The 288358-nt window shown below is 39.8% G+C and overlaps 2 protein-coding genes across 4 annotated transcripts; both read right to left on the minus strand.

The window, feature by feature from the left end:
* Positions 1-2211: 2211 nt before the first annotated feature.
* On the minus strand, positions 2212-97683 carry aqr (aquarius intron-binding spliceosomal factor). Of its 2 annotated transcripts, none has more exons than XM_041812936.1 (36): positions 97594-97683; positions 97039-97133; positions 93536-93592; positions 93200-93240; positions 93064-93099; positions 92832-92952; positions 92564-92704; positions 90233-90301; positions 89973-90073; positions 89791-89867; positions 88900-88964; positions 86295-86411; positions 86086-86199; positions 85649-85752; positions 80630-80732; positions 76110-76230; positions 75555-75696; positions 72977-73155; positions 71875-72042; positions 64278-64447; positions 63073-63314; positions 61531-61680; positions 60696-60765; positions 56753-56863; positions 55646-55755; positions 48052-48187; positions 42235-42444; positions 38274-38411; positions 38116-38187; positions 37113-37300; positions 36736-36907; positions 27791-27961; positions 14814-14899; positions 5349-5523; positions 3952-4062; positions 2212-2602 (listed from the first exon to the last, which is right to left on the minus strand). In XM_041812936.1, the coding sequence occupies exons 2-36, from the start codon at positions 97126-97128 to the stop codon at positions 2339-2341; spliced, it is 4422 nt and encodes a 1473-aa protein (XP_041668870.1). In that variant the 5' UTR covers positions 97129-97133; positions 97594-97683; the 3' UTR covers positions 2212-2338. The 2 variants fall into 2 exon arrangements, with proteins under 2 accessions (XP_041668870.1, XP_041668871.1); XM_041812937.1 differs by having other exon boundaries at positions 97039-97130; positions 97594-97680.
* An 8190-nt stretch (positions 97684-105873) lies between these two features.
* On the minus strand, positions 105874-212861 carry dph6 (diphthamine biosynthesis 6). Of its 2 annotated transcripts, XM_041812162.1 has the most exons (15): positions 212755-212861; positions 212269-212360; positions 211043-211227; positions 184277-184350; positions 182232-182350; positions 164413-164474; positions 161727-161821; positions 159659-159752; positions 157725-157875; positions 155562-155687; positions 151853-151982; positions 151549-151723; positions 125177-125425; positions 117808-118195; positions 105874-107270 (listed from the first exon to the last, which is right to left on the minus strand). In XM_041812162.1, the coding sequence occupies exons 1-15, from the start codon at positions 212775-212777 to the stop codon at positions 107152-107154; spliced, it is 2082 nt and encodes a 693-aa protein (XP_041668096.1). In that variant the 5' UTR covers positions 212778-212861; the 3' UTR covers positions 105874-107151. The 2 variants fall into 2 exon arrangements, with proteins under 2 accessions (XP_041668096.1, XP_041668097.1); XM_041812163.1 differs by lacking the exons at positions 184277-184350; positions 211043-211227; positions 212269-212360; positions 212755-212861 and adding an exon at positions 182979-183530.
* Between the last annotated feature and the right edge of the window lie 75497 nt (positions 212862-288358).

The following is a 288358-nucleotide window of genomic DNA, read 5'->3' on the forward strand; positions in this document are numbered from 1 at the left end:
GGGCACAGATCTTGGGAGGACTGCAAGTTCATGCAGGAACAGTATGTCAACAGTGGACTATTTTACCTTTTGAAATTAATTTATCTTTCTTTCTGGTATAAGTCCATGAAATTTTTGCTTCCCCCATTGGGTGAGTGCATTACATGGAACTTAAAAGGTTAATATTGCTTAAAGGATCTGTGGTTTTATTAAAAACTCTTTTGTTAAATGTCCTCAAAAGTAACTTTTCTTCGTCAATGGCGCTGTTGTAGCTCTGTGACCCCCTGACCTCTCCATGACCATTTGCTCTCGCTGCAGGATGAGACATAATGTTGATATAGTGATGATTTATGATGGGGAGTCTGTGCATTGTGTTGTAATTTGAAAGGACCGGATATTCTACGTTTATGACTTCCTGTTCGGAGCTTTCTGATCGACGGAAATTGGCATGGTTTGGCAACTGCCAGTGCTGAAAATAGACCTGCATAGAAAGAAGCGGAGCAGAGTGGCGCTCCAGGGACGCGCCACTGCTCAGCCATCCGAAGGGATCTCGAAGTAGAGGTGCTGCTCCTTGTCTTGTAAGGAGCCAGTTGAGGTGGTTTGGGCATCTGATCAGGATGCCTCCTGGTTGCCTCCCTGTCGAGGTCTTCCAGATGCATCTAAGTGGAAGGAGACCCCAGGGTAGACCCAGGACTTGCTGGAGGGAATCTATATATCATCTGGGTAGAAGGATGTCTGGGTGGCCTTAGCCTGCTGCCACCGTGACCAACCCCAGATAAGCGAACAAAATGGATGGATGGTTTAGAGATCTCTTCAAACCTTGCACAAATATCCATTCTTGTGTAACAATACACCAATTAGATTTTGGAGGTCAAAGGTCAATGGATGTCTTCTTCTTCATCTTGTTTCAGAATGTTATATCTTGAGAATGCTTTCTAGGGGTTTTTTTTTCATACTTTGGTCAAAGATACAGGTTTTTGGGCCTCATGTGAGCCCTTGTTTTATAAGATTTCTGCAAACTTCACTGCCCCAGAGACCACAACAGTCCTTCATCTTGACCCATCAGCAACTTTTACTGTCTGGCAGTTGTATACCTCCTACCTTGTAGTTCTAGTTGCAAATTCACAAGATATTCCTGTGCATTCTGCATGCACAGAATCAACTAGTGATATTGTTTTCAGGAGGTTCTGAGAAGCGCTGAGAATAGCTGTCATTTGGCGAGAGGCGGGGTACACCCTGGACTGATCACCAGTCAGTCACAGGGACAGTATTTTTTATTTTGGTTTCTATGCTAAACTATTCAAAAATTCAGCTCCTGCTGACAGACCTCAGCTCCCTACCTAACCTCACATTGTAATTTTCTCCTCAGCTTCCAAACACTCATGCTCACTTCGGCCCAGAATGCTCTGCTCTCACATGATGGAAGAAATAAAAGAGACATTTCATGGCTCCACACTTGACTGAATGCAGAATATGTGTCTCTCCACATCTATCAACACATGGTTCTCCATCAGGTCTTCAGACAGGCCCAGGCTGGAGCAGCTGTGCAGCTGACCTGTTCTCTCCGCCTGCCTGCGGTATGATGTAACAACAACCAACCTCTGGTGCATGATAATGAATGAACTTCCAGTCTATGTTTTTGCCTGCAGGTCTGTGGACTGCTTTAACCTCGTGAGTTTAAGTGGATTTAAGTACAAAGACTTATGCTTGAACTTCTTTTTTAAAAATGTTTTTATGCAAACACAAATTTTAAAACCACAAATGATTTGCTTGAATTTTTTCTTCAAACCTCGACACAGATCTTCCTGATAAGAGCTACTCAACGGAGCGGTGTGCTGTAAGTACTCAACACAAAGTTATGAATGGCAGAGGATTTAAGGGCTTGCTGGTTGAGTGACTGTGTACATCCAGAGGGTAAGTTGAAATCCCCCAGCATGCACACTGGCCCTTGGGTGAATTGACTGACCTACAAACGCAGCTTAGTCGCAGCTTGTGTAGCTGGTATCAGCTGAGCCAACCAGATTTGAGTTGTGCTTAAAGCTGAAGAGGGAGACAGATGAATGGATGGACATATCATGACAGAGAGATTCTAATGAGGCTTAAACATGTGGACTATATGGGGTTATTTGTCTGTCAATGTTTGCATGTCAGAGGGATACACATAGGAGTTTCTAAAGAGTATTATGAGCTCTGGTGGATGAGGATATTAAAGAAAACATGTCACAGACAATGGAGGATTTACATTTTAATAAAAAAAGGACTGATGGTTACAACATACAAATCATCTAGAAAAATTCACTGACTTCACATTAATCTGTCTAAGGGACATTCATCTTGGTCCCTGTCCCATATCTAGACCCTACTTTTCCTCTCCACTGTCCTCCCCATCGCTGTCGCTGTCTCTGCCAGGATGCTCCGGCATCTTAGCGTGCTCCTCTGTGTCTTGGCTCTCTGGTTCCTCTTTGCTGTCCTCAGACATTGGCTCTGAGTTTTTGCTTCCTTCTTGAGCTTCCTGCTCCATGGGGGTTTCTTCCTGCACATCCCCAGAGCTGGATGGTGCTTTCTCCAGTGCAACATCTTTCTTTGCTTGTTGAGGAGGCAGAGCCAGCCTCTGTTGTTGTTGCTTAGTAGAAAAAGGGGGAGGAAAAGATTACAATTTTAAGGTTATGTTTTCATCCTTACTTTTTTTTAAAATCCAAAATATATAGTCTAATTACAGCCTAAAAGCCCCTGTGGGGAGTATTCAACCCAGTATAAAACAGCCTAAAATTAAAATTGATGCATCTTTTGAACCTACAAAACCAAACTAGACCATCAAAAAGAACATTTTCCATATTCTTTATAGCCTGAGATAGCTGCCACAGGGGCCAGCAGGTGTCAGATGGAGCCATTAAAAGCACTCTGCCAAAACAACCTTTTAATTTCCGCAGCAGGGCTTTAAAAAGTTAAAAAATTCGACTGTATAAAGAAAATTCTATCATATTTCTGTCAGAAAACTGTGATTGCAAATGTACAGGGCAATTCCAGCACAGAAAAGAGGTACTATTTAGTCCACAAGAGGTGCCAAAATTGAACCAAGCTAAATGTTTATTTTCCCATCCATCAAACATATTCTTCTTGATTTCGGTGAAGATAGTACAGGGATGATTATGTGATCCTAGCTGTGCCCTATTTAGGGGTAGCATATTACTCCCAACCCTTACCCACAAATTCTACACACTACTTGTCTGCAGCTTTGTGCACTGCAGTTTTGCACCTACTGACAGCATGCACCCTTGCATTTCCTAAGTTCAGCACTGCCCTGAGCAGCTAGAGAAGAAAGATCACAAGGTCATGGAAGAACTCCAATGGAGTTGTGATAGCAAGTATGTAAACAGCAGATTACCTTTCCTTTCTAGGGTTGATTAACCTGACATGCCAGATGTACTGCTTCAAGTAGTTTGCAAAAGAAGAGTAGTCCAAAATTCCAGTTGAGAGGTGTCAGAAGCTTGCTAATGGTTATAGGAAGCGATTGGTTTCAGTTATTTTTTCCCAAGGGTGTGCAACCAAATATTAAGTTGAGGGTGCTAACAATTTTGTCCTGCCCATTTTTGAGTTTTGTGTACAATTATGTCCATTTTGGCTTTTTCTTCTGCCTTTTTTTGTTGTTGTTCCAATGCACATAAATGAAATAACCATGTATACCAAAAACATTTGTAACTGCAACAATTTCTGGGAGAAATGGTATATTTTCTGGAAAAAATTACAGGGGTGCCAATACTTTCATCCATGACTTTGTATTTTATGTTTAATCAAAACATGTAAAGTTCTGCTTTCTTAGTGAAACAAGTTCTTAAAGTGGGGACAGAGTTTTCTGAAGTGTTAGTTGTAAAACTTTTTCAAAAGTTTTATGAAGTGTCTGGTGTAAAATGAGATTATAGAGAGACAGACTCAGTCCTGCACTGACAGAAGTTACATAACCTTGATCTCTACCTGTCTGTACGTCTGGGAGGTCTTGATGATGTGCATGTACATGTTGTACACCAGGGTGGCCATCTCAGGCATGTCCTTAATGATCTGATCGGGCTGTCCAGAAGCATCTCTCTGGGAAGAAAGGAGGCAAAAAATGGTTTTGAACTCAGGAAACAATGTGAGAGGAATGATAATGAAGAATTTAATGTGTCTTGTTAGCATTTATTCTCTCAGGCATCACATGGTAAACCACTGATCTGAAGCAAATGTGCAGGGAAGCTCACAATTCACCTGCTGCTACCTGCTTGTTATGTGGAAGCAAATTTTGGACTGCCCCCAGCTCAAACTGCTCACATACTACCGAGAGGATTTGGGGTTGCAGAGTTTGTAATTTGACAACATTAGTATGCAGACGGGAGTCTCATAGGATAAAGTGTGGAGTGAGGCGAGCAGAATATTCAATCTACTGGGCTGTTTCCTCCTAAATTTAAGGGTTGTGCTCTCAGAGGCCCTTTGGGCATCATGTCAAAGTGAATACATTAAAGGCTTCAGTGGAATAAAAGTTAACTGTGTGTGCTTTATTGCTTTTAAACTATCAGTAAAAACATCAGGCTGTTAATGTGATTAACTGTGATTAGACATCGAGCTTTAGTGTCTGCCTCATGCTATCAAACAGTCTCTATATACATCTATATGCAACCATTAAGGCTCAGAGCTATAATTTATTTTTGTATTTGCCTCTGAATCAGCATTGTTAACCACCAGTTCAGACTCTGGCTCAGTGTTAGCAGACAAAGATCTGACTTCAATCTGCATCTGCGTGTAAGCAGCAGGGGTTTACTGACTCCGGATACACAGGCTAAGCAGAGGCCACATGTGTGTGCCCGACAGGCCTGTCCCCCCTGGGGATGAACACTCCAGAGTCAGAGGAAGTGTCAGGGGCTATGGGGGTATTTTAGACACAACTGTTTCCACACACGGCAGTCAGCGAGATAAAATGACCAGACGACAGCCGTCTCATGCCGGCCTGGCGGGATTTAGGAAGCTGGTTTTGCCTTCTGACCTTTGAGGGTTAATTATAGTCAGGTCTGTGATTCCCATTCTTTCGAACAGCACATGAAGAATGCTGTTAACAGACCAGGGCCTTGGGCTAAAGCTGCACTAAGATGAGGGACTAGGGAGGGAATGGGAGAACGAAGGTGCCATTCAGAATAGAGCAGCAGGATTAGACTGAGTCAGGGGGCTGTGGCAGTGATGGCGAGGAGGGTGCTGCTGCTTTAGAGAAACCAAAGCTAATGTGATACATGTGGTAAGGCAGATTGGGTTTTGTAAGCACATGTGTGCTTCTTTACCAGCCAATTTTAATGGAGTGGAAGATGATTGTGCTTTAAGAGTCTGGTGTGCATGCATGTACATACGGGCTGCTCCTGGCTATAGTACTCGTGTGGTCTGATGTGCAGCTGCAGAGGCCTGGCAGTGAGCTGGTTGAAGGCAGGCTGGAGCTCGAAGCAGTTCTGGAACAGCGACACCCGCGCAAAGATGTACAGACCCAGCCTGGCTCTCGACATGGCGACCACCAGACGCCTCACGTCCCTGTAGAGAGATGGGAGGAAATAAAGCTGAAAATTGGTTTGACACTGGAGGAGGGAAAAAATCACAAAGAGGGGTAAGGGTTGAAGGGAATGTATGAAATTATAAAAAGAGGAGGAGTGTAGGGGCACAAACTAAAAAAAAGTGAAGGGATCAAAGTGGAAGGAAGCAAAGTGAAGATTTCAAGGAGGAGAATGTGTGTCATTGTGTGGAGGAGTGAGCTTTAGAGAGGGATAAGAACCAGTAGGTGAAGGGGGACAAATATAGCAGCGGAGAGAGAATAAAGAAACGCAAGGCAGAGGGCAGGGATAAACCAGAGAGACAAAGGGAGAGAAAGGTGGGAGATGACAGGAGAGGGCAGATTGGTTCTTTTTTTCTTGCCATCCAGTAGAATTAAGAGATTAGAGACAGTTATTTCCCAGAGAACGAAGGAATCCTGTAAGGCTTACAGTAGAAGCCAAAGAGAGAGTTGTTTACCTGCAATAATGCAGAAATTTGAAACATGGATATACGAATAGTTTCTTATCTGACTCAAGGAAAAACTCATCAGAATTAGGAGGTCCAAGATTGAGGTCTTTCAGTAGTTCCCATTCAAGGCTTGTTGAAATAATCCTCAAATGAGTCCCCACGGTAATTTTTTGCTCCTCCCAGTCGCATCAAAGCCTCTCTAAATGTGAATCATACCTATCAAAAATGTTTAATATTTATAATTTGAGGTTGAACTGCCTCTGGCGAAATACCCCCACCAGCTAATGAGAGTGAGTACATTGGGCAGCGTCACCAACCAGGTATAACTTACTTTCACAGCTCCCAAACAAAGGCATGACTATACCTTCATTCCAGCCAGCATTTCACCTTATCACCTTTTTTTTTTTTGTTTTCACCAAACCCTAATCTTTTTTCCTTGTTATGAGATTATTGCTACAACTGAAATGCACACTGGACAACCAATTGTGGAGGGACACCCAGCTGAGGATTTTGATCATCTGTCATGTTTGTTTTTCTTCTGAAGTCACGTTTGATCAAAGTTTCTGCAAGATCTTGCGTAGGGGTAATCTTCACTTAGAGAGGTCAGCAAGTCTCACGGTGCAGTTGAGTCACCAAGTGTGTGAGTTTGGAGGATTTCAAGATCACATTCAGCTGGGAAACCTCTCATACAAAGTGTTGGGAAGGGGCAATTCTCGGAAGGTGATTGGATGAACATTCTATGACAAATTCATTATGGGCCATTCAGAGCAACAACACCAAATGAGGTAGTAGACATGCACAGCTCTGGTAGTTACATGTGCTTGATAGGCACTACAGTTGCATATGAACAATGGAGCTTGGTGGATAAAACTCATACTGACACTGTAGGGAGAAGTGCAAAAAAATGTTCTCTGCCAAGAGAAGCTTACAGTATGGCTCTGTTCTCTTCTTTTCATATCAAATGTGGCCAAGTTCTGATAAAAAAGCTGCTTTACTATAGCAACATCCAAGTTAATCACTACACCTGCAGCAGCCTTTGCTACAGGCTTCTGGTAGCACTAAACCCCACCCATAGCTACCACCTCATTCTCCTTAAAAGACTAATATTGGTAAGGTTTGTTTTCAGGCCTAGCACAATAGTTTAAAACTTTGCAATGTTATCCAGGGCTGTGGTCTCCCATGTTTTTTAAAACTGTCTGGATTTGAAAATTGTCAAGTGTGTGGCAGGGCTGGAAAGAAATTTTGCTTACCTGCAGCTTTGTCTGGTAGATTCAAAAATCTTCCAGCCACTTTACTTTAGCAGCAGAAAGAGATGAGGTACAATTTTAATGTTAAGAGTTATAGTGTCTAGTACAAGTATTATAGTATAGTATTCAAGATCTTGTTTCTCAATCATTGTCAGTAAATTTAGCTGGAGTTAGGCCATCATTGATCCGAACAGTTGCTGTTTTCGACCTGTTTGCCCTCTACCTGTCCATGCCATTGTTTGCTGCATGACATACAGGGGGACTGTAAATCCATGCATCATTTTCCAGGGTTTTGAACATCAGATTTAGGAGAATTAAATAATTTGTGCACAATTACTGCAATATCACACTGGAACTCAGGCCTTGTTTAACTTTCTTGGACTTGAAACAAGCAAAACATCGATTACTGACACCTTTAGCAGGCAGAGCAGTTGCATCTTTACTCATACGATGCTGAGTTAAACTGTTCCAGCACACAGCTGACTGTTAACATTTGACAGCAGCTCTGACCCGGAGGAGGAGACAGGGTTCTTCAGACAAGTAGTGATTAGGTCAGCTCAGTTGTGGTTAATAAAGATGCAAAAACTGGGACTTAATTTATGTTGTTTACCATCAAAAAATCATTCTGTTATGTTACTTATAATTGCCCACCCTGGTGAGCAAATTCATCTGACACTGCTGAAAAATACCTGCATTTAGCTGGGGATGGGGCTAATTTCCTACCCTGGTGTGTGGCCAGCATTAGAGTTTGCTACATAGAAAGACTCTTAAGTGCTTCACTATTCCATGACTGCAAGACTTGCATGTTCCTCCGCCTAAAGCACCAGTCAGCTGTTTGGGTTTGCAGGCACTGTAAAAGACAACAAATGCATCTGAACTACTAAAAGGCTATTTCAACAGCAAATATGACATGCCATTTACTATGGCATATGTACAGTGTGTTTGAAAACAGTAATGCCTAAGTGCAATTCAACAAAATGTTCTCTACTTTGTGGCCCTGGTGGCCACACTCAACATAAAGCCACTATAGTCCTCCAAGCAGGCGGCATGGGTTCAAGTCTGACGTGTGGCTCCTTTTCCTGCATGACATTCCCAACTCTCTTGCTCTGATTTCCTACTCTACCTACTGCCCTGTCAAAATAAAGGCCAAAAAAAAACCTCACTAAAAATAAATCTTTCAACAAAAGTACTCAAAGTATATGGTATACATAGTGAAAGAGATGTAATATCTTCTGTAAGAAACAAAAATGTTTCTTTTTACAAAGTCAGTCAACATAAAACGTAGAGGGGAAACCTTTCAATGTATTTCATTATGTAATAGATCTTCATATAGTTTGTTTTAGGTGACTGCAGAATGGGCAGCCTAGTGGAGCTGTGCTAAATACATCCATTTGTCTAGTCAATAAAGACTGAAAAATATAAGGTAGAGGAAATGTTGGCTTAATCTTCAGCTCTGTTGCTTCTGCCAACAGTCTTTGGTTTTATGAATAAGAACTGGCACCATTTTATTCATGCTTTTACCAACATACATAAACACATGGCGATGCTGAGTTGCAGCCAAAAGCGTGGAATGTGGCCACCTGAGCACTTCATAAGATTAAGAGGATTAATCCTTTCAATATGCATGATGAGTCCATGAATATGTAGAAGGGAAAAAAAGGCTTATGGAAACCATTGTGCAGGATTTATGAAGGGAGTTAACGTGTGCCGCTGATTTATATAAAACTGCAACTAACTGCAAATTTCAAGCCTGAAACAAAACTTGAAAGAGCAACATTTCCACAGAGACAAACTACAAGACTCAACAACCAATAAGCGCAGAGTTCAAGAAGAGATGAACCAATCGCAAAGCATGGTAGCCTGTGGACATGGCACTAGTGAGAGACGCCCACCTGGGCTATGCTGTGACACGACAGGGCAAAGTGGGTGAATACAGTTTGTGTGTGTGTCTGTGTCAGAGCGTGTCTGGATCTGTCAAAGAGTGTGCTCCTCCATGTGACCGTACCCGTGTGCATCAGCAGGAATGCTTCTCCTGTCAAAGCCAGGGTCAGCTCGTCATATGGTCAGCTGCGTCCCCTGTGGTTGTCACGGCAGCAGAATGCCATGAGGAGGGATGCAGGAAGAGGAGAGTAAAGGAGGAGGAGAGGAAGAGGAGGGGGAGGTAGAACTCAGCGGTACACCACAGGGATTCCAGTATGTAGAAAACATAATGGACAGCACAAGGTTTTTCCCATGAAGCACTGCTCTTTGAAGCACTCAGCCGACCATTCAGAAGTGTCAGGAGCTCCATGATATGAATGAGAATTAGGCTACACCAAAATTATGAATAATGACACAAAGGAAGTCATTTGGTTTCCTTTAAGGCCTCAATGGCAAGCTATTGGATAGTTTTGAAACAGCTAGCAATAACGCAGATGTCACTATAACCTCCTAAGACCCTGCATGTACATCTGAGTATATAGAACCTTGGCTTTCCTTAAACATAGTAATAATTTCTGCTTTGAGAATTTCACAGATAATGTTCAAGAGTGCCCAGTCAAGTTTAAGTACTTTAGTTGGAATGCTGGGAGAATTTGCTATGAAAATGTAAGGATTTTCATGTAAATCTTATAGAATTTTAATATTTGGGGGAACTTGCTTGGAAGTTTGGGGGAAAATTTGCTTTGAGATTTCTTGGAGAAATTTTTTTGAGTAATTGAGGGAATTTGTTTAGAAAATTTCAGGCATTTTCCTTGATATTTGAGAAATGTATGTAATATTTCAGAAATTTTATTTTGGGGGGGGTTTCCTTTATAATTAGATAGGTATTTTTATGAAAATTTGTGAAATCTTTTTGTAATGTTTCAGAATTTGATTGAGGATTAGGAAGGGGGTTGTCCCTTGATATCTGAGGTATTTGTTTAGACATTTGGTGGTATTTTCTGTGGAAAATCTGTCATTTTTTTGAATGATGGGGAATAAATTCATTAATTTTTGTGGATTTTGCTTTGACATTTTCAGGTATTTCAAGGAAATTGGGGACATTTTTGGTAAAATTGGGGAAATTTAGTTGAGAACTGGGGGTGTCATTTAAAATTTTCAAGATTTTAATCAAACTTTCAGGGAATTTGGATGTTTGAGGAAATATTCCGACATTTAATGAAACCTTAGGGAATGCATTTGTAAATATTTGGGAGTTTGACAATTTTTGGTATTTTGAAGGAAAATAAAAAAATGTATCAGTTAATTTTTGAAATCTGGTTGGAAATTAGGGGTGTCCTTTGAAATGTTCGAGAATTTCAAGAAAATATAGTGGAATTGTTTGGATGTTTGGGGGTATTTTCCATCATTTTTGTGGAATTTGGGGTAATAAATTTGCTATTTTGGGGAATGTGATTAGAGATTTTAGGGTGAATTTGCTTTGATTTTTTTACGTATTTATGAGGAAATCTGGCAGCCATTGATGCTGATTGGTCCAGTTGTTTTCAGTTTGGCACAAACGTTGTAGACTGGAGCTGTGCAAGATGGATTTGTCTGGTGACAAGCTGGAAAATCCATCTGCTTTGCAAGATTGCCTTTATATAAAATTTCATTGAAACATTTGGGGAATATTTAAAGACATTTTTGGGTACTTTTAAATGATTACTTATCAAAAAATGTTTGAGAATTTTCACAGAGATTTTGGATAATTTGTTTAAAATTTTGGGGGAATTTGTGTGGAAATTTCCAAGAAACTCAGAACTTTTAGTGGAAATTTTGTCCATGCTTGGCCTTAAAAAGTCCATCATCAAAATAACAAGAAAGGAATAACTCCACCATCCCTCTCTTAATGACTGAAGATCTAACACAACTGAATAACTGGCTGACACACAGCCAAATCATCTGCCCACATTCTTTCCAGTGCTGTATTTTCTGCAGAAACAGGACCTTCAGAAGATTTTTTGACGTCATTTTTGGTCAATTTCAGTTCAAAGGCAAAGCTGAGCTTTTAAACTTATAAGGTCCTACTGATCCCAAACGAGTAGAAGAAACTAAAAATGCATATCAAACAAAAACTCAGGTCTCTGAAGGATATATGTATCTTTGAAAGAGAATAAGACTATTAGTGGACTGACTAACACAATATTTGGTAAATAAAACATACTATCATGATCTAAAACTGGGCGTGTCCTGTGAACCAGTACTACCAACATACCAGTATAAAATGATTACATATTACCAAGTGAATGCAGCCGCACACTGTGCACATCAGTGTCTGTTAACAGGTCTTTAAGATAAAAAACTAAAAATGATTAAAAAAGGGTCAAAATACTGCCTCAGAGTTGTTTGTGACTGAGCATTATGTAAGTATGAAAGAGAAAAAACAACAATATTCTCCTTTGAAGCTCACAGTTACTTCAGATCTCCCTTATCTACACCGTGGATAATGTAGGGACTGTGTTTAAACACACAAGTGTAATGCATTCAATGATAAAGTCACTACCTTGAATAGACACTCTAATGCGATTGTATTCTCTGGCCAATAACTGAAGTTGTAGCACATTGTTACAGGGACACAATCAGATAACCTTCGACAACCTTCCTACTTAGAGTGGGCTGAGAATGTGTGTAAGGCAGTGTGCAATATCCAGTGTAAGACAAGATCAAACGAATGATACTGAGAGGAGAGCAGGCGCTGCCAGCAAGATAAAGTACCACTTTCTGTGGCCCGCTCTACTTCTCATTTCAGCTACAAGAATTCATGGCTTTATCACTGAGATGAGGACAGAACAAAATGGACTTTCTAGAGTTTTTTTTTTTCCTTCTCCAAAAATGACCACACTCAAGGGTTGGTTTGTCACAATACTTAACATCTGATATGATTCCAGTAAAAGTGAACCACCATTGATATCCGTGTCACTATCATGATAAATCATTAGAAGATGAAATCTGTGTAAATGGGTGTTTAGAAATACTGCAATACTGTCAATTTGGGTCCAAATCTTGACATTTGAGCACACAGTATTTCAAATCAACATTTCTGGGCAGAAATATACATAGTGACTGGCCTCTATGGGTTAAAAACAGGAAACTGCAGCTATTTTTCTATTTGCTTATCTAGAGGCAGATGACATGTGGTGGCAGGTTTCATAGAGCTCAACAGTTACCGGCTAAATTTTTTCTTGACTGCTGACTTAAGTAGTTGCAGCTGGCAGCCGAAATCTTCGGGTTACAGCGGGCTCCACCAATCCTTCAACTTTCTAGGATTGTGAGTAGTCTAGTTCTTTTCCCCGAGATTACACACAAAATATTTTCCTTAAAATGAGGTTGGTAGTATGTAGGCCTGTAGCCAACCAAAGAAAAAGTTGCCCAAACTTATACCAATGCACCAACCAACCAATTGGTCATTCAGGTTTAAAAAAAAAAAAAAAAAAAAAAAACTTCACTTTGTCTGAGGAGATGTTTGATCCACAACAGGGTTCCTTATTGAACCCTTTGGGAAGTCTACACAAACTTAAAATTCAAATAAGCTTTAAAAGCATTTAAAGTGCGATCAAAAAAGATTCTTGATAAATAAGCTACTTTTCAGTCAGGACCACTTTGTCAAAAAAGACACGGAATGCCACTATAAATATATCTTAAATAGAGTTTATGAATTTGCACTTATGTTGTTATCTATGTTTGGCAGTGTGGCACCTCTGGAATACCCCTGCCCTTCCCCAACTTACGTGGAAAGCATTTGGCGGGAATAGCACATGTTACTGCACTTCCTATGCTGATAAGAAAGGCATAAAGCAGAGAGAGAACCCGCAAAAACCCCAGAGCAGAGCAGGTATCAATGACGAAAGATCAACATTAAGTCAAAAACAGTATAAAAGGAGATGCTGGGGTGGAGGAGGGCTGCAAGAGCTGCTTGCAAAGAGAGCAACAGAGTGTAGCCAGGTAAGAGTAGTTTAAATAAGGCACCATGAGTGTGATTAGCCAATAACATGCTTGGATCATCAGCCAGGCCTGCTTGGGATCAGATGATCTCAATTATGGCAGAGCTCGACTCAGTGGCCTGTGAAAGTAACACTATATGCTCAATTTGTGCCCTGCAGGTAGTGAAATGTTAAGGCAAAACAAAAATTAAAAACTCACAGGGAAATCACAGGGAGCCTCTGTTTAAAGCCTGGAGGAGTGGTGACACACAATGCCCATGTATGGTTTGATCTTGCCCGTGTTTCTTCCGCCTATGTCTGCCCAGTCTTGCTGGTTGTGACAGGAAATCCATCTCTTTTAACAAACCCAGCTCATTTGGCTCAGCTCAGTAGAGCTGATAGCTCTTCAATTCGTACTAGTTTAGCTTTTTAAATGTGGATTAAATAATGACGAAGAAAGGAGGAAAGGAAACTGGCACTCAAATGAGAGCTACCAATCATTCACAAATGGCTCATTATCATACAGTTGCTCACCCCACAAGGTTTACTTTGTTGATAGTACATCACTATTTCAATTAAAAGTATGTTTGTGACAAAATGAGGATTTTTATATGTTAAAGGGGCTCAGCTAGTCTCTTAGCTCACTACAAGACTCCTCTAGATCCTTGTCTCCCTCCATCTAGATAGAAGATGCTAGGAGGTCTGTAGGACAGAGAATTTGTAATATTGATCACCTCTGTGTCAGGTAAATCGGTTAACCTGTAGGGAAAAAAATCCTTTTTTGAGTGTACTCAATGGATGTAGGAATTTTCTAATAATAATTGCAGCGTACAGGTCCATTTAGAGCTGTTAAGTACAAACGTGTACAAACAGCCTTGCTCAAGAGTGAGTTGTAGTGGGAGGATATGTATTTATCTACAAAATGAAGAACTTCTTATCAGCGGCAGGGATCCAATTTGCTGACTGGCTGACATGAAATTGAGGGAATACACCATCTGTGAGCGGTGCAATTGTAACAGCAGCAACTGTACATCACAGCCTGAGGACAGCGTGCCATGTGTAAGTACTGTGGAAGAGCTCGGGCTAAATTGTGTGATATGAAACATGCAGCACATCAAGTGTGAAGAGCTCATTGGGATCTGATGGCAAGCTGAGAAATAAAAGGCCATTCCACTACAATGCAGGGAAGGTGGAAGGAGGAAAAGGGAGGGTCCAAGCTGCAGAGTTTTGAGGATAGCAGTTGGATGTGGCATAAAAAGAAACATCCTAACAGTCTGGTTAACCACCAGGCCTTTTAATGATGGTTTTATGGTGTGCCTTTGATCAAAGCAGAGCTCTTTGTTAAATAGTCTCACCCCAATCATTGCACCACAATAGTTAAGTCAGCTCCACAGACATGCTCCTGTCCTGAAGCTCCCCTTATCCCGTCTTCTTCAAATTAAGCTCATACATACTTCACGACAGCCGCAGTGTTATTGTCGGTTTTTCCTTCAGCAAACTTCTGTCAGCAGTTACACGCGACTAAAGGAGTGAGCCTCCTGAGAGCTGCTGTCTCCGGAGAGTACAGTTTTTGTTGTGTTGTTTCTCTGAGGGATGTGTATCTAAGTTTTTAGATCTTACAACACATTGTAAAGGAAAAGCAGCTCATTGTGTCTCTAGTGGGAGTTTTTTTCTGCTTGGCATGCACTGACTTGATTACCTCAGATGTCCCACGGCTTTGGTGCGGACCAGTGAGAGGATGATGTAGTCATTCTGCTGACCCTGGAACCTGTCTACTGTAGTCACCTGCAGACACACAAACATATTTGTTATCAAGCTGAAAACAAACCCAGCACATACACAATAATACACAAAGAGAAATGCTAAGTAAGCCATGGCAGCTGATGTATTTTGCACAGTAAATAAGTGAGTGTATTTAAGGTGGGTGGAGGGATTTAGCTGAAATGTTTAGAGACATGAGCGTGGCTGCTCTCCGTCTTAAATTCATTCTTTATTTGAATATATTTCTGCGGTGAGGTTGCAAACGATGCTGCCTGGTTTCTTGTTGTTGCCGTTATCGCTGCGGGGCACATGGACAGCCTGCAGGGGCTTATACAGCTTAGAGGGCATTTGCTGCCACTAACCTCTTACCTAGGCCCCCTGAGACTCAGGGCCAAGGTACATGGGGCCACCCTCCTCGACTGGATCAGAGATTATTTAAGCAAGACAGAGAATGGAGAAGTGACTCTCTGAGGAAACCCTTGTCAGCCAATTTGCTTTTATGCCCTAGTAATCCTGTCTGGCTGTGAAGTTTACTTGCTCCCATACATGAAGAACAAAGCTGTGTTTTGACTTTGTTAGTGCTGTTACACCTTACATAAGAATAACAACATGCTGCACTTGTACTTGGAACTTGATGCTTAGTGATGAAATTGATGAGATGAGAAGAGTCAAGCCTAAACTTCTAAGTTATGCTGTACTGTGTGAATAACCGGCTGCTTTTACAGCCTCTTAACATCTGTGCACACCCCAGAGCAGGGTCAAGAATGTCCTGATGGAGGACGCTCTCAAGGAGATTTGAGTCACAAGTTCAGTCTTGAGCAGCCTGTTCACAGACTTAATAAAACATGGACATAATCTCAGTGATATCACCCATTAAAAAGGCATTATGAAGCCCAACAACAGCAACCGCCATACTGGAAATGCCATCATCATCCAACTGTTGATTAATCTAGAAACAGGCCAAGAGGTAGAGTGAAGTCAGAGCAAACAGCAGCACTGTGACCACCTGCCAGTTAGTATAGCCACACCCCTAATTCTGCAAGCTTATACAGTGTTACAAATAAAGAAGTCAGCTGAAGAGATGCAAACACAGCATGTCAATTCTACAAACAGGGGGCTCTCAATCAAAACAGTAACAAAAGATAACAGGGGTAAATACTCTACTCAGGTCTTAATTCCTGTTTTAAATCAAGGAATCTGTTATCACCGTTTTTGTTTTATGGAATTTTACATAAAGTGGGGAAAAAGCTATTAAAGTGGGCCTCTCTTGGTTTATACTGCATACTACACAAAAAGCATCCTGCAGTCACTCACAGTGTTAACCAGACCAACTAATACCTCAAAATCTGGTGTTTAACCTGCACTTTTGGTACCTATTTTTTAATCCAAAAAGTTGGCCAACCTGTAATTTCCACATACAACAGCTGTGCTGCACTCCACAGTGCAACAGTTTTTGCTCTACCAGACCCTGCACACAGGAAATGCTTCTAAAGCACTGTGAAACGCAATGCTGGAGTTTTTTTTAACAATGCTGGAGTTTTTTAGTTTTTTAATAGAGGATTATTTTGATGTTCATTTCGACATGTTCCCATGATTTTATTGTTTCTGCCTAGGATAAGTACATTATGAAGTAAAAAGGTTTATGTTTTCTACAAAGGATGAGTGGTTTCATGTCAAATTCTGTGACTTTTAATCTCAAAAGTTAACCTTTCTTTGTAACTGGTGCTGTTGTGGATCTGACCTCTGCATGACCTTTTGCTTGTGCTGCAGAATGAGATGTAATGTCGATAGTGATGATTTATGGTTGGGAGTCTGTGCGTTGTGTTGTATTTTGAAGTGGTCTGGGTACTTCACACATTTTTCTGGCTGTTTTAGAGCAAGCAGCTCTACAAGGACTATAGAGTTTCATAAACCTGCAGTGTATCTCAGTTGAAGTGGAGCGGACTGGCACTTCTGGGACGTACCAGAACAAGACCGGAGCATGGGTAGTGGAACTGCTCCAATTGACTAAAGAGGGAGTAATGTTTAATGCAAGTTCCTGCAGCTGCCGCTGTTTCACACCTAATGCGATTAAAAAAACACATCCCCATTCATTGTGTACTGCATGCATGTGCTTTGGCTTCACACCTCAGAACCTGCTGGAATATTATGACACAGATGACACTGGCAAGGGTTAGCACTGATTCTTAACCACTTTCTCCCTCGTTAGGTCATAACCATGCATTTAAAGAAACCAGGGAATATATCATTTAGTAAACTGTTTATAACTTTGGTAGTCACTGTTGTCTTCAGTAAAGACAACAGGTGATGGGTGGAGGAGGGCAGCCTCACTGCTGCAGGCTGAGAGCCCAATGACCGTATTATAGCGGGTAGATGCACAGACTTCACACAGCAAAAACAGATTGCTCCAAAAGAGCAACACAGCTGCAGAGAAACCACATGTTGTAGACCAGAGGTTTCCAAACTTTTTCCATTGGGGGCCACATACAGAAATATATAAGGATGGTGGGATCACTTTCATAGACCTCACCCTAAGGATATTAAAGTTAGTAAAACAAGTCTAATGTAGGTTGTGATACGCTTCGTGATTGGGCATGCTAAAATGGCTATTTCATGACTAACAAGGCAAACAGCCAATCACTGTAAGGAGTTTGGGTTGGCCAATCAGATTTCAGGGGCTCTGGTCAACCATTGATACCACTGGCTCTGTCTGTGGAACATCATTGATGCTGCTATTTGCTGTCACGATCTATCAGGGTGTTATAAATCAAGATATTGTTATCATTTTGCTTGCCAATTTACCATTCATGGTGCCTCAATTTAGTCATGAACAAAACACATGAACAAGTTCATCTCCTCAAAATGTTTATTTATAGAATTAGCATGGTAGCTGCTGCTTTGTGCTGAAACTAAGAATAATAATACAGTCTAGTATAAGCTTCATGCACTAATATGGACCACATTTCATTAAATTTCAAGACTTTGTTGAGGACCAGTCAAAAAAGGCTTACAGGCTGTGGTATAGACACCACTGTTGTAGACTTTGCAAGAAGAAATTAAAATAGTCACACAGGAGCAAGTGTTTGAACCTTTTTGCCCTTTGGGCAACTTACATTCCAGATTTTACAGTATTTCAAATCTCATGCATTTTCATTGCCTTATTGGCGTCATCATTTTTTGTTACTTTCACCCTTAAGACCCCTTTCCTCATAGATAAATTACATTTTCGTGCCGTCATTGATAAAAAATAAATAAAAGCAATAAAAAATAAGTAAATTTGCTACTATTTTCATCAAATCGACCTTTAATTTATCACTCCAGGTTTTCAATCCCAATGTGTTATCTCTCAGTCTTTAAATACAGTTAGTTTTATCACCTCCACTTCTAGCGTTTTTTAAAAACTTTACCCCCTGATGTGTTTGTGATACCTGAAGGACAAAACATGCCTTTTAGAAGTCTTTAGGTCATACGAATAAAATAAACAGGACTGCACTGTTATCTTGGACAGTCAATGACAACAAAAATTGAGGATACATCTTCAAAATAAAATGAGAAATGGGAATAAAGATGCAATGTTTTAACCCACTTGGTGATGGAAACTGTGACAGAAGGAATAGTTAGATTTGCATAACTACAAAAAGCAAGACTCTATTTAAATAGAATTGATATAAAACAGGCCATAAAAAATTCATATTTCTTAAAATTTGGTCAAAATAAGAAAGTAAAGCTCAGTAAAGAGGCCGGCCTTTCCTCCAAAGATCTCCTCTCTAGAGTGGATCAATAGGACATGAGCTGCAACTGAGAAGCCCCACAGAACCCAGGACTACAGTGACCAACCTTTGAAACCAGCCATACTAAATAAATCATGCTGCGGCTGTGGTAATATCTTATTAGCTAATGCAACTTTAAGTGATTCTGAAGCTGCCATTTGCTTATCACCTCAATAAAAAACCCTTTTGGGGTAAGAAGGTGATAGGGGAAGCGTGTGAATGTGTACATGAGGGAGAGATGTAGCTAACGATGTAATAGACCAATATTTATTTACGTCTCCCTGTTGCTATGTAGAACAGGTGCAGCACCAGAGGCAACAATATGTCGCTTTCACAATAGCATGAAGCTTCGTGGGCTGTATATTCGACTCGAAATGCAGCACTATGCATGCACGCACATGTTCTCAAACATGTGCCACATACAGACTCAGTCCAGTAAAACATTTGTTCAAGTCGAACGTGAATGAATAAGAGGCTTGAAATGCATGATCTGAGCCCAAATAAAGAGTTTTGCAGGGAAGGGGTGCTTTAGAGTGAGTGAGTTATTCTTAGCCCACAGACAGCGACAATGAAGCCCTGATAGAGAATCTCCCCAAGGCGCAGCATTTTGCATGGTGTTTAGTTATTTATGAGAAATCTTCCAGGGAGTGAATTACAGAGGTCATGTCATTGTGGCACATGCAAGTCTATGGATACAAAGAAACACACAAAGATACGGAGAAAGATATTTTTACACACATACACATTTTCTGATGCAAGAACAGACTATTTTACTCATTTCATTTTCTTCAATCCTTCTCTCCTCCTCATTGTCACTGTGATTCCTAACTAATGGGCAAGCTTGGACCTCTCCTCCTGACCCGCTCCACCCTTTCTGACATAATGTATTCACGGTAATTACTTCCTGGAATGAGGAGAGGTTTTTGCAAGATTTTCCATTTTTTACCAAGAAACTCTCAAGGAAGACAGATGTAAATGTCTCCTTCTTTGTGCTTTAATTTCCATGTGTCTGAATTTCATATCTGCCTAAGAAAGTCATGCTGGGACATGCTGGCGTTCCTCCATCTACATCCCTATGCTGTGGTTTAGATAGCACAGACAGGCTGATACAATGAAGGAAAGAAACAAGCCGAATGGGAAGACGGGTGTGTATTTATGGAAGTGCTTGGAGGGCAGGACTGAAAGCTTCAACAGCCACATCTTTTCTTCTAAATCATCTCCTCTGTCTCCTATTAAACATTCAACTTCACAGACAAACAATTGCAATCCAATGCCTTTTACTGCACAGTGCCTATACAAGTATTCACCCCTTGAATGTTTTACCCTTTGCTGATTTTATAAATCAGTCATGGTCAATATGATTTAAGGGCTCTAGCAAGAAAAAAAACCTCTCTAATGTCAAGGTGAAAACAGATCTCTACAAGGTAATGTAAATTTTAAAAAATATGCAATGTAAAATAAGTGCCTTCAAAAATATTCACCCCCTAATTCAACAAATATCCAGCCAATCTGTGCTAGTAGTCTCACAATTAGTGAAATGGGGATCACCTGAGTGCAGTGAATGTGTCTCAAGTGACTGTAGTATAAGGACACCTGGAAGGTCCAGTCACTGATTCATCAGTATTCATGGCTACCATTACACCATGAAGACAAAATAACACTACAAGCAACTCAGAGAAAACGTTACTGAAAATATAAGTCTGGGGATGCACACAAAACAAATGTCCAAGGCACTGAACATCCCCCAGAGTTCAGTTAAATCCATCATCAAGAAATGGAAGGAATACAGCACATGTGTAAATCTGTCTAGATCAGGCTGTCCTCACAAACTGAGCGAAAATGCAAGAAGAAGACTAGTGAGAGAGGCCACCAAGGCACTAATTCCTACTCTGAAAGAGTTACAAGCTTCAGCAGCTGAGATGGGAGAGACTCTGCATACAACAACTGTTGGTCAGGTTCTTCATCAGTCAAAGCTTTATGAGAGAGTGGCAAAGAGAAAGTCACTGTTGAAGAAAACTCAGATTAGATCTGGACCAGACTTCACCAAAATGCATGTGGGAGACTCCATGGTCAAGGTGGTATAAAGTTCTTTGTTATGATGAGACCAACATGGTGACTTCAGGACAATCTTATTTAGTCTGAGATCGATTTATTTAAATTTTATTGATACTTCTTACTGTAATATGGCATCTGTCAAAATCAACAGATTTAACTGCAAGAAAAAAAAGATGTATAACTACATTATTGCACAGAAACTTATTCAGCATCTAAAAGTAGTGTATTTTGGAGAGCTGGCTGATGCTAACTGGCCTTACTCTCCTTTTCTGTCTAATTACCATAATCACAGTGAAATGCTCTGGCTGCTGACATCTGCTTGGTTTCAGCCTGTGTGACATATTGTCAGACACACTGTGGACCCAATGCTCAGCGCCATGACCTTTCAGCTGCTCAGCATTTTACCCACAAGAGCCCCCTCTTTCTTTTCTTTCCATCTCTCTTTCTCTTTTTGGACATATTTCTTTTCAGCAAATCTAGCAGCCTGTCACCCCAGTCACTTTAATACTTGGCATGCATTCTGACTAAGCCCATGAGCACAATGACTGACGCTTCATGTCTTAACACTGCCGGACATTTTACATGACCAAGCACAATTTCTGGCAAGTTGTCAGAATGTGACATAAACTTGAAGACAAAGCAACAAGGTAGCATGGCACAGCATAAACTACTACAGAACAACAGGATGCCATTTCTAAGCACAAGAAGACACAAAGGCAAACCTCCTTGGTTCTGTTTTGGTAGAAAATTTAGAAACAGAAATGAGCTCGAAAGAAAGGATAAGACTGTTGATATTCAGTTTACTCTCAGAAAATGTCAAAGACTAAAACCAAAAATAGAATTGTGGTACTAACAACACCAGGTATAAGCCTGTTTTTTTTTCCATTTTGTGGAAAACTAGAACAACTGCCTGGTGGTTATACTCCTCTGTGGGGTGTACAATGACTGGACAGTAAAAGCTCAGTGACGGGTCAAGAAGGACTAGGAGGGTTCCTGTGGTAGAGTCATTTGTATAAACCACTGAAGCAAGGGATAAAGTGAGGCCTAATGGCCTTTATCTTTGACCTCAAAAACCTAATTAGTCATCCTTGAGTCAGGGTGGACATTTGTGAAAAGTCTGACAGAAATCACTCCATGTTCCTGGGATACCTCAAGCAAGGGATGAACATGAGGCCCAATACTTTTACCGGACAAAATCAGGTAAGTGCATCCATGAGCCATGGTGGATGTTTGTGCAAAGTTCGGGAAAAACTCTCAGAGCAATTTTAAGATGTTCACGAGCAAGAGATGAAAATGAGGCCTAATGACCTGTAACTCTGATATATAACCTCCAAAATCAAACAGTTCATCCATGCCTTAGAGGACATTTGTAGAAAATATGAAAAGAAACCTAAGTGTTTCTGAGATGCAATGTTCACAAACATTCCATCTTTCTGGCAGAACAAAACAATGCTTACTGAAGCACAGCTATTTAACATCATCGACTCCAAACACCACATCATCAGCTCTAGATGCACCCACAAATGGGTAGCTCAATTGTGGTGGAAAAGCAAATCCCCCTTTCTGAGCTGCATCAAACCAAATGCCCAAAATGGGCAAGGAATGAACAGGAGGCCCAATGACCTCACAATTTGCTATTTAACCCCAAAATCTAATCAGTTCATCCTTGAGCCATAGTGGGTGTTTGTGCAAAGTTTGAAGGAAATTCCTCGAAGCATTCTCGAGATATCTTATTCAAAAGCAAGGGATAAACATTAAAATCTCCAAAACCTGGTCAAATCATTCTTGAGTCTAAGCTGAAATGAAAAAAGCCTCCCAAAGAGTTCTTAAGATATTGTGTTCATAAGAGTGGGCCAAAGTCTTCCTCTGTGTATATTCTGCTCTAAATTCTTCCCTAAAATCTAAAATGACACTAAGTATGTATTTATCCACAAGTTCAAATGGTCAAACAAATTAACAAATTATTCTTGCTTAAGTAACATTTACTTGTGTGTTGCCATTTAAAAAAATGATCTAGTCTTTCATCTAAAAATGTTGAAAAAACAAACATTATTTTCATGCCATAAAGTTAAAAAAAGCCATATTTGTGACCTGTTTTAATTGATTTGAGTTTTACATCAGGTTGTAGAACTGGAAAGTATCTAGAGACATCACAAACTCAGACTGTTTTGCTCTCTTCTTGGTATTTGTTGTTGAAGACAAGAGTAGAAAATAACAACAGCTATATCTCCCACATGAAATCCCCAATGGAGCCAAAAAAGACAGAAAAGGGCTTCTATACAGTACGCCTGAGCAAAACAACAGACCTGGGATACTAAAATTTAATTGGTCATATGGGAAAATCCCTGTGCACATCAGTTAAACTACACAGAGATGAGAAAAATGTTAAAAATATTTGAACATCACAACATAATCTGGCAGCCTACACTGCTATGGAAGAATGAGAATCCAATAAACTGGAGATATGAGAATTTTACTCCATTCTTTCCACTTTCTTTGGCATGCCTTTGCAGCCTCTGTCATAGCCAAGTGTGTAAAAACTAAAAGAAAAGAGACCAAAGAAAGGTGTGTGTATGTGAGCAGGGAAAAAAGAATGGTAGAATGAGTAAAAGCATAACCTGAGGCGAGCGGGTAAAAGCATTTAGCGGAGCAAACAGAAAACGGATGGAAAACTGTGCCAACGGGCTGCTGACTGAACACAGCCAGAGAAGACAAGAGAAACAAAGACAGTGAGGGAAATACCGTGGGCTGGATGAAGACAATCTAACGCAATCCTTCAGGGATGAACACAACAGTGAGTTTACGCCCACTCTGAAATTATGCACACTTTACTCCACTACACACCTCAGTGAGCAGGATTTACAGAGGTATGCAGGCTGCTGGTATGCTAGCTGTTAGGGGCAGATAGAGCAGCCTGACCTGATCTACTTGGGTCTTATGACCAGCAGCAGTCATCATGGTCTCATGATCTGATGGAGACAATAAAGGAGAGGCTGAAAAACAGAGGGACTCTTTGCTTGGTTTGCCTTGTAATGGTTTATAACATGCATTGGCAGAATTTTGTCCACCGTTGAACAATTAACAATCATTCCTACTGCCACCTCAAGAGCGATATTCTCATGATTCCAGTGTGGTGGTGAAATTCTGATGTGATGAATCAAGACCACTTTCTAGGTAACAAGACAGTGTAGACAGTTAAAAATGGAAAAAAACAGGACAGTTGACTGCACTGGTAAATCCCCAAACAAAGCCACCAATAAAGGGAGAGCTTTCTGGGGCCCAACAAAACTAGGGGCCAATGGAGGTCAGCTAAAGCAAAGTCCATTGTAAAGTAATACTGTGATATCCATACTTGTTTTAACCTGAATAATAACCACTCTATTCAAAACAACAAAACCTAAAAATATGCTGTTTACTTCTGCTGTAGTACAAAATAGCCCTTTTCAAAATGTAAACAACTTTCCATCGAACTGAATTACTTTCGTTGATAATGTTAACAATCTAGATGAGCACACTGATGAAAATGATTAGGAAATTAATGTCAGACTTCAGAGCTAAGCCATGATGTGCAGAAAAATGGGCACAAAGTAGCAAAATAAGTGACAAGAAATGGACAAAAAGCAGCAAAATGGATTAAAAGTAGCAAAAGGAAGTGGCAAAAATGGGCTATACGTGGCAAAAAAGTGGCAAAAAGTGGCCAAAATGGGTAACAGTGGCTAAAAAGTGGCAATAAATTAGTTAAAGTGACAAACAGAAGTGACAGGAAATGGCAAAGAATGGCATTAATGGCTGAAAAGTAGCAAAATATGACAAAATGCTCAAAATATGGGTTTACAGTAGCATAAAGAAATGGCAAACAAGGTTAGAGTGGCAAAACTGGGTTAAAGTGGCAAAGGAAAGAGGCAAATATGGGAAAAAAGTGGCAAAATAGGTGACAAAAAGTGCCAAATTAGCTTCAATGTTGCAAAACCAAGTGGTGAAAATGGGCAAAGGGGGGGTAAAAGGGTTAGAAGAGGAAAGCAGGGTAAAATGCTGGAAAAATTGGTTACAAGTTGCAATGAGTAGCAAACATGGGTAAGAAGTGGCAAAAACAAGTGGCAAAAATGGGCAAAAAGTTACAGACTAAGTAAGGGGTATAATGGGCAAAAGGTGGCAAAAATATGGGTTTAAAGTAGCAAAACAAGACAAAATGCTGCAAAAATCAGTTAAAAGTGGCAAAACAAAGTTGCAAGAATGGGCAATAAGTGGCAAAATGGTAAAACAGTGAAAAATGGGGCAAAAATGGCAAGAAAGTTTCAAAAAATGGGGGAAAAGCAGCAACATTTATTAAAAGTGGCAAAAAAGTGGCAAGTAAGGGCAAAACACAGCAACAATTAGTTAAAAGTGGCAAAAAGAAGTGGCAAAATGGGTTTCAAAGTGGTGAAATGGGTTAAAAAAGTAGCACTAATAAATAATCTGAACATCAGAACCCAATAATAGCTTCAAAGTGAGATAACTGTTAGCCAGGATGCTAACACCAATGCGACTGATCCAACATACATGCATTGATATCATCAATCAGTTACAACTGGGAGGGCCCATTTTCTGGGCTTTCCAGGGGCCCAGCCAACTCTATGGGCAGGCCTGTCCCCAACCATTACATAAAATCACATGTGATATGATAAAATATTTTGTCAATTTTGTTAAAACTACATCAAAGGCATCGATGCTATCCACCATGTAAAATCATGCAGATCAAGCATGAAGATACTCTGAGTCCCACTGCAAGGACTGTAGGGAAAGCACCATTTAAATGTACAAACATGCTTAAATTACACAAGGTGAGAAAGAGAGAATGTGCGTTTTTTTGTGTAATGGCAGGCAGAAAAGCTTTGTGAGAATTCAGACCTGTGATTTTCTCTCTCTTAGTGCAGCAGAGCTTAGGAGGCTGCTGCAATGAATTCAGCTGACAAGTGAAGGTGTGAAGAAACGTGTGCACAGTCGATGTGTCATGTATGTGCCTATTAAACAAGTCTAAGTCTCTCTCCATCTAATATGAGGTGAAAACATGTCTGCTGGGACTGTTTTCCTTCCTGACAGGAGAGGGGGAATGTGTCAGCCTTCATGGAAACTGAAGTGTGTGCTGTATGTGTTGTATAAAGTTACATAAAATATGTAAATGTCCAAACAACTTGAATACATTTCGCAGGGGAGATAATTGAGACTGAAAAGTTGTTTAGTTTTACTTCAGATGAGACATGCTGTGTTTCAGAGCTAGTACATAATGAAATACTTTTTATATGTAATCAAGGCCTTTTCCTTGTTTAAGAACAATCCAAGATGGTATGAAGGAAAAAAGACTACCTTCATCTGACTAGACGATGTTAGACGCTAGAAGGCCTGCAGAACTGAGTAATTTGTGATATTGATCATCTCCACAGTTCACTTCTGTAAAGTGTAGGGCTCAGTGTATGTAAAAAATTTCTGATAAATACAGCATTGAGGTCTATGGAAAGTTGTGAAGTACTGACTTTCATCTGTTCTCATTCATTCTTAACAGCTGCCCCCCACTTCCTGACCCCCACTGAGCATTCCTGCATCATCGGCATCATATTACTACAAACAATCTATACATGTTTGGCCAGTATATTGACAGAAATTTTCCTATCTGCTGATATTCATATTTTTAAGCCAATATAGATACCATGCAGTGCATCCCTACTATTTATTCAATATTTAGGAGTTTGCCTGAATTTTGGCAACCAAAATCATGAAATAACAATAATGGGTGGCTAGGACTTAAAAAAATGTTGTGGTATTGAAAACTGGTATTGATATCATGTTAGGGTGTCCTGACGCTGTAATGATGTAGTTGTCAGCACTGTTAGGGTGATCTTTCCTCAAAGATAGTCTTTGCTGAGAGGTTGTTGGCATTGATTTGAATGATCTTGACCATGTTTTTCAAGGGAAAGGCACTTAGAAGTCAAAGGCTATCCTGGGAGACCCTCACCACCATCTGCATGAAGAGTTTAGACTTCTGTGTGCAGGGAGGAGGCTTACTTATGCAAGGAGGGCCAAACTGAACAGATAGCTGAGGTAATTTGTTCCAACAGCTGTTGGGTTTTTAAATGAGCTGTAGGTACTTTTGACATCACACATATATGGACTTTGTGGCCCATATCTCACTTCCCATCTATCATGTTATGGGAGTTATGTGTTATTTGTATGTGTTCATGCCTTGAAGCAGCTTGTATGATGTGTATAGTCTGTGTAGACTTCTGTTAAAACCATATTGTCTCTTGAGACAATAAAGATATCCAATCCAACCTGATCTAATATGATTTCTTACTAATATGACACGTAGCTAAGTTTAAAAATCATCTCTTGTCAGGACATTATAACATTGATTTATTTAGCATTCCAATATCGGCTAGTAAAAAGACCATAACCAGACATTGGCTGCATCCTGACTCCCCCACAATCAAAGAGTGGGAGGATATAGTTAACGAAATCTATGTCATGGAAAAAATTACTTTCTCCCTTTGATTACAAATGGACAGATTTACACAGCTGTTGTCAAGATGGATTACCCACAAACGTCAGCCACAGTAACTTTTCTTGATTTCTGTAAACTAACAAGATAGATACTTCACAGGTGCAACTTGATGTTAACCCCATAACAAATCTGTGCATAGGTACCCATAGAATGTACACACATAGCATACTGAATATTGTATTTTTCTTGCACACCAATTGTTTCTGCCCTTCAATCCTAGATGGAAAAAGAAATCTTGTTGAACAGTCTAAGTATCCACGTGTATATTAACGTGATTACACATTCCTCTGCAAAGACCGTATGTAGTTACTAAATGAAAAGACTGTAACTAAAAACAAGGAAAAATGGGAATACTGATAAAAGAAGAATTCTTAAGAGAAGTCATGTCGGATACAAATATGTCATTGTGGATCTCTCTTACTTTTTGCTATGTAAAAGCTTGACTGTTGATATTTAAAATGACCCTGAACTTCCCCTAAATAAAGAATTGCCAAAAAAAAAATCATCTATTGGTGCATCTTTGCTGCAGTGGGCTCTGGCGCCATGTGTTCTTACCTTGTTTGGCTGACTAAAGAATGGATTTCCGGCACATCTCTGGTTGATGACGTCTCTGATCAGATGTTTCTGCCCATTGTAGGTGGTGAGGATGCTGATGCGGTCTGCAGGGTAGCCCAGCAGACGCATGTACATGTACAGAGCCACACAGTACTCAGCTTCTGCCAGGTTCTTCACAAGGAAGAGAGAGAAAAAGGTGCAAGGTTAGCACTGTGCTCAGGAACCTGGTGTCGGTCAGTTCAATGACATTTTTATAATTGAGGCAGTAAGGTTAATTACCAAGATACACACATTTTTTCTTAGCATCACCACAGAAGGGCTGTTTCCTGTGTTTGACACCTGGCTGTTCTCATTCTCTCATACTTCCACATCTTGCTGTTGCCCTTTCTCACCTGTCGAGTGTTTGACTTCACAGCCAGATTAAAGCCCTGCTCATTTATGCATGAGTAGCCATCTGATTTGGGCTGGAATTAATTGCCTCAGACAGAGTACAACACCTCTGGTAGCGAGGCTGGGACCATATTTCCCAGTCTGGACTGCTTACATAGAGGAGGAGGTGTTTTGCATATTTTGCTTGTTAACTCGGGAGGCAAAATAATTTAAAATTGCTGCTTTTGATTGTTTTCCAGGATAAAAACAAAGATGTCTCCCAGGAGCACTTAGTTATTAATGCATCCACTGCATTTAAACAACCAACCATGAAAAATGGTTTTAATCAATATCTCCTATTTCAGCCTAAGATTTTAAACCACCCAACACAATGTCACCTCCAAAATGTGACTGCTAAGGAGCTAATATGCATCATTCACCTACTTTAGAATCAACAAATTCCTCAGCATGCACATCCTGGCTCTGAGGCTAAAATCTGCCCTTCAAGTGTGACAAAAAAAAAAAAAAAGAATTAAATAAATCTAAAAGGAAGACAGTATGCATTATTCATCCAGTTTCAATTAAGCCTGGACGTCAGCCTTACCATCTTTGATAATAATTTATGCTGCTTCATCAACAGTTCCTCATCCAGCTGCACTGAAGTCAACACTTCAAAAACAGAGACAGCCTTTGTTCTTCCTCCCCTGTTACCTGTCTCCAAATGGCACTAATTTATAACTTTAATGACTATATGAATAAGTGTTAGGGATGAGCAAGGAAATATTCAACATGAGCTGTTGAGTGCTCAAAAAGAAGGAGAATTTATCGTGTTGAGGAAAGAACACCACAGGGCTGGGAAATACATTTAAGATATTGATATAAAAAAGATATAAAATGCAAAAAATATATATATTTGATATTATTGTAGTTTATGCTATTCTGACAAGAAAAGCCTAATGTCACGCTAAGTAGAAAGATTGTTTACAATAAGAACCACAGCCAGGAATAAATGCACTGACTACAGATACTCTATTTGAAATGTGTAATCTAAAGGCTGATTTATACTCCCTTTACTAGGGATGGGAATCGAGAACCAGTTCCAATTGTTTTAATCCATCAACATCATTCACATTTAATCTTATCAATTCTCTTGGCAGTGCCTTACTTCTGTGTGCCTTGGAAAGCATGGTCTCACAAGTGGCAGATATTGATCAGGTTTTACTGATATTGATGCCATTATCAATTCAGCTTATTGATTCAATTCTTTATTGATTCCCTTATCAATTCCTTCCTTTGAATTTTCTTTTTAAAAAAAGTAGACTATATAGGTTTTCACTGATAACAACTCAAATTTAATGTGTCTCTTTCTCTCTGAACAAGATGTATGCCATCTCAGTGAGAGTCAATGACAAGCACACTCCAATCACTGGCTATAAGAAACAATTTTAATTACTAAAAATGTTAAACATCAAGTTTTTGGGAGAAGAACATGCTCTAATATACAATAATTCTCTTTTTTGTTGGAACTGTCTGAATTAAAACAAACTGCTTAAACTTAAATAGAATACAATACTACAACTCTTTTTCTTTAAAAGATAAAACTAGTCTCTGGATACTAGAACTCTGATGTATAAAAATGAACAGTTCAACAGAAGTTGCACGTCACGTTGTTACAATGGTTTTTGAGAAATGAAGCCACACCTTTGACCTCTTTAACCTGTTTTTTTGTGATGGACCACCATGTTTACTTCCTCTACTTCTCTGTTCTTGCTCACTCTGACATCTGGAAATAAGGCATTGATAAGGGAATCTTTGAGATTTGATGTAAATGATGCAGATGGATTCGAACCAGTTGGAACGGGTTCTAAATTCCCATCCCTATTCTTACAACTCACACAATATTAGGCAGTACTGTCTCAGAAAGTTTTAAGAAAAGCTCCGCCGTTTATCGACCTATTCGTCTTTGATGTGTTTTGATGCTCTTCTGGCTGAAACTATTTGAAATATTGCCTTAAAAAGTCCCACATGATTACAATGTTACAATGCAATTTAGCAGGAACTTTTACACATGGTGTATAGCAGCTTTTTAAATTTTTTAAAATGATGAACACCTGCAGTGAAACAACCAGTTATTCACATGAGAAGACCTCTCACTAGCTGCATTTCCATTACAGTTTTTTCAAAATAAAAGTGATATTTCTAAAATTTTGATTAAGTACAATTGTGCTTTGAATGTCGTTCCATTGAAGGGTGTTTTGGGCATGAGCCTTGAGGAAGATGGATGCTAAAAACCTGTTTTGTGTTGGCAATGGATAATAGTTCAGAGGCAGAATCCGTATGCATGGCAAAAGCCACATATAAGGGTATAAGTATGAGGTTATGAAGAATCTCGGTCTCCTCTTCTGTCCACATGTACCGCGCCATGTTGTCTCGGAGTGAACTGGCCATGTGACACCGTACTTTATGTCCTGTGATGTATAAATGTGGAAAAAATGTTTCCATTGCACATTAGTGATGCATTTCTATATTGAAACATCTGAAAAACCACCTCATGAGAGCGTAAAAACTTTTTAGTGACATTTGAGAGGATTTTCAAAATTCAAGTAATTCCATTACCAGTTTTTCTGATGCACTATTTAGATTACTATCACCATCTCCATGGACTAGGTTGTGTATTTGGAGCATGCTTTGACACCAGAGGGTGTGTCCAGAGAGGAGGCTAGTGAGGAGCAGAGTGTGCCTGTAGCCTCATTAACAGAGAGTGTGAAGGACTCGTTAAGTGAGGTCATGGCAGCTGAGATCTCGTCTAGTTATATTCTACTTCGTTTAGCCATGCTAAAATGAATGTTATAAACCGGAAATCAATTCTTCTTCACTGCTGGAAAACAGTGGATGCAAGAGCTAATGTTTTCAGAGTAGCAAAGAAGGACAAGGACCAATTGCAGCAGCAAAGTTTGGAGGCTGTGTGACAGTTTTTCTCTGTGCGAGTTTGTCTAAAAACCTTCCAGACCGGCATTTTTATACATGACAAGAAGCGACACAGATCATTAAAATTTGAATAACTTTTTAACCATAAATTGTAACCTCTTACTTGTTTTTCCTCTCGAAGCTAGCCATTGTGCCATCCAGTTGAGGCTTTACATGCCTTTGTATCCCTTATGACAGCATTTCTATTGAGCCTGTAACTCGGGTGACTTTCGGGACTTTAAAGATTAAATCCACACCGGTAAACCCGATATTGGCTGTATTTTTATCCATTTAAATCAATTTTCAATCATTTATTACCGCTAGCTTGACTGCTGACTGCCATATTGCTCTCTGTAGTAAAACTCACAATAATGAGCAGAGAAATCTAAGTGTCACAGAGAGGCTTTACATTATTTGTTGAACCATGTTCTGAGTCAAATGTCCGGCTAAAATAATTTGCTAGTCTTCCACAGCACAGTCGGTCCAGGAAGTTTACACCGTTACAGACCGATACCCAACACTCTGTTATCGGAATCTGTATTGAGAAGAAAAAAATGGCATTGCAACATCTCTAAAAGCACTATATTCATCTGTTTTTTTTGTTTGTTTTTTTTTTCAAAAAAAAAAATATTACAATAAATATTGCAGAGAGAAAAACTGTTGCAATGTCTGTTTTTTCCAACATCGTTCAGCCCTAAATGAAGACATGTCTTCAGTTTGGGGATATTTTAAGATAAATAGGGATGACAAAAATAGACCAGACTGCAAACTATACAAATTGGTACATACCAACTGTAGGTACCTTAATGTAAGTTCTTGTACCTGGTCTGTTCAAAGTCATATTGGTGCATCCCTAAGAATCAAGATAGGATTTTTTGTCCATATCCCTAAACCCTCAAACTCAAGCCTCATTGAGGATGTAAATTGTTCTTATTTTTGTAAGGCCCTGATCTAATATTTTTAGTCTTAGTGAATAAAAATACTCCTGAAGTAGCTTTAGTGTTTGGCTGCAGAGAGAAAATGTCACTATTGTCATAAACACATGTAGAAATCTCACACACTCACAGCGGAGTAATATCTAATCAGACATGTAGTTGGCCTTTCAAGCTTTCCTTACCTCATATGCATATTTTACATGAATGTAATCTAATGTCGCAGCACCCCAGAGAAACATGTAATCATATCAACAAGGTCAGACCTAACCCGTGCTGTTTGAGTTAATGGCCTGAAGCTAAGTGAGGACTCCAGAGATGATAGAAACAGATGAGATAGAAGATAAGAGGCTTTCAGGTCGTAGTGTATGTCCAAAGACAGTAATAAGAGGTATAAATCTAGACTAGCTGCGAGTGAAGCCCACAAAGCTTTCTGCTCTTATGTTGTTTTAAAATGTAGCTTGTGAAGCAGAAAAGCCTTGCCTAACAAGCCTAGTGGCTGAGAAAAGCCATTTTCACACAACAGAAGATGTGGATTTAGATAAGTCTCTCGCCCTTTATGAGCCATCTGACAACTTGGGAAATACTATCAATGAGGCTAAGACTCAATATGGAAAGTGCTTTAACAAATGAGGCGAGGAAGCAGAACAGACCTTCGGAGTGTGTGGGTGCGTGCATGAGTGTTTGTGTGTACGATGGGTGCACGGTGCCTGTTTAAGTGCAAAGCAGGCTTGTGGCAGTGTTTGTTCAGCTGTGACAGGCATTCAGCATGCACTGGATACATTCGCTTCTCTAGTGTCCAATTTATCCCTTCTGGTTCCTGGGAAAGTGCATGCATGTGAGTGAGAGTGTATGTGTGTCAGGCATAGTGAGTAATACTGGTAATTCCCTTGAGGAGCCTGAAAATGGCAACAGGCAAATGGAGTTGAGGTTCATGTGACCTGGTGCCTCGAGAAGCGCACATGGTCTGGATTAAAGAACAATAAGGAGCTTCAGGGACATGAGCAAACACAGCGCTGACCGCTGCACTAACATCCATGAGGAACTCTGATATACTTTATGTACAGAAGTATTCAGCTGCCTGACCACTACACTAAAAGGGACTGTAGTGACACTGTATTAAAATCCATGTACTTTAATATGGAGTTGCCCCCCACTTTGCAGCTACAACAGCCTCCACTATTCTTGGAAGGCTTTCCACAAGATTTTGGAGTGTTTCTGTGGGAATTTGTGCCCATTCATTCTGTAGAGCATTTATGAGGTCCACTGATGTTGGACGAGAAAGCCTGGCTTACAATCTCCATTCAAGTTCATCCCAAAAGTTGCTTGAGGGGGTTAAGGTTAGGGTTGGGTATTGTTTGGCATTTTTCAACAGCTGTGACAAATAAATACTTTTTAAAAAGTGCAAATGCCTAAATGGTATCTGAATTGATTGTGAATTAAAAGAAGAAAAGGGTTTTAAAAGTTGGCAGATGGATAATAGCTGTCTCAGTATCGTAAATGATTCAGAATTAGGATGCCAATGGAAGTAATGGAAGTAGGTGTAACTTCTTAACATATTTCATGCCTTTCCTTTGGAATGGCACTGATTGTTTTGCAGGTGTGAGGTACTGAAATGAAGCACAGAAATTTGGCTTGTAATTTGGTACAGTAGGTATTGGACGTATTGGTTCTGGTAATATGTTGGTACTGTATTTCGATAGTTATCCCTTGTTGAGGTCAGGACTCTGTGCGGGCCAGTCAGGTCCTTCCACATCAAACCATGTCTCTATAGTCCTTATTTTTTTCCAATGGGGCAGAGTCATGTTGGAATAGAAAAGGTCCTTCCCCAAACTGTTGCCACACAGTTGGAAGCATAGAATTGCCCAAAATGTCTTGGTAAAAAAATGGCTGCTGAAGACAATACAACTGGTCTAATTTACTTGTCAGCACCCTAAAATACCAGACGTGCATTTATTTGTTGCTTCTTTCCCAGGGGCCACAGAATACACAGCCGTACTCTTCATCTCCTCCAACAACGCCTCTGGTGTCTTGTTTGCAGTAACTGCATTAAAATGAATAGCTGCTCAACTTTTATTTACTTGGACTTCAGCATAATACACTTGGCATAACTGTCCATGATAAAAACAAATGAAAACATGGCATAGGGACTAGAAACTGGCATGAAAATTGCACTGCCAACTAACTTTTCAGCAGAGTAGTGCAGAGCAACTTCTTTGCATCAGAAAAACTCACTTTACTCTTAAAGGGGACATATTATGCAAAAATCACTTTTTCAGGCTTTTCTAACACAAATGTATGTCCTTGGCCTGTCCACAATCCCCTCAAATACCAGAAAAAATCCATTCCTTTTCCCCTCTCTTTCTCCACCTTTCAGAAAATGTGTGCTGAAACAAGCCGTTCTCAGATTTTATGCCTAGTGACCTCACCAGGGGCATAAGCACCCACCCCCAGGGTCCCTCCCCCACTTGGAGGAAAGTTCCACCCTCCTCTACTGACCCTCTCAGCTACCAGCTGAGATGCTGGATAGATCAGTGGCTTAACCTGCTGACTATGGTCTGGGAGATTGATGGTTCGAATCCCAGTCCAGGTACTAAACTTTGGATTAAAGTGTCTGTAACACCAGGAGTGCAGAGAGAGAGATGTGGTCAGGGGCGGAGTCAGACAGCTAATTATATTTAAAGCCACAGGCACAGAAACAGCTCATTCTGGGAAGGGCTGAAACAGAGGGGCTTTTAGATATGTAAAAATCCAATACAGAAGTGTTTTTTCAGCAACAAATTTCACAGGCATGTTTTGGGGACTTCTGAGAACAATATAAACGTGTCTTAAAAGGGTAAAATATGTCTCTTTTAAATCAAGTGCTACTATCTTTATTCATAACTAAAAATATTAAAAAATACAGTCAAAAGGAACTGGTCAAACAAGGCTTGATACCAGTATTTGCTCTTGTGCTGGTGTCATGCCAGATAAAAAGCTTCTTTTTTTTTTTTTTTAAACCCACCTCCATCAACCCAGCCCACCCTGACCGCACACGTAGTCTTGAGTGCTTCAGCAATGACATGATGAAACACAATCTGGCCCCTTGTGTGAAGGACAAACCCACTGGTCTGTGCTGGGCAGCCGGTGTTAGCTGCAGACCAAGCAGGGTTATGAATATATCATATGGGCTGGTAGCTCCACCGTTTAAATTTAAAAATGAATGAACTGCTGTACAACAGCCAATTCAGTGGAAATGGAGGCTGAGGAGGAATATAGTTATCTGCTCTGGTGGAACTAAATGTGTGTATCTGTGTAAAAGGGTGTATAAAATGGGCTACATTGTGTTATACAATCTTTTCTGCTGTTCTAACATTGTACCTTTGCTTTAGTTATACTGAACAGGAATGTGTGCCACTAGCTGGCTAAACTATTAAACCTTGCCATCCTCGCTAGTCGGAACCAGAATAACTCTGTGTTGAAATAAGTTATTAAAATCTGAATAAATGTAGGCCAACAGTGTCATTAAATGTTGAGTTTGCAGCAGATACCCACCTCCTGATGCCTCTATAATTGGTAGTTTCAGCATTTTAAAAGTAATACCTTTATCTTTATTTAATTACTCCCTGCCATGTTTGTGGAAAAATGTGTCATGTTAAACATGCATGCTGTAAAGCACCACACATTTCTGTGGTAGCCTTATCATTTTATACATTAATAATGAACTTTTATTCAGTATTTGCAGTCATGCTTTGTGGTACAAAATGCCACGTTCATGATGCACATTTTAAAAGGTCACATTTATTGTTATTGAAGAATGAGATGAACTGTTTCAAGTGGCAGTTAAATATTCTACATGGGTTTGGATAGGGTTAAGTCATTTTTGATCTGACTTTTTCCAAGTGTTTTCTTACCTTTCAACAAGTCAACTTGTCTGAATTTTAAATCAGATTTATTGGATTGGGAAATGATAAGATGCAACAAACGTTCACAGCACTAAATGCTATTGTCAAAAAACTGGTGCTCACTAATAAGGAAATACACTTAAATTTATGTTATTAATTTTGTAAGTACAAGGTTTATATGGTTAAAAAAACATGTCGGTTTTAATTAGTTTACGCCTGGTTGTTTTGCAAAATAAAACTGAAGTCTTAATTTTTCAAGTAAGACTTGAAAGAGCCACAAGTCGTTACAAAAGAGCCACTTGTTAAGCATCACTGCCCTATCTTATTGGAGTAAGGGCATAAAAGCTCAAAAATAAAATAAAAACACAAATATAGTCAAAGAAACCCAGTCAAAAGGCCTGGTTTGAGACTAGATTTAAACCAGCGGTTTAACCAGTGGTCAAATGGCACCTTGTAGGAGCAGCAGAGGTAAACTGGATAACAACCTCTCAACTGGTGTAGCCCAGCACAGGCTTGAGGATGTTTAACTGCAAGGAGGAATGAAGGCTGATGGAGATAGCACTACTGAGGTTAGCCGGCTGCACTCAGAAAGCTGACTTGATATTGGATCTGCATTGTGTTTAATTATTTAGTACAGCCAAAATAGGCAACAGAAAATATGGTTTTAAAACAGGTTTTAGCCATGTGCAATTCATTTCACTCAATTTCAACTACCTTCTGTGTCTTTTATTACCTTAAACTGTCAAAGTACCAGACAGGGAAATAAGCTGCTAGGAACATCCCCATTACTGACCTGGTAGAAGTAAGGGCTGGGCTCGGATTCTCCCACTCCATTAAAGTCCTCCACATTAACCAGCTGGAAGTCAAAGGTCAGGCCAGGGTTGGGGACCTGGAACTCTGGCAGTTGCTGCACATGGGGCAGGTTACCCAGGTGTTTGTAACGCCAGTTGTACAGGTTACACAGGCTGTTGGACAAGAATACAGAAAAAAATACGGAGTCACAAAGGTGTACAACCTTTTAAAAGAAGTAATAGTGTTAATAACTGCATCCAATGTGAAGTCAGTTTAGTCAATTCAAAACTTTATTACAGACTCTAGGTCCAGAGAATTCAAAAGAAGAATTCAGAAGTCAAAAGTGGCTCCAGCTTAGTTTCTTTCATGATTACCCACCTTGCTCGTGCACGGCCCTGTGCATCCAGATCTATGGTGGGCACTCCCAGGCGCACAAATCTGGTGAAGAGAGACTGCTCCATGTTGGAGTACTTCTGGAAGGCCATGTTCTTAATAACAGGGGGCAACTGATGGTGGTCTCCAATCATGATCCAACGCTTCAGCCTGCTGTAGCCATCTTCTGGGTTCTGCAGGGAAGGAAAGAAAAAAGATGAAGAACAACACCTCCTACAGTGAATACTAGGAAAGAAATTCTGTCCTGCTAAGTCTGCCCAATTTTCACAAACTCAAACCCAGCGCCCTACAACAACAGCATGTCCAACTTTATTCAATTTTGTTTAGTCTAATGATCTGACTGTGTTACTTTGTGTTTGTGAAATGAGATTTGTAGCGTGAAACAGGATTTAAGTCCAGGAGGCTACAGAAAGATGAATGGCTACTGCAGCTTTTCTTCAATCATGTCAACGTCATGCTGCCAGTTTCCAAATCAGATGAAGTTAATTTGGAGCTCGACCCTCAGACAAATCTGCTCTACCAACCACTGCAGTTCAAGTGCTGATTTAATCACTGAGATCACTGATAAGGCTTTAATAACTGTATAATGAAAGGAAAGGGGAGGAGGAGGATTAAACTGTTTTGCTGTGACGCACACCTTGCAGAAGCCCTCCGACTGTGGCTCACTAAACGAGAGAGATAAAGAGAGGAGTTCTGGCGGGGTTGTTAGACGGGCTGATGTGTTTAATGATCTCATCTGTAAACAGACATTAGCACTATCTCGGACAATTAGGCACAACTACAGGACAAGCACCATTACTGTGTTTGGAGCCCATCAGTCAGACCGTAAAGGAGAAAGTCAGGGAGTAGAAGGTTGAGTCTTGACTAGAGGATTAAACTATGCTTGAAAGGACTTGTTAGAGGCCTTAGGCTCTACACTTACAGTCAGAATTTCCACATTCTCTGCCATCATTGCACATCATTAACAAGACAGTCAGGATGGTGTTACCTGTAACAGGAGGGGGATGAAGGTCTCGATCTCCAGAATTTGAGCAGCTTCTTCCATCAGGATGTTGTCATACTAATAAAGAGAAATCAATCCAAACAAATCAGAAAACTGACATAATACTGCCTTAATCAGTTTGCTGTCAATTTTGAATAACCTACCTTAAATCCCAGCTCCACTAGGTCATGACGCTTGAGTGCAGCATGTGTACAGGTCATGGCAATGATTTTGGCTTCCTTCACCAGCAGATATTTGGAGCGGTCCAGTCCACTCCTCAGCAGCTCAAAGGCCCTGAACTCCTTCAAAATAGACAAGAAAGGAGGGAAATATATTTTTGTAAAATGACCATGACAATTATTTATAAGGCTGGTACACAAGAATAGGGGGGAATCAAGCAAAACAAGGACCTTAAAGGCCATTAAAATACTTGTAGATAGGCAGCAGCCCATTTTAACAGTTACAGGCATAAAAGCACAGTGCAATTACAAACAGCAATCCTAGGCCACAGAGCAGGAAGTCATCAGTCAAATCTCCTACGGCTGATGCTTCTTCCAACACCTTTAATCTACTTTAAAAAAAAGTAAAGAAAACTACTGCACTAGAGTCCAAACTGCAGGAGACTGAAAGACCTTTTATCACATTCCAGACACACTTTGGGGACTTAAATTACTGTGTTAACTTTCCAAGTTTTATACAGTGAGGTCGTGAGGGGGAACTTTAGAGACATGCTGACAAAATGATGGATGATAAGTGTCAAAAGTGATGCATAAGATGATTATCTAGGGTGAAATAATCACACCTCTATAGAAAAAGAATGCACAGTTCAATTTTCTGAGACACAGCCACAACTAAAACATCCTTGTCCAACTAAATCAAAAAACAAAAGTGGACTAGGGCTGCAAGTAGCACTGAAGGGCCCTCCCACCTTGTTGCATGTCAGTGTGTATCACAACCACCGTTGAGCGTTAGCAATCTGTGCACTGTGCTGTACCACATCAAAGAGAACGTGATCCTCCCATGACTATCATTTAATAGAAAATAATGAGCATACTGTACTTCATATATACATGTTATGTGGCAGTACAACAAAGGAAGATGCTAATATGTAAAAGTGATAAAGCCAGGACTCATATTCGCCATGGAAAATTCAAAGAAGGTGGAACATTTTAATATAGGAGGTTTTATTGGCCTCTCACAGTAGGTGGCGCTGCAGATTAACCATGAAAATAACATTAAAGTGTGTAAAGGGGTAGATCTTAATCATACATGTGAAATAGGAATCATATCAGATGTTTGATATGAGAGCTATACCTACTTCCTGTGAAAGTGGCGAGATATTGAAATGCTCGTCATCTCCAATGAGGTGTCCTTTAATCAAACATGTCAGTGTTGTAGACAGTTATTGAGGATGGAATCTGAGCTTGACAGTTTTATTACAGTAAGTGGAATAACAAATGACCAGTTGTGTGACTTCCTGTCTCCAGTAGGGGTGGGTATTGTGTGGTGGGTTTTTGATACCAGTGCTAAATCTTACTACTTACTTTTGAGGGTAGAAAACCTGTGTTGAAAGTCAGCAGGAGAATAAAAGCTGTCTGAGTATCATAAATGGTTTCTACAAATATCTTTACAAGTTGCCAGGCAAACATGGGATATAAAAGTAAACCATTGAAACTTAAAACATAAATCACACAAATTTCATAACATATTTCTTGCCTTTCACTGGGTGGCAGGGTATCAAAATAAAGTATTAATATCTGTTTTGTAGTTTGGTGTGGCATATATCAGATGCATTGGTACTGGTTTGCGATACTTATCCTTAGCCACCAGTAGGGGGCGCTGTTTGCATGTTGGCCTGTTCAGTGTGATACTGTTGTCTTGGCAGAAACTGATGATCCATATGCAGATCCAGAATCATAAGCCTGGAATGAATGGTGTGTGGGGGTTGAATGTTTTAAAGGGAAAAATGAAAACTTAGAGCAGGAAATATTCAAATGGAAGAAGGGGGCACTGTTACAAAATAATGATCTAAATGCATGAATGTATTCAGTATCAATATCTGATCCTCCTTGAGAAGTTTGGTGATGATTGATGTAAGCACTGCAAGGTTATGTGGGTTTTTTGTTCCTGGAAGACTGCAAAAAAGCAGAAAATAGGTTTTCTAAGTTTGGCCCCTGGTCACGGCCCTGCCTAAGAGTGAAAACTCAAGCTTTTGATAACTTTTGATCCCAAACTTGTATAAAATTGGCCAGAAAAATAGTAACCATAATAGATCTGTCTGTTTACTCCAGGATGACCCATAACTCCCAAAGACACTTCATCAGAGACCTAAAAATGACAGCTACCAACCTACCATATAATCAAATATATTAACATGAACAGTTTTTTACTCTGATGAGGAAACACAGTCATGTATGTTGCCATAATGCAGCGATACGGATATCAGTCAGCCACAGGACTGATCTGTGCAGAGTATTCTGGGGTTTAGATTTCTGTTCAATAACCAAAGCCTGAAGAGCACTTTAGCACAGATTTTCTTACATAGCTAAGACATTTTTGAGACACTTTCTGCAGAAAATGTCTCTTCTGAGTATTGATATCATGGCACTATTATATCCTCACAGTGGGAGGGAGTGCAGCAGAGAACTCTGGGTAAACAGACATGCTATTATCAGGCTGCCACACTAGCTTTGGAAGGGTATTGAAGGGAAAGAGGGCGGGAGAAGAAGGCTCGGACAGCGCTGGGGCATAAATATTTAATGTGTTACTATTTTAGCATTAATATTAAACCAATCAAAACATGCAATATTGATGAGTTCTATTTTTAACCCGTGTGGCTCCAGAGCAGTTGAAGGATGAAATCAAGATGCTAGGGTTTCACAGACAAAGAGAGAGAGAGAGAAAAAAAGGAGTAAACAGCAGTGAAGATGTAGTGTGACTGCAGAGGAGGAAACAGGAGACGTTTTTAAAGGAGGAGCTCAGGAGACACACCACATCCCTGTCCATCTGTCTATCGAGCGATGAATTATAAGACATTCCTATGACCGAGGATCCACACTGCTTTTAGATCTTAAAAAGCAGACGGGTGAGCAAATTCAGCAGAATGTGTCTTTGTCTATCCTGCACCGCAGACAGCGATACCTCTTAATGGGTGTACAGATTTCACTGCAGCATGGGTGAGGCCGAGGGAGGAGGGAGAGGTGCTGTGATGCAGTGATACAGAGGCCAGCCAGATAAATCAAGGTCACCACACGTGTTGGGATATTACCTCCAGCCAATAACTTCTTTATTGCTTTTCTGAGACCTTCTTGGTGTTCCCATAAATCTGAAATGTTATTGTTAGCCCTATAGAAATACTAGATGGGCTGAGGAGGAATGATAACAAATTCAGCTGTGAGCTTCTGAGAGCCAAACAGTGTGAAAAAAGAGTGACAGAGAGAGTAAAAAAGATAAGCATTAATAGGCTCTATCTCTTTGTTGGAGCACTTATCTTTTCTAAAGGGTCGGCAATCATTTCTACAAATAAACAGTGCAGCACTGTTAAGTATCTTATGTAATGGCTCAGTGTTTGAAGTGAAGCAAAGTGAGGTATGACTAAAACTCGGAGAGAAGCAAACAAAACAGAGGAGCTGCTTAAAAACAGGCATCTCCATAAAGACACAGACAGTGCCTGAGAATTTGTTCTTAATCTACAACAACCTACCACTATGGTGGCCAGGAAAGCACAGTTACTCATGGATGGGAGACTGTCTAACACCTGGATACACAGCAGGAGACCAGTCAGTGAAAATCATTAAATACAGCTGAAAACACGGCCTCTCTATGTGTTTATGTCTGAATGTGTGTAAGATATTTAGTCTTTAAGGAAACCTCAGGAGGACATGCATCTATAAACACTATTTCTAGGCTGTTTAACTGTGTAAGTACATATTGGTTGTTTTTCTCTGCATCACTACTTATTTATCTCAGAATAACAGGCTTGTTTTCCAGTTAGAACAAGTCAATTTCAGTCAATCCCTCAAGATCTCAACAAATTACCTTGTTGTCACAGGGGAGCAAGTGTTGTTATTGTAGTACACAATCGAGAGACCTAGTGCACAGTGTGTGCTCATTTTCCACTCTTACCTCCAGCTGGGTAAATATTTTCTTGATGTGGCGGTAGCATCCCTCTGCGATGTCCATGTCCTCTTCATATGAGCGGCCTTTGAACACGGGCTGGGGAGCGTTGGAGAAGTACTTGTGGAAGGGAAAATGTGCAGCCACCACTTCTACGTCCACTTTCTTTCCCTGTTTAGGCCTGACTTTACTCATGTACTCTTCCCAGCGAGATATCACCTGTAGTGGGTGAAGAGGAAACATACAGTAAGACGCTGAATCCCTTAGTTCACTGTATATCAAACTTTAAGCTCGCACAACTCTAGGTCTTACATGTTTTTGTACAATAACACGGAAGCATTGCCTTCTTTGTATTGTTAAGCTTATTTAACATTTTCTAAGTGCTTGAGAGATGGAGCAGGTTAATATAGGCACTAATTAAATTACACTAGCAGAAAATTCTCACAGTTTACTCTTAAGAACTGTGGCAGCACTGAGATGTTTGATTATGAACAATAACTCAATATTGTTAATTTACTAATATATCTGTAGCCAGTACACAAGTACCCATGCTGCAACTCCTAATTTATCTGAATTTAACAAAATCAATCAATCTTTGTTTGTATATCACCAAATCATAACCAAAGTTATCCAAAGAAACTTTACAAAGAAGGGAGGGCTAGACTGTATGCTATGATCACACTGTTGGTGTTCTGCATGCCTCCGGGCAGCCTTAATGATGCCTGCTGTATTTTCTCATTACTCATGTGAACATAGCAATAAACATGCTACACATCAGCAATGAAAGAAATTAGATAGCTTTACTTGTATACAGGTACCCCTGCTGAGCACCTAATAAACCACAAACCACCAAACAGCAGGGTGGCTTGGTTCTATAAATACTCCTGTGAAAAATGACTTTTAAATTCATGAGGACGCTGGAGGACTTCACTTAATGGCTTGTTAAGTTTCTGTCTGTATGGACTATTGAGACAGCCATCAGACCCTTTGGCATGCCAACATACAGTGCTTAACAAATTTATTAGACCACCACCCAAAGTAAGGTTTATGCCACAGCTGCCCTAAATTAACAGCATTGGTAATTACCAAAATCATTTTTTATGTTTTTGCAGTGGTTAATACACCAATATGTAGAAGCTCTTTAACCCAAATGATATTTTTAATGCTAAAATATAATAATTATTGTTATCCATGAATTTTCAAATTTATTGATTTACAAAACAACCTGACAAAACAGTAAAGCACATTATTATTTCTTGATTAATATGTCAAATTATAGTTATTTACTTGCATTCCTGAACAGAAAAATTTGTGTTAGTGGTTGAATGTTACACTTGATTAATTTCTGACTTCTCAGAGAAGCCCAGTGAGCCGGCTCAAATTTGGGTATAAAAAGGTGAATTCAGTTTGAAATTCCTCATTCCTGTTCAAAATGGTAAAACGTGGAGAGCTCACTGAAAATGAAAAAGTCTGCATTTAAGCACTTCACGATGCTGGATGGTCTTTGAGACAAATATGGCAGGTGGTCTAATAAATTTGTTAAGCACTGTACATGTGTAATCTTTAGAGACGGGTACTGACAGGATTTCATTCATACCAATATCAATATTCATACTGTCTGAATACTGAAGATTACTGATTATGTAGAGACTGAAAAAGCTGATTTGTTGATTTTGGTAGTTCGGCACACTCTACTGCTTTAGATTTTTAAAAAGGTGTATTTCTTTGTTATATTGCTAGTGTAGTCCCTTAAGAAGCAACTACTCAACTTAGACTAGATATACTGACAAGTATGTTATTATCGGCTGCCCTCACTTTTGAATGTTTTGCCTTTTCAGTTATCATGCCCTGACCTGATTAAGAAACTTTAAATAAAGCAGACTGAAAAGTTTGCTAAAAGGAAAAAACTTTTCACTCTACCAAAACACTCCAATGCAACTAACTTTGCTAAGGCTAAAGCTAGCAAAGCTAGGTTAGCTACGTAAACTATGTAGTTAATGAAGCATAAGACTGTACACCTTTTAAAGTTTTGTAACTCTCATAAATTCAGATTTCTGCATGTAAAATAGCTACATAGCTAACATAGCTATTTTATGTAAAATATAAGCATTAGGTACAATAGCTAATGCTAATGTAGCTAACATGACTATATAAGTATAAGCTATCTTTGCTAAAGCTCATATTGCTAAAGCTAAAGCTAACATACCTACATTGGTTTACACAGTATTGTTAAACTAACAAAGCTAGAGCAAGCCACCAATTGTGTAACTACTTCTAAAATGGGTCTATATATAATTTAACATGGGATTAGACCCCTGACTTTTTTCTCTATATTTTTATGGAAGGATGCTTAGTCTGTAATGTTTGCAATTGGTATTTGAAATGGGTATTTCATGAATCTAACTGCCAGACTTTGTTAACGAATAAAGTTGAATTTGAAAAAGACGTGAAACACAGGAAATACTTTTTTATTATGTCACCGTCCATCGGTTTACTGTCCTGACAGAGGTGGAATCTCACAGCAGTGCTCTGCAAGAGGTGGTGTCTGACATCTGCAGTCTGACCAGACCCCTCTCAGTAGTGGCACCTATTTAACATCTTTTCTCCCTAATTTTTTCATTAATAAAAGTTTAAAAAAATAAATGCATAGGACATACGGGGCTTACTGGTTAAATGGAAATAAAAAACAGTTGATGAAGGAGCTAGACTGAATGGACGTACATAAATCTATGTGTATTGTTCACTGACAGGCTATCAAAAAATTTCTAATAAACTCCTGCACACTCATTTGCAAAGCAGTCATTCATTTGCAACATTTCAGTACTAAAGCTTCATCAGGCAAACAATTTGTGATAAAAGGCAGGGCAGTGACTACAACCAGCCAATCATCGTCATGACGTCAGATCTAAATCAGCAAATAAACAACTCTTGACTCCTGAGTAACTATGAGTGACTACCAAAAGCATAACCTCCCAATTCCACATACACTGGCTGTGCCGTGATCTGACACGTGTAGCATTTTTGCTCCGACTGAAAGCGAGTGACCTTGCACACTTGAAGCATGTCAGGAGCATGGCAACGCACAGCCCTTAGTAGCTTGATCACAGGAGAACTACAAGTTCATGCAGGAATAATATGCAAACAGCAGATTCTTTTGATTTCTTGGGGTTGATTTAGTGTTCATTTTGACACGATGCACTGTGTTGTGTCCACACCTTACATTAAGGAATAATGTTATCCAAACATTAATCCTGTCTATTCAAGGTCCAGACAGGGCCTCAGTTATGCTGCTTTAAATGACCAAAACTTGCAGCTTTGTCAACATTAACTGACATCAAGAATAAGCTATCACCAAGTTTAAATGAATTAGCATCACATAAAAAATTGATATCTGCCTTTGTTAGAAAACTCCTCAATACTTCAGCACTGACCATACAAGAACCAGTATAAATTCAGTACTGTCCTTGTTGCAGTATGCTGGTATTATCTTTAATCACTGTCAAAATAGTGTGCTCATAGTGACAGATTCACCACGCTAACAACTTCTTGACATTTACAGCTTCAAATGTCAAAGAATTACACTGTCAGCATGTTTTCTGGGCTAAAATAAACACCAGAACTCAGCTAAAAATGAAGTGTGGGTGGAGAATCCAATCTGCATGCAGCATCAAATTCATGAGGAACTGCAGTTGTGTATGTGAGAGAGGGACAACTGACAGAGTTCTGGCAAGGTGCAAAATTGGCACCATGAGGATAATAAGAAATGAACTCTGACACCGGAGCTATGGTAACAGTAATGATATACAAGTGTTTAATATGGCTTTCATTCAGCAGGCAACTATCTGCTCTAGCGTTTAGTTAGAGCTATGATTACTGCTTAAAAGTATGTCACTGGTATCTCTACACTGTTTTAATCTTTCTCTAATTACTGTTAAGATATACGACTAAAGATGACAGCCACATCCTGCAGTTCTTAGCACAACAAATGTTTAAACAAGATCTGTCCTGAAAACAGAAATGCTACTAAGTAATCTTTTGTCGCTACATTCTAAGAGGACAGTGAATAAACAGCAAGATTTTAGACTGTTTCTTGCTATTTGCAGTTTTGGCAAAAGGAAAGAAGATCGAGTGAGTCAGGGGAATAGAAACTTTAATGCTGCCTGGATTTGACTGGCATTTGACCAGAAAAAAACAAAAATATTCATCTTAATTACTTCTGCAAAATGACTCCTGGTTTCCCTAAAATCTCTATCTCTCCAGAAATCCATATTAACAAACAAACATAAATTTAAAGAGTGTTTGAGATATAATGACTGAGAGAAGGCACTGACTTAAAGATCACCTGGACATTTAAAGGTTTTCTTTTCTTTCTGTACCTGCAGCTCAAATAAAATTCGGTGTTTTCTCTGTTTCTTAGCCTGATTGAATAATGTGCAAAATAAGAATCAACACTAAAAGCAAAAAAAAAAAAAAAAAAAAAAAAAAAGCAGCCTGTGCAACACTGTCATTACAGCTGACACCTTTATTCCTTTGCACATCACAGAAAGATACAAACAACAGGGTTTTTCCTGGCTCAAAATGAGGTGGTGGTACTATACTGTGTGACAACTGGCTGAACCAAACATTTTGACCAGCAACATTAGGAATTCTAATAGTTTTCTTTTTGTAGAAAGGAAAATTCCCATATTAAACTCTATTCTAAACAAAAACATGCCTGTTCAAGGCTAAATATACTACAATATAAAAGCTTACATGTTAATTTAAACAATTAAAAAAGAGTGTGGGTTAAGGTTAGAAAAAAACATAAGGTTCGAATGCCTTATTTGATGTATTCTGGTGTATTTTTGGACACCAATTCTCTTTTTCTAAAGAGAAATTTATTCAGTTTGAATCTTAAATATCTGCTACTTCTTACATGAGTAAGAAGCCTGCAACCCTGACCAGTCTCCCAGTCCATGCTGCTGAAAAACACCCCCATCACAGCATGGTGTTGCCACCACCATGCTTCACTGTTGGGATGGTATGGGCTGGTCATGAGCAGTGCTTGGTTTCCTCAAGACATAATGTTTAGAATTGAGGCCAACTATGTTTCTGAGTACAACTATGTTTCTGCTCCACAAAGGATCTCCAGAGCTCAATCAGAGTGACCATCAGGTTCTTGGTCACCCCTCTTACTTAGGTCCATCTCTCCTGATTGCTCAGAGTCCTGGTTGTGCCAAACCTCTTTCATTTGAGAATCATGGAGTCAACTGTGCTCTTGGGAACCTTCAGCGCAGCAGAATTTTTTTGTAGCCTTCTCCAGATCTGTGCTCATCAACAATCCTGAGTCTGAGCTCTGCAGCTCTGCCATTCCTTTGACCTCATGGCTTGGTTTTTGTTCTGATATGCACTGCACTTTCCAAATCATGTCCAATCAATTTGATTTACCACAGGCTGAATCCAATCAAGGCGTACAAACATCTCAGCAACGATCAGAAGAAATGGGAGAAGCCTAAGCTAAATTTCAAGTGTTGTTGCAAAGGGTCTAAATACAATGAAATGTGATATTTCAGTTTTTTATTTTTAATAAATTTGCAAAAAATCCTAAAATTCTCTTTTTACTTTGTAATAAGGGGGTACAGGGTGTAGACTGATTACAGCTTCAAAGCCACAGACATTCTATAACATTGTAATTGCAATGATGTATGTCTTGATATGGTTTGTGTCATGATAGAGTTGCTGTGAAAGGCACAACTCAATGGAAAGACAATGAAGAGAATTAGTTGTCGTTAACTACCACCAAGTTTGAAAACAGAAAAAACCTTGATCTTCTAGATAAAGTCTTACCTGGTAAAGGTAGAAGTGCCCAGCAGTCTCACAGGTGTAGGAAACATCTCCTGGAACGTCCAAGCTCTCCTGTAGCCTTCCAACCTCCCTGAGGAGCTCCAGTCTTCTGGCTAGGACATAATTCACTCGGCCATATCTAGAGACATACAGGACAGCAGAGTGACTCAACAATGGAAAACAGTTGAAGTATAAGTTACAAGTAGAACAATGTCAGGTAACAGATGAAGTCTCTCTATCAACAGTGCAATAGGTGTCCCACAAGGCTCCATACTTGGACCGGTTTTATTCACACTTTTTCTAAATGACCTACTAATAGTATACAAAGACATTCACATACAAATGTACGCTGATGACACCTTAATATCTATACCCGCAAAAACACCCAAGAATCTGCCAGTATTCTCACAACACCGCTAGCCAATATTCAGAATGAGCTCACAAAAATCATACTTCAATGAAACACCATAAAAACTGTATGGAAGTTGTTTTCCAAACAATAATTATTATGCATTCAAACAAGGGGGAGAGGAGCTGCAATTAGTAATTAATTCAAGTACCTTGGTATCACTCTAGACTTCTCTCCAACTCTCAAAAACCACATAAAAAAGATTTCCAAATTTAACTTATCAAACTCCAGACAGATCTGGTCCTCTTTGTCAATGAATGCAGCCAGAATGTTTTTGCATGCTATGATCTTCTCCCACATTGAATATTGTTTTACTAACTGGTCTTTTACTGGTGTCACTACACTTAAATCGAAAAGTCACTGTACAAGAAGGCCTTTCAAATCTTTGACAGAAAACTATTCTCATATTATCACTGACGCATGCTCAAGAAAAGGTATTTTTTAAGTTTTGACAGTTTTAAAAACTGCTCTGTTCTTTATACAAGATACTCCACGGACTTGCCCCACCTCCATTAAGTGAGCATATTAAGCTGAAAGCTAATAGTAGCACAACTGACAGGACCACTGCCAGAGGAGACTGTGAGGTGGGGTTTAGAAGCTCCACCTTTGGATAGACTGGGATGTCAGTTAATGGCAGTAGCTTCTGCAACAACCTACCACCTGCAATTTTGGACTGCTCTACATAGTACACAACCTTTAAAACACATCTTAAAACTGGCTCAAATCAAAACTGCACTCATTGCTAGGCAGATCTGCTGCAGCATGTACATACAAACATATACGTATGTATGTTCATGCTGTACTAATCTGCCTGGCATTTCACATATCTCTCTGTTCTGTGCAATGCATGCTTACATAGACGCATGCATGCATTTCACCATGCTTTTATATATCATAACTTCTATATGTACTTGTACAATCTCTTGTACTTTTCTACCTCTGTTGACTGCACAGTAGCACATAGAGACAGAATGATTCCACATCACAACCCACAAACACTGATGACTGCTGGGATTCTTTTGCTCACCTCCCTGCAGGATTGTCGTTGTTTTTGATGTTAGGCACATTTGAACCATGGCTGAAGTTATCCACTGAGTTAGAGTTCCCATCTCTGACTTTAGGTGTCCCATAGTGCATATTCTTCATCAGTATGCATTTACTTGCTATGACGTTGACTCTCTGCTTTGTTCTCACCATAGGAGACCCACGTTGCCATAGATTTCCAAGAGTTACTGGACTCAGGAGTGTAGTTTAACTAGATGTAGTATGGACCATATAGACACTTTAAAAGTGTGAATTTTTACTCTATATGAGTTTGATTGACACTGTCAATTTTGCTGTGTATTTAACTTAATGATAGATTTGTAACTTTACCTGAACAACCTGGCAGCAGAACTTTAAATGAAATACTTTTTACTTTTACTTGAGTCAATTTCAATACCAGTGCTTTTACTTAAATCAATTTTATCCAGAGTAACTGTACTTTTACTTGACTACAACACTTTTTCCACCTCTGCTATTATGTAGCATTTTCTAGTTGTCTTGGCCTGCTCCAGGCAGTAGGAGTGGGCAGAGTCAACTAGAATTTCTTATTTAATTTTCACACCTGCTACAACAGCCATAAGCTCTCTTTTTTATATAACTTGAGGTACTTGACCTGTGTCTGCAACACACGTGTAAAACAGTTTACATTAATCTTGTAATTGCGTGTTTGCACACTGTAAGCATTGATCTTCTGCCTCTTTGCGTTACCTGCCGAGGGACTGCAGATGTAAATAAGCAGTTTTACTAATTCTGGCATGTCCATTAATTTGCTCTGTCCATTTTAAATGAATAATTATAATGAATATAACGAATACAGGAAAAATGACTGCATTCATGGCTGAGAGAAAGCAGGTGGAGTAAAGCTAGGTCATCTGAGGACATACAATACTACGCAGTGGTAAAATATGCAATATATATTGGAAAAATGACCTGATGGAGGACAGATGTTCAGAGAGGGCTATGTCTGTCCTTGACTCTACACAAGCTTTATTCAAGTTTGCCATGCATCCTATTGTGCAGCCAAACAATGCTGCTTACAAGCAATTATAAGGTGACGATGAGACACGCAGCACGCACAGCACAGGATGACAGGAAGTGGGAGGGGTCACAGGGTAATTCTGGAGGTGAGGTCTATTTTTAAACACTCTGCAAAGATCCTCAGTCAGCAGATGACTCAAAGACAGTCCCACTGCTGTGCCTGTTTGGCCTGAATAAAATTAAATAAAAATGGAGACTGACCTTGTTCTTGGGTTGACGACCCAGAATAGATACTACACAGGTGGGAACAACAGCATTCACCAAGAGGATGTTTTCCTCTCTCGCTTTTTCTGTGGCATAAAAACCAAAGAAAAATCTTGCACACTTTGGCACCTTGAACTTAACTTAGATCTTGAATATTTTAGAGGATCTATGCTATACCAGAACCAATTTACACCCTCAAAACCCCATTAAAACAGCACAAAATTCGCCATGAAATGCAGGGCAGGCATTGTTAATTAATGACGCCGTAGCTTTGCCTTTGTTAGGCATTCAGAAGAGTGCTGCCTTCCATTTTGTCATCTCATACACAGCGTTAATTAAAAACTCTCTGGCTCTCTCCTCTCGCTGGTGTCAGCGGGGTGGAAGGAGTGTGGAGTCTGCATGTTGTTTTGAGGCAAGCCAAGCAGGCGGGAACATATTAGATGCTGCAAGCTAAAGCTCTTTCTTTTATGTCTGTGTTGCTGCATAATTTAAGAATTAACAGACTGCTTCCATGCGCAGACCTCAGTTCCTGCTCGCTGCCATCCATACTACAGGCATACACTCACACTGAGGAGTATCCATTTAGAGAGTAGAGCAAATGAGGGACATGCATCAGCCCCCCTTCTTCCTCTGAAAGTGTTGCTAAGAGCTATAAGGTGCAATTTGCTCAGTGCCACAGATGGATAAGGTGGTAATTAAAAATGTAGGCTATATGAAAACTTAAAATAGCGACAGCATAAAAACTTAGTTAATATTAAACAGCACAGAGCTATTTATACTCAGGAGCTGGCTAACAAGCTTTGCTAGTAAAAGCAGAAAGGTGCGAGCTGATTCATCTTATACTGGTGTCAAATATAAAAGCGGTGATGTAGAGCCAATTATGTTTGGTAAATCTAGAGATAATCTCACTTTCTTAAATCAGTCATGAATGCTTAAAGTGTGTCCCCCCAAAGTCTCTTTTTCCATCTCAGTGTGTCTTAGTAGTAAGGAGTGAGTCACCATCCTTCAAGGCATTATGACACACTGGAGTTTACACAAAGACAGTGGTGAGAGGGCTGGGAACAACTGGGGCTTCCTTAAAAGGACTCTTGTGGTTCTGGTCTGAGGCCATTTGTTCTGCACTGTGCCCCCATGTGCTCTACGAGGAATAACAGAGCTGTGTCGTTATGAGAGGGCTCAGACAGTGTAGAAAATAAACATTCAACCAGTGCAAAAAGAAACCTGTCATTTAATGTATTTATTCATGGAATAGCGAGTGTATTCATGTATTTATTCATTTAATAATTCACTCATGTTTATGTAAATTAATTATTCATTTAAAGCCCAGATGTACGCCCCAGTAGGGAAAATGCTAACAATGCTAAAGCCCCGTCTCAGTTCTACACTTTGTTTGGCATTTAAAATATTTGTGCATTACATTAAATGCATATGAAAGAACCTTTTCTTGTTTTTAGTTGTTCTGTGTGTCATTATATTATTTTTTGAAGCTGTAACTATGAAGTTAAGAGATGAAGATGAAGATGAAGATAAAGCTGCCTGCATATTTTCCCCTTCCCAGTTATTCCACATCTATGTGCATTTATCTTCACACGTCACTGTACATGCACATATCCCCTGTTATTACTTTTTATTTTTATGCCTCTTGGGATTTTTATGCATCTTTCTGTGTATATCTCTGCTTTATTTGAGTTACTGTACTTCTTAAACTGGCATGCCATGTACTGTAGACCAGGGGTGTCAAACTCAATCACAGCAGGGGCCAAAATCTGAATTTAGGTCTAACCTGAGAGCCTAAGAGGGTCGACATTCACCATAAACTGCCAGCCTCATTTTCACATGTAATGAATTACAAGAAAACAAAAAAAAACTCGGCACTGAGGATAAATGATTTTGAGGTTAAAAAAACAGTCAAAGTGAGGAGTTTAAAGCCTTAATTTTTTAAGCAAAAAGTCAAACTTGTTAGTTCAAATGATCAAAACCAAAATTTAAAGTATAAGGAGTGTTTTAAAAAGGTAAATATATGCAATAGAAAGTCAAAATCATGAGTTTAAAAGGTCAAAATATGACTTAAAATTTAAAATTGTAAGTCTAAAAGGTCAAATTATCTGATAAAAAGTCAAATTTATAAATTGAAGTCATAACTGTGAGATGCAAAATTGAAAATCTGAAATGAAAACACAAATTGAAGTCTTTCCCCACATTTTTAACGTTTTATTTAATTTTTATCCTCTACTTTTCCATTTTTTATGGCTTAAGGATATTTTAAATCAGCAAGATTAAGTTTTATTTTGTACTGGAGGATATCTGCAGACCTCACATCGGTGGGCCAGTTCTAATAAAAATATGATATGATCTTGCAGGCTGGGTATAACAAATTTGGCCCCCGGGCCTTGAGTTTGACACCCCTGCTGTAGACTGAGTCATAAATCCATTGCATATTTTACATCCATCTGGGAAACCTCCCATACAAAGTGTTTGCAAAGGACAGGACTTCTTGGGATGTGACTGGACAAACATTCTGTCTGTGACATTCATTACGAAGCAATCAGAGCGACAAGATAAAACGGCTCTGACCATGGTAGGCAAGCAATGTTGCAGGTTATGAACAATGGAACTGTTTTTTAAAAGATTTATTTTTGGGCTTTTTTATGCCTTAATTGACAGAGGAGGACAGTGGATAGAATTGGAAACAGGGATGAGAGAACTGGGGCCTTAAACCACAAGGCCATCTGTGCCCCACTATCAAACTTTTTGGATAAAACTCATACCGTGGTCAGTCAGTAGAAATACAAAAACATCATCTCTGCCAAGGGAAGTTTTCAGTGTGGCTTTGTGCTCTTGTTCTGATAAAGAAATGTGGCCCAGTTCTGAAAAAATCTGCAGCTAAACTATAACTAGATCTGAGTTAATCACTACACTGGTGGTGGCCACTGCTATCGGCTTTCAGCACAACTAAACCTAGCATGTAGCTATCACCTCTTTCTCCATTAATGATGCTGATTTGTTGGGTCTGTGTTTAGACCTGGCACAAACATTTCAGACTGGAGCTTTACAACATGGATTGCCTGATGATAGACATGGAATCTGGCCAATCCATCTGCCTTGCAAGGTTATGCACTTCTAGCTGCAGTTCAATTTAGATAATCGTGTTTTGTGGCATTTTGTTAATTATCTTTAAATAATCCCACCAATAAAGCTGGAGGGACAAGAAAGAAAAAAGGGGATATGATTATGTTGCTGAAACATAAAAAATACCATAAACTCCAGAGTATACAGTAAAATCATGATTATCATTTGCTCTGGTATAGAAGTCACGGATTCTTTTTGAAATCTCCCAAAGGGGAACGATCATCTACTAGCTATAATAGGGTACTTGGCCTCTCAGCCTGCAGTGATTGCTGTGAGACAGACTCACAGCCCACGAATCGCCCCTGCCCAGTCAAACCAGCTCTCAACAGTAACAAGAACACCAACGGTAACCAATTTTCTTTTCCCATGACATGAGGAGACGGAAAACAGTTAAAGAACACCTCCACTGGTGTGGGTTGTGTTGTTATGGATTCCAGCAGTTTCTTAGCAATGAAGTTGTGGAGGACGCTTTTAATACACAGAGGATGGGGTATTAAAAGTGTGGCATTAACACCAGATTTTACGGTAGGTTGCATCTATACAAGCCATAGCCTTTTTTGGGGGGAAAAGGTTTTGCATTTTCATGATGATTTCAATTGCATTGAGCAAACTTTACAGCAGTTTCTCTAAAGAGTTTTTGGTGTCAAGAGTTCACGTCCTCTAGCTGTAATACGGTAGCTGAGCTCTCAGCCTGCAGTGGTTGTTTTGAAATTGACAGAGCTACAGTTGTTGATTTAGTCTGCCAACCTCTTGTCACTTGTCATCTCTAAGTGATGAGTTTTTCCAACCAAACCAACTTTCAAATGATTTATTTGCTTCTCACTATACCCCTATTTTCTTTAAATGCAGGGTTGCGACCTCATGAGAGAGAAAAGACAGTGAAAAGTTGTGCCAAACCCCAGCAGACTCATCTGCATCGCCATATATTATAGCATGTTGAGAGCAGTAAGGCGCTGCTTGGACTATACCATAAGTTCCGGTGAATTTTTACTGCAATAATGTTGGCGGCTGCATGTTCAGCCATGACAGAGCACATCTTCACCTTTTATACTGGTATGTTGGCTGCACTAGTTTATAGTTTGCAAGCAATTTTAGATGAAAAAAATCATTAAAATGTGTCATTTGCACAGAATAATGGTAAGATCAAAGAGGCATTTGGGTTTCTTTAGTCCTGATCAAAAAGTCCACATTTAATGATTTATATTTAACTTATTAGGAATTAATCTAAAACTCTTTCATTTCATCATTAAGTTTTCACATATTTCACCAGTGATGCAAATCTTTGTCAATCCATACCATTCTAGTCTCAGCCTCTTTTGAAAAATGTCCCAAAAGTGGCTATTAAATATGTGTATGAGGTCAGTCCTTGAGCAGGGATGAGAGAGTTATTAAGTAAGGATCTGATGAGTGGAGGGCTTTAGGGAGAGATCCCTTACACTGGCACTGGTGTAAAAGCCTTAGAGGTCAACGATGCCTAATGAAGATAAAACAGGTCCCTGCCCGGGCAACATGGGAGTATCATGTAGTCCTGTCACTCTGGTGGCTCATACTAACTACTTATGTGGGCAGCTGGATTCTTTGGTTTGCATACCTGTGTGTTGGTAAATATATGCCGTATGCGTTGACTCAAATGAAGTGTATATGCACTACAAGCATGAAACCATTTTTGAATGGACTTCAAACCCTGTGTGAAATCCAGTTGTCACAGTTTACACATTTGAATTTCTGTGCATGTGTTTGCTTCCCCTTTCATCTGTCCTCAGCTGTGCCCACCTGCTAAAATCCTTCTCTGTCTCCAGCTCCTCTTCTCCGTGGCCAAGACGCAGGAGGTGGCGCTCGTCGATGTCCAAAGCCATGATCTTTTCAAACAGCTGGTTCAGAGCCTGGTGGAGCATAAACAAGTAAACATGATCAGATTTAATGTGCTTCGATTCTGTCATGGATTCAATGTAGAGGGTGACAAGTGAGGGGTTTTCCACTCACACTCCAGCAAAAATAATCACGACCCATCCCAATCCCAGTAGAATGCCTCCTATCTCATCCTGTCCTACTCCAGTTTATTATCTCAGCCAAGAAGGTTATGTGATCGGCAGGGTTTGTTAGTTAGTTAGTTAGTTAGTTTGTTAGCAACATACCTCAAAAAGTTATGGACTGATTTTGATGAAATTTTCAGGAAATGGCAGAAATGGCATAAGGAAGAACTGATTAGATTTTGGGAGTGATCCGGATCACCATCTGGATCCAGGAATTTTTTCAAGGATTCTTTACTATTGGGAGATAGTAAAGTAGTGCTTTTCTAGTTTGTGTATTTACTGCAGACTTTTTTCCTGTCCCATCCCAGTTAAGTGATTTGAGGCAAAATCCATTTCTGTCCCATAAGAATACCACAGAAAAACCTGTAACCTGCAGGACTCCCAAAAAAGTAAGCTTCTATTCTGCATATTCACCTTTATTTACTCCCTGCATATTCTTCAACTTTCAGCACTTCTATAGCATTATTATTTGTGTACTATACTTGAAGAATTTGCAAGTTATAAGAAAGTAGTCCTTCTCTGCATAAACATATACAGTGGAAAATAAACTATTCCACACAGTAAGGTTTATTCATTGCTTTATTCAGCCATGCATCTTGTAGATAAAGTTCTGCTGGCGAGCTTCCACTGATGTAAAACAGCAGCAGATTACTTTATGATTAAATACTGAGGGGAGAAGACCAAGGCACAGGGGAGATTGGATTTTAATTTTTCCTCCATGGTTTGAATAGACTATCGGCTGATTAATGGCAGATATGAGTACAGGCTCTGAATTCTCCCAAAAGCAGAATTTGGGGAAATGTTTCAGAGCTAAGAGAAGTGCAGTGTAGGTCTGAGGCCTGTTTACCTGGTTTGAGTGCGTCACAATGAGGGTCCTCTGCTCTGGAAAGTTGTGATAGAGGTTTGAGATGATCTGAACAGCGACATCTGTCTTTCCAGTGCCTGGTGGTCCAACAACCTAGAGACATAGCAAGAAGAGAAGGGAGTGGATAAGTAGACAACATTATAACAGAAAGAAGCACAATAAGAAGTTCAGTCACGGGGCAAAGGCGCATTCCTTGGAGACACCCTAGTGGTTATGACAGCTTAGCCATGGGCATGTCAGAACGGGCTAGGCTGGTGCCCCAACGTTAGCCATGCAAAGACATACACAATGCAACAAGGCTAAGGTGTCGCAAGGCATGCCAGGACCCAGCAACTGCACGGATGGGCCAGGATATGGAGAGCAACTGAAATTATAAAAGACACATTTTAAAGATAAAGACCCCTTTTTATATTTCATATTAGCAATCTTTCATCTCTCGGTTCAAGTTACTCACATAGTAAGCCTCATATTTACTTAACAATGTGACAGAGCACATGCACATCCAATTTACTGGATAAATATTCATGAAAGAGGCTGATATTAGTTTGTGCGTCTCAGGTGAATAATTTCAGCTAAAATAGAAAGCACAATTAGACATTCCTGCATAAATCAGTAATCAGTTCCTTGGTTCCCCGACATGAAAGCCAAGCCAGGAAGACCAGGAGGTAGTGTGTCTTTGTTGTGGTTGCTAATGACCGTGACATACGCCAAGGAGGAAGGTTAGAGGGGGTGAAGAGAGGAGAGGAGAAAGGCAAGCATGCAGAGTTGTTTTACGACTCTGCTGATAGCCTACTTGCCATATTTACCTCGGCTGGCAGCACAATAAATAACTCTCACCCTGCTGCCAAGCTCCCATCATCACATCAGAATAGCACTTTTGCCAAAGCTGTGTGTTATATTTCTCTTGAAATGACGATAGCAGGACGGAATGAAAAGGCAGTGTGTAGATAGGCTGTAATGCCATGCTCTTCATATGTGGTGGGCTATTAAGTCAGCAAAGAAAATTACATAGAGGGTTTCGGGTTATTTGTCATCTCTGTGTGGGTGATGGAGATAAGGAAACCGAACAGTAGCATATTTACTGTGTGGGAATTCCCTTGGTGAGCATCACTGAGAACAATGGTTGCAAATCTTTGACTTTCTAACAGCGAGCTGGAGAAGTATGCACCTACAGTATCCGCACTCACTGGACTGGCAAAAGGCTTAAAGCTTAGCAAAAATATAATGTGCAATACAAGATTATTTTGTTTTTAAGTTTAAAATGCATGTTTTTGTCCTACTATCGAATGAATCTTGCACGTGAAAATACAACAGTGGGTAAACATTTGTTTCATAGAAGTTAGACATCCATAATTACTGTAGTTTATTACATGCAGCCTGTGTTGGGGAGGCTTCCAGAGAGAAAAAAGTTTAAACTGTCTTCCTGCATGATGATTTTCAGCAAAGTTCACAATGTGCAGCATCTGTCAGGCTGGGTAGCTCTTAATACCATCCCTTTTTTGCATATGGTAGCTGAGCGCTAAACCTAAAGTGAAGTACAGACCCACAGCTTGCAAGTCTTGCTGCACAGTCCTGCCAGTGACTTTTCAATCAAAGCAGTAACTTTAAAAGTTGCTCTTGTTGGATAGATATTTGTATCTCTTGTATGTATTGAACTAAAAAACTCACTAGATATCAGCATTTGAGTAAATTTGAGTTTATAAACTCACCAGGACGCAGCCATGTTTTGGTCCATGCTGGCAGTGTGACGTCACAGTTCTGCAGCGCTCCTCACCGTTCCTATGCAGTAACCGCTGTTTCAGACTGACAGCCAGTGTTAGGGCTGCATCTCACACATGGACAATTTTAAAATTTGAGGTCTTTTCTATTTTTTATTTGCGCCATGAGCAGTTATCTGTCCATCTAGACAGGAAAATGATAAATACAGAGCCATATTTACCTTCTTGTAGCAGATATTTATGTCCAACCCTGCAGAATATGTTTGAAATCTGTTTCTTGATGAACCGGATGAAAACCACAGGCCAAAATGCGTCTGTTTAATGAAGTTGTTTCCCCAAACGTCTACTCTTTATGAAGCTTTCTGTTTCTACACAGTTCAGGTAAAGGTAAATACAGCATACAGTATTTCCGGTTTATGCTTTTAGAAGTAAAAGTCCACTTTAGCATTTCTTTGGAGAAACCCCCTTCGTATGTACATAATGCTTTTATTTTGAAAAGCTTGAGCACGCTTTCACTATACACTGAATCCAGTCACTTGTAGGGAGTTTTATTGAGGTAAAACAGGAGGAATGACAGAGCTTTGACGGTAGGGAGACAACATCAACATGCAGCAAACTCAGTCTGGCATGAATTAGCTGTTATGGCAGCAACAGCTGCAAGCAGCAAAACCTTCTGAAACAATGGTTACTGGAGAGGAGCGCTCAAAGGAACCACTGCAGAACTATGATGTCACACTACCAGCGTGGACCAAAACATGGCGGCATCCTGGTGAGTCTATCAGCTCAAATTTACTTAAAATGCTGATATCTAGTGAGTTTTTAGTTCAATATACATACAAAAGATACAAAAACCTATCCAACAAGATGAACTTGTCTGATCAAAGAATGTGGAGAAATCTCTGTGGGCAAGGGACAAGGCTGAAGGTCAGTACTGAATGGTACAATTTTGGGGCCCTCACTGCATTAAAAATAGGCATGATTCTGGACTGGAGGTCACTGCATGGGCTCAAGAACGCTTCCAATGTTGCCGTACCACCATATGTGAGCACGATCAAGAAACGCTGTCATCATTTCTGAACCAAAGCTGATTGAAAATGGACTGAGGCAAAATGGAAAACTGTTCTGTGGTCAGACGAATCAAAATTTGAAATTCTTTTTGGAAACCACAGATGCCCTGTCCTGTGGACAAAAGAGGAGAGGGACCATCCAGCTTGTTATCCTGGCACAGTTCTAAAGCCTGCTTCTCTGATGGCATGGGGTTGCATTAGTGCCTATGGCATGGGCAGCTTACACATCTGGAAAGGCACTATCAATACTGAAAAGTAGATAGAGGTTTTAGAGCAACACATGCCCCCATCCAGACGATGTCTCTTTCAGGGAAGGCCTTGACTATTTAAGCAAAACAATGCTAAGCCACATACCACATCCATCACAACTGCAGGGCTTCACAGTAGAAGAGTCCGGGTGCTGACCTGGCATGCCTGCAGTCCAGACCATTCACCATTAAAAAACATTTGGGGCATCATCAAGGGAAAAATCCATCAAAGAAGATCCAGGATTGCTGAGCAGCTAAAATTCTACATGAGACTAGAATGGGACAACATTCTTCTCCCAGATCTCCAGCAACCAGCCGCCTCACTTCCAAGACAGTTGTTAAAAGAAGAGGGGATGCTAAACAGTTGTAAACATGGCAAAATGTAATATCTATATCTATAAATGCTAATATTTTTCATAAACAGTAAAATGTCTCAGATTCACCATCTGATATGTTGTTTCTGTTCTATTGCGATGAAACATGGGTTGATGAGATTTAACAATCATTGCATTCTGTTTTTATTTGGCTTTTATAACGTCCCAACTTTTTTGGAAACAGGGTTGAATCAGGGTGATATTTCAGTCATTCAGTAGATAATGGTGTCTGAACTTGTGGTCATGATGATGCATGTCGAAGCATTTTGCCAGTATACCGGTAACATAAAAGCATAGGAGACAGCTTACCTTTTAGATAAAAAAAAACAGGTTTTAAAAAAGTCTTATACTCCAGTTTTATGGTACTTTTGGGTCAAAAGTCTGATAAGTGTTGTAATTATCATGTAATAGATCAAATACACATTTCATCTTCCTGTTTGTCTTTTGGTGGCTTATGGTGTGTACTGCAGCTTTTGTGAGAAACATATATGATAAAACATGGTGAATAAAATCCTTACCATGGTGAGTCCTGGCTGCATCCCTGCTCGAATGGCTTCAATCTGAGTAGGAGTGAACTGAATGGTGTTCCTGTGAGAAACGTATGTAGATAATATGAGTTATTTCAGCATTAGTTGGAGATACTCAATATCAGAGTATCATTTGTCATCAAATACCTTCATTAGTTTAAAACAAGAGTGCTACTTGATGCTGTTTATGTGTTTTGAGACCATCTTTAAAGATCTTGAAGCAGATACTTCCCCTGGGACATGCTGTTGTTATCAAGATTTAAATATCAAAGTGCAAACTGGGACTGCTGATACTCCACCAGATTATTTTTTAAATTTCAAAAGGGCATTTCTTTAGCGGTCTTATAATTAGAACCGGAAAATTAAAGTCTTTTCCCTCACCTTTAATTGCATTAAAATTTCCATCTTTCGTTGTAGCCATAACAACAACTAAAATAGCAACATGACAAGACATGGCAAACAAGTCAGAGGAGATACCATGGACACAAGCATGGAAAAACAAATCAAAATAGTCAGGCTCAGAGAAGAGTGACTATAATAAGCAGCCAAGTAGTGTCTGTGAACGACTTCAAACTGAATAGGTGTTTTGGAGAGAGATTAAAGACTTAGAGGACATTCCAAAATAATTCACACTTGGATTTGTAACTCAGGAATCACTGCTATTTTACTATGCACGGTGGGATGGGTGCTACTAAGGTGAAACTACCTTTGAAGATATCGATGCACTTAATTAAAAAGTTGATATTCAAGCAAAAAGGAACAAACTTTCTCTCTGTAATCTTCTCAATTGTAAGGAAGTATTTTAGTCTGGGCTTTGACCTCTTACCGCTTGGGCTGGTTGTAGGGGTATGGTCCACGGTTTGGGGTGACATAGGGCTCAACGATCAGGGTCTTGTCTTCCTCTTTCTCTTTCACTTCTTCATCAACCTTTCGCTTTTTCCCCTTTTCTGTTTTGTTTGAGATGGGAAACTTGATTCTACACAAGCAAAGACAAAAGCATAATAGGGGTTATTATGACCATGAAATAGAATACCGTAATGAAGGGGTGGGAATTACAGGGTCATTTAGGATGAGAAAAGATTTGATTCAGTTTCATTCAAAATGACACATGACATAACATGCCACAGTATAATACAATTTATGGCCCATGGTAACAATATCATGTAGGGGTGAGCCCGGAGGTCATGGTCTGGTTTGTACCTTGGTTTTGGGTGTCACTGTTTAATTAAATTCAGTTCAACAGTTAATAAGCTATTCCTAATAAGTAATGTAAAATAAGTTACTGCATACATATTTACCTCCTTATGTCAGTATTAGTAGAGTCACGTTTGGCTGCAATCACAGCACTGAGTCTGAGTGGATAGGTCTCATTCAGGCTCAAACATCTGGACGCTGCAATTTTACTCCATTCTTCGCTAAACTGCTCAAGCTCTGACAGGTTGCACAGGGATTGGGCATGAACAGCCCTTTTCAAGTCGAGCCCCAAATTCTCTACTGGACTGAGGGTCTGGTCTTTTACTCGGACACCTCAGAAAATTCACCTTGTTGTCTTTAAACTATTTTTGTGAAGCTTTCGCTGTATGCTTCGAGTCATGGTCTTACTCGAAAACAAATTTTCTCCCAAACCGTAGTTAGACACTGTCCTGAAGGATTTTCCGTATTCATTTTACCCTCTACCTTTACAAGCCTTCCAGGGCCGGCTGCTGAGAAGCATCCCCACAGCATGGTGCTGCCACCACCGTGCTTCACAGTGGGAATGGTGTATTTTGATGATATGTAGTGTTTGGTGTCTTGTCTGATGGATTAAACATCCATTTTTCTTCTTCACTTCTACTTTCAAAAGCATTTTCTCTGAATTGTTTGGAGTGTTCTTTTGTCTTAATGGTGTAATGGTAGCCAGGAATACTGATTAACCAGAGACTAGACCTTCCTGAAACAGATGTGTTTATACTACAGTCACTTGAGACACATTCACTGCACTCAGTTGATCCCTACCTTTATAGGGGGTGAATATTTAAGCAATTACTTATATTACATCATATTTTTATTTAATTGACATCACTTAGAAGAAATCTGTTTTCACTTTAAAATTCAAGGGGTTTTTTTTGGTCAAAAAGGCCACATTTTGTAGGCCATGACTGATTTATAAAATCAATAAAAGGGTAAAACCTCCAATACTTTGTCATATTAAAAATAGAGTTCCAACCCTTCTGTCATATTATATAGCATATAGAGTAGTAAAATCGTAAGTATCTACACTATAAACATTTTGTACAGAGTGCATACAATTGCCTTGACTTTTAGTGTGTTTAATCGGCATTCATAAGAACTGTCCAATCATTTGATTGTTGGAATTTAAAGGTTTTACCTGAAAGGGGAAACCTGCAGTTCAGGGTTCTCCTCTGTGACTTTTATGGCATAACCAGGAAAGCATGACCGTAAGTGGTCCAGGGACAGAAAGGTGTCATTGAAGTCCAAAGTGGAGATCTGGTTTGGCATTTTGGAGTAGTGGGCACTGCCTGGATCCCCATAACCAAGGATAATGTCATGAAGCCAGTCTGGTACCACACACTCTGTGTTCATCAGGTGCCTGATGGTCTCTAGCACTGCCTAAACAAGAAAAACAGAGTCATGGGTGTCATAAACCAAACCAATAAATAGCAAAGTATCTAACAGAATAAAGCATATCAGGCAACAGACAACGATCCCACACAAGGGGGTTCAGATGGATAAGAATAGCTTTGTTGTGGGCTGGTGGGACAGCAGGTAATTTGTATGTCTGTCAATTACATTTTAATGAGCTGCAACCTGTCTAATACCCTGAGCATCAAACACTGGGAAGGGAGACATGTTTACTTTTATCTTTGTCCCACATCAAAGACAGGGAGGAATGTTTCCTGAATACCCATTAGTTCCTGCACTTTTAAAATTCATTAAAAAAAAAAGAAGGACTTCAAAATCATCTGTCATAGCTTGGGCTGTGAAAGACAGAAATGGGTGTGCAGAATCAGAAAAGCACATTGACACAGCTGGAATGAGCAGCTCGTGAATAAATGATGCGATAAATAATCAAAGGGTGCATGTACATGTAAACATAAAAAAGGCAAACAAAATGGAGCAAAACTAATCAAAAACTGATTTTCTACAAAACTTCCACACATTCACATGGATAACTTCTCCATGACCTCAAAAAGATTGTTGGAGGAAAAAAAAAACTATGCAGAGTTCAGCTGAGGGCACATGCATACCTAAAACAGCTTAACAATGCTAAAGCACAGAGTGCTCACAAGGAGAGTCTTAAGTGAGACAGAGACGGGGGTATGCATCACATGAATATCTAGAGTGAGGTGTCTCTGAATGGGATCACTGGGAGGGCCTTGACTGGGTGGTAATTTCAGGGTTGCCCTGGCCCCAACCTTACAGCTGCAATACCCAAGAGAGTATAAAATGCACGATGCATCACTCTTGGGTAGTGTTGGTAGGACCAGAGCTCAAGGCCTGCAGATAAAGCACTCAGAAACAATCTACAGTCAGGGCTGATCCGATCTGTGTGCGTCAGGGTGTAATCCAAACCTTGAAATTGTTCTCCTTGGGTTTGCGTCTCATGATGATGTTGAAAGTCTCATATGGGTCCTCAATGCCGTTCTGTATGCTGCTCGTCATGTCCTGTTGATACTGGTTCGGGTCAAGCCACACCCGGAAGGTTCTGGCGTCTCCTCGCAGCTTAGGCCTAGGCTCAGGTCCTGGATAAGAGAATTTGGGGGAATTTGTCTTAAAACAGTATCTTAAAGATAAACCTATAAATCTAGGTTAAATGTTTTGATTAACTTTTTTTTTCAGGATACCATACATCAGTTGTTCCCAACCTCTTTTTTTCCTTAGGGCCCCTCTGCTGCTAAGCCCCCCCCCAGGACAAACTTGGAAAAGTACACATCAATTTTAATCATTTTCATTGACAAATTCCAAACATATGCCTACATACACTTGTTCTTGACAAAAGATCCATGTATAAACTATTCGTAATTACGATGGTGTATTAGGACCACTCTTAAAAAAAGAAATAATAAGGAGGATTTGTGAATTTTTAAGAAAATCCTTGAAGGTTTAAAAGTCATTAATTCCCAAGGGAAAAAAAATATAGAATTTTTTTTAACTTTAAAGGTTGTAAATCTAAGTGAACGAAAACGTAGCCCTAACAATGTTGTAAACACAGCATTTTTAAAACTTGAAATGTTTGAATTTGTATTTTCAAAATTTAAGGCTTTTTAATCTTGGAAATTGCAAAAGAGCACAGAGGGTCCTGCACTCCCCCACCCCCACAGACTTTTGGCGCCCCCCCATAGGCGTGCCTAGACCCCAGGTAGGGAACCAATGCCATACATGATATCAAGGAGAAAATATATCAAACCAACAATCCAACAACAGTTGATATATCCTGAGGCAATATATAAAAAAAGGATAAAATGCCCCTAAACAGTAAAGAGCAGGAGTGATGTATAAATCGGTGTGATTTCATGTCAGTTTTACCATTTATTATGCTTCATAGCTCAACTTATTTTCCCAACTGTCCAAAACTGGGTTCCTTTTTGAGTACTCTTCACATCCTTGCATCCTCTCTCTCCTCTGTCCTCGCCTGACCCAGAAATCTTTCTCCCTCTGCCATGATGAAGGATCATTTGAGGACACACCAGTGTTACCTCTATGGAAATATGCAAACTAAATATGCAACATGATTGGTTTGAAGACGCAACATCTGCTGGAAAGCTGCACCTCTGCTTGGTTCACCACTTTTTACACAGTTTATTCTAACAGCACTGATCAGCTTTGCATACAGCTGTTCAACACGCAGTGATTATGAAATATATTTACATTTGACAACTTTATGCAAGGTAATTTAATCAAAAAGTATTGAGGGATCACATAAGGTGACAGGTTCTTCATTGTCGACATTTAACAACAATATCGATATAAACTATCACAGCTCTGATATTTGAGCAGGTCACAAGCATGCAAACGAAATAAAAAGCCTCACCTATAACACAGATCTGCAGTAGGGATGCACAGAATTGTCAGCATGAAATTGGTATCGTAGGAAATCAGCTATGAAAGTTAAATATCGGTATTGGTAGATGTGTCACCATCTCTAAATACATACATTTATTAGCTGGAAATACTGGCATAATTTATTAGCTGTAGTTATTGCCGTACGTACAAATACATTTTGGGGGTTTTAGCCAAGACCAAAAGAAATACACTACTGTGCAGAAAATTTAGGCATGTTTGGGCCAAAATTTAAGGCTGAAGTAATGTGTGTAACGGTGAGTAAGCCGCCTGGGGGCAGCATTGGGCATTAAGGACGATTGGCACAAACCTGGTTATGCCCTGGATGTTCTTGAATGTTACCAGGAGCATGGGTAAATAATCTGTTGGAAAAAAAAAACAGAGCCCACACTTTTAGGGGCGGATTTAGCAAGTAAGCACAGCCTAGGGTACCGTCTGGGCAGGCACTAGTTTTGCAAAGAGCCCGTGGTCGTGCTGTGGATGTCCTGAAAGCCGCCAGGGGTAGACAAAAGAGTTCCTGTTGAGCTTAACCTTGGCTGCAGAGCAACACACGTCTCACATGTTCATACCATTATTTAAGCCATTAATGCCATAGTGAAAACTCTTGAAGAAGTCTGCCAAACAGACAGTTTAGAACACGTTTTTTTTCTTTAATTAAAACATTGGTACTTGGTACCAACAACCTGACTGTTGTATTCCAGAAGTCAGGAAGATGCTGTTTATCTCCAATTATATTTTTGTCAGCCCCTTATGCCTAAAATCTACTGTAAAACAACAACAGAAGCAGAGCATTGCTATAAAAAAGATAGCAGGAACAATCTTTGGAGAAAAGCAAAAAAGGAGCACACCAGCAATAAACTTCTTAAGATATACGACAAAAAGGCTTACAAAACTGAGGAGTCAGCACTCAAAAAATGTCCTTTAAGTAGTTTAATTTCTACGCAAGGCAGTGGTGACAACTTTTTGACCCGTGGTCTTCTTTAGCGTTGTGAACAAAGAGCAGAAGAACGTGTTAAATACAGGAAGCAGGCTAAGCTGTGCAAGTGCAACCTTCACAATAAAACCACAGCTTTTCTCTTTTCTGGGAAGTTTTATTGTGAAGGTTGCACTTGCACTGCTTAGTATACTTCCTGTATTTAACACGTTCTTCTGCTCTTTGTTCACAAGTGTCTGTTGTGGCCCCTGCCTTGCCTAGAAATATATATATATATATATATATATTTTTTTTTTTTTTCAAAACTGAATTTGGTCAAGCTCATTCTAAACTTTGATTTCAGTAAAAAAAAAAAAGTGTATCCAATCTTATCATTAAACAATAAAAACATGTAAAAGACTGTCTCGCTACAGTCATGTGATTTATCAGAAAGAGGAATAAATGTAGACGCTTGACTGACAGTCCAAAGGCATTTGTCTTACTCCCATAGGAAGCCTGTGTGGTGTAGCATATGCAGCTTTCAAAGTTGTCTCAATAGATTCATGTACAGAGCTGCAGGGCATGAACCAGGGGAGAACAGCTCATTCCCTTGTGGCCTGTATTGCATGTGCCCATCCATGTACACCGTCTGTGTGTAAATGTGTACATCTATTTGGGGACCATCAAATCCCCCTTACTAAAACGAGTGTGGTGACAGCTTAAGAGTGGATGTTACACCCTGCACACCATTGGATTACAATGTGGACAGCTGTGTGAGGTGTGTGAGCATTTACTTTAGGCTGTTGTATTAAAATGTCAGTGATTGAAAGGTAGGATTACATTAATGCATGATCTTAAGTGAGATGATCCACATTTGTTGATGTAACTCCAATTGAGCTACTGCTAGCTGTACTGACAGCTCAGTGATGGGAGGTGGGACCTACTGTGTAAGCTTATGAGGAAGTGTCTGAATGATGTGATTATGCGGCATAATTACCAACATTTGTTGTTGAAAGATGAGGCAAATGTGTAATTGCGAACTGTTCTTAAAGTGGAAATGAACATGATTACAGTCAGGCTCAAAAACAGTTTTGGTCAGAAAAGTTCATGTCTTTGAGGGTTTACACTTAAACAGGGATTTAAATTTCTGTACAACTAGTTTGCTTTGGTTTTAAAACAGATGCATGAATTAGGGCTAGTGTGACTAAAAGCCAGCACTGTGTAGATGTTTGTAAGGAGGCTAAAGACCTACCTCAGCTCCATCTCTTTGTCCATTTATATGCGGACCAAAAGCATGGTGAAAGCCCTGCAGGAAAATCTGCAGTTTGCATGGTGGTTAAAAAAAGGGCGTTCAGAGGGAAATACACCAGGGGGAAAACTGGTAAAGTTCAGGTAAAGTCAGGTATGAAAAAATCTGTATTCACATATGCAGCACACCTAGGAACACTATTTGGACAAAAGCTGTCAAGTATATATCTATCTTTAAAGGGATACTTGAACATTTTGGCAAATTCGCCCATTGCCATAATTCCTGGGGGGGGGGGGTTAAACCAGCTGCACAGCAAACACTGTGTTAGCAGACAGAATTTTTGCTTTCCCTCATCAAACAAAAATGAAATAATCATGGAACATTATGAGACAGAGATGTTTTAAAGTTAAATGCAAAGCTGGAACTACACTCCAGACACAGCTGCTGCACTGTGTCACTCCGCCCAGTGGTTTGCTCAAGAAATAGTTCCAAATATTTGTTTCATGTGTCGTAATGTTACATAATTATACATTATTATTTCATAGCGTGGTGAATGTGCAGGTCACAACTTGTCCACGAGAGAGTTTTGGAGTTTTTGGATTGTGTATTTGATGAGTTTGATGAGGGAAAGCAACACACAGTCTGCTAACACAGTGTTCGCTGTGCAGCTGGTTTAACGGTCCCCCCCAGATCTAGAAACAGCTTGCACCGATAACTAAAGGAAACAAACCTATTACTAAGACTACAGGAATTATGGCAATGGGCAAATTTGCCAAAATGTTGAAGTGTCCTTTTAAAAAGAAAGAAAAAAAGAAAAATTGAATTTCCTTCAAGATTAATAAAGTTTTAATCTATATATCAAATTCAGGTGTTTCAATTGCACCTGTTGCCACAGGTGTATAAAATAATAAGCCACACTGTTTTTATTTCACTTTAGCCAGGGTTCCAAGTAGCTGGTTCTGAAAGTGGATGTGAAAACAATGCCAAGTACTGTGGTCACAGACAACTAACACTAATATTTAACAGTTTGCAGGGTAGCCTCAGGCAGTCAAATTTTTTAAGACATTAAAACATAAGCAGACCACATTTCTTAAGGTACCAGCACAGTACGCCGAGTTATCTTAAGGTTCTGCATGTGTTTTTATTGTCATAAAGACATAAAAACAGCAGCGCTGTGAGCCTGAGTACAGCAGGCAGGTTCTATCTCTAATGGAACATTATACAGACAAAGTACTGGTACTAGTAATACAGTAGTAAATCCAGCTAAAACAAGTTTGTGCTGTCTGGAAAAACAGCCCTCTTGTCTCAAAAAGCACCCCTTGGCTTGTGTATCCTCTCACCTTCACCAAGTGCTGGGTGATTTACGTGACATCACCCACATCCAGCCAGCCAGAGTACCACTTCAGGCCCGTCGGGGATCTAAAAGTTTAACCAAGCCGACATTGGAAGGGCATGTTTCCCTGCAGCATGTCTATTTAGTATGCCCTGCCCGCTGTATATTTAATCCAAACAGATGAGAGAGAAGAGGGGAATGGGTGCTTTGGCGTGTAGACACGTTACCACAAGGGAACCACTCACACTATCATGGCTGTGAGCTAACTCAGGTGAACCCACCTCTCAGAGGATTAGCTACTGAGTGAGGGAAAAACTGACAGACATGAGACACTGCTGTTACTGTATGAGCATGGTACACTTTTGAGGAAAGAACAAATATTGAAATAGTGTACTGAAGGATTGAATCTATCTAGACACAAAAAATAGGCCCTTACAGTCTTACTATGACCACAGCAAGCTATTAAAATTATATCATAACATTTCAAGCTGTGCCTAATTCCTGCATATTTCATCTTGTTTCAAAAACAAAGATGAGTAATTCCTACAAGGATTGCCAGTTTTCTTTCTCCTGATAAAAAGACATCTAAGTGGTTAATGAGCATAGCTTTCCCTGCATTTACACAAAATCTGCAAATAAAGCTCCTTCCACAGGGATTTCAGAAGCTGTAGCTTGGTAGTTTTTTTCTATATTGTGAAGCCAAAATCAAACATTCAGGAAAAATCTTTACCTTCTCTTATCGTCTGCATTCTCTCTGAATTTACTCTCAAGCTTAATCAATTACTGCTGTGCTCTCTCTCTGTAGCTCCCTCTGCATGGAAACCAACTTTGAACTAAAGGATTTTGTAAGTTTCATCTTCCAAATGTAGAAAAAAAGAGCATAAACAGTATTTATTCATTCATTTATTTTTTGTATTTCAGAGATAAAAAAGAGACAAAAAAATATGAATTAAGGTTGATAAGGGATTATATTTCTTGTTTTGATTAATCTCAGAATTAAAAATAACAAGGAGGATCCCAGATTATGACATGAACCTAATCACAAAAAAAGGAACTTGTTATGGACTGAAAAGGAAATAAGGGATCAGTAAAAGGTGAAATGTGAAATTAATGTGATTATTAGCTTCCAGTGATTTCTGTGAGCATTGCTTAAGAAAGTCTCACTGGTTCTACTGGCAAGAAAGCTAGACTTAACCACGTGACAGATGGGTAAATTTTCTCTGTGCCACAAATGTAACTGTTTGACGTTTCCGGTTGTTTTATTCCATTTGACCAAGTGCAATGTGAACCAAACCACATCAAAGTGCAACAATGTTGCAATTTCAGCCCCGAACCGAACCGAGACCGCCAGACTATCAGGTGTGAAAACGGTCTAAATCTGCAAGCTTGTAATGCTAACCTTGCAAAGCAGATGGACTGGCCAGATTCCATGTCTGTCACCAGGCAAATCCATCTTGCAAAGCTTCAGTCTGAAACTTTTGTTCCAAGTCTGAAATCTGACCAACCAATGTCATTTGAGGAGAACGAGGTGGTAGCTATGTGCCGGTTTAGTTGCAATGGAAGCCGACAGAGGTGGCTGCTACCAGTGTAGCCATTACCTTGGATGTAGCTGCAGTGTAGTGAAGCTGCGCCACTCATAGCCTGCTATAGAGCCTGTTTACCAGGCTCAGGTTACTACTGGAGCTGCACATGCTAATTATCTTATTTTGTCTAGTTGCTCTGATTGGCTCGTATTGAATGTGACAGAACGTTCGTCCAATGACATTCCGAGAAGTCCTGCCTTTTCCAAATAATTCATATGGGAGATTTCCCAGATGAATGTGAAATATATCCATGCAGTGGATATATGAAATAGTCATCTGTGGTGTCAGGTTATTATGATGCAGCTGCTCTGGGCTTTGTAGTCCTGCAATCTGCTTCAGAACAGAAGAAGTGGGCAAGGGTGCATGCCATGAATCGGAGGAAAACCATGGTGCAAAGTGATCACAGTTGAAGTGGATCCTGTGGGTTTTTCCCCTGAGAAACTAAAGAGAGAGAGTCTAGACGCTGTATAGTCTAGTAATAGTTACAGCATTAGTAATAATTACCTGTTAAGACAATAGCTACTCTCCCAGTTGAGGATTTTCTTTGAGGATAGTTAAATGAATAGCATTAATTCATTTTTATTTTCTGTATGTTCAGAAATGGCAGAAAACTGCATCAATCTCTGTCAACCAATGTAAGAATTCTTGATTTGACTGTGAGTGACTGTTGATGCTTACTGTTGTATATTGTCTCGTCCCAACCTACCACTCTGAGCCGGGACAGACTCTGATGATACGTGACTTTATCCTGCAGGACGAGCACACTGGGTGTTCTCTTACAGAAGCACATCCATCCAGGCATAGCCAATGCAGTCCTTCAGTTATATCCAATAAATAAGGCAGAGGGCAGGGCCCAGAGCTCCCAGGTGTTGTCGTCGACCTCAGGTTAATGGAATGTTAATGCGAACAGGTCAGGTCTCCCTGTGCCTGTCACCATGACGACGGCAGCCTGACCCATTCACGTGGCTCTGTCTGTGGGGGCAACTGTGTACAGGAGGTATGATGTCTGGATAGATGTCATGTGTGCCTACCTTCTTCAATGACACGTCCCTTGTCATCCAGCATACCCTGCACCTCGCAACCTCGCACATACACCAGGCCAGTCTGCTCCTCAAAAGGCTGGCGGCGGTCAAAGCGTGTGCCGTAGGGCAGGTTGGGCCGCACCGTGATCAGAAAGCAAACGTCGTGCTTCCGAAGCCCTGTAAGGGAAAGAGGATGGAGAGAATTATTAGAGTGAGAGTGAAGAAAATAAAGGGTTTTAGAGACAGGAAAAAAGAGACAGAAGAGGACTGAGATAGAGGAAAGCATAGGGATTAGGGAAGGTGGTGGAGGAGTGAGACTGAGTGGTAGTGAGCTGAGGTTTGGAGATGTGAGCAAAACCGCTCTGTCAGCTTTTGCCTGATCTTTAAAACATGAGGCTCTAATTACACTTTGGGGAAACGGCTAGTGGATGGAAGGAAGTAATGCTTCATATCTCCTCTGAATTACACAAAAAAGGATACATAAAAAAGGGACGGCATCAATTTAAGATATATTAGATTTCATTTTTTTAATAATCCAGTCATCGTTCCATCAATTCTGCAGCACTGGCCCTCTAAAAGAGCCCATTTACTTCTATATTAATTAGCACTATACACCAATGGCATACAATGGCATATTAGCATGTCCTATATCTTTCTCTGGAGAGCTAGAGCATTCAACTGTCCGAAGGCTTCATCATGCGTTCTCTGTTTCCAGTGAATCAATGTCGTTCAAGGCTGACAAGCTCCTGTTAACATTATCTACAGTGCCCTTATCAGCCACAAAGAAAGACGGAAAGAAAAACGATGAGAGAATAAAACAAAGAGGCTGCTTGCAGCTACACAGAAATAGCTCATCTTCACAGAATCATGAAGCAGGTAAGGGTCAGGAGTCAAGGCTCAGCAGGGAAGACTTTATGGAGGTTATAAACTGCTTACTTGGAGGACTGTTAGAAGGCACAGAAGAGGAAACAAAAGGGAAGAAAGTGTGTCAAATTCAGGCTGCTACTTCTCCATTCCCATTATGCATTTAAAGGAAAAAGGAGAATGCAGGAAAGCTAAACAGAAATTAAGCATGTAGATGATAATGAGATGGATGGATTGATGATCCTACCTTCCCACTCATTCTTGATATGATCTTGAACATTGAGGTTAACAGTGACATCAGCCCGCACACGAGCAGGCCAGCTCTCTCCAATGTTTGGCTTGGCAACCTCCACGATGGAAAAAGAGGTGATGGTCTGAGCCATCCTGGCCCAGCCCCCGAACACTACGCCGCCGTACTCGGATTGCCTGTGCAGACAGACACAACAATAAGTGAGACAAGTGCTGTGGGCTGTTGTCAAGATTGAAATCAGTTGGATTTAGGGCAGCACATGGCACTACTGCTAACTTATTTACATTTGCAGGAACAAGCAAGTAGCAACATCATTTGACATAATGGGAGCACTTATTATGTTAAGCAATGGGTTTCCAAATGTGGTGTGCCAAGTGTCACAATCTTTGAATAAAATATTATCATTGTGCCATGCCACCATGTGAGTGCTACACAGAGGATAAGGATCTTCATTTAGTAAGTAAAAAATCACAGAGTGTGCTGTGAGATGACTTAATGGTTCTTAATGGAAAATTGTTCTACTATGGCAGAAAAGTAAATCAGAGATGCTTATCAGCATGGAGCAGGGAGCTCAACCCAACTAAACCTACATATATGCTCAATATGATAGTAATCGACGCTCTTCTCGCTATTGAAATTACACAGTTATGCTTTATTTTGACTATGCACCCACTCATTTCACTGCATATACTGAATTTTGATGGCTAAATCTCAATAATGAATCTTAACCCATGATTCTTAAATCTTTGGCACTTTAAAGGCACAAAATGTAGAATTTTTGCACTGAAATTTTTACAAAATAGACCACTCATTTTATACAGCACTATGCATAACTTTTTGGCATGTTTTGCCCAAGAACTGAGGTTGAAGTAAGGCAAAGAGGTGGCAAGTAGGCCCGCCTGAAGGCACCATCGGATGGGCAGGAGGACAGACAAAACCCAGGTCGTGCGCTGGATGTCCTTGTGTATTGCATGGGGCATGGGAAGATGAATGTTAAAACAAATATATATATATATATATAATTTCTGCACATTTAGGGAGGAGTAAGGGATGGATCTAGCAAGAAAGCATGGCATGGGGTAAAGTCCGTGTCGATAGTAGGGTCGCCATGAGACCCAGGTGGTGCTGTGGGTGTCCCTTGGCCATAAAAGTCTGGGGATGTTACCAGGGGTGAAGAGGCCCAGAACAAAAGACATGCCATTGAGTTTTATCTTGGTTGTCGAGTGACACATGTGTCAAGCTTTACTTTACACTTTAACTCTAGCATTTTAACTCTAACACTTTAGCTCGGGCACTTTAACTCCGGTACTTTGACTCCAGCACTTGCATTTTTGATCGATCAATTGTATTGTATTTATTGAAGTTTTAACCTCATGAATTGATGTTTGCCTAGTTTTGTGAATTTGGTGTTTGCTTGATTTTGTGACCTGCCAAGGGAAAAACTAGCATTTCTGCTAACTCTGGCATATTTATAATATGTACCCCGTACGTTTTATTCATTAATGTGCATGGTCCTTTTTAAATAAACAAGTAAATTTAAAAAAATATATAATAACATAAACTATATGGACAAAAGTATTTGGCCACACCTGGTATTTACTGAACTCAGGTGTTTCAATCAGACCTGTTGCCACAGGTGCATCTAGCCATGCAGTCTCCATGTGCAAACATTTGTGATCCTAAATGGGTCGTTCTGAAGAGCTCAGTGACTTCAAGCGGCGTGGTACAATAAGACGGTTCATGAATATTCCACAGTCAACTGTAAGTGATATCAATAGAAAGTGGAAGCATTTAGGATCAACAGCAACTCAGCCACAAAGTGGAAGACAACATAAAATCCCAGAGTGGGTCAACAACTGCTAAGCTGCATGGTGCATTCAAGTTAACATTGCTCTGCATTAAAGTAAACACTAAAACTGTGTGGTGGGAGCTTCATGGAATGTGTTTCCATGGTCAAACAGCTGCATGCAGGCCTCACAACACCAATGCCAAGAGTTAGATGGATTGATGCTAAGAACACCAACACAGGGCCAACTGTGAAGTTTTGTAGGGATGGGATAAAGGTATGGGGCTGTTTATCAGGGTTTGAACTGGGCCCCTTATCTCCAGTGAATGCCAGTCTTAATGATACAGCATACCAAGACATTTTGGACAATGCTATGCTTCCAACTGTGTGGCAACAGTTTGGGGAAGACCCTTTTCTATTCCAACATGACTGTGCAAAGCAAAAACTATAAAAACATGGTTTGATGAGTTCGGTGTGGAAGAGCTTGACCTTTGGGATACACTGAAACGGCATTTTGGAGCAGGAACCTCTCGTCCAACATCAGTGCCTGACCTCATAAATGCTCTACAGACTGAATGGGCACAAATTCCAAAATCTTGTGGAAAGCCTTCCAAGACGAATGGAGGCTGTTATAGCTGCAAAAGGGGGGATTACTCTGTAATCTGTAAATTGTTCCTCTTCAAACTCAGTATTATTCTGTATCATTTATCTGCACACTCTTTTCTATCTAGGACAGAAAAGAGATTCTGGAAGGTGTTTTCTGGAAGCTTTTAATTGAAGATATCTCACCATGGTTTCATACGCCACACCACATCTTCTATGTCCTGTCTGATCTCATAGGTGGACTCCAGACGAAAGAGGTTGAAGTTCCTCAACAGATAGTCGTGGAGGGTCAGGAACTGGAGATTGAGCTTGGGAAGCGCAAGGCAGCCTGAAGAAACACACACACCAACAGATATTGACAGAGTTAATGCAATAAACATGTTACAAGCTCAACAGTTAGTCAATAACAGGTTAATCATTACCACAGGGTTATAGGAGCTATATTTAGCACTGACTCTCTACTTAATGTCTACCTGTTACAGCCAAAGACTCACATGCTTAAGTAATTCTGCTTGGATAGAAAGTGTTATGAGAGCTGTTAAAAGTGTCCTTGCAAACTTAAGAGGATTCCCTCAGAGAGAGGTGCTGATGAATGTCCTCGGGATAGCTGCTAACAGGTGAGGGTGTATACTCATGAGGATGACACATAGCCTAGACTCTGAAATTAGAATTAGATTGTGCTTCAGTGCACTTGAACTCACACAGGCAGAGGCAATCACAATTCACACATGCAGCACACACCTTCCCCTGAGTAGTACTCCGTCGGGACGATGTTCTCATCCCAGATTATCTTCTCCGTTGGATAAAGAGGCATCTGGTTAAGTTGCTCAATCTGAGAGATTCTGCGCTCATGGCGGGACACCTGTTTGTGTGTATTTGTGATGCAAACAGACACATAAAAAACACATAAAAAAGAAGTATGATTAACAAATGAACGAATGACTTTCTGGATTATTCCATTGTTTTGTCCAGAATTACAGAAAAAAAGTGTTCATAAAGCCAAAGATAACATGTGCATCTTACCAGCTACATTACAAAAGTGGCTGATCTAATGCTTTATATATGCAGGTAAATGCTTCAATGGTAGGATTGGGAATAGCAAGGTAATTCAGGGTGCGTCCATGCCATACCACAGTGTTTCCCAAACTTTTTTTCTGGTGACCCGTGTTTAGGACATACAAGCTATTCTGACCCAACAACTTTGTTTTCCATAGGTTACTACTTATCTAGTCTGCCTTTCTGTCCGTCCTCAACTGGTTGGCTGAGCTGCTAACATTAATTCTAGACTCAATCTGGTCCTGGCCTGGTGTTTCTGTTTTACAAGCCTGCCAGAAGTCACGCCACTGCCGACACAAAGGCATTCTTCACATGCTTGTCTTCCTTTATTATAAGCCAAGCATCTATGACTGTGACTGTCACTCTACCACCTTCCAGTGGCTGGTAGGGCCTTATTACAGTGGAGTATGAGTGTAAAAGGGTAGAGGCCCTCATGTGGCTTCGATGTGTACGGCAGACATTAATGCCATTAAATACTGTAGCAAAGAAATCCTGAAAACTCAAGTAGCAACACAAAAAAGTCTTCTGCCAAAAGGCCATGTTTTTGCCGTTAACGACTATGCCATGCGTTCAAAGCGCAAAAATAAAAACACTCTCAAGCTACTTTTGTGTCCCAAAAGTAGTGAAATATTCAGGAAAATAAAGCTTAAAAAGCTCACAGAGAATCAGCAGCAGGCAGGAATTAAAAAGTCTGTCTAAAGCCTGGACGAGCTGTGTCACACAAAGATTGTTTATGGTTCAGTCCAGTTTTGTCATGGTTTAGCACATTAAACTCTGATTTTGCCTGTATTTCTTCACTGGATGTCCGTCTAGTCCCGCTTGTTGTGATGTAAAATCTGTCTCTTTTAAGATATACTGATCCTTCAGCTCAGCTCGGTAGAGCTGGTTGTTTGGCTTCCATACTGTTCTTCATTTCTTAAACAGTTTGGCCTTTGTAGGTTCAATAACGGCACAGGATGGAGGAAAGGAAACTGGCACTCAAACAGGAGCTAGCCACCGTGGCTCACATTAAAGTGCAGTTTCGTGGAACAGGCTTACTTGTGAAAAACACATCAATACTCTATCGCTCACCACTCAAGGTTTAGTCAGCTGACAGCACATCACTGTTGCAATTAAAGGCATGTCTGTGACAAAACTAGCATTTTTAATATGTTAGAGGGGCTCAACTAGCCTTTTAGCTCAGTGCAAGACTCCTCTAGACTCTTGTCTCCCTTCCTCTGACTAGATGACGCTTGGAGGTCTGCAGGACTGAGTAATTTGTGATACTGATCGTCTCCATGTCAGGTAAATCGGTTAAACTGTGGGGAAAAAAACACTTTTCTTGAAAGTGTAGGGATCATACTCAATGTAGGTAGAAATTTTTCTAATTGCAGTGCAATCATTTGGAGTGCAGTGCAGTCATTTGGAGCTGTGAAGTAGTAACTTTCCTCTGTTCCCATTCATTCCTAATGGCTGTCCCTTACATCCTGGCCCCATCAGGCATTCTGGATCATGTGGCTGCAAACAATCTATGTTGCAATCATGCTTTTGGTTTTCCAGAATAAAAAAACTTGATTTCCAATTTCAAGGAAGCTGATATCCCCTGTATAAGTTAAACCCTCTCATGTGTTCAACCACAGACATAAACTGTGTAAATCTGCCCATGCCGGAGCTGGTTTAGCAGCAGAACTGCCCTATAAAAGTATGTTCTTCATCCAGTGGCAGATTTATGAAACTGTTTTCTGCAGCGAGCATGACTGTTTTGCTATCATGTGGTGGGGTTTTTGCCCCGAGGCCGTCCTATCAAACTCACATGGTCAGACACGTTGGTTGTTGGGGGCAACCTCAGGCACAAACAAATGAGTCCCCCGACATTGTCTCCTGCATCCATCTAATCAGAAATTATGAAACGGCTCTTTTCCATCGCTTCTTGCAGAGAACCTGGGGAGGGTCTGAGTGGGTAATTATGAATAACCGCCAGACAGCCTTGAAACATCCACTTTCATGAAGAGGTCTACAGCGCATGTGTGAGTGTGTATTGGGGAAACAAGCGCAACAAGAGCCCAGTAGTTTACTGGAGGGTTTTAAATAAGGGAAAAAATGGGAGAGTGAGGGAAAGGGCACCTGAGGGCACAATCAGGCTTGCTATACTCTTTCAAGAGAGACAAAAATGGCTTCTCTATCCAATCAGCAGTGTTTTCAGCTCACCCTGAGTCACACAAATACCCACAGAAAGCAGTAATTGGATTAGAAGGCAAATCTAGGGGGATTTGGTAGTGAAGAGAGGATACTATATGTATTCCAAGGTCGAGGTTCAATTAGTTTGTTAAAAATGAGAAAAAACAGGGAGCAGGTGGCCTAGTGGTTAAAGGCGCTCCCCATGTACGCAGGCGGCACGGGTTCGAATCCGGCCTGAGGCCCTTTACTGCATGTCTCTCCCCCATTCTTGACCCCATTTCCGCCTCTATCCACTGTCCTCCTCTATCTAATAAAGGCACAAAAATGCCCAAAAATAAATCTTAAAAAAAAAAAAAAAAAAAAAAAGGGAGGCTGACTATAGAAGTACTGTTCCTGAATACTGTTTGCAGAGAAGGTAGCACTAATCATCCATCTTTTAACTGGAAGTGGACAGGCATACAGTGCCTGAAGTATTGCAGTTAAGTTTGCCACAATGGCACATGTAGCAACAAAGTGTCCTCTCAGCTAAGACATACACCTAATCGGGGCTCCAGATCAACCAGCTCCCTTTAAATTACTCCTCTGACCAGTCCCTAACACAAACATATGAGCGAACTCCCCTTGCAGTGAACTTCGAGTATACCCTTTACATCAGTGTTACTCAACCCTGGACAACCAAAGAGCCAAATTGTTGAAAAATACCTTTGCAAGAGCCACATTCTAAGTGGTGAAAAGTGGCAAGAATGGGTTAAAGTGGCAACAAAAATAAGTTACTGGGGGGATAATGGTCAAAAAGCATCAAAAAAGGGTGAAAAGGGGAAAAGTAGGCATAAAATGCCAAAAACTGGGTGAAAAGTGACAAAAATGGGGAGAAAAGGTGAGAAAAGGGCAGAAAATGCCAAAATTTGGGTGAGAAGTGATACAAAAATGGGTTGCTGGTGGCAAAAATGATCAAAAAGTGGCAAAAACATGACAAAGAATGAGTGAAAAGTGACTAAAATGGGCAAAAGAAAGCAGCAGGTTGGAGAACGGGCGAAAAGCAGCAAAGAGTGGCAAAAATTGGGGAAAAAAGTGGCATTTAATGGCAAAAGCAGCTTACATGGGTGAAATGTGGCAAAAATAACAAAAAGCAGGATAAAAGAGTCAAGAACTGGGGAAAACGAGGCAAAAAGAAGTGACAAAAGTAGGCTTACAGCAGTAAAAATGGGATTAAAGTGGCAAAAAAATTTGCAAATGACCAATGGAAATATACAGACAAAAAATGGGGGTTGACAATTAAAGCCAAGTGTGGAAAACAAACTGATTAACATGACTTGCAATGGATAATTTCTGAGGTTAAAGTGCTCCTTCTTTAAGATTTTCTGGGGAATACTATTTCAAATTAAGCTATAAAAGAGCCACAAATCAACATCTCTAGAGCCACATGTTGAGTTATTATTATTATTAAGATTATTTATCTTATTATACATTCATTTATAAAGCGCTTTTCTTACTTCTTTTTTGTTGATTTGATCTTGATGACTATAGTTTACGGCAAAAAAAAAAAAAAAAATTAAAACCCCTCTATAACCTAACTGCATTTTGGGCACAGGTGCAGCCCCGTTGGTAGAGCAGGAGCCCATAATAAGAGGCTATAGTCCTCAACACACTGTTCCCAGGATCCAGTCCCAGTCTTTTTGCATGTTTTTTGCATGTCTTAACCCATTCCCCCTCCCCATATTTCCAGTCTCTCTTCAACTGTCCAATCAAATAAAGGCGAAATGCCCCCAAAAAAATCATATTTAAAGAAAAAAATAATAACTGTGCTGGTTAGAAAATATACATATATAGAATTGAATATGTCTGGATTTGTACCTATGACTTCATTGCATAAGATGTTATCAATTTTTCTTTATCAGCTATTTCCCCATCTGTGAGCCTCAGACCTGAATGTTATGACAGTAACTTAAAGGTGAATGTACTCTACAATTTAAATGAAACGGTGTCTACCACAAAGAATTACAAACTGAAATGCCTGTATTGATAACAAAAGCAAAGCCTTTACTTACAAGCAGTTCAAGGAGAACCACCTTCTCATAGGTGGTGTCTTCGCCTTCAGGCAGCTCTGGCAGCAGACACAAGTATGAGGCCACCCGGTGGAGCGTATTGGGACTACAGGAAAAAATTTTAAAAAGGGTTAGTCAGCTGAAAAAATTCTGCCTTTGCAAATTTAACTGGCACTCTTATGCAGAGCTCAAATGACACAAAGATGAAGAAACTAATTGATGTTTAAAGACAATGATCTGGTGACTGAAATGACTGAGATTAAGATCACAGCAGGGACACTGAAACATTTATTCACTGATAAGAAAGTAATGAGCGTATCCTTTTACTTCAGTGCACTGCATTTATATGAAGAAATAATGTGTGGGTCCAGCTTCTTTTCTGGGACAAAACCTCCCATCTGAACAGATTTATTTCTCAAATAACAACGGTAACACCATTCCATGTGTGAAGATACACAGCCTTGTCAAATTCTTTGTGCTTGTTAGCACTGCAGCACAAAGCATTACTTGTGTTTGCTTTGACACTGCACTCCTGCGCTGTCAGCATGTGTGTGTTAAGGGGCTGGGGCACACTGATGCGACAGGATTATGAAAATCAAAGCACATCTTCGTCTCGGAAAACTGAGGCATGGCTCTGTGCATACAGACCTGTTTTAATCAGGTTGACACACTGTGACAAAGGCAGGGTCCTGTACACAAGCAAGGACAGGGCCTGGACACATTGTGACAAGGCTTGACAGCCACACGTGGTGCTGACTGGCTGTATCCGTGCCCGTGCATGCGTTCTGCTGCTTGTGACGCCACACTTGGGCACTGGGGTGGCAATTCTGCCAAGGCTGCAGTCTGGTGGCCTAGTGGATGACCTGGCATTGGTCATGTGGATGTTTCTTCCCTTAGCAATGAAATAAATGCAGCAACAACTCACTCTGAGTAATGAGGATGACTGGACCAGGTCATGACTGACAGCTGAGCTACTGGCAGGGTAAGGTAAGGATGGGGACATAACTGGTCCACAGAAGTTTACTTAGAAGCATGATGGTGGTCCGGGCCTCTTATTAAGCTTACTAGGCTGGTTCCTGAACCTTTGAATGGTTAAACAAGTTAGCTTAGCTGAGCCTGTTTGGTCATTCATATATCTATATATATGAATAGGCTGCTTTCCTGGTTGGCCAACTTCTGCAATTATTTCTTGATATGCAATATCAGTCCTGTTTAATCTCTGCAATTCCAGTAAACACATATTCTAAGCTGCTTAATGGCAAAAAACAGACAATATTATTCTCTTCGCAATGGCTACCGGTAGTTTTCAGCTTTTTTTTAAATCCATAAAAAGTTCAGTTCCTCATGTTGGACCCTAGGGGGTATTGTCCATATATTTACAGATATACGGTCATCAGTTACATACAAATGTGGAAAGTAGCCGTAATGTGATGTGTTCCTCTTGTATAAAATTAGCGCTCCTCTATACTTCTTTTTCCTCCCTTAAACTGTGCAGTATTTTCTTTATCCTTTGTTTTCTGCAGGCCCTTTTTATGTGCCCCTTTTCCACAATTGTGGCATTTTCATCGGTAAACCTGCAGTCTTTGGCCAGGTGGATTTCTCCACCGCATCTGTAGCATTTTCTAATGGGGCTGGGGCTTTGGTCATGTTTCGCTGACCTTGTATACCAAGCTCTCTGCTCTGTTTCATTTTCCAGGTTCTTTCATACCATGTATGGTGCAAAAAACAAATGTGTCTCATTAGCTAATGTCTTCATGTCCTCTCACCTGGGGGGGGGGGGGGGGGGGGCTGTACCACAATCATTTCAATTATATTGAGGAAATACCTCACTGCACACTGACAGGGGCATCTCATTCTGGTTGACAGATAGCTTGACAGGAAGAAGCTACCTTTCTGTCGAGTCGAGTTAGTGGGCGGGTTGTTAGGTGGATCCAAAGTTCGGTTGAGACAGCAATTTCAATATGGAAGCCACCGTGGATTGGCTTCAAAAGTTGTTTGAGTCCTTCTATTGTAAGAAGACGGCTGATGTCACACAGGCTTTGTCTAATTCTTTTTACAGTCTATGGTTTTAAACCTTCCATACACACGTAAACGCTATTTTAGGTCACCGTAAACCCACCTTTGGAAAATTCCTTCTAGGGTTAAGAATTTTACTTATTGTGTGTAACCTGTTTCAGTGTAGACAGGGAAAGCTGAGTATTTGCTTTGAAATGTTACACCGTCTACTGCTTTCTTCTTTACTCCATTACTTTTGTTTCCTTAGCAAAAGTGGATGCAGCCAAAGTTGTGCTGACTGAACTTTCTACAGAACTTTGGATATGCTTACACAAACATAGTTGCTCTTCCACTGTGTTGATAAACAGAGATGCCTGACTGGAGCTCACAGCTTCCAACCAACATCACGCCAATATTGGCAGGTTGGATAAGACCCAGTTCAGGTTGATAGGACAACTTTGAAATGGAAACAGGCATTACGGAGGAACAGCAAGAGAATTTTCGCGTGCTAGGACTTTATTTCTGTCTGAGGGCAAACAGCTTCACCTGTACAGTAAAGGAAACACCACTGTTAATATGGTGTGATCTTCACAGCAGTGCATTTTTGCATCTTTGTATGGACATGTTTATAAAATGCAGAGCATGTGGACAGGATTATTTTTTAATACGGATGGAGGAAAACCTTCCGACAGCAGCTTCCGCTGTATTCTGTCTTCATTTATGCCATGGATCAAATGATTTCTCAACATCATTGTCAATGAATCACCACAGTCCTGCGCCAGCTTTCTCAGTTCTGCCACATAATCAGCCACACTTTGCATATTACACTGGTGGCCTCTGTTGGCACTAAGATGCAATAACAATCCAAAGTCATTTCATGACACAGGGGAAGTCCCTTGATGATGACATTTTAGGATTTTATTGAAAATGTGTACACATTAATGATTTTTTTAAGGCACCATTTTTGAACCGGTGCACCAAACAAGCCTTCTGAGAGGTATCAAGGATAACAGGAGCAACAGTGTGGTGAGCAAATCGACACAGACAAATAGACATGCCGTCAATTATAGTGGTAATATGTCTTTCATCATAATTTCTCTAAGAGTGAATATGAGAGAACATTTGTGTATGGCCAACCAAAAAACATCATTCATCTCTTGTCTGAATTCAACAAAAGAGATACACAACTGTAGCAGCCTGCATAGATGCCTCAATCCGATGAAAACAAGTTTTAAGTCATGCAGCTTTTCTTAAATCATCACATGAATCCTCAGAAAAAAGAACTACAATTCAATGAGGAGTAGAATTGATAAAATCGTAACACGCCTTCCAATGACAGGCCAGTGCTGAGGAGCTAATCCACAGAACTAATTATACCAATTATTTTGACACCTCCAGTAGTGATGTCTTTCTTCCATTTTTGCTAGTGCTCACAAAGTCTCTGCACACCCCTTTGATCTTTAAGTCAATTCATTATTTGGCCTGAAATGACACTCAACACATTTTATGTAACTGAAAGAAGTCTGAGCGTGAAAGAGAGAGAGGGAAAGAATGGGAGCGTATATGTGTGGGCAGACTATGCAATAATGCTGCGTTTGTGTGTTTTGGGGGACTTAGCGGATAAATTCAGAGCGGCGGGTGACTGGGAGCTTAGCCCGCGGGGAGCGCAGCTGGAATAAACTGGCATTAGCGTGAGTTGTTTGGATGAAAAGTGCCTCGTTAAATCTGATCGGCATATTTGGAGTTACCCAGGAGCTGCTTCGGTGACAGTTCAGAGTGGGGCACAATGCAGTTCCTGCTATATTCAAAACCCTAATTCTGAGGAGGGGAACAGAGTTTCTAGAAAAACATGAAATGGTTCAGCTAAGTCTTTACCTGATTCAGCTCAGCTTGGCTCATAACCCTCTGCCTGACTCAAAGAAACTTAGAGTGGGGTTTTAAGCATTTATAATCCACTTGAGAAGCTAAAAAGAGGTGATGAATATATAAAAATCAAGAGCAAGGAGGAAATTCATGTTGCTCCAACATGGCACCTCAGAGCAATCATGACGGATAAAGATCCGTCAAACAAACAGGTAATCAGTAACTCGCTCGGAGGGCGTTAAACAGCCAAAACAACAGGCTTTAATGACTTTATACAAGCTTGGGTCAATAATTCAAGCATTTTTATTAGGACACCAAATGCCAAACAAGGTTATAAACCCTGAAGTAATTACAAATTGCAAACAAATCAATGCCTTTTCACTGCCTTCACACATGTGTACAAGTTTAAAAAAAAAACACACGGACCATTCATCAAATCGTGGGTGCTTTTGGCTCTTTGGCAAGCTAATATGATCTGACAAACACAGCTGTTCAAAGAGTTTATTCTCAAGCCACTGCAAATCGATTAAATTAATGAGGCGTGCTTCTCTCTCTGGCTGGTACCAGCTGCCTGTTCAAGGGCTCGCTAGCTGCCATTTAGCAGGGCAGTCAGGCAGCAACGGTGCTGCTGATGCTGTACTGAAACATAGGCAGACTGTCTGCACGTGGGCTGGCACTAAGTGGAGAAACTACAGTGAGTGGAAGCCAAAAGGGTGAGTCAGCTCTACATAGATATTCTGTGCATTTGAACACTTGGAAGTTGTTCTTTTAGCTTCAACTGAGTTGTAATGACAGCTGAATTGTGAATTTGATACAATACTAGTATCAACAACTGCATCATTGAAAGCTGCATCCAAAACCACATCCCACTTACTTTTTATTCTCTCTGTGTAGTAAATGTGCCCTTTTGTAGTAGTTCTTGGCATGGTCTTTATATGCCTTGTATATCCCACACTATACAACTCACTACATAGGAAATAGGGAGTGGAGCGTGGGTGATTTCAGACACAATCTATGGTTAAAAAGCATCTGAGAATTAATATTCCACATTGATTATACTCAGTTCATCCATGCTTAACCTCCAACCAAATCCCTCTATCTGTGCACCAAAAGTTTCTGGTACACTATATCAATTTATGACTCATTCAGGATGTTCTGATTTACCTGAGATGGCCAAAATGTTTGGTCAGGGAGTCCCGAGTGTCTACTGCTGCTACATTGGACAAGGCAAAGTCTTGGAGTTCTGGGAAATGAGCAAAAGCCGCCCTCTGTAAGATAGAAATCAACAAAGAAAAACACTCAGACTGATCTTCAAATGCATCGAATCCCTGAAATATTTCTTTATGTACTACTCAGTAAAATAATGATGAAAGGACAAAACATCCAAAGAAACAAATAGTTCAGAATTAAGCAATGTTGAGTGTAATGCAGCACACAATAAACCGACTTCAGATGCAAAAAAACATCCCCCAAAACAATGAAAAACATTCTAAGAACTTTTAGTGGAAAAATGGCAGCAGAATCAAAGATGACAGGACAGAAAGGGCTGCTGAGAAATGCCAGTGAATGTCAGCCTGTCTTCCTGTTTGTAGAGTCTTTACCTGCAGGGAGGTGATTCTGTCATAGTGCAGAGTCGTCATCTCTTTCTCCGTCAGTGCATTTCCCGTCTGATCATTGATCTCAAAGCCTGTGTAGAACTTCAGCATGTCCAGCAACTGCAGGGATGAGATAATAAAACTAAACTCAAATTAAATGGCATTAAATAGTTTTAAATGTGTATGCATGTACTGTATGTCACTGTGTATCATACCTGACAGAAGAGGTGTCCCTCTTTCTCCCTCTGGGTGAGGCTGGACAGGTGGCAGCTGACCACCAGATGAGAGTTGTCTAAGACTGTGTTGAACCAACGCCTGGTTGGCAGCAGGGCCTGGACAAACAGGACACATGTTTTAGCAGGAGACTCTATCCTTACATACAAAATTCTCAAAACAACAGCCTGAATCCTGGTTATCACTGACAATAACACCTCTCAGGGGTCAAAAGAATCAATCACTCATTAATAACTACATTTCCCAGCATCTGGACCACAACTGTCCATATATATTATTGATCCATGGTCTTTTTTGTCTTGAGGTTGTTTTGAAACATGATAGAGCAGCAAAACAATAGCAAACTGGCAGCAAGGCATTCATAAGACAAGGAAAAATACAGGGGGTTGTTTTCCATAGCTGTTAATTATTTGCTTGTTGCAGCAGCATGCAAACATGACATGAAGGCAGCGAAGAGGAAACCTGTCAAAACGAAATAACAGGGCTGCTTTGGTAGAAATATAAGAAAGAAACCCTGGACGTGTTTATGAGCTGACAGCCAGCGTTAGAGAATAAACAAAGTTGAACATTTTAAAGGCTGAAAGAGAAGATCCTCAAAAAAAAAAAAGCTGCATTGTGAATATGAAATGGAATGCTAAATTGCAAAATACCAACATGATGCAATATGCATTATTTTATTCAAAGGAAGCAGCTCTTCAAAGACAGCAGGTGCAGCCAGTGATACCTATACATGGATGACAGAAACCTTTATATCCAGCAGCCATCTTTGATCTCAACACAGGCCTGACAGCCAGCATGAAACAGGCATGAAAACGGGGATCTATTTTCCCTGCATTAATTTTCTGGTCGTCATCAGAGAGGAAGTATGGATTTCAGGCTACTGAGGCTTTGTAAAAGGATAGCACTGAAGGACAGGAGATGTCTCCGGAGACCGTCAGCTGGACGGCCACTGGCCGCTGCCAGGAACAGCGAGGCCAGGCTGTCAGCAGGCAGCCAGATTAAATCTATTCAGCTTTCCTCACTAGTAACAGAAGATCTGCACTATGATAGACATACATTGCCAAGGAAGCCTGAATGAAAAATCTACATTTAATTTCTTAATAATGATAGCTGACAAATCTTCTTGGTCTTTATGAGCCAGTAATTCACCTTAAAGTCACAAGGCTTACTCTGTAAGTGAGGTGAAGTCATCATGAAAAATAGTTCCTCTTTAATGTCAAAGTGAAAACAGATTTCTATTAAGTAATGTTGATTATGTCAGGCAAAGTAAGTGATTGCATAAATATGAACCCAGTTCACAAATATGAAGGTCCAGTCACTGGTTAATCAGTATACCTGGCTACCATTACACCAGGAAGACAAAACAACACTCCAAGCAACTCAGAGAAAAGCTTATTGAAAAGTATAAGTCAGGGGATGGATACAAAAACATTTCCAAGATACTGAATATCCCCCGTCCAGTTAAATCCATCATCAAGAAATGGAAGGACTATAGCACATATTTGCACACATATTTCAGAAGCGTAACAGACATGCTAATGTTTCCATCAAAATTCTGGCATTGCAGTTTCAGCATGCTGGTTGACTTTATGGGCAGCTGGTATGGCTAAACTGTGACTAGATTAAAGCTGCTAAACAGCATCAGCAGAACTGAGTAGTGTGACAACGTAATAGGGATGGAAGAGTCTCTAAATGTCCCAAAAACCTCCTAAATACAGCCTGTCACTGCAGATTTGAAGTATGACAATGTTACATTATGTGATAAAGCATGTTAATTAGTGGTGATAAACAGCATACTGTCATACGACTTAAGTGTAAAGTTTAAAAACTTTCCTTACATGTGCATTTCAGTCAGTTTATGGTCCCTGCCCAGTTTAAAAAGCAGAAGCTGCAATTATTCTGAAATTATCCACTGGTTCTTTGAAGGGGCACAACTTGCATTGTATTGTTTTGTTGTGTTTTTGAAATATTTTTGATGTGCCAGTATTTGACTATGAGAGCTCTTACATTTATCTATTTAATGTTTATTTGTAAAGGGACAAGTATGAAGCAAGTAAACCTTTTCCACACACTACAGCATTTGTAGCTTGAGGTAATTTGCAATGCCTGTCCCTAGCTGGGCTTTAAGAGAACTGATGGAGCACAGATTAAAGTGAAAAACCCTAGAAACACTCCACAGCTCTGCACCTTTGAATGCCAAAAGCCATGGGCTGAAACAACCTGTCATCTTCCTCTCAAAGACTCCAGTTTCAAAAACTGCCCAGCTCTGCAGACAGCGATGACAGAGACACATTGAGTGTAGTTGAGACTCAACATTTATGTGCTGTCTGCTGACCTGAGTTGGCTTTAAATGTGAAGGACGAGTGGCAAATGAGCTCTGCAGAAACGGATGTCTAACCTGCTTCCTTTATCAGGATATCATGAGTAAGCAAATCCACGGAAGCCCAATACTCCTTTAGTGTATATACAAGGTGGAAATGAGTGTAATCTGTAAAGACTGCATCACCTGCATAGTGCAATCCAGTCTGAGAACAGTGCAAGAATGGAAAAAGATTGTAATGTGATGCTTTGAATGGGATGTCTTACCTCCAGATCAATCATGAGCTCAATGAACCTCTCGCAGTAGTGGACTTTGTCCATTAAAACCTGCCCTATGGAAACAAAACAAGTGATAAAAGAGGTCAGGAGGCTAGCAAACATGACGATATGAACATACAAGGCCAGAAATAGACAGGAGACTATATGATGCATCACGAGAGGAGGTTCTGTTTTCATCATCAAGGATAAGAGGACAGCAAACGCATATGGACAACGCCAAGGTGCCATGCTGAGTATCACGATAAGACATTGCATAGCCAGCACGGCGGCATGCTGGGTCCTCATCCCTCATTAACTATGGAAGTGTGTAGTGTGTGTATGCACTTTAAGTTGAGGAATGCAGCACAAATCAGAGTGATGTGCATCCTGCTGAGCTTTGGATTGTAATCTCCTCTGTCAGGTTTGAATTCTACCTAAACACACAAATATGCATGTTCTGTTTTTAGCATTCAGGTGGGGGGCCGCCGTGTCGGCCTGCATTACAACACAGTAGTCAGTGCCGGTGGCTGTATGGCAGCTGGAGCACATGCTCCTTCGGCATCTGCACAACTCAGGGAAAAAAGGGGAGAGGGATGGGAGCAAAATAGTGAAAAAGGGGGGGAATTGGGTTCAGTTAAGGCATATGGCTCTTGACTAAAGATAGGCGATACTGTGCATGCTCTGGAAAAGTCTAAGCATATTAATTATGCATGGAAGGTGGAGAGCATAGTCATAGAAAACATCAATGCAGATTATAAATTTACCAAGCAGAAACCCATACTAGAGTTTATATCAAAATGGTACCAACATCTAAGGATCCTGTTTTAGAGTAATTCCGTGGTGTACACAACAACATTACAAACTCCCCAGGGAAATAAATGCATCTTTTTCTCTGTTTACCTGATGGCGGAATCGACGTGAGAACTCCAAGAAACTTTTTAATGAGAGCTGAGAGGAAAGTCCTCTCTTTTTTCGCCCTGAGGTGCACACAAGAGGAAAAAGCAGAAAATCTTAGAAACTTATTAGACACCATTCTCTCGACTGTATAGATTTGAACACTCAAGCATAGACAGTTTTATTACTGTTCAGCAGCGTCAGCATCCATCTTATCAAATTTCTTCTTGATTAGATTCCAGAATTTCTGCAGTTTTGGGACTTTCTTCAGCTCGTGTTGGAGTCTGGACTGTGAATGTTAGAAAAACAACCAAAAAAGAGCCAAATTTTGATGTGTTAGGGTCACAGAGAGGAGTCAGTTCTCCTCTAAGAAACTGGACTGTAATGTGATAGGATAATAAAGAGAAAAGCTTAACAAGGAAAGAGGGATGATAGGTTGGCTTCTTACTGGTAGGAGGCACATCCACATTGGAAGAGAGATGAGCTGCTGCACCTGCTCTCTGATCAAATCCACCTCCTGTGAGAGAGAGGGAGAGAGAAAGAGAGAGAGGGAGAGAGAGTTGTCAAAATGTACTGTGTATGACAGATTTTTATTACACTCCCCCCATAATAAAAGTGTGCGACTAAAATATTTAGAGGCCTTTATAGGATACAATCAAAGTGCAGCAGGCTATCACAGCAGATTTTAAAGTGAGACATCTGCAGTGCTTCCCTGTGGTTTAATGCGGCTGTGGGTGATACACATAAGCAGGAGAGGACCCAAGTTTTAGCACCTGATCTACTACTGCCACCTAGTGGACAAGGCAGAAAACTGACTGGATAACACATTTATAACAACCAACAAGGCATTACATGGCATCACTTAAATTAAATATTAAAGATGTAATTGAAAACCAGTTTGAGGTAAACAGGATTTATTATCAAAATTTTTCATGCAATTCCCATTTAAAAATGATTGAAGAAAAAAACTTAAGAATAGTTCAAAGACCTTTTTTCTCTCTTTTGTTTCTTTTTAGACAATTTAATGCTTCATGGTTATTGCACATTATTAAGCATTGTTTTAGCATTAACTAAGAATAAGATAACTTTTAATTCATTACTTAGAAAGCACTATCACTTAACTGTAAGGGCTGACCAATATTGTTATTCTGGGATCAATACTGATTATTAGTTGCTCATGAAAACAATTACCAATATTTTGAAACTGATATTTATCTATAGCTGAAATGAAAGTCTTCCAGTGAAAATTCTTAATTTGAATTGATTTTGGTAAGTAAAACAGCAGTAGAGCTTAATGCATGCCCTAACTGTGTGAGAATACATATTTAAAGACTTTAAAAAAAAAAGAGTGATCAAAAACAGTTCTGTGAACTCTTCTTTCACATAGCACCAGGCAGGTTGCAATGGTGTTTTTAACTTAATAAATGAAATCATCATTTAAAAACTCTATTTTGTATTCACTCAGGTTATCTTTGTCTAATATTAAAGTTTGTTTTATGATCTGAAACATTTCAGTGTGACAAATATGCAAAAAAAATAAAAAATAAAAAAATAAGATAAGATAAAAGGAAAGGGATAACACTTTTTTACAGCACTGTTTGATATTCATAGTGTCTATTACATTAACTATTGCTATTATATATATATATTACTATATACTGCACAATTTTTATTTTATATACTGTCATTTATAAGCTCATGTTCAATAAGGATTACCAAATCAGTGATAATTTTTGATTATCCGTGATTGATTTTTTAATAAAGGTTATTTCATTCCTCTTGGATTTTTTTTTCATTGCTGGCAACTAGTGTAGAAGCGCACTACTGCCACCTTCTGCTGATGAGTGTGGACCAGAGACCTAACTCATATACACTAATCCAGGCTGTTCAATAAATTCAAAGACTTTTTGGGCTAATTTTACTCTATAGCACTGATCATCAACTGGAGGCCCAGAAGCCACATCAGGCCCCCCACAGCTTCCCGTCCGGCCCCAGAAGCTTGATTAAATTCAGAAAAAGTGCTGAGGAAAAAAATATAGTGCTGTATTTAGGGTATTTTTTTTCTTTCTTTCTTTTTATGAGCCTTACAGATGTGTAAGTAAGTCCAAAAATAAGTGAGATTGATACATTTGTTGGTATGAATGTTTATAAATAGGCATTTACATTTTAAATAAAATATATTTTTATTAGTTTCCATCTTATTATGAGACACAAACAACCAGTAATGAGTGACAATTATACCACAATTCCTAAAGATTTGCTGTTGTAAAGGTTGTTTTCCCACAACCTCTAATTAACTAATGCTTATTTACAGAGAAGTGAAATCAAATAAGTTTGTACTTCATCCCACTTCTCCTCAGACATGTAGAGCAAATGATTGGGTGCTCTTGATTTTTACTTTTCTTTTGTGTACATTTATTTTTGATGTCTCTCTGCTGTTGTGTGATCACTTTGGCTTTTTCTGGTTTACATGCTCGAGATAAACTTCCAATTCACTCAAGCTTTCCAGCTTCAAATTACTACAAAGTGTTACCAGCAAATGAAAATACATAAATGGAGATACAGGAGTCCTTTTCATTTGGAAATCAGCATGACAGAAGTATAATCCACATAGCTAAATACTGAGTTGTAAATACAAGATGATTACTCCCAGTAATGTAGGCACTGCCATTAAAGAAACATCCTCTGTCTCTACAAGCAAGAGTGTAAAACCTTTGATACCCAGAGTTTCATACTTCTCCAATGAGTTAAGTAAGAGTTTTAGTGCACTGGTACTTACCAGACTGTTGAAACAGTGGTCAAGGAAAACCAGCAGCACGGTTTGTTCCTTCAGAGTCAGACCTGCGTCCTCACCTGCCAATACAGCCTCCATCACACATTTGAAGAAGAATGGAAAGTGGCTGGGCTCCTTCTTAAACACCTGATGCATACAAAATAAAGATTTAATTTCAGTGGTAACTGTTCAGAAGGTGGAACTACAGTTGACATGACACAGTCTGCATTATGAACCAGGTAGTTTTACTCAGATTAGGTGTTTTATTTCTCACCTCCCATGCTGGAACATTCTCTCTGAACTTTTCATTGACGATGCAACAAATGGACATGAGGTAGGCGTTGCTGGACACCTCAGGAGTGTAGTTCACCCACAGGTAGTTCTCAAGGTACTGGCTAAAAGGTGACAAGATAATGAGCATGAGAACACGCAAGGTCATGATGCAGCTTTTGTTCTACTTGGCTTTGAAATAAAAAGATGTAGTAGGGGGAAGTAAAATATCCAACCTGAACTCCAGTAACATGATTTTTCTGATGGCAAATCTGAAAAAAAAGAACAAAAAACGACATTATAGAATGATAATAATGTGAAAATGTGTTCATTAAGTTAAGACCTTTAGGTCAAAGCTGTTGAATAACTCACTTGGACTTGAGGATTTCTTTGTCATAAATATCTTCCATCACCTAAAAAAGCAATAAAGATTGTACTTAGATTGAATAGATCTCCCACTATTAAAACACAATAACCATGTTAGTTTTCAGGCAAAAGTCATAGGTTTATAAATGCAGAAACACACATTTCTGTAAAATTTTACTCTAGTAAAGAAAATTTGAAGACATAATCAGCATACATTTGACAAAAATGATGAAAAATACAGATGAAAAATACAGATATGTGCTTGAAAATGACTTAGACATAATCCAATAACACAAATCAGATGTAAGATAGCTATGAGATGTAGCAATGCATAAGACTCACCTTAGGGTCAAAAGGCAGTTTGTTCTTTGCATGAGGAGCCCAGTATTTATTCGCCAACTGCAACAATGAACAGAAAACACTTTTAAGCATGGCCATACAGACGTTAATTATGCTACAAGTAAGGGTGGTGTATCAGGTAGAATTTAGGTTATCACTACGCAGTTCAGTTAAGTACAGTTTGGCACAGTTTGGTTCAGTAAACCCTTCTTGCACTTTCTCAGTCAATGTCTGTTCAGCTTCACTCATAATGATGGGAATTCTCTCCCTTTTCAGAGATCTGGATCATATGACTCAGCTCAACTAAAACAGCCAGTCTTTCAGCTCCAAAATAGCTCCTAATCCGGTATCGTTCTGGCTTTTTCATGTCGACAAAACAAGAGCAAAAATGGAAAAAAAGAAACCAGCTCTCAAACTGGAGGTGGCTCCTGTCATTACATGATAGGCAGCTCTCAAAATCAGCTTCTTCACAAATAACGCATCACTATGGCTCAGAAGGGGTCATCTTGACTGAGGAGTAAGGCTGAACGACTTGGGAAAATAATACAATGGCAACTGTCTTCCCAAACATTGCAACTGCAATTTAAAATGCAATTATTTTTTAAGCTTGTTAATAAAAACAAGCAATTAATCATTCTGTACTATAACCAACACAATATTAGATACATTAAAAAAGGGCTGAACAATTTTGAAAAATATATAATTGTAATCATTTTGACTCATATTCAAAATGAATTCTTGTATTGAAGGTGATTGTCATTTTTACGTCACTCTCCTTCTGATTAAGAAAAACTGATTGGAGGTGGATTTTTTTGTAAACTATTTTTTAAGTATGACACATAGGTATGACACATATAGTTTAAGTATGACATAGGTAAGCTTGGTACCCCCAACAGAGGGATGCAAAAAAAGCATGTCAGTATGAGTTAGGTAAATTGGAACATTTCCTTACTTTTGACAAAGGCAACTCAAAGAACTGCCATACCATATTGAACTAAACTGGACCAGAGCATGTTGTGAAAACACAGCTTAACAGATGAAGCTTATTGTACACATCTGGGCACCATACATTTCAGGACAAACTTTAAGAAGTCAAGAATGCATAAACTACAAGTAGCCTTTAATGATGTGCTGAGATGATAATTTAAGAGACCAAGATGGTGTAGTGCAAGTGAGATGTTTGTAACAACGTAAGTTAATACTCTATGTGCTGTATTGAGAAATCTTGTGTATAGATTAGTCGTAGTATTGTTGGAAACATGTCACCATTATAGAAACATTGGTACAGATGCTTCTATTAAGTGTCAACTAATCTTTACATTTTTTCCTAGAATGAATTAAATGTATGAGCTTTTATTGTGCTTTATATAAATACGTACAGCGCTTAACAAATTTATAAGACCACCACACAAAGTAAGGTTTATGCCACAGCTGCCCTAAATTAACAACAGTGGTAATTACCAAAATCACTTTTTATGTTTCCGCAATGGTTAATACACTAATATGTAGAAGCTCTTTAACCCAAATATTTTTTATGCTAAAATATAATAATTATTGCTATCCATGAATTTTCAAATTTACTGATTTACAGAAAAAAAGAAAAAATAGTAAAGCACATTATTATTTCTTGATTAATATGTCAAATTATAGTTATTTACTTGCATTCCTGAACAGAAAATTTTTTTTTAGTGGTTGAATGTTATGCTTGATTAATTTCTGACTTCTCAGAGAAGCCCAGTGAGCCGGGTCAAATTTGGGTATAAAAAGGTGAATTCAGTTTGAAATTCCTCATTCCTGTTCAAAATGGTAAAACGCTGCGAGCTCACTGGAAATGAAAGAGTCCACACTAAAGAACTTCATGATGCTGGATGGTCCCTGAGACAAATAGGGAAAGACATAAAGTGTTCTCACAGTTTGCTCAAGTATGCTTTGGAGTCAATTGCTGATACTGGTACTTACAAAATATGCCAAGGAAGAGGCAGGAAACCAAAGTTAACTGAAGCAGATGTCAGACACCTCAAGATTTGTACAAGATGAGTACTAGAGACAGAAGGAAGACCACTGCTGATCTTCAGGAAGAGATGAATGCTTCTAGATCAGAGTCTGAGAAAGTCTCCAGAATGACCATAAGCAGACGACTGATGGAACAAGGCTTAAAGGGAAGAATATCAGCTAAGAAGCCATTATTGAGGCCTGCAAACATACAGAAACGCCTCAGATTTGCCAGGGAGCACAAACACTGGACTGTTGATGACTGGAAGAAGTTACTCTGGATGGACAAGTCCAAGTTTGAACTCTTCAGTCAGCATCGTCGTGTTTATGTCCGCAGAAAAGCTGGAGAACGTTTTGATGCCAGATGCATTGCACCCACAGCAAAACACGGTGGAGATTCCATTATGGTATGGGGTTCCATTTGTGGATACGACGTGGGCAAATGAGTGAAAATCCATGGTATCATGAACAAGAACGTCTACCACAACATCTTAGTGCATCATGGAATCCCTTCTGGACTGAATCTGATTGGTTGTGGGCTCATATACCAACAAGACAATGACCTCAAGCATTCTTCAAAGCTGTGCAGAGACTATTTGACCAAGAAAAAGGAATCTGGAGTACTGGAACTGATGGACTGGCCAAATCAAAGTCCGAATTTGAATCCTATTGAACAAATTTGGGAGTTAGTAGATTCAAAGATTGATCGCTCAAAAGTGTCATCTAAAGCAAGTCTGTGGGAACAGCTAGAAACTAATTGGAACTCAATAACAAAAGAGACTGTGGAAAAGTACATACAAACAATGCCAGCAAGAATGCAAGCTGTTATCAAGGTCAAAGGAGGCCATACAAAATATTAAGTTTTTGGGTTATTATGTGTGGAAAAGTACTATTTAGTTGCTTCAATTTCTTATTTGCCAAATAAATAACAAAAACATTTTCAGTTTTAAACAAGTTTTTGAAAGATTTCTATAATATTTATGTTTTCTCGTTTTTATGTCAGGTGGTCTAATAAATTTGATAACCACTGTATGTTTTGTGCTGTCCTTCTATGTTGTGTTGTTTTTTTTATCTGAGCCTTAAGTCCCTAATAAAGTTTAAATTCAGCTGACCATCTCCTACACTTTGACATTCTAGTAAGAGTATCAAAATGCTCTGTACTTCCATACCTTTCAATGCCACATGTTTTTAAATGGTGAAATGTTAATTTTGTTAATTGTAACTGTATCAAAGGGGGGCAAAGTTTATAAAACAACAACCTTTACATAAGATAGATGTGCATAAGAGGAATGAATCCATCAAAACAGCAAGAAAACTCAAGCACACTGTCTGTAATACACTTTAGATTTAGAGATTGTCTGCAATGCTGGATTAAAAATGAAGAAAGATGTGTTATGCCAAATATCAAAGTTCTGTCCTCTGCAGATGAGAGAACAGGCTTTCAGTCTTCTCCATAAAAGCAGCATCAGTACTGATCACGATGATTAGACAGGAGTGTTGGGTACATATTTTACCTGTGTGACATATTCTGCATTTATCTGGGACACCGAAGGCGCTGCAGCCTTCTTAGCGGGCGTTTCTTTCTCTGTGGTGGTGGTGGCCATCTCTACTGTCAGTGGAAGAGGGGACATGAGAATACGGTTTAAAGTCACTGAAACTACTTATTTAGACTCATATGCCTTCTATCTTGGCTTTCTGAACTGAAATCTTGGCGTAGTCTGGCCGCAAAAATATATCTGAAGAGGTTAACAAGCTGGTTTAAAAACTTCCGTTGGTCATGTCAAGAGAAAAAACGGTTTAAGTTTACACAAGATGAACATTGAAATTACCTTTAACAATATAAATATATATACATAGCTTTAAAAAATAGGAAAAATCACTGAGTTCTTGCATATATTATTACACAGCACTGAAAACATAGTACAGGTAGTTCCTAACTGTTAACATTAGCTGATTCCTTACATCACATAAACTAACTGAGTAGCGACACAAAGCTAGCTGAGATCTTAACGATAATGTTGTGTTGGTCTTAAATAAACACAAATACGTGATAATAAGTGCGCACATACCTCTATTTTCTAGTTCCTTATGAGTCGAACCGCTGATAGACCGCGGTTACGCATGTACACAATCAAAACGCGTTGAACGCGACCGACTTCCTGAATGGGTACGTCCAACAAAGTCGTCCCCGGATACAAAAATAAGTTGTTCCGCCCCTTTGTGAAAAAGATAGAATTAGACTTTTCTAGTGAAAAATCTAAATAGAATGCATATGTATTTATAATTAATTTCATCACAGTTTTACTATGAGTCCTAAAACATACCCTTTGGTAAAATAGAATGCAAAATTTAAGTTGTTATTGTCATATAAATGCCCACAGATGCACACATCCCAGTGCAAACATAACAAATGAGCATCAAAACAGTTTAGACATGAAAACAAACATTACCCAGCAGCATCGTGATGAAACAATTAAAATATGGATTAAATCATTTATTAATTATGTGTAAATTCAGAAGTCCTTACCTCTTTATACAGAATTGAAGATGTGAAAAAAATCACACCTTAATGGACTGTATGAATGCAGCAAAAATCAACACGGTGAAGCAAATGCTCCAAGAAATATAATAGGTTATGGTGACCATACACATACCTAGTGTGTAATTAGTATGTAACAGTAGATGGATTTTTCATCAGTGCACCTTTCATTACCATTCTAATTACCTGTAAACAGATGTCAAATCCCACCTCCTATGATCAATCAAACCTTTGTTTGAAAAATGTACAGCCCCAGTTCCAAAAATGTTGGTGCACTTTAAAATGTAAATAAAAACAGAATGCAATGATTGTCAAATCTCATAAACCTATATTTTACACACAATAGAAAACAAGCAACATTCCAGATGTTAAACTGAGACATTTTATCATTTTGGGACAACATTAGCTCATTCTGAACAGTCCTGGTTCTTCTTTGCCCGATTTTTCGTTTTATGAAGCTGCAAATGTTTTCTATTGGTGAACGGTCTGGTCTGGACACTTTAGCACTTGGACTCTTCTACTGTGAAGCCATGATGTTGTGATGGATGCGGTGTTTGGTTTAGCACTGTCCCACTGAAATAGTCAAGGCCTGCCCTGAAAGAGACATCGTCTGGGTGGGAGGATATTTTTCTCAAAAACTTTCATCTGCTTTTCAGCATTGATAGTACCTTTCCAGATGCGTAAGCTGTCCACACCATTATTACTTATATTTAGTCTGGAGCAGGTTTTGTAAACCTTCATGGACCCTCCATATGGCTACATATTTAGTTCACCTAAAAATGGGCCTTTATTTGAATATTGCCACTTAACTTCTGCTGCTTTAGGAGGTAAGGATTATTACAAATTAACAAAGGGCCAAGTTTTCCATCACTACTGGCCATCTAAAGAGAGAGGATTTAGAAGTAAGTATACTCCACGGAGACAGAAAAATAAGCGGGTACACTCTGTATGCCCTGCTCTACACCAGTGCTCCTACCTCAGGAATATAAAGCAAATCTTCATAATTATTCCCCTTCACTTCAGCTTTGTCAGTTGGATCTGTAAAATAATGTCAGGTGAATATGTAATTAATTGTTTGATTAAACATTTTGGCATTTTTACACAGTGGTCGCAATATCGATTTATTTTGGTTCCTGTGAAGATCACATGCAAGATTGCTTAGCGGTCAGGGTATCTTTTTCATTTGACTTGTTAAAAGTCCTACACTGGACTCTATGGCTGTTATAGTTACACAACTGGCAGATATAAATCTGCATATCACTGGTGCTGGATTAAAACCTTGTATCTCCAAAATCACCACTTTACAGGGAATTAAAAAAACAATGTGTTTCTCAGTTAATTCAACAGTGAATGGCAATACCTGGCATCTTTTTGACACCTTATATTAATTTTAAATCAGTTTTTAAAAAACACAACAGATGTAAAAGGGGGCAATAGCAGTGATTTATGAAAAAAATAAAGTCATGAAAAATGTGGGTACAAGGTTTCAGCCCAGCATCAGCCATATATTAACTTGTGTTGCGACAACAGTATCTCATACAAAAGCATCAAGCTTCTTTTCCCAGAATCTCAAGAAAAAGTAAGTAATAGGAAAATACACGTTATCACAAGAAAACAAAGTAAAATCAAATGTACAGATGGCAAGCTTGACATGTCCAACACATGTCACTCAACAGCCAAGGTAAAACTCGACGTCATCTCTTTTGTCCTGGCCTTTTCCCCCCTGGGGATAAAACAGAGACCCCTGGCAGTTTTCAGGCCCATGTGGACATCCACATCACAACCAGGGGCTCATGGTGACCCTCCTACCCACCCAGATGGCATCCTTTGCCATGCTTACTCACCACATCCACCCCGTCCTTTACCCTAGAGGGGTGGACTTTGTTATTTTTTCAGCAGATCATTTCTCATGCCCCTACTAATATCAAGGACATCCAGAGCATGACCGGGTTGTGTCAATCCTTCTTCCCAACTAATGGTGCACTCGGGCAGCTTACTCCTCACATACCAGCCTTACTTTAGCCTCAATTTTCGGCCCAAACCTACCTTAAAGTTCTGCACAGTGCTCTATTTCCACTCAGGGCATCCACTGCTGTGACATGTCAAAGTATTACTTCTTTAGAGAGAACCATGTTTCTACATCCTCATTATTCATGTCTGTAAATTCTGCGACTGATAGGAGTCAGAAAAGGAGATTTACACAGCAGCAGCCTTTATTTATGTTTTCTGCGGCTGAGATGAGATTTTTTGTGATAAAAATTACTGGTCCATGCCAGAGATGGAATCAGTAGAGTTCAAGGACCATTTTGTCCAGTGATCACCTAAACCAAAGCAAAAACAAAAAGTTCCCCACAGAAGATTTAAACCTTATACAGATAAACACAGTATGGAAATATCAATCTCATGAAAGTCAAATGCCAAGTGTCTTACCAAGGAGTATTGCACAACTCATTATAGTTGTGGCATTGCAATCCGAATACTATTTACAATTCTGCAACAATGAAATTTCAGGTTTACAGTTCTGGCTTCTTATTTTTTGCCTAGTTGCCACACATAAATATTTCAGATCATCAAACAAATTTTAATATCAGACAAAGACAACATGAGTAAATAAAAAATGCTGTTTTTAAATTATTTTATTTATTAAAGAAGAAAACCATCCATATCTACCTGGCCCTATGTGAAAAAGCCATTGCCCCTAAACCTAATAACTGGTTGTTCCACTCTTGGTGGCAACAACTGCAAGCAAGCATTTGTGATAATGGTCAATGAGTCTTTCACATCGCTGTGGAGGAATTTTGTCCCACTCTTCTTTGCAGAATTGTTTTGAATCAGCCATGTTTTGGAGCATGAATGGTGTGTTTAAGGTCATGCCTCAGCATCTCAATCAAATTTAAGTCCAGACTTTGACTACAACACTTATCTGGTCAGTCCACTGAATATTTTCCCAAAAGTTTTGGGGATCATTGAGATGTTTTTGGTCAAATGTGAGACGAGCCTTTATGTTCTTTTTTTGTCAGCAGTGGTTTTGGCCTTGGAACTCTCCCATGATGCCATTTTGCCCAGTCTCTCTCTTATTGTTGAATCATGAGCACTGGCCTTAAGTGACTCACGAGAGGCCTGCAGGTCTTTAGATGATGTTCTGGGCTCTTTTGGGACCTCCTGGATGAGTCTATTTTGGTAGTCCACATAGTCCTGGGAAGGTTCACCACTGTTCCAAGTTTTCTCCATTTGTGGATAATGGCTCTTACCAAGGTTTGCTGAAGTTCTAAAGCCTTAGAAATGTCTTTGTAACCCTTTCCAGAGTGAAAGATGTCAGTGATGTGTTGCTTTTTGAGTTAGCCTACCTCACTTTGTCAGACAGGTTCTATTTAAGGGATTTCTGGATTTAACAGGTCTGATGTAATCAGATTTTTTTTTAAATGTGGTTAATCACAGATAATTTATGACTATGGCTATTGCTTTTCCACATGGTCAGGTAGGTTTGGATGTTTTTTTCCCTTAATAAATTAAATCATCATTTAAAAACTGCATTTTGTTTCTTTTCAGGTTATCTTTGTCTAAAATGTATTTATTGATCTGAAACATTTAAGAGTGAAATGCAAAAAATAAAATAAAAAAAAAATACAAAATGCAAATACAATTTACAGCACTGTACATGTGTTAGACTTGCATACTTTATGACCACAAGAGGGCAGCAGACACCACTTAATAGCATGCAAAAGCTTGCCAGTTTAGTAGACTGAACAAGTTTCACAGTCGCTTCTGCAACCATAAAGACATGCTTTCAGTGAATGTCAGTGGTAGAAAACAATACATAATGAAAACAAAAGGTTCAATGAAAACCACACGGAGTGACAACAGCGAGGCCAAACCACAACAATGTCAGGAGGCGTCTCGTGCAGTCTTGTCCCCTACTCTAGCTCAATGTTATGGGGAAAGAGAGTCACACACATCAGCCCAGTTAGCCTGGAGGAAGAAACACACAGTTAAAGTCCATGTGCAAGGCCACAATGACAAGAGCCGCAGGCTGGTACACTGCACACAAAGGACAACGTTAGCCACAACAGCCAGTTTGTTTACAGAGTGGTTGCAGGTCAGCTTTGTAGAAAATATACATTTGACCAAACACACAAGGAAGCTAAATGCCAACTTGTCTTTATTCATTTTGTGAGGAAACATGGCGGTAAACTCAGAGAAATATGTCTGCCATAGATCGTCACACTGGATATGTGAGGGTGTGGTGATGAAAGTGTGGCTTTGTCTTTGTGGACATGAAAACATGTCTGCTGAAAAACTGGATGTTATGTTTACAGTGATGATTGACAAGTGTTGTCATGCACTGGGTGTTAGTGGCACTGTGCTGCATTTACTGTAATGGGAGTTTTGTATTTTGATGCAATATCATGTAGGAAATCCTTACCGTTTAAAGGGTTAACCAGACTGGGGAAAAAGCACATGGATATAAAACACAACACAAAAATGTCTTGAAATAAGGGACTTTATTTAAAAAAAGAGTTAAATCAGGAGCTTACATGTACTTCTGGGAGTCTCTGCCTCTCTAAAATGCTCCTTTCATACCCAGTCATGTTACTGTTGCCAATTAACCTAAGTAGTTACAAAATGCTGGTTTTCATTTCCTTTTGTTGCCTTGTCCCTTCTTTTTTGAGATGCATTGCTGTCATCAAACTCCAAATGTGCTAATATTTTTCATGCCTCAATACAAACATCTGATATGTTGTTTAAGTTCTATTGTGAATAAAATATGGGTTTATGAGATTTGCAAAAAAATTTCTTTCTGTTTTGATTTACACAACACTTCAACTTTTTGGCAACTGGGGTTGTAATTAGAAAAACATTTCAAAAGGATGATACATGTCAACACACTCATGATAAATTTTGACAAAAACAAATTCAAATCACGCTTGCACTGCAAGAACTACATTCCAAAATGTTTTGTCTAATTTCTAATCAACATATCAGATCATTATAATCCACAGACAATTCAAGTCAAGATCTAAATCTCATTTAAAGATATTAAAAAAATAAGGCTTGATTTGGTTGTAATGTATAAAAAACAGTACTCAATGGCGGTGCAGCAAGCAAAATCTACTTACATGTCTTGAAATTATTGTCTTTATCTCAACTATTTAGTCCAAAATGTAAGGATAACAATGAATCTACACCAGTTATTATGGCTACTAAAACAAAGAGGAAAAAAAACAAGTCATACCTCATATTGGCTTTACCAGTAAAAAGGGGGGTAATGGTTGAGCCAGGGGTGGCCTATGAGACTTAAGCCTTGGATGTTTTCTCAAAAGCCTAAAACACGGCAGATAAACTGTTTCATATATTCATTGCATGGGATATATTCACCTTCATGAGGGAAACTTCTGATACAAAGCACCGGTGAGGGGCAGGACATGTCAAAAACATTCTCATAAGGTGATTGGACTCTGATGATGCTGACTCAAGAATGTTTTTTATGTGGAACTCAATGGTTTTTACCCAAATGATTGGTTGGATTTGTTGTTAACAGACTGACATGTCTGTAGAACCTTTCATTTAACACGACAGACTCGCAACTCCTGTCCTGAAAACACACTGCAGTGGTACTCAAATGGTTGGGACACCCAACTTCAATGAGAAACTGCAACCCAAAATTTCTGATAATTTTCAACCATTCTGGCAAGCGCTCCTTTCATAGCCCATGCAGCTTTTTAATATACTAATCTATCTCGACCTGTACAGCTTCTCTCGTCTTAATGGTAGCAACATGTGACACTGCCCAGCCAGTCAGATGCTTCACTCTGTTGAGGAACAATGTTTGTCTCTCTTGCGAGAGTGTAGAGAAAGGACGGCACGTTTGTTAGCAGCCCACTGCTGCAGAGAGACTATGAAGTTAGGAGAGTCTCAGAAACAACATGGATAAAGTGAGTTAGTGAGGAGTAGAGATGCAGTGGTTTGAAAAGATCACGATGAAAAACTAACTTTTTTAAATCAAAAACAAAACAAGCCTTGCATGTTTCAGTATGCTATATGCTATCATTAAATGAGCTAATATCAAACATTACTACAAGTCAAAGCACGTCTTTCAGCAGCCACACAGACATCTGAAAATAAATCTAATTAGAGCTCAATGTGATCGACCTAAAAATGTTTTGGCTTTAAGTCTATGTATCAATCTCTGGGGTTGTCTGATACAGACCTGATTGTAGCTCATATTTACATTTAACAAGATGGGAAGAGGGATAGATACAGAAATGCACATGGAAAAGCTGTTTAATTTCAAAAAATTGTTTTTTAACATTAATTACAAAGTTTGAACAGATTGAATTCAAATCAAAATAAATATAAATGTAACAGAATATTTAAAAAAACATGCTAAATATCTAAATGTGATTTAAATCACATCATGTATTTTTAAAGATGTTTTAAACGGATGACCACATGGAGTTTTCTATGGGTGGAGCACGTGTTTTAAATGTACATTATCATCAAGAATTGTGTTTCTTTGATTGTTGGAATGTCAATCGAGATTGAAATTCAATTAACTGCAGCTCTAACAGCTGCCTTAGGCAGATTTTTATAGCCTAAATTTTGGTAGAAATCTTTGTGCCTGCTGATAGCGATATACTGATAATATTTTGCATCCCTAAGAAGAAGTAATTTGAAAAGAAAAAATGTTTAAATCAGTGTTTTGGACAAACATTTTGATATCACCCTTACCAAAGTCAAGCCTTTCACACCTTTAAAAGGAACCTGCATGATCAGACAAACTCACCTTATTGGATAGATTATGTGTCTTTCATATGTATATCGAACTCAAGATCTCACTAGATGTCTGCATTTTGAGCAAATTTGAGCCTATAAACTCACCAGGAGGCCACTATGTTTTGGTCCACACTTGTAGTGTGACTTCACTCGGTCAGAGCGCTCCTTGCCATTCTTATGCAGTAACCAGACATTTAAATGGGCAGAGGGCTGCACCTCACATGCTGTAGAGACCATGCACATCTCATGCACGGAGAATTTTGAGACTTGAGGTCACATCTATTTTTTTCTGCACACCACAAGCGATTATTAGTCAAAATAGAAAGAAAAATAATAAATACAGAGCCATATTTACCTTGTTGTAGCAAATATGTACATCCACATCAGTAGAATATGTTTGAAATCTGTTTCTTGATGAACCTGTTTAACACAGCTGTTCTCCAAACTTCTACTATTTATGAAACTTTCTGTTTCCACACGGTACAAAATGTTGCAGGTAAAGATAAAAACAGTATGAAAACCCTTCTGTTTTGCACACTTCAAATTAAAAGTCCTCTTTCTCATTTCTTTGGAGAAACTCCCTTCATTTGTACATAATGCTTTTATTTTGAAAAGCTCCCGGAACAGTTCCACCATACAATGAATCTTGTTGCTTGTAGGTAGGATTATTGGGGTAAAACTTTGGAAGAATGATAGAGCTTTGAAAGGGAGACACAGCCAACACGCAGAAACTCGTGCCTGGTGTGAAAGCTGTGACGGTGTGTGCCGTAGCAACATGTGGAGCAGATTCAAGCAGCTCAACATGCAGCCAGTCTGAAATGGCTCACCTCAAGTCTCAAAATTCTCCGTGCATTAGATGTGCATAGTCTCTACAGCATGAGAGGTGCAGCCCTCACCAGCCTGAAACAGTGACAGCTGGTTACTGCATAGGAACAACAAGGAGCACTCCAGCCAAGTGACGTCACACTATCAGTGCGGACCAAAACATGGTGGCCTCCTGGTGAGTTTATAAGCTCAAATTTACTCAAATACAGATATCTAGTGAGTTTTTTGTTCGATATACATATGAGAGCTACAAAAATCTACCCAAGTAGTTGAATTTGTCTGATCATGTCTCTGATCACATTAATGTGTACCATCTCAGCTTAAAGTCTTTATTAAATCTGTCCACATATTGGCCCTTTTGTGACAGCAGCATCTCTGAAAACATGTTAACATGTTAACACTCTGTATACTCATTGGGCATTTGCTTTCTCCCTCATAAATAATTGCTTGTTTGTGCTTTTCAAGCCTCAATAAAAGTCTTCAGGCTCTATTGGTTGCCTCTATTGTTCAATTTTTGATAACAACAATCAAAAAACATAGTGGTGTGTGAAGATCAATAGCCCACTCCACTCGCCCGCCATCACGAGCACGATCAAGAGAATAGCCCGAGTGAAGATGCATTCCAACTCAGATCATCAATATGGTTCATGATCTTTGAGAAAAGAAATGTTCCAGGAGCAATGGTTAATGGCGTTATTTTCCTCCCACATTGTTACGCTGCGTCCACTGACACCCCCAAACACTCTCAGCACACACGTGCCCCGCAGCTAGCGTCCCTCTTCTATTAACCAGTTCGCCTTAGAATCAATAGAAAACATAAAGAGGCTTAATCTTTTCAGGTGCTCTGCACTGATTGCCTATTACACAATAATAACACACCTTGAATCCCATGGAGCATGAGAGGGAGATACACTCCACATCCACACACAGACAGCCACACAGTAAATCTATAGGTTTACAACTGAACAGATGGTGTCAGCGGTGGCGCTAGCCCTTTATGAGGGGTGTTAGCTAGTGTGCTAAGAGGAATTTCAGCAGAAACAGTGGGATATCAGGGGATACAGTTTATCGCCCGGTGGGACGACACTCTGCTGGTGTCTACTTTTGTAGAGGATGGTGTCCGGTCCTCTGGTATGTAGCTTTAGCTTCCATAAGACTCCTCTTAAATCTAGAATAACAGCTGCTGCTGTATACAACTCCAGTGGAGGACAAAGTGAATTACAGATCTAACTTCTGGGATATGAAGTAGAATAAACACATCCCCAAAAACCACACGTCATTAAACCCACTTGGACACAGAAGCAGCTTTGCTTTTCAACAATCAGCAGTGATAAACAGTCAAAATTAACAAGCAGTTATGTAGTTTCTCTTTTCCACATTCACTGAAGTCCCGTTGTAAGTCATTAGGTGTTGGGCTGTCAGAGCTGCTCCTCCAGAAAAGCCCCGCTGAATTCCAGTCGCAGCCTGGCTGTTGACTCTGGCTGTGTTTCTATAAACTGAGCCAGCAGGACAGGTGGAGGATCTGGGAGTCGGGCAAGTCCAGGACTGGAACAAGGGACAAAGATGGGCTGGACTCCCCGAGAGAGCTTCTCAAACCTTCTTCAAGCCCTGGCAGGTAGAAGAGGAGTAAAAAAAGACAGAAAGATTAGTTATTTTCATGAGAACTTTGGCTGGCTGTGGACATTAGACTCTCACACAGCTGTCCCACCAGGGCTGTCCCAAGAGGCTGCACTTAGCCCTTCCACCAGGGAACATGGGCCTATTAACAAATTATTGGCATTCTTAAATCCTTGGCAGATTGCACCCCCTCCCATTCAACTCCCTGTAGTGCCAGCATATGGTCAGCAAGGTCTGAACTCTAAGCTTGATCCATATACAACCAAACACATATACACAGGAGGGGGGCATGCTCTTTTGGACAATTGAGCAGCTTGTTAGGGGAATCTAGTGGAATGGATCCCCTGCTCCTGTTGTGTTGGGATGTAAGGAAGCTGTGTTGGGACTACCACTCAGTGTTACTGCAGAGACACTGGAAGTCTATGTGTGTGTGGCCGGACTACAGACTGGCAGTGGACATGTGAGAATTCATTGAGTGTCTCAGAGCTAGGTCTTGATGACAGCCTGTCTATTTAGCAGCAGCCCGCTGGGATGTTGCCCCGTCCGTCCTCTGCTCTGTGCACTAATTGGTCACAAGTGTTCCTGTCTCATGGTTGACTGTCTTGTTTTTTTGCCAACTGATTTAACAACATGCTACTTGGGACTTAGGTGTGGTCACTGGGATAAAGTGTGGGTCAAATAGAGTTAAAGCGCCGGTGGGTGTTTTAGCAGGATTTAAAGGGACTTTAATTAGCACTGGTGTATCTATGTTAGCTACAAAAGCACATAAGACTATCAGAAACAAGGTTGATTATTTCTATTAAGTTATTTTTCATATACATAACTACATAAAGCAAGTGGACCCCTTGTCATCACAGTTAGTGGAACAGGTATCATCTGGGTGCAGTGGATGTGTCTCAAGTGATTGTAGTATGGTATTCCTGGCTGCCATTACACCATGAAGCAAAAAGAACACTCCAAGTAACTAAAGGAAAAGGTTATTGAAAAGTATAAAGCAGGGGATGGATACAAAAAATGGCCAAAGCACTTAGCATCCCCCTAAATACTGACTTGAAGGGATTTATGCAGTCACTTATTTTACTTTACATATTTTTATTTATTTCACATTAGTTTGTAGAAATCTCTTTTCACCTTGATGTTTAAGAGTTTTTTTCTGACATAAAAGTCAAATTACATTGACAGTGACTTACAAAATCAATAAAGGGGTAAAACATTCAAGGGGCTGAATACTTTTTACACACACTGTACATGCAAGATTAAATTGATCCCCTACTGTTTTGTCAAGATGTGCTAGTCCAACTTTGAGAAAATTAATTTAGCACACATTTGCATGCATTTTAAAAGTTAAGTATTAGTCAGATTTTAGCTAATATATCTTTTTCTGCATGAAAATGCACCAAGTTACTGCATGTTTAAGCTCCTGCATGGTACTTTTGCAGTGTCGATTTTGTCACCCAAAGTGACATCTTTAATCTCTGCTAATCTTATCATGTACATGTCTGAATAGTGTTTTCTGGCTAAAAATCATCCTGCTGCCTCTAACAGTCAAATATATCACTCACTGTTAATAACTACCATATAAAATGTGCAAAGTTTTGTTCTGAAGTGTGTTGTGACACCCTTTGCCTAACACCTACCCCATAAAAGTGCTTACATATATTAAAAAAATAGTGTATAGAACTAATCAATCTTGTTGCTGACAGTCTTCTTTGCTTTTATAGGTAATAAAGCGGTGCCAATATCAGATCTACAACCAGTTAAAAACAGAGTTGCTCTGATGACTCCATAACAGTCACAGAGTAACTCTGATGACCACTCAACAGTCACAGAGTTACTCTGATGACCACTCAGCAGTCTCAGAGTAACTCTGATGACCACTCAGCAGTCTCAGAGATCCCGCAAATAGAACTTTCATTTAAAAGTACCTTAGCCCTGTCTAATGTAAAATATTTTGTATTGTAAATGTAGGAGAAATCTCATGTTATGTGTCTGTAAACTGCAACTGGATACCTTCAGATTCTCTCAGAATTGATCAACTATCTAGCTATTCATCTATCTAGTCTAAAAGAACACATAAACTAACACTATTCAAAAACCACTAAATGTGAATTTTGTGTGAACTTGTAGAAAAAGGCATCAGGACAGAAAGGTTACAAAAGCTGTTCAGCACTATTTAATAGGCCTGGTTCTCTTTCATTTGAAGCACACGCAGCATGCCAAACATCCTTACAAAGAGCCCACACGCTAATTAGCTAATATGCACTACAGCTTAAAATACCCCCACTGAACACGGGGCTTTTTTGGAGGGCATTAAAAGCCTAAATATGTGTTATCAGAGCATGTGGTGCACCCTGGGAAGCAGCATCCTCTGGAGATGGCTAGCTGACAACTGAACGAGTTGGGCAAGATCACAGACAAGGGAATGGTTTCATTAAGAGAAGAAACACAGCCTTCATCATACCTCGCACACTAAGCCTGTTTTATGCCCGGATGTTTTAATCTTTGTACGAACAGATAGGAAATAATTGCCCTTTCTCTTTGAGGGTTCCTTTTAGTGTGTGGACACAGTCAGGCCTGCTAATGCATGAATTAAGAGACACAAGGGGGGTGAAGGTGACTTGTGTGACCATGCAATTTTTATTTTACTTTACACCAATCCACATAAATGATCCAAAAAAATCACAGAGAATTCTATCAACACTGCATATCCATCCCCTGGTGTTTCAGCCCCCCTTCGGGCTGCACAGGGAGTCTCATTGAGAGGCCCATGGACAGGGGCTGTAAGATTCAAAAAGCCATCACATTAGCAATGAGATGGAACTAAACCATCTACCCAAGAGGACCGGCCATTATTCTGCTTCATGGTGAACACACAGGGAGCTGAAAAGGCTGCTGTTTAATCTCTATGTTTGCAGAATCAAACCATTGCTAATGCCTTCCTACAACATCCTTTTATGCAAATCATCCTCAGCTATTTTTGTTTGAACAGATTAATATATAAACATCACAAGGCTGAGAGAAAAGAAGGATAGGTGTCATTGAAGGCAGCGATGAAAATGCAGAGAAACATTATGTTTCTGTGTGGAATGGCTGATGCCTGCTGGGCTTATGGGGCTCTTAAGTGGTAGCCACAGCCCAGAGCCAGTGGTTTTTAGTTGTGCTACAATGACTTTCAAACTGGTCAAATTATCCGGTAAACGAGATGGTAATTAGCAAGTGTTGGCTCATGAAAATCGTTCATTTAGTCTAAGAAGAATGAACAAAAGGGCTGAAGGGCTGGGTGTGTGCAGTGGAGCAACAGAAGGACAGAAAACTTCTTTCTCACAGAAGCTCTAATAAATAATTTTATACCGACAAGTCTTATTCTTACTGGTGGGTGAGAGGGGCTTCTCTAAGTGATAACATTACTGAGCTTCACCTATTACACAAATATTTTTACCATGTAAGCTTATCGTTTAATTTCTGGTCTGCCAATTTATTGTTTTGGTTCACTCCAAATCTCACAGTACCATTTTTTTTACTGCAAGAGGCTTCTGTTTGAGAAGTAAAAAAAAAACCAACTGTGTCAGGAGCAAACAGACTCAGAATAAATAATCAAGAAATTAAAGAGCCAAACTTACAAGCCATCATCTAGTTTCTTATAATATTTTTGAGATAATTGTCCAGAATGTCCACTGTAATAAACAAGTAATTTGCTTGAAATTTTAGGAGAGTTTGATATTAAAATGTTAGGTATTTTTAATGGATATTTTGGGCCATATTTGTATCTTTTGGAGAGTTCCTTTAGAGGTTTTGGTGGAAATTTGCCTAGGAATTTTTTTTCACATTATCATGGGAATTTGGGAGATTTGTTTTGATGTTTAAAGGAATTTGGACATTTTCAGGCATACTTGTGGAAATTTGGGAAATTTTTTTGTAGTTTATTGGGGTTGTTTTTATTTTCATGAAACTTTGGGGAATTTAACTGATTGTTTCTTTGTAATTTAATTGGGAATTTTGAGGCAGGGTTTTCCTTCAAAAGTTTCAAGAATTTTCATGGAAATTTTAGGGAATTTGTTTGGGGAAATTGTTTGGAAATTTTCAGGCATTCTCATGTGTGAATCATGTGGGAATCGTATTTGTAAATTTTTGCAAATTTGCTGTGAGTTTTATTTCATTTTTGTTATTTTCATGGAAATTTGGGTAATTTTTTGTAATTTTTTGATAATTTGATTTGGATTTTGGGGTAGGGGCGTCCTTTGAAATTGATATAGCCTATGGAAGGGTTGATCATTGGACAGGCATAACGCCACAATCCAAGTGTTGTTAAGTCCTTCTTTAACAGTATGCTATTATGTGCCTCTCCACTGTAAATAGTTGAACAAGGTGGCCAAAATAACTCATCCGTACCATCCTACTTTCTTAGCATCCTTCTGTTGAGACACAGAGTGTATCTATCTGACTATACACTCCTTGCAAGCTGTTGACTGGTTGCAAGTATCTCCACTTCCTGTGCAACAGCAGTAAGCAGAAGGCAAATACAAAATGTTCTGTGCTAAGCTGAACAGCTCTTACCCTTTATCTAGCTATGGATAAGAGCAACCCAACTGAGTGAGTTCTTTGTCCAAACGATGCCAGCCCCTCCCCTTTCTATGGGAAATGGTCCTTAAAAATGAGTAGTCCATGGAAAAGATTGGGTCATTAGGGATTCAAAAGCTTAAAATATGAAACCCATACGGTTAAACGGTTATTGAAAGCCAAAATCGAACGGCCAGTAAGATAAACATATGACGTAGGTCATTTATGAAAAAATGCTTGCATCATAACAAAATGAAATAAACAAAATCATAGGTCTACATGAGGGTGTGTTCAGGCTCCCTCTATCAAACTGGACAACCAGTCCCATCTTGTGAGCGGAGATGTCATAAACCGACATCACATACCTTGTGTGTGTTGGATCTTACAGGGGACATATTATGGTGTTTTCTGATGTTTTCTAACCTACTGTCATTCAATCTTAGGGCTTGTTTTCTCCCAGATGGGGGTACAGTCACACTGGAAAGCAGTCACTGGAAGTGACATTGCACTGATCTTATCCATAACCATGCTTTAAAAGGCAAAGGTAAGATACTAAACCTAGCACAAAAAGTAAGGAAAATCTGTTTGATAGATTATTTCTTTGTTGTAATGATGCTTCTTGGCAATAAACCTTATCCCGCAGTATAGTTGTTTTATTTCCCTGCTGCTCATCCCACAAACGCATGTTCCTTACAAATCTAGCACCATTTAAAAGGGACATAAACAGGCTTTCCAATGGAATAAGATTTATTGCCAAGAAGAATTGTTACAGCAAAGAAATAATCTACCAAACACAAATAAACGTACTTTTTAAGCTACATTTATTTAGCACATTAACCTTGTTGGATGCTGGTTCAGACTGAAAGGACAACTCTGTGTTAAACATTTCATAATGATAAAGATACAGGAAACCAATTTTAATGTGGAATACTACCCATAAAGTAAGCTAAGGTCTTACTCCAGCTGTGTGGCCCTATCTTTGGGAGAACCTTTCTATCGTAAGTAACAAGTTGAGACAAGATGTTTAAAGGTTTCATTCGGAGCATATGTCATGTCTATCAGCTGTGAATCCTAACGCAAGTAACCGAAGGGGGTGGGGGGTAGTGCGGTCACATTTTTTGCTCCAGTGTTGTTGTCTTGTCTGAGCGCTGACAGCAGCAGTTGTGAGGCTGTGACTGCTAGCGCCAGAGGTGTTACTTTTCCTCCTTTGACTTTTTGGATTCATCACCCAATGAGCAGAGGCTGTGACCCATAAAAACGCCCATGGGTAGGCTCCCAGCACTCAACTGTGCGTGCAGGGTAAGGTAGCGTATTCCAGCTCAATGATGAGTCAGTAAATGGTTTTAGGGAACAGGATGTGCAGAAGATAATCAAAGAAACACATTTCAAGGGTGGAGAGGGAGGCTGAATTTGCTCCAGTAAACCAATGACCAAGTATCACACAGTTTATGAACCATGGGAGATATTTTAGAGTATGTAAAAAAAATAGTTTTGATTGCTTATGGTTTTTTTTCCATACATATGCCAATTCTATCAACAATTTATGAAATAATGAACAAGAACTTTTGGAAATATGATATGTTCTTGAGGTATTCCATGAAGATTTCACCTTATGTTTTCAGACTATCACAGAAATTTTACTATTAGGCAAAGATAACAAGTAAATACAACATGCCATTTTTAAATGATGAATTCACTGTGATTAACCATATTTTTGGAAAGCTGAGTTCAATTCCACTGTCCACACTCAGGCCTGATTACCACCAGACCTGTTGGATCCAGAAATTTCTTAAATGGAACCTGATAAAGTGCAGTAGGCTAAAAGATCTCAAAAAGCAACACATCACGGCACCATCTAAAGAAATTCAAGAACAGATGAGAAACAAAGTCACTGACATCTATCAGTCTGGAAAGGGTTACAGAGACATTTCTAGGCTTTGGGACCATTATCCACAAATGGAGAAAACTTGGAGCAGTGGTGAACTTTCCCAGGAGGGGCTGGCCTTCCAAAATGACTCCAAGAGCGCATTGATGACTCATCCAAGAGGTCCCAAAAGAACCAAGAACAACATCTAAAGACCTGCAGGCCACTTGACTCGATTGAGGTCAGTGTTCACGATCCAACAATGAGAAAGAGACTGGGAAAAACTGGCAACCTGAGGACAGTTCCAAGACCAACACCAATGCTGACCAAAAAGAACACAAAATCTTGTTTCACATTTACTAAAAACATCCTGATGATCCCCAAGACTTTTGGGAAAATATTCTGTGGACTGACCAGATAAAAGGTGAACTTTTTGAAAGTGTGTGTCCTGTTACATCTGGAGTAAAACTAACACAGCATTTCAACCAAAAAAACACTGAACCAACAGTCAAACATGGTGGCATTATTGTGATGAACTGGGGCTGCTTTGACAACCTAGCGTAATTGATGGAACCATAATTCTGCTCTCTACCAGAAAATCCTAAAGGAGAATGTCCGGCCATCAGTTCATGACCTCAAACTCAAGTACAATTGGGTTGGGGTGGTCTAGAAAACGTCTGGACTTTAGTCCGACTGAGATACTGTGGTGAGATCTAAACCTCCTGAGACTCCCAAACATCCAAAAAATTCCCTGAAATTTCCATGAAAAATCTGGAAAATTTCAAAGGACACCCCAGCTCCAAATTACCAATCAAATTTTAAAAAATTACAAAAATTTACCCACATTTCCATGAAAATAACAAAAAATGAAATGAAATTCACAGAAAATTCACAAAAATGTACAAACACATTTCACACAATTTCCCCCAAACAAATTCCCTAAAATTTCCATGAAACTTCTTGAAACTTTTAAGGACAATCCCGCCTGAAAATGTCCAATTAAATTACCAAAACATTTCAAATGAATTCCCCAAAGCTTTACGAAAATATCAAAAAATATTACAAATACATTTCCCAAATTTCCATGAGAATGCCTGAAAATGTCCAAATTCCCTAAAACATCCAAACAAATCTCCAAAATTGCCAAGATAATGCAAAAAGATTCCAAGGCAATTTCCCCCAAAAAATTCCTAAGAAATTCTCCAATAGATACAAACAAATCCCCAAAATATCCATTAAAAAACCTAAAATTTTAATATGAAAGTCTCCCAAAATTTCAATCAAATTGCTTCAGTGGACATTCTGGACAATTATCTCAAAAATTGGAATAGCAGAAATTAGTTGTAGGAAACCCAAGACTTCATGTCCTCATATATGCATGCAGAGTCTTATGTGGTTAAAAAGGCAGTTAATGCTGCAAAATCCTCCACAATGCTGAAAAGAAGTGGGACAAAATTCCTCCACAATGATATGAAAGCTAGCAATTCTTGCCACCAAGGTTGGCACAACCAGTTGTTAGGATTGGGGGTGATGGATTTCACATACGGTCAGGCAGGTTTAGATGGATTTTTTAATCCTTAATTAATGAAATCATCATTTAGAAACTGCAGTTTGTATTTCCTCATGTTATCTTTGTCTAATATTTGATGATCTGAAAAATTTAAGTGTGACAAATACACCCCCCCCCCCAAAAAAAAATAAAAAAAAATCAGGAAGGGGGCTAATACTTTTTCACAGCATTGTAGCAGTTAGGTTGAGCTCCCTGTTCAATCCTGACCTGCGGCTCCTTCCCTGCACGTCATTCCTCACTCTCTCTCTCCCCGATTTCTTACATTAGCCACTGTCCAATCAAAAAATAAAGCCCAAAAATAAATATCAGAAAAGATTCAATCCCAAACCTTTCTTCTCCCAAGTTGTGAGCTACAGACAGCTGACATGACATGCATCATATATCATGAATCAATGTTGAATAACAATTATATAATTAGGTTACAAAACAAATAGCACTGTTAATCTGTCATGCATATCAAAACATATTCCAAACAGAGCGACCTTTCCACCATTCATCACTGCTAACCATAATTTCACATCCTTGAAAAGATGACTTATGTCAAAGCTAAAAGTGACAGAAAGATGGCTGGTTTGGCTCAGATTCAAAAATGTTAATTGACTGCTTCGGCGATGACTTGACAACTGAGCCCGTGTGATCGATGTGCTCGTCGCCCTTTTCCCTAAGAGAGAGCATCTCTGTGGATAAAACAAATACCGCTCCACATTTGCCTCGACGAGAACCTGGGAGCGGGAGACGTCGGCGTATGAAAGTATAATGATGACAAAAGAGTGTGCCAGCTGCTCGGGTTACTGTACACAGTGCAGACACAACAAATGACTTATAATAATTAAACACAGGAAGGAAGGAGAGGAGATCCTCTGGAGAGACTGTTGCCTAGAATACTTCATGGAGTTTACTTAACTGATGTTGTGTCAAACTTTCTTTGAAAAGAGGGTGCACAGAGAGAGGGGCTGTCACTTTGTCTCCATTAATACTGTGATGGGGAGTCTAACTTGTGAGAGAAGTGTACCTCAGGAGTGTTGCCATTGAAAGAGGAGCTTATTTACGCGAAGTCCTTATAATGGAGGCACAAGTAGGATCAAATACGAGAGACAAAATCTAAATTTTCCACCTTAAAAACAACAGCTTCAAAGTCTATCAGTACAATCACATTAAACTGACTGAGTGGCATCTATCCCATTTCCACAGAGCACTCCAGTCACCTGCTTCTGACAATACGGGACAGTTTAGGGTCTGGTTCACTTTGGTGCAGCATGGTACGCGTTTATTTTCATTTACACTGTCAAAAGTTAGAAAAGGTCCTAAATAAGCAACTCGTATCATCCTACTTTATTGGCGCTCTCCTGTAGGGGTTCGCAGCTTTCCCTTTCATCCCTAAATGATTGGTAGAAAGAATCATCAGTGATAACAAACACAACCCACTGAGTCTTAACCACTTAAAGCCTGTTGTATCATATTTGATACACACTTTCATGAGGCTGCTCTCTTATCAACATAAGCGATTTTTCTTTTTTTATTTTAGCAGAAGATTAAATAAACATTTAAACTCCAAAAAATTAGAATTTTCTAGCTATCATTTGACTTATCAGGCTTTAAGGGGTTAATATCCTGTGGATTTCCAACAAAAGAAGAATATTATCAGGACGTTGTCTAAAATAAAAAATGTCAGCATGTAATGCCTCCCCATGGACTACGATGGAGGTGCAGATCCATATCAGCAAGTCTGCAGAAAAAGCCAAAATGACACAACAACTATTTTAAGAGCAAAATAGTGGACCTTTTAAGGCAATAAAAAGAGTGCAATTAATTGAAATAACCTCAGAAATACTGAGATTAATTACAATTAAACATTTTAATCTTTGACCTACTAATTTTTATCTGCTCTTACCCGCAATTGCCACATACAATGGCTGCGCCTCGCTCAGCTGCCCCGTGCTCAGCAGCGCCCAGCAGCGCCCCACAGCACCATGGTTTTGTTCTGATTGAAGCTATGCTACCTCACCCACTGGAGGTGCTCAGGGTGCAGCTCTGCTTAGCGCAGCCCTGGTCAGCGGGCAGAGATCACAGGAGGACTGCAGGTTCACGCAGTAATAGCATGTCAACAGCGGACTGCTTCAGAAAGGCAAAGTAATTTGTTGTTTACACAATTTCTGGCACAAAATTGTAGTTCTCCTGTAAACCTGTGATCTCTCATCTCCACCTGCTCAGGGTTATGCTCCACTGTGCATTGCTCCAGAAACGCAACCACAGGGAATGTACAAATGTACAACCATCCCCGTGACGGGTTTGGTTGTCACAATGTGTCAGAGTATCTTTGATTGTAAATTAGCTCTTTGTTTCAATAAGTTGGAAAAGAAGAGGGATATGCAATTCTAGCCAACACCTTAAGCTTCAGTTTAATATAGGAATGACTATTGAAAGATGTTTTGATGAGGAGTAAGTCACAATAGAGTAAAAAGTGTGACAACCAACCCTGTTCTCCCCTACTACATATTGTTACTTTTATGCTCATAATTGTTGTTTCAATGACATACCTTCAACAATCTGCCATGCCAGTGAGTTGCTACACTTGTAGAACACCCTGGCACACAGAGGCACCAGCTCAGCATCCAGCTCCTTCATGGCTTTATCAAACATGGCGCAGACATCACCTGTTACATCCTTCACATTGCTGACTTCCTGGTTTTCTCTGGGCACAGTGAGGTCAAGGGAAAGTGAAGCGCTGCACATGTCAGCAGTCATGAAGCTATGGCAATCAATGGACCCACATGCCATCTTTGTAGTAACATGACGGAGAGCTCTTTTGCTGGGATTGTCTTGAACTGCAGTGACGTGAAGCTCAACCTCTGCACTCCTGGGTAAGGCAGGCACCACGACGACCAACAGCGGCGGGGGTTTGATCTCAGGCTCCAACAACAAGTCCTGCAGCACAAACACACTTTATTCAAATTAACTGGCTGGGAAATTATATACCATGTAGTGCCAAACACAACAATCACATGTATATGGCTCTCCTGCTGAGAGACATGCTGTGCTGTCTGACCACACACCCCTCCATACACATTAAATATTATTGTATAGAGCTCTACCACTCCACACTAAGACTTTTAACTTGACAGACTGACAGAGTATCAATTAAAATGAGATTGGGAGGTGACCCTCTGGTAATGATAGTGTGCAAACACTTTAGAAAGAATCCATACTGCTTGAATCAGCCATGAAAAAATGTACAAATGCATTCACTTTCACAGCAAACATGACAGGTCCTATCTAAGATGACTTCTAACCTCTCTAAGAAGATCACTCACAACATGTTACGGCGGTTTCAACACAAACATTAGGTGGAAAACTGCCTCAATTTTATCTAAAGAGCAGAAATCTTGTTTTTTTTTCCTTCTGTGGACTGAGGGCCATTAGCAGTAACAAAATGTCTTGGAGCAGTGCTACAATGTGGCCCTCTAATAATACTTGGCTGTGGCTTCATCTGCTAATGGGAGAGAAATGAGTGTTTTATATAACCGTCATTTCAGTTGGAGTCGATAGGGCAAAAACACTTAACCCCCTTTTCAATTTGCTGGATCAATTTTCATCCACTTACACCCCACTTCGTAAGTGCAGAATAATAACAGGTTACTTACATTTTATTTTGATATTCACTCGCGCGCACGCACAAAAAAGAGAGAAATCATTGACAAGAGTGGTGGACAGCCTCTTTGTCCCTCCAGCAGACGAAGCCGTCATGACCCAATCAGCCAGCTTCGTCGAGGCGGCACTTACCTTCAGATTAAACTTTAGCAAATGCTTAATTGTGTATCAACAGCTAACCTTTGAGAGTGCACATAGAAAGCAAGTGTCCTGAATGTTTGCACAGGTTGGGCTCTGCTGTGATCAACAATAACAACCTGAAGAGCGGAGAACAATAGCCGTGTCAGCGCCGACGTCTTAGCATGTCAGATGAAGTGACAGCACACATACGTGTCCCGCGCTTTGATAAATGTTATATTAGCACTTCTGGCACAGGCTAGGTATTCTCCTAAAGGGGAACTGCTTCCTGGCTTGTCAATAGTGATTGAACATGGAGCAGAGAGTGGGAACTGTGGAGAGAAGTGACAGGACAGGGGGTCCTGCTCAGCCAGGCTTAAAGGCCACCCTGCAGGCCCTTGTGTGCCGAGGTACTCTCTACTCAACCGACCATCCACAAAGGAGATCAGGGGGACTTCGGCGCTGCAGCTCCAGCCTCTGGCAGGACTTTATTGTCACGGCACAGTTGCTGACTTTTTGTCAGAGCTGTCGGACGAGGTTACATCAATCCCTGTTTGTTTCTTTATTAATGTAACTGCAGAAATGTTACATTAGGTGGAAACTTTGTTCAGCAGTTCTGTGGAACTAAATGTGCTCATGTTGCATTTATTGTGCAGTAGGTTTCTGCATGTGCCAAGCTAGACTGTGTCAGTGCCAGAGGAGTGAGAGGGGGAACACTTGCTGACATCCCTACCTGACCAGAGATCAATTATTAAATTAATCCAATAAAATCTAAACTTTGATATACGGTGGAGCTGAGTGCTAGAGTGGCATGTTGGAAGGGCAGGCAGGTGGCAGAGTGTATGCATGTGTGTTAGGGGGCTCAGTTCCACTCTCCAGCAGCCACTTAACACAATCCATCTCATTACTTCATCCCACTTCAGTTCCAGGGCAAGCAGCCATTCCCCTGGCGCTCTCTGGCTCTGTGGGCAGCAGGTAAACGCATGAAGTCTGGATGTGCTGCGCTCAGCTCTCCACACTGATGGGGTGTGACCTGCCTCTCCTCGTGTTTGTTTTCTTTCTCCCCACTTTTCCTCGGCGTCCGTGCGCCTGGAGCGTGCGGCGGGTCGGAGGGCCGAGAGGCGTGAAAGCCGAACGGTAAACACGGTAATAAGGAAGTGGTGTAAAGGCGGGGAACAGCAGGGAGCTGATGGGAGCGCGCTGCTTAGCCAGTTCCCCTACATTTCCTGCCCAGCGGGACGCCTTCAGCATGTGGCTCTATGTCTCAGCACTTACTGTAGTGCTGTCAGTCTGCAATAATATCCCTACGCGTTCACTCTCTTAAGACTTTGCTCTGACTTCTTTGTGTAAATGAAACACACAAGGCCTTGACAGTGGGGTGAGTGGAAGTTTAAGAGCAGAAGGCCTTTAAAAAGCATAGAGGAGGCCAGAATTACTTCAAAAGTCTCAAGTAAACAGAATAAATATTAAAAATAGTTTACTTTGGTATGCAGGGAGTTCAGTGTTATCAAATTCAATTAATTATCAACCACAATCATTTCACAAAAAAACTCATGTTTATAATTAGTGCATTTAAAAATATAAACATATTTTTAGCCTTAACAAGAAAATAAATATTTTAATCCACTCAATTATGATTATTTTTCCCTTCCTGACATGTATCAGAGCCTGTTATTGCCACACAAAGAGACGTCTGTTTAACATGTATTGACTTATCACATCAAAATCTCCACGTTCCTCAAAGCCTCTGACACACGTAGACAAACAGGCTTTGTGGTTTAATGCACCGTAAATACAATTTCACACTTGTAGCGACTCCAGTATGCTCCCAATTAACCCTGCAAGCTTCCTCATCCACCTGATTAGAGAAATTATCAACGCACAACAACAACATGGCCCTGTGGCTCCGCAGACATGCTAGGCAGTCATGTTTCTGTCAGTTTGCTTTGTAGGTCGCTGTGTTTGAGGATAGACTGGAAGTATCTTTGAATGTTAAATCCAAAAGTCAGAATGAGATTCATAACTTTACACATGCTGATTTAAACATGTGACTAAATGGAGATTAATTCTTAATAGAAATCCTGGGTTTTCTCTGGATCCAAAATCCATAAATGATTTTCCTTGTCTCCTTAACCGTACCAAAGCTCATATAGACAAATATTCACCCCCTTGGATGTTTTAACCTTTTACTGATTTTAGAAGTCAAACATGGTCACTATAATTTGGCTTTTTTTTGACAAAAAATATTTAGTGGAGTCACCTTTGGCTGCAATCATAGCACTGTGTCTTTGTGGATAGGTCCCAGTCATTTTTGCACATCTGGACACTACAATTTTACTCTTTGCTAAACTGCTCAAGCTCAGAGGATAAGGCGTGAACCAAATTCTGTGTTGGATTGAGTTCTGGTCTTTGACTCGAGCGCTCCAGAACATTCGACTTGTTGTCTTTAAACCATTTCTGTGTATCTTTCTCTGTATGCTTCAGGTCATTGTTTTGCTGGAAAATAAATCTTCTTGCAAGCCGTAGTTCTCTTGCAGACTGAATAAGATTGTCCTCCAGGATTTTCCCATATATTTTCCTGCATTCATTTTACCCTATGCCTTACAAGCCTTCCAGGGCCAACTGCTGAAGAGCATCCCCACAGCATGATGCTGCCACCGTTATGCTTCACAGTTGGGATGGTGTGTTTGTGGTAATGACCAGTAATTGACATATGCCAAATAGCACCATTTCGATCTCATAAGACCAACTCTAGTCCAGATCTAATCTCCCATAAAGCTTTGAATGGTGAAGGACTTGAAGCTTGTAACTCCTTCAGAGTAGTCACAGGTGTCTTGGTGACTTCTCTCGCTAGTCTCCTTGTTGCATGGTCACTGAGTTTGTGAGGACAGCCTGATCTAGGCATATTTACATATTTCCAGTGCCCTGGATTTTTTTGCATCCACCCCCTGACTTATACCCTTTAATTACCTTTACTGTAAGTTGCTTGGAGTGTTCTTTTTTCTTCATGGTGTAATGGTAGCCAAGAATACCGATTGACACATGACTGGACCTTCCAGAAACAGGTGTCTTTATACTACTATCACTTGAGACATATTCACTGCACTCAGGTGATCCCCATTTCACAAATTTTGAGACTACTAGCACCAGATGGCTGGACCTCTGTTGAAATAGGACAGTCCCTTTAAAGGGGGTGAATATTTATGCTGTCACTTATTTTATATTTTTTATTTAATTGACATTACTTTGTAGAAACCTGTTTTCACTTTGACATTGAAGAGTTTGTTTTTTTTTTTGTCAAAAAAAGATAAAATATATTGACCATGATTGATTTAGAAAAATACTAAAAGGGTAAGATACCCATAGGGTGAATACTTTTTATATTCACCATAAGTTTGTGTTTGTCTAACTTCTTGTCTAACTTCTTGTTCTTTGTCAGTGGGTTTTGACGAACTTTAAAGTAATAAAGTGTCAAAAGATGCTGTAAATGACCATTCATTGTTAAATTAACAGAAAAATAAAGTGTTTTTTTATTTCCTGAAAAGTGCTGATTTTGGAGATAAGAGGTTTTGGTCTTACGCCAGTGATATTTAGAAAAAGCAATAAAAAATGGCCTAAACTGTTAGAAGTATAAACACTTATCATTAGGCCACACAAACTTGACTTGTTTAGAGCCCAGAAATAAGATGTCCCTTTAAATCTTAATTTTTTTAAGGGCTGGTTAAGTTAGAGTTAATACCAGCTAGTCAAAGTCATTTGGTTTTCTATGGGAGTTGTGTCAGCAGTGTTTGACCTGTGTTAAACATTCTAATTACAGTCCATTTAAATGAGCACCGGTGCTTTGTGTAATCCCCACCCCAGGGAGAAAGCATTACGCCAAGTTTGGGATGAAACAGCCCCACCACCACCACCACCACATCTGCTTTGCCTAGCTTCTCCTGCACTTTATACATCTGTGCTTCCCTGAGAGGGGAGGGGAAAGTGTAAGGGCCTGAGCTTGGAAGTCACACTTTCCTCAGAGGGAAAAAAAGGTACAGGTTAGAAACCCATCACCTAAGCAGGCTTTATTCTTACAGGACAACTCGAATGTTTATGAACAGAGCTGTCAATTAAAGCTGCTTCATTTGAGATTCTGTTGAAAATAAAACATGGTCTCTAGAGTCAGCTAAATTAATATTTTTTTGATTGCTCTGACATGTTAAATGGAAGGACAACAGATGGAGGATGTTGTCTATCTTTGGTGACCTCTGATATTGGATCATGTCCCATAGCTTTGCCCTGGGTTAGCCTGAACAACATCATCTGCATGCTAAATTTATGGAACACTGTCAAGACTTCAGTTCCACTGTGATTTACATTAAGTTCTAAAATATAAAATCTATAATAAGAACCTGAGGTGGGAGGATCATGTTTTATGTGCTCAAGCCAATTAGGGCCCAAGCCTCAAATGGGTGTGAGAGCCCTATAGTAATTGAAGTAGTTTTTCTTATTTCCACCCATTTTTGGGGCATTAGATATGCACCAATTTGCATGAAAATCAGTACTCACCTAAAACTCTGAAAAAAATAAATTTCTTCAGGATCAATAACGTACCTATCTAATCTAATTGAATCTAAATGCCAGGTTGATAGAGGTTTTACAGTTGGAGGAGGTGAATAAAGCCACCTTTCGTGCTTTTATGGAACACCGCCCAAAGCGAGTTTAACCTAGATTTATGAAATTTGACGGGCAGATGTGGCTTGGAGAGTTTTACAAAAAACCTGGAAGGACTATGTCTCTAACTCCAACAGGAAATCTGCCATTTCATTTTTTTCATTCAAAATTGGGGTGTTTTAGACCATTTCCAAGGGTCATACTTGGATGAACTAGACTTACAGATTTCATCCAACGGACTCGTACTTTAGTATACCGCTAGATGAGAAGAAGATGATGGAAAGATACTAAAAACATTTTCATTCATCAAAGGATGTGGGCGTGGCGAGCCCTCAAATTTGCATATTTTTTTGCAAACAGGAAGTTGTTCATAACCCAGCAGTTCATAGTTTTCCTGTATAATGAGGGTCTAAACCTGCACTCATTCATATGGCAGTATTGTGTAGTGATGATGACAGACAGAGGCTCTGACCCCCTAAAATCTCTGGCGTGCCCCTAAGGCAGTCCTAGACCCCTGGTTGGGAAACAAGGCCCTAAGCCCAACTGGGAATCTGCCATTTTGAGTAAACTAGAAAAAGTGTTTTCCTCCATTTCTCCCATTTCATTCTTGGATTAACTCCTCCAAACTGGTGTGACAGACAGTTGTCACACTTGTCACAGCTGAACTGCTGTATTAATTTGAGTTAGAGTTTCGAAAAAAATCTCACTTTAAAGCACAGAGACTAGGATGCTGGCCTTGAAAAACTTTAATGTTTTGCAAGCTTCTGTCCTAATACAGAATTGACACAAAGTTGACATCTTCTCTCCAGTCTTGCCACAGAGCAGAGCCACATGTTGGAGGTGGGCTCCTGCCTCTCCCTAAGGCCCTATTCCCATGGCTAGACAGATTACAGTGGGAGGAGAAGGACTGCCAAGGGAGACTGGTGCCCCTATTAGACGTACGGAGCAGGGGTTGTAAGCCGGGGCGGTGGAATGGAGGGGAGGGATGGAGGGAGGTGGCAGGAAAGAGGGGTGGAAGAGGGGGGATAAGCTGCTCTGAGAGTTGAACGGAGCTCTAAAATGGTGTGTGGGGGCAAAGGATTAGGGAAGCTCTGAGGAAGACATCTGCTTCTGTGCCAAGCTCAGCATTATCAAAGACACCAGCGTTTCCCACATCATCAACTTTTCATGAGCGCGCTCACTGGTAAATATCAGTCACAGAGACTTGGGTCTCAAGGGGGGCAGAGAGGGGTGAGGAACTTTCACTTATTTCACAACTATAAAACATAATTCTGAAAGGCCTCTGAACAACTCAGATACCATATCAAGTTTCTCCGTTTTTACTTATTTATCGACACTGTCTTCTCATCCATTAAACATGCCTTCATTCTATGTGACTGTAGCATCACATTATGGGTATGATCAATATTTCTTCTGCATCTATAATAAAACAGCCCTCTTCTTAAACATTCGTAGATATTTCATAAACAACATTTCACAGCGGCTGACCTTTTCTTCTTCAGCGGCCCTCAGCATGCTCTCCCACACGGCCCTGATGACTGGGATGTCTTGGTGTCTTGTGGTGTAGCAGTGGGCCTGGAGAACATGAGCTAAAGACAGACCACAGATCACAGCCTCCAGAACTTTCTTCACATAGCTGAAAGACAGACGGGCCTGCGTCCTGGTGCCAGCTTTCACCAGTTGCATGGTGCAGGGGACCAAAGCAATTTGGCCAGCGCAGAAAATGGACTGATCAACCTGGAAACAGAGCAGGAAAAATACATCATTAGTTAAAGTATTTATTACAGTAAAATCAGCTTTGCTTTGGTACATTAATGCTTTAAGGTGAATGTGACTGTAGAAATACCACTTCCTTCTCACTGACATTGTCTTAAAGCGGATGTGGAGTAGAAAAGGTGCAAGTCATGTTCACAATATTTATTTGTGTGTTTCTAGAATCAAAAATGCAGCATTGGCATCATTTTTTTAGGTATTTAGTCATAAACCAGTGGGGAACCAAAGACATTGCAATGCATCCTGCAAATCAGTGTCATATTTCAAATCTATCCAATAGTTGTTAAATTATTTGGATCGAAACCACTTATCCGACACACTTTTTAACCACCTTTCACCATTATTTCTGTCCATTGCCACTTTCAACCCATATTTTATCAATTTTGACACTTTTCACTCATTCTTGCCTCTTTTAACCTGTTTTTGCCACTTTTGTCCCCCTTTCACAATTTTTCTGTCTATTTTGGCACTTTTCAACCCCTTCTTGCTACTTTTTCTGCCCATTTTTACCACTTTTAACTCACATTTAACCATTTTTGCAACTTCATAATCCATTTCACCACTATATCAACCTATTGTTGCCAATTTTAAACTCCTTTTAACCTCTTTTTCTGTCCCTTTTTGCCCATTTTTATCCGTCACTTAACAAATTTAGCCACTTTTTAATCCATTTCACTTCTATTTTGTCCATTTTGCCATTGTTTGACCCTTTTTTGCCACTACCTCCATCCATTTTTGCCACTTTCAACCCACATTTGTCCAATTTGCAACTTCTCACTCATTCTCTCCACTTTTCAATCCCTTTATACCAGTTTTTCTGTCCATTTTTGCCACTTTCAACCCACATTTAACCAAGTTTGCAACTTTTTACTCATTTTCTCTTTGAACCCCTTTTCACATTCACATTTAACCAGTTTTTCCACTTGCTCTCATTCTTGCCTTTTTAACCAATTTTTGCCACTTTTTAACAATATTTGCCACTTTCAGTGCATTTTGCCTCTTTTCACAATTATCTTATTATTTTCCACTAAAGTTATCTTGGTGTCTTCTACTTAACTTTCTTACCAATGAAGAAGGTAATTCTGTTTGAAGAAAAGGGTTTACATTAAAAAAAAAAAACACAACAAAAACTATACTGTTGCAGCACAAATACACCAATACTTTTTTGTTGCTTTGATAGGAGCAGTTTTTACTCAGGAAAAAAAAAACTGTTACCACAGCTTAATTTAACAGTGGACCATGATATTGCAGACATCCATGGGCCCCTGATTTGGCTAGCCTCCTGAAAGCCTTCCCCATTATCCGCCATTAGAGGCAGCCTTGTTCATATCTAAGCAGAATGGCCTCTCTAAAACTTGTGCCTTCAGTCATTCTAGTTGTAGAAATAATGTATGGTTTTACAAATTCTCAAGGTCCAGTTGACTTGCCTCAAGGCACACTAGTGTGTCTTGCCAAACCATTGGAGAGTCCATCCATCCAATGTTCATCCAGCCTCGCAGTGATAAGAATTCTGGGTCTTTTTAGAGATTTTGATCATTTGGCTCAACTCAGCAATAAGAACCAGTCTCGTGGCTCTAAAAAGGCTCTTCATCTTGAACCATTTTTATGTGCATTAAAAACATTAACAACATTAAAAAAGAAACCAGCTCTTAAATGGGAGCCAGCTTCTGTGTTGCACGAAAAAGAGAAATGTAAATAAGTACGTATCATGACGGCCGGCAAAAATGGTTGGGAAATGGTGAAAAGCGGTCAAAAAGTGACAGAAGTGGGTTAAAGTGGAAATATAGGCCTTTTTTCCTCTAAATGAGTTAAAAGTGACAAAAATGTTGCACAGTGGCCACATAGGTTAGTAAGAAGGGGGCAAAAATGAGTTAAATTTGGGAAAAATGGGCTAAAAGTGGCAAAGAAAAAGAAACAGTGATGAAAAGTGGTTAAATAGTGGTTAGAAAGTGGCAAGAATAAACATCAGAACCCAATAGTAGCTTGACCTAGCTCCAAAATGAGGGAACTGTTATGCAAGATGGTAGCACCAATGGTATTGATCCAACACACTAATGACATCATCATTGAATATCCCACCCTGATTTAAATCAAATTTGAATTGGCAAACTGACAGAGCAGCTATAGGGCCTGAGATTATGCAAGTCAGAGTCCATTGCTGGAACCAATTCATAAAGCATATTCAGAAACACAAACAGAGCAAAGATTTGCAACTCTAATGTTCTGAGGTGATGCATATAAAAATGGTAAAGTTATATGAATATTTCAAGAAGTAACTGAGCTTTGGTTTCTACACTGCAAGAAAAAAAAATCATCCAACTCTTTAATGTCTTTTATAAAAAGTACATTACTTGTTAACTGGGTGTGACAATCAAATTAACATTAATTATAAGCTTATGTTTGAGCATCACTACATTAATTATCAAGTCTACCTCTGATTTTTTCAACGTCTTATCGCCAACAATTATTATTTCACAAGCAGGTATTCAGTGAGAAGTCGCCAATGTATCCCTGGCACCAGTGTTATTTATAAGCTCAATTAACCATGTGATAATAAGCTCAATTCTTGGTTAAATACCTAAGCTTTGTGTATAATGCATACCTGGAAAAATCCATCTGCTTAATGCAGGGAGATGAGTGTGGACGAGGAGTGGCATTAAGGAGGTCAGGTCTTTAGAGACCCTGTGGCTCACCAGTGTTTGAGGTTGGATGGCATTAGTGCTGGACACTAGCTGCTGGTCAATGCAAATAGCTGTTGGTGACATGTTGATAATTGCTGGCCAATGCAGGGACCCTGAAGCATATGTAGATCTCCAGGGAGGATCAGGAAGCTCTGAATCAATGGATGCATGGCCTGAGACAAGGTCTTCTGCTTATTAGCAAAGACAGAGCCGGGGGTGTCTTGTTTTCAGCAGGATTACCAATGAACCAGAGGTATTAAGACTTAGGACCCTCTTGACCAAGCTTCCTCTCCAGCCCATTTCAAACAAGTCGTCTGTTTCATTGCATAATTTGCTCAGGGAATCTAAAAGCCTAATATTTTCCCCTACAGAGTCTAGTACAAGATGCTTGGCGCGCCATTGTTTAGCTAGAGGGCAGACATGATCACTGCTTTCCATAATCAGATGGGTTTGCAGTGATTCCCAGCTCCTGGGTTCACTTGTCAACTTTGATGAATCTTCAGCTTCTGTCTGTACGGCTCCAAATTACTGGGACAGCGCGTGAGACAAGAGATGGGGAGAAGATGGAAAGGAAGGGAAATAAGGCCTTGTTGCTTGGATCAATCACTTGATTATTTACCTGCGAGCGCAACCTATCCGAGCGCATGCATTACTACTTCTGCACAACATAAAAGCCAGATTCCCTCACATCAACAACAAATTGTCATTGGCATTCCATTTAAAAGCCATCACCTGCCATCATATCCCTTCTAACAAGAAAGGGCTCCATCAGGTTGGTGGCCAGATCCTCTTAACAAGCTCGTCCTCGTGAAAAAAGCGTGCTCCATTTTTGATTCATAAAGGCCAGCTACCATTTGTCGATTTGAATATCAAAAGGGGCCCCTTGACTGTTAAAGGCAGACTCCCATAGCTTCAGCCAAGCAGGTGTGTGATGATCAATTATTAAGGCTCCCACTCTGGTTACTCTTAGTGGGAGGTGGAATTGGGGATTTGGGGGGTTTGTGATGACGGGGGCACATCTCTCTGTGCTGAACCTGGCTAGGGGAGAGACAGTGGAAAGCGAATACTATTTACATAAAATTAACAGTTCAAAAGAATGAGTTCACACACCAATCAAACTTGTTAATTGACTGTCAATGGCGTGTCCCTGAATATACAACACAACTACATTATTCATCTTAGGCCCTGACAGGGAAGACAGTCCAATTTGCATGGGCGTTCTAAACGTGATCAACAACCACAATGCCACATGCATTTTTAATAGGCCAGAGATGGGGTCCTTTAATATTCATAAGGGTCAAACAATTGCATATGACATTAAACTTTCTATAACAAGGTAAGTATTTTTCAAATGTAAGCCTTAGCACTCTAAATGGCCCACAGAGAAAAGGGCTTAGGAATCAAGACTCCATGATGAATGCTTTTTTCTTTTTCTTTTCCATCAAACTAAATATTTGCTGTTTGAAATTTAGTCCTGAAAAATCTTTATGAACTTCTCTCTAAAGCAAAATGAAAAAGGGAAAAATAAAACATCTTAAATCTAAATCAGTCTAATTGTCTAATTGCAGACCATCCATCTGAGATGCCATATATCTAAGAACAGAAATGCACACTAAAACTTTCAAATCAGATTAAACTTCTCTAGTGGGCTAAGGTAAGAGATAGGATACAAAAAGTTAAAAACCAGATCTGCAAAACCTGATTAAAAACATTTGATAAAGCTAACAATCTGCTTACAGGAAAAAGCTCTGCATGTGCTACATAGATAACAGAACTACATAGCTAAAAGAACTACTCAGCTAAAGTAGCTAAAGCTAAGCTCAGAAAGCAGCTATGTAACGTATATGTTATCTGCATGGCTTAATTAGCTTAGAGGGATACTTCAACATTTTGGCAAATTCGCCCATTGCCATAGTTCCTATTGTCTTAGTAATAGGTTTGTTACCTTCAGTTGTCGGTGCAAGCTATTTTTAGATCGCCGCTGCCGAGTTCAGACCTGCTGTGCCAACTCAATTTAAGCAGACGGTATTCCGGCTTTCCCTCATCAAACTCACCAAATACACAATCCAACAACTCAAAAACTCACTCGTGGACACGTTGTGACCCGCACACTCACCATGCTATGAAGTAATAACGTATAATTATGTAACATTACGACACATGAAGCAAATACTCGGAACTATTTCTTGAGTAAACCACTGGGCGGAGTGACACAGTGCAGCAGCCATGTCTGGAGTGTAGTTCCAGCTTTGCATTTAGCTTTAAAACATCTCTGTCTCGTAATGTTCCATGATTATTTCATAGCGTGATGAATGTACAGGTCACAACTTCTCCCCGAGAGCGTTTTGGAGTTGTTGGATTGTGTATTTGATGAGTTTGATGAGGGAAAGCTGGAATACCGTCTGCTTAAATTGAGTTTCCCAATACTTCTGCACATTTTTGCCACTTTTAACCCATTTTTGAAACTTTCTGCCATTTTTTTCCTCTGTTGACCTATTTTTGCCATTAAAACATTTTTGCTGTTTTCAGAATTCCATTTCTCCCTCTTTCCACCCATTTCTGCCATTTTTTTTAGCCATTTTGCCATTTTTAACCAATTTTGGCCCATTTTAAACAATTTTTGCTACATTTAAAACCTCATTTCAATTCCTTTCCACCCATTCCTGCCACTTTTAGGCTATTTTAGCTATGCACCCTTTCCCCAACTTTTTCCTGCCTATTTTTGACACTTTAACTCTTTTTATGCCAACCTTAACCCAGTTTTACTACGTTACATCCATTTCTGCCACTGAGATCCCATTTTGCCACTTGAAATACAATTTCACAATTTTTCTTCCAGTTTTTACCATTTCAAATCCATTTTTGCGACATTTAAAATCCCATTTCACATCCTTTCTGACAATTTTAAGCCATTTTGTGATTTAAAAACCCTTTCCAGCACTCTGATAGCCATATTTTTGCAACTTAGAACTAATTTTTGCCACTTTCAGACTATTTTTTGCCATTGTTAACCCATATTTGCCACCTTTAATCCATTTCTGCCACATTTAAAATCCTGCCTACCTCCTTTCCCACCCATTTTTGCCACTTTTGACTCATTTTTATTCTATTTTAACAAAAGGGGTTTAAATTTTTAAGGCAGTATACTGTGGCATAAAAAATGTTGCTCTGGTAAGAGTGATTTTTATACAGGTAGAAAATATATGGTTATTACAGCTTAACTTTACAATGGACCATAGTTTTGCTGACCTCCATGGCCCTCCCATTTGGTTGACCCCCAAGAAACCTCTCCCCTTTATCCCCCTTTATGGGCAGCCTTGGCTACAGTCCTCACTGCACCGGTCTTAGGTTCAAATACCAATTGTGGTGCAGCTTGATGCATGCCCTTTACTCTGACCAAATTTCTCATCTCTTTTCAGCTGTCCAATAAGATAAAAGTAAATAAAAAATCTTTAAAAAATTACTCTATCCAACTTATCTGTAATTATTCTCAATCTTAATAAAGCCAATATGTCATAGTTAGAATGCCAACACTTTCCTAATCAACCCAATGACAAGTCAAAAGGTCACCATCTCCACAGACATTCCCCCTATCCACCCCTGAGTGCTGCAGACAATAACGTACATGTAAATGTACTCAGGAAGCGCCCTGCAGTGTCCGTTTCCAACTGTTAATGGTGTCTCATTTCAGGCTGGAGTGTCTGAGGTGTTTCTAATTGCAATTTTTTTGTCAAAAGGCTTCCAGAGATGACCAGACAGTGCTAGACTATATTCACAGCGGTGTCCGAGGTGTCTCCAAGTGTCATTAGCCGAGGTTTGGAACGGTATAGATGAACTGGATAAAATAACCTGGTATTGACGAACAGTCAGGGTTTTTTTCAGTCTGGTTCCAAGGACAGAGAGCGGTGGAAAACTGCTCCACTACTCCTATCAGATATGCTAATGGTCACATTTCTCCCCATTGAGACCTCATGCATAATTTAAGCAGGAAAACGATGATACAAAATGTGTAAAATAGGTTGGATTAATGTGGTGCAACTTTTCCTTTATGAAAGGACACATGCAACCAAACTAAAGGGATGATGCTGGTGCAGAAAAGGTAATTAAATTCAAATAGAGTTAATATTTCTGCATGTTGAAAGCCTCTATTAAATAATAAAAAAAAACAAAAAAACAAAAAAAAGAATATGACTGCCATGCATGCTCCACTGATATATTTTGATACATCAACTTTTGCTTTAAATGGGGCAGTCTTCTTATCACTTTAATCCCGGATGGAACATTCCTAAAACATGTGACAAATTTCCAAATTCTCTTCTTAACTCCCCTCACACTTTAGTAATTTTGATCCCTTTCTTGAATATTTTAGAATTCACAAATAGCTCCAAATAGTTCCAAATGTATAGATCAAAAAAACTGTGGTTGAAGTTTTGTTGAATGTATTTAAGTGCATATATTATTTCAGCTTTTTGTCGGGGATTTGATATGCAACGACTGTTTAAGCCTTGTGTGGTGGATGGCAGTTTGTCAGGGATGTGTGCTGTGATTTCATCTTGAACTGGCTTCAAGTCTGCGCGGCTCTTTCAGCATTAGTGCATTCAAAGCAGATCACGTCTGGGAGTGGGAAATGATAAGAGATGGGCTCATGTTGTGCTGCGCCCTGAGGAAATCCTGCCTCTTCTGACACCTCATTTCTACAAATACAAACCTTTCAGGAGAACCACAACCATTCCTCCCGTCTGCAGAATCTCTCCCCGCGTTTGGGCTTCTTCTTTAAGGCTTCATGGGAAGAGGGGGGAGGGAGATATTTGCCTTTTTTATTCCTTCTTTTTTTTCTTCACTATCTCTATTTTTCGCTTCCTGTTTGTGCTCCAGTTTGAGCCTAACCCTTGTATGCTCAACTGTCACACAAAATCAGCGTTACTTAAACGGCGACATAAATAGCTGTATGAAGTGCACAAAGACAGGCGAGTATGCAGCATTGGTGAATGCATTCTAAAAGTGCACATTTCTGCAGAAACCTTAAGCATATGCTGAAAACACAATGTTATTCTGATGGTACATTTAGGTAAAAATTGTACAACTATAATGAGGCAGTGTTGAAGCGACGTGTGGTCAGTCTGAGCCGGGGACAGTGGCCTTTCCCCAACCCCCACCTTCTCCAAGCTTATGTGTATTTTTCTGTCTGCCCTCGACATGCCCACTGCATAGACACTGAACCGTGTGGAAGAGTAACACTGTCATGTCAGCTCTGGTCAACTTTATGCTGGTCAGGAGCTGCCGCTCAGTACTGAAGCCAAGGTCAGGGGGAGGCTGACTGCTGGATGCTCAGGGAGACACATCTGAATGCCAACAGGCATGAATAAATAAATCTCCTCCTATCAAAAAAAAAAAAACATAGAATAAAAAGAAGTGGTATTAATGCTTTAATAATCTGCAAACAATGTCTGAAAAATGATTAAAATGGCATGAAATATTAAAATAATCCTGTTGTTGTGGGTTGCTGTGCCACACTAGAGCCGTGCCGTGGATGAAGAGTGATGGAGGGGCATGCTTTTTCATTGCGTTAGGCAAAATGCCCTGCTGCCTTCAACTGTCCCGACCTCACATTTTTTGACAAATTGGTTGTGAGGCTTTTACGACTGATGCACATATCGCAAAAATCATTTCTGCCAAGCTTCCTCTATGACCTGCCCGTGGGACATGACAAGCCCCTCCATGCATCGCTCTATCAAACCGAATCTTTCCAGGACAATGCAAATTATGACAAATTCCATCATCCTGCATTATGCGCTTTCCTGCTAATCTCCCTAATTCGAGAGAATCGGGGAGGGTCTCGCTGTTTCAGCTGAGGGGCATGTTGTCTGACTGAATGATGCTGAAACTGCAACCCTCAACCCCCGTTTCTTCCTCCCTTCCCAGCTGTGACCACCTCGTCTCCTCTGTCTTTTCATATTTTTCCTCTTTTTGAAGCTCTGTCTCTCTGTCTGGCTGGTAATGGAGGCACTAACTTAACCTGGGCACAGAAGAATTATGTCAACACAATGAGCTGAAGATCCAGTGTAAATGTCAAATAGAGTGAAGTTTACCAAGTCCATGAAGGATGTGACCACAGTGTAAAATATCTATTCTGCATTAGAGTGTCAAAGACAAATCAGCGACATAAAGCTGCTGGTCCTAAGAAGAGTCAACACCATCTCTTCTTTCATGCCTCCTTCTGTTATCTATGGCTACAGCATGCAGCTCAGTATAAACAAAGATGGACAAAAAATGTAGGACAGAATGAACAAGGCAGTGAAGAAAATGCAAAGAAAAAGAGGAGCTGTAGTTCACTCTTGTCTCAACAGATGGCAGTATGACTGCATTAAAAAGGCAGCAGGAGCCTCAACGCTGTTCATACAAAGTCCACTCAATCCATTTACAAGCTGGCTAGACATCATCAAAAGTCGTCTCGGATTCTCTCCTTTTCTTTTTTTTTTCTTTTAGCAAAGTCAAACATTTGCATAAATAAGCCACAGATTCCACCAGTGCAGCGCAGGCATAATAATGAATGAATGAATGAAAAATGGTTGAGATTTATGGTTAAACTTCCTAACAAGTACTGGAAATCAAATGCTGCTTTATGGTGGCTCTCAAAGATTTTACATCTAAGATTTTTCCCCCTCTGGAAATATAAGAACCATTGAATTTCTAATACTTATAAACCAATGCAAAATAATTTCCTCTAACCTCCACAGATTGGAGCTTTTGTTGGAATGCATTTTTAGTTTCTCCTGCTTATTTGGGATCAGTAGGACCTGATCATTTTAAAAGATCAGTTTTGTCTTTTAACAGGAGTTAGTTTTGACCAAAAATTATGTCCTCAAATCTCCTGAAGGTCCTGTTTCTGCAGAAGATGCAGCATTGGATCGGTTTATGGCTGTGTCTGCCACTTGGTCTGTTGTTGGGGGTCTTCAGATGATCAGAAATAGTGTCAGTCAGAGAGGGATGGGGGAGTCATTTGATGATGGATCACAAGGATGTGTTAAGGCCAAGCATCAACAACATTTCCACTGAAAGTTCAGAATTTAATGGAACTCTTGTTCTGCAAAATCCACACAGATTCACTAAACATTCTTCCTTTGAAAATTCTTCAACATTGTTTGAAATCATCCCATAAAAAGTACCCACAGATTTCTTCTGCATAAACACAGTAACTGTGCCCTACAAAGAGTATCAGTGAAGAAACCCCTACTTCATTACTTTTTGCCTTCACAAGTCAACTGTGCAGACCGATGGGTAGCAAGAAACAACAACAAATATTCTCCAAATGCTTCAGTGAAACTTTATCATAAAGCCTGATTAATGCAAATAAAAAAATCCATAAAATTTCAAAAAAGTTCCCCTAGAATTTCTTAACAAATTCCCCCCAAATTATAAATGCTCTGCCCAAAAATCAATGAAAATTATAGAAAATTCCCCTGATCATCCAAACAAATTCCTTGAAATTTCCCTGAAATCCTTGCAAATTTCAAAGGATATCCCCCATCAAAATACTAAAAATGTACAAATAAAATGCCCAAATTTCCCTGAAAAACAACTAAAAATTTCAAAGCAAACTCCCAAGAATTTACAAATACGTTTCCCAAATTTCCACAAGGATGCCTAAAAATTTACAAAAATTCCCCAAATTTCCATCAACATTTCAAAAGACACCCCATCCAACAAATTACCAATCAAATAATCAAAAATGCACAAATAAAATGCACAAATTTCCCTGAAAAACAACCAAAAATGTCAACACATATCCCCAAAAATGTATAAATACATTTCTTACACTTCCATATGACTGCCTGAAAAATGCCAAACAAATTCTCTTAAACAGCCAAAGAAATTCCCCAAATTCCCATGATAATACAAATTTTACCCCAAAACTTTCAAGGAATCCCTCCAAAGATAGAAACATATCCTTAAAATATTCAGGACAATTCCCAAACATTTCCATTTCAAATTCAATTTGAAATTCAAGAATTTCATATGAAATTCTCCCAAAATTTCTAGAAACTTCCATGGACATTCTGAATGATTACTTCATAAATTCTAAAAGCAGATTGTATTACCATGTTGTAGAAAAGCCTAAACCTAATGTCCTCATATGTGCATTTAGGGGGTGAGGAGGTTAATGTGTAAGTGATTACCTTTAAATACAATCATATGAAATGTTCAGAATCTGTTTTCCTCTCCTGCTGATAGAACTCTTCCTATGAATATCTCTACAGCATTACCCTACCTAGAGTCTCGAGGCCTGACATCCCCTTCCATAATAAATCTATAGTATTAATTATAAATGCATGTTAAAACTGAACATGCTGATCTGTCTGCAGAAAGACCAGCAGACTGTATATTATTAATCTGCAGCAGATTTTTACCTCAGTACAGCATGCTTTCATATCAACAGCATTTGAAAAATGAATGACCCGGGTTAAAAGTTACAACTCAAGAAGAAATGCTCCATTTGAAATTTATGAAGGAGCGAGTGGCCAAAAGTAAATGGAAAGTAAACGCTAACTCTTTTCTGAGTGGAGTGCTGAAAAATTCCTTTGACAAATGGAGACGAAATGGCAGCGCTGGCACACACTGTTGCATGGGGATGTGAGGATTATTTCTGTGCAACATCGAGAACTGCAGAAATATAAAAACATTACACATGAGCATCATGCAGCAGAGCTGCATTTAATCCTGCAAAACTAAAGATTGATTTTTAATGTTTCTTTCAATGCTGAATCCCCATATTTCTGTGCATTCTTTCAGGATAAAATATTTTGTCTCTTACTAAAATGTGTGAAAAGGTTTGGGGTTACAGTTCCCCCTGTTTCAGTCTGCCTGTCACCACATTAGTATGTGTGGAAACTAGCCAAAGCATTGTTTTGTCTGCATTTGCCACATGTGTATATTTCACAAGCAGCATCCTCCAGACTGTGTGTTTTTGTGTATGTGCCGGCCCTGTCAGCTATGCCCTCTCGTCACTGCAGGGGGAAGAAACGCACCCGGGCAGCTCTGAATATAGTGGCTAGTTACCATAGTAATGGGATGGTCATACGTCTCTCCTCTCTCAGACAGTGATGGGAGTGGACAGGACACGCCGCTATGCTTTTTATCTATGCATTTGGTATTCAGTTATTTCATTCTGGAAATAAAAAATAATAATCAGAGCAGCTCCACCTCTCCTATACAGAAATAAAGAGCAGGGGTAAATAGTTGGATATGGGGTGATAATTCACACATGGGACCACAAATAATGATGTGTTTTGACTGAGTGCTTGTGATTGCAATTGTAATAGCGTGTGTGCCTGGCAGATATCCTCATTGGTGGAATCTTTACATGACGCTTTTCAGATGCCGTCTTGTTGTCTTTGAACCGTTCACCCTTCCAACGCTCATCCACTGTGACAAAGAGGGAAAGAAACGAGCACACACTCATATTCATGTGGTTCAATCTAGTATTTATCATCAAAAATCAAAATAACTCATTGTAATTATCTTTATTCCTTTAAATTTTCCAGGATTCCTGCCATCCAAAACACATTTCTTGCTTAGAAAACAGTGAAATTATCCCTCAAATAACCCCCTTCAGAATGGATGGATGCTTACCACCCTTAACTCTATTTCTCTTGAGCTTTCCGAGGTGATTAAAGAGGGTTAAGTGGAACATGTGCACATTTAAACACATGCTTTACTTTAAATTTGTACGCGTATACACTATTTTTGTATTTCCTCCATCATTCAGCATGTAAAAAACGAATCAGGATGATGGCTGTGGCTAACCCTGTCCCTGCTTCCCATGGCTTGTTGACATGAACCAAGGCAGTCAGGCACCAATAATACATGAAGAGCTGTTCAAAGGCAATTAGGATCAGTTGTCACGACCGGGCCCATTAATGAGTGGGAGTGTGGCAGGGGCCGGGGCAGAGGCGCAGCGCTGGCGTACGTGGCCGCCTGAGAGTCGATGCACTCTGACAGATCCAGTCCTTCCCCTGTCCTCGCCTGGTACAAGCTGATACCAGCCTGTTCCCACGTGGTGCAGCAGCAGCACGGAATAATGGAGCTCGGACTCCTGAAAATGACCGCTGCTGTGGTGGGTCAGGTTCTACGAGGTCACAGCGGGAGAGAAAAGGGGGGGGGCAGAAGGCGCGTGGCATAGGGTTTAGTGGGACATAATTACCTACGCTGCCTCTGACACTCACCAATAACTGCACACTCATCAGATTTTTAAGGTGACCTGATATGACTCCTCACATACATGTGTATGCATTCAGGGGGACAAGTGTCTAACACACGTCCACAAGCGTCGGCACTGTCCCAGGACGGAGCTATGACAATGTGTCAGAGCTCGTATACGTCCTGGGACTTGGAGTTTCATTAAAGGACGTAAAGGGAGTCCCCTTTTATGCATAAAAATGGTGCAAATGTTTGCACTGGGGTAAAAAAATTGATACGGTACAGAATCCTGATATTTTTTATAGCAGAATGGCATTGATCCATCATAAATCAAATGTATACATAGATCCCTAATAAATGCATTTTAAGATAAATACTGCAATAGTATTTTTTTTAATCTAACTGGAAAAGAAAATCCACCATTTTTGAATAAAAATACATAGTGTCATCTGCATACGCTGAGAGTGGGGTTATAATGGATTGGGCATAAAATTCTGGCATATTCATGTAATTCAGTATTGATGCACAAACATAAACTGATCCATAATTCAAGATTTTTTAAGGTCAAACTTGCAGTAGTAGTTAATCTATCTGAAAAAGAATGCAAGCTTTATTGAGGTCCGATTTGATACAAGAGACAAAGGTAGACTCCATTTTTGCATAAAGACAGTGTCATCTGCAGATGCTCAAATTTGGGTTATAATGGATGCCTACAGAATTTTGATAATGGAAGAAGGGAAGAGAAACTTTAAATGCTGTAACTACTATAAAGCAGCAGCTGTTCTATTTTTAAGTGTGTTTTTGTTTGCAATGTAAGCTGCAAAAAAATATATGATACTGTGTTCAATTAAAAAAAACTATAAAAAATTGTGGGGGAAAAAAAAAGGATGCCTACAGCATAGAATAGGGTTGGGCCATTATGATGCATTTACCTCTATCGGCATCTAATCTTATCAATCACTGATGAAATTTAAAAGTGAGAAATTTTGGTTCCGCAATTAAGTTTGTCCTCTTGAGCTTTTTTTTTTTTCCTCTCCATAGTCTCACCGACATCAAGTTTTTTAATGCCTACAGAGCTGGTGCACATTTTTCATTTTGATTTATTTCCCTCATCATGCAATTCCACTTTAGTCACATTAAGTACATCTTCTTTGTCATAATACATATTGTAAAAAAACACCAAGTGTCTCCTGAGCTAAAGAGGCTGAGTCCAGCAGAGCTGAGAGAGGAGCGCAGATGTAGACAGTCTGGTAGTTTTATGTTTTCGATGTCATTCGAAATGTTCAGGGTTCATGGCAGGCCTTCTTGAGTGTGTAGTGCCAAAGGCAACCACCTATACTTGATGGTACACTTGTATATTTTACAGATACAGAAGATATATGGGCAGGACATATCTGCAGAATTTTCATATATGGGATATCTGACTTTTTAAGCTTTTGTTTGCCAATACAGATATAATGCAGGTGCATTGTGTATTCCTTCTTATTTTAACTGGATGATTAGGATAAGTATGTGAGGCCAACTTTAATAAAAGACATCAAGGACATGTCATTTTTGGCAAAATCACAGTATCAACTGCATATGTGTTGACTGGGAGCAATAACTGGGGTAATGTACTTATGATTACGCACCAAACATAGTTCTATTCTGAGTGACATTATGAGGGAAATACTGCAAATAAAAACAAATATTTTGGGGTGGAATATATTTGCTGACTTCTTCTAAGGTCATTTGGGATGAGTTGAAAACTGTTATAAAATAGGACTTTTATTTCAGCATAACATGAGTTTGCTTTTGGTTCTTAACTTTGCATGCTTCATAAGTAAGTACGTTAGTAAGTAAACTTTATTTATATAGAACTTTTCAATGACAGAGACCACACAGTGCTTAAAATCAAGCCTGTCTGAACATGTATTTGGTTAATAAAATATATAATGCATTCCTTTATAGTAAGTCTGTCTGAAAACTATTCCTACTTTCCTGAGATAAAAACAGGGATACAAAGCTGACTAACATATCTGCTGTATCATATTAAAGTTATCCCTGTAAATGAAAAGAAATCCTAGTTTATGGTATTCTAATACTAAAGGTGAAATACAATAAAAGTGCTTCCAAACCTGGACAAAAATCAAAGAAATGTACTCAAATTTCCACAGAGTTGCATGTGTTAATGCAAACAGACTTGGGACTTATTTCACATTGGATTTTTCTAGCACTGAACAATTCGGTAATAATGTGAGATTGTAATTATACTTGACCAGTGCTGGACTGGGAAAAAAATCTGGCTCTGATCCAGCCCTTTACCCTTTGTCATACACAATGTAGCCACACTGGTCAGTCAGACCCTTGAATTTGTGCCAAAACATGTGCAGATTGACAATAAAATGAATGTCTGAGCTTGAAATCATTCCCCTAAACTTCTACAAAGCCAACAAGTAAACACCATAAACAAATCATTTAATGTGCATTTACTTTTTCACTGACTTTTGATGTCAGAGGTGCACAAGGGGGGCACAATATCCTAACTCAAGTAGAACTACAATAAAAAAAAAATAATCTAATCAACCACAAAGTGGCAGCCCATCAGGAAAATGCCTTGTATGCCAGATTACCAGTCCAGCCCTGACAATACTGCAATTTGCAATTGTGATTAAGATACATATAGGACATAAATGGTGTCGTGAGTCTTCTTGCTTGGTTATTAAGAAAAATGCAGAGAATAATGATGGTTTTGAAGTGTGTTTTTCTTGATTCAAAACATACCTATATAAAGTAGCATTAAAAATACAAAACCTGAATATTTCCCAGTACTGATTAAAAAAAACCCACAGAATTTCCAAAGTATTTAAGCATCCCCTTTGTTAAAAATAGAGCTACTTCTACAAAGTACAACAGTGGCACTATTGTAAAATCAAAGGCCTTTCCGCGGGTATTTTTGTAAACCTTTCAATACAACCTAATACAAAAATAATTGCAGCCCTTTATGCAATTATGTAATTGCAAAAGCAATTGCAGTTGCAATTAGATTAATTGTACATCACTATTCTGCACAGGCGATAAGGTTTATGTCCTGCTACTAGTGGCAATTTTGATACATGCAATGACATTGCATTATTATGTTTTCTCTTTGCTCTTTATCAATATGGTGGATATGCCAAACAACAAGTTGCATTAATATAAAGGGAAAAATTTTCAACATAGCTTTGGGGTTGCTGTGACTTGCATGTTTGAACAACAGAGAGAGGAAGATTTCAGGAGCAGCCTGACTGAAAAACCTGCAAACTTCTGCAGGGTATGTGAAAAGGGCTTTACATTGAAACAGCATCATAAATTTAATATTGCTATCTATGTGGTTATTCCTTACATTATACAAGCACACATGTTGCAGGTGTGCAGATATTTGATTCCAGCGTTTAGGTACTGATGGGTTTTGATGCTATGTGCACACTCAGTTGCACATTTAGTTAATCTTTGCACACCTCTTCATATATTTGCATGCTACTGACTGCACTTCAAAGCGTTCTAGCTGTCCTGTCAGTCAGAACTGTGTCAAAGTGAGTCACCTGTGACTGGTTTTAATGACCCAACCAGTTTACCTTGTCATACAGCCAAGGTCTATCACAAAGAGCACACAGGTGTATGTGTGTCTCTGTAAGGCCTGGCCTCAGGGCATACAGCACACATGCCATTGAGCTAAGCTCTTTCTGGGTTTGATCAGCTTGTTTTGTGTTTGTCCACTCCACGTGAAGACAGTTGACCTGAGTGTTTGGGGTAGGAAGCCTTCAGAGACAGACTCAGGTGAAGTTCAAAGACAGGAAGTGAATCGATGCTCGCTGGGGAAAGGTTGTGAGATGAAGCCAGACTGTCAGTCAAAGAATCTTTCTGACTCTCTAGACAAAAGCACGCACAAGTCAAGCATTCAGGAGAGGAAGCAACCAGGGGATTCTACGTTTGCTTTCAGTCAAATGAGAAGAAAAAACAAATCTGTGTTAACATCCTCTCCAGCTGCAAGCAGCGACACGTGCTGGAGAAAACCGTATATTTAAGTATCCTTCAATCTCCTGCCTGCTAAAACCGCTGAGCCTTCAAGACCTCATTTTTCATCGACTCAATTACTCGACAACTGTTCCCCCCCCCCAGCCTCGTCTCCCCTCCTTCCCGGCTGAAAGTGATCATTTGTTCTTTTATTAAACTTGATAACATCCCTTGCATTGTCTGCACGCCGGAGAGCCGCCCCTTACTGTTCTAGCCTCCAGCACTTCGTATTATTGGTGCATTATTTCACGCATGCCCTCCTCTTTTATCAAGCACTTTTGAAGTAATGTTAATAGACTAGAAAATTGAGACATTTATGAAGTATGGGCCGTGTTTATGAAAAAATCCATAAAGTATGACAGGGGGAGAGGTGAGATAAAAGCAAGGTTTTAATAGATTATGGCAAACAGGGGAGAGGCGTCAGATGCTGACAGGCACCTCCTCCGAGATCCCTCATATTTTATGGGATTAATTTTGTTATATTAGAAATGAAGTTAAATGTCCTAATTAATCTGTTCGTGCTGCATGAATACCTCCCTGAACACACACGCACTGTTTTTGGGCTAATTACTCTTCTGCAGTAATTGAGGTGGATGTAAGCAGGGGAAGTTTGGGGAGGTGGGGGCGTGTTTGATGTGAGGGGTTTGGGGGGGGCTGCTGAATTGTGCATTGTTGGCTTTTTACAGTGGTTTTACGGTCTGGGTGAGAATAACAAACCATAAAACTGAAGCACTTAGCTTAATTTCTGCTATTCATCATTAAAATTTTTGCTTCCTCACTTAACACGCTAGCTCATTTTTAGATGTCAACCTTGTGATTTTTCTCCATAAAGCAGGGCGGCTGTCGACACAAAAACTTCTGCTGCATTTCTTTTGGAAAAACACAGGGGCTTCTCAGTAATACAAGGATGGAGATCAGTTTGAAAATTATCTTAATTCTGTAGACGGGCAGAGAAATAAACTGAGTTGGGAGATATACTGATATACCCTGGATGAGACTACAGTAAAACAGTGTTGTTATGCTGAGAAAATGTATGCTGGTGTTGCTTAAAAAGATAGATTCCAGGCATAATCCTCTGTAAAAATACAACTATCAGGACTGTAATGACATTGCATTCATGCAGAGTGGGCCCCCTTTTGCAGCTATAACAGACTCCACTTTTCTTGGAAGGCTTTCCACAAGATTTTTGGAGTGCTTCTGTGGGAATTTGTGCCCATTCATTCCGTAGAGCATTTATGAAGTCAGGCACTGATGTTCGACAATAAGGCCTGGCTCGCAATCCCTGTTCCAGTTCATCCCAAAGGTGCTGGATGGGGTTGAGTTTTAGGACTCTGTGCTAACCAGTCAAGTTCTTCCAAACCATGTCTTTATAGTCCTTCTTTGTGCACTGGAGCACAGGTATGTTGGAACAGAAAAGGGCCTTCCTCAAACTGTTGCCACAAAGTTGAAGATGAGGCAGATGAGGGTCAACCTACACTATATGGACAAAAGTATTTGGCCACACCTATTCATTACCGAATTCATGTGTTTCAATCAGACCTGTTGCCACAGGTATATAAAATCAATTACCTAGCCATGCATTTGCAATTTGTATTCCTAAATGGATAGTTCTGAAAAGCTCAGTGACTTCATGGTACTACAATGGATGCCACCTTTGCAACAAGACAGTTGGGGAAATTTCATCCCCGCTGAACAGTCCACAGTCAACAGTAAGTGATATTGTAAAAGTTGAAGAGTTACAGAACTATAGCAACTCAGCCATGAAGTGGAAGACCATGAGTGTGGTCAACAACTGCTAAGATGCTTCATGAATGGATTTGCATGGACCACAGAAACACAACAAGCTTTCCAAAAAAAAAAAGTGGAGGCTGCTATAGCTGCAAAAGGGGGGCCAACTCCATATCAAAGTACATGTTTTTGAATACAATGTCATACAGTCCCTGTTGGTGTAATGGCCAGGGGGCTGAATACCTTAGTCCACATAGTGTTTTTTTAAATGCCGTCAGATAAATCAGAACCAGATAGTGGTTAATGGTAATGGTACTCAGAGAGAAAATAAACGTATCACAGCAGTAATGACTTTTGTAGATCCAGTGTGAAAAAAAATAAAAACATAAGAATCCATTGTATAGGATTTTTTGCACACCTTAAAGTGAAGAAGAGAAGTTTTTCCTGCTCCAACAAGCAGAGGAAATGTTTAACTTGAATTACCCCACTTCTTTCTACACCCACCCTCCTTCCGGTCTGGCATGGGTGGCCCAACTTCCCAGCGCCTCCCCCTGGCCTCTGAACTTCTCATCAAGCAGGTCAGACAAAGTTGATCTCACTGTTTTTAGACATTAAGGCTCCTGCGAGAAGATTATTCAAATGTAACCAGCCGCCTCGGCTCACTCCTGCCTTTGACGCTAATTGGCAGCGTCAGATCCACTTCCCTCCTGATGCCTCACAGTCCACTTTGACAATTTTCAAAATCCAATGCAAATCCTATCGCCGGCTTGTGCTAGACAGCCTTCACACAATATTGACTGTCACTCACAATTAGGGGGAATAAGGCAAGAGGTTAGTGTTCACCAGCAACCTGAGGCTAGCACAGTCAGCTCCTGAAACACACCCCGCAGAATCTGATCAGTGAGTATAATTTCCCGGCAAATATCCCAGGGGTGAGCCACTTACCTTAACAGGAAAGAGGAGATGTTTAACAACCATACAAGTGATAGTCTCTCTATTCAGACCTGGGTAAGCTATTGTATTTGCCTCTGTAAATGCGGCTCCAAAGGGAATGGCAGCATCAATCTAAATAGATGTGGGGGGAAAAAAATCCTGCAGTTTGAGGCTCCTGTTGTTAACTCTGACTCTGGCAAATCATAGGTCAATTTTCTTCCTGCTAAGCATAATCATCTGTTATAAGCACAAATGGATTTCTGTGTAAAAAAAGAAACCAACACTGCTGGCTAACGACGCAGGCTTTTGCCCTTTTTTGCCTTCCATTATGGCAATGCACAAAATTGTTTAAAAGCTCTTCCTGGGAAAGAAGCATGCAAACGCAGTAATAACTTTTATTTCTTTAAAAAGCATGCCATTACTCTGCTTTTCATGTACAGAGGGTTTTTTTCTGCAAAAACTGGATGTCAGAGCATCTTTTGATTGCAATGAATTGACTGGTGTAATGAAAAGTGTGATTGCTATCTTAATTAAATTATGCAAATTATGCTTTAAAGAAATGCCAGCAAATTTGCATTAGATCTCTGATATAAAAAGGTAGCAAACAAGAACCTTGATACTACAAAATGCACAAAAGATGCATGTGAAAATATTACTGTGGCAGCAAAAACATGCCAATCAGATCAGGATGCATGCAAAAACAAAGCATAAACTGGCTCACTGTTGTTGTCTCCACACCTGAGGGCTTTTACCTAAACTACTGGCATATCATGCATGAACATACAATACACCGACAGGGCCCAAGCTTTGACGTGATAAAGGTTAACTAATTCCTTAAATCAAGTCAGATCTGAGATCTGTCAGCTCACCGTGCCCTGAGAGCTGAAGCTGCATGATGTGATGTAGATAGATGAATAGATGGATGGAGTTTGAAGGTCCAGCATCCATCACATGCCAATCCCTAATGCCATTCCTCCTCTACCTCTACCAGCTCCACCCTTCATTGTGGAATTTGGCTGCAGTCGGATCCTGAAGGGGCCTGTGTGTCCTGTTCTGTCAGCAGCCATATGCTGGCTCTCAAAGCACTGAATACTCGTTGAATGGATGAACTCGTCCTTAAAGAGAGGGACGTTGGTCAGCTTAAAGCTCAGATTCTAGACATCAAGGTAAACCAGAATCACTAATCAGGGGCTGATCTCTGATCGGGCATGTTTGACATTAAAATGTAGACCCTGCATATAGGGGTCTGAGGTATTTTGTCTCTTTGAACAGTAGTCATTTGAACATTTGTAGTCCAAGCTGCTCTGACCAATCACATATTGGTTACAACCCCCTTTATCCCCTTAAACAAACCTGTGATGGCAAAGATAACAGAATTTAAATGTATAAGTCTCTCTGTGTTGACTTTGTTAGGGCTGCCCCTGTAGTTTTAAGTTTCTTTCTTCTTTCACTGAGGTGTGTCCAGTTGCTACCGAAAACACCACCATATTTCCTGACATGGGGTTTCAAAATAAAAGCACTTGGGGAAAAACATAACTACAGACATTTATTGTGAAGGATTTGTTGGACGTACCATGATTATCATTGATTTAACTTAACTGTAGCAGCAGTATCAACAGGTTTACACTTCTACAGAGTCTACAGCTGCTTTGAATCATCATGGACTTAAAGCAAGAAAATCATCAGTTTAAACCTTAAACCTTTAAACAGTTGTTTAAGCCCTTGGTGTCCAACCTGGGGTCCAGGACCCCCTAAGGGGGGTGTTAAGGATTTCATGGGGACGTGGAGCTCTGTCTGCATTGAGGTTTGTATAATTAGATTTGCACATATTAGCTTAAATCATGATAAAAACACATAAATAATTCAAACATTGGTCTTCATGGGAGAACATTTGTGTTAAGGCCATTATGTTTGGATTCAAAAAGTAAAAAAATTAAAATTGATATCAATTTGACCACATTGTCCCACACTATATCAACACTGGTTTAAGCCATTGTAATACGAGTCATTGCAGAACCGTCTTCATCCCAGCTCGTATTAAAGCTCCAAACTAATGCCTGCCTTGTGCACACAAGTTTGAATTGGTGATGATGGTGTTGTAAAAATCCATAGCATTGCAGAAGTTTACTGGAAACAGTATTGCTACCAACCAACCAGTGTCAGCAGGAGAACACAGTCCGTTATGCAAGACAACAAACTTGCAGAACTTTATCTGGGCTAATGAAATACCTGCCTCCATCAGTGCTCTAACTGTGATTTATTGATCTCTTTCAACAGATATTTGCCTTCAAGTGCAGCTAACAACTGTATCTATAAAATGTTAATGCCTGAACCACAAATCTGCTTGACACTGTGCTGTACCTATAAATAAAATCAGGAATGATTGATCCTACCTCCACTCAAAAGGCAAACATTTTAAAACTTGCAGAAAGATCTATTAAAAACTGACTTTTTGCATATGTTCATCATGATGTTTCTGTAAACTTTATTTCCCTTAATTTCAAGTAAGTCCTATTGATTTTTTAGGGCTGTACTGCTGGTGACTGCAAGTGAAGCTGCCATCTAAAGTTGAATTGAGACTCAAAAGATGAACAGTGCTACTTGGGGATGTATTTGGTGGAGAAATGATTGCCAAATGCCACACTGAAAAGGAAATCTTGCCTGAATGTTGTTTAGTCTCACCTTTCCTCTACCTGCTAATTATCTACTCATTTATCCCACAACAGCATTTTAGACTTACTTCAATCCGGTTTTAGAACAAACCACAGCACAGAGACAGCCCTGCTGAAACTTGTAAATGATGTTAGAATGATTTTAGAGGAAAATGATGTGGCAGTCCTCATTCTTCTAAACCTTAGTGCAGCTTTCCACACAACTGACCGTGAGATTTTAATCAACCGACTTGAGAAATGGGCTGGCCTCACCGACCTTGTTTTAGCCTGGTTTAGTTCTTATCTTTTTGACAGACAATGCTATGTAAGCCTCGGTGCTTGTGTGTCCTCATGATTTTAATTATGGTATCCCACAAGGAAGCATTCTTGGACCCATTTTATACTCACTTTACATGCTACCACTTGGAAATATTGTCACACATAACATCAACTATCATTTATATGCTGATGACACCCAGTTATATCTCTCTGATTCCCCTGATGACCCCCCTTCTTTGCATTCTCTCACTGCCTGTATTACCGACATTAATGTATGGATGAGCAAGAAAGAGGTTTTAACAGTTACATTCAAGCAAGCGTCACAAACTTGGGAGTAGTTTTAGATCCAGATTTAAATTTTAATCCACATTTTAATAAGGTCATAAGTACATCTTTTATCCATCTAAGAAACATAGCCAAAGTAAGACCCTTTTTTAACACAAAAAGACGCTGAAATTTCAATTCAGGCTTTTATTACCAGCTGTTTGATTATTGTAACTCTCTTTTTACTGGACTACCCCAAAAGTCAATAAAAAAACACAGCTTATTCAGAATTCTGCTGCAAGAACTTTAACCAGAGAGAAGGGAGTTGACCACATTACCCCCTTTTAAAAAATCTGCATTGGCTTCCCGTTTCTTTTAGAACCGATTTTAAAGTTCTTTTTAATTGTTTTTAAAGCTGTACATGGCCCTGCTCCTCCATACATCACAGACCTCCTTTCATTTTATGTCCCTGGTAGACCCCTTAGGTCCTTGACTGCTTCACTTTTAAAGTTCCCACATGTGACCCACACAAGCAATGGGGAGAGATCTTTCTGTTTCTATGCCCCAAAACTTTGGAATTCAATCCTCCTGGACATTAGACTAACCAGCTCTATCGACGTTTTTAAAAGAAAACTGAAAACACATCTTTTTAATTTGGCTTTTAACATGAGGTATTATTTTACTGTTCTTTAATATTTTCACCTCAGTGTTATCATTTTTAATCCATTGTTTTGTATTTTATTGACTTTTTAATTTTTTTGTATCTCTACTGTATTGATTTTATTTCCTCAATTTGTCTTATTCTATTCCCAACTATCTTTTGTTCTTTTTGGTTTTTATTGATCTTTGCTCTCTGTCTGTTTCTTGTAAAGCACTTTGGGCTACATGTCTTATGTATGAAAGGTGCTATACAAATAAATAAAGTTGAGCTGAATTCCACTTACTCCATGTCTGCAGCATGCAGCCAGTGCAGCAGTTTTGCTCTGAACAACAGCATTCGCCCATGTGAAACCTGAGTGTCAGGGGTCTGCGATGACCCAGCCAAACCATCTTGAAACACACCAAGGGGTTTAATGCACATGCAAGTTAGAGGGTGAGCCAAAACCCTGTGGCACAACGAAAGCGAGGGCTGGCGCATGCCAGTGATCTATGCTTGGACAGGGCAAAGCCAGAGGAAACTCTGGTAGAGGCCAGTAGTAGTCCTGATAAGCAAATCCGTCATCCTACCTTGGTACAGGGGCAGAAGACTAAACCTTCTTGTAGCTGGTTCCTTCTTAAGTTTCCCTCAGGACAGCTGGCAGTCAGAGTCTCACAGTTTTATCTGGTAAAGCAAATGATTAGAGATCTTGGGTATGAAACTATTCCAACCTATTCTCGAACTTTAAATGGGTAAGAAGCACGGCTCACTGGCTTGAAGCTGAGCATAGAAACTGAGCTGCCTAGTGGGCCGATTTTGATAAGCAGAACTGGAGCTGCAGGATGAACTGAACGCCGGGTTAAGGTGTCCGATGCCGACATTCAACAGACCCCAGAAGAGGTGCTGGTTGATAGAGTCAGCAGGACAGTGGCCATGGAAATGTGCTATAGAGTGTGTAATCCTAAAAATCAAAACAAAATCAAATAGATAAAAATGTGCTTCTCTGATTGATGTTTTGGGCAAAAGCATAATGGAAAGAAAGTCTGCTAACTACACCAAAAAATACGCATAATAAATGGTATCCATTCCCAGAATAATATAAGGTTATAAGACATCAGCGACTGCTGATTGGCCATTTCCTCTGTTAAGTCATAACTTCACCACTCCCATAGAGCTGATAAAAAAGAAACACCTCTGATTAAATTCACTGGACATGATTAAAAACACAAATTTGTCCTGTAATTGTTTCAAGCTCCATCCCCCTGTAGAGCTGGAGTCCTTTGTAATTACTCAATTTTCTCCTGGGATAGTAAATGTGAGGAGCTGCAGGTTATTTAGCCTCAGACAGCATCTCCTCTGTCACTACATCCCTTTCACCAAAGTGTCAAAAATCACAGAAAAACTGTCATCAAGATACAGTCAACATGGTAGAGCTGAGAGGAGGGGTTTGCACTGCATGCTCGCTCACAGCAAGGGGGTAATTGTATCAGTATGTAAAAACCTCTCTCTGTATTGAAGAGCTGTTAATCCATTTTTGATCAAATTAAGCCACTGTAGCTTGGATGAGGAGCAGACCCACTGAGAGGCAACGCAGGGGTCGTGTGAAGTGCCGCGCACCGCTATGAGTGAGCAAACTCTTCTCATTGTTTTCTCAAATTGCTTCGGATATGAACGATCATTAAAGGAATGAGAGATGAGACTGTTTTCCAGAGGCAACAGCACATGCCCACAGCTGACTTCAATTTCATGTCTCAATGAGACTCCATTGAGAAAATCAAACACGGCTGGCATGTTAAAAGCAAACCTGACTCTGTAGGTTTCATCTCAGGAATTCAGACTGCACAAGATCCTCTGAGCTTTAGTGACACACTGGTGAGATACGCCGTCAGGCTCTAAACGAACGGCTAATCCACACATGTTCTCACTCATAGACGGATTTGGCTGCAGGATCAAGGACAGTGTGGAGGAGATGGACACTATCCTTGTTGACAGTACCTTGACAAGTGTAATCCCATATAATACACACTGGGTAAACAAAACACCAAGCCAACCGTGCAACCACGGCCCACACTTCCTCTGCTCTGCCTTTGAATGCGACATTCTTTCTCTTTCTGAAACAATATGAAAGAAGTTTAACTCATAGCTTTACAAACAAGTGCTAAGATTCATACACAGAGCCAGATATCATAGGGATCCATATTTACATGTATACATAAAAGCAGCAACGAGAACAAACTCTCGCACAAAGCAACAATCACATGCATCTGCACGCGTGCATCTATACGTAAACAAAGACAACAAAGAAACAATGGAAGTATTTTGTGTAATCTGAGACTCTTGAAATGCTTTTTGAAAGTCAAGGGCAACAAAGCAAAGTCAGAATCACCAGAGAGAATCATCAGTCACCAAATAAATACTTTATTGATCCTTTACTTTCGTTTCAAATGTTTGAATTACTTAGCGAACAAAGAAAATAATCATTTTTGTTTGTGGCTGAGCCAACGCACCGGGATCAAAAGACTCAGTAGATGTGTTATTATCACAAGTGTATAAAATCAGTGACCTCTGATTGGTGGATGAGGGGACCAATTAAAGATCCAGCAAAGGGACTTCTCTACACTGACTTCTCTACGTCACTACATTTAACAGCACTTCTCTCTATTTTCATCGTTGCAGTCTTACCCTATAAGCCTGGCTGTAGGGCCCGATGTTGGCTGGGGCCCAGTGGGACATGCTCTGGACATGCAGGGCATCTTTCTGGTGGAAGCAGCCTTCTTCAGGTTCCTCGGTCCAGTCATGGAGAAGGCAGTCCATCTGCAGCAGCTGACCGGCAGGAAGAGGAGCCTGGACACACACCCTGAAGAGAACAGTAGAAAAACAAGTAAATACAACTTTACGGTGACTTCAGTTGGAATCAAACTGCTAAAGATGTTGCCTCAGATAAAAAATAAAACTGAGAAAGATGTGTAGGTGTGTTTGAACTTACCTGGCTGGAGGGTTTATGCCAAAGTGTTTCTTATAGACAGCGTTGAGTGGGCCGAAGTCTTCCATGCACCTCACATACAGGTGGACCAGGATAATGTCCTTCATCTTCCAGCCTCGGCTATCCAACTCACCTGCACACAGTAGACACATTATATTGCAAATCAATGTGTGAATGTATTTACATTTCTTGTTCTGTTTCATAGGTGGTTTTGTATTTTGCAACACAGAGTCCTAGTTATTACACAGAAACTAGAAAACTAGAGTGTGCACATTCAGGAAACGGCATAAAGGTGCAGGACAAGGAAATTATCAACTACAAAACAAGGGAAACAGTCTGCACAGAGTTTTTCTCCCAGTGGGTAAGGAAACATTTTCATCCACAAGATCTTCCGCAGGCCTGAGGAGAATAAAGCATTTCACAAAAATTACCAGAATCATTTTGAGTTAAGAAGTCCCAGGAGTAAAAATTTAACTTGTGTAGTATTACACTTAAACACAAGAAAATGTTTGAAACACAAAGATTGTATGAATTTCAGCATTATAACATGCTCCTGTCAGCTTTGCACTGGAAGAGGCTCTCTGGAACATCTCCTCAGTATCTGACCTTAAGTTCTTGCAGATAGCCGCTACAGTTGGTTGGGAGTCTGGCCTTAACCATCAGCACCAGCAAACACCATCATGCCTCAGATAAGACAGTTACCTTCAATAAAGCTGGTGAGAAACCCCCTGCCGAGGAAAGAGAAACAACAACAGACCTCCTCCACAAAGACTGGCAGCTGCAGGTCGACCTGGGAAAGCAGCTAGTGTTTCCACACCAAACTGCTTCAACATCACTCGGCCAGACATGATCATCACCTCCGAGGGCCCTACACTGAGTCACCAGTTACTGTTTATTTTATTTTGTTTGTTTACTGTGTTTATTTATTTTGCTTATTTTAGTTTTATTATACTGTTTTCCTTTGTTTTGTAGTGTGTAAACATCCAGAGTATGTACAAAAAGCATTTCACTGCACACTGCACCATATGATCGTGTATGAGACAAATAAAACTGATTTGATTTTGATTCGAAAAACCTAGAGGATGGGCCCTCCCCTGTCTTGTGTGTTGTATCTGTAGCATTGGTTCTAGCATCCTGGCATCCTTTTGGACCTGAAAGTGTGTCAAACTATTACTGGTTCTAATGTTGAAAATTATTCATTTGTGCTACTTTTTAACCCCTGTTCAACTCATTTTCCACCCATTTTGCTACTCCTTTATCTGTCACCCTTTTCTGCCACCTTTTTTCCACTTCTTGCATCTCTTAACACATTGTTGCCTCTATGTCCATTTTGACCATTGTTTAGCCACTTTTTACAGATTTTAGCCGTTTTTCCCCTTTTTAGTCTACTGTTTTTCCCAATTTTAACTTAGTTTTACCACCAAATGCCCATTGTTACTACTGTTTTGCAACATTACACCCATTTTTCTACCTTTTTGGCACTTTATCCAATTTTTGCTGCTTTTTGCCTATTTGACCGCCTGTCATTTAACACTTTTAACTAATTTTTGTTGCTTTATGCCCATTTTGTGCCAATGTTTGCCCCCTTTTTTTGCTAATTTTAACCTATTTCTGCTGCTTTTGGCCAGTTTTAGCTCATTATTTTGCATGATTGTAATTATTTTCCATTAAAGTTGTTCCTTCTACTCTGTAATCTGTCAATCCGGTGGTTTGTGCACATCATGGCTTAGCATGAAACTATGAAGTTCAATATGTCCATCCACATTGTCAACATCACCAACAGAAACTAGGTAATCCTGTTTTAAGAGAAGAGGTTTACGTTTCGAAAAAGGCTATATATGCTGTACTACAGCATAAACAAATATAATCCATTTTTGTTGCCTCGACAAGATTATTCAGGTTAGAAATAAAATGTTACTACAGCTTAACTTTACAATATATCATTATTTTGCTGACCTCCATGTTCCCCCAATTTGGATGGGACCCAGAAAGCTTTCCCCTGTATGCATAACCTCTATTATCACACTTTTACACCACTAATGCCATCTTATCACAGAATATTAAATAAAACTTGCATAAAAAGAGGTTTCTCAAAGAAACAAATAGTACATTTTTAATAATATCCACATTTGCAATGTTTGCAAAGGCAAAATATTTTTTGAACAAACAGAATTGCTAAACATCCTTGTTTCTAACTGGTCACAAATTTCCTGGAAGTGTTTTTTTTTTCAGCCTGGTGGTTTTGTTTGACCGGAGTTTAACTTATTCTAGTGTATTTACTTTGTTTTTCTTTTTCTTTTGTTCAGTTTCTTTTTTTGTATCACTTCAGTTGTCAATGTTGCCCTCAGAGTCTGTGTCAGTGTAGAATCAGAAACAGAAGCCATAAAGTTTTTCTGTTCAGTCAGTTAAATACTATGACTGCTGTGCATAAGAGGTGGTAAATTGAATTTTTTGGGCACTTGAATAAATTGAAACTGCTTTGAAGAGTTAAAATGCTTTGTCCCCTTATACAGAGTGCATAAAGTATGACTCAATATGTGTGCACATCGTAGGCTTTAGATGCAAACACAGGCACGACGGCTCAAAGCAAAGCCTTTCTCCCTACAACCATTTGAAAGAGCTTCAAGTTTGTTTTTCCTTCGCCAACACTAGCGTCTCAGACTACTTCGCCCTCATACAAAGAGGTTGTTCATTAAATATTAACTTGTTTAATATTGTCTCTGCACTGTGAAGGCTGTTCAGTCGAGCACCACGATAAACATTAAATATGCTTTTCATCTTTCGCTCCTCTTTCTCCATCAAAAAAGAAAGAGAGGGGGTAAAGAGACACAGATACACTGTAAAAGCATGCACTTTTAAACTTCTGCAGGGCAAAAGCGATAACCCACCCAACATGACTCCGCTATGTGTGGAGATGCTTGCTTTTGTTTAATTTGAAGAGTTTGTCCTTGTTTGGTAGCCAGCACGCTATTCCGTTCTTGTGACGGATGGCATCTGTGACACGCCTGCTGGGTTGACAAGCACTTTGAATAAGGGACGACTTCTCCAGCTTGGCCACACCTTCTCATGTGTCTTTAGCAAACACAGCAAGGAGAAAGAAAGAAAGAAAGACGCCCCAGGGACAAAGAAGTTTTTTCCCCCACTCTATTGAGTTTTTGTGGGTTTAGTGGGGAGTTTCGTTAAGAAAATCCTGCAGAATGTGTTTCACTGAGCCTCTTCAATCACCCCTGGACAAAGAAATTCTGTATCAGCTACCCTTGATCATATCAAAGATGTCAACTTTATCCAATCGAAGAAAACATGACTTATTAAAGGTTATGAGTTTTTTAATGTCTGCCCTTTTCTTTGGCAATTTATGAGAGGCAAAAATGAAATCTGTTGCAGACTCTTAGATATTGTTCTTCAAAAAGCGTTCGATCTCTTGCTCAGTACTTTCTCTCCCTGTAGCAATCAGCACTTCCTGGACTTTTAAAAGTGCATTTTTTGGGTGCATAAGAATAAAACAAGAGAAAACTGCAAGGTATTCTCTATTAAACAATTAAAATGCCTTCAAGTTTAGAGCCATGGCCTTTAAAACACACTTCAATGCAAAGGCTTGATCCTGAAACACCTTGATATTTGTTTTTAAAGACTAAACGGCCATGTCTTCAAAATAATGGAATTTCAACTGTGTTAAAGAGACTGCCCTAGAGTTTTTCTTTCTCTTCCTTACTTTGCAGTTGGGTGAAAGCTGTTGATGTCTGACCCTGGATCCCAGGCTCTTGGCTCTGAAGGCCGTTGATGCCGGAAATCCACTGAAAGCCTTTGGAGCTCCTGGGTGAGCAGGATGGAGGAAGATCTGCAGGAAAAGATGCAGAAGAGGAAAAGAGTTAGAAGGTTGATATTTTACCTGTATATTGATTTTATAAAACAATCATAGTCAATACAATCGTGCTTTTACCTATTTTTTTTTTTTTTTTTTTACAAAAAAACCCTCTTTAACGTCAAACTTAAAACAGATTTCTACAAAGAAATGTGAATTACATAAAAATATATAATATATAAATATTCATCCTTTTTAGCGACTGATACAATTCTAGTGCTAGTCGTCACACAGTTAGTGAAATGCCAGTGTAAGGTCACAGCACAGCATCTCAATTGGATTTAAGTCCGGATTTTGACTTGGCCACTCAAAAACCTTAATTTTTTTTTTTTTAAGCCATTCAAAGGATTTGATTGTATTTTTGGGTTGTCCAGCTGCAAAACCCAAGAGCACTTGAGCTTGAGGTTCATGACTGGGTGTTGGCCTTCAGGACTTTCTGGTAGACAGCGGAATTCTTTGTTCCATCAATCACAGCAAGTGGTCCAGGTCCTGAAGCAGCAAAGCAGCCCCAGACCATCACACTGACACCACCATGTTTGACTGTTTGCATGATGTTCTCTTTATTAAATGCTGTGTTATTTTTACGCCAGATGTAACGAGCTGCACACCTTCCAAGAAGTTCAACTTTTGTCTCATCACTCCACAGAATATTTCTCCAAAATTCCTGGGGATCATCAAGATGTTTCTTGGCAAATGTGAGAGGAGCCGTTGTGTGCTTTTTTTGTCAGTAGTGGTTTTGGCTTTGGAACTCTCCCATGATGCCATTTTTGCCCAGTATCTTTCTTATGGTTGAGTCATGAACTCTGACCTTAACTGAGCCCAGTGAGGCCTACAGGTCTTTGGATTTGGTTCTGGGTTTCTTTGTGACCTCCTGGATGAGTTGTCGCTGCACTCTTGGAGTAATTTTGGTTGGTCGACCACTCCTGTGAAGGTTCACTACTGTTCCCAGTTTTCTCCATTTGTGGATAATGGCTCTGACTGTGGTTCGCTGGAGTCCCAAAGCCATGGGAATGGCTTTATAACCATTTCCAGACTGACAGATTTCAATCACTTTGTTTCTCATTTGTTCTTGAATTTCTTTGGATTGTGGCAGGATGTGTTTCTTTTTAAGATCTTGTAGCCTAATTCCCTTTGTCTGACAGCTTCTATTTAAGTGATTTTATGATTCAACCAATCTGGTGGTAATGGTAAGGCCTGGGTGTGGCCAGTTAAACTGAACACAGCTTTCCAAGAACTGTGGTTAATCACAGTTAACTCATGACTTAACAAGGGGGACAATTACTTTTTCACAGAAAGGGGGCAAATGCTTTTTCATGGCACTGTATAGGAAAATCCTTGAGGACAATCTTATTCAGCCTGCAAGAAGACTACGCCTTGGTAGAAGACAATGACCTGAAGCATAAAGAGAGCTATACAAAAATGATTTAAAGACATCAAGATGAATATTCTGGAGTGGCCAAGTCAAAGCCCAGATCAGGAAATGTTTTGAAAAGAAGAATGGAGTAAAATTGCAATTATATTGACCATGATAGATTTATAAAAAATAATAAAAAGGCAAAAAATTCAAGGGGTTGAATATTTTTATAGGCACTGTAAATGTATATTTTCTGCTGTTGTTGTTGACCAGGCTGACATAAGAAGTCCTTTTCTTCTTGATTTGGAAATTGACAGGCTTTATGCCAACCGTCCAGGCTCATCATGCTTAATCAAGACTTTTAGTTTGTACAAAATAAGTAATTTCTTATCTATTTTTAGATCTAGCAAGTATGCTATAGGGGAGTTAATGGATGCATAGGTGGTCTGTGTCACAGAAGAAATGGATTCACAGACTGTCACAAAGATACTGCTGAAATGACAGCGCTTGTCAAACAGTCACTCAGAAACACTAGCATCATGATGCCGGCCGCATGACACAGATTCAGTGGGCAAACGCAGCACACAGACATCCTCTGACACACAAACACTCAAGCATGCATGTCAGCATGTGCATGTTTCACCATAAATGAGTCTCACCGTGGCCCCGCTGACAACTAAGGTCACAATTTGATGTAAATTCTTGCCGGTTGTCTTCAGCTTGATCAGCATATTCCACCTCCTCAGTCATCTTGTCGATGGCGCTCTGGCAAGGACAACTACCATGGGGCAGAGCTCTCGCCACCACATCCTGCAATAAAGCACCACAGGGAATACATCAGGGCCAAACGCCCACCAAAGAGCGCTCAGCCTTTTGCAAAGACAGACAAAATGCTGTATAATTAGTCGGCTTTTTTTTTTTGTTTTATTTTTTTCAAATACCCCACAAAGCTGGCTGAGTGTCAGTCTTTCGTGACAAGGGCCCAGACAGACATAACTTCAAGGTGAATGAATATGAAACAACCAAGTAACATATTCACAGTTGAGGCGGTGTTTTCTGATACTGTAGATTCAATCATGCAGGCTGTCAGTCAAACTCCTGACTGGATGGTTGAGACATGTTTTGGATTTCACTCTTCTTTTTTCTGTTTACTTATACTTTGTCTGCACTTATTTAAATAACAAATCATAACCATTCTCTAAGGCGTACATATTACCTGCCAAATCCTGCTGGGCCATCACGCATTTAAATACATATTTCATATCTCTTCAACGGCCCCCTCCTCGCCTTGCCCAACACTCATTCAACCCCCCCCTCATCTGCTGTCAACCGCATTAGGCCATATGATAATCAAATTAATTATACTTCAGCCCCTCTCTCCTGGCCAGCATGAAAAATAGCTTGACTAGCATTAACGGAGGGCAAATGATGGTGGTCCTTCCCCACCCCCTGAGCCCGGTGCGGTTTCCTCTAGTGCTGGTGTCACCGCGGATCTGTCACCCTGACGAGAAAAGCTTCAGAAGGCTGAACCAGGGCAGGTTCTCCCCTGGTTGCCCCCTCTCCCTCTCATCCTCCCCTCCTCGCAGGCTCTGGATCTCCCTTCGCTCTCCCCCTTGCATCCTGGGGGGGCTGTGTGTTTGTGTGATGGGGGTGGAAGCGGGAGAGAAAAATATATAGCTGTAGGGGTGTAGTGAGGCTGCAGGGTCATGGAGGTTGTGGGATGGGGGTATGTTTTCTGTCCATAACAGTCCCAGCCCCCCATCCAACATGCAGATACACACACACAAGGCTGCAAACAGGGATGCACTTGCACATAAACAAAATCAAATGCACACATTAGTGTGCAAATAAACACTTGCGAATCACACGCTTTTACCGTGAAGACATGTCTGGTTACAGGCGAGAAGCACCCCCAAGTGTAACTCTTACTGTTAACTCGTTGCAGAAATATAACAGCATTCAAGCAGGAAAAGTCATCAACAAGGAGGTGTATTATCCAACCAGACAGTTTAAACCACAGTAATTAAAGCCACACATAAAGGAGACTGAATTTTGACCATAATTAAGGATTATAAAGCTGCCTGGTCTTGCAGGGAAAGTACAATGTTTCCAGTGTCACTCTTCTCATCTGTGATGCCCCGATTAACTCCTTCCAATATACCAAAAGCCAATTCCCACTAACCCTCCCCGCAACCCCCCTCCGTCTGCGTCCGCTTAGCCAGCTACCTGAATGCAAAGAGCCTTAATGTGAGCGGACATGTTTATTAAGCTGGGCCTAGTTTGGGGCTGCAGTGAATATTGCAGACGTCAAAGTAGGCCATGTGGAGCTAGAGGAGAGAGAGAGAGAGCGAGCCAGAGCGTGTGCCGGAGAAAAAAAGGGAGGCCCCTCTGGAGGTCGAACTGAACCGTGCCCTACAGTGCTGTGTTTCTCTTTCTGCTCCACAAAGTTATCAGACACCAAGAGGTTTTTGTTTAATCTGACCCGAAGGGAGTCAAACTTTTGTGGTGAAAATGATCGTTTCCTGATTGAGCAATATTGATTTATTTGCAAAACAAAGATACAGTTGTGGACTCTTTCAGAAGTTTGACTCACGCCGTCTTTGCTCTCTGTGTGCATGGCGGTGAAGCGAAGGTAGCCAACTGGAGCAAAGGCATCTGCTGAGTGGATCACTGTCTCTGCTGCATCGCTGCACACAGACACATAGGAAAAGTTAGGCAGGCAGAGAGGAAACTCTTTGAAAACTTACAGCGGCCACACAAATATAGAGTACAACTGAAGTGTAAAACTGACAAATTACAACCATGTTTTCTAAAAAGTTGGGACACTAAATTGCAGATCAATACAAGATTAGAGAACATCAAAACACCATTTCATTAAATATAGAAAAAATACAACCAATCAAACGTTAAAACTAAGATATCTTATTGTTTTAAAAAAATTACAAACCCATTTTGAATTCACAGCAAAATTTTAAAATAGTTGGGACAGAGGCAGCCCACAGAATTGGCTGCACCCCTGAAAAACTGAGAGAATGGCCTTTCCCTGTGGTGATTTATTGATGAAATCAAAGTATGTGTGTCAGATCAGTAGCACTGGTGCTAGCATCATGGCTAACAGTTACTTCATTTTGAACAGAGTTTCAAACTATTATTGGGCTCTGATGTTTTAATTATTTATTTGTGCCACTTTTTAACCTAGTCTGCCACGTTTTCCAACCATTATTGCCACTTTTGGTCAATTTTTGTAACTTTTCTGCCTTCTATTTGAAACTAATTTGCATTCTCTCTCCTTTTAGCCACTTTTTTGAAGATTTTTATCTTTTTTGCCTTTGTTTGGCAACTTCTCCCATATGTTATTTTTTGCCTGTTTGACCCATTATGCCATTTTTTTACCCATATATGTAACTTTTTTGCAAATTTTTGTCTTTTTTGCCCCTTTCAACCATTTTTGTCACTTGTTACCCCTTTTTGCCACTTCTTGCCTGTTTTTTTGCCACTTAATGCCCATGTTTTTCCTTTGATCAACCATTTGTGCCATTAACCTTTGCCCCTTTTCACCCCTTTTGTGAATTTATGCCAATTTTTGCAGTTTTTACTTTTGTGCTTTGTTTTTGCCAATTTTGATTTATTTTTCCAGTTTTTGGCCATCTTTGTAATGTTTTTGCCACTTTATGCACATTTCTGCAACTTCTTATTTGCTCATTTTAGCCTTTAACCACCATTTTTGCCACTGATTTTTGCCACTTTTCACCCATTTTGCCACTTTTTGCCAATTTTTGTACCATTCAGGCAACATTTTGTACTTTTTCCCATTTTGACCTATTTCTTTCCACTTTTGGGCCATCTTTATAATGTTTTTCCAATTTGTTGTATTTTTCATCAATTTCTTCTTGACACTCTATCCCATTTTTGCCTTTTATTACCCACTTTTCTACAGATTTTTGCTTCTTTCACCCTTTTGTTGCCACTTTTGGCCCACTTTGTCCCATTTTTTTCCCCCAATTTTCAGCCATATATGTATGTATGCCATTTCTTGCCTATATTTGACATTTTTACTCCACCAAGGAGGTTAGTGATCGGCATGGTTTATTAGTTAGTTAGTTAGTAAGTTTGTTAGCAACATAACTCAAAATGTTATGGACGGATTTTGATGAAATTTTCAAGAAATGTCAGAAATGGCATAAGGAAGAACTGATGAGATTTTGGGAGTGATCCAGATCCCTGTCTGGATCCAGGAATTGTTTCAAAGGATTCTTTACTATTGAGAGATAGGGCTAATGACAGAGGTCTGCGCTCTCTGAGTGCTTTTCTAGTTTACCACTTTTGTCAATTTTTTGTCTCTTTTCCCAATTATTCAGTTCTTTTTCAAAACAGAGTGGTCTCAGTTTCATTTACTTAATTTTCTGGCTCCTAAAATTTGTGCAGATTATGGTCTTGCCATGAAGTCTGAAATGACTTTCCTAATCATTCATTCAATCGGATTTAAATGTAAGGGTTTACATTTTGAAAAGGCTATATTGTACAACAGCATAAATAAAAATGCATTTGTGTTGCTTTGATAAGATTATTATTCAGGTAAAAGGTAAAATATCAACATTGCCCCCCCCTTATGGGCAGCCTTAGACAGAGGGAACCAAAGTTTGTGTTACTGCTATACTCACATTATGATCTTCTTCTTGAAGAGGGGGCAATCAAGGGTGAAGGTTTCATATTCACCTCCTTCTCCACAAACGTGAACTCCATACTTCTGGGAGAGCTGAGCAGTGGAAACAAACAACATATTGAAATATTTAAACCTCTCTTACAGCAAGCTATACACTTTCACTTATAACTTTAATTCTTTAAATCCAGTTTCAGTATTGATTGTGTGTATTAGCTTGTTTTATGCATTGAAAGCACATCACCAAAAAAGGCAAGTCTCACATGTTCAATTAAAAGTTTTATATAAAATGTGTTTGATAAAAAATACATAAAAAACTAAATCTTTTAGGATTCCCATGTCAAGTTTATCCAGACAAGGAAACACTGGATGTTACATTACAACGTTTTGGTCGCTGTACCTCATTGTTTTGAACTGAGGACTCTGTTTGATAAAGAACTGCACTCCAGGAGGTGTATTTACAAGCCCAGTTCCAAAAAAGTTAGGGTGCTGTGTAAAATGTAAATTAAAACAAAATTAAATTCAACGAATGTCAAATCTCATAAACCCATATTTTATTCACAATAAAACATAAACAACATATCAGATGTTGAAACTCAGACATTTTACCATTTCATGAAAAACATAAGCTCATTTTGAATTTGTTGTGTTCATTATGGTGTAGCATCCCATCTTCTTTTAACAGCAGTCTGTAAACATCTGGGAGGGAAGAGCCCCAGAATCACATTTCTTTTTTTTCTACATAAAACAGGTGTTTACTAGAGGTTTAAAAAAACGCTACTTTTTGATAGCAGGTCCTAGAGCGAACAAATACCCCACCCGGTATACCCCACCCCTTGCATTTCCATGTGTACAACCAAGTGCATCTTTTCTGAAACAACACGTTATCCTGTAACCTTGCCAACAACAAAAATGACAAATAACATGGCTGACTTTGTGGAGCAGAAGCTACTGAGGTTATTATGGGTCTTACAGTAAAATCTTCAGCTCCTCTACTACCACCATGAGCAACAAATGGTCATGGTAAGCAACAAACACTACATGTTCTTAGATCAGCCATGGAGCGCAACCAGAAGGACAGCCAGGAGAAAGTTTTGGATGTGCTTGCTCCACAATCTTCTTTAAGTTGTTTTTAATGGTTTTTCTTTCACCCCTTGTTGTAACATTTTGCCTATTTTTTGCCACTTTATTCCCATTTGTGTCCTTTATGGCCCATCTTTGCCACCTTTCACCAACTTTTGCCACTTTATGCCAGTTTTTGCACCATTGAGTCAACCTTTCATGCCTTTGTGACCTTTTTTTCCACTTTTTGGCTATTTTTGTATTCTTTTTGCCACTTTTTCCCATTTTTGCCTCTTACCACCCATTCTTTTCCTCTGATTTTTGCCACTATTCACTCTGTTTTTGCAAACTTTCACCACTTAATCCGAATTTTTGCAGTGTTGAGGCAACCTATTTTCTCCACTTTTGCCTCTTGTCAACCATTCTTTTCCACTGATTTTTGCCACTTTTCACTCCCTTTTTTTGCCACTTTTCATCCAGTTTTGCCCCATTTTGTTCATTTAGGCCACTTTTTGTGTTTGTTTTGCCCAATCTGACCCAGTATTTGAAATTTTTTTTGCCATTAATGCAATGCTTCTGATAATTTTGCCCATTGCTCCACAATTTTCTTTCAGGTGTTTTCAATGGTGTCATGCTTTTGCAGACATTTCTCAAAACAATAACATGTTTACGGAAAACATTTTTGAAACAAAAAAAAGAAAGAAATCATTGTTGTCATATTGTAGATGGCGGGATATACAAAGTTTGTCATTTTATGTTGCGGAACATTTTTCTGAAATTGATCCACAATTTTGAAGAGTTTTTCACGGAATGGCAAACCTCTGCCTGTCTTTCGTTCTTAGAGACTCTGTCTTTCTTAAATGCCCCTTTTATACCCAGTCATGTTACTGACCTGTTGCTTATTGACCTAATTAATTGCAAAATGCTCCTCCAGCTGTTTTTCATTAGTACAACTTACTCCTCTAGCCTTTTGTTGCCGTGTCCCTACTTTTGTGACATGTGCTGCTTCTATTAAGTTCAAAATGAGCTAATATTTTTCATGAAAGAGAAAAATGTCTCAGTTTCAACATCTGATATGTTGTTTATGTTATATTGTGATTAAAATATGGATTTATGAAATTTGACAATCATTGCATTCTGTTTTATTTGCATTCTACACAGTGTTCCAACTTTTTTGAAATTGGGGTTGTATTGAACAGTAAGACTGTTTCATTTCAAAGATGAATACCATATAATGAGGGAGAAAAGCTGTTAAAAAGTGATCCCAGAATGCTTTGCGTGTCACTTGCAGTATTAACCATTAAGACATTTTTAACCGCTTTTCTCCCCCATTATGTGAAATCTATCCTTGAAACTTAAACGGTGGTTTATTGTTTAGTAAAGATTCTCACTGAACAGAGTTCTCAATCCAAAACAAGAAGGAAGCAACTGAACTGAGCCGGCTGAGCAGTGCGGCTGTACTCTCAATCTTTGTTGCAGTATTTACTTGATGTGCATTTGAGCACTTTTGGATTACAACAATGGAAATCAGGTGATCTTACTGTGAGTAAAATAGCAGACAAATTGGTGAAACTACTGATATAAAGAATGTAAACAGGGTGGTAGAGTATCTACCAGTGTGTGACCTGTTTCAGATAGGGCTCCATGTCAGCCAGAGGTTTTCCTAAGTGCTTCTCTGGATCCAGGCCTGGCACCAATGTGAAAAAATACACAGAGACACAGAAAAAAACACAGCAATACACAAAATTAGTAATGAACACTCAAACACCATTTCCCACAGACACATGTATGGAAAGAGAGGGGAGAGAGAGGTCTAATCAGGAACAGTGAACAGTGATTAAAGATGACAAGCAGGGAGGTTTACGGGCAGTCGCGCAAACACTCACGTAAACCTGCACCCTGGATCTATTTGTTTGACTTTGCAAGTAGTGTACACAGATCTCTCCGGGTAAGGGCAACAGTTTTCAATTGCTGGCCGCAGACCCCCCCATACACCCCCCTTCATCTAGGTCCCTTTGAGAACATAAACTCTGGAAAGAGATCTTGTTTATTTGCCTTTTCCCTCCCCTTCCCCTGAAATGGTGCATGGAAGTGACTCACAGGCATGGGAGAGAAAAGAAGGAGGGGAAAGACGGCATTGTATGATTACCCAGAGCTGCTACATTTTCTAAAATGCAAGTTTATTCTGTCTTTTCAACAGACAGAATACCTGTAAAAACCAGTTAATGAAGTATTCAGATCCAGTTGATACTCTCAGATTGGTCCTTTATAGGGATTATATAAGGGCAAAGATGAAGGGATAGATTAAACTCTGAGTTTTGTGGCACTAAACCCTGATGTTGTATTTGAGACACTTTCTCCCATTGGCACCAAGCTGAACTCTCTCTCACCCTGTAAACAAGTCCCTCTGCAATAAAAGTGCAGCCAATGTTTTCTACTCTTCCAACAAGCCAAGACTACCAGGTGCTTTCAACAAACAATAGGGCACTAAAAACATAACAGGACATGGACTTAAAATGCTAAATTTGAGGAAATACCAAACAAGATTGTTATCTAAAAATTCAGGACAAAGTAAGTGAGAAAGTAAATAAGAAAGTTAAGTGAGTAGGGTGCAATAAGTTAAACTTGCAAGGAAGATGGATTGGCCAGACTCCACGTCTATCAGACAGACCTATCGTGCAAAGCTCTGATATAAAAATGATGATGCCAGCTCTGGTAATGGACTGGACCAACCCTGACCATGGGCACGGTTAAGTGGACTGGTTTGTCCAATCACATTCCAAGAAATTTCAAGAAGGTCTTGGCCTTCCCAAACACTTTGTATGGGAGGTTTCCAGACAAATGTCAAATATACAGTTAGGCCTGTAATTATTTATACCCCTGTCAGTTAAGTAGTTTTTGATTTTTCTGATTTATACAGTGGCTCTTCGCCCCAAAAACAACATTGACAGAAAGAGTTGAAAAGCCTTCAGCCATACACAACTTATTTACAACTTAAACATACATTTTTTAACAATGCAAAAACAAAAAATCATAGAGTTAAAAAAATTATTCATACCCTCTTTTTGTAATCAATTGTGAAGCCTCTACTTGTGATTACCTCCAGACCATTCCTGTAATTGCTCACAAGTTTATTACAAAAGTATTGAGGAAGTTTCAACCACTTTTCAGGCGGCTTTACACCTAATGACTCTCCTTTCGATTTCATAGTCCCCAACAAAATTCTTTTGTTTGGTCGTATGCAAATTGTGTTTTTCAGTGACGTGACCGCCATCCACAACCAATGGAAGTCAGTGTTGTGGGTAAGCACATTAAATCACTTCATTTTTCAAAACATGAACATGAGCATAGATCAGTCTGGAGCTGCTGAGTGTCTGCTCAGAACTCAAGATATTGAAAAACGTTTCTGCACAGAGCTGCAATCAGATCTCTGCACCACTGTTTGTGTACTTTGTCATTTATTCCAGGCTGACATGACAGGTATGGTAAACCTCCATTGGGATTTTCAAAGTAAAAGCTCAATCAGTTTGTTTCTGTTGTGAGACTACTCACGTTTCCATACAGTACTTTTATTCTGAAGTGTTTCCGGGATAGTTCCTCGGTTTTTGTAGTAACATGCAAAGTTGCTTCAGTGTTTAACTTTCCTTTCATTTCTACTCAATGAAAGGATTAACAAACATCAGATTATATGGGATCTCCATCTACATCTTGTTCTTCGCCCCAGAATTGTTGTTGTGAATTTCCACCAGATGCATGATGGGAAATAATCTCAAAAGGAATCGTATTTCAGGCCTTGTAGTTAGTGACCCACAGTCTTTCCAAAATCTTTGCCTGAGACTCAGTGACTTGTTTACAAATTGTCCTCAGATGTGAGAGGGTCTCAGATGACAGTCTTTTTAGAGTCTTTCAAAAGTTTTAGCAAAGTCCTCTGGTCTAAGGCCAGCTTTCCTTGGCAAAAACTTCAAGATCCTTGAGGTTGGAGGGCTTCCTTGCTGCTACCCATTTCTTGAGTTTCACCCATGAGCTCTAAATGGGATTGAGATCAGGACTTTGACTGGGGCAATTTCAAAACTTTTACATGATTGTCTTGAAACCATTTCTTCGCCACTTTGGCCACATGTTTTGGGTTGTTGTCTTGTTGACTAGTCCAACACTTCCCCCAGTCCAGAATCTCAACTGACTGCTTGATGCTTGAGATAATCTTGACATACTGCTCTTTTTGTTAATAATGCCTTTCACTTTAACTAAGGCTGGTCTTACACCAGAGGACTTTGCTTAACCGTTCATGTTTTGAAAAATGAAGTGATTTTATGTGTTCATTGAAAAACTGGTGTGCATAAGAAAAGACTAAAGACTTTGGACAATATCAAACACATTTACTAACTGACGATAGTTTGAAGACTGAAGAAAGACCGCCTTGAAACTGCTCAGATCAAGTCTAATGACCACCTTACACCTAATGACTGAGACAACAGGCGCAAGCCACAACTTTAGCAAGTCTCTGACATAAGAATTTTGTCTGTGACTTTGAAATTTGAGGACAAGTTGTCAGGTGTAAGGCCACCTTTAGCTGCAAGTACTACTTGCTGCAAAACACCCCCAGAACATTGGGCTCCCGCCTCTGTGCTTCACAGTTGAGTTGGTGTCCTTTGGTTTGTAGGCATCACTTTTCTTTCGCCACACAAAAGTTACATCTCTCTGCTCATAAACCTAAATCTTTGTTTCATCTGACCTGAAAACAGACGGCCAGAAGCTGTCCTCTTTATCTATGTGAGCCTTTGCTTAGGCTAGGTGCGCAACATGCCTTGGTTGAAGAAGAGGAGTCTGTCTTGGTCGATGTTCATGGAGGCAACCTTGTTTGCTGGAGTGTCTGCCTTGATATATTCACAACAGTTGAGTTCAGTTCTGCCAGAAGATCCTTTGTAGTAATTCTTGGACTGATCTGGACTTGTTGCTGAATCTTTCCTGTGAGCCGAGTTTAAGTTTGAATTTAAAATGCAATATTACTCACAGGGATTGTCAGAGGTTTGCTGTGATGTTAAATACATTTTAAAAGCTATATCTAATATAACATCCCCAGATTCTCACTGCAAAGCAAGTCCACACTGAGTTGAAAACTTGCGTACAGGAGGTCAGACCTGGCGTGGAATTTGAGCTTATGGTACACTCACATCCAGACTGATGAATGACGATCTATGATTGGAATGACCGTAGACACAAAATTCTGCCATGAGGGCCACTAAGCTATAATCTCATTCATGATAGACCTGGCAAAGGCAACACACAAACCAATTTAAAAGACATGGGCAAATAACGCAATTTTAAATAGATATTCAAATACATCATGGCCTTTTAAGAAAGACGACCAGATTCCTTTCTGACACTCTTTATGCTTTAAAAATGAAAAAGAAATTACTGGAGTGATTATGTGGCTCTGGTTCTCCTACAATATCTCCCTTTTTCCAGTAATTCAGACTCCTCCTCTTCTGAGTGACGTGCTGCTGTGACAGTCATGCCATCACAATGAAAAAATCTGCTGAATTGTTCGTAGTAATTCCTCTGAAAATCCAATCTAGCTCCTCTATTCCTGAGCATCACGTGGGTCCATTCATCAGCACGTTCATGTGTTTAATTAAAGGAACAAAGTTAATTGTAATGTGAGAATCTCTCCTCTCTCATGGCCTGACAACCTCAAAGGTTAACGTGTCATCAGCGACAGCCCCATGGGGAGCGAAGGACGGGAGATGATTGGAATATGGTAGAGGACATGCGAAGGAAGGACGCCACATCCCATCCCAGGTTTCATCTTAATCCAAGCAGTGTCTCTCCTGTGGGGGGCCCTGGTGGTCCAGCGCTGCGGGGGTACAGCAGGGAAGGGAGGATGGAGAGAGTGTGGAGGTAGAGAATGAGGAGGCTCTACTTTCTTCCCAGGGGAGCTGTGCTCTTAATTAGTGTGAGAATATCTAATCTCAACATCCTCTCATCTTAACCCTGCCACAAAGGTAATAAGGAGGAAGAAAAAAAAGCATTAAAATTCAATCCAATTTAAATATCCTCTTTAATTAGTCATGCCTTTTAACAAATTTTAATAATTGGCTCCAAATTGCTGAGGGGATCCCGCCTTTTTTTTAATATGTTCATTAACTTCTCTGCTCTTAAATAATATATGATACATGATTTGATATTTACAAGGAAGGACGGGGATGAGGGGGATCTAGGCGGACAGCAGTGAGTGATAAAATGAAACAAAGATGGCATTAACTTGGCAGCATTTCTCTCAAGACCACTTAGCACTTGTATGAGTGTTTTCTTAATTGATGCTCCTGACTGACTTAAGGTTACAGAGACCATTTGCAGAAGCTGGATAGCCGGAATGAGCTTGCGCTTGAACGCCGCATGCTTTAAGAAGTCCTTGAGTAGCCACCGGTGTGAGCCTTCAGCGATCCAACACCACTCATTTACATGATCTTCACATCTCTGTCTCCTCTGAACCTGTTTTACAACTTGACCTAAACCCAATTACCTAACCTCATTATGCCACATTAAACCCAAATAAGCCCACTAGAAGCTGCCATTAGTCTGCCGCCAGAGACAGCAAGACCGCAGTTTGGAGGGAGAAGAGCTTCCCTAAGAGAGACTGAGAGGAATGGTTCTCCTTTAAAAGGGCTTTTTACCTCCTATTATCCTATAAAAGTCCAATTAAAGGCAGTGAACTTTAAAACCAGGGAGTCCAGTAATGAGGGGAAGCATTTTTTAAGAAGCTTGTTGACATTTAGGGGGTTGAAATTAACAAAGGATGAAAAATTTACCACAAAATGAAGAGCTATTAACAGATTTGTTAGTTTTTCAACTGCAAAATTTGAAAAAGTTTGGTGTAAAACTTTGTCCAGACAGTAGGGATGTTCCAATGTACTAGCTGAACATATTCACCTTTATTGGCTGCAACATCTGTGAATTATGTTGCAAAACATCAGTGTCAGCAATTATTTCATTACCGCCAGGCAAGATTTCAATTTCAGTGTGGAGTCTTTATACATGAATCATGGTCAATATAATTTTGCTTTTTTGGCAGAAAATTTTCAAAAAATCCACTCTTTAATGTCAAAATGAAAATAGGTTTCCACAAATTAATGTCAATTAAATAAAAATAAATAATGTAAAATAAGTGTCCGCATAAATATTTACCCACGTAAAGGGACTGGCCTAATTCTAGTGCTAGAAGTCTTACAATTAGAGAAATGGGGATCACCTGAGTGCAGTAAATGTCTCAAGTGATTATAGTATAAAGACACCTGTGTCTGAAAAGTCCAGTCACTGGTTAATCAGTATTCGTGGCTAACATTACACCATGAAGACAAAAGAACACTCCAAACAACTCAGAGAAAAGGTTATTGAAATGTATAAGTCAGGGGATGGATATAAAAACATTTCCAAGGCTCTGAATCTCCCCCAGAGTTCAGTTAAATCTATCATCAAGAAATTCACAGAGCATGGTATACATGCAAAACTGCCTGAGAGAGCGTGCAAGAAGGAGACGAGTAAGAGAGTAACTGGTTCTTCACCAGTCAAAGCTTTATGGTAGAGGTGGGCCGTCATCACCAGTTTAAATGCCGGCGTTGTGCTGTGATGCACGCACGAGGCATATGAGCTCCCACAGCTGGCAGAGAGAGTGATTTGTGACAGACAGGCTGTCTAGTCAATAGCACATTTAGTTCCAGTATTACGTGAAGCCAGGTAACTAACCGAATGTCACCCACTCTTACCATTAAAACTAAGCACGGTTAGCAGGCAAACACGTGTTCTTTCCTCTCGAAGTTTGACAGCTGTACCGCAACAAACTGTGCCGTCTCTGTCTGCCTGCCTAGGGCTTTAAGACAAGCTAAGTGCTGCTTTGGCTAGTCTCAGTTTGTCGAGAGCCCAGCGCTGAAGCTCTTCATCTTACAACCATTTTAAACAACCGTTTAAAGGTCTAATTTAACTTTTAACTTTCTTATCTAAGTCCACAGTGAGTCAAAGATCCAGGCTGCGATGTTAAACGAGGTCAGAAAAGCTGCTGTTATTAAAAACTCTTTGGCACGGCTGACATAATACCACTTGAATTTGGATTGAAAAGCATTATCACTTTTTAATTTTGTAATACTGTGATATAATACTGGTATCGTCAAAGGCAAGAAAAATACCGTGATATGATTTTTAGGCCATATCGCCCAGACCTACTTTATGGGAGAGTGGCAAAGAGAAAGACACTGTTGAAGAAAACTCAGATTAAATCTGCAAGTAAGTGCACCAAAGGCTGGTAGGACACTCCATGGTCAAGCGGGAGAAAGTTCTTTAGTCTGATCAGACCAAAATGGAGCTTTTTGGCCATCAGACAAGATGCTATGCTTGACACATCACCACAAAAACACCATCCCTACTGTGAAACACGGTGGTGGCAGCATCATGCTGTGGGTATGCTTCTCGGCAGCCGGTGCTGGAAGGCTTGGAAAGGTAGAGGGTATAATGACCCGAAGAATACAGCAAAAGCTGCACAGAAACACTTCAAAGACAACAAAATGAACGTTCTGGAGTGGCCGAGTCAAAGCCCAGACCTCAATCCAACAGAGAATTTGTGCCTGGACTTGAAAGGGGCTGTCCCCACCTGATCACTGTGCAACCTGACAGAGCTTGTGCAGTTTTGCCAACAGTGTCGGGGTATGCAAGCCTGACTGAGACCTATCTACACAGACTCAGTGCCTTGTGGATAGGTGTCAAAAAAAAGCCTAATTTTATTGACCATGATTGATTTATGAAATTGAAAGGGTAAAACATCCATATTCACGTGATTGCATTCACATATTTTATCTAGCTATATGAATATATTAATCAGGCTTAAACTAACAGTATAATCTAATCATATACAAGAGAGCACTTAATAAAAAGTGACATCTTGAAAATCTTTAAATTCTGCTTTAAATTCCTCTTTTTAAGTCATTACTTAGACCAAAGCTCTATCTCTCACTTATACCAACATGGAAGTCAATGGCAATTATTCCTCCAGCAAACCTCAGCACAAAGTCTTTTAAAAGATCATGATTGGCCTTTTTCCTCTGTGAAGACGTTGATTCATGTAAACCCAAAGCACTTAGTTACCTATTTAATTGAAACTACTTGTGATTTTGCTTACTGAGACTAATGCTAAATTAGAAGCTGAGAGATTCTAGATACGGCCTGAGCTGAGCTGCAGTATCGCAGACATCCGCGGGTTGTCTTAAGATCTGGCGTGCCAGCTGACAGCTCAGCTTTAATCCCTGCCTTCAGAGAGAAAAGGCAGAGAAAATTGGATTCATGATGTGTAACATTTTAGCCTTTAAATGGATGAAATAAGCATCTCCTCCCTAGTAGGTGAGCTGCATCAGCCTTTAAGCAACACTCTCAAAGACTCCGCACAAAACAATAGCTGTTCACTATCACCTAATCTTTTCAAGAGAGTGAGAGAAATACAGAACGGAGAGGAAGAAGGGAAAGGGAGGGAGGCGGCACCGTACAAAGGATGATAAGATTAAGGTTATACGTGAAATTTGTCAGGCTCTTATCTGAAATTCAGTGTCTGTGAACAGAATAATAGGCGGCAGGAATTGTGTAGAAATCACATCAAGGGGAAATCTTTTCAGTCCAACAAATCAAAAAAGAGAAACTGGGAGGACTTACAACTATACAGATCAAAATCAGACAAAATAGACCTGGGAAAGATTTATCTGAAATTTTAAAGGCTTTGACAGGTGTGTTTTCTCCTACAATATCAGAACAGTTTAAGGCCCGGCTGAACCTTGACCCTTATACTGTCAATCAGTTTGACTGAACAGTCAAGAAAAGGTCATGGTCAGTGGTTTACAAGACAGGCTGGTAAAGACATTTCATATCATTTTGTATCTATGTATTGCGTCTGCTGAATTTGAGTGTTTTTGACTTCATTAGTTTTCATATAAAGAAAAGCATGAAAATAATGAAGGGTTTAATGTGCCGACCATTTAATTTAGACCTTGTTCCAGGCACTCTCCATCAACTGTTTCCCTACTTTTTGTCACCTTTCTACAACATCCCATCTTACAAAGGCAAAAAATGATCCCAAAAGAGATGGGCGAATCTAGAGTTTGGCGGATACCAGGAGAAAGCTACCTGCCTGACTGCACTGTCCTGTGAAATTTGGTGGAGTCGGGATAATAGTATGGGGCTGTTTATCAGGGACTAGGCTTGGCCCCTTATCTCCAGTGAAGGCAAATCTTAATGCATACCAAGACATCTTGGACTATGCTATGCTTCCAACTTTGTGGCAACAGTCTGAAGAAGGACCTTTTCTATTCCAACATGAATGGGATGAGCTGGAACTGAGAATGCAAGCCAGGCCTTCTCGTCCAACATTAGTGCCTGACCTTGTAAATGCTTTCCAGAGTGAATGGTCACAAAATCTTGCAAAAACACTCTAAAATCTTGTCGAAAGCCTTCCAAGAAGAGCGGAGGCTGTCGTAGCTGCAAAAGGGAGGCCAACTCCATATTAAAGTGCATGGATTTGAACACATCGTTACAGTCCCTGTTGGTGTAATGATCAGTTGACCCAATACTTTTGTCTATAAAGTGCATTGATCTAATATTTATTCATTAGTTGAGTCATCATCAACCTTTATTTGAATCTCGAGGATCATTGAGGTTTCCCTCATTTACAATGATGTCGAGTTACAGGATAATAATAAAAACAACAAAATTAAAACACTGCTACCAGCAAAAATACATGTAAATAATAATAATGACTAAAGTACAGGTACAGATTAAGAGAAACAATCACAAACTGTGGTCAAATGATTCAAAATAATCAACTCAAACTGTCTCAGGGGAATGAGAGTATCAATCTTAAGCGTGTGTTGTAAAAGATTCCACTTTTGGAGCACAAAAGCTAAAAGTGGATTTTCCCTGTTCAGAGTAAACACGCAGAACCTTAAGCATTAAACAGTCAGTAGAGCGAGTTTGGTAAGGTCCAGATGACCAGTTTAACATTGATGTTATACAGGATGGTGTACGTCCAAGATGGGATTCATAAATGAAGAGATACAAGTGTTTATCATGCCTCTGTGCCAGAGAGGACCAACCAACTTTGTTATACAGAACACAGTGATGACTGTTATAAGGGTCTCCTGTTATAAATCTAAGAGCAGAGTGGTAAACTGAGTCCAGAGATTTAAGAGTGGAAGCAGCGGCATGTCTATATACAATATTCCCGTAGTCTAGCACTGACATAAAGACTGCCCCAATAACACTTTTCCTACAGTTAAAGGGGAAGTTGGACCCATTTCTGTAGAAGAAACCAAGTTTCTGACAAAGTTTGCTAACAAGGTAATCAATGTGGCATTTAAATGTAAGTGTGTCATCAAGCCAAATCCCAAGATATTTATAAATGCTTACTCTTTCAATAATTGTTCCATAAAGTGCATAAATGTAGATAGTTAAGAGGTACATCTTTAGCTCTTGAAAAAAGCATACATTTTGTATTGTTACAATTAAGAACCAATTTAAGGCTTACAAGAGCTTTTTGAAGGATATCAAAGGACATTTGTAATCTCTCGACAGCAAGCTGAACAGAATCAGCAAAACAATACAAAATCATATCATCTGCATACAAATGGATAATACAATCATTTAAAAAGGACACAATATTATTGATATATACTGTAAATAAGACAGGGACCAGAACTGAGCCCTGTGGAACACCTTTTGTCAGTGGTAAAAACGCCGACTGAAGTTGAGTGACTGAAATCTGGCATCAATCATCATGCTCATGATGTTTATTGGCTAAAGTCGTGTTGCCACTTTCCAAAATGTTATTTCCATTTCAACAAACTGTTTGACTGATGAGGCGTAGATGTCATACCAAAACAAAAAAAATATTCCTAGCACACTTAAAGCATGCTGGCAAATATGATCATGTGTGGGAGAATTTTTGAAAGTTTCAGAGAAAACCACAAACAGATTTATAACCTGAGCAAAATGTATTTGTTCTTAAAATGGACTTAAAGAAAAGTAGGATTGCTCATTTTGATGGCCTGCCTGCAGTTTTGATTTGATCGCTATTTTTTTTTAACATAAATTAACATTAAATGTAACCAACAGACTAGACATGGGACCCCCAGGCAATCAATCACTGTAATTGGCTTTAGTGTGACCACTAATGAGTGCCTGGAAGCTCCAATAATGTAAAGAAAATGTCAACAACAAATAACATGAACTGATTGACTGGAATAATTTAAGTAACCTAGTGTAGACTATTGGACCGCCCATTTAACCCTCAGATGGTGTGTTCATTCGACTGTGTCAATGCTAACAACATACATGTGGAGGGTATGCTTTTTTGATACAATTTTGAAATTTCAATCCCAGAACCTGTAACGGGTTAATAATTACTTCTGTATACTTTTTATAGACACTGAGGGTGTTGGTGACCAAAAACTACAATTTATGATCATCGTGCCATTGCAGTGGACAAACATGCATTTTATGTTATTAGGCTTTCATTCTGGAGTCTTTGCTTCAAATTTGAGGTTTTTCCTGTCGCCAAATGTAAGACATTTTCCCTTATTTGGCATGAGAAAAAACTGCATTATTTTTCCTGGTTCCTATAAGGACACTATTGTAACAATGTATTTAAATCTTAAAGTAAATAATGATAATAATATATAAAAATCAAAATTGTTGCTCAGTATTAATCATCTTCAAAGAATTCCATTTGCATATAGTTTATGAATAATATTTCATCTTTGTGTTGTTTTTTACATTACAATAATCAGGGGTTCTGCATTTAACTTGGCATTCAAAGGATTAAATAGCTTTAAAAAAATCTTTATTTGATAATCATGATGAGGTCTGATCTTGATTAAAAACCTATTGCAAAAAAGAAAGATTTTTAATACGTATAGTTGCACTGCGATTTATATATGACAGCCATTTTTTACAATACACTCTTAGTGTAACAATTTATTTAAAAATGAAAAATAAAAAAAAACAAATATATATATATATTTACACACACATATATATATGAGGGTCTTTTTTGGTCACTTACATCCTGAGTGTACCAATTCATTAAAGGGTCAAAAGCTAAAAAAAAAATGTTGCATAAATATCAAACTTGTTGCACATTATTAACGTATTCAAGGCTGTGATAATCCCCTTCAAGGAAATTCAACTTGCATGTAGTTTATATAAAATACTTCATTTTTGTGTGTTTTATTGAACATTACAAACATCAGGGTTTTTGCACTTTAATTGGCAACGAAAGGGTTAAATTTTAAAATAAATAAATAAATAAATAAATTATATTTGATATTTATGACCAGGTTTGATCTTCGTTAATAACTAAACAAAAAAATAATAATAAAGAATGTGTATCTTCTACTTTTATCGAAGTAAGGTGTCCTTTTTTGGTCACTTACACACTGAGTGTAACAATTTATTTAATTTTTAAAATAAAAAATATATAAAAATCAAACTTGTTGCTCATTATTGACTTCTTTAAATCCTTAAAAAAGGTATAAAAATCAAAGTTGTTGCTTATTATTAATATATTCAAGGCTGTCATGAAGTTTCTAAAAATATTTAAATATTTGTCTTTTTCACCTTACAAAGTTTAGGGGTTTTCTGCACTTTAACCCCTTAAAGCCTGAAAACACAAAAAAACAAGAAAGTTCTCATTTTTCGGAAGTGAAATGTTTATTTAACCTTCGACTGTAATCCAAAAAAAGAAAACATTACATAAAATTTAACGTATATATTTTTTGTATCACATCTGATACATTATGCGTTTTTGGCAAATGATAATCCACTTGAGGGCATTTTTATCATTTACAGATTGTATTCGAAAGGTTTTTAAGTAATTTATTCATTGATCATATTGGTTAGATAGAGATCATAAAAGTACTGTATGCATCAAATTTGATACAATAGGCTTCAAAGAGTTAACTGGCTTTGAAAGGATTAAATGCCCCAAAATCAAATAATTGATATACGATCAGGTCTGATCTTGATTTGTTTACACACATCATGCAAATTAGATATCCTTGAAGGGATTATCACAGCCTTGAATATATAAATGATGAGCAACAACTGTAAATTGTAAGATTTTAATGTACTGTTACAACAGAGCCTCAAAAGGAAACCAGGAAAAAGCATGCAATTTCCCCTCTTGCCAAAAATGGGAAAATGGCCGACATTTGGTGACAAACAGGAAAAACAGCAAATGGCTCCAGAATGAAGGCAACTGCAGGGGGATCAAAAGAAATGGCGCTTTTAATGGGTTTCAATGGGACATTTTTGGTCACACATATTGTGAGTGTGTACAAAAAAGTGTACAGGGCTTATAATTGACCTGTTACAGGTTCTGGTATTAAAATTTCAAAATTCTATGAAAAATGCATACGTCCAACATGTATGGTGTTAGAATTATTAGAGTCAAAATCAAAGAAAATTATCTTCATGACCTCTATGGGCTCATTTCAGAGGCAAATTTCCTTGTCTTTTAGCAATGACTTCTTATGTTGTATAAAGTCATGCTCTGATTTGGCCACAATATCCCCTCCCTGGTTGTATATCTTCAGTTATTCTAATTTATGCCTTGTAGCTTAAATTTTATCCTTACATTTGGATCAATAATTCAAAAAACGGTTGTGTTTTGCTATTAATGGTAATCAATCTATATAAAATTCCAATTAGTTGACTCCCATATGGAAAAATACTTCAGGACATTGTCTCTAAAGCTCTTGAACATTATATACCCTTTATATTGAATTACATTTAATGCCTCTGTGTGGGTAATATGATCAGTGAAAGCAAATTGGTGACACAAAGGCTCCGTTGGTGTGAAGGGTAAAAGATCATGCAGCGATAAAAGGTTTTCTGGCAGATAGACCTTGATTTCACACGTGCCAATTATCTGTGGAGCTGAGGACCAATTAACTGCTGAACCCGTGCCCTCACACGCACCTGCACTAATCAATCAATTAACTAATTACATGAATATTTAATCCTGGCTTTGGGATTACTAATTAGCATGGTTGGCTTTGGAGATAGTGCATTATAAAGAGACAGTTTCCCAACAAAAATCTGCATCCCCCTTTAAAAAAATACCTCACAGCTAATTAGACGCCGCTTTTTGACATTCATAAGCTTAGACTGAGATAGTTGAACTTACTTCGCTACATGCAATTTGGCATCTTCAAAGACTGAAATCCTCTTTCTCTCTTTTGTGGTTTCAGGCTGCCATCAGCACGCAAATGAACACTTCTGGAGAATTCACTTAGAGGATCATCTCGCATTTGGACAGCTGTCTTTTCACTGCGGGGATTTGTCATCAAGGAATATATCCGCCCTTAAAAAGAGAGATTTTTTTTCTTTTTCCATTCACTGCTAATTTCCACCTGTCTTATTGAGTGTCTAATGAAGGAGTATTAATCTTGAATGACTTCTCACTATTCAAAGATTAAAAAATGTCTTTCTCCCACACAGTATCATAAGAAGTCTGGCTGTCAGTTCACATGCAGACTTAACCTTTACCCTGTTAGAGTTGTTTTTTTATCATCGCTGCGTCTGCACGGGTAAATCCCAGCAAATCTCTACTGTCTCAAACACATAAACACCAAAGGCCACCAGGTACGCCCTTCTGTCACCCAATCTCCCCTGAACAGCACACCTCGCTGCTCAGACCTGCTCCCACCAAAGCTGCAATTATATCAGTGCTGCCTAAAACGCCTCGGGCGCTTGCACCCCTATTCAATTCTCTTCTTTCTAATTACCAGCGCCGCGGGACAGGTGAGGAGTCAGGCCTGATAAGATCTTTTCCTTTTTTACCTGTAGCCAAAACACACATGCACACAACGCTGCGCAAACATCTACAGCGGGAGGCCAACGTGCACGCTCAAAGGCACCCAGGGCAATTTTCCTTTCTAATTATAATCTTCCGAAAAATGCTGAGAATTTGCTTTTAGACTGTTTGAGGAAGAAGGCTTGGCAGAGGTACCTGGGTTACAAGGTGACTGAGGTCTTTGAGGTGTGGTTTAGTGTTATTCCAGAAGGGAAATTCAGCCTTATAATTGATCAATTAATATAAACACAGACTGAGATCTTATCTGGTTACAAGTGTTAAAGAAAGAAAAACATAAACGTGAACGGAAAACGTTACAGCTCAAGTGGGGACTTTTCATTTGATTATGAAATAATGCTGGATCCTCTTTATGACCTGCAAAAGCAAACAAAACCTTCAACAACATAACTGAGGTTTTTTTTTTTTACATTTTTAACCCTTTAGAGCTAAATGAATCCTATTTAATATTTAAATTTTTCAAAACTCTGCAACCTTGGTGAGATATTCATTACTTAAAAACCTCATGAATACAAATGGAAACATGCAGAACATTGTATTAGGGTCACTAAAAAAAAATCAAAATAAAAAGAATTTGCTAATTTTCATGATTATAACAGCAAATTTATGAGAAATAAGGCTTAGAATCTCTTTAGATTAAAAAGTTGTTAATGTATTCATTTATCATGGCCACACAGTTATACTGACGCTGTTTAATCATACAAAAATCCCAGATTCCTACTTAAAGAATACCAAAAGAACAAGGTACATTTGCAGTTAAAGTGTATCAAATGCACTGTCTTTTCTTTTTTAAAGAATGTCATAACAGCCATGCCACCCACAGAGTTGGCAGAGCCCCTGACAAACCCAGAGAACGGGCCCTCCCCAGTTGGTATCTATTGATGATACTGAACAATTTTGTTGGATCAGTAGCATTGGTGTTAGCATTCAGACTAACATTTTGTAGCTAAAAAGTTTGTCAACATATTACTGGGTCTGATGATGAAATTGCTTTATCATGCCACTTTAAAACCCTTTTTGACCCCAATTGCAACCCTTAATTGCAAATCTTTTTCACTTTTAACCCATTTTCACCACTTTCTTGCAACTTTTAACATCTTTTTGCCATGGTTTTGCAACTCTTTACCCATTTTCAGAACTTTGTTGCAAATTTTAACCAATTATCACCTATTATAATCATTTCTTACCCACTTTTGCCATGTTTTTTCCACTTTTAACCCATATAAAATTTATCCACTTTTTACCTTTTCTGGCCACTTTTTTGCCACATTTAATCCATATGCCCCATGTATGCTCACTTTAGTCCATTTAAACCACTTTTTGCCATTTTTTTGTGACTTTAAATGCATTCGCCAAACTTTTAACCCATTTTCTGAAACTTTGTCATGTTCAATCAAGTTTAGTAATTTTTTAAATTATTATTATTTTAACCTATTTTTACCACTTTCTTGCAACTTTTAACATTTTTTGCCACTTTTTTACATCTTAAATTCATTTTACAAGTTTTTGCTGCTTCAATCCAACTTCTGGCCATTTTTGGCTTTTTGTTGCCACATTTAACCCATATTCGCCAATTATGTTCTCTTCAACCCATTTGAACCACTTTTTTTGACACTTTTAGCCCTTTTTATTCCACTTTTTGCAATTTTAAATGCATTTGCACCACTCAAACCCATTTTCACAAACTTTATGTCACCTTAAACCAAGTTCTGCTGTTTTTTGGGGGGGGGGGTTCTTTACCACTTTTAACCCATCCAGTTTTGCAATTTGTCACCCAATTTTTCATAATTTTGCATTTGTTAATTACGTTTCCAGTAAAGCAGTCTCTGTTTCTTTTATTATATTTTCTGGCATCCTAAAGTCTGACATTACTTTCCAAATGTTTAAATTCAATGTTCCCATCCACATTTTATCATTATCAGAAAAAAGGTAATTCTGTTTTAAGAAAAGGGGTTTACGTTTTGTGATTATTACTCTACAGCGAAAAAAAATAAAATTCATTTTGTTGCTGTGATAGGATTAAATATTGTACAAGTTAGAAATAAAATAAGGTTATCATAGCTGAAATTTACAATAAACCATGATTTTGCTGACCTCCATTTGGCAGGGCCCCTTTACCTCAACTCTCATCCAATCTCATGGACAGCCTTGATAACAACTAGATTAAAGAATTCATCTTTTCTGACATTTATTTAATGTTTTAGATCTTTCAGGATTTTTAACAACACAACTTAACAACTTAAACCTGCTTCTGGGTAACTGTCAGGAAAAATGCTTAGGAAGTTACACATTTGACTGGTTAAAATAAAACAGAATGAGATTTTCAACAGATATCAACCTATACATGAACAGGAAAGAATCAGCAGAGATGGGGGTATTACTTTGTCCATAGGGGGCGCAAAAATTCCACACATACAGAAACAGGAGCTTTAATTAGAGAACAGGAAAAAAAAACAGGATTCTGACATCATCTACTCTCTGATGGGCATCTGACAGGGATTTTATTTATGGCCTTAAAGTCCTCCATCATGGGACTATTAAAAATGAGAAATGGGTCCAGGAAATAAAGCACCCGTGATAAATGGTGTGACGTGTGCATACCACAAGTCGTTATTAAGCGGCGTTGAAAGATTTGCAGAAGAACTTGAATGCACCACTCAGCTCTGCGGGTCATCAGTCAGCCACGGACCCCTTTCTCGACTGATTGCTACCAAAGGTGACAACAAGCACTTAACAGCACGTAAACAGCGTCACGCTGATGATCTATGGCTGTGAGGAGTTTGAGAGTAAAAAGAACCATTTTGTAGCCAGAATTATCATTTATCACCACCTCTGTCAAAGGGATCCAGCTGCACTGTCAAACAGATACAGGTAGGGATCTTTAACACCGTGTACCTGAGAAAAGAGAAACTTTTTTTCTTTTAAACTCTCTCTTGTTATTCAGTAATCTGATCTTCCTGTCCTCAGGCTCCAAAACAGGCAGGTAGAGAGCAGGTGACACCGCATTAACCTCTTCGCTCAGTGCTGAAGCAGTTGTGAAACGTAAATGAGAGATTTTAATCTTCGCTTCACGGACCGTGTACGCTGAGCTATGCATAAGTAGTGAACGCAGACTTACTCTCACACAATGGGGACATGCGTCGCTTATTGACAGGTTGCATTAATGTGCGAGGCAATCACCTGTTATTATTTCTCAACTGCCAACCCCTCCCTCTCTCCCTCCTACTCTCTCTGTGCTTCTTATCTCCTCATATTGTTCTCTGCTTCAATACCTTCGCCGCTGGCACAAGTCTCAACACCTCTGCTAAGCCGTGGATTAATGATTTGGGCATTAGTCTGCATGTCTCTCTTTTTTTCTCTCTAGTTACAACTCCCTTTCTCCTCCTCCTCCTGTCCCTCACAAACTCACTCCCTTCGATCCCTGTGCCAAACACCACTAAACCAACAGGGCACTTTCAGAGAAAGTCAAAACAAGAAAAAGTGGGGCGAGATGGGGCTGCTCACCAGCTGCCACACACACAAAAAAGGGAGACACAAACTCACCAAAGGCGGCAACTTTGATGAGGATAGCATGGAGGTCAGATGATATCATCGCAGAGAGCAGGGAATCTTGGTCTTGGCGCCACAGGTAGGCCAGAGGCTGCAAACTAAGCCGCAAACATCTGGGGGCCAGGTGAAGGGAAAGAAGGGCCGCAGTGGGTTGGAGAAAGAGAAGAACATGCCAAGCAGTTAATATTTAGTATTTACAAGCTTTAGAACAAATTCAAAGCCAAGTCATCTGATTTCAAAAGGACATCCATCCTGATAAGCCTGCTGCACATGCTCCTACATGCCACCCCTGAAATTGACTGCATTCAACAACAAACACAGAAATCTAGAAAAAAATTAAAATGTTTGTAAATTTTCAATCATCTTGAAAATGCAAATGTTCCAAATGATTATGCATTTACTGTTTTTGTTCAATTTTTCCAAAAAAGTCTATACAATTGGCAGTCAGCAAGATTTTACTCCAGGAAGCATGGTTCTGCTTTTTATACCATGGAAAGAAAATGGGCAATTAGGAACTCCACATATCTCACTGGGTCATTTTAAAACCTTTTGGCCTCATAAAGGAGCCTACCAACTAAATTTCAACGATTTCAGTCCAAAACATCACTCCATGATTGCAATGGTTTTATTCCAAGAGGCACGGATCTTCTTTTTAATACCATGGCAGGAAATGTGCAGTAGGGAACTTCAACTGAGGTCATTTTGAAACCACAGGCCCCTTAAAGGGGCCTACTAACTCACTTCCTATGATTCCAGCCCAAAACATCACTCCACCACCTCCTTGCTGAGACTTGTCGAGACATGGTGGCCATCCACCAACCATCCAGAACTCCATCCATCTGGATCATCCAGTGAAGCACGTCGTTCATCAGTGAATTAAAATGTCTGAAAATTAGTCTTAATATATTTGCAGGTTATTTGCAGGCTTTCACCTGCAGAAAGATCTTTCATTTTTATCAGTGTTTCTAGAAACCTGTGACTTTCTTAAAATTGTGGAACAACCTCCTTAAGTAGTTTCCCTTTAATTAGGCTCCCCTGGCAAAGTCAGTCATGTAAACTGACTAATGTTTGTTTAATTGAAATCCTATTTGCATAATACCACACCAAAGCCTACAGTCTTCACTAAACCACCCCTTACACTCATCCTACCCCTCACATAGTTTGTCCATGTCTATGTGTTCCTGTAAAGCGTCCTTGGGTTTCTTGAAAGCCGCTATATAAATTCAAGATATTATTATTATTATTAGAATAAATTGGAACACAGTGTAATGACTAGGACTTTTTCTGCGCAAATTTGTTGTCCCATCTCTTGTCCCATCTCAAAAAGGGAACAAAAGAATCATGCTGTGACAAAAAAAAGGTCTTCAAATTACTGGCATATTAAAAAAAAAAAAAAAAAATCTGTGCACTTTTTTGTATTGGCTCTATCTGTGCCATTATTTCAAGCAGATCCAGTCTGCAGAGACAGAGAGGGCCACATCACAGGCCCTCTGGATACAAAATGGCATTTAGAATTAACCGCTAGCAGCAGAAACAATTGAAAATGCGTTAAAACATTGATAAACAGATGTTCAATATTGGATTTACTGGTGTGGATTTTATCTTTAAATACCCCAGGAAGTCACCCCAAGTTCCAGGCTTGCTAGAAAGGCTTCTTTAAAGAACTCAAAGGCATGCATAGCATCACTGGAACAACAATACAGCTAGCTTCCAGAGGGGGGGGAAAAAAAAAAAAGAAAGAGCCTACGATTTATAGTTCACAAGTTATATGCACTGCAGTCTCAGAGGATTAAAAATTTTCCCATCAAATCAAAGCAAGTCTAAATGAAACAAGGTAAACAATACTCATTGTACATGTATGTGAATTTCAACAAAGCTCAGACCAAGTCTGGAACACACAGAGCTTTAAAGACTACAGAGGATGTGCTATTTTCCCTCTGCAGACCATGATGCGTGCGTCATTGGAGTTCAGAGGCCTTAAAGAAGAGGGTGTGTGTGCATGGAGTGTGTCTAGGATCTTGAGTGTGTTTGTGACTTACACATTTTCCACACGGACCCTCTGATAATCGGAGAGGATGGCCCCCACGGAAACCGCCTCAACACCCTCCTTCTCCTGTGGAGAAGAAAAAGCTCTTTTCTGTTATACAGTATGTGCATCGTGCATTGTAATGGTAGAAGATGCCACTGTCCTCTGGTGCCAAATACTCCTCTCTCAGTGTTATCCAGAAAGTGTTATCCAAACAAAACCGCACAAATAAACACACAAAACAGACAAAGAGCAAATTCCTGACGGCTCTTTCCTCTCACTTCACCACAATCCTGTGGGATGTTTACACTCTGGTCGTATCAAGGCCCTTATGGGCCAGCCCATATCCCCCTGAAGGTTTTGCATACATGTGAGTTCCTGGACGTTATCAGGAGTCGAGTGAGTTTTTTCAGGTTTCCCCTCCTGAAACACAGCCTCCACTGGAACTGCGGTGACAACTTGAAGTATCGGTGGAGCACTGCATCTGTGAGTGGCATGTATCTTTAATATTGCTGAGGGCTAATCTAATTGCTTTTCATATCATATTCATATTTCACAAACAGGGAGACAACTATGCACTGGAGAGGCACTGACACAGCCTTGAGATGTGTTCAATCTTCTCGCACACACAAACAAACCCCTTCCCTACCTTCATCATGTCCCTCCCCCTGCAGACACCTGCAGATTCATTAGAACATTACATGGGCTGTAATTAGAATGAGAGGCAAGGGGTAGAAGCAGTGGAGGGATGCACAAGTCTCCAGTAAATTACCTTGTAGCCATTATCAATTTCCCTGGCTACTGGTCCTTAAGATAACCCCCCCAACACCCCTCCCTCCCCCTGTGGTCCCTTCCTGCAATTTTTCTCTGCCTGATAAACATGCTGATTAAAGCGAACAGCGTGTAAACCTTTGATACTTTCCTAAATGAAATCCATGCCCTGCCTGGGGCCCAGACGCTACGCTGCAACGCGGTGTGCATCCCTCGCACATACACACACAGCTCCACGTAGGCGTGCCAGCTAATCAGATAAAGGATGTGCTTTCCCAGTTTGTGTGTGAAGCCATGCACGTGTTTGTGTGTGCTGCAGCCAAAAATACAAACCAACATTTTAACTATTTGACCCCAAGAGCTTAAGTCGTACTCATGTTTCAGTATCTTAACAATGTTTCCAACACTGAAATATACATTACAGTCACTTCCACTGCCCAGTGACAGTAATTAAGTCAGACTGATAACATTTCAGGCCAGCTCAGAGCGAAGGGGGCTGCAGGCAGTGCCATGTAATTCTAGGTAAGCCTCAGGGCCAGCACTCTATTCTAATGAAATGATAACCTTTTCCCTAAATACAACTGTCACTTCCTAAAGAGGCATATTAGGAGGTAAAGAGAGGGAGACAGAGGGAAAAAGGAAAAAGAGTGAGTGTTGAAGGAGAGTGTGCTCCATCAACACAAATTTAGTCCTTGGCAGGACCAGACAGAGTAAGAGAGCATCAGATAAAACTGCAAACAACATCCTCGCCTTGTAACTTTGTCTGTCCTCTCAAGATGCCAATGGGCCGCTGAGGTTCAACCAATTAACACACTTCACAACACTTTTTATTTCTTATAGGGCTGTCAATCGAATACATTTTTAATCGCGATTAATATCTGGATTTATGGCGTTAATCACTATCTTTATCAAGATTTATGTTATTAATCAGGATTAATATCAGGATTGATGTCATTGATCGTGATTAATATAAGAATTTATGGCGCTAATCATGACTACTGTAAGCATTTATGGCATTAACAGCAATCAATATCAAAATTTATAATGTTAATCACAATTTATATCAAGATTTATGCAGTTAATTGCTATCAATATCAGGATTTAAGCCTTTAGTCATGATTAATGTGAGATTTAATGATGTTAATTGTGATTAATATCAGCATTTATCGAGATATATGGCGTTAATCAGCACTAAAATAAGGATTTATGCCATTAATTGGTAATAATATCAGGATTTATCCTGTTGTTATCAAAATCAGGATTTATGCCAGTCATTACAGTCTATATCAGGATTTATGATGTTTATCATGATTAATATCAGCATTTAGGGCATTAATTGCAACCTATATCAGGATTTATGGCATTAATCATGATTGAAATCAGGATTTATCCTGTTAATCACTAACAATATCAGGATTAATTACAATCATCATGATTAATATCAGGATTCATGCCGTTTATCGTTATTAATATCAGCATTTAGGGCATTAATTGCGATCAATATCAGGATTTAGGATGTGATTACAATTTATATCAGGATTTATGCCATTAACCACTATCAGTATCGGGATTTATGTCATGAATATTGACTAAAATCAGGATTTATGCCGTTAATTGCTTTCAATATCAGGAGTTATGCCATTAATCACTATCAATATTAGGATTTATGCAATTAATCACAATTAATAACAGGATTTATGCTGTTAATCACTATTAATATCAGGATTTTTCCATTAATTGCTTTCAATATCAGGATTTATGTGATTAATCATGGTGGATTTATGGCACTGATGGCACTTTACATGACGTTTATGTCATTGGTCAGGATGTATGCATTTAATTGTCTTTGAATCCTTTGATGATATTATGGTCTGTAGATGGTGACTTAGTCAAAGTCGTTGCTGTTTCATGTTAAAGAACATTTCTCTGGATTTGTTTTACAATTTTGGAGTTGCAGTTCTTTTATAAAGGTTAGTGAACGTCTGAGACTCTGTCTCTCTTAAATGCTCCATTTATACCCAGTCAGGTTTCTTTCCTGTTGCTAATTAACCTGACAAGATGCAAAATGCTCCTCCAGCTGTTTTTCATTAGTACAATTTACTTTTCAAGCCTTTTGTTGCCCTGTCCCTACTCTTTTGAGACATGTTGCTGCTGTAAAGTTCAAAGTGAGCTAATATTTTTCATGACACAGTAAAATGTCTCAGTTTGGTATGGTGTTTATAATCTATTGTGGATATAACAGAGGTTTATGAGTAAATCATTGCATTCTAATACGATGAATGCAATTCTGTCTGTATTTGGTATCTATAATTTGAGATAAGAGTTTGTAGTGTAGCAGTTAAAATGACCTCTCACAGTCTTAATAGTAGGTTCTGAATTCTGTCCTCCAGTGTTAAATGACTTCTCTTCTCCCTGCCTCTCATCATGTTGCATCACATGTCCTTGGAATCCCCATGCTTAGTCGCCCCCAATGATAACACAGGACCAAACTTCTCACACATCCTCATGTTTTCAGTAGAGACTCCATCTTGTCGACCTTTTGGCAAATAGCATTGGAGCAGGATTATTTTTGGATGTGGTTCTGTTTTCCTCGCTATTATAGCTATTGCCATGAGACAGGACGGCTGGAATGAGGGGGCAGCTTTGGATCCTATTTTAAAAATTCTAGACATAGTTTCTCATCCTCCGTGGGAAAGGTGGGATAAATTATGGTGAAGAAGCGGTATATGCATGTATAAATCTGAATTAATGGGCTTTGTGGGAATTGTTCCATGTGTATTCGAAATGCCGTAAAAACACAAACTTTGATTTTATGGTTTGCAGAAAAATTTATCAAAATGGTTTATAGTGGGAATACCTGACAAGGTAGCTCATGAAGCACGGTGTAATAATAAATAATAATAAAATCTTTATGAGAGCTATCAGGCTAAATGATGTTTTGACTGCGTTAGAAGCAGAGACTGGGTAAGGGAAGCTAACGATATATTAACTCAGAGGTCATCAGGACTCTTGAGCCACTTTTCTTTCTTCATGACTGTTGGCACAAGACAGGACTCCCCCCGCCTGCCCTGGCTACACGTCACATTTCTTTTCTCAACATTTAATGACCCTAGCTCATTAAAGGCAGCTTCACCTGATCCAAGGACCCTGAGGCCCCCCCTGCATTAACTCACGCCCAGAGCGGGACTAATTCTGGTGTGGCGTTGCGCAACAGTGCGACCCCTTCAGAGGCAGACTAAACAAAGGCCTGGCCCGGTTTCCCCTGTCCTCTCCAGCAGGCAGAAAAAGCTATTAATGAGGATCTATGGCCCAGAGCAATGGAAGCCCTCAGTCCCTCACCGCCCCCCAGCCATGTCCATCAGGGTACTTAGCCCCATGCAGTCATTAACTTCTGTTACTAATTGTCAAATTCATTAAACCAATCCTTCCCCAACATCCGGATGTCTCCCGTGGAAATGGATGGAGAGGGCTGAGTTATTAAGATGTCAGCTGTGGGGAAGATTAAGGCCAACAGACATGCTCCACAAAGAAACGATACGGCCATTAAACTCTATATCAAGGTAGTGCGTGCATGATATACTTTGTAATTATATATACATTCATCTTAGTAAGGGAGTTAAAGGCTGCTTCGATTGTATTCACAGTCACGGGCATGCCTTCAGTCCTGGGATGTATCAGCCCCAAGGATGCATAAAGCTGAGAATTCAGCTTGAGAATGTGCTCAAAGCGCTCAGCTTTTTAGGTGCTTACAAATGCCACACATTCAGTCAGGGTAATATTCAACAGTCAAAGCCATTAACAGCAACCAAGGCAATTAGAAAGCCATAAAATATTAAAAATTCAATATTCAAATTCATATGGAATACATCAGAACCCTCATTAGCTCTCTCCCTCTCTTTGAATGGCTGTCACAATGAGGTCTTAATTATACACCCCTAACAATACAAAGCTCCATTTTACAAAAATGGTAGGTTTCCAACATGCCTGCTTCAGACCGTTCTGACAACCAGGGAGCTAGTTTTGGCAGATCTTGGCTATTATAGACACAAGTCTGCATATTTCGATCACAAAATCCCCCTTTTTATCACATCTAAAGTTGTTGACGTGCACTTTCTATGTCTGCTTCCTGTGTGCTTGATAGGAGGGAGGCGGGGAGGAAGACAAAGTGAAGAAATTAATTAAAGTGGTTTGAATGACAGGTTGCTCAAGGGCAGCGAGGTACCATTACAACCGCATCGACACCCCTTCTAACCCCACAGCCCCCCCCACCCTCCAACACTCCATGTCTTCCTCCTCTTCGTCCCACCCTCCCAGGATCCATCAAGTAAGTGACTGGACGCGACATGGTTTTAATGTTCCCTCCATTAGATCAGCTCTGGGCCTGTTGTAATGTAATGGGATTGTTCTCCCCAATGTTTCCCCTTGCATGGTGGGGAACACGACAGAGGGGAGGGAGGGTTGGATCTTGTTGAAGTAGATGTGGTACACGGGACAGGGCCAGTTAGGGTCAAGTGATTGTGTTTAATGTAATGCAGACGTAGTCCTGGGGCGTGTTGGGCTGTCCTGACAACTCAGACATGGCAAACTGACAGGAAGCTTAGGGTGGGAGGAGACACTTGTTATTTGTTTTGAATCAGCTTCCTCATTAGTATTCTGTGCAGATTGTGGTCCTTCAAGGTGACTCCCAGAGTTATTCCAAAGGAGAAATGGGGCCTTTGCACAAGGTACGACATTTAGTTAGGACAGGTTAAAGTGTTTTGGACATTTTATATCAATTTCACACAAATATACAGCAGAGGTACATCTTTCAAAAAGAAATATCATAAAAAAGTTGATTCCACTCCTTGTGAACCTCCCCGAAGTATTTGAGTCTGCTATGTTTGACATTCTTTAGCTCATCCCTGTTGCTAGTGCACCTCTTCCAGTCAACTTTTCATAAATCTGCTTTGATACAGCTTCTGAGAACAGCCTGCCCTTTCAGCAGTGACCTTCTGTGGCTTACCCTCCTCATGGAAGGTGTCAATGACTGTCTTCCAGACATTTGTCAAGTAAGCAGTCTTCCCCAATGATTTTGGTTGTGTGCATGGAACCAGAGTGAGAAAATGAAGACTCAGTTTACTAGACCACTACAAAACATTCATTAAGGTTTTTAGTCCATTCAGAGGTGGACTTGCTGGTGTGTTTTGGATCATTGTCCTGCTGCATAAACCAAGTAAGCTTGAACTTGAGGTCATAAACTGATGGTCGGACATTCTCTTTCACGATTTTTTGCTTCAGAGCAGAATTCATAGATCCATCATTTACGGCAAGAGGTCCAGGTCCTGAAGCAACAAAGCAGCCCCATCATACTAACACCACCATGTTTGACTTTTTGCATGATGCTCATTGGATCATCGTATTCTTTTGTCTTGTCAGTCCACCAAATATTTTACCAAAAGTCTTGGGGATCATCAGGATGTCTATTGGCAAATGCGAGTTGAGTGATTGTTTTCTTTTTGGTCAGCAGTGGTTTTGGCCTTGGAACTCTCCCACGGATGACATTTTTGCCCAGTCTCTGTCTTATTGTTGAATCATGAACACTGACCTTAACTGAGTCAAGTGAGGCCTGTAGGTCTTTAGATGTTGTTCTGGGTTCTTTTGGGACCTCCTGGATGAGTCATTGATGCACTCTCAGAGCCATTTAGGTAGGCCAGCTACTCCTGGGAAAGTTCACTACGGTTCTGAGTTTTCTCCCTTTGTGGATAATGGCTCTCATAGTGGTTGACTGTTTCATATCATTATTGAATGATAATAAATGGTTTTTCTAAACTGCAAGTTTTGCTGGAGATTTCTGTTTTCTTCAAGACCTTCTTCACCCTCCATGCACCTTGGAAGTGGGTGAGGTTGTGCCAGAATTACCCACAAGCTTCATCACTGTTCCAAGTTTTCTCCATTTGTGGATAATGGCTCTCACTGTGGTTGGCTGGAGTTCCAATCTTCAAAAATGTATTTTTAACTCTTTCCTGATAGATATCAATGACTTTGTTTCTCATCTGTTCTTGAAGAATAGTTGGCATTTTTATTGTCAGAGAACTGAAACAAAAGCAGGAGAGTATTCAAAAATCAACCTTAAAGGGATATTTCAGAATTTTTGAAGGTGGGTTGTGTAAGACACTTGGTAATAGTAGCGGCGTCAGCCTCCAGACTTTTCAGAGTGCATTGCCGCTTCAAACAGGACGCACTTGGTGAATCTAGACTCTACAGTGCTTCCAATGGGTACAGTTTCTCCACATAATAAAGCAAGTTGAAGGTAAAATGAGCCAAAAACAATCTTATATTGAGGTTTTAAAGCAGTTTCTTTTTCACCAGAGAGCCTCTATGTTTAGCACTGTTTTGTAATGCAAGCTTCATCTAACTAGCTATGTGCCATTCCGCCTCAGTGTATCTTAACAGCTGTTTGGATCTGTTTAGTGATTCCAGGGACAACACTCACTAAATTCAATGGAAGCTAAAGCCACTTCTATTGCCAAGTATCTTATACAACCCAACTTCATCTTGATACCTTAATAAAATTGTGTCGTGATCCCAGTATCATAATATGCATCATGTGAGCTGATTGCATTGTTGCACAGAGGAGTTGCACCTAACTCTTCCAGGATTATCCCCTGCTTATATATACAGAAGCAAAACCACTGTGTACAATGTCTGACCCATCAAAACAAAGCAACAAATGGACATGCAAGCTTAGCGCATTTCTTTGTAAAACAAACATCAGGCAAAACCTTGCTCTAAAAGGCTCTGAGAGACATTCCCGTTGGTAAATTGGTGGGGCTGTCTGTTTGAAGCCGTTGTTGAAAGACGGGCTCTTCCTTTGTGCTAGCGAGATGACTCACCACATGTCAGTCCTCGACCGTACCAAGTGGTGAAATAAGAAAAACAAAACAGCTCACAAAACCAGCTGCTCACGAGGCGAAATACTCCGGCTGGTTCCTGAGATGATGCAGGTCAGAGTTACGAGAAGAGAGGAAGCAGAATAGGGGAAAGTATTATCCGCTTGTGAGGCCGTGATGCAGGTGTAACCGGCCTACAGAGGATATGACATGAGACATTGTCTCATCAGTGTGATGAGTGAGGGACTCTTATCAGCCAACAGCTGTGTGACAAGTGTCAGAACAGTGTGGGATGATTCAAATAAAAAAAAAGCTGCAGAGTTTCTTCTCCAGCCTCAACTTTTTTTTGTACAGTTTGCTAGCCTGAAGTTCACACATACACAGGCCTGCCCACAGAATAGACTGAACCCCTGATAAACCCAGTAATGGGCCCTCCCCAGTTGTGATTTATTGATATCAGTGCAGGTGTGGTGGATCATTAGAGCTGGTGCTCACATCCTGGCTAACAGTTACTTCATTCTGGAGCTGAAAAGTGTGCCAAGCCATAAATGTGTTCTGATGTGCAAACTATTTATTCAAGACACTTTTTTAAAATAGATTTATTTTGGGCTTTTTGTTCCTCTATTTGATAGAGGAACGCAGTGGATAGAGCTGGAAACAGGGACGAGAGAGTGGGGAAAGAGAAGCGGGAAAGGGCCACAGGCCGGATTCAAACCCAGGCCATCCGCATACATGGGGTTCACCCCACACCACTAGACCATCCGCGCCTCATTCAAGCCACTTTTTGACTCATCATCATCACTGTGTCTGCCAATTTTCTTTTTCACTTTTTCACTTTTAACCCAATTTTTGCCACTGCTTCACCATTTTTGCCACTTTTTTTTAAATTATCTTAGCTGCTAATTTTTGCCACTTTGAACATATTCTTACTACGTATAACTAATTTTTGCCACTTTTCGCCCATTTCTGCCACCTTAATGCATCTTATTTGTGTATCTTATCCACTTTTTGCAACATTTAACCTATTTATGGCCTTTTTACTTTTTAATCCCTTTTCATTATGTTAGCTGCCTGTGTTTGACACTTTCTACCATTTTTCACCCATTTCTCCCTCTTTTTTGCCTTTCTTAACCCATTTTTGCAACTTTTATGACATTTGCCACTTTTAACCTATTTTTGCTTCTGATTGCCCACCTTTTAACTGCTGTTTTTCATGCTTGTTAACCCATTTTCAATATTTTATCTGCCCATTTTGTGACTTTTTCCCCACATAAACTTATTTTTGCCACTATTTGTCCATTTTTGCCAGTTATAACCTACTTTTTTCCAATTTTTTACTGCATATTTTCACCCATTTCTTTTTGCATCTTTTTTGCATTTTTGTCTCTTTTAACTCTTACCTTTCCTACACAATTATTTGAGAATTTTCCATTAAAGTTATTTTAGTTTGTGTACATCATGGCTTAGCCATTATGCATGAAATTACTTTCTATATGGTTTAGTCAATTTGCCCATTACCAAAAAACAATAATTCTGGTTTTAAAAAAGGGATTTATATTTTTAAAAAGGCTATATTGTGCTACAGCATGAAAAAATGAAATTTATTTTTTATTTCTCTGATTAGGGTTGTATTATTATTATTATTCAGGTTAAATATAAAATATGGTTATCACAGATTAACTTCACAATGGACCGGGATTTTCCTGACCTCCATGACCCCCCCCTCAATTTGCACATACATGCACGCTCTTTAGTCTTGGATAGTGATTCATTTACAATGACAGAGCTGTTTTCAGCGATAGAGCCTGAGCATAAATATGCCATGGTGCACAGCTGGAAAATGTAGAAATTCATCAGGGTTAAAAAGCAGAGAGATTAACGTTTCACGAGTTTCCTCTCAGATATATATGGTTACGTAAACACGGGGCCCAGCCAGTCTTCAGACAGGGAGGGAGAGGGACGCGGCCAAAGCAAGCACAAAGCCCTGGTTTGAGCAGGCCAAGGACAGGAAGGCTTTCCATATCAACATGCATGGAAAACTTAACTCCGGGAAGAAGCGGCGAGACATAAGGTTGTTTCTTGATGTCCATGAATACGTGCAATTCAAGCAAACAAGTTATGACTGGCTCTTAAATATTGCAACTTTAATCGTTGTTTGTATATTAAATACACTGTTATTCTGGACCTCTTAGATGGTCAAAAACATTTTTATTTTTTTAAACAGATGACAAGAATCTTCTACTTTCCCCCTGAAAATCAAGGTCTCACCTTTTCCCGTTAAATGGATAAGGTGTTCCAATAAATAAGCTCCTGTAAAAGTGTTCTGCAGGGCATTCAACAAAGTCATAATCCCACTTGGCTGAGGTGAGAGTGTCTGAGTCTGAGACAGGAAGTGAGTTTAAGACAGAATCAAAGAAGGAGTCTCCTGTCACAGAGAGGTAAACTATGTCAGTCGCTTTTCATGGTCCATAACAACCACCTAGTCCACAGAGGGCATGCACGCACAACGTTTGCCTTCCATGCATATAGACACAGTTGAGCCCCGGCCCTGCAAACACATCCACTCTTGAAAATGTAAATGTTTTTCTGGTGAGGTCAGGTTCCAGGCTCTTTGCATCTTGGCTCTCCTGTCCTCAATCCTCCACATCACACCAACAGACATCATGAATCCCCCCTCCCCAGAGAGAGACCAGAGGAAAATATAGCCGTGATGCTGGTTTAACCCACTCTCCAGACTCCAGACAGTGTTTTTCTATGGCTGGTTATGACTCTAGCTGCGGGAGGTGATGGGGCCTGCCGCAAATATTTCTTGAGGGGAATGGTTCACAAAACAAAACATAAAAGCCCTCTTAATTTTGGAGTAGATGAATGGCAGGGAGTTGAAAGACTAAGCACTTTTCCTCAGCTGTCTGAGAGCAGACAGGCAATATTGGGCTTGACTAGCTGTTGGTACTGAGCTTTAAAGGTTTTATTACATGTCCAGCCTCCTCAGTGAGCTGCTGTTGTTCCTAAATGGCTGGATTATTCTTCACACCCTGACATGGGGCTACAGAGTCAAACATCGCTGTGAAGCAATGAATTAAATCAAAGTCTGTATTTTTATTATTAAAGCTCCAGTGAGGAGTTTTTGTCTGTGTATGAAACAGACTGGAATTAACAGTGATGCCTCTGTATGACCTATGAAAGCAAACAGGAACATCCGTGACAAGATTTATTAAAACCATGTGATAATTCTGAAGTCTGTAAACTCTGCCACGGGGTAGCTGCCAGACAAGATACTGCAAACATTTTCGTTATTAAATATGCTAAAGCAAACACGAACAATGAATGCTATGTTCCACTTCTGAAAGACAGAAGGACGGATTTTTTACTCAGAAAACATGACCAACACAGGTACAGGATATAATCAGGAGAGGGACTGGAGATAACTAGCTATCCTCAGGGGGCGCCAAAGTTGATGCAAACTGAAAGGTCCACACAGGAGCTTAAATTATATTTTAAATTATATTTTAACAAAGAGAAGAGAACAAAGAAAGACCGGGTATTTTAGTCATATGCAAAAGCAGCTATAGATCTACAGTGTCAATTAAGGTTTTGCCTTTTTATTGCTTTTATAAATCAATCATGGTCAATATAATTTGGCTTTTTTGACAACTGAAACTGATATCTACAAATATCAATGAAATAAAAATATGTAATGTGAAATAAGTGACTGCATAAATATTCACCCTTTTCGAGTCAGTATTTAGTAGATGCACCTTTGGCCATAATAACAGTACTGAGTCTGTGTGGATAGGTCTCAATCAGGCTTGCACAGTGCAATTTTACATCTTTGCAAATCTGCACAAGCTCTGTTGGGCTACACAGGGATCTGGTATGAACAGTCCTTTTCAAGTCCAGCCACAAATTCTCTATTGGATTGAGGTCTGGGCTTTGACTCAGGCCTTTCAGAACATTCACCTTGTTGTCTTTAGACCACTTCTGTGCAGCTGTTTCATTGTATGCTTCGGGTCATTGTCTTGCAGGAAAATAAATCTTCTCCCAAGCCATAGTTCTCTTGCAGACTAAATAAGATTGTCCTTTTATTTCATTTTACTCTCTACATTTAAAGGCCTTCCAGGACCGGCTGCTGAGAAGCATCCCCACAGCATGATGCTGCCATCACCATGCTTGTGGGGATGGTGTGTTTGTGGTGAAGTGCAGTTTTTGCCATCTTGTTTGATGCCCAAAAAGCACCATTTTGGTCTCATCAGACCAGAGAACTTTCTTCCACTTGACCATGGAGTCTCCCACATGCATTTAGGTGAAGCCTAGTCCAGATTTAATATGAGTCTTCTTCAACAGTGGCTTTCTCTTTCCCACTCACCCATAAAGATGCTGAAACTTGTAACTCCTTCAGAGTAGTAATAGGTGGCCTTTCTCACCAGTGAATCATCGATAAAAGCTGTAAGCTGTGGAGAGGACTAGAGAGCTGACCGGCAACTGGTGAGACACCCCGGCATGCCAGAAAAAGCCCCGGTACACTAAGGGGTCCAAGAGCATTTGTTTTGTTCTGAAAATTTGCTCTCAAAGTAAAAAAAAAATAGTCTTTAAAGCTCCTGTGAGGAACTTTTGATATGGGTGGACTTTGTCGCTCCCTCTGGTCAAAGCAGAAAGTAGATTTTGCTTTCTTTCTAAACACTATATCTGGCACCTACCTGATGGCAGCTGTTAAAAGCTGATGATGACTTCATAGTTATCAGTCTCATTGCTGATAATCTTGTGTTAATTTCAGTTTTTTTTGTAACATGCCCATATCTCCTCACAGGAGCTTTAATTTTATCATGACGAAGATAAAAAAAAATATTACCAAAATAAGCCTTCTTAAATGGAGTGCTTTAATCATTTCATAATAAGATATATTTTCTTGAATCTTTTATGCAATAAACACTAATAATAATCAAATTATCCCAGCATTTAAATAGAATCAGAATAACCAACACAAAGCACACACATGTTCTTCAAAGGAACAATGTTCAACCACGCTGTGGTAGTGGCTCATGCCCTTGGCAAGGCGAGATAAGGCTATCAGCCTCCATCATCGCTAAACAAGATTGAGCAAAGTACATTAAGCAGAAAAATACAAACAAATTACAAAGGCTTGGGGCAAGGCTCTTTATCTAATGTTTGTGGGGACTGTTAGCGTCAGTTGGAGGGAAATGGGCCTGCGTCTAATAGATCCTGCCCCGCCACTTCCACATGGCCAGCGAAACAATGCACAGTGCCATTATCTCAGCGCTAATGCTATCCTTCCTCATGTGCAAAACAAGCCCTGCAATCTTAACCCCACTGCCACGGTGGTGACCGGCGTGAACACAAGTGGTCTCAGACCAAAAGAAGAGATAACAATGGCTATCACATGGAGAGGTGAGACAGAGAGACAGATGTTTGGAGGAATCTAGCTTTAAAATTCTGTATGAAAATGCGCTGAAACAAAACTTCCAACTAAGTGATTATCTAGTCTCAGGCTGCTTGTAAGCTACTTCCAATAACACACCATTTAGAGGTCTCTGTGCACCACAGAGCAGCTACAACAAGCCTGCATTAGCTTTGTTATTGATCCGATCTCCTAAACCCTCGCTGTGACCCCAGAGGTCATGATTTATGTATTAAGCAGGTTTTTAAAGAAATCCATTTTCCTGTTGAGCCCCCGATGTACGTCTAATGCTGCACCATGCCGGTAATCAGAGAAGGGCTGCTCGTTTGATTTTGACCGCCCCTCCCCTTTTTTGTAGTTCGCACCCCTCCTTGATGACTCCTCTCGCAACACCTCAGCTCCTTAATCAATACCTCAGAGCTCCCGGTTCAACTGGAGATTCCTCCGCCTGCCTGCCAGCCTTCCCCTCCTTCTTTTTTCCCTTCCCTCAATCGAACTCCCTCCTTCCCTCGCAGCAGGATGCTCCTCCGTCAGGTCAACCCAGTCCCGGGCTTCTGAAGGGTCTGGATGAAAGTGTAACGACAATAAAATGGAGACAAAGATGCAAGAAGAGGAAAAAGCAAGTGAGAGGAAAGAATACAAAAGAGTGTTTAGACTTGTGGACAGTCTGACTCTGCACTCTCAGAGGGCCTCAATTCTGTCGATAATGTAGCGGCAATAGAGGCTGGGGATGAAGGAGGAGGTGGTTTGTATGTTTTAAAGGTCGGGACAAAACGGGGAATAGCAAAAGAGGTTGGGCAATTTTTGGAAAAGGATTACTAACCTTAAAAAAGGATGCTTAACAACAGTTTCATCTACAAAAGGGAACTCTAAAGGACAAAACAAGAGTGGCTTGTAGGCTGGCTAGATTTTTGCCTATTACCAAATATGATTCATTTCAGCCGGCACATTTATATACTGGTATTCAAAATGCATTTTAGACTTAAAATTTCAGCCTATTAAACATGATGGCAAAACACACTTCAAAGAAGGGTTACTGGATCACGGCAAAAAACAAAGTCCCTCTAGAATCATTTTTGCAAATTGAAACTGCCTTTCCACTACTTGTTAGATTCAGGCCCGTCCACATATAGGCGAATTCAGAAGCATACGTAAAAGTTTTTTGTAATATCTTCATTTTGTGAGGCAATAAACGCTACTTTTTGTAACCAGGTCCCAGAGTTAACAAACATGTGGGCAGTCAACCGCATCTTTCTTGAAACAATTATGTCATACACAGCATAGCCCTCTTAAGCCACATGAGCATGTCCAGCCAAAACAAAAACAGCAGATTACAGGGTTGTGTACCTGCTTTATACACATGCTCCGTAACCTTGGCTTGGCATATATACTACAGCGTTTTCAGTGGTTCTGTGCTTATTACATTTTCCCGAGAAGATCTTGCGTTTACAGAAAACATTTTCAAAATGAAATGGAAATATGTTGTTTTTGTCTTCGTGTGGACAAGGCCCCAGTTTTTGCCATATTCGTTTAATATCTTTCCGTTAAAGTTGACTCAGTTTCTCCTTCTTTAACTGACTTTTATGAACATCATGGATTAACTATGAAGTCTGACATTACTTTCCAGATGGTTTTGTTTTTTTTTGTGCCCATCCACATTGTTGGCATTACCAAAGAAAGTTAATTCAGATTTAAGAAAAGGGGTTTACATTTTGTAAAGGGTGATATACTACAGCAAAAATGCTTCGATAAGAGGGGTCATTATTTAGGTAAAAAATTAAACATGGTTATTACAACTTAGCTTTGCCCTGATACTGGCTCTCCCCTTTACCCCCCTTATTGGTGGTCTTGTGCATGCATACACTGGATTTTGTTCCATTTCATTGATAAGGTGCAAACTTTGGTTGTTTTCCAGAGATTTGGAGAAACTTTCACATTAAAGTAAGAATTTTTTTTCTCAGAAAAGAGTTAGATCTCAAGACACTGACTAAAATGTACTAACGATCATGGAAAAACAGAGTAAAATATAATGTATGAATGTATTTTGGGCTTTTAGCTACAGTTCTTTTCCCCGCAAACTTCATTGGGACCCATTTTGGGTCCTGACCAGGGTTATAATAGTTTAGGATTTTTTATTAGTTTTTATTTTTATTTCATTTTCACTTTGTGTGTTCAATTTAGTTTTAATTAGCTTTTACTGCTGCTCTGTTGGCTTAGTTTAGATTTGATTTTGCAAAAAATGCTTTGTTTTAGTGTAGTTTTATTAATTTTAGTGTTAGTTTTAGTTTCTTTGGATACATGTCAGGACTGAGTGAACATCATACATTTTTAAAACATGTTCAAACAGGCTACTCTCCACTTATCATTTTATTTATTTTAAGATGATGTTTGAATACAACTCCAGACATAAAACTACCACTGTGTGAATCTTGACCAATCACATCAGGCCAGTCAGTATGGTTGTGTCAAAGACTAAAACTAAGGATAGTTTGTCTCTATTTTTATTTTATTTTAGTTTGTTTTGTAAGCGCACTATATAGTTTTAGTTAGCTTTCATTTCTTGGTCAAGCTTATTTTTAATTTAGTTTCATTTAACTAAAAGGATTATTGAATTTTAGTTTTAGTTGTTTAGCTAGTTTTAGTTAACTGTAATAGCCTTGGTCAGGACCCATCAGTTGAGAACCACTGGTCTAAACTAAACAAAAAACATTGGCGAAATTTGTCTTTATATTCAGCTTGTCAAAATTTTCTACATCAGGTGCTTCAAAATGATCAAATCTCCGTAATTCTAAAGATCAGCAGCATTAAAAAGGCCAGAAACTTCATGATCTTTGATCATAGTTAGTCACAACCAAAAGAGATTTAAACACTGACAAGAAGTTTGCCTGTAATTTTTGATGATCAAAAACGATAAATTGCCTAACATTGGTGCCAGGACTTGCATTTTTTTCATTGCCTGGTTCCAAACCTCTCCTTTCTTTTGATATTGCAATATAAAGCGCAGAAAGATATGATACCTCATTGTTAATTATTTTGCATATCAAACCTTAAGACTCAAGACAAGGGATGTATGAAATTGGATTTTTGCAGATATCTAATATGCCAATATCTACCAATCAATTTTAGCCAAAATGATATAAATACTATAGCATACTATACCATACCATACTATAGCTACAGAACTGTTCAGAACTTTAAGGCATTTTTGGGCAAAAACTAAAGCTGAAAAAAGACGTTTAATGGCAAGTACAGGTACATCTCAAAAAATCAGAATATCATGAAAAAGTTCAATATTTTTTGTCACTCTTTTCTGAAAGTGAAAATCATATATCATATAGACTTGTTACACATAGAGTAAAATATTTCAAGCCTTTATTTCTTGAAATGTTGATGATTATGGCTTACAGATAAGAAAACCCAAAATTCAGCCCAAATCATCATTGACTGTGGAAACTTCACACTGGACTTCAAGCAATGTGGATTCAAGGTCCCAGAGTCTGGAGGAAGAGTGGAGAGGCACCACGTTCCACATTGCTTGAAGTCCAGTGTGAAGTTTCCACAGTCAGTGATGATTTGGGCTACCATGGCATCTGCTGGTGTTGGTCCACTGTGTCTTCTGAAGTCCACAGTCAACGCAGCCATCTACCAGGACATTTTAGAGCACTTCATGCTTCGTTCTGTTGACAAGCACCATGGAGATGCTGATTTCATTTTTCAGCAGGACTTGGCACCTGCCCACACTGCCAAAGGTACCAAAAGCTGGTTCAATAGCCATGGTGTTACTGTGCTTGACTGGCTAGCAAACTGGCCTGACCTGAACCCCGTAGAGAATCTATGGGGTATTGTTAAGAGGAAGATGAGAGAAACCAGACCCAACAATGCAGGTGGCCTGAAGGCCGCTATCAAAGCAACCTGGGCTTCCATTACACCTGAGCAGTGCCACGCTGCATTGATGCAGTAATTCACGCAAAACAAGGCCCAACCAAGTATTGAAGGCAAAGATATGAACACACTTTTCAGAAGCCTGACATTTCTATTTAAAATATCATTTTTTTATGGTCTTATGTAATATTCTAATTTTTTGAGACACCGAATTATGGGTTTTCATTTCTGTAAGCCATAATCATCAACATTTCAAGAAATAAAGGCTTGAAATATATCACTCTATGTGTAACAAGTCTATATAATATATGATTTTCACTTTCAGAAAAGAGTGACAAAAAATATTGAACTTTTTCATGATATTCTATTTTTTTTAGATGTACCTGTAAGCCTTCCTGAGGGCACTACTGGGTGGAAAGAAAGACTGACACAACCCCAGTCATGCTCTGGATGTCCTTACATATTACCAGGGGCATGGGAAAATACTCTATTAGCAAAAATAACAAAGTTCACACTTTAGGGTGGAGAAAGGGGTGTAAGCGGCAAGAAAACACGACCCAGGGTACTGTCTGGATGTCCCAAGGGCCCAAAAACCACCAGGGATGAAAAGGCCCGAATGAAAGAAATACTGTCGAGCTTGACCTTGGCTGCTGGACAACATACATATATGTGCTGACATGTGTCTGGCTGCCCTCTCCAGCCCCCGGCTGTGGCCCATTGGGCACTGTAATGAACCCTTAGCACAAAAAAAATTTCAATGCTGTTCTTTGCTCATCTTTTATTGAGGAATGTGGTCCATTTCTGATAAAACTGTGGCTATACAATAACTAGATCATTTGTGCTAATCGCTACATCGGCATCAGCCATGACTACTAGCCTCCAGTACAACTAAATCCCACCTGTAGCTACTGCCTCGTTCCCCACAAATGATAATGATTCGTCCGGTCTGTTCTCAGACCTGGCACAATTGTTTCTGATTGAAGCTTTGCAAGATAGATCTTCCTGATGACAGATGTGGAATCTGGACAATCCATCTGCTTTGCAAGGCTAATATTATCATGCATCCCTACTGGCTTGATAAAAAAAAATTTAGGAGGGAATGATGTTATCCAACCCCTGACTTCCCATAGCTAAAGGAAGAAGTAAAAATCTTTGTAAGGAAAAAGTCTAGTGCATTACAGGGTAAGAAATTAGATTTGAAAGTAACATTTCCATCGTTCTCAAAGCCGGGTCTCAGTACGACAGAGATGTCACATCGCTGCTAATTAAAGCTGGCAGAAAGGAACGTGTGCGTAGATATCATCTATTGTTCCTCATCACTCTAATGAGCTTAAATGTCTTTGTCTTTATTCATCAGCTCAAAGGTTGCAGAGTCGCTGAAACCGAGTCGCAATCTTTTCAAATGTTATTTCTTGCTTCATCGAGCGATTGAAGATTGGGTTGCACCTTCCAAAAACTTGCCGCCATTGGTGCCCTATAGGCTGTGCTACTTTCAGCATCTTTGTGTTTTAATGTTTTGTATCTGCTGGAAAAAAACTTATAAATACACAGGAAAAGGCTTCTAAAAAGAACAGACGGTAAAGGATGAGCCGTGAAAGGGCTTCTTTCACCGCAGAGTGATGAAAGAAAGCAAACTGGGGCAGAAAAAAAAGTGCCAGAGGTGTGTAAGGAGAACAGAGATAGACCTGTTATCATGTAACAGAGGCCCTGTTTGACCTGACCTTGAACACACAGGCGTGTGCGAGCACATACACATGCAGGCAGGGTCACTGGGCATAAAGAGCCACTGTGTCAGGTCACAGAGCACACAGAGGAGGATAAAGGACTTGAGGGATGTGATATGACTAATATGAGGGGTTTTGCAGGCCTTCGGGGGGACTGGCGTTACAGCCGGGGGTGACTGACACTGCTGATCTGTATCACACATCAGAGCGGATCACAGCAGAGGAAGGAGGACCAGACTTAGTAGGAAATCCAGTTTGAGAATCTGCACAAGCACAGACACAAGAAAGGAGATTAAAAATGCAAACTGAAAATATTTAACCCCTCTGCTGCCATCTTTTATATATTCTAGTTTTATTTAAATCCAAACCCAGGAGGCAGGAACACACCCTCACAGTCAATGATGCCCAAAAGAGAAAAATCCCATTTCTCCTTCCTCACAGAGTGGGTTCAAAGATCAGCACCTAGCAGGATGGGACGGGGTACACCGTGGCTTGCATGTCTATCAGGTTACACACATCAAAGCCACACAGCCAGCGATGAGAGCAAAGACGCCAGCAATAGGGCCGCATTGTCATTCAGCCATTATCACTACAGCCAGGGGATGGACGGCTCATCTCTCCTGTCATAATTGGGCGTTTTTTTTACCCCCCTCTCTATCAACAATGCTTCTGAAGAATATGATCTCTTCCTTTGAATCTTTTGAATGGCTCCAAAACATGTCTCACAGAGGCCAAAGTGGTTCGTCAACTTCAGGGAGTGAGCCGTAGATGGCACTGTTGGCTCATGATACAAGTCTGTGAGCAAGGAGGAGAGAGGCGAAGGAGGAGGAGGTAAGAGTATCCACACTTAAAACTCATCAACTCCGGATCTGAGAAAAAAAATGTCTTTCATCTCTGCTCGAGTGTCATTTGCCAAATATAATCTTGTAACTTCTAATTAATTCAAACTGCTAGAAAGAATCTTTCAAAATATCACACTTTTCCAAACTGGTGCTTTATTCGGATCTTTTTCCAGTATGGGTGATTTAACAGCTTATTATCAAAAGAAGTGCTTTTTCTCTCTTCCGTCCCCTATAGCATTCTTTCATCAATCAGCAACACAACCAATGTACGGATGAGTTTTCCTCTATAGTCAACAGCACATAGATAAAGTCCTGATTATTTTTGACTGATATTGACATGTAAATATGAGAGCTTACACTTTAAACCAGCCTTTCCTGGCTCATTCTAAGACCTAAAAATCATCTAAAGCCCACCAAAAAACCCGAATACAACCATAACATGAGACTTAAATATTTATCTTTTGTTCATCTTATTTTTGTTCTCATTCCGGCACAGGCTCACCAACTTCCAAGGTGCATGGAGGATGAAGAAAGTCTTGAAGAGAATAGAAATCTCCAGCAACACTTGTAGTTTAGAGAAAAACTTTATTCTTATTTCACTGGGTAATATGAAACAGTCAACCACAGTGAGAGCCATCATCCACAAGTGGAGAAAACTTGGAACAGTAGTGAACCTTTCCAGGAGTGGCCAGTCCAAAATGACTCCAAGAGCACATCAAAGTTCTTAAAATCAGGAAGTAGTAGTAGTAGTAGTATTTATAACAGAGTGTCACTAGTTAATCCAACCCCAGTTAGACCATAACACCAACAAAATAAATAATAAAGAGGCGACATGGGTGAAAAAATCTTCAGACTGCTATGTTACTTCTGAAACTTAAAATAATAAAGGGAGATGAATTAACATCTATCATCATTCAAAATGTGATTTAATGTTGTTTTTTTACATTTCTATTGTTCTTACTTGTCATAAATGACCTCTCACAGCCCACACTTTGTGAAACACTGCTCTAAACACTTTCAGGGTATAGCCTTTACAGAAAATCTGGCATTAAATTGAATGCTTTTTGTCTATATTCTAGGACCCCAATGCATCTTCAATTTCTAATCTTTTACATCAGTGACTGTTATGTGCATGCTTTGTGCAGGTTACAAAATAAAAAATGACAAGACAGTCTAGAAAATGTATGTTATTGTAGTATGTAAACAAAGCTTTCTTTGACATGCTAGCAGTGCTGATATTAACAGACTGTGCTGGTATTACACTAGAAAAAAGCTGTTTTTTAATTTGAAAAAGTCTTTTAAATGTTAAAAAAATATGGGCCCCAGCCTCAGCTCCAACACCAAAACTTGGATTTCCCTGTCATTTACATGTACACATCACTAGAATGTAGGGCTGAATGATTTGTGAAAATAATCTAACTGGCTAAATAATCTAATTTTTTTTCCCTCCCACAATACTGGGATTGTGATTTACTTTGGGATTAGTTAAAGGTTCCTCATCTTATGTGTTGTTCAACAATCATAAGCATGAAATCATTATTTACTACAACAAGCACGACATAAGATAAGTTAGACTAGGGACAAATGATTCTGGATCATGTAGCAAAATCGATATCAACTGCTATATTGAAGGAGATCATCATTTTTTCATATAATCCTCATTTTTATGTAGAAAGCAATGCACAAACAGTAGGATTTTTGTAGATAAAAAAAGACACTCAAATGTTTGCATGATGTGTAGAGCATAAAAAAGAACAAAGATTGCACCAAACTGGTATTTGGACACATTAGGTCAAAGAAATACTGCACTGTTAAAAAAAACTGCAGCACGCTTTATTGCAATTTAATCTAATTTGCGATAAATTCCCCAGCCCTATAGATTGCAACGTTAACTTTCTAGCTTTACAGGCACAGCAGAGCTTTAAAGGTGCAATGACAGCTCAACATGCCAGAGCATAAGCAAGCGTGCAGACTGACGTCAGATCTGTAAAAAGCAAATTACTGACCTACTTAAGAATAGTTGCTTCAATTGGCTTCAAAAAATTGAATTAACTCCGGTCAACAAGTTGTAACTCAAGTTAACTTCTTTCAACTTCTTATGTTGAGATGAATGAACTTAATTCAATTGCTTGTTAGCAATGAAAGCAATTATTTGTAGTAGTTCCACAATTTTCTTTCTAGAGTATGATTGAGTTTACTCAGGATCAGATGTATGCTTAAAACTAAATTTAAGAAAAAAAGCAGAAAAATTAAAACACAAGTATAAAGACTGACAAAAGCTACCAAATTTAACACCTTATGGTCTTTCACTTAAGACTATTTAATACTTTTTAAAGACTTAATTTTTGCAAAATTCATGAGCCGCTTTAATACTGTAGACATCCTGACTCAAAAAAAAATGGAATAAATGAAAATAAATAGGGGAAAAATATATACATTTATAATAAAATACCTTTTTCAAGACTCTATATTTTAAACTTCCATTTTATCTTCAATTTCTAATCATTGACAACGATGTGCATGCTTTGTACAGATTGCAAGATAAAAAGTGACAACACAATCAAAAATGCAGATAGTATTTGTTATATTAGAATGCAAATAAAGCTTCTTTAGACAAACTAGCAGTGCTAATTTTAACAGAATCGGTGCTAGTATTACACCAGGAAAAAGCTGCTTTTTATTTGCAGAATTCTTTAAAATTTAACAAGTATAAGCCCTAGCCTCAGCTCCAATTCCTTCTCCTCCAACTACTTCTCAGAAGCTTGCATTAACCTATCAGTAACATGCACTCATCACTACCTTGCTCAACTGCCAGAGCATAAACAAACTTGCAGACTGACATCAGACCAGGTGGAGTTCAACTAGAATCTCAACCATCCCAACCTCTTTATAAATATAAACATTGGAAAAAGCTACAAATATAAGACCTTATGGTCTTAAGGGCTCTTCAGTCAGTCAGATATGGTGTCAGTCATTGAGAGACAGATGATGGAAAACAAGAACATGTCAAGGCCAAGCATCAACAACATTTCCACTAAAAGTTTTTAGGACATTATCTAAAATGTCTGTGAAAATCCTTGATCATATTTTTAAAGCATCTTGTAAAAAGTACCCTAAAGTGTTTCAAATATTTCCCAAATGTTCTAGTGAAACTTTATCATAAAGCCTGGTCATTGCAATAAAAAAAAAAATCCCCTAACAATTTCATGTAAATTCTTATAAATGTGCAAACAAATTTCGCAAAATTTTGTATCAAATGCCCCAACATTTTCAAATACATCAACCAAAATTTAATGAAAATTCCCCCAAACATCCAGACATATTCCCTGAAATTTCTATGCAATTTCATGAAATTCAAAAGGACACCCTACCCCAAATTCCCAACCAAATTAATACAAATATGACTGATAAATTCCTAAAATTTCCATAAAAATACCTTAAAAATGTATGCAAATTTCCCAACATGTACACACAGCTTTCCTGAATCCACATAAGAATGGCTGAAAATTTTCCAATAAATTCCCCCAAACACCCAAAAAAATCCCTCTAATTCCTATGAAAATGCCAAAAAAATAGAGCAAATTTCCCACAAAACTTACAATGAAACCCCAAAATATACAAACGTATCCTCTAAATAGACTTGGAAATTCCTGGAAATTTTAAATTACATTCTCCCAAAATTTTAGTCAAACTTACTTAAACATCAAAGGACATTCTGGATTTCTATGTCAAAAAATCTAATAGCAGAAATTATTACTAAAGCCTAAATGTAATGCCCTCACATGCAGGGACTGAGGACATTCAAGTGACCTGAGTCCTGACTCTTTAGGGTAAAATAACGGATTTAAATCAATTTTCTAGCTCAAAAATGTGGTAAAACTCAAGTTTAAGAAACTTTGATAAATAAGAAAGCCAAAAACGTGACTTTAGAGGCTTGAAATTTGAGAAAAGAAAGTTGTGTCATTATGGTTGACATCACTCAGTGAAAGAGAGGAAGCCTGTTGTTTACGGTCCAGGTCTGCTGATGAAGGTGAGAGGGGTAAACAGAGGGACGAGAGGGGGTCTGTTAGCCTGCAAGGGCCCCGTGGGAGACCAGCTGCCCTGATCTATGGCCTGTTTGACTGCTGAGGTCAGACCAGAGAAGCCCTGGAAATGTGAAATTAGCAGCCTTTTGCAATTAGAGCCCTGACCACAGGCAGAGAAGCTCTATGGCATCACAAATTTGAGAGGAGGCCAAAAAAAAAGGACTGAAACTATGTGAGTGTGTGCATACAAATGAGAAAATACACAAACAAGTGCTTTCTTGTGCAGCTGTGAGTGTAAATCCTGTGATTCTTACAAAAGACGACAAATAAAGTCAGGAAGAGGCCGCAAAATGCCCCGAGGCAGCCTGACTGGCCCTTGCCACCCAGGCGATGTGCAGACATGCCGGGGCCCTGGAGCAGCAGATGAACATGTCTCCACACAGACCTCCACTCCTCCTCATTTACACCACGTCAAGCCAGCTCAGCTCTCAACAACAAACTCCAATCCAACATCCCATAAGAGCCTCTTAAATTTTGATGCTGCGAGTTAAAACGAGAGGTTGTGTTGGGTTGCAGAGGGGGAAAGAGTGTAACACAGGATCAATCCAACACCCTGTTTGTGCTGACAGCAGGGAGAGCTGTTGCTGCTGTCAAAATGTGCGTCCAGGTAGCTTTCTCATGGCTGCAGGCGGTCAGGTAAGGCAGGCAGCACCAGCGGTGTGTTAAACACACACGCAGTTGTCTCGAACCTGTCAGTCAGCCACCCTGCGCCCGCGTCAGACCACCGAGGTCTCATACATAATTTGGCATCAAATGAATATTTTCTGTGTCCTGGCAAAAGTGGTATTTGATGAAATATTAATCAAGTGATTAATTTTTGCATCTGATCTTCTGTCAAGTGAGATAAAAAAGAATGATTTTTTTCCTGTGAACCCGGTTGTTGAAGGGCACCTCTCTCCAACTTCACACATAAAACTTTCATTAACTCATACAACACACTCTCTGTTTCCCCAAAGTGAGATAAAAAGAAAACTTACTCTAGTCTAAAAGTGAAATCCAGGCTTACTAAACACGACAGACTAAAAGCACTGGCACAGTTTTTTAATCCTCAGAGCAGCTTGCTTGCACTTTGTGGAAGTTACCTTGGTCTATTAGTGTGCGGGAGGCCAGATGAAGTGGGACAGAGTCTTTGAGACACTGCTGATGGGCTACAAGAAGGACTAGTTAAACATCACAGCAGTGAGACATACGTCCTGAACCTGAAATGAGAAGTTTAGTTGTACTTTAAGAGCTTGTTTACCGAAAAGCAGTCAGATATACACTACAGACCATGACCATGGCCAAGACACTAATATATGGAGTTGGAAGGCCTTCCACAAGATTCTGTTGAGTGTTTTGTGGGAATGTGAGCCCATTCATTCAGTAGAGCATTTATGAGGTCAGGCACTGATGCTGGACGAGAAGGCCTGGCTCACAATCTCCCATCCAGTTCATCCCAAAGGTGCTTGATGGGGTTGAGGTCAGGCCAGTCAAACTATGTCTTTATAGTCCTTGCTTCGTGCACTGGAGCACAATAGAAAAGGACCTTGCTCAAACTGTTGCCACACAGTTGGAAGCAAAGCATTGTCCAAACTGTCTTGGTATGCTGACGCATTAAGATTGACCTTCACTGGAGATAAGGGGCCTAGCCCAAACCCTGAAAAATAGCCCCATACCATTAGCCCTGCTCCACCAAACTTCACACTTGGCACAATGCAGTCAGACAGTTAACATTCTCCTGGCATCTGCCAAACCCAGACTCAACCATCTGACCACCAGACAGAGAAGCGTGATAGGTCACGCCACAGAATATGTTTCTTTTATGCCACTCCATCAGATGCTTGGCATTGGACTTGGTGAAATGAGGCTTGCATGCAGCTGCTCAGCTATGGAAACCCATATATGAACCTCCCACTGCACAGTTTTAGTGTTTACATTAATGCCAGTGGAAGTTCAGAACTCTTCAGCGGTGGAATCAGCAGCATTGGCGACTTAAGTAGTACACCCCTTAGCAGTCGTTGACCCCTCTCTGAGGTTTAACTTAGCTCTCTGCTTCATGGCTGTTGTTCTGAAATGCTTCCACTTTTGTTTTTTTTAATAAGTGATGCAAAACATTTCATGACAAGTGAAGGACGTCGCATCAGTAATGCATTGCAGAAAGATACAATAGACAGAGGTCATTGTATGTCTAAGTTAAATATATATGTGTGTATACAGGGAAAAGAAAAGTTCAAGAGAGAGGAACAAAATAATTACAGGAAGACAAAGAAAATACATTTTTAAAAATGAAAAGAAGATAAATAAAGAAAAGATTAAAAAATACAGATAAAATGTAAAATGAAATAAAATAGATGGACAAGAAACAAACAAGCAAAAAAGTAACAATATAATGAGAGAAAGGGAAAAAATAAATATTCTAATAAGGCCTTGCAATTCAAAAGGGCCCCAGGTTGGTGCTTCGGCTCAGAATTATTCTTCTTTCCATTTTTTTCTATTTAATATTTCCCCCTCTGATCTTTGTTTTTTTTCCCTTGTATTATTTCTACAACTCTACGAAGTTGAGGTTTCCCTACCTCAGTTGCCCCTAGACCCTGTTGAGGGAGCCAGCTGATAGGTTAACCTCCTGATGTTTTTTCCTCCAACCTTTAGGTTAAGATTCACTTCCATTTTGCTGTCAAGCAACGATTGACTACATCATATTTCCTGAAGTGGGCGTTCACAACAAAGGCAGTGAAGAAAAATAACAAATAACAACAAGTAGCATGTTTATCATTTATTTAACTCGGCTTTAGCAGCACACGGGAGAGTTTGCATAGCTGCAGAGCTCACAGCTGCTTCTTTTACTCCATCTAAAGCCATAGCCCACTTACTTGGCTCACCATGGATTTTAAACAAGCGATTCAAAGGTTTAAACACACATTTGCACAGTTACTTATGTCGCTATATAAGGAATTGATTCGGTGCTGGGCTAAAAAGACAATCCAATGCAGCATGCAAGGTGTGTTAAAGCCCCATACAGGAAGACAGCGACGCTTTGCAAAGCAGGTACACTTGCTACATTGCTGTTATTACAGACGTCAAACTTAGTATAATATATCTCTGAGTGAATGAGTACTCTCTGACGTCTGGACCTGGCTTTATCCCAAATTTCAGGCACCATCAGCTCTGCAGACTGATGCTTTTCACTAACAGTGGTGAGAAAGGGGCTTACCTTCACAAGCTTCAGCAGCTCATAGAGGTCCTCCACTTCGTCCCCCTCTGTCTGACTGTAGTTTCTGCCGGTGTCCAGGCTGGAGCCCTGGATGGTGCGTCTGTAAAGCGGGAGATCCATGGCCTCAGCATATAGCTCAATTGCTTGGTGGCCCACTGTCTGGTACATGTAGCTGTCCAACTCATCTGTAGCAGGGAGGAGAGAGATTATAAAGCCATTGATGATGAGAAGAAATATAATGTAAACTTTAGCAATCCCTAACAAATAATTTTGCTGCAAGGTACACCAACGTTACAGTAAAAAGGATGTTTTGAGTGTAGTCTCCGAAAGCACTCGGAGAGCACAGACCTCCACCATTAGCCCTATGTCACTATAGTACAGAATCCTGTAAAACAATTCCTGGATCTAGACGGTGATCCGGATCACTCCAAAAATCTTATCAGTTCTTCCTTATGCCATTTCTGCCATTTCCTGAAAATTTAATCAAAATCCGTCCATAACTTTTTGAGTTATGTTGCTAACAAACAAACTAACGAACTAACAAACCCTGCTGATCACATAACCTCCTTGGCCAAGGTAAAAATGCACCTAAAAGCCAGAGGCACAAAGTGATTTGGGACATTTCTGTCTACATTTTGACACACAATCTCAAGCCAGGTGAAATAAGCAAAGAGGATGGACTATATGCCTTGATTATACATTGGGGAATCTGGCGTTACATCAGTCAAACCAATCAGAGCACCAGTTTTTATTCCCTGAAGAGGCTAGGTGTGCCTGTCCTCTGGTGCATTGATATACACAACATTTGTTTTATTCTCCTTAAATACAATAGAACAATTAACTCCAGGTGTCTCTTTAAGCTAATCTCTTTTTATAGTGCCTCTGAACACACGAGATACTGTTTGAGATATGCTGTTGGAGGATTTTAAATGTCGTTTAACATCAGAAATGATCAAAAAGATCCTGTGCACACTCCCACATAACTTTATTAGTAAAAATTCAATACACACTACATTTCTCACAACAGCTTAATCAGCTAAGTGTTAGTGTTGCATCTTTAAACCTTAAATATAAGCAAGAGTAATAGAGACACTTATGTATTTTTTTGTTCTGCAGCATATGTTTTCAGTTCTTATTTGTTGATCTGCAAAAGTGCAGCTGGCTGTCCCATTTTGCAGAGCCAGCCCTTGTAGATCATATAAAGCCCAGCAGGGCATCTTCCTCACCTGTGTTTGCAGGACGGAGGTTGGCCAGCGCTACAATCTGGTGCCCAGCAGAAACACACTGCATCATGTTGTAGCAGCTGTCTTTGCCCCCACTGGAACACAGCAGGAGAAACACGAACAAAGGTGACTTAAAGCTGTGTTTGGAGCATTTATATGCAGACTCAGACATTATAAAGACGGCAGTGATAATGATAAAGGACTGTGGTAAGACAGCAAATAAATTCATGATGTTGCACCTGGTTTGTGGCTGCTTTTACATCATTACACAGAAACTGAAAGTTAGCAAACTCACAGCAGGATGCTCTTCTATCGGTTTTACACAACAAATTCCAAATGTCACATGTTTTCATCATGAAAAATGACAGCCAAATGGAAAATCTGACACCTCATGGGAACTAAACAGCCATCATTTTCAGTCACTTTCATGATAAACCAGTACATCAGATGTAGATCGGTGAGACGTTTAAACCAGTATGGCGCTTTTACCTGATCAACGCGACCACCTTCATCTTCAGCTTTTTAATAAAGAGTCTAATGACGGCAGAATTATAGTCTATGATGGTCCACAGACTGATAACTCTGCTAAGCAACCAGTGAATGTACACAAACACATGTGAGAAGTAGACTTCCGGGTTGTCAAAGGACCCCAAAATGAAATAAGCTGTCCTTTAATATGCCTGATAGAAAATCTGTCTGTGGCGTGTTTTCATTTTCTATTTTATAAAACTAAAATTCAAGGTCGTATGGAGGCATTACGGACAGTATTAGTTAAATAAGGTACGTAAAGTCATTCAGAGTAAAGAAAATAAAGAGAAAAAAACTCAGTACTTTACCCAGAATCCAAACAAAAGACACAAAATAGAGCCAAATGATAAAGAAGAGATATAAAAACTTAAAATGACCGAATAAATAGTGATAGAGAAAAAAAATTAATGATGTTGACGATTATAAAAGAGATAAAAATAGTCTGCTATTTCCCCAATTAACTCTATTATTTATGGAAGTTTTTTTCACAACTTAAAAAGATATATATGAAGGTTAGGTAATTGTTCAAAAAAATGTTCAAAAAACTGTTAAAAAACAAAACAAAAAGTACATAAAAATTCTTGGCGAAATAATGAGACAAAAAAGACATAATTATGACACAAAAGTGGAATGATAAAACAAATAGTCAAAATGATTCCACAGTAAGTCATGATTCTAATATAAGCCAAAACTATGAGAAAGAAAATAAGTATGAGAAGATAATTAGTTAGAGTTATGACCTATAGTGGACTTATTCTTATGAGAGGAAAATGGAAGTTATGAGATAAAAAGCCAAAATTATGAGATAGTCATAATTCTAAGAAAAACATCGCCCTTATAAGATGGAAAGTTAGAATTATAAAATAGCTAGGTAGAAGTGTGAGATAGTAGGCTGACACGTAATTATGACATAAAAGGGCGAAATTATGAAATAAAAAGTCACAATTGTGGTATTATGTCAAAATGATAATATACAATTTTAAATTATGAGACAAGAAGTTATAATTCTGAGGTGTGTGGGGGGGGGGGGGGCAATTACAAGCTAATTAGTGACAATTATAGGAGCCATATGCTAAGTCATTGTAATGATATAAAAAGTTGAAATTATGACAGAAATAGTGAAAATTATGAATAATATAATTAAAATAATTTTTAAAAAAATCATCAGACTTAGGACATATGGTAGACTGAGTCATGATTATGAGATAAAAAGTCGAAATTACGACAGACATAATTCTAAGACAAAAGCCAAACTCTGAGACAGAATTTGATATGATGCTAAAATTAGTCAGAACAATGAAATATAATAGACAGAGTCATAAATATAAAATGAAACATAGAAATAACGGGAAAGTCAAAATTATAAGACAGTAAGTCATAATTCCTAGGAAAAGTCAAAATTATGAGATCAAATTTTAAATTATGAGCCAGAAAGTCATAATTCAAGGGGAAAAGGTTGAATTATGAGATTATTACTCTCAACTATGAGATATATTAGGCTAGTTCATATGCCTTGGATTAAAAAGTCGAATTATTGAAATAAAAATTCATATATGAAATAGTATGTTCAAATTATGAGATAAAAATTCAAAATTATGAGAAAGTCAATATTGAGATAATAAGTCAGTAGTATGATATATAGTAGGTTTAGTCCTAATTGTGAGGTAAAAGTCAAAATACTGAGATAAAATTACAAGAGAAAAAGTCAAAATGATAGCTGTAAAAGTCATACTTATAAAAAAAAAGTAACTTATGAGATGAACACTTATCATTTGGCTTATCTTAATATCATAACTTTTATCTTATGTGACCTTTTCTCAGAGTTATGACATTCTTTCTCATGATATTTCCATTTATTTCATAATGATTATAATAATCGTATCATATGACTTGTTGTCCCATAACTTCCTTTTCCAGTAATATCCAGCTTTTCTTTGTTGAGTGGTGAAAATGGGCTTTCATAATTATTCATCAACAGACAGCACAAACAAAGTATGCATTCATTCAAAAGCAATGCTAGTCTTGTTCAACTATTTTTATTCTTACACCTCTTTTTCCATACGTTAAATTTAAATGGGATATTTAACAAATCAATCTTTGAGTAATAGCTTTTTTTGCACATTACTAAAGTAGAGTCATATTTTGTATGTGTAAGTTATACATTTAGAATAGTGTTTTTTATCTCCTCTGATAAATTTACCATATTTAAAGCGAGCTACCTCTGAGAGCGCTGCCAGTGCACTCAGTACTTTTAACATAATCCAAGTGGATCTGTAGTCAAAGTCTGAAACCTGCTCTGACATACATCCTTTGCCTCGTGTGTCTCAGGAGAGGACCAAAAGTCCACGCACTGGTATTCACACACAGGTTGCACTTTTCCTCTGAGGGAGCCCTATTTTGCTCAGAGGAAAGCCTTTGATGCTCCTTTTGCTCTCTGTTGTTGTGCCAGAGCAGAATAATTGCGCTGCTTTTGTGCGCTTCCCTCACCTTCTACCCCTAAGCAGGCTAAAGGCAACTGATTGTGTTTTAGAGTACAAAATCGAGAGAGACGTCTCTTCATCCCATCGCTTTTAACTAGGTTCCCTTTTTTGTTTGCGTTGGGTTTTTGTTTATTCATCTGGAAAACATGGTAAAATATACAACCTGCAGATGAGCAGTATTTGTGTTGTGGCGTAGGCAGCAACAACTGAGGATAAGATCACTTTTTAAAGGATGCTCATTATTGAGTCCTTTAGGATTCAAGATTGGTCGCTGTGTAAAATGTAAATAAAACAGTCTGCAATGATTTCAAATCTTATAAACCCTTATTTTATTCACAATAGAGCAGAAATAACATATCAGGTGTTGAAACTGAGACAGCTCAACACCTTAACTCTTATAATGTGAAGCCATGCTGTTGTGATAAATGTGGTATGTGGTTTTGCATTGTCTTGCTGAAATAGTCCAGGCTTTCTCTGAAGAAGACGTTGTCTGGATGGAGTCATATGTTGCTAGTGCCTTTCCAGATGTGTAAGCTTCCCATGCTATTGGCACTAATATAACCTCATACTATTAGAGATGCAGGCTTTAGAACTGAACCAGGACAACAAGCTGGATGGTCCCTCTCCTCTTCAGTCCACAGGACACAGCATCAATAGTCTCCAAAAAGAACTGCAGTGTTTGATTCATCTGACCACATCTGACCATTTTGCCAAAGTCCATTTTAAATGAACTTTTGCCCAGAGAAGACAAAGGCATTTCTGGATCGTGTTCACATATGGCTTCTTCTTTGCATGATCCAGCTCTACCTTGCATTCATGGATGGCATGGCCACTGATTCCTGGAAGTGTTCCTGGCCCCATGCAATGATTTACCAGAACTGAATTATGCCTAAGATTTTCCAGATTCTCTGACTCTTTAGATGACATTATGGACTGTAGATGGTGGGATATCCAAAGTCTTCACTATTTTACGTTGAGGATGTTTTTTTTTCTGAAATCATTTCAAAATTTTTAGACTCTGCCTCTCTAAAATGCTCCTTTTATAATCATTCATGTTACTGACCTGTTTCCAATTATCCTAATTAATTGAAAAAAGCTCCTCCAGGCCGTTCATCATCAGTACCACTTAACTTTCCAGCCTTTTGTTGCCTCGTCCCTACTTTTTTAGATATTTTTGCTTTACTTTTTTGCTGTTTATATTTTGAGTATTTTTTAATACATATATTTTAAATTCAGAATATCTTCTGTACACTGCCTTTTCATTGTTTCATCATCTCCATTTAGTTTACTGCTATTTTTTCTTTATACACTGTGCACCATCACAATTTCATTATTAAATGAGTCAATGTGCAACTGTAAACTCCATATATGATGCAAAACAGCAGGTATACATCCTCATGGTCAACTATCCTCCAGTTTTGGATATCACCTTTTCAGTCTTGTTGGTTATTCGCTTTATAATACAGCCTCATTGCCCTCTGTAATTCCTTTAAAGCCCAGGCCCATGCACAGGATAATACCAGTGCAAATGTAGTCACTCATCAGTTTTAATTTATGTCATCTATTACCTGAACAAATAAACTAGTATGTTGTTGGTGTTTTATCTGAGGCAGCATTTTGCTGACGTAAAAGAGCATTTTATGTCCTTATTGTTGGAGGTGGGGATAAAAAGTGTTGATGGATAGCCCGACTGAGACACAGCCAACGGACGTGAATATGAGACGCATAAATATGAAAGCGAGGCAGCAGGCATCAAATGACACCCTTGGCCTTTTCTTAAAGGAGCATGTGCATATGACAGGTGATTTACACGGACACACAAACTAATTTTTGTCGCACAAGGACACAAAAACTTTGGGCGTAATGAGAAACTAAGGCCTCAAATCACAGGGCGATAAATTGAGTGTCAGAGCAGGGCCTGCCAAGGTTGCAAGCCGAGTGGCCAGAATACAAACACTCATATAGACACTCCTGGCCCCTGCAATAACATGACAAAGCAAGTACATATGCTGCAGGAGCACAGGGGAACAAGACGGGTCGGTTTAGTCATTTGGGCCCAGCCAAAGATCAATGTGAGGCCCTTCCTATTTAGCTAAAAGCAACCATAGAGAGTGAACAAAATATTTATCAATTCTAATCTAAATATGCTTCATATGAAGACATTTTGGGGCTTTTGGGGGACTTGGACCTTGTTGTTGGGGCCAATAATTAGAAATAAATCTAGACAGAGTAAGTCCTCATCTCTATGGATTGGCATTGAGAGTTCAGTGTCTAAATACCCCCTAAACAAAATGGCATGGCATACAGGTGATATTATAAGAAAGTGGAAGTATTTGGGAACAACAGCGACTTGGTCATGAAGCAGAAGACCACGTAAAATCACAGAGTAGGATCAACAACTGCTAAGGCGCATGTTGCACCATCCATCCATGCTTCTTCTGCCCCCATCTGGGGCCAGGTCGGGGTGGAAGCAGGCTAAATAAGTCAGCCCAGGTATCCCTTTCCCCAGTGACACTCTCTAACTCCTGGGGGATCCTAAGGTGTTCTCAGACCAGACAGGATATATAATCTGTCCAGGGCATTCTGGGTCTTCCCCGGGGTCTCCTCCCAGCCAGATGTGCCCAAAAGACCTCCAAAGGGAGGCATTCTGATCAGATGCCCAAACAGCCTCACAGGCTTCTTGATGCGAAGGAGCAGTGGCTCTACTCCTAGTTCCCTCAGGATGTCTGAACTCCTCCCCCTGTCTTGAAGGCTGAGCCCAAACACCGTCAGGAGAAAACTCATTTCAGCCGCTTTTATCAGCGATCTCATTCTTTCGGTCATTACCCATAGGTGAGGGTTGGAACATGAATTGACCAGTAAATGGAAAGCCTTGCCTTTCAGCTCAGTTCTCTCTTCACCAAAATGGCCACAGTACTGCTGATACTGCACCAATCCGCCTGTCAGTCTTACGCCTTTTTTAACCCTTACTCATGAACAAGGCCCCAAGATACTTGAACTCCTTCAACTGCGGTAGAGACTCACTCCCCACATGGCGGACCATGGCCTCGAAAAATGTCTGACACTCATCCCTACCGCTTTGCACTCCATGGCAAACCATCCAAATATCCAGTATCTTCAGCTGAGGAAAGTAACAGAACCACATCATCTGCAAAAAGCAGAGATGGAATTCAAAGGGTGCCCAAACTGGAAACCCCTCTCACCCAGGCTTGCCCTTGAGATTCTGCCCATAAAGTCCCATAAATGGGTTCTCTCTGGGAACTCTGACCTCCTCTATCAGACCAAAATGATGATGTTTTTCAGGGTTAAGGCTAGGCCCCTTGTTGCCAATCTCAATGCTTCAGCATACCAAGACATTTTGGATAATGCATTGCTTCCAACTGTGTGGCAACAGTTTGGGAAACGCCCTTTTCTATTCCAACGTGACTGTGCCTCAGTGCTCAAAGCAAGGACTATAAAGATATAGTTTGAGTTCAGCGTGGCAGAACTCGACTGGAATGGAGACCGCAAGCCAGGCCTTCACGTCAAACATCAGAGCTTGACCTCATAAATGCTCCACAGAATGAATGGGCCACAGAAACACTCAAAAATCTTGTGAAAGTCCCTGTTGGTATAATGGTCAGGCAGCTGAATACTTTTGTCCATATAGTGTGCCATCATGTGACTGCATAAACTGGGGATTAAACCCCAAGCCTTGCCACTGTTGAAGAAAAAGTTGAGTCTTTCATGCAGCGAGACTGTTAATCTAGAGTATGAAGTTGTGTGAGTTGCAAACTTTGTTACAGTAATCCTAATTTCCTCCTATTAAAGAAAACATGAGTCAACATGTCAAATAGAAATTTCTGCCACAGCTCAAGCAGATGCACAATTTCTATTCTGACTTTATGAAATTGGATTTGAATTTGACTTCATTCAGATGTTTTCACTGAGCCACAAACATGAAGCAGAGGACAAACGGAGTAGTGCCAAATTAAGCCTGGAACATCTGGTAGTCCAGCTCCTGGGCCTTTTTTCCTTGAACCAGACCAATGCCTATTCAAATGTCAGAGGTTTATTTAAAAAACGCAGACTCCTTTCACTTCAGGCTAGTGAGCAAAACAGAAAAGTCAGTCTTATTGCTGATGAAGGCTGCTGATTAGAGGAAAATGTTATCGTAAAATAGTGATAAATTTGCAGCCATTGAGCGATGGCTGAAAGCAGTCCTGTGTATTCTTAAACTCTCCTCCAACGTGGAGCTGCCTCCATCAGGGGCTCATTTTCCAAAGAACTATCAACATAATGATACCTCTTTAGGGCCTAACCACATCCAAATCAGTTAGTAAACAACCCAAACGGGGATCTGTACACATTTTTACAGACAATTAAGCGTTATCACGAGGGGCCCAAATGGATTAGTAGGCTCATTAATGTCTGAGGCTAATCGCTCCTTGATTGGAAATGTGAGAGAATGTGAAATAAAATCGTGGCTTGATCCAAATTGTGTTTGATCATGGCCCTGTCTTTAACAACAGCCCCAGTCTGCAAACAGTAATTGAGTTTTTTCTCTCAAAATCTCCCATTGAAAATCTGGCCTCCACCCGCCTTCGGAACCATTGAAAGCGGGGGGAGAAAAATGTTTCTACTCAAAAGCAGCTGCTCTTTTTACAGAAGCCAGGAAATCATGTTGATAGAGAGGAGAGTGGGATGGATTTACATGTGAAATATGAAATAATATAGATACAATGGTTGCAATCAATATACAAAGATATAATAGTGCATAAGCAGATGAGGACAAAATTGTTACTAACAGTTTCCCCCTTAGTATTTCCAAAGTGCTGTAAAAAATGCAAGGAATTTTTAACACACTTTTCCCCAACATCCTAGTTTTACTTTGGATGCTCACATTATCTGACTTTGCACACAGAAACAAAATGATTCCACAAAAAAACAAAAACTACAAGTCTAAATTATCAGCCCTTGCTAGAACTGACCAATGTTGTGCAATGATGTGCATTAACTTTGTAATGCTCAAAGCTCTGCCATAATTGAGATCAGCTGATCTCATGCAAGCCCTCATCAGCTGACGGCCAGCTGACTTACTCTAAGCGCGCTATTGGCCAGTCGCTCTCATGCTGCCTTCTTTACACTGCGCTTGCCTGGCAATGCTCTGCTGTGCTCTCTGCAACCCTCCTCCACCCCAGCTCCTCCTTCATTCTGCTTCGAACTCAATCAATGTCATTCCTTTGCCCTTGATTCCCACTCTTCTCTGGAGTTTTTTGCTGCTTCTTGCCCTGCCTTATGCTTTCCTTATCGGCACAGGAAGAGCAGGAACAAGTGATGTTTCTGCTTATTGCTTTCCACATAGAAGGGCAGCCAAACCTGCAAACATAAATAACAGCAATAAATGCTAAAAAAGAAATATTTACAGCTGCAAATCATGTGTTTCTTGACAAAGTTGTCCTGACTGAACTGACAGTCACACAGTCCAGAACAAGCCAGGTAGAGGTAGGAAGAGAAAGATTTCAAAGACTCTAGAAAGAAAGCTAGTGAGAGATGTATTTTAAGACCCCAGAACAACTGCCAAGACACTGGAGAGGGACTTAGCCAAGTCAAAGAAGACAATCACTAGAGCCCTGCACAGGACTGGACCAAGGAAAAGTCCACATCTGCAGAAGAGACACCTTCAAGCCAGACTGCAGTCTGCTAGAGACCTGCAGAAAGATTCTGATACTGAAAGCATGTCCTTTGGTCAGATGAGACCAAACTAGAGCTCTTTGGTCATAGAGACGTTGGTGATGTTTGGAGAAAGCTCAAAGAACACCATCCCCACTGGGAAACATGGAGGTGGGAGTATTATACTGTGGGGATGCTTCAGTGTTTCTTAAACTTGGATTCTGGTAAAAGTAGACGGAATCATGATGAAATAAGGATATGTGGAGATTTGGAAAGAAAACCTGTAGCAGTCATCAGAAAAACTGGGTCCCAAAAAAACTGAACCTAACTGACTTGCATCTACAAAGCCCTGACTTGAATCCCATTGAAAATCTGTGGGGTGAACTGAAGACCAAAGTCCATCCCAGAAGACCATCAGATCTGGAGGAGCTTGAGAGATTGGCCAAGAAGAATGGGCTGGGATTCCTCAGGAGACGTGTCAGAGACTTGTTGAAAACATAAATGACTGCAGGCTGTTATCCAGCAAAAAGGAGAGACAACTGACTGTTAGCATCAGTGACTATTAGACCCTTATAGTTTCTGTGCAAAAAATGTTGTGTCTGTGTGCAAAGTACAATAATGTAAGAGGCCAAAATAAGTCTAGGATGTTTGGAAAAGCTCTGCTAAAAATCTTTGCTTTGTGTAACAGTACTTGGGAAATATTTGATAAAAATTACATTTTCATAGGGGAACTAAAGCATCTGTAAAATGGTACAGATCTGCATAAAGATGCAGACTTAGCATTTAATGCTTATAATAAGAAATGCACAGAATCAATGCTTCTGCACATTTTACAGCTTTTCTCAATTTAAGAGTATTAAATCCTGAACTCTGCATGAACAAACTCAGCATAGGAGAAACTTTCCATCTTTAGACTAACCGACCGTCCCTTGAGTACGAATGTCATTTCCTGAATATTTATCCTTGATTTAAAATAGTCTGCCTGTCTTCTAACATCCTAGAATCAAATTACTGCTTCAGCGTTTGAGGCCTGTGGAGCTCCAGCCAAAAGGATGTGGTCCATTAGAGTCCGCCACCATTCCTCTAATTATGAAGGAGCCAAAGCAAACTGCATGCACTGATATCACCTGACCCTGACATGGTTCCACATACTGGAGTCTAATGGTTTACAGAGACACTCTCCTTTTCGTCATCCAAACCACCAATGGACACTTAGCCGAGCTGCTATTCATTTACCACAAGGAGAAATGAAAACCTTAAAACCTAGTTCAGAACAAAGATTCACAGCACGATGTGACAATTTTGGAATAATGCAGTACAGTTGCAGCTGTGTGGACTGAGACATTGCAGCTCAAGTGAGGCTGGCTGACAGTGTTGCGTGGCTGGTTTAAGGAAATAAGTCACATTATGTGCTTCAACAGCCAATCAGTTTCTCAGAGCGTAGAGACTGAGTCAGCTGGTTATGCCTGTAACAAAGTTGCAAACAGTCAGCTAGTAGCGATGGCAGAGTTTTGGACCACTGAGGCACCAATGAATGGCTCCAAAGTCTGGATCCTCTCTATCACTCTCTACACCTCTCTATACTGGTTTGTAATTTCAAATTTGTACTCTTGATATGACCATGTTTTTGCCTTGATCACATACCGAATAAGTTTTGTTTGAATCTTTCTGAGACAAATTTCATTCCATATGTAACACCATGTACTGACAGTGTGGAAGCATCAGACACTGTGCTACATCACAATGCATTGCACTGAACACTTGCTATCCACACTGCATTTAATTCTCTAACCTGGGAAATTCAGGCTCCCCCCATAAATACTATGACATCTTATGCTTTTATTTCATATGCATGCTTTGAACTGACAAGCTTTAGACAGCTGTGAGCTTGCCTGTGTAAATAACATGCATAACATGTCAAACAGGATATGGTTATTGTTAATGCACAGCTGTCTCCACAAGCTAATAAGCTTTGAGTGAGGAAAGTGAAAGAAAACCAAGGAAATGTCCCTGTCAGATGCCCCTGATGCTTTGTCATCTCCCTCTTTCCTTGTTCCTTGCCCGTCTTAGCTTGGGTAACAGAGAGGGAAAAAGGAAGAGGGTAAAAACAGCACAATGCTTACGGACTGTCAGGATGCAATAGCAATCAGTGTAATTAAACTGAATTGTGCAGTTAGGACACCCTGTAAAGAACAGAATAGAAAATGCAATTATTGGCAATCGCAGAGGTGCAGGATAGAGAGGAATAATGGATTTTTTTTGTGCACTTCAGACAGGAGAAAATATCAAAATAGAGCCATTTAAAGGGTTAAAGTGCCGCAAAATCAAAGGCATTTTAATGGCAAGACAAAAAAAAAAAAGTACATGTTTCAAAAAATGTAAAAAGGACGCAACAGTTTAATTAAAAAAATAGGTTTTCCTGCACTGAGATCCAATTTTATGCATCTGTTATTCCACCTAAATTTTTTTTTTTTTTTTTTTTTTTTTTGCATCATGTTATTGATATATATATATGTCCACATATTTCACTCGTCGATGGGCATTAACAGGTTAATTACTGGCACTGTTTCCATGGCCAGAGTATAAATATTTGGTGAACACTAGTAAAAACAGTTTCTAATCTGTAAATTGTCTGCAGGGATGCTGTAATAATCATGTGTGATGCACAATCCTTACACTGTTTCCCCCTCAGCCGACAAACACAATCCTAATCCAGGAAATAGCCGGCGATCAGAATATTGGAGCTGACATCAGAGGTAGTCGCAGAGGCGATTCCCACACACCCCTCCCTCAGCTTCAAAGGTCTTCCTGGGCCTGTTATGGCTTTCCCTCGTGATGAAGTGTGACACTCCACAAACACAAAAGCCCCCTCCCTCTCATGGGTCCGCTTTGCTTTTCTTGGATCACTCCAGTCTGACCAATGCCAAGTCAACTTGGCGGTTGTCAGAATGGGCCCCATATCTCCGAAGTGTGTATGCGTGTGGTAATGTGCTGAGCGTGTGGAGATAGCTTGTCAGAGTCACCGGGTCCTGTCTGCATGTGAGTGCTGTCCGTGTGGGTTATACGTGTTTGTTTCCACCTCCAATGATGTAATGTGCACCCACAATCAAAGACACCACCTTGAGCTGGTATGACACTTTTCTAGTTGTCTGACCACTCTGAGTGATTCTTACACCACAGGTCACACTTACGCATTCACACCCATTCACACACTGATGCTACTGCGTAGAGTGTGCATCAGTATGAACTACAGATACAACACTATTTGTACTACACTGACTCCATTTTATTTTTGGATGTGTTTTTTGGTCTGTGACCAGAAAAAAAAAATCCTACTCAAACATTTCATAATAAGTCTTATTTGCAGTCACTGCAAAATTTATAGAATGTGTCAAATTGTTTCAAGACAGTCTGGCTGCAAATTGTTCATTTGGGACGCCTTATGTCTCAGAGCAGAACTGCTGTAATTTGCCAGTACAATGTACTTTTTTTAAGATTCAACTTTATTCATACAAAATATGGCTATAATATTCATGAAACAACCACATCACAAACATTACAGATTAAGAAAGATAAAAAAAAGAGAAAAAGGTAAGAGGTCTTACCCGGGATTAAATAATGTATAGATATGTTTTAGAAGTAGTTAGGCTAACGGTGGCTTGCTTTAGCTTCAGTAATTTTAACTAAAGTTAACAAATCTTCGTAGATAACATAGGTGCCAAGCTGACGTTGCTGCTTTTGCTTGCTACATAGGTAAGTAGCTCTGTTATCTACATAGCATACGCTGTTTACGGAGCTACATAAAATATTTGCTTCATTAGAATGTTTTCGCGGAGGAAGATACATTTTCCTGTAAACAGACTGTTAGCTCGGCTTATTAAACATTTTGTTGTCAGGTTTTGTAGGCCGAGTTTTTGATTTTCAACTTTTTGTATCCTTAACGTTGACTTGCTTTAGCTTCAGTAGCATTGGCTAAAGCTAACAAATACTTGTAGATAATGCAGATAAGTAGCTTGAGTAGCCGCTTTGTAAGCCTTGCTTTAGCTTTGTGGCTACTGTATATTTGCTACATAGGTATGGAGCTCCGTTATCTACATAGCTTACACAGCTTACGGATAGACATAAATGATGCGAGCTGCATTACAATGTTTTTTTCTTGTAAACACACTGTTAATTCAGCTTTATTAAAAATTTTGCAATCAGGTCAGGAATTTGACTTTTAACTTTTAGTAACCTTATCGTTAGCTTAACCCTAAACATACTGTAGGTTTAACCTGGTTTTACTTTGAAAGTTTTAGCATGTGTTTACATACTAACAAAGACAATGTCTCAATGATAAAGGTGGCTATCAGGGATGTATGGTCTCCTCTCATCCATCTTCTTACAAAGAGAATAAAGAGTGAAGATAATTCGGTGGCTCTTTCAGTCCTTGAAAAATCACAGTGTCCATCCATTCTAAGACAGTCTAGCTTAGCTTCTGTCAGGAAGGAAATACATGCTAAAACTTCAAAATATAATTGGATTAAAATTCTGGTCAGGATACCAAAAGTTAAAGGTGAAATACCTGACCTGCAAAACCTGATGACAAAACATTTAATAAGGCCGAGAAAACAGACAGCTAACATAGTTAAGGCCAAAGCTACCTTATGTACATAGCTAGCATTGCTAAAGGTAACAGAGCTTTCACTTTAGCTTATGCTATAATTTACTAAATCTAATGGGACTACTTCAATATAACTACGTTAGCTTTCATGAGATCCAGAACACCAAAGCAGTTTGATACAAGACCTGTAAATGAGACTGCTAAATGTTAGCTTTGATTATGCTATGTAGCTAACAAAGCTATGGTAGCTTAAGCTTCATTTGCTAAAGCTTACAAGCTACCAAAGCTAAAGCGAGCATCAATTCTTCTACTTCTCAAATGAGTCAGTGCATAATTTATCCCCAGATTAGACCTCTGACCTTTTTCTTGATTTTGATTTTGAAACTTTACCCTTTCCATAACCAACCCAAAACATTTAATAAAACCGAGTTAACAGTCAGCTACCTTAGCTACATAGCTAACATAGGTGAAGATAGTGAAGCTTTAACTTCAGCTCATGCTCAAATACACTAAAGCTAACACAACTGCGCTAATGTAACTACATTAGCTTTCATGAAATCTAGAATGCAGAGCCAGTTTGATACAAGACCTGTAAATAAGACAGGTGTAAATAAGTTTACTATGCAGCTAGCACAGCTTCATTAACTTTAGCTACAGCTAACAAAGCTGAAAGCGAACGACCATTCTTCTACTACTTCTCAAATGAGTCTACCCCTGAGTAGACCTTCATGACAGAAAGTTCTGCTTACAAATGTGGCTTTAGGTAGCATTCTTTATCAGATTAGTGAAGTCCAGGAGGAAAGGCGAGAGAAAACGTAAGGAAACTAACAAAATGGTAATTTAAATTAGTAAAAATGTGACTGTCAGCTTCTAACTTTCCAGATTCTATTTATTTGAGGACTTTATGAATCTTTAGCATTTTATTGGTAGGTTTAAGTGTGTTGTGATTAGCAGAGGGGGCAGGGAATAGAATTCTGCAGCTTTGGCTATTTGAAGACAGAAATGCATTGTTCATATAAAAGCTACAGTCCCTCAGTGATGCCACCTTAAAAAAATCTGGTCAGCATTTCATCTTTCCTTTTTATTTTCTATCTACCTATGCCTTGTTCTTTTCTTCCCCTCCACCCACCCCCCCTCCTTTCGATGCCATTTTTTTCCTCTCCCAGTAAGACGTCACCTGCGCTGAATAACCGACCGCGGCTAAGCCAGACGAGCTGACTCACTGCCAGAACACAGCGAGCTCCGGGTCTGCCATTTGTCTTGTGGTTTCTGAGTCGGGGATATTTGTCTAACGTGCTGTCCAATGTCAACACTGGCTCTAAATACCCCTCGCCGCTGCACGAAGTGGGCTTCCTTAGGGAGGATAAGGATTAATGCTGGGTTGGAGATGAAATAGAGGGAGAGGAGGAGGAGGAGGAGGAGGACAGAGCGGATGAGCATTGAGGAAAGGGATTGATCAAGGCAGGTGCTGTGTATGGTGATGACAAGCAGAGGAGGATGAGAATAAAGAAGCATTCAGCACTGGATTTGTGGAAATATCTTACTTAAAATGAAGCACAATAAAGTGGAAAATATGCTTCTGTAAAATATGTTGATAAAAGAAAACTTTCCTCTGTATATCCTGTTTTCTCTCCATGGCTTGTACATATAGGGTTAACCTCTTTCAAGCAGTGACAGGCCCCATATGAAAGATAGCCTCCGATCATTCAGAACCATTTCTAAACCTGTGACTAACCATAAATAACAAACAAAATCCAAGGCCTCCCACTGGCATCAACACCGGCAGCGCCAGATGAAAAACTGTCACCCAGATAGGAGATGACCTCAAGTTTACGGCCTAAAACCTGTTGATCCTTTGCAATTGATTGTCAGCCACAAAAGAGAGCCTCCCCCCTCTCCATCCAGCCCCCCACCACTAACGTCTCAGCGAGGACAGGATGAATTCTAGCAAGGAATCTGCCAGGAGAAGCACATCAGCGGCCTCTGCCTGTTCTTTTTATAGGGTGAATTCCATACACTGGGTCCAATATTCCTGGTTACTAGAGTCTGGTGATTAAAGTGTATAAAAAAGGGGGCAGCACCACTAAAAGGCAGTGATTTAGTGAGCTGTCACCCCAGTTCAGGTGGGGCAAGAAGTTCAAGTCCCCGCAGGAGGGTTGTAATGAAAATGAAACAAGGAACGAGGCGGTGTTAAGGAGGAGAGGTTGCAGAGGGGTAGGGGGAACAGGGTCATCTGGAGGCTAGGGATGATGATAGTAATGCATGCACTCAGAGATAACTATCAACAATTGTCTAAAGTAATATAGAAGATTTTGGGTGGATTCCTTACCTTGTAGAGTCTCTGAGAACCAAAAGCTTCACAGAAGAATTAAACACAAAAACATCATCATAAGACTTTCCAAAAAGGCTGCCAGATAGAAACTTTCTGTGCAAAAGCTAGCATTGATGTTTTCTTTTAAAACATAAATGAGTGCTTATTGTTTGTCCCTTGGGTTGCATTTCTGACAACATAGCTCTTCATTGCTAAAAAGTTTTTGGAAGCTGAATGTCATGCATAAAAATCATTATGGAAGCCAACATGGACAAATGTGCTGCAACAGCCAAAAAGAATCCCACAAATTCATGCAAAATCATGAAGCATGCTTTAAACTTAAAGCCAATGAGGCCTGAGTGGGGGCTGCAGTAGGAAAGAATATAAAGGGGTCTAGATGCACGTTGCAGCTCTCAGACACCCTGCAGACCACTGCTGTGAGATGCTGCAATTCAGCTTTATTCACTATGTAGTAGAAGCACCTTTGGCTGCAATCACAGCACTCAGTCTGTGTGGATAGTTCTCAATCAGGCTTGCACACCCCGACACTGCCATTTTACTCTTTTGCAAAACTGCTCAAGCTCTGTCAGGTTGCTCGGGGATCTGGCGTAAAAATCCTTTGTCAAGTCCAGCCATAAATTCTCTATTGGATTGAGGTCTGGGCTTTGACTCGGCCACTCCAGAACAACTTGTTGTCTTTAAACCATTTCTGTGTAGCTTAATAAGTCTTCTCCCAAGCCATAGTTCTCTTGCAGACTGAAAAGGTTGTACTTTAAGATTTTCCTATTTTTGTGCTGCATTCATTCTACCCTCAAGCCTTCAAGGGCCAGCTGTTGGGAAGCATCCCCACAGCATGATACTGCCACCATTGTGCCTCATAGTGGGGATGGTGTGTTTGTGGTGATGTGCCAAACATAACATCGTGTCTAATAGCCAAAAAAGCTCCATTTTGGTCTCATCAGACCAAAGACTATGGAGTCTCCCACATACCTTTTGGCAAACTCTAGTCCAGATTTAATCTGAGTTTTTTCAACAGTGGCTTTCTCTTTGCCACACTCTCATAAAGCTTTGGCTGGTGAAGAACGCAACCAACAGCTGTTGTATGCAGTCCTCCCCATCTCAGCTGCTGAAGCTTGTAACTCCATAGTCATAGGTGTCTTGGTGCTCTCTCTCACTAGTCTCCTTCTTGCACAGTCACTCAGTTTGTGAGGATGGTTAACCTGACACACCAGATGGATTTGTTTCACACATCCATCTGGGAAAGCTTCAAAAGGAAATGTTCGAGAAAAGGCAGAGCCTTTGAAAAAACTCGGAGTGTGATTGGAGGAAAACTCTGTCTGTCACATCTCTACGGGCCAATAAGAGCAACAAAACACGTGATGTAGCCGCTATCGAGCTGTGTGTGCGCAACTACTGAGGAATAACACGAAACATGGCGACTATAGACATGTAAGTACTCTACTTTTGTAGTTTTTGAAAAGAAAACAACTCACTGCTGTTCTTTGTTCTTCTTTTAACAAAGAAATGTTGTCAAGTTCTGATAAAACTGGCGCTTTAGCAGCATCCACACTAATCTCTTCCTACATAACTGCACCAGCTCTTGCTGCTGCTTGTTTACGTCACGACTCTGCTGCGCCTGAAAGTACTGCCCCTCGTTGCTGATTGGTCCTGTCACTTTCTAACTGGGCCCAAACGGTTCAGATGGGAGCTTTGCAAGATGGATTTGCCAGTGAGAAACAAGAAAACGGGTGTATCCATCTGCTTTGCAAGGTTAGAGGATGGCCTGATCTAGGCAGATTTACACATGTGCCATATTGCTTCGAGTTCTTGATGATAGATTTAACTGAACTCTGGGGGATGCTGAGAAATGTTTTTATATCCATCCCCTGACTTACACTTTTCAATAACCTTTTCTCTGAGTTGCTTAGAGTGTTCCTTTGTCTTTATGGTGTAATGGTAGCCAGGAATACTGATTAACCAGTGACTGGACCTTCCAGATGCACAGTTTTTTTTTTGTTTGTTTTGCCAAATTATATTAACCATGACTGATTTATAAAATCAGTAAAATGGTAAAACAACAACAGTCCATCTGGCGTGTCAGGTTTGGCCAGGGTAACAACAGGCAAGCAAGGCTGCTTTCTGCGGTAAATGGGGCCACTTGTACTTTGGACTAGCCAATCTTAGGGAACTCTAACCTATATACCAATAAAGCAGGACAGTGAAATAGGTTTGGGCAAGCTATTTCAATAGTTTCCAGTCTTTATACTCACTAACCCGTCAAACTACTGTAGTAGCTTCATTTACATATTTACTGTAAAGACTCAGAGTGGTTGAGTTTCTCATTTTAATCACAAACATTTTCTAATCTACAGACCTTTGTGTTAAAAATGGTTTTGTCAAATGTTCACAAGCACTGTGTGTAAAGGTATTGGTATGAAGGAGTTAACAGACATCCAATGTCCCAGACAGCGAGGAGGGATTACTGCATCCCTGACCCTCCACTAACCTCATGCTGACCTTGTAAAAACCCTGACCCCATCATTTCCACCCTTACAGGATTCATCTGCTGCCTGGACTGCCTGCCTCTCATCTGTGGGAGTGGGGTTTTGATGCCTTCAAGTACCAGCCGGCTATAAAAGACACATCCTGATGGGCCTTCCTCTGTTGTGTTTAATAGCTGTCTCCCCTCTCCACCACCACCTCCAGCCCCATCCTGACCTCCGCCACCGCACCCACCCTCAGCCTTAGAGCTGGCCCTTGGCTAACCCCTCGTATTCTGGGTTCAGGGTCAGGGCAGCAGACTCCCAGCCAACTGGGCGGTTGCCCAGAGGAGCTGATGCGGCCTTAAGCAGCAGGAGAGACGTAAGAGACTACAGGGACCTCTCTGATGTTCCCGAGAGTTTCCAAAGAGAGGGAGAGGCTGCTCTGTGTTTACAACATCTTTAATTTAAGGAGGGAAAGAGCGACACAGTCGTACAGAGAGCATGACGAAAGAGCACTGCACTGTATAAATAAGTGTCACGTAAAAAGACATATGATTCTTTCACTGCTGAAGAACAGCTGAATAAAGACAGATTAAAGAATGATAGGGGCAATAATATGTCCTGTGATGAAGACCATGGTCTAACACCCCATTCCACTATTTTAAGATTGTTACACATACTGCATTTTACTGCAAAGACCTCTGTTGAAAAAAAAAGTATGATTTTTACTATTAAAGATACAGCTGTGAACTGTCTTCAAGATCAGAGGACAGCTAGGGAGAAAAGAATTACAATAAAACATTTAAAAAAATCAATACAACATTACATGACTCAACATGACTCAGCATTCAGGACAACATAGACTACAATATGATAAAATAAGATGAGACAAAATGATAAAACACAATCCATTACAACAGAATGAGAAGTAATGTGTCAGAATATAATTAGATATAATATCATACAATACAATTGTACTGTGCAGTACTTTACAATACAATGCAAAATGATAGAACATGATATGATAAAGAATGAAAGGACAGTGCTTAACACATTTATTAGACCACCACCCAAAGTAAGGTTTATGCCACAGCTGCCCTAAATTAACAGCACTGGTAAAAATGGGTAAAACCAAAATCATTTTTTCATGTTTCTGCAATGGTTAATACACCAATATGTAAAAGCTCTTTAACTGAAAGGATATTTTTAATGCTAAAATATAACTATTATTGTTATCCATTAATTTTCAAATTTACTGATTTACTAAAAGATATACAGTTCAGTACAATATATTATGATACAATACTGCATGATACGATACAATACGACAGGATACAATATGATATGTTATGACACAATTCAGTACAATGCGATACAATGTGATACAATGTGATGCAATACAATACAATAAAATATGATATGATATGTTACAATAAGAAAAGATGTGACACAATATGATATAGAAAGGAAATGACAGGACGGCACAACATGACATGATACCACAAGACATGACTCAACATGATACATCATATGATATGACATGATACGACAGTACAGGACACAACATGATAGAATACTACAAAGATCATTCAGTACCAAACAGTGTAATAAGATACAATACAAGACAATAAGATCGGATATGGCATCATAGTTACCATACCATGGTGATATCATTTGATACACATTGTAACGGCCCCTTGTAAATTTGTCTAAAGCCAGGTATTCACTCTGATTTCAGACTGACTCTGTGATAGTTGTGGCAGAATGTCAGCTCATACTGTTCTAAATATTTCCTGCCCCTTTTTTTCCTTTATTATAGCAGGTGTTAGGGGGCATTAGAAAGTTATTGCTGTTGTCATGATGGTTTTAAGATGCTGTCTGACACTTTACAAAGGAAAACATACCCCAAAGCTGAGGATTCTGCTTATGGTTCTGTCCAGAGTCACTGGACCAAAATATCAAACATGCAAGAAATCCCAATCAGTCAGGAACAGCTAATCAGGCTGTTCCCGGCTTTAGACTGAAGTACACTCAGATTGCACATCATCAAAACCGTAAGTGAAAAGGTAAGAACAATATTACATCAGAGAAAGAAGAGATTCTTTGGAGGACTGTAACGGCTCCATGGCTCCTCTTTTGTCCTTATGGGAGTCACTACCAGTCTGGATAACACCGCCTGAGTGTCTGGTATATTTACACCTTCCTGCTGCATGACAGACAACACAAACATTTATGTAGACACACTCTTCTGGTACTTTAAGACTGTGAATCTTTGACATCATCAGTTTATGTCTGTGATTCTTTCTCTTCCTGTGGATGTGAAATACCATTCAGCTCATGTTCCTTCTCCCATGTTGCCCACTTATTCCCTAAGCAACACAACGGACCAACAATGTGAAGGACTTTATTTTATTGTAAAGACAAAAACAGTACAAACAATAACACCTGCTACGCTTACTTCCTGAAATGGCTTCTTTGGAATAACAAATGCTGGCTGCTTATGGCTCTCTGATGGCTCCATTTTTCACCCGCTTTAACTTGCTAATTTTTACAGCTCAATGTCCTCCACTCAGCCCGTGTCACTAAGTCATAAGCACGCCGCTCCTGGCTGATATATGGCACCGCACGATGATGTCAGCGGAAAACACTTTCAATAATTGCTATGATTAATATTCTCAACCTTCCAACACCTTCCCTACTCCATCCTGCCACATATCTTGGGCGAGGTTCATCTATCAGTCTGCTCTCAAACTGTTTAAGTCCTCAGAGTGATGCATGGCACGCTGCTAACCCTGTGTTTCAATGCAAACTATTTACATCCATTCAAATTACCAGCCCATGAGCCTATGGTGCATAAAATCACCACCAGTTAAAGAGGTAAAAAGAGGAACAGGGGGAGAATCAGCTGGGTGGAGTAACAGTTGGAACAATGTCACTGAAACTTGTTGCTTTGTCCTCTTTTCTCAAAAGTTTAACAGGTTAATAATCATGTGTGTCCCAAAATAAGACAGCATTCTGCAAAGATTTGGCCGAACTCACAGGTTTCCTCCCAGTCTAATTGTTCAGGAGGAAAAAGCTGAAACAGATCTGTGTAAACAGCGGAGCTTTTCAGAAAGCAGGCAGAGGCGTAGAGGGTCCGGGACAGTGGCCGACCTGTCATAATCTATGCTCATGCTGAGGCGTCACAACTGCCATATTCAGTCCAGTGGCGTCAGGAAAAATAAACTCTCGCTTCCTCAGTGTTGATGGACAAATTTATACTGCGGTGGGAAACACTTGGTCAAACACGCTGGCTTTGAACAAGTCTTATTGTCCTGACTGTGTATACACAGACAGTGTCCAGCAGGTTATTGTACTTTAGCTGTAGCTGCTCAAATGAAACTTTGGATGACTGAAAAGCTATACATCTTTCTTACTATTTATAGGAACAGTCAAAAGAAGAGTAAGGATAAAGGACAGAGACATTTGAATGACAAGTTAAGCTTTCAGATCATGCCAGATAAGACTTACTGTTGATGTGAACTGAGTTTCTAGAGACTTAAATATCCCGTACCACTTGCTGGCCAAGCACAGCGGCGCCCCCTAGCCAAAGGCAGGCCGTGCTGGTTTGTTGACAACGGAAACAACAACTCTGCAAAGACAATGGCTGCACTTATGAACTTTCTTAGAGAATAAGACTCATGCCGAGGCCAGTTGGGAAAAATGCAAAAATATATTCTCTGCCCAGAGAAGCTTTCGGTGTGGCTTTTTGCTCTTGTTTAATAAAGACTTGAGGTCCAGTTATGAAAAAAAGAAACTGTCACTATACTTCAGATAAATCCGTGCAAATTTCTACACCAGTGGCAGCTTTTGTATGTATGGACTTAATGAACGTTTGTTCTTTATATTATAAAGAAATGTGGTCCAGTTCTGAAGAAACTGTGGCTATACCATTGCTACATCCGAGCTAAACACTACAAGGAAGGCAGCTATTGCTATCTGCTTCCAGTACAACTAAACCCTGGCTTTGATGCTGATTAGTCCTGTCCATTCTCAGACCTGGCACAGTCATTGTAGATTGGAGCTTTGCAACATGAATTTACCTGATGACAGACATGGAATCTGGACAACTCGTTTGCTTTGCAAAGTTAAATAAAGACTGCAAGATAAGGAAGTGTGAATTACAAGTGGAAGCTGGATTAAACTTTCTTTGGGGAAAGGGTGGAGGTCATTTTTTGGATACTAAAAGTTAAAAACCTGACCTGCAAAACCTGATTACAAACCAATTAATAAGACAAGCAAGTAGCAAACATTGTCTCTTATAGCTCTGTCACTTATGCAAGCTGTGTAACTAATGTAGTTATGTAGCTATGTAGCTACATAGCTACATAACTACACTAGTTATGTAGCTATGTAGCTAACATGGCTAAAGTAAGTAAGTAAAACTTTTTTTAAAGCTAGGCTCAAAAGCGGCTATATCAAGTATTTTCTCTGCATAGCTAGATTTAGCTACATTTGCTAAAGCTCACATTGCCAAAGCTAACTTAGCTACATTGGCTTAGGATACCAAAGAGGCTATGTAGCTAACATAATTAAAACTAACAAAGCTATGTTAGCCACTCCTCTCTATGTCTACCTCTATATATTTCCAAATGTTTTTCGTTTACATAACTAACAAGCTAGCTTTGTTAGCTTTAGCCTTAGCTAGCTAGAGTTTTTTCACCTCATGGTGTTAAAAGTAAAGCTAGCACAGCTACATTGGCCTATGTGGTAACTTTAACTACATAGCTAGCAAAACTATGTAAGTTAAAGCTAACAAATTCAAAGCAAGCCACCATTCATTTAACTACCTTTAAAACGGGTCTACACATAATTTAATCCCAGATTAGACCTCTGATTTTTTTTTTTTTTTTTTAATTTATGGACAGTTTTTTATACTGTAATGTTTGCAATGTGTTTATTTCATGAATGTCACAGCTAGACTAACCTTACTGAGTGCAGTTTTTTTTTAAAAAGTGTTGAATTCAAAACAGGAAGTCTCACAGGATCATTAACTGAGGTGTACATAATAATTAAGTGAATTGTGTGAGATGAGCAACTGTGAAGCTGTTCAGAAGAAACATCTTGTTCAGTAATATAAGTCTATATTTTGTGAATCTGACATTTAATATTGTTCACATATCAGTGTGTCTGATGCACACAGGAAGTTGGTGCTGGGCGAAGCTTATACACAATAAAATAAAGTTAAATCGGTAATATAGTATCTGTCTTTAACATGAGATAAACTCAGATAGTCTCATAAATGCATTTCTTTATGCATCATCTGTTCATTTTTATCTGTTTTAATACTGGCTCTCATGTCTTCCTCACACTCTACTGCTCCATGCAGAACTACAAAGTCTCCGAGCATCCCAAAACCTCCGATCGTAAAAAAGAAATATGTTCATAGATGGGTATAATCCTGCTCCCTGAATGAATGAGCTCTTCAGACAGTGATGTTCAGTGTAACAAATTGATAGGAGTCAATTAAGCATCTATTATTAACCTCCTATGGTTCACTGTCAATTATCTGTCCCATTAACTCTGTAATACTGTACGCAGTATGTGTTTAACACTGAGGAGATCCAGCAGGGCTCATATCTAATCTGCCCTAGTGAAAAAAGAGCAGGAATGATGACTTTTAATGTCAATTCAATTTAATTAGATTTAATGAAATGGTTAAGGTCATTTATACCTCTGTTCTTTGGCTCTACACTGATTTATAGAAATAATAAGGTACGCTTATATAGATTAGTCATAAATTCCCCACACTTGTTCCACAGTTTTAAAGATGGTTTTCCTGCAATAATTACCATATTAAAGATAATATTACTGTCTACTTCAGAGCTAGTGGGGAATAACTTATATCTGTTTAAAGGCATGGGGAATTTTGGAGAGAGACAGCTCTTAAAAGTAGATCATCCTTCCTTTTTGAGAGTATGACACATGCCGACGAGATAATCACCGCCACATGGAAATAAAGCGTATTTATCGTATGTGGCTGCTGTTGGGAAAAAAATGTCCAACCATTTCTTCCATGTCTGTGATGCCATTTCCTGCTGTGTCCCTCTTGATGTTCATCAGCAAACCGCCGCGCTTGTAACAGGAAATCATTCTACTGCTGCACTGACTGGATCCTATTTACACAAACTCCCCAAAAACACTTAAGACAGGATATTTGATTGTGAGAAGTCTTTTCCGTGCGCCTTTTCCCAGAGCTGCCCGTCGCTCTGGGTTAAGCCCTAGATGCAGTAATGCTTACAGAGAAGCAGAATATATATGAAAGGCTCGCTCTGGACTTGGCTAGCAGAGCCCTCCTTTTCTGTGTTTTGATGCCATTGTTTTTGTCGACAATGTACCGAATCAGTCATGTGTTACTGAGCTGTGACACATCAAGCAGAGTGAGCTCAGGAAACAGATGACATTGTAAACTATTTGCAGTGGTTGGAATACAGCAACAAACACAATGACATACAGGAAGTATATTATGCAAAAATTCAATACTTGTGAGAGCTGGGAAGGAAACCATTCTGACCACAGAAATCCCAAATACCAGCTGGCTAGCTGCTGACATGAAAAGCCAAGCCAGACATGCTGTCATCGGACCCTGGTGAATAAGCTCTGACTGCATACACCTAAGAGGACTGATACCAAAATCAGTCCTTCATTACCAGTATAGTTGCACATGTAAATATAAGAATAAACCTTTTAACATACATTGTTACCTCCGCCAAGGAGGTTATATGATCAGGTGGGTTTGTTAGTTTGTTAGTTTGTTACTTAGTTTGTTAGCAACATAACTCAAAAAATCATGGACAGATTTTGATGAAATTTTCAGGAAATGTCAGGAATGGCATAAGGATGAAGGGGTTAGATTTGGGGACTGATCCGGATCAACGTCTGGATCCAGGAATTTTTTTCAAGGATTCTTTACTATTGGGAGTTAGGGCTAATGCCAAGGTCTGCGCTGTTACCAGTTCATACCAGGAGATGGCAGACATGAGTAACTTCAATCCCAGCAGCATGTTTTTGGTGTCTTTCCACACAAAGTTTTGGAGTTTATGGAGTTTGAAAGACGCACGTCCGGTCGAGGAGACGAGTCGGAGCTTAACAGAGAGAAAGACAGCGAATTGTAGCAAGAATACTCACAATGTTGGGAGGAAAAGAGGAATATTCACCTTCTGCCATGACTCTCAGTTGTCCGGTGAGACCATAGGTGAGACTGTCAGTGCATCTGTTGGCACCAGCAGGCAATGCTACCACCATGACAATCCACACGTAGTGAAGCCAATGCTTTGCTTCACCATGACTCAATCCCACCAGGGAAGGAGTAATTGGTGAATTAGAATTTGGGAGGGATTGGAATTACTGTCTGGATCCAGGAATATTTTTAAAGGATTCTTCATTGTTGGGAGATAGGGCTGATGGCGGAGGTCTGTGCTCTCTGTGTGCTTTTCTAGTTGTTTATGCTAATGCAACACATATTTTACCGTTACTGCAGGCATTATAGTCACATAGGAAATTCATGGCCAGGGCAATCATTAGTTCCCCCCTCTCGTTGTTATTTGTTTGTCTCCATCTGTCTCTCATTTTTTGCATCTCTCTCTTTCCCATCCCAACTCCAACAAATCACAGTGGTGCTAAAGGTAAAGCTAACACAGCTACATTGGCTCATGTAGTAACTTTAACTACACAGCGAGCATAGCTATGTTAGTTAACGTTAAAGCTAACAAAGTCAAAACAAGCCACCGCTATTGTAACTACCTCTAAAACAGGTCTACAGATAATTTAAACCCGGATTAGACCTCTGATTTTTCTCTCTGTTATATTTATGGAAAGTTTTTTACACTGTAATGTTTGCAATGTGGTTATTTCATGAATGTCACTGCTAGACTTTGTTTATGAATACAGTTAAATTTTCAAAAAAAATATTAAATGTTGTACTGGCATATTACAGCACTTCCTCTCTGAAAAAATGACTTCTCAGATGAACAGTCTGTGAGAGTGGCCGTCAGAGATGTACAGTGTGCAGCCAGACTGTGGCAAGATTTCTGCCTGGTTAAAGATGCTTTTTACATGCTAAATGCTAAATGTTGTCTTCTCTATGCCTTAGTTGCCTCATACCACGCAAGCTTGTCTCCCCTCCTACACTCACACTGCATCAAGCCTAACAGGGCCAGGGCACTGATTGGCCATCATGTCATAATACAGCTCATGCGGTTTACTTGATGCACAGTCTCACAGAGTAGGCACAATGGAGAAATGCACAGCGACATGATGGTAGCTTTTGTTTACTCTGTGGCCGATTTTGAGTTGTTTTGGTCAGATATAGCTTTCTAATATTCTGCCATTATTTATTAATAATCATATAATGATTGCTAAGACGAGTGGTTGTATTGATTGTACATCACATCTGTGCAAATGTGCATGTGCATGAGCAATCATACCGTGCTGAAGCCCACCTCTTCCATCCGTGCCAGGGCCTAGGGAGTGTACTGTGCCTGATCCCTGTATGGAGCACTCACACTGGTCAGACAAAGTATGCTTTGGAGCTCAAGTGTGCTTGGGCACAGTACAGATAGCCTAGTGTGTGTACATCGTTATTGCTGTGGTCATGGTGAATGCACCATATTTGATTCTGCCGATGCCTGATGTGCTAACATTTCCAAGGTCATTTTTTCTGATATTGAAATCTGCTTAAAACTCCACAAATGTAATTTTCTACAATACAAGATGAAGCCTTGGGGTACTTTTATACATTCTGTTGATATAGGCTGATATATTGGCCGCAAATCTTGAAAAAATTTAATATCTGCAGATACCAATAATTTAATATTTATAAGCTAAAATCAGCTTCTACTGAGATTATGGTTGGTTTAAGTAGGATTCATTGATTTAGTGATCGAATGTGAAGCATGTTTTGTTGCCCTTTGTATGACATATTTGAGCCAGTATCTGGACTTCCTCCTGGTGTTAAAGGACCAGCTTCGTCCCAGTGGAAGAGTTCCTACAAGCCTTTTTTCTTTTTGCTAATGGATCTTCCCTGAGAGATTTACGATGCACAGACACAGCACAATTAGAAAAAGGGAAACACAAAAGCCAAGAGGAAGATTTATGGCTAACAGAGGTGCTGTTTTTGAAATTGAAAGTCTGATTAGAAAGTGCTGATGGTCTGATCCAGTAGAGGACTCTGTCACATGTACAATGTCAGGTTCATTCAGGTGTCACTTCACTGGTGGCCTCATTACATCCGCTTCAGTACCGGGTCCTGGGCTGTGATTGACGTGTCCACTTTGTTTGTAGGCTGTGGTTCTTCAGCCATTAACATAAGCAGATGTAATGGATGAGTCATAGAGAGATATACGGCATGATGGCAGAGCCTGCTCAGTACTGAGTCTTAGATTAAAACCCCCACACCCACCTCCACTGCTGACAACACCGCTCCACTCAGGAAGGGAAAAGGAAACACTTTTTGACATATTGGAAAACTCCACAAACCAGAAATCCTGCAACACAGAATGGTTTTAAGAAAGAGAAACAGAGGCGAGGGGATAGAAGAAAGCTAGCAGACACAATGGGACAAAGAAACAGGGAAAAAAAGTGTCTGAAAGGAATCAAACTATATACTGAAATTTGCATCTGACATCATAATGTCTGTCTGCCCCAGCCCACATACTTAAAGGGCCTTATTTCAGTTTTTGATAAATATGCACAGTATCGCATTTTCTAAAGTAATATTTTATTTGCAACAGAGGCCCTGAAAATGCTAGTGCAAATGCTAGCAAGCACCAGTGTTATGGTTTAGAACACGACCCTGTTTCAGGTATTCATGAGGACAGCTATGTGGGCCTTACCCTAACCCTGTGTATGGAGAAACGTCTCTTTCCTTCTGGTCTTCACAAGTTTCCCGGTCAGTCAGCGCCCTCAGTATGACCCACTTCATTTAACAGAGGTACTGACATTTGAATTAAGTTAGCCAATGGGACTTTTTTATAACTTTTATCACTTTGAAATACACCTTGAGTACCTTAATGTGCCCTAGTAGTACCCTGATGTCAACACCAGTACACTCTTGCCATCCACTGTAGTGGATTTTTTACCTTTTTGAGGTTAATTTATCATCTCTTTTGGCATGAGTCCATGATCTTATTACTTACACTATGGGTGAGTACATTAGTAAGTTAAAAGGTTAATATTGAATGAAGGCTGTGTGGTTTTATGTAACATTTCTGGCAAAATTTCCTCAAAAGTTGATTTTCCTTGTCAATGCAATGCAACATGCAGGAGTTGTTTAATCCTGCACGGATCAACCATGTCTGTAATTTTTGGAGTAAAAATTCTAGGACAAATTGTTCCCCATTTTTCAGTGCACACATACTGTAGGTCCTTAGGTAATACCATTTCTGTGTGAATAGTACTTAAGACAGCATAAAGGTTAAAGGGTAAACATACTTTAGGACATTTTCAGTCATGTCTGAATAATAATCAATAAAATAGTAAATATTTTCATTTTATTTATTTTTTTTATTTTCTTAACTTTCCTAACTTTATAAAAATGCTTGTTTCATCGGGAACTACAGATGTTTTATTTCTCAGTCATTTTAATCCTGTGTCAGAATCACCACTCACTCATGTAAAAGTGACTCTTTTAACCTGCATGTGTTTAACTGTTGATCATCCAGACACCTGTAAAGTCACTAAATCAGGAGTAAAACTGAGCATCTACTACTGCCTTCCTCTCTGTGGACACCATATTGCTCAGTGATTGCGTTCTCTGATTGTCCGTGTTTAACGGCCGCCTCCATCTGCCAGCCCTGTGTGTCTGCAGGCCTGTGGCCCGCGGCGCCCCACATTAGGGCCTGTTGGCGCGGGCCCCAGGCACATTCTGCTTATGGAAGTGTGATTATTGAGGCCTGATTACAATGTCTGCAACCACGATAACAATCCAACCCTCATTGAGTGCTTGGCAGTCGCAGCACAAAACAAAGCGGCTGGAGAATTAATGGTGCCTCAAACTCGGACAGGTTTTTCAGTGCTGATAATCTGGATCCAGGGTAATTTGCTGCAATTGGTGGCATATGGTTTGATTTTATTCTTGGTGTCCAGCAACAGATATAAAATCTGTTGGGTTACAAATGATGTGCATCAGATAAACAAATTCATTTGTGGTCATTTAGACTGGATTAAGGTGTTTTAAAAGTTTTACTTTAGAAAAAAAAGGCAGAGGTTGAAAAAGAAGCAAAAAAGGGAGTTTATAAAATCAAACAGCCATCAAAACACAGCTCAGCTGTCTGTTTGGAGCGGTCCTCAGGATGTCCGTGGGGTGGCTAAAGCATGTCGCAGTGGAGACTGAAGCAGAGAACAGAGACCATGCTGCTTAGTGTTTGACACGCACACCTGAAAGCCCCCATGTTCTCTTTCTGTTGAAGTGCCTGTGGTGGTCTCCAACTGCCAGCTTGTTTTTGAGGGGTACTCATTGCCTCATCCCTGCCTCCAGGCAAAACTCCATCCCTTTCCCTACCTCTCTTTTTCTCTCCTCCTCCTCCTACCTGCGCTCATCAGCGCTCTCTCTCTTCTTCTCTCTGTTTCTCCATCTCTCTGTCCCCTCAGGGCAGCAGATTCAGGTAGAAGTCTATCGCCGGGATCAGAGCTGATAACCTGTATTACGGACAGGCGTGCCACATGGGGCCACACCTTGCCCGAGGATAGGTCCATCCATGCTGGGGGCAACAGAGGCACAGTGGCCAGGGGGTGCTGAGGCCGGGGGCTAGGTCTAGAAGTCAGGGCTGGGAGCTTGAACCGCAGCAGGTGCAGAGGAGAGGGGGAAACGGACCGGATGCTGTGATGGCAGCTGCGTGAGCCCGAAGGCCGGGGCAGGTGGATCGGGGCACAGAGAGGGGTGATGGTGCAGAATCGTGGAGCCAAGAAGAGAGGGAAGGGTCATGGTTAGTGACAGGGGCCTGCATGGTCCAACTGAGGCTCTACTGATCCATGGTCGAGTGGAGCTGACAGGTGAGAAAAAAGCACCACCCCATAATGATGGCAGTAAAGGTAGGGAGATACTGGTGCAGGTTGGTGCACTGTAGAGTCAGGAAAATAGCTGTGAAGAGTGATGGAATCAGCCGATACAGCCTGCTGAGAGCAAAGCTTATGTTTTAACAAATGTTTCAAATCAAAGATCAATAGGAGGCCTCAGTCTATCTGTGCCTGCAAAGCAACCAATGAACTGAACAGAACTAGTGTAAAATTGTCCATCAAATAAATTCCATTTACTTGTTAACTTTCACACTCTAACAATCAGACCCTCCAGAAAGTTTCACAAGATTTAACTTTAACTCAACTAATCCCTGTTGCACTTTGCATTAAGTTCAGTTCTGTCCAATCACTGCAGTTTTTTTGCCAGTTTCCCCAACTGTGTGAGACGTGCATGCTAGGCCTACATTTCTATGCCTCCACGCCCCATTCTTGTGAATGCAATATCTTTAGAATTAGATTTTTTGAAACTCTGCACAAATATCCACTCTGATGCAATGATGAGCTGTTTAGATTTTGGAGGAAATGGGTCAGAGGTCAAAGTCAGTGAGCCTCATGTTCACCCCTTGCTTGTGAATATGATCTCTCATAAAGCCTTTTTTTTTTTTGTTTTTTTTTTGCTTTGCACAAAAGTTCACTGTGACTCAAAGGACTGATAAGATTTAAGAGGTATATAGTCAAAGTCAGTCTTTTGAGGAAGCTCTTCTTCTGGCTTCACTCTGAGGCAGCTGATTTTGTGTCCAACCTATAACCTTAATTCCAAAAAAGTTGGAGCACTGTGTTAAATGCAGTCATTTGTTATTTTCAACTTTTTACCATTTTACCATTTCATGAAAAATATTTGTGCATTTTAAATTTGATGGCCACAAGGCCAGGTTTCATTTCTGATGCTCCAAATGTTTTCCATTGGATAAAGGTCTGGACGAGGTATGTGGTTCAGCATGGCCTGAATGCAAGGCCTTCCCTGAATGAATGGTGTCTGGATGGGAGCATATGTTGGTCTAAACCTCGATCTACTTTTCAGCATTAATAGTGCTTTTCCATATGTACTTGTGAGAGACTCTGCCTCTCTAAAATGCTCCTTTTATACTCAGACATGTTGCTGACCTGTTACCAGTTAACCCAATTAGTTGAAAAATGCTCAACCAGTTGTTTTCATTAGCACCACTTACTTTTCCAGCCTTTTGTTGCCTTGTCCCTACTTTTTGGGTTGTGTTTTTGCACATTAAATTCAAAATGAGCAAGTATTTTTCATGTAATGGTAAAATATCCCAGCTTTAACATCTGATATGTTGTTTATGTGCTACTGAGAATAGAATGAGGTTGAAGACATTGGTAGATTGCAATTTGCTTTTATTTACATTTTGCACAGTGCCCCAGCTTTTTTGGTATTGGAGTTATATGCAGCCTATTGCTACGGCAAGTGGCCTGTTGCTCCTTCACTGCAGTCTTGACGGTCAGAGCAGTGAGTCACTTTAGTGTGAGGCCACATGCTGGAGTAGTTGGTCACAGGAAGTGCAGAGAGGTGCTGTGTGTAGTCTGCTTTGTGCATCTTTCTGTATAGACTCTGCATGTTTGCTTGATGAGTATTTGCAGATGCAGGACAGTGTAGCTACGCTTCATCTGCCTGGATGGCCCTGTCCGTGCTGCCTCGGTTCTGTCACCTTCCATGAGTTTGGGGAAATGCAGGAATGGGGGGGTCAAATGAGTGGGAAGGAGTGGTGGCGGCAGCAGTGGTGGGGAGTGTACACAAAGAGTCACCCTGAATCTGCCAGCTGATTAATCAAGGGTGATTCGCCGGCAAGCGCAGCCTACCCGCTCCTTCCTGGCTAGTCCGTGTGTATTTATTTAGAGTAACCCATGGCCAGTCACGCCTGACCTCAAACCATCAGGAACAGCCACAGTTGCGCCCAAGCATAAACAAAAAAATCTGTAATGAAGGTAGGAGGACAGAGGACGGGGTGGGGGAAGAGGAGAAGGGGGGGGGGGTAAGGAAAGGGGAGGAGGGAAGGCCCTCTTTCTTTTTCTCAAAGATAGGGATCTGGAGCTCAGCAGCAGGGCTCATGGGTCCAGACATGGAGCTGAAGTAGCCTCCTGTGTCCTGGTGTTTACTTCTCAGCTGACACAAGAAGAGAAATCACTGACCTCTTTCAGAACAGCCAAAGTCCATTCATCTTCCAGGCTAAAGGTGTTTTTTAGTTAGATTCTTAAAGAGTTTATTAGAGTTCCAGGTGGCACAGCTTATGCAAAATATTGCTTTGGTCATAGAGGAAGATTTTCTAAACAAATTAAAGATGGTAGCCAGGACCCTATTCTTCTTTCCTCTTCTTCTTCCAGTCTCCTCCTCCTGTCTGAAACACTCCAGTTCACTTTGAGGTTAAAAGCATCAGGCTTGATCAATTTCATCATCTTAGCCGTGATGTAAGTCGCATTGCAAGCAGGAGAACAAGAAAACAAACAAACCCAAAGATGGAGGCCTCTGTGGAGAGTTATTGATCGAACATGAAGGTTAGCCAGAAGTCTGAGAAGGTTGGCTCTCAGAAGTCCCACGTGGCGGCGAGAGGCCCCTGCTCTCTCCGTCTTTAAGAGCACAAAACACGGCGGAAAGAACAAACGGAGCGGATGGGAGAGAGGAAGGGAAGAGTTAGGAGGAGGATGTGTGTCTGGATGAAAAACGTGGCTGAGCGACCTTGTTATGGAAGGTGACTCAGTGGGAATTTTTCAGAACTTTTCTAGAATGAGAAATCAAATATAAACAAAAATCTGTGTTAATATACCATGGTTTAGTTAGCATATACACAGGAATATATACACTCGTTTTCAGTGTCATGTGTAAAAAAAAAAAAACCTTTATCATGTCTGTGTATTTTTCTTTAAAGATGACGGCAAACCTAACTCTGTCTCCCATGGACCCTTTGTCAAGCCCTGCCCTTACCAGGAAGTGGCTGTTTGTCAAGCCCCACCCTCCCAGCCTTTAAGAGATCCTAGGGACATTTTGTACCATAATGTTGTTTATTTTCAAGCCATTTTCAATGTGTTGAATGAATATGGCTCATTTTTGCCAGAGGATGTTCATTTTTTTTTTTTTTAATTTGAATTGTCTTCTCAGTTCTGTAAACTAGCCTTAAATAGCTAAGCTACACAAAAACCCACACATTTGTTACAAAGGACAGAAAATGTCCCATGAAAAACCATTGAAAAATGCAACATTTATCTTAACATAAACAGATGCACTCCTTTATTTGAAGATTTAATTTTGGACTACTAGCTTTCAATTTTTATTTTTTATATTTGTCCGCCAGATGGCGCTACTTTTTCCCGTTCAAAGCATGCTGCAAAAATTCACACTTTTTACTGTTACCTGCAACATTGCCTTGCTACTGAAATGATAAGTGTGTGTTGCTATTAATATTGGATAATGGTGTGTGTGTGTAAAAAAAAGTATGTGTGTTTTCTTTGAGTTTTTGTGATTTTGTTCTATTAAAAACAGCAGAGATGTGTAATCATACTGGCCTTTAAAGGGTTAAAATACCAATAATATAATTTATATTTGATATGTTTATATCAGGCTGAAGTAGTTTTAAAAGACTAACTCATTTAAAGTGGAAAAAATATTAATATATTATGTAGTCCTTAGGAAAAATGTGTTAGGATATTATTACTATGTCAGACAAAATCTCTTGTCCCACTTGAAAATATCCTGTGATTTGGCTAGCTTTTGTTTACATTTAACTGATCTAATTATTTTATAAACTTCAGCCTGAACTCCTCATACTTAACAGACACACTGGAATGTATGAGGAAGACTCAAAATCTCCAATAACTTGTTAATAATCCTTTGGTCTTGGAAATAGAATGAAAAATACTTCCTGATTACTTATTGGTTGTCTTGAGCCCCTCTTGCAGACATCTTTTCACCATGTTGAAGTAAAAAATTTAAGGTCACGCTTTCATCACAACACATTGAAAAGACTTGGCCCAGGCAAAGATTTGTCTAACTCAGTAATAGCAACAGGAAGTAGCTCAGCAATGGTTGCTATGAGACGGGGCTCTCAGATTGGTTGGCCTTTACTTTACGCCAGCAGGTTCTGTAATGACATTGCAGCTTGGTAGTCAATGGCCCTGCTCTTTTCTTCTTGGCTGAGTTGCTGTTGTTCCTAAATGCTTCCACTTTCTGATAACATCACTCACAGTTGACTGTGGAATATCCAGCAGGGATGAAATTTCACCAACTGTCATCCATCACAGTGCCACGCTTGAAGTCCTGAGCTCCTCAGAACAACCCATTTAGGATCACAGATGTTGGAAACTGCATGGCTAGGTGATGATTTTATGACACAAAAGTGAATTTTATAATGATCCTTCCTTTCTGAGCTCAAGCAGCAGAAGTGAAATGACAATGAAAAATACAGGAAGCCTATTTTTAGGTGAACTAAAGATACAAAAGTCGTCTTAAATGTCCTCATTTATGGATAAGGACATGCATGGTTTGCTATTATGAACTGAGTCTGTATTTGCACTTTCAACTTTAACCTTTATATTCATTCAGATTCACCTATGAGAAAGCATTTTGCAACAGTGGCATGAAAAAAAAAACATCCTTTGACAGGTAGAAACCTTGAACAAAACCAGACTCACTGGCAGCCATCTGCCACGACCTCCTCATCAGAGAAAATTCAGAGTCCTCAAAGTTATTTTAAAGGCAAAGAGGGATCTGGAGTCAACACTGATAAGAACAGGTGGCAGTTCAGATGCCTGTTTACCAACCTCCCTGTCCTACAAACATGTCTGCCCCCTTTGCCTCTCTGATAAATAATGCTGCATTGTGATCATCCAGGAGAGCCAAAGTGGCATTTCAGGTGAGCAGGTGGAGGCAGGTGACACACCACCTGGAGCTGAGGGGGAGAGAGAGCCTCCCAGCACAGCTTGTTGGTTTCTGACCCACTACAAACCTGCACACCCTCGTGTTTTTTTTTTCTCCTCTGCTATCAGCCACACAGGGCCGAAGCAGGACGGGGTCCAGTCTCCCGTTGAGGCAAACAGACAGAGTATGGGAGGATGGAGGGCAGGAGAGAAGGAGCAGAGAGGTAAACAACAGCACCTTTAGTCCTGCATGTGTCTGAGCCCGGCATCCTGCGGTGTGTGACGGTTAGAGATCTAACGTCAGCAATTCCTGACGTGGATGTTGAGTCATCCCAGATGGCCTCCACTCTCTGTCTTTCTCTGTTTCTTTCACCACCTCTGATCAGTGAAGGACGGACTGGGTGTGACTCTTAGAATTATCTGCTTCTAATGTGAATGAAAGCAGTATAACACTGATCAGAACAGTAATGGTTTGGCTTGAGTTAGTTTTAATGAGTGAAATTTAAAAACAATGTACTAAAGCCTTAAGAAGAAATCCCTCCATACACTTTATTTAACTTCCTGTCATAACCAGGAAATTTTACCCACTTTCTTAAGATCTCCAGTATTTTATAGCTGTCTTAATAAATGCTCTTACTGTATAAGGGTGTACATTTTTTAAGATGTTAATGAAACAAGTTTTAACTCATCAAAGGAAAACCAGTGTTATTGTTACAATAAAGTAAAGACACTAAGGTACAAAAACATATTCTTGATAACAGGAAAATGGAGAACAATAAATTCCATGTATGTTACCCTTTTAGGATTGTCCATTGTTTTCTTTTTATTTAATATAGAGGGTTAAGTGGAGTGGGTAAGAATCTTGTTTCTTTTTATTTCCTTCTATTTATCTGTCTGTTTGTAAAGCATTTTGTGCCATTTTGTGTAATGATGTGCTGTTTTACAATTGAGCCTGTTCTACAAAATGGCTCTTTAATGTGAGCCACTGTAGCTAGCTCCTGTTTGAGTGCTTTTCCTCATTTCTTTGTCATTATTTAACTTACTTTTTTTTTAAAAACTAACAAACAAACTGGTGCAAAATGAAGCTCTAAATGGACCTGAATGCAGCAATTATCATCAAAAAAATGAGACATCCATGGAGCATGATCCCCACACTTTCCAAAAAAGTTTTCCCACTTTTTTCCCTGGCATGGAGGCGATCAATATCACGATTCACTCAGTCCTGCTGACCTCCTTGGGTCATATATCCAGATAAAGGAAGACCAGAGTCTTGAACAGTGATCAACTGGTGGCTTGAAGGCCATTTCAGGCCCCTTAAAGCTTCCCATCTGGCCCCCATAGACCGATTAAATTCATAAAATATGAGGAAGACAAATTATGTTGTGGTATTTGGTATTCCTTTTTACCTTAAAATCCCTAAAGTTATTTGATCAACCCCAAAAACACCTGAGATTGGTAGAGTTTTATCAGGAATGACTAACCATTGATCCATTTTGTAGAAATCTTCCTGTCAGCCATCATTAACGAGTATGATGCACAGTAATTGTAAACTTTTAAGTCCATTCTTGATTAAATTTGCAGTTTTTTGCATTGACTTCCAGCTTTGAGAGTGCAATTTTCTTGGCCTGACAACCAAAACAAAAGATCTTTGTCTGGTGTATTTCATCAACCTTGACACAGCACAGTACTGATCTTATACATTTCAAAGATAAAGACATTTAAAAGACAATAAATTGTTCATCAGACCAAAGCAATGGTTTTATTTTTGCTTGTTTGAAAGTCCAGCCCTCACGGTGTCTTTCAAGATGAAACTGCTCTTTAATTGGAGCCACAGTAGCTATAGCTCCTGTTTGACTGCCAGTTTTCTTTCCTCCTCCCTTTGTTGCTATTTGATCCACATTTAAATAGACAAACTGAAACAAAAGGAAGAGCTCTACTGAGGTCAGCCAAATGATCTGGATCTCTTGAGAGAGACAGATTTGCTGTCACAACTAGCAAGACTGGACGACCCCCCACCCCACACACTGGTACGTCAGAAAGCAAAGAAGCAACCCCCCCTTTTTGAGGCTTCATATTCTCAAAATTCTCTTCTTCATCCTCCAAAATGAATGGATGCTCTAAATATTATTCTTTTAGGGTGGCCATAATACGCTGTCACACATTTTGTTTTTAATATAAAGAAAAAAAATATGCACATCTAATGTAAAATGGAGAAACAATGACCTGCCAGATTACTTGTAAGTAAAGTCCGTGGTATAAATGGGAGTCAAAACTGAAAATCCGAGGCACTCTGATGTAATTAAAAATCCTTTATGTAACAGGGATATCTACACATTTCGACTCGAGTCTTCATCAGGACATGATATGCACATCTAATCTGTCAGTGTCATAGCAGACAGGGTCCCGTGCCACCCCCCCGAGATCTTTAGACACCCCCTTAAGGGTTGCTTGGACCCCAGGTTGGGAACCACTGTATTATACTTAAAGTCACATCTTGTGTTACAAATAAGATTAAGATTTTTGAAAATCCTTTTTCTCTTTTGTCTCTATCACAGTAATATGGGAAACTTTTTATTGGAAAAACAACATATAGATGTGATGAAGCTATATTTATTTAATAAAACAAGATTTAGCAAATACTCTCTGATGTAAAATACTCCATAAAATCCTCTGATCCTAGTGTGCATGATGATTATTTTTCTGTTGTCTTTCTGGTCTTTATTGCAGAAATCAAGTACATTTTGTGGGAAAATATTTAAAAAAGATGCAGATTTAATGTTGATTTGATGAAATTAAAAAATGAGTGGTCATGTTAAATCACAAGCAACATTTAGAGTCAGCTTGTCTTATTGGTATTGTATTTTTCCTCCTTGCTAGAGCTGAATGCATACATACAAACTTGCAGAAAGCTAACTGAACTCCTATATTACATTTTATCTGACACACAACCTGCATATTTGGCATGAGACGGGACAAAGACTGATGATTAACCTCCTCTAGTAAAACTTCTAACATAATTATGCGCATGTCGAGTGTAAAGAAGCCTTCCCTGTCTGAGTTAATTCTCCTGACAGCTTCTCACTTCTTCCTGACGAAAGAGACATAAAAGATACCTAACCCTTTGACTTTCGACAGTTTGGGTGCAGAAGCAGACTTGACAGATGCTATAGTGCTCCTGAAAACTTAGAGGAGATGGGGGAAAAATATGAAAATGCATTATTAATTTCACAATGTGGATAGCCAATATTCATAGAGTGCAGAGGCAGAACAGGCAGGCAGGCAGACGGATGTGCCAGCCAACAGAAACTCTAACCTTGAGCTTTCACCATCGCTGGTTGACATCTCTGAAAACATGCTCCTTTTTTTCTGAGTGCGGGTTGTCAGCTGCACTGTCACTGGCAGGGAGAGGCGACGTTAAGTAAAGAAGGACACATGTGGCTCTGTGAGGAGGGGGAGTAAGGGGGGGGTCCTCTGTAAAGTCACTCACAGAGTTCCTGTCACGGTTAAGTAGACAGGTGCTTACTGTTAACACCCCACTAATATCTTTATGCATATTTATGAATCCCCCTCCCTTATAATACGTTGCTCGTTAATGTCACAGCTGCCAAATATTGACTATGACTTTCTTTTAAAAAGCGCATAAATAAAACAGCTTTTAAAGAGTCTGACCTGCTTAAATACACCGCTTTTCCTGTCCCTTTGATCACCAGGCTTTTCATTATTCAAGCCCTCCACGCTTCTTTATATTCTGCCACCTCATCTGCTGCAAATATGCAATATATCTTTATTTAGAGTACCTATCCCTTCATGCACCGTGCCCACACTTAATCCTGCCTCTTTTTTTCCTGGTGTCTTAAGTGTGGTCAGAGACATCTAAAGTGCTCTCATTATGGGAAAAAGTTTGCAAAGCAGGGTAACTTGCTGCTGGCTCTCATCAGTGAGAAAGAGGGAAATGGCTTTATAGTCTCAGAGGATTTGGACGCTGATTGCTGCCTAATTCTGACTCCCGCTTTATAACTGCGCCTTTCTTTTCCCATGAAAACTTGGCCAAGAAATGCAGAGCTCTGTACGTGAGAGGAAGACTTTCGAGAAGACATGTATGGAAAAGGACAAGTTCTGAGTATGATGTAAAATCTCTGTTCTGCTTTGAGGAAATAGTTCCATCAGACAGATCTGCTCTAAGTAGCCTACTATAGAATCCATCTATTGGCCTGGATGAGAGAATCAGGGCAGATTTACTAACATCTTAGATTTAAAGGTTCAATATGTAGAAAGTTTGCACTGAAATGTCACAATACTACAAAAAATGACTATCCCAATGTTACACGTATTTTTTAGGTGGGTACCAGAAGCTGAGCCAAGTGCAGTTAATGCAAGCAATTTAAATACAAAAAAATAAGATTTAAAATGCCAACAAATCTATTCATCATAGGAAAAAACTTCCACTCAGGAACACTCTTTTCATACACTTAACCATTTTACTGCAAAATGGAAACACAATTTTCCTTGTCGGAGAAGGCTCTGCTCAAAAGATGCCCCCCGAGTTTGTCAAAGAGCATGCTTTAATGTTTAAGGGAGCTCATGGCTAGAAACCCCATGATATGTTAATTACAATGCATACTGAATACAAAGAAATAAGTTCAAATTCAAATAAAACACAGTAGCATGAATCTGAATATGAGGGCGAAACAAGCATTATGCTATAAAGGAGGAGGCTGGGGCGGAGGAGGTTGAGTTTTGCCAGCAGCAGCATCGTGGTGCATCACTATAATCACAGGAATTAATGGGAAGTGTGTCATATTGATATGAACTGCTGTGTGGAGAGAAAGAGCTGTGATTGGCTGTGGGAGCTGGGAGGTGATAATTGGGATCAGCTGATCACAGCTGTGTCCTGCATGAGCTAACGCTGAGCTTCATATAGATTATACAGTAAACCAAGGTCTAATTTTTGCGGATAAATTTCACTTATTAAGAGAGAAAGTGGCCACTCCAGGCTCCCATAATGCTTTGCGTGTAGCTTGCATCTGCTGTAGGCACAAGCTGGATTATGTTGGCACTTTTAAATCAGCTTTGAAATTCATTCAAAAAATAATGAGACAATGGTTTACTGTACAGTGCCTACACCTGGAGGCACTATACAGTAGTGGGGTTAAGTTTTGACCAAAAAAAAAATGAATTTCTTGGTTGGTTTTACATCAAGTTACAAGTAGGAATTACTTTGATCAATAAGAATTTAAAAAGAGGAATAATAATGGATGTTGCAGGCCCTGTGCCTGTGTTCATCGAGGGTCCAAAAATTGCTGGATCAGCCACATGATGCCCAATGTTTCCATGACAAAAGACGGAGATGTTTCAGTGCTGTTTATTAAAAAGAAAAAAAGTCCCACACTCAAACCTTGCACTAAATCCGGTGCATTTAATTTGCATTCACTGTGAATATTTGTAGAATGTGAGAAAATTGTTTTGAGATGCGAAGAGAAGAAAGAACAAAGATGATTCTGTGCTTCTCTCACTCTTGGAAAAATCCCACTGGGCCTATGCATCCTGACAATACAGCCTCACTGAATCCATCCAAACAGCGAGCCAATGGCACACTGTGGTGTGCTCACCTCTTTCGCCTATGTTTTATTGAATTTAGGCGTCTTTTCAATAAAAACTGGAATCTATATGGTGTAAGTACTATTCAGTAAACTAAGGTGTCATTCTTGTGGCTGACTTCCACATATTGAGAGAGAAAAGCTGTTTTAGGGAGTGGGTAAGAAGGGAGCAGCAGACACTGTTGATATGAATGATATGAAATGATATTATAAATAATAAAAAAACAAACCTATTCCCCAATTGTTCTAGGTTAAATCTAACATTCATCTTGCCCCCAGTTACTCTGCAACTGTCCTGTCTTTGTAAGCTTAAAGAAAAATACTGAGGTATGCCAGAATTTTACTAGAAAGTAGCATATTATTCTCAGGCTAAATTCCTAATGTGAAAGCCTGAACGTATCTTCAAGTAGTACAAAGACAAACCATTAAAACAATGGAATTAACGTACAGTTTACTACCAGAGTACCTCAGTTTAACCTTAAAAGAGTTAAGATTCTGGTGGGATTTGCTCCGTCCCTTCCTGTCCCTGAGAGTAAACAAATTAGCTCTGCGGAGCCACGGGTGGGATCAGAGGTCAAGCCTGACACGGGGAGGCATGGTGTGACAGGCTTAGGCCACTTGGACTTCTAGACCGAGGAACAGATGTTAGCGGCGGCGGTGTGATTATCACCACGGCGACCGAGGAACAGGAGCAACGGCCCTTGGATGGATGCTGGTAATTACCCAGGCTCCCCTGGGAAGGAGATGACACGTGCCCGCCACTCTGGGAGATCACAGGGGCGTAATTAAAGCTGCAGTAACAGTTGTTAATAGGGCAGCAAATAAAGGTAGCAGGGGATGGAGGGAAGGAGAAAGCAAGGGAGGGAAGGAAGTGAAGGGGGGAGTAATGGAGGATTGTCTCTCTTTTGTCCTGTCCTGTGTTTGTTTTGCACGCTGTGACCTTCCTGTAAGACGATGATGAACAGTGTGTTTGAGCAAAAGGTAGTAAACTTCTCCTAAAACATATAGTTCAAAAAATTACAAAAAAATGTATGAGAACGGCAGCTTTACTGTGTTTTCCTGTAAAAAAAAAAAATTAGCATTTGCGCAAAATATAAGGTTTCTTACACTTTTGTGCCCTTTATTTATTATGGCAATCTGTTATGTATGCATGCATCTTCTCAATAATTTATGCAAAGATTTGTAAACTATTAAAATTGATGTTATTTTTTCCAAGTTTTCCAAGCTTTTCTTGGAAACATTAAGGGGAGCCTTAGGGAAAAAAAGGCTGGGAGCCCCTGCTGTGTGCCATGGAGGACTGAGGTTCACTACCAATCTAAAGTCCAGCAAAAACAGGAGTTGAGAGTTCAGTGTTAACATTCAGAGTTGATCTTAACTCCCAAAGTGTAATCTTATTTTACAGTGTCAAAACACTCAGTGTTAACAGAGAGTCAATTGATCTAAGCACTACCCATTTCAAATCTGGGGGCAGAGTTTTCCCATCATGCCCTTGGGTAAAGTGTTTAGGTGTGTTTAAATGTTTCCTGTTGTACAGTGATCTTTACTGGGATTCCTGTGCTCTTGTTTCTGGTGGATTATTGTTGTTTTTTCATGTAAGACACTTCTGCACCATGAGTGAAGTTACCCACTGAGTTTCTGACTTTCCACCTGTGGCAAAGGAGTGGTCTAAAAGAAAGGGTGGCAAGCTGATTCTCACCATAGCGTGTATCCCAACCCTGCATTTGACTCTTTGTATCTTCCTTACCAGAAAACACCTGACTCTGCCACTGCAATATTATGACATATATATATAAACAGCAATATTTATCAATTATGAAAACTGCATTGCAGTGAGATAATGACTAAAACTGTAAAAATGTCAAATTCACACCCAGAGTGAAAGGAAATAACAAATTGGTGTGTTAAAAGCCTTATTTTAAAAATATATTCTCATTTTGGGGTGCACATGGCCGCAGATGGTTAGGTGGCGCCCCATGTAAGCGTGTGGCCAAGACTCGAGTCCCGACTGTGGCTCCTTTCCGTCTTCCTTTCTCTCCCCCACCTTCTCATCCCCGTTTCCAACTCTACCCAGTGTCCTTCTCTCTAGTAAATGAAAGAAAATGAACTCTGGCACTGTTAATTTGACTACCCAGATGTTGCTGTATGCATGCATATATAACTATATGATCAAGTTGGTTGGCCTTCATAGACCAAATGGGGGCAAAATCTGCAGGGAAGTCTTTGTCTGGGTGAGCTAGTCTCTTTAAATCTTTTTCAAACTAGATTGAAGGTGTTGGAGGAAGATGCATCAGGTTCTAGATGTTTTGTGCTGCTGCCTGTCTTAGCCAGGAGACTCTTTTAAATGAGATTCTTGATCTCAATGAGTAAATTTAAATGATTAAAAAAAACTCTGCAAATGCAGAACGATGGCGTCAATGTCCAGCAGTGATAACAGGAAAATTCTTTACTGTACCATAAAAATGTCACCTAGTCACCTCCAGACCTCCGCTGGCATGAAATCAGCTTGGAATCTCTTTAAGTGCAGCCGGAGTGTTTGCCAGTGACAGGTATGTTTTTGTCTCGCTCGGCAGTGTGTGATGCAGAGAGCGCCCACGCAGAGCTCTTAAAAGCCCCATACAAGACCCTGAGTGTCAGAGCACATCACCGCCGCCTTTTACAGCCACAAAACCCCTCTGACAGCACCAAAATGGCTTCTCGTGCTGTTTTTTTGTGCTCCACTCGCCTCCTTATAAATGACCACACTCAACCCCTGTTTAGCGTTTGACAGGACTATGAATTCTTCTTCCTGAAAGGCCTGATGTGAAAAAACACATATATGGTTGTCGAGGGGGGCAAATGTAGGGAGCATTCGGTAAGTGCGTTTAGACTTTGTGTAACTCGAATGGTTTTCAGTTTGATGATAAGTTTTCTTTTCAGTGTCGAAAAGAGGTGAAGGAGGTGAAATTGGAACTTGTGATGTGAGAGTGAGAAGTTGCAACAACATTACAGCTCTCTGAAGGATAAATCCAACTGAGGATGACAGAAAGGTTTCACCAGCGCCATCTTTACGACAACAAAAATGTACTGCAACTACATGAAAGTGGTGCAAAAACCAAAGACAAATCCTGCATGCATCCATTGAAGTGCATGCATTTACGGATTTGCAGTTCATTTATCCTAAAAACTTTTTGGGCCTTTGCAGTGCATTTGCCTCTTTCAGCCACCGTATTAGTCGTCAAGCCATGAGACATTTCCTTTATTAATAAAGCTAAATTTGTACAGTTATATTTAGCCGTTATTTTCTCTGGCACTCTGCATCTCTGAAGAGGAAAAAGGCCAATCAGATGACTGCGGTGATAATGTGCAAGTTTGCCAGCCATGTCTGTCTGTTGAGCAGAGGGGAGTCCCTGAGAGAACTAGCCATGCTGAGCTCGACAGGGAATACTCACCCAGATAAATGGAGGGGTTTTGGCAAGACGTAATTTTGGGATTAACTCACTGACCCAAAAAGTGATGTCCAAAGAGTGGGGCCAACAGGGACAGACAGAAGAGAAGGAGCCATTTCTTCAGCTGTGCCACTTTGTGATCTTTCTATCACTGCTGTTCACTCTTAAATACAAAGGTTCACAGGGGTAACTAGCTGCCATATTAGACATAAGTCTAGCTATGGTAAAGGTATAAGTAGACCGCCTTTATTCTAGGGGAAAAAAACTGACAAATGAGCATACAGAATCATTTCCTTACCTGAGGCCCCAGGTGAGGGCATGGCAACAATGTCAGGGAGAAAGAGGCTTTGTCTGCTCTTCAAACAAACTTCTGATCTGTGCAGTATGTTTAATGTGCAATTTGCTTGTCTGTTTACATGTGTTTGTTTCTGTTGCTTTGTAATATGAAACACAGTTTATAAGATAAATCCCACAGAACTGGCACAGTGGAGAGGACATTAACTTTACTTTGTGGCATATTTTGTGTTAATTTGGTCAGATTCAGCTCTCTAATGTTCCACCAGCCCTTTAAAATGACTGTTGAAAAGAGCAGACAGATTAAATAAACACAACATGCATGTCCATGGGTGCATACATGAGCGACTGTACCATGCCTAAGCCCACATCTTCCACTTGTGTCAGAGCCAACAAAATGTACAGTGCCTGAGCACGATACTGAGCACTCACACTGGTAAATCAAGCTGGACTCTGGGGCTCATTCATACAAGGTATGGCTACCTAGTCTGAGATCATATCATATCCCATTGAATTGCATCGTATACACTACTGTACCGATGTGTACGACATTACATTGCATCATATCTGTAATATCATATCCTATCATATTTTATCCAATTTCATCACAACATATACCCTACCGTACTGTACTGACCTGTACCGTACCAGATTGTATCCCACCATACTGTCATGAATCATACTATACTGCATCACATCACATTGCGCTGCATCGTATAGTATCACAACTTTTTGTACCCTACCCTACCATACTGCATCACACTGTGTTGTATGGTATGGTTTTTGTACTGTATCATACTGCACTGCATCGCATTGTACCCAATCATACTGTACCATATCATGCTGTACCATACTGTACTGTACTTCATCATATCAAATCGCATTGCATCCAGTGTTGTACCCTACTGCATTTTGTCAAATGGTATTGCATGGTACCATATTGTATTATATTGCATTGAATTGCCCTGTACCACATCACATCCCATCGCACTGTATTGTATTGCATAGTATTATGTCGTATTGTAATGTAGCATGCCAAATCGTATCACACTTCATCCTGTAACAACGCATGGTACCATACCATACCACATAGCACCACATTGCACTGTATTGATCTGTATCATACCATACTGTATCATATTGTAGCATACTGTACAGTAATGCCTGTATTGTATTCCATCACAACGCACAGAATTGCATCTCATTGTATTGTATTGCACCGTACCATATCATATCACATCATAACGTATCATGCCGTACCACAATGTATCACAACACATTGTACTGTATCGTATTATAACATTCTTTATTACTGTATTGTACTATTTCATACTGTATTACATTGTATTGTATCACATTGTACTGCATGGCATTGCATCATACCATATCACACCACAACACACCGTACCTCATCACACCGGACCGTATTTTATTGTATCATACCATATCACATCGTATCACATTGTATGGTATCTTAAATACTGATAAAACACTTGTAGGATAGTTCAGAAATAATTTGTGTGTGTAGGCCTATTACATTCAGATGCTGAAAGAAGAAAACATCGATCCACACAATACAGACATTTACCGATATCAAAGAAGCCAATGACAAAAATTCTAATTAAAACAACTCATGCAGTAATTTGCCACAAATATACAGCCTTTGTGTGACACTTTAAAGCTACATTAGAAGTTTTTATCAGGTAATGAAGCATACTTTAATTAACAATGATTCCTCTTCATGGCATACAAAAGCAAACAAACAAACAAAAAAACAGAAACAAGTCCAATTATTTGTTGGTAGATATTTTGCCAAATGCACTGCTTTATTGACTGACTGCATACTTTTTATGTATCCTTTTTCCCAACAGTTTGACAGTTTAAAATACTAAAAGATCAGCAAAGTGATAATGTACTACTTTGTCCAAAGGGGGCACCAGAATCAACACAAACAAAGAGTTCCTCAAAGGACCTTTAAAGGAGCAAACGTGATGTTTTCTGTGTCAGCATCCCAAACGGATACACTTTTCCTTGTACTTTGTTTCTTAAATTTTCTCCTGTTTAGACAGACCACCACTGATGTTACGATGCTTCTCTTTCTTATTATTTATCTCTCTCTCCATCCCTCTCTCCCTCCTTGTGGTAACTTTCACACATCACACGTAGCAAATGTCCACATGCTCTCTGTTTCTTTGACTGTTGTGTTGTCAGTGTTTCATGACTTATTCACTCACTTTGTCCCACTGAGGACATCAATATTTAATGGGGATGGAAGCATGCATTTCCTATGGCTTTGTAAAGGACATGGTGTGCATGTACAACACACAAACATGCACAGTGTGAGTGCATACGTGTGTGTTGTCTGCAGCAATAAAGAAGCATGTATTGTTTTTGGCCTGTTGTTGGAGATTAGAGCAAACAATTGTTTCAGTAGAGTCTTTAAAGGCCTCATATTCTTAATACTGTGTGATGCTTTTGTTTTTAGGAATAATAAATGGTCCTTAAACATCAAACATGGCTATAAGTTCTACCCCTGCCTCTATCTATGGTCTATCTAGCCAGGTAAATCGATGGCTATAACCTCATGCATTTAAAGGGCAAGCATGACTGCATTAACATACTGTGTTACTTGATTAGCTACCGATCGGTACAGTCCTACAGCTGTATCAATTCCACAGTTAACACCCATCAAATCTAATCCTAGCTGGAAATCCCCGTGCTGCTCGCTGTCATATCCCTTTGGCAGGTTGCATCTAAACTGATTTGGCAACCTTTTGTCTTCTCTAATCTGGTCAAATCAATAGAAATATTCGCCCTTGATCCGGCACAGTGGGGCAGGATCAATGTGAATATTGATCAATAAGTGGTATTGGATGCTCTGGGAGGTCAGCCAGTCGTAGTAAGGTCGAGGCTAATCAGTTTAAGCTGCCCACAGGCAGTAAAACGGGGGCTAAGCGAAGTTTAAGAAGTGACCTGGCCTGCGGAGAGAGTCCTTGGATTCCTGTGTGTTATGAAAGCTCCCACAGAGACACAGGGAGGTGGGAAAATGGACTTTAATTTAATGTGTCAGAGCATTTAATAGATTCATGCAACAGTTGCTGGTACACTACAGTTTTATTATAGGCTAAAGTGTGCAAAAATCTACTGCTGGATTTAATTTTCTATCTTTAAAACACCCAATATAACCAAGAAAAATGCATCTTTTGGTTTTATGGCAGAACATTTTCTATTTAATCACTGCAGCCCTCCACTGATCTGTATTTTATGTCAGAGTGGATAGACGAAGGCCTCTCCTTAAGCAAAACACAAGAGAGCCTGATTAGAGTTCACAAAAAAAGCACCTGAAGGACTCTCAGACTGTGGGAAACTCTGGTCTGATGAAACCAGGATTGAACTGTTCGGCCTCAATTCTAAATGTTATGTCTGGAGGAAACCAGGAACTGCTCATCACCTTTCCAGTTCCATCCCAGCAGTGAAGCATGGTGGTGGCAGCATCATGCTGTGGTTATGTTCTTCAGCTGCAGTGACTGGGAGAATTGGTCAGGGTTAAAAGCCTGCTTTGCTTTTATGTGTTTAAGTGTGGGCGTGTTTTAGAAGAGGCTTCTGTCTAGCCACTCTGCCATAGTAAATCTGTTATTACCCTTGGGCACAACGCAGTGTTTAAAGATAAGTTTCCGTGAGACAAAGAGAGAAAAGAAGCTACAGCTTTGAATAGTCAAACAACCAACTAACTAATGATGAGGAAGGTTGCGAAAAACACTGAAAACTGAACTTGTTCTATAAAGCACGATGAAAGTTTCGATGTCAGTGTGCAAATATGACTGAGACTGAGTTAATTTTCAAATGTGTCAATTTCGTACAAATAAAACAGACTCAAGTGTACAAAAGCTTTTAAACCAGTGGTTTTCAACTGATGCTTCAGTACCCATTACAGTTTCTTAAATGACAAATCAGGACCCAAATGTTGGTCAATTTAAACCAATTATATTGTAAAGTTTAGAGCTTATAAGGAACCAAACATTTAAATGAACAAAGAGGAGGGACAAAAAAAAAAACACATTTTGCCCAATTTTTCAGTAATAATATACATTTTTGGCAATTTTCCAGAGATCATGAGGGTTAACGTCATTATCATGGGAAAAGCAGCCTTATTATTGAAGGAAAAAAATTGAAATTTAACCATTATCACAGTAAAAATAAACTATATAAATATATTTAAACCGTGTTTTCCGAGGCACACATTTGCAACCCACATTTGGGTCCCTACCAACCAGTTGGGATCCACCATTTTAACACTATAATAAACACTGGTGTTCTGTGAAAAGATGGTGAAGTGGAAGGACGTGTATAAGTGAGCGTTGCCTGTCAAACTCATACTGAACTTTGTCTAATATTTGAAACTGGACTTCAAATCAGAACTCTGGAAACCTCTGGTTTACTAAGCTTTGGTTGCGTTTTCTTCCACATGCTGACCAATGGCAAGTAAAAACACAATGGAAATAATAATTTGCACTATTGAAGACAGCAAAAAGGAGGTTCTCTTAAAACCCCATGGAACTGACAAGAAAGTTAATCAGCTTGACACCTCTTTGAACAACTTGGCAGAGCAAAACATCGAAATGCAACAAGAGTGAGTTAAGCCGAAGATGACCTTGCAGATGCAAATAACATTGCTACTCTGCAATCTAAGGTAGACTATCTGGAAAATAAGAGCAGGCATTCAAACCTGGTGATCACTGGAATTCCAGAGGGATCTGAAGGAGCTGAAAGGATGAACTTTCTGCTAGCAATATTCCTGACTGTGGAAGGAAAACTTCCTGGAGCTGCTTTGCACTGATAGGAGCTATAGCATTGGAGGTATGCTATGCTCTTCCCTGCAATATTACAAATTTAAGAAGCAGAGATTTACGTGAATTAAATCCAGGTCAGCAAGCCTTTATCACCTATGGACCAGCAGGTCTTCATTCGACTGTATAGCCCATATTTATACCTGTGGACGCACGGAGAATGGATAAAACACGGGTTTCCCCAGTTGCACTTTGTTCATATTCTGACTTTGGAAGAATGTAAATATAAAGCAGTGTGCATGCCAAAGAAATAACAATGGCAACCATAAAATCTGACAGGAAACATGCAGTACATTTCTTCTTCTATTCCACATGCTGAATCCTTGCTTCTCTTTTCCTTTTTGTCTCCTCTTTCCTCGCTGCAGGTTTTGTGTCCTGATACCTGTCCAAGGTCAAGGCCACACAGAGTCATTAGATGAGAGGATGCACAAGGAGAAGGAAGAATGAGACCTCAGAGAGTCCCATGGAATGAGCAGCAACATTTTTGTCAGTTACAATAAAAAATACCATAACAGAAGAAAGATATAAAAAAAGAGGAGGGAAAAGAATTCACAGACAGAGAGGTAGACAGAAAAGGACATAGTGAGTCGTGGCGGAGTTGGGGCAACAGATGACCTTTTCAGAGAAAGCCCCTTACGCAGTCTTGGGCCAAGGTAGACTTTTATTTATAGAAGGTATTTATAGAAGCGATTTTCCCGAGGTTATCCTGAGCAAAATGCCAGTTCTCATTACCAGCCGGGTCCTGCCTGGGCCTCATTTTACGGCTGGATGAGCCCAGGCAGCGGGGGGACCCAGCATGCAGCCCAGGGTCACCTATTAAATCCTCATGTCCAGGAGAGCACCGTCATGCACTTCTTGTTCTACACTGGGTGGGGCTGTGGAGCAGCAGGAGCAGAGGCGGCCAGGTGTGTATACACACAAGTGTGTGTGTGTGTGTGTGCTTTGTGATTGTGTGGTGAATGATTTATTATGGGAGTATGCTGTTAGTGCCGGAGTTCAGCTTTTTAAGCACCCCTCCTGTTGTTTCAGGTTGTGATGATTACATTTTGAAACCTAAATCTCTCTCTGTTTGGTAAAATCTTCCACTTACTGAAACATCATACACGATTAAAACTCAAATTTGAGCAATGCAGTAAGCAGAGTGCTTAGGTTGTTGTTAAAATTGCATGCATCCTTGGTGCCAGTATGGCTCAGTGAGTGGGATGGGCGTCAATGTATGCAGGCTGTAGTCCTCAAAGTGTTGGTGCATGATTGATTCCCTGTCTTACTGTGTTTGGTGCATGTCTTCCATTTGCTCTCTCTTCATGTTTACTGTCTTTCTTAAGCTATCTTAGTAAAGGAGAAAAAGCCCCACAATAATCCCAAAAAGAGAAGAAAAATTGCATGCATTCTTCTCCTATCCATAGCATTTTTTGCCTGCATACTTTGGCCAAATGCACTCATTGTAAACACCCATCTCTCTCTGTTTGTTTATGCTCCACTTACACTAACATAATACACAATTAGATCTCAAATTTTAGGCAATGCTGTTTGCAGAATGCTTAGGTTGTTGCAAAAGTTGCATGCATTCTGGGCACCGGTTTGGCTCCGTGGTAAAGGCATTGTCCCTGTAAAGAGGCTGCAGTTTGTAAAAACGCCCCAGTACACAGTACACAATTAAATCTAAAATTTGAGCAGTGCTGCCCGCAGATGGCTTAAGTTTTAGCAAAAATTGCATACAATTGCATAAAATTGCATCGTGCTTCCACAAATTTCTACTCTTTTGCATGCAAACTTTAGCCAAATGCAATCATTATGAATATCCTTCCCATTGTTTCAGGTTGGGATGATTACATTTCGAAACCTAGATCGCTCTCTGTTTGTAAAAGTGTTCCACTTACTGAAACCTAATACACAATTTAATCTCAAATTTGAGTAATGCTTGCTGAGGTTGCTGCAAAAATTGCATGCATTCTGGGCACCAGTTTGGCCCGGTGGGTGAGGCGGCACCCATGTACAGAGGTTATAGTCCTCAATGCACTGATGGTGGGATCAAATCCCTATCTCAGTGCTGTTTGATGCATGTCTTCTCCCCATGTTTGCTGTCTTTCTTCAGCTATACTGTCTAAATAAAGGAAAAACAGCCCCAAAAATATCTGGGAAAATGCACGCAGCCTTGTACCACTCATTGCATGTTTTTGCCTGCATACCCACTGAATTCCCTAATTTAAAATAATACTCCTGGGGTTTTGGTTTGTGATAATCACAAAATCAACAAAATTGATTGTTTTTTTTTTTGTTGTTGCATGTCTGCCCCTGCTATCTCTCCATGTATTTACTGTCTTTCTTCAGCCATGTTGTCAAAATAAGACAAGAAGCCAAAAAATAATGAGCATACTTTGGCTTAATGCAAATGTTCCACTTACTTTAACATACTGTACATTTAAATCTCAAATTTAAGAATTCCTGTGTGCAAAGGGCTCAGGTTGTTGCAAAAATTGCATGCATTCTGGCTCCACCCGTTGCATGTTTTTGCTTGCATACTTTGACCAGATGCACCCATTTCAAATACAACTGTAAAAGAGATCTTGATCTCAGTGGGTCTTATCTGGTTGAATAAAGGTTAAATAAATAACTCCTGTTGTATGCAGAGGGCAATTTAGGGCTTTAAACTGCATGCATTCTGGGTGCCAGTTTGGCGTTGTGGGTGGGAAGGGTGCCCATGTACAGTCCTCAATGAACTGGGCTGGGATCAATTCCCATTCTTGGTGCTGTTTGGTGCATTTCTTCCCCCAACTCTCTCTCCCTGTGTTTACTGTCTGTCTTCAGCTATCCTATCTACATAAAGGCAAAACAACCCCAAAATAATCTTTTAAAATGCATGCATACTGGTTCCACCCATTGCATTTTTTGCCTGCATACTTTGGCCAAATGAACTCATTTTAAATAGCTGCTGAATGTCTTCCCCCCACTCTCTCTCCCTCTTTTCACTGTCTTTTTTAAAGTATACCATCTAATTTAATGCAAAAAGCACACATTTTTTTTAAAAGGCAAGCATCCTGCAACTCTCGGTAAAAATATAACACTTACTGTAATATTATACACAAATAAATCTCAAATTCATGCATGTGTGCATGGTTTTAAGGTTGTTGCAAAAATTGCATTGCATTCTGTTTCCTATTGCATGTTTTTGCATGCATGTGTTGGCCAAATACACTCATTTTGATGTTTTTATTTGTCTGCAAAAGAGTACATCTGTGAATGGATGTGTCTCTCAACAGAGCAGATGTAAGTCACCCTGGTGAAGCACCTCCGGGCCCTTCTGGCAGGGCCCTAGAGCCTCAGCATGTGGTCATCACAGCCCAGGGACATGCAGACAGCGATGAATGTCAACTCAAAGACAGAACTAGAGATGTACAGGCTCCAAGAAAAGGGAAAAAAAAAGAGAGGAAAGCCTGCAATTGGTGGCAAAAACAGACAGAAATGAGAAATATTGGATTTCTGTTGCTAAAAAATTGAAGAAAAGTGATTAAAATTATGACAGTTCTTGAAATAGAGCTGATTTTGTATATGCAAGCATGCCTGTTTTAAGATTAAAAGTCGAAAAATACATGATGAAGCAAAATGCCAACACACCTGCACATTTCTTCACTCATTTGTCTCTATAAAGTAGCAGAGAGCTGGTACGGTATAGACCGGACAATGAAAACCCTCTTGAGAATTGCACCCACAAAGTGCAACAGTATTCCCATTTGTCCCTGATCTTTCCATAGCTCTGCTTCTTATTCTTTGGGGAGCATAAGGGTTACCCCTGCTGCAGAGCTGCAGGAATAAAACAAATTGCCCAAATTTTGACAGCAAATATGACCTGCATCATATACATGCCGAATATGCAATAATGATCCTCACTATATGGACACGTCTCTCTTAAAATAGTATCATATTTTGTCACCTTGCTGAAAATCTGTTTGACTTTTCTATCGATTGTATTCTCTAACAGGAGATCCTGGTGTCTCCCCCCTCTTCGCCTGATACGGTGCAGCTTGTTTGGTGCAAGCTTGTGAGCCTGTCAGGTGAGACACCATTAGTCCAGGTCCTGACAGGCGGCGGTAATGACGGCCGGTGTAGAGGAGATGGTGAACATTGTTACACACACATGAACACACACTTGTGCAACCTCTGCAGATGCTTGACGGACACGAGTCCACTTAGTTTCAGGCCTTTTCTTTATCAAATCCAGGCTAACTCTGGTCATTGTACTTGTGTACGAGAGAGAGAAGAGAAGGAAAAAGAAAACTAGGCCTACATATATTTCAGAGCTTACACAGATTACAGCAGAAGATGTCTAATCTGTCGGTTACCATTTCCTCCCACTGAGGGAGAAATTCCCCCACATCAGATTTTTTAGGTTAGGGAGAAATTGTCCCACAGGTTTGACATAATCTTCATCTTACTTCTTGGCCTTATTATCTCACCAGCAGGACTAGACTGGTGCTTGTCAGAGCTTGGCTGTTTTCCCTGTACCCCCTGTAATAACCCCGCAAAGTCTGATTGGCTTATAGGCTCTACTGTAGGGCTGTAAGTCTTTCCATCTCACAAGGCTCTGCTGAAGTTTGCATGAATGGAGCAAATCCAGAGGAAGGACAGCTGATGGGAACTTGGCATTGCCTATTTTTGTTTGCAGTCCAACATTTGTCTGAATGATAAGGGACTAAAGGGAATTGGAAGACAGTAGGAGAAAGTGTATTTGGCACAAACTGTAGCCTACTTCGACCAAATGTACGTGTAGTCAAGGAAAAGAAAGTCTTCAAGTTCAGCAAAGATCACCAAGCGATAGAAAAGTTGTTACGAAGGGCAAATCTGCTTCTATGTTTTCTGGATTGGCCAGATTTCATGTCTCTCATTAGGCAGATCCCTCTTGCAAAGCTCCAACCTGAATTGATAGTGCCAAGTCTGAGGATGGATCGGACCAATCAGTGTTATTTGAGGAGAATGAGGCGGTCGCCACAGGCAGGGTTCAGTTGTACTGGAAGCTGATAGCAATGGCTGCCACCTGTGCAGCATTTAGCTCAGATGTAGCCGTAGTATAGTGGAAGTTTCATCAGATCTGGTCCACATTTCTTTATTAAAGAAAGAGCAAAGAGCCACACTGAAGGCTGACTGGCCTAGGCTTGAGTTTAATTCACCAGCAAGCTCCACTCTTCATAAACTTTGGCAGCGGCTGCCTGCCTAGTGGGTTAGGGTTAGCTGCACATGTCTACAACCTCATTTTGTCTTGTTGCTCTCATTGGCCCATGGTGAATGTGACAGAACATTCATGCTATCACCTTCCAAGACTTTTAAAAAATTCCTGACATTTCCTAACTTTCTTTGAGATTTCCCAGCTGAATGTGACATATATGTATGCAATGATATATGCAACAGCCTATCTGACATGTCAGGTTACCTATGTTTCTAACCACGACTAACATGTTGCATTTGCAAAGCAACAAGAGCTAACATAGCAAACCAGCAGTAGCTGGTTTACATGTTAAGGTGAAATCCATGCATTCATTCATTATCTACCACTTATCCAGGACTGGGTTGCAGAAGCAACAGGCTCGGCATGTTAACTCACACAACCCTCTCTCCAGTGATGCCTTCTAGTTCCTCTTCAGGAATCCTAAGATGATCCAAGGCCAGAAGGGAAATGCAATCCCTCCAGCAGGTTCTTGGTCTACCCAAGGTTCTCCTTTCAGCATGCCAAGAGGACAACAAACCAGATGGTGAAACTGAGGCATTTAATCATTTCAGGAAAGATACTTGCTCATGTTGAATTTGATTACAGCAACACATCTCAAAAAAGTAGGGACAGTGTAGCAAAAGACTGGAAAAGTAAGTGGTATTCTGAAAAACACTTGGAGGAGCATTTTGCAACCAATTAGCGTTGGTAACAGATCAGTTACATGACTTGGTATTAAAGAAGCATTTTAGAAAGGCAGAGTCTGTCAGAACTGTGTTTTGTGCAAAGAATTTGAATATCCCACCATCAACAGTCCATAATATCATCAAAAGATTAAGACAGCCTGGAGAAAACTTTGGGAGCCAGAGACAAGGCTGAAGGCCGATATTGGATGCTCGTGATCTTCAGGCCCTTTGGGGCTATGGCATTATAAACAGCATGGCTTCACAGGAGAAGAGTCTGGGTGCTGAACTGGCCTGCTTGCAGTTCAGACCATTAACCTATAGAAAACATTTGGAGCACCATAGAAGGAAAAATCTGGCAAAGAAGACCCAGGACTGTTGAGGAGTATGAATGGGACAACATTCCTCTCCCAAAACTCTCCTCACTTTCCAGATGTTTACAGACTGGTGTTAAAAGAAGAGGAGGTGCTACAAATGGTAAACATGGCCCTGAACCTATTTTTTTTAGATTTGAGTTTCAACATCTGATGTTGTTTATGTTCTATTGTGAAAAAAGAATGGGTTTATGACATTTGTAAATTATTGTATTCTGTTTTTTATTTACATATGACTCAGTGTCCCAACTTTTTTGGAAGTTATATAGATCCCTTTAGACTTCCTATAGTTGGAGTGTATTTTCTGTCTTCTCAGAGCACTAATAAAGGACAAAGGGAAACAGTGAAAATGTGATCACACACATGGTCTTAGAGCCTCCCTGCCATCCTCCCACAATGCACTGCACGGGCAAAGCATGACATCTTCATTGAACCGATCCTCCCCCTGTGAGTCTCCCTAAATTAGCTAAAATCTCATCAGCCATCAACATCACACACAGCCTCGATCAGCGAGCGCAGGCCCTAAAGGTGAGAACGCCCCGCCTTCCCGCCTGTGTGCCCGGCAATACCTTTCCAAAGCCCCACGATTCCTGGCGTTCCAGCGTTTGGAAGAGAAGGGGAGCAAGGTCTGTCCCCCAGGGCTGTTTGCCTGCCTGTCTGACATCATAGACTGCGGCATCTTCTGATCCGCCGGCACAGAGAGACGATCTGACAGGCTTAATTTACAATGTCAGGCCTTTCAAAACCATTTCCCCCTCATGCTGACAGCAATCCTGCATTTATAAATTAGCAGAAACATTAACCTTTAGACTGATTATAACGTGTTCTGAGGGAGGCAAATTAACTTCCATTTGTTAATGTCAGATTTTGGGTTCAAATGGTACCAGGGAAAATGAAGTGAAGAGATTGAGAAGATAATGTGTTGTATCGTGTGTCCGAAAATGAAATGTTTTGGCAGCTTTTCATGATGAATATGATATTGTTTTTGAGGTAATGTGAGGCGCGATGCACAGCAGGTGAAGCTCTGTAATTGCAGTCATGCTCTCATCACGTGCAGCACAAAGGTCCTTTTGTCTTCAGAAGACACGCTAATGTGTGCATTTTTCCTTCCACAACTTCTGACCTCATATGGCTGACTGTGAAAATACAAAAAATTAGAAATAAGCAGATAATGCACAGATTTACAGTCCTGCAGCAGTGATTGATTACATGGGAGCAGTGCCAGCAGAGATAAATACCGAGGCTTCCTGATTGTTATTAAAATGCAGACTTGCTGTTCACTTACATCAGGGCAACTGCTAACTTGTGCCTATCAAACCTAGAATAGTCTTCACACATTGGCATGTAACAGCTTGTCATGAGGAACTGTTGCCGTAATATTTGTGGCTATTACCCTAATTAGAGGAAAGCACACAGATGGTGTTGTTTCACAAACTCGCAGGCTGAGAATCAAAATGTCATCACTGCCAAAATTAGTGATGGTCTAAGAATATATAAAAAAAAGGCCTCGCGCTTTCTCACAGCCTAGTTTTCATTCTCAAAACTTCCAGTGAATCTGACATTAAATAGCCTTTCTTCCTGGCTGAAAAAAACAGGGTCTTTAGTGGGGAAACAATGGTACTTGGGTACCATATGCTGCATTTAAACGCTGTTAGACAGCTGTGAAGCCTGAGTGTTCCTGGATGAGGGCCAGCTCCCAGAAAAGAGCCTTCCACTGGTTGGAAAATGTTTCCAGTGAGAGCAGGAAGAAGCCACTTTTCATGGAGCAACTTCCAGATGCAGGACAGAGAGGATGAGATGAGAGCATCTGTGTGTAGGAGTATGTGTGTGTTTTTCCTTGTGTATGTTATTAATGCAGCACATTTGTAGCCGGAGCCTAATGTACGCCGATATCTCTAATGAAGGACGTTAAAAGGTGAAGTTTTCAAAGGGTGGATGTCTACTTTTAAAGCCTCTAGTTGCATCAGTCCTATCAGGGTTATGGAGTTTTTTTGGTGATTGTTGCAGCTGAAAAGGCCTCAGATAGTGGCAAGATTAATTGCATTAATTGTCATTAACTAAGATCCACAGTTAGTGCATAGGTTTTTAAAATGATAACTGCATGCTTCATCCTCCCTTTCAACACACTTCAGTTAATCCACATTAGCATATCCCTGCAGCTACAGTGATGTAAAATAAGTCCACCATTGTTCCTTAATGTCTTATTTCACTTTAAAACAGTGGTTTTCTATGGAAAAGTGGGAAAAGTTGTAAAAATGGGTTACAACTGGCAATAAGAAGCAGCAAACAGGGGTGAAAAATGGGAAAACATTGGGGAGGGCAGTAACAATGGTTAAAATTGTCAAGAGCATACAAGTTGATTTAAATGGCAAACCAGTGGTAAAAATGGCATAAAAGAGTGAAAAAGGCAATAAAAACTTCAGGAAAAAGTGGCAAAAATGGGTTCAAACTTGTAAAAAGAAGTGTCAACTATGGGCGGCAAGGGGCAAAAGTGGTATAACAGTGGCAGAAATGGAAGAATGTCTCAAAAATGGATTATAAATTGACAACAGTGACAAAAATGGGATAAAAGTGTCGAAAAGAAGTGGTAAAAATTAGTTTAAAGTAGCAAAACAGTAACAAAAATTGGCATTTAGTTTCAAAACAGAGGAAAAAAAGTGCGAAAAATAGTAAAAATTGGTTGAAAGTGGTATCAAAGGGCAAAAAATGGCAAGAAGTAGCAAAAAGGGTTAAAACAGAGAAAAGTGGCAGTGAATGGCAACAAACAGCAAAAATGGGTTAAAACTGGCACAAACACATGGCAAACATGGGTGAAAAGGGGTCAAAATTGGGGGGGAAGCAACAATGGGTCAAAAGTGCTGAAAATTAACAAAAGGTGGCAAAAATGGATTAAAATGGCAAAAAAATGGCAAAAACAGAATGAAAGTGGCAAAAAGAAGGGGCAAAAATGAACATTAGGAGGCACAACAGTAGTGAAAATAGACATTTAGTGGCACAAAAAAGGAGCAAAAATTGGCAGAAATTGTGTGGAGTTGCATAAATAAATAATTCCAACATCAGAGCCCAAAAATAGTTTGATACACTCTTCATGTCCAGAAAAAGCTGACTGTTAGACAGGGTGCTAGCACTGATACTGATCCAATACACATTCATTGATGTCATCACTGAATCACAAATGAGGAGCTGTTTTTCAGGGGCCCATCCTATTTTGTGGGGTGGCCTTTCTCAACTGGTGGGTCAGGACCCAAAGGTTATTGAGAGCAACAAGAAAATATGTCGAGTAGAGATGTGCAGCTTTGAGCTCAACAGACAGGCAGGTGCTGCCATAGTTTAGGAACATTGGAGCTTGTCAGTAGATAAAAGTCATGCTGGGGCTGTTTAGAAGTACAAAAACATTTTCTCAGCTGCTATACTAGAGCTACATCCAAGCTAATTGCTACAATAGCAGATGTCATTATATTTACGGGTATCCAGTACAACTTGTAACTATTGCAATCTCATGCCATAGCCAATCAGGATAAGAGTGAAAACATCCATGGACTGAAACAAAATGGAAAACTGTTCTGTGGTCACATGAATCAAAATTTGAAACTCTGATACAACTCCTGCTATACCAGAGCTACATCTGAGCTAAACGCTACACCAGTGGCAGCCATTGCGATCAGCTTCCAGTTGAAGCAAACCCCACCTGTAGCTACTGCCTCATTCTTCTTGAATTAAGCTGATTGGTCAGATCTGATCTCAGACCTGGCCCAATCATTTCAGACTGGAGCTTTGCAAGATGGATCGACTTGATGACAGACACGGAGTTTTGCAAATTTATATCTATGCTTTGCAAGGTTAGCTTAAGATTGTGACCCTGTTTAGATATTTATTCATTTCACCAACAAGGACCACACCATCAACAGGATGCGATTTTAGAAGTATTTATTGATTTTTTTTTAATGATTCTTTTGAGCAGTGATGTGAGACGTTTGCTGGCGATGGTTTGAGGAAGCTTAGGGAATCTGCTGTAGCTCCCTGGCATGGTGAACCCCCTTTAGGGTCCTTCAGATAGGGTGAGGAGAGAACTGGAGGAAAAGGGTGGGAGAGATGGTCTCAGAATACTAGAAAGAGCAGGTTTGAATTTGTAGGAATGCAGGAATAGGTGTGGTTGAGGTGTGGCCCTGCTTCTGAAACTTTGCTATGTAGCATCCCTTTTTAACATTTTTAAGCAGCACTTTATGATTAGCATTGCATGTGCAATGCTGATGTTCCTCCTCGCAAGACCTGGTGTATGCTTTGATACAAGTAATATGATAAAATGACATTGCATCACAAAACCCAGTCCAGTGGTATCAATGTACTATTTTATACCAGATAAGTTTCCATCAAAGTGTCTCTGATGTTTTTCCCCACATTTTGTCTAACATCTTCCATCAAGATTGCAGCAATACTTGCTTTTATTCTGTAGAGATATTAAGTTCTAAAGTGCATGCGACAGGGGCCCCATAAACTGGCTTCTTTTATGCAATTTCAGTACTTGGTTAAAAAAAAGTAAACACTCTTAACAATTAAAAACATTGCAGAAAAAGACTGCAAAAAAGTTGCAGTGATTTGATCATGTAGGATTTGCAAGTTGCTTGGCTTTCATTAAAAATTAAATGTGATATTTTAAGAACTGTTTTTCACCCAACCTCCATTTCCTTTTGCATTTTTAATCTTTTATACTCCTGCTTTTAATCCAAAAAAAAAAAAATTTGCATTTTCACCTCACAAAAAGACTGAACAGATTTCTTTTAATTTCACAACACAACAGTGCAGAGGTGCATATACAGCTGCACTGTTTCTGACTCTTCCTTTATTACTTAGCCCCATTGAAACTGTCTGTCAATCACATCTTGCTCCTTCACAGACTAGCCCAAGGGTAGAGCACGAGTGCACCTCCTCAACAATGTTACATTGTTCGCTACATATAGCATATCTACCACAGCGAGGCAGAGGATTCAATAAGGAGACCATAAGGTAAGACGATCCCCTTTTGTGGAAGAGAATGCCGAGGATTTTATATTGCTGAGGTGAGCTTTTATGTGCTGCTCCGACATGGTTATGACGAGGTGAGAAGTTTCCAATAACTGTATTTTGCCTTCAGCTGGGATTAAACTGAATCTATGCCCAAAGCTGGAATCTCAGATTACAAATCTGGATGCTGCCAAAGGGAGGTTTAACTCATCTTTGTCATTTCAGAGTAATCTCCTCACATAATACCTGTTTTGCAGTGATTTTATGTCTTAAACATAAATATGAGATTTTTCTCTGCAGAGACTTGCTCGACGTTTTGGGATTTTTTTCACGGATCAGCTTGGTTTGTGCCGATAATTCCCCTTATCCTGTTTGGAAGGGGTTTGTTTATGTTTGTTAGACAATAAAAGCAGAGGGATGAGGCTACCACTGCTACCACCTATGAACACAAGGCCTTAGGTCTGAAAGCTGCTGCAGGTAGACGGAGAGACAGAAAGAGAATGAGATATTTTCAAGGGGAAGCATGTTGGCATCAGATTCACTCCTTGGAGCTTTAATAAAACGTGCTCGGTTAGCCCCGACTCATTACTTTACTATGAGTATTGACTTTGGCCTACAGTCATGACCAGATAAAATGGTGTAAGGGCTTGTCCTAAGTGATTACTCCAAATTACAAATCTGTCTGCACGTAACACAATACAGTCTGTCTGCAGACTTTCACACGTGTATCGCACAAATGCACCGGAATGAGAGTGGAAAAATGCACACAAATGAATGCATCTTAGTAAAAAGGGGGTCTTTTCATCAGCTAATGATTGCAAAAACTCCCCAGTACGCAGACACGTGCACACCGGCTCTCTGCTACCTCACAGTCACACTCAGTCACCCAGTGTTGGTATAATGTCTGGTCCTGACAGCTGAGTTTTAATTGGCCAGGGTGGTGCAGCATGGGCCGCTGTCATGCGGCTGGCAGTTTGAGGGGTTGTGGGACAGGCCCCACCGTGGGGGCTGTCAAACGGCCCACGGTCTCTGCAGGAACCCCCGCTGTGGGTGTCCCGCCTCATTTAGGAGTGTGCAGACAAAGCGCCAATTAAGAAGGGCTTTAAACAATCAAACAGAGTTCCTCAGGGCCTGCAGACACTCCACAGGGCACCGAGAGCAACGCACACATCATGCACAGGCACGACACGTGCACATGCACTCAGACAAAGGTAAAAATAGACTTGATCTGAAGACATAATTAATGCTTGTTCACAGGGCTGCACGGGTGAACTTGTGCAGAGGCATCCCTCTGAATTAAAGTGGAAATTAAATGTGACTGACAACAACACGCACCAAATCGATACTCAAATGCTCTGAATATAAACAATCCCATATAAGTGCAATTATTCCCTTGCATTTTTCCTGCTCTGGGAATAACCACAAGCAATTACCGAAGCCATAACTTAAAAAGGAATCAAAAAGGACAACCTCCCACATCTGCCTGTATTTGTCTGCCTCCAGTCCCACGGAAGGAAGCGCCACTGACGGATATTCCCCACTAAACTGATGAACCTTGCATTTTTAAGAGCAAAGCAGTGTCTTTAATGTATATCTCTGTCACTCCCCTCCTTTTGCCCCATCTTCTACTATGAGCTTCCATATGCCACTTCCATATGGCCCTGCACCCTCTCCTGACAAGCCCATGGCTAAGGCCCATCCATCATTCTAGGGAGTGCACTCACTTGTTATCAGCTCAGGCTGGCGCTGGGGAGTTAAAGGGAACACAGACGAGGACGAGGATGGGGAATTCAGGCAAATTGCCCGGGTCCCTCCTCCAACTATTTTGTCTAAGAATCATTTGGCTGCTGGATATTTTATTTTGGATTGTTTCCCCCCTTCCCTCTCAGTGATTTGAATGACAGATTTCAGAATGCAAGGATGGAGATGTGGGTCTCCAACTGCTGCTGGATACTGAGGGAGAATGGGACTATAATGCATGTTGTCCTGGAGGGGGAGATACAGGCATGCAATCGAGCTGGAGCATGAGGAAACACTACACCATAGTACGGTGGAAGAATAAGCACTGGAACCTCAGTAGAAAGACCGTTCATGTGTATTCTTTTAAAACAGAAAAATGCAATAAATAATAACAATGACATACATTATGATCCAGCCGATCAAGCCGGCTGAATCCTGCGCTAGCCAAAAGATCCATTAGAAATTGAATATAAACAAACAGAAATCCTGCAGCATAAGCAGAAGAACCTGGAGAAAATAGATCATCTCTCTCATACAGTAGAAAAATAAACACTGTCCTTAAGGCCAGATGCTGCCTGAATTCATGATGTTTATCAATGCTAGTGTAAACCTGGACCACAGACAGTTTACATTTCAATTAGAGAGCATGTTCTGTGCTCTCTCAGTATTAGAAGAAAAATATATCTTCAAGTACAAGTGAGTTCAAATGGAAGACAATGGCTGTTTTATTTTCCTATTGCTGTATAAGTCATAACATCATCTGCATAAGGGGGTATTTTTTAAAAGGCAAAAGCATATTTCTGATATTTCCTTACAGGAGTCAAGTGGGGCTATCTGGCTGCTGTTTGCTTGAAATCAGTTTTAGCAAATGATAAACAAAATACACCTCAAGAGCGAAATGATAGCCTCTTTGGCTGCAGGTGTAACGACATTCAAATACAGATAGAAATCAGTAAACACACAGGTGCATAAAAACGAAAAATGAGTCAAGACAAGTGAATTCAGTCACCTTGAAAGAAAGTGCAGAAAAAAAACCCACCTTGAAAGAAAAGGTGAGGAAGATGGTGCATCACGAGATAAGAACACCGACAAGGGCGAAGCAGAAGTGGAGGCATTCTGTGGTATCACTGGTGCCAGACATTCTATCTGCGGGGACATGCAGCCTCCATGCGCTTGTATGCCACGGTGGTCACACTAGTAGTCGGCTGGGGAGCAGAGGATGAGTAATTTTAAACCCCATTAACAATCACCATATTTATTTATGAGGCTGGGGTTGGCTTGGTATGTATTGTTGCCCACACTTCCTTACTTACAATGAGCGCAGAGGACAGATGATCCTTGTCCGAGGCTTCCTGGGAGGAAGAGAAGCCTCACTTCCATGTAGAAACTCTGATAGCATGAATTATTGAGAGGGTGTAAGAAAAAGAAGCAACTTAGATGTAATATGTGGCCTTGTTATTGGCTGACACCTTTTGTAACCTTTCAGCTTTAATTAACACTGGGTTAAAGTGAGGGGGGGCAGGATGGTGGTTGGTGACTGCATATCAGTGATGGTATTAATGCAAACATCTGAGAAACATCATCTATTAATGCTTGTAACAGATTACATTATACACAGATGACATACTGTTGTTTGGGAGTGATCATAACATATACCAGGTGTGATACATGTAATTAAAAATCTAACTGCTTTCTATCATAAATTATTTGTGGTTCTACTTAGACTGTATAAGACATGGGTGCTGTCTCAGTGATGTCAGCCAGTCTAAAGTAGAGTTTTGAGGCCAAGTGATGACATTCACCATGTTCAAAAATACTAATTCCACCTGACTTTCGGTTGATCTAGCAGCAAGTAAGGATGTGCAGTTGAGACATGCAGTGCCTATAAAAAGTATTAACCAAAATGTTAAAAAAAAAACCTCTTTAATGTCAAAGTAAAAAAGATTTCTACAAAATAATGTTAATTAAATAAAAACATGTGGTGTGAAGTAAGTGACTGCATGAATATTCATCCCCTTTAAAGTGACTGACCTAATTCAACAGAGGTCCAGCCAATTGCTGCTAGTAGTCCTACAACTAATGAAATAACACCTGTTTCTTACTGGTAAATCAGCGTTCCTGGCTACCATTACACCACAAAAACAAAAGAAAACTCCAAGCATTGTGGTGGTAGTATCATGCTGTGGGGATGCTTCTCAGCAGCCGGCCCTGGAAGGCTTGTAAAGGTAGAAGGTAGAATGTATGTGGTAAAATATAGGAAAAAAACTATATTCCTGGCTACCATTTCACCAATAAGACAAAAGAACACTCCAGCACTTCAGAGAAAAGGTTAGTGAAAAGTGTAAGTCAGGGGTGAATATAAAAAGTCCAAGGTGCTGAAAATTCCCCAGAATTCAGTTAAATCCATCATGAAGAAATGGATGGAAAATTATGGGAATAGCACTGCTTATTGGGAGAGTATGATTGTAAGTAAGTAAACTTTATTTATATAGTACTTTTCGAAGACAGAGGTTATAACATATGCAATAGTAATGACACAAGAACAGAAGGAGAGATGGCAGGGCACATAGATCATGTTATAAAAATAAACAATGACCCGGTACAATTGCTAGCAAAACTAGCAGCAAGGTAAGTGATATTATAAATAAGTCATGGTCCATGGAGTTTGGCTATTTTAACAAAAACAATTACAAAAAAAAACAAAAAAAACACTTTATTCCTACAAAGTACCCTCTACCTTTACAAGCCTTCCAGGGCTGGCTGCTGAGAAGCATACCCACAGCATTATGCTGCCACCACCATACTTCATAGTGGGGGTGGTGTGTTTAGGGATGGCCAAAAGCACCATTTTGGTCTCACCTGACCAAAGAACTTTCTTCCATTTGACCATGGAGTCCTCCACATGCTTTTTGCTGAACTGTAGTCCAGATCTTATCTAAGTTTTCACTTTGCCACTCACCCTTAAAGCTTTGACTAGGGAAGAGCCAGTCAACAGTAGTTGTAGGCAGAGTCTCTCCCATCTCAGCTGCTGAGGCTTGTAACTCGTCAGAGTAGTCATAGGTGTCTTGGTGTCTTCTCTCATTAGTCTCCTTGCATATTCACTTTGTTTTTGAGGGCGGCCTTATTTAGGCATATTTACACATGGGCCATAGTCCTTCCACTTCCAGTCTGAGTTGCTTAGAGTGTTCTTTTGTCTTCAGGGTGCAATGGTAGCCAGGAATACTCATTAACCAGTGACTGGACCTTCCAGACACAGGTGTCTTTATACTACATTTGCTGCACTCAGGTGATTTTAGACTGTAAGTGGACAATCCTGATGCTGTTATCAGTATTAAACAACCCTTGTTCAAATATTATGCACCACTTTGCAAAGCACTAAACCACCATGCAGCTGCATGCTCGTCCCTCTCTCCAAATTATGATCTGTGTTTGATTCCACCCATGTGTCTTCAACAACAAGTGCTGCAAACATGTCCACATCTCTTCACGCTTCCTGGGTGGGACGCTGCTGCATCAACACTGTGACCTGATGACTTCAAAGACCCCCGATGTGGGGCACAGGCGCACAGACTGACGGACAGGCGATGTAAATAAACACTGGAGCGTTTTAGAATCAAAGCGGCTCAACCATTTTTGTGGTCAGTGTTGTCTCGCATGTGTCAAGTTGGATGATGAGGCAGGGGGGGGTGTGCCACCTGTTTTGATGTACAGTGGGGGTTTTTCATGACCTCTTAGGGGAAGGCGGTGTGTGTTTGACTGCATTTTTGAGCCTCTATCGATCAAAGTCAAGTGTCAAAACACACATTTGGGTGTTAGAGGGCTTTAACACAGTGAAGAAGGGGTTTGTGTCTGCGAGCTTTAAAGAACTTCTGTCTTTGCTCTTAGACAAAAAGAACACGATTTCTTCAAATTCACTAGCTTTAACTGGATTATAAAGTTTTAAAATAGTAGATAAAAGACACAAAGAAGGAAAGATATACTCACTTGGATCTATTAGACAAACAAAAAAATCCATTCTTTCTGCATCCAGGCACTAAAAACAAGCTGTACGTTTCATGCTTTTGCTCTCCAGGCTGTCATTCAAAGACTTAGTATTGTAAGCAATTTTTCATTTGCCCTCTTCCTCTCTTGCTTGTGTGCCACCGGCTACCGTCATATTAAAACACCTTTGTTTATGTTCTCTCTCCAAAAATATGCCTCTTCTTCTCCCTTTTTGCCCTCGCTCTTCAAAAGATGTGTCATCTTTTTACATGATAGGTCTGGACCTGCAGGAAAGTCCCCACCTCCCCTCCTCTTTCCTCCCCTGTCCAGCTGTTTTTTGAGGGTAAAGGCTGGGGTGAGCGATGGGGGGTTAAGAGAAGGAGAGGAGGAAGACGAGGCAGAGGGGGCTTTTCTCTTACCCTTGTCCTGACTGTGTTAACAAAGAGGTGTGCGAGTAGGACTGAGTTAATACTGAATCTTTCCACCCAGTCCTCACAGCAAAGGCATTTCCATAGCAGGTGGTCTGGCTCAGCCGCCATCTGGAGGCCTCGATGGCCAGATAACCTTCGCTATTTACGAACCCCAAACTTTGTTTAGACAAACCCTCTAAAAGCCACGCCGCGGCCAAAAGAAACTTTAGGCTCACTTTTGTTTTTAACCATCAAGACCTGGGAAAAAGGAAAGTCACGCTGAATTTCCCCCAAAACCACAAAGAGAGTCCTTCTGTGGGGAACACGTAAATAAATAGTGAATTAGAATAAGATTACGCAGTTGTGTCTCAGACGTTTTGCATACCAGAAATCAAAGCCCATAAAGTGGAAATTCATGGGGCTGCATATGAAGTAGTTTCCTCTTATATCACCCCCTGAAAAGGAAAAACAATCATTTCATTAACATGCTGGGAATGTATAAGCAATGCACTCCTGTGGGGTGGGAAATCATTTGACAGAAAGAGCTACATCCAAGAGACTTAAACGAAAGAAAAATCAGTTTAGATTACATCATTTTCCAGATGTGTTTTTATTGTCTTTTTTGGTTCTACTTCTTGAGCCTATGTCATTTTATTTCAATCTTAAAAAAAAAAATCCTTAAATTCTTAGTTATCATTTGGCTCTTTCTTCTGGTTTCTTCATTGATTTAAATGCTTTTATGTTTTATTGCCCTTTTTCACTTTAATGCTTTATTTTGTTTATTGTTTCACTTTATGTCTTTAGGTTTTAGTTTTTACCTCTGTTTTATTGCTTTTATATCATTTTGTTTCTGTTTTTTCAGTCTCCTTTACTGACTTCCTCCGTCCTCTTGGTCAAAATCTATATAGCTGTGCTGCTGTGGTGTCTGAAGGTCTTAATTATATTAATTGGCTTTTCCCTGGGTTCTTCTCCTGTAGGGATGTGTTGTTCTTCTTGTTAAGGTTATTTTGCTGTGGGCTTCCTATTAAGTGCAACACGGTCCGTCTGCAGACCACAGCTCTCAGATGCCTCCCATTGCAGACTGCTACTGTGAGACACCGCCTCTATCAAGACGGAAATACACGCTAAAAATATCAAAATAAAACTGGGTTAAACTTCTGGTTAGGGTTAGGGTAAGCGGTTAGGAAAAGTTAAAAGTCAAAACCTGACCTGTAAAACCTGATTACAAATTGTTTAATAAAACAGACTAAACAGCTTGCTACCTGAAAAAGCTCATCCTCCATGGAAATGTAGCTAAGGCTAAAACACACAAGGCTAAGTTAGCTACATAAGCTGCGTAGGTAACACAGCTGAAGACTGTACACCTTTTAAAGTTTTGCAAGTCTTATAACCCGTTATATTCATGTAAAGTAGCTATATAGCTAATGTAGTTAAAAGTAATGATGCTGCATTAATAGCGTAAGCTACCTAATCTACTAAGATAATATAGCTGAAGACTGTTCACCTTTTACAGTTTTTTAAGTCTAATAAACCCATTTTTTATTCATGTCAAATAGCTACATAGCTATAGTTAAAGCTAACAATGCTGCATTAACAGCATAAGCTAGGTAAGCTACTCAGGTAACAGCTGAAGATTGTACACCCTAAGCAGTTTTGTAAATCTCATAAATCCATATTGTATTCATGTAAAACTATGTAGCTTATGCAGCGAAAGCTAAAGATGTTGTGTCAACAATGTAAGCTACCTGAAGCTTACTACTTTATACAAGACTGTCTACTTTATACAGTTTTGTAAGTCTCATGAACCCATATTTCATTTACATAAAATAGCTACATGTCTAATGTAGCTAAAGCTAAGGAAGCTGTGTAAGCTTAGGCTTTGTTTGCTAAAGCTAACTAAGCTACATTAACTACATCAGCTACAAAGCAACTTTGCCAATGTAGCTAATGTACTGTAGCTTTGTTAGAATTCGTTGCATTTGCTTAGCTCATGTTGCAAAAGCTAAAGCTATTTTAGCGGCATTGGCTTACACTAATGTTAACTATGTTGCTAGTATAGCAACATTAGCTTTAGCTAGCATTACCAAGGCAAGTCCCCAATTGTGTAACTACTTCTAAAACGGGTCTATAAATAATTTAATCCTAGATTAGACCTCTCACCTTTCCTTTTATAAAATGTTTAGTCTGTAATGTTAAATTAAGAAAAGATCTATTTTACTAAACACTGATCCCAATGCTAATCTCTTAACCTAATGATGTTACCATCATGCTAACAAACTAAGATTTACAGTCATGCAAGTTTTAAGGTATGTAGGGTGTTAAGGATTCATCATGGGGCCTGACGTGCCACAACCTGGGGCTGTGTGTGTGTGTGTGGGGGGGGGGGGGGGGGGTCAAGCTAAATGGACTTTTCTGGGTCTTTTCCACAACATGGCAAATGGCTTGTGGCAACCCTACAACCTGCGTGGACAGCACTATACCACACTTACTCTTTAAATTCACTCCTTACTCCACCCTACAGTTGCAGATGTTGTTATTTTCTTTCAACAGATTATTTTCCTATACCCCTGGAAATATGCAAGGACGTCCAGAGCATGACCAGGGTTGTATCAGTCCTCCCTCCTGTCTGAAGGCACCACATCATGACATGAATTAATAAACAATGTTTTATAAATGATGAGTTGAGTATGCATTAATGCTTCACTCGTGCTTTAATGAAGCATTATAGTGTATATTTTAGTTTTTCCGATAGTAATAATAACCCAGAGCAACCTCTGTAACATCCTTTTTCATCATTTTCAGCAAGTTTAGAAGCTGGTTCAGAGTTTTGTTGTAAACTAGGTCATTAACATGAAGACACACCTGACTCCAACGCTCTCTGAATGTTGTTTGAACATCCTTTTTCCCCTCGCAGCTTCTCTGTGATTGGGAGTGTAATACAGGCCGACTGCATTAAAGCCATTTCCGCTAAGTGAAATATGTGTCCCGTCAGTGCGGCTCATTCATTATTTATCCGTTTGCTCACATCTGAAACAAACCTGAAAAAAAAACAAAGCTGTTTATGGCTCTTTGGGTTGGAGGAGCACTCGCTGATGTCATCCAGGGGATGTGCTGCACGCTGATTTATTTTGAATGTTATTAACCTTTCCCTCCCCAGAAAGCTCTGCTCAACTCTGTGGGAGAGAGGTAGAAAGGTAGAGGGGGTTGTATGACTGAAAAAGTGCATCAAGGATTGGGTTGCTTCATGTATGTTCGGGTTAATCTGGGCAAAGCCTCTTTCTCCTGAGTTCAAAGGAGATAACATGTGGTTTCCACTGTCCTGTGAGTAATTATGAATGGTAAAATAAAGTCACTATGATATTGCCATAACTGAGCGAGCTCGCTGTGGATGATTTCCAGATGTTCCTTGTGCACTAATGCATTTGCTACAGCAATAAAAATACTTTCGATTATATTTTCATTTCAAGTAAAGCTGGAGCTATCATTGCAAGTGGAACAAAAGCACATGAAAAGGCAAAAGGAAGATCAGACGGAGATGATGAGAGGGGTGGGATTCCTGGAAAAAAAAAAAGAGGCATTATTGATAGAATTTTACTATGGGGTGAGAGAAAGGCAAGGAGATGGGCTCAGCTCTCGGTGTGCAAGCAGCACTGAATTTATCGTCTGGTTGCAGAAGCAGGCAAGGAAATTAAGTGATAAGAAAATCAATGGCATACTCCTGAATCCATATAAATGTTGCTAATGTTTAAAATCCCCAGTAAATGTGCAGAGAATGCAGCATGGGGGAGAGAATGCAGGAGGGTGAAGTAAGGGGCTGCAAGAGAGGACGTGGGTGGGGAAGGGGGGGGGTCGAGGGGCGTGGAAGAGAGGGTCATCAATCACGTCTGGGTGACACACAATGAAATCTGACCGCAGCCCAAGATGTTTTAATACGGCATCCATTAGAGCCCTCAAATAAATTGCAATTTGGAAAACAGAACATAATACCAGCCAAGTTTTCCTCATCCATCTTGCAGCGTGTCATGTAATGTAATTGCGTTGTTAATTTATCCAAGAATTTCCTTGGTACACCATTTCATCCGCATTGGTTAATTTCCCTGTAGAGTATATTTTCTCCCTTTCCCTCAGCCTGCCCTCCCCTCCTCTGGCTGTATAGCTAGCGGGTGCAGAGTAATGTTTCTGCTTAGCATGGCATTAGTCGAAGGGCTAATCAAAGCTCTGAATTCTGTGACACTTTATCAATGCCGGCCTGTGTTGGCTGTGCGCCGGCCGACCTCGCTGTAGTGCAGATCCAATCAGGCCTCCACAGCCTGTCATTACGTCCCTGCGACAGCAGGATCACTCAAAAATGCCTGTGGATTACATCAATATTATTGACAGAGTTTGGGGGCATTTAAAGCCGGGCAGCAGCACCGAATGCACAGCAGAGGACAGACGCGTCCTGTGTTCGGATCGGGGAGGTACAGCAGGCCTGGGAGAAGACGAGGATGGGAGAGATGTATGGGCACGAGCAGGGGAAATACAAAAATCAATACGACACCTAAAACAAAACAGAAGTATACAACAAAGAAAAGGAGTGGAGGCTTGGGGTTTACTTGGCCCCATGGACATATCCAGGGGGGTCTGGGGTGGCACAGGCCCCACTCAAAATCAAATATACCACCCTGTCTCATAATCCCACTCTGTGATTGTCTTACTGCAAGATGAGAGGAGGGATTTAAGATTTAAACAACACGTTTGGCTGTGTTGCAACAGACCGCTATATACAGAAGTCTTCTATTAGCTGTGATAATGAGACATTTCCAGTTGCTTTCTCAACTTAACCCTCAGATGCTGTAAAATAAATTTTTACACTGAGCCTGTTAATGACCAAAAATGGCAGCATACAAAAATAACACCCCAAAAAAATATTTTCTTATACGCTACATGCAAATCAGATTTCCTTGAAAGGGATTATCATAGCCTTAAATATATAAATAATGAGCAATGACTTTGATTCTATGCATTCTTATTTTCTAAAATGTTAAGACTTAAACTAATTGAGGCACTCAGGATGCATAAAGAACAGTAAAATGCTATACATTTAAAATGTTTTCCACTTTTTTTTGCATTAACTTTTAATAGAAGATCAGACCTGATCATAACATCAATAATTGGTTAATTCTGGAGAATTAACCTAATGAATGCTAGTTTAAATGCAAAAACCCTGAGGTTTATGATGTAAAGAGCACAAAAAATTTCAAAACAAAGTAACACATTTGAACCTTGCACAGAGTCCGTTGCATTTATTTTATATCCACTGCGGAAATTCATAGACAGTGGCAAATTGTTTCGTACTCCAGCCATCTTGACAGAGAGCTTCATACAGGACCAGCTGAGCCAAGTTAGAGATGGAGAGCAACTTTTTTAATTCAGCCTCTCTAAAGTGGCTGTGAGAACAAACTTAGGCCTTTATCTGTAATTTCTATGGTTGATATCCACACAATACACAGGAAAACCATGGTGTTTAAAGTGAGCTTTTGGTGCAAGAGAGGGAGAGAGAAGGAGGGGGCTGAGCAAGCAAGATAGAAGGGAGCATCAATTACACATTTAAGTAACTTGGACTGATGTGAAAATTTGCAGATAAAACAAACCTGTTCTGAATAAAATAGCAACAGGCGAAAGTTTTGGGGTGAGTGTGCAAACATGATTGGAACAACATGAGATCGATTTCATTTTTAAATGTGTAAAACATAAAAAAGGACTTTATTCAAAGTCAAAGAACTGCTGGTAGCCTCTTTCTTTTTTCCCTTTGAAAGCCCTCTGTTGTGCCATTATAAGACTATCCATGCAATCATAGTTCTTACAGAATATTTTTAGCAAGCCTGGAACTTGCATGACTTTCCAAGGTCTTTAAAGATTAAATCAAAACCAATAACTTTGATATTAAACATCTTTTGATCCATTTTATAATCTTTTTTTTTTGTTCCCTGTGATTAGCTTTACCATTAGCCAGAATATAGATTTCCCATAATGTATTGTCATTGGGCTGTAACAACAAATGGCATGCTGTTCAAATAATGACTCAAAAGAAGCCAATTACAAAAAGTGCAAAGATTTTTTTTTCTATTATGTGAATAATTCAAAGACTTTGTGTCCCTTTTTTCACATTTGGTCCCCAAGAAATGGGAGAGCAAATTTGTGCAAAAAAGTCTTAGTCATTTCTTTTTACTGTGTGGCAGACATAAAAATCTTTGAGTTTTAATTCCCCTGTAATTTTTTCTTTGTCTTTATAGTCCGATAACTTTTTTTTTTTTTTAATTCAAGTGGCATTACTGCAGCACACATTAAGCCCAGGTTATCCTGGAAAAAAACGAATGTTTAGAGCTGGACTCTTCCATGGATGCCGTTTTTGCCCAGTCTATTTCTCATAGATGAATCATGAACGCTGACCTCAACGTAGACAAGTGAGGCCTGCAGGTCTTTAGATGTTGTTCTGGGTTCTTTAGTGACCTCCTGGATGAGTCTTTGATCTGCTTTTGGAGTCATTTTGGTAGGACTGCCACTCCTGGGATGGTTCAAGTTTTCTCCATTTGTGGATAATGGTTCTCACTGTGTTTTACTGGAGTCTCAAAGCCTCAGAAATGGCTTTGTAACCCTTTCCAGATTGATAATGACTGATAAAATGCAGCCTTTCAAATATTTAAACAGTTATTTGAGTACATAATTCTAACAATAAAGTCAAGACATGGGTGGTTTAGCCATCAGGGATAATGTGCTAAGGACCTGTAATGCAACAATAACACACTAGAAATATTCCTCATTCCTATGTCTGGGTAGAGGACTGGCACGTTTTGACATCCCTCAACAGCAGCATAGCATGATATCCACAGGTGCTGACCCCGGTCTCACATAGAAAAATACCACTAACGGTGCATAGACGAGGGCTAATACGGGCCCCTGTTAGAAAAAATAGTCTCCTGGTATCTCTAGTTTTTTCTTACCTGCTGTCGCCTGACTGGGGATCCTCAGGAGGAGGGGTGCAGAGTAAGAATGGCCCTGCAGGGAGGAAAAGGACAAGGTGAACGGGATGCTTTTGTGTCTCCTAGCATAGCACTGAAAGCGTCTTCTCTCCTATCAGATCCATGAGGGTAGACAGAGAGAAGCAAGAAGTCTGACATGATCAAAGGATGACAGGGGAGCTAGAGGAGGAGAGCCGACCAAAACAAAGGCTCATTCTGAAGTTCCCCTGTGCAGGTTCCACCACGGCTGACAGAGAGGGAGAGACATGGACTCCACCCCCTCAGACAGAGCTCATCTTCAATGGACACATCACAATGTGGGGCTGATATTCACTTCATATGGATATCCTACATGCAGAATATATTTTACATTAATGCATGCATGCATCATACTACATGCATGCATACTAGGTAGAAGTTAGGGCTGGAGAATATTGAGGAAAAGTGGCATTGTGGTTTTTTTCTTTCTGGATATATTGCAGTACTGGAAAAATGTAGGGCGTTATCCTAAAGAAATGCACTGAGTTTGTGAATTCCTCTTGTTTACTGCGATAGTTTCAGACTTTTGCAAGGTGCTTATAGTGAATTGTGATAAAACTGTAGCTTATGGTGCGGCCCCAGATGCAGTTAAATTTTGTCCTGTAAGGTATATTATTGATGAAAGACACTTGCAATATGCAATATGTTTTAATAAAAGTTTTTAAGACATTTTCAAAAACTTCATTTAATACTGTTTAGTTAGTATTTAAGATTTGGCAACTACAGTGAACATCTGTGCGAAAAAACTTCCTCAAAGTATTCTTGAGATATGACCTTCACAAACAAGAGATAACAAACATGAGGTCAAATGACCTTTGCTCTATATCCCTACGATCATCCTTAAACTTAAGTGAAAACTTGTACAAAGAAAAATGTGACTATGAGGAAGAACATACTTAAAAGGCCTTTATTATAATGGCTTAATCATACAAAAAGCATCAAGTTCTAACCACTAAGGTCTTTATCAGAGTTTGCAATCAAACATTTGTGGTGTGGCCACACCTACATATCAACTAAAGCCAATGGTAAGCATGAAACAGAGAAAGATGAGACATAAATGTCTTAATCTGGCTGCAAATCAAAAACACAGACCCAATTCCAGAAAAGTTGGGGTGCTGTGTAAAATGTAAACAAAAAAAGAATGCAGGGATTTGCAACATAACTTATCAGATCTCGATACTCAGACATTTTACCATTTCAGGGAAAAAATATTAGCTCATTTGAATTTGACAGCAGCAACATGTCTCAAAAAATAGGGACAGAGCCGTGTTTACCATTGTGTAGCATCCCCTCCACTCTTAACAACAGTCTGTAAACATCTGGGAAGAGAGGAGTGCAGATGCTGGAGTTTTGGGAGAGGAATGTTGTCTCATTCTTGTCTGATGTGGGATTCTATCTGCTCAGCAGTCTTAGGTATTCTTTGCCAGATTTCTTCTTTTTTAATGTTTTCTATTGTCAAAAGGTCTGACCAGACCAGGACCCAGACTCTTCTACTGTGAAGCCATGCTGTTGTAATGGATGTGGTATGTAGTTCAGCAATGTCTCTCTGAAAAAGTCAAGGCCTACCCATAAAGAGACAATGTCTGGATGGGAGCATAATGTTGCTCTTAACCTTGACTTCACAGCATTGATAGTGTCATTCCAGATGTGGAAGCTGCCCACGTCATAGGCATTAATGCAACCCGATACCATACCCACAGGACACAGCGTCCATGGTTTTCATGAAGAATTTCAAATTTTGATTCATCTGACCACAGAACAGTTTTCCATTTCACCTCAGTCCATTTCGAATGAGCCCAGGGAAGACGGCAGCGTTTCTGTTCACATATGGCTTCTTCTTCCATGATTCAGCTTTTACTTGCATTTGTGGATGTGTTGACAGACGAGGATTTTGGATTAGCCCTTACCCCTAACCCTTAACCTAATCCTAACCCTACTCTGTCTCTTTTTTGACTGTGATCTGGCATTGCAGATCTGATCCATCTATCTTTAAATTAGAAGTCTGTCTCAGGATTCACCACATGACTCTGCAGCAGTGTTGCTGTGAGTCCAGCTGATCCGTCTTCTCCATGTTCTACAAATCTATCATTAAAAGTTCAGCGGTTTCCAGAGAGGAAGTCTCACTTCTTCCAGATAAATAAAAGAAACAAAGACGAAACCTTTCATGAATATCCAGAGAGCCGGCGGCCCTCAACCTCACAAACCTCAAAGCCAAGGCTGCAGAAAGACATATTTATTTTCATGGTTTTGAAAGGTATAATCTGATGTCATTATGTGGATTTGGCTGAGCTGAATGGTTACATCTCGGTGGAACAGCTTTTAGTTGTGAAATCCAGATCCAAAAAGACATATTTTTCTGTTTAAGCCTGTGCATCTGTGAACATCTGTAATTTTTCAGTGATAATCATATATCTAACTTGATTTTTTGCACTCAACAAATTTTTATTAGTTTAGATTCCACCCATTTTTAGACACCATGTGCTTCTTCCAGGGGGATCTGGGTAGGAATGACAAAAGGAGAAGTCATACT

This window comes from Cheilinus undulatus, linkage group 18 (genome assembly GCF_018320785.1).
Source record: "Cheilinus undulatus linkage group 18, ASM1832078v1, whole genome shotgun sequence".
Lineage (NCBI taxonomy): Eukaryota > Metazoa > Chordata > Actinopteri > Labriformes > Labridae > Cheilinus > Cheilinus undulatus.

Bases quoted from the DNA above. Each gene is read 5' to 3' on its own strand.
- aqr (XM_041812936.1), bottom strand. From the start codon at position 97,128: ATGGCCACCACCACCACAGAGAAAGAAACGCCCGCTAAGAAGGCTGCA. The intron at 60,766-61,530 runs GTAAGAGGTCAA...CGTTTCTCACAG, and splicing joins CCCTACAACCAGCCCAAGCG to GAACACCATTCAGTTCACTC. The intron at 4,063-5,348 runs GTATGTACATGC...CTTTCTTCCCAG, and splicing joins ACTATAGCCAGGAGCAGCCC to AGAGATGCTTCTGGACAGCC.
- dph6 (XM_041812162.1), bottom strand. From the start codon at position 212,777: ATGAAGGTGGTCGCGTTGATCAG. The intron at 159,753-161,726 runs GTGAGTATAGCA...GTCTGTGTGCAG, and splicing joins TTCAAGAAGAAGATCATAAT to CGATGCAGCAGAGACAGTGA. The intron at 125,426-151,548 runs GTAAGACTGCAA...CTCTGTTTCCAG, and splicing joins CCTACAGCCAGGCTTATAGG to GTTGATCAGTCCATTTTCTG.